This window comes from Chelonia mydas, chromosome 15 (genome assembly GCF_015237465.2).
Source record: "Chelonia mydas isolate rCheMyd1 chromosome 15, rCheMyd1.pri.v2, whole genome shotgun sequence".
In the NCBI taxonomy this organism is placed as follows: domain Eukaryota; kingdom Metazoa; phylum Chordata; order Testudines; family Cheloniidae; genus Chelonia; species Chelonia mydas.
In genome coordinates, this window is record NC_057856.1 from 10,527,140 (window position 1) to 10,781,894 (window position 254,755).

The window sequence follows — 254,755 nt, forward strand, 5'->3', positions numbered from 1 at the left end:
TAGGGTCGGCTGTGGAGCGATGGCGCCACCTGCTGGTTCGGATTTCAAAGCTTGGTAGAAAAATAAACAACTGCAAGGGCGGGGGAAGCAACTCTCTCACTGAGTGCCTGACAGGGGTAAATCGATCCCCGCAAAAAGAGAGTTGAATGGAAGAGTAACGAGGAGCACTTCACAGTGGGAAAGCCTGCCACAAGCACTAGATCATGTACGCTCATCACAGAGCTCCTGTGGATGAGCTTAATCTTCACGCTGCAGGCTCCCAGCCCCGTTAAGTGGCCTGTCCCAAGCCACAGCCTAAGAACGAGATGGTAAGTATCATGAGTTAGAATTTTTATAGTAGGTTTGAAAAAAAAAAAAAATCAGGACGGGGACCTCTGGGTGCAGCGGGACACCTAGTGCCTTCACGTGGTCTCACAAATCAAGATCCATGGAACATACGCTGGGTGGGGAGAAGAATACAACCAAGTCTAATTAATTCACACAGTTGTTTAATCCAGGTTCTAAAAAGTAAGTATCACTTCATCAGATGCATGGAGTGAAAAATACAGGAGGCAGCTATAAATATACAGCACATGAAAAGATGGGAGTTGCCTTATCATGGGTGGGTGGGCGGGGGAGGGGAGGGTAAGTGCTAAGGAGGCCAATTCAATCAGGGGTGGATGTGGCCCATTCCCAACAGTTGACAAGAGGGAGTGAGAGTATCAACAGAGGGAAAATTACATTTTGGAGTGAGCCAGCCACTCCCAGTCTTTATTCAGGCCTAATGTGAAGGTGTCAAGTTTGCAAATTAATTCCAGTTCTGCAGTTTCTCGTTGAAGTCTGTTTTGAAGTTTTTGTTTTTGAAGAATGGCCGCTTTTAAGTCTGTTTGTTGAGTGTCCAGGGAGATTGAAGTGCTCTCCTACTGGTTTATGAGTGTTACAATTCTTGATGTCTGATTTGTGTCCATTTATTATTTTGCGTAGAGACAGTCCGGTTTGGCCTATGTCCATGGGAGAGGGGCACTGAAATCAAGTTCACGCAAGTTAATAAGGAAGGTAGGATACATCTGGGGTCAGGCTTACGGCACGTATCGGTTACAAGGCTCACGAGATACATACATAGTATGTAACCAGCATAGACCCAGATAGGGGTGTGGGAGTTCTTAAAGCATCAGTGATATGCCACCCATAGAATATCATGAGAATCCAAGTCAGTATTGGGTGTACCAAATTCAACTAATTCTATTTTTTAACCACGATAGTCTCCCCAAGGGGAGGTGCACCGTTCCTGGAGGTACTGCAATACCAGGTCGATGCGTGGAGTGGATGGAGCAAGCTCCTATTCCATCTCCCTGTTCCAAAAATCCATTTAATATATAGTCCTCAGATAGAGGACGTATCAGATATTAAACTGATAAGAACAGATACTACACTTGATCTTAGCCAAAAGGCCGAGAAGCGATAACGATACGCTGAAAAACGAGGCAGCCCTACCTCCGCCACAGCTTTCTACGTCACCGCGAGGAGCTCCTGGACAGGGACCAAATGCCCTCAATGAGACTTTGACAACTAGGAAACTCTAAGTGACAATCGCTCCCCCTAAATGACTCCAATGTAATAATTCAAGCAAGAACTCAACACACAATTCTGCTCAAGGACCCAGAATTCTTTCAGTCTGGTTACTTGGGTTCATCTCGCTGCTTTCCCCGGCTGCTGCCGCATACTCCTAAATTGCATAAACCCACCCACTTCCTGTGACGTACTCAGTCACTGTTAACTCTTGCAGCAAAACAGATCAAAGAAAATGTGAGCAAGCGCTATCGGGCCGGGGTGGCCAAACCGCATGCGGCTCTTTTACAGTTACAGTGCGGATCCTGGAGCTCCACATTTCCCCCTGCCCGTTCTCCACCTACCACAGACTGGGGACGGGGAGCTCAGGGCTTCTGCCCTGCGGCAGAGTAGTGGGGCTAGGGGCTTCTGCTAGAGGAGACTGGTGCCTGCCCCTTTCGCTGCACAGAATGCTTAGGGCAGATTGCTTTTCTTGCAGCATTTTCTAGGCAGACTTCTCTCTTCGTGTTCACTTCGGTCTCCCCAAGGATCACTCATTTATCTTGAGAAAACACAGAGGACACACACAGTGACAACAAGCGAAAGAGAGAATGGTAATCTTTAGACAGGCATGGAGAGAGTGAGAAAATCTAGCCTATAGTCAAGCAAATTATAATAACTAGCCTATAAATCTTATATGCACCTAGTTTGAAATAACTTGCTCACCAAGTACTCAGGATATTTTGATATAGATAGATCTAGATCTTCCTTCGCTTCTCTCAAAACCCTCTATTTATCCTTTCGTCAGCACTCTGATATTTACTGTGAAGTTTCCCAAACTGATGGAGGGAAGCCAAAACAAACGTATCCTCCTCAAGATCCGCTCGACTCAAGTCCATAAGACGATCGCCTGCAAGCTCAGGCACGTGAAACGTGGATGGCTCAGGAAGCAGAAAGCGGCGTGCGCACTAAAATACACAATTGTACGGATCTATAGATCAGAAGAAAGAAAACACACACGAACGCTTAAGAAAACGAAGAAAAACAGGAACGAAGGCACTATACGACTCAACGTGCTGGACCGTAAACCAAAGACAGCGCCCTTCTGGGTATTACCGGCCAAGGGGGACGCTACACATGACCTCACTCCTAGGACGAGTCCCGTACGAGTATGAGCTTGGCAGGATTGCTTCCTGACACTGCCGTCTCTGACCTCACATTTCCCCCTGGTTTTTATTGGGGGGTGAGGTTATTTATTTAAATAAGCTCTGAAGGCACGGTCAGAATTTTACCAGTAGCAGCTGGCCGACAAAACGCTGCCTTAGGAGACTGACAGTAGACTTACTTGTAGAAATACTAATTTTACAAGTGCAATTCCCCCTCCCCCCCTTCCCTCAGCCCGGGCCTCGCACCTGTCAATAATGAACAATTAGTAAAGGGTAAGGGTTTTTGTCTAGCCAGATGTGTGTATTTGTCATATGTGAACGAAAATCTCCTCTTTTTTCCCATATCTCCTTTATTTATCAACCGATTTTGATAAAATTTGAAATGGAGTCAGTTTTTTGGCACGATTGCTTCATGACACTGCCGTCTCTGACCTCACATTTCCCCCTGAGGGGCAACTGTGTCCACATATCTATTCAGGAGACACCATCATAGGGCCTAATCACATCAGCCACAATATCAGAGGCTCGTTCACCTGCACATCTACCAATGTGATATATGCCATCATGATAGCTGCTTTCAACTACCTGAGAGGATGGTTCTAGACTATTCTCAGTGGTAGAAGAGGACACGACAAGGAGTAATGGTCTCAAGTTGCAGTGGGGGAGGTTTAGGTTGGATATTAGGAAAAACTTTTTCACCAGGAGGGTGGTGAAACACTGGAATGCGTTACCTAGGGAGGTGGTACAATCTCCTTCCTTAGAAGTTTTTAAGGTCAGGCTTGACAAAGCCCTGGCTGGGATGATTTACTTGGGGATTGGTCCTGCTTTGAGCAGGGGGTTGGACTAGATGACCTCCCGAGGTCCCTTCCAACCCTGATATTCTATGTGCCAGCAATGTCCCTCTGCCATGTACATTGGTCAAACTGGACAGTCTCTGCGTAAAAGAATAAATGGACACAAATCGGACGTCAAGAATTATAATATTCAAAAACCAGTTGGAGAACACTTCAATCTCTCTGGTCACTCGATTACAGACCTAAAAGTGGCAATACTGCAACCAAAAAAAACTTCAAAAACAGACCCCAACAAGAGACTGCTGAATTGGAATTAATTTGCAGGCTGGATACAATTAACTTAGGCTTGAATAGAGACTGGGAGTGGATGGGTCATTACACAAAGTAAAACTATTTCCCCATGTTTATTCCCCCCCACACACACACACACACTGTTCCTCAGACGTTCTTGTCAACTGCTGGAAATGGCCCACCGTGATTATCACTACAAAAGCTCCCCCACCCCCCGGTAATAGCTCACCTTAAGTGATTGCTCTGGTTACAGTGTGTATGGTAACACCCATTGTTTCATGTTCTCTATGTATATAAATCTCCCCACTGTATTTTCCACTGAATGCATCTGATGAAGTGAGCTGTAGCTCACGAAAGCTTATGCTCAAATAAATTTGTTAGTCTCTAAGGTGCCACAAGTACTCCTTTTCTTTTTGCGAATACAGACTAACACGGCTGCTACTCTGAAACCTAATTTTACAAGTGCAATTCCCCCTCCCCCCCTTCCCTCAGCCCTGGCCTCGCACCTGTCAATAATGAACAATTAGTAAAGGGTAAGGGTTTTTGTCTAGCCAGATGTGTGTATTTGTCATATTTGAACGAAAAGCTCCTCTTTTTCCCTTATCTCCTTTATTTATCAACCGATTTTGATAAAATTTGAAATGGAGTCAGTTTTTTCTTTTTTAGAGGCCTCTCATATTGCGAGGCCCTAAGCTGTTCCTTAGTTAGCTTATGCCTTAAACCGGCCCTGCCCCCTGTGCTCTACAGTAGCCCCAATGCTCTTTTCTGCTCTCACATAACTATGTCAAACAGACAATCAGGCTTGCCTAAGGTACTTACTTTCTTGCAGTACCAGTCCAGTTCCTTCCTGACTCTTGTCTAACCACTGCCCATACACCCTATCCTGAGCTGATTCCGTTCCCAACACTCCCGCTCAACTCAGGAAAACCAAGAATTAAGAGGTAAGCTGTGCAGGGAAATCCTTTTGAGGGTAGTTTCCTGGTGGTGGGGTGGGTGGCACTACTCATTCCAAAGCATGGAGTAATAGAGACAAATACCTAAATTAGATATAAAAATAGAGCTGGATAAATTTAAGAGTGGGATTGTATTATGTGAGAACAAGGCTTCAAAAAGCCAACTCTCAAGTGACCAGAGGAACTAGCGAACAGGAGCGGCTAACATGAGTTTTGCGAGGGAGTTCTCCAGGTGAAGGAGGAACAACAACATGACCCCTAGGGTGAGTTTGGTGTGTGTGTGTGTGGGGGGGGGGGGGAGTGGGTGCTTACTGAAGTATATAGTGCACATAGGCGGCAAGTTCTATGGGACCGTAGTGCCTGGGCACCAGGAATATTCCTGGCCAGGGGTGACAGTAACTCTGAAGACTTACCTGTATGGGGGCTGGGGCCAGTTCCGGCCCCCGGAAGGGGCGGGGCTGGGGGCTCAGCGTCCCCCAGCCAGCCCTTCCAGGCCACCTGAGCCACACCACCCGGGGCGCCAGTCGTGATTTAAAGGGCCTGGGGTTCCTGCCGCAGTAGCAGCAGCCCCAGGCCCTCTTAAATGGCCGGCCCTGGGACAGCTGCTCCCTTTGCCCCCTCCCACCCCCGTTGGCGGCTTGGCGCGGGGGGAGGGAAGGGGGAAGAAGGGTTCGTACCGGTAGGGGCGCCAACGGGGAAGGCGCAGGGACGTTAAAGCACTGTTGCGGCAGCGCTTTAAGGACCGTCCTTTGCCGTGGCAGCGCTTTAACGTCGCCGCCCCTTCTCTCTTCTCTTCCCCCCTCACCTGTCGGCGGCCCTGCCAGGGCTGACCCTACCAGCAGGGCCGTCGACGGGGGAGGCAAAAGCAGCAAGCAGCGCTTTAATGTGGGCTGCGTACGGGCTGGTACCGGCTGCTTACCGGTACCCCGTACTAGCCCGTACCGGCTCACTTTCACCCCCGCCCGGGGACCAACTCCAGCACTGTTTGAGGCTGGGTCTCTCCCTCGGCCCCGCCTTCCACCCCCGGGCACTCTTCGCCACCACCGGCAGCGGGGCGGCTTCCTGCCTGCCTGCTCGCTCCACATGGCTGCCAGCCCCGGTCTGTGGCCCCTGGGCGGAGTGAGCAGGGTCTGTCCACACACGCTCCTTCTGCCCCAAGCGCCCCTGTGGCCAATAGGAAGCTGCAAGGGCAGAGCCTGGAGGTAGCAGCGCGTGGAGGCCCCCCCAGCCCAGGAGCCCCAGGTAAGCACCACACACCCCCACCCTCTCCCTCTGCACCTCCTCCCATGTCCTGTGACGTACTCCGTGACCGTTAAGTCTGGCAGCAAAGAGATCAAAGATGATGTGTGCAAGCGCTATCTGGCGGGGGGGGCAAACCACACACGGCTCTTTTACAGTTACAGTGCGGATCCTGGAGCTCCTCATCCCCCCCGCCCGTTCTCCACCTACCAGACTGGGGGGAGTTCGGGGCGTCTGCCCTGCAGCAGGGTAGTGGGGCTAGGGACTTCTGCCGAAGGAGGCCGGCGCCTGCTGAGACTGTACGTGACTGTAACGTTGTTGCCCGTCCCTGTTGGCTACTGCGGCAGGAACCCCAGGCCCTTTAAATCGCCACCGGCGCCCCGGGTGGTGTGGCTCAGGGGGCCTGGAAGGGCTGGCTGGGGGATGCTGACCCCCCCAGCCCCGCCTCTTCCGGGGCCGGAACTGGCCCCAGCCCCCATACAGGTAAGTCTGCAGAGTTACTGTCACCCCTGGCCAGGAATATTCCTGGTGCCCAGGCACTACGGTCCCATAGAACTCCCCGCCTATGCGCACTATATACTTCAGTAAGCACCCCCCCCCCCCACCACACACACACACACACAATCCCCAAAACAATACCAAGGGACCTAGATGTAAATACGATTGCTGACCGTTTCATCCAGAAAGCGACAGTGATCCATAATGTCTTTAAACTGGGACGTAGGTGAAGACCACTTAAGTAATTGCAATGATTTTAATCTACTGTAATTCATAATAATGTAATTATGTAGTTCAAAACAATTTAATTCTTAAAATAGTAAAGATAACAATGAGAGACACGTTCAGTAACTAGAATAGGATAGACGTGTGCAGTATAAATGCTGACAATTGCTTCTCCCCAAAACTAGCAGAGTGCCCCCTTCACCCTCCCTCCCCAAGCACACACACACACACCCCTCTTCCAAAGCACCCACCAGTCAGTGCCTGTGCTACAGACAACAAACTCACCCCAAGGGTCACGTAGTCACTCCTCCTTCACCTGGAGAACTCCCTCTCCTGTTCCCTAGCTCCTCTGATCGCTTAGGAGCAGGCTTCTTAGAGACTCGTTCTCCACGATTAGCCCCAGCCCTGAATGAAAGGTTGGCAGGTCCTACAGGGATGGGGGGATGAAAGTCTCGAGAACATGCTCTCAGCCTTGCATTGCAGTCCGCTAGGCTCAGCGCAGGCTCCCTCAAACAAACCAAGCACACCACACACACACACACACACACACACACAGACCACAAACTCACCCCATGGGCTAAAAGTTTCCTGTTCCCAAGCGTCTCTCATCCCTTAGGAGCAGGCTTTTTAAAGACTCGTTCTCCCTGAGGAGCCCCAAACCCTGCTAAGGGTTGATGGATGCTCAAGGGCTTGGCCATCACAGCCTCCTTAAGAAGGTCTCAACTTTCCTAACAGGCCGCTAGGCTCAGCACAAGTTCCCTCAAACGAAGAGACCACACTATATCCTTCATTGAAGCAGCAACCACACTACACCACACACACACACACACACACACACACCACAGAGAAGAAACTCACCCCAAGGGTCATGGACCTGCTCCTCCTTCATCTGGTTACCTGCCTTGCAAAACTCACATTAGCTGCTCCTGTTCTCTAACTTCTCTCCTCCCTTAGGAGAGGGCTTTTTAAAGCCTTGTTCTCCCTGAATAGCGCCACCCCCTGGTAAGGGGTTGATGGGCGGTAGAGGGCTTAGGGATGAAAGCTTCCTTATGCAGCTCTCCACTTGCATAGCAGGCCCCATCCATGCCCTGACGAGGTGTGAACTGCCTCTCTGTTCTTGGAGAGCTTTTGCATGGGCTTGCTTTAAGCAAGGAGGATACATTTTCAGCCTCATAACTATATACATGAAATTATAACCATACTGTAACAATTACTATAATATCACTGGTTTCAGAGTAGCAGCCGTGTTAGTCTGTATTCGAAAAATTCCCACTGTGGGAAAGGGACTGAGAGGCTTTCCCCACTGGACCTTATGAACTGGAACCATAAACCCACTGAACGTTAAATCCCACCAAATGAGGGTAGACCCATCCCCACCATCGTATCCACTCACTATACTCTGCACCTGAACATAGCCGTTATGTGGATAACTTACCCCCATATCTCAATGTCTGTACTCTGACCGGTTAAACTTTTACCCCCAGTCGGTGAGATGGCAGATTATTATGTAATCCTTACTCCACCAGCTCCTAAATCGAATTTCGCACCCCTTGATAATCTGTACCTTATCCCCTGACAACCAGAAACTTCTATGCTTGAACTCTGTACCGTTTCTTATTTCAACTTTATCTTAATAAAATTATTAAATCTGTTCTTATCAGTTTAATATCTGATACGTCCTCTATCTGAGGACTATATATTAAATGGACTATATATTAAATTTTTGGAACAAGGAGATGGAATAGGAGCTTGCTCCATCCACTCCACGCATCGACCTGGTATTGCAGTACCTCCAGGAACGGTGCACCTCCCCTTGGGGAGACTATCGTGGTTAAAAAATAGAATTAGTTGAATTTGGTACACCCAATACTGACTTGGATTCTCATGATATTCTATGGGTGGCATATCACTGATGCTTTAAGAACTCCCACACCCCAATCTGGGTCTATGCTGGTTACATACTATGTATGTATCTCGTGAGCCTTGTAACCGATACGTGCCGTAAGCCTGACCCCAGATGTATCCTACCTTCCTTATTAACTTGCGTGAACTTGATTTCAGTGCCCCTCTCCCATGGACATAGGCCAAACCGGACTGTCTCTACGCAAAAGAATAAATGGACACAAATCGGACGTCAAGAATTGTAACACTCATAAACCAGTAGGAGAGCACTTCAATCTCCCTGGACACTCAACTAACAGACTTAAAAGCGGCCATTCTTCAAAAACAAAAACTTCAAAACAGACTTCAACGAGAAACTGCAGAACTGGAATTAATTTGCAAACTTGACACCTTCACATTAGGCCTGAATAAAGACTAGGAGTGGCTGGCTCACTCCAAAATGTAATTTTCCCTCTGTTGATACTCACTCCTTCTTGTCAACTGTTGGGAATGGGCCACATCCACCCCTGATTGAATTGGCCTCGTTAGCACTTACCCTCCCCTCCCCCGCCCGCCCACCCACACTTGATAAGGCAACTCCCATCTTTTCATGTGCTGTATATTTATACCTGCCTCCTGTATTTTTCACTCCATGCATCTGATGAAGTGATACTTACTTTTTAGAACCTGGATTAAACAACTGTGTGAATTAATTAGACTTGGTTGTATTCTTCTCCTCACCCAGCGTATGTTCCATGGATCTTGATTTGTGAGACCACGTGAAGGCACTGGGTGTCCTGCTGCACCCAGAGGTCCCCGTCCTGATTTTTTTTTTTTCCAAACCTACTATAAAAATTCTAACTCATGATACTTACCGTCTCGTTCTTAGGCTGTGGCTTGGGACAGGCCACTTAACGGGGCTGGGAGCCTGCAGCGTGAAGATTAAGCTCATCCACAGGAGCTCTGTGATGAGCGTACATGATCTAGTGCTTGTGGCAGGCTTTCCCACTGTGAAGTGCTCCTCGTTACTCTTCCATTCAACTCTCTTTTTGCGGGGATCGATTTACCCCTGTCAGGCACTCAGTGAGAGAGTTGCTTCCCCCGCCCTTGCAGTTGTTTATTTTTCTACCAAGCTTTGAAATCCGAACCAGCAGGTGGCGCCATCGCTCCACAGCCGACCCTAGAGAGGGGAAAGTGAAGTCTGCTCTGCAGGCTGAGCAGAGCCGGCTGTGGGGACCCACAGGGCGTGCAGTCGCCGGGCTCCTCTGACCGGCAGCGTAGCTATAAGCATAGTACCTGTTCCAGCACCATGCCCCCACGTAGACTATTCCAAATAAAATCAACTTGGTTCCCCCAAATTACGACTCTGCTTGGATGAAAAGCGTCTTCTTCCATCTCCGGTTTTCCATGTACTACCCATGGATGGCATCCTCCAGGGTCCTCTCCAGCATAGTTCTCGCTCTCGGAGCGATGATGGTGCGCTCGGTGTTCTTGACCCGTGGCAGCAGGACTCCCAGCTCCCGACGTTCCTCACACCACATCAAGTAGCTGCCGATACGCTTTTCCAGCTGTTGTGTTGCATTGCAGGCATGAGTCCAAAGTGGAGCAAAGACTCCACCGTCTCTTCCAAATACGGCTTCCAGGGCGACCTCTTGGCTGGAAGGGGCCACGGCGATTCGCTTCCCGATGATGTCACGCACAGCGCTCGCCACAAGGTTCCTCACCGTAGCATCCAGGCACATCGAAAGATGGAACGCGCAAGCGATCGCCGCAGCGTCAGACAGATCACCCCTTCGAGGGATGTTGGTGCCTCCCTACCTGTGCTCGTTACTAGCCCTCCAGGGGAGTTGCAGCCTCTTCTTCGCCAGCTGCCTTATGGAGCTGTTTGCCTTGTTGAGAGGTACCTTTGCCACAGCAGTTAGCACCAGGAAACCACGATCTGTATTTTTCAGGAGTTGTCGTACCAAATGCTCTCCTTTCCTGGGGCTCTACTGTGTGTCTTCATGCGTCTGTCACTATTTCCTGTGCTGTAAAGTCAACTTCTTCCAGCACCTCTTCATGGCTGAGCTGGGGCAGGGGCGAAAAGCATCTTGAACGCTGCGTATCATTCGGGACTACACGGTCAAACACAGCCATGGAGTATGAGAAGAGCCTCTCGGATGGGATGGCACAGTAGGATGAGGGCCCGTCCGAGGAGCTCCCTCATAGCCTTAGGACGGTTTGACCATTATTGCTTCTGAATCCTGGAATCTGCTGTCCGATCATAGCGGTGACTCAGGTGTTTCTTCTCCCGGCTTCCTGGTTGTAGTTCCATCTAGACGCAGGGGCTCTGTGAGAATTCGCTGTGTTTCCCTGATTTCCATTCTTTCCCGATGGAATTTCTGCAGACAGGTCTTTAGTGAGCCTGTCTACAAGGCGGTCAAAGTCATAGAATCCTTCAATCCCCCATCCCACTCAACTCCCTCAGAGCTACAGCCAGGAAGAGATGGTCCAACAACTTACTGCATGGTTTGCCATGTTGTAGCAGTCTGCCGCCAGCCTGTAGGCCAGGTAATCATACATCCTACGTTCAGTGCAATAAACTGGATAGCCCCCACTCTGTTGCTGGACTTCTGCCTGCATTCTCTTTTTACTCCTGCAGCTCTTTCCTTTCTTCTTGTTTTTGTTTTTATCAGGGGGGTTTTATTTACTTAAACTTCATTAACATTCTTTAAACTTATCTTCTCCTCTTCCCCCCCCCCCCCCCGCCCACTCCCCTCTAATCTCCCTCAAAACTTTCCTGTTCCCTAGTTCCCCGGTCCCTTAGGAGCAGGCTTTTAAAAACCTTGTTCTCCCTGAGGAGCCCCACACACCGATTAAGAGTTAGCACCCACCAAAGGGCTTGGCCATCAACGCCTCCTTAAGAAGCTCTCAACTTGCCTAGCAGGCCTCTAGGCTCAGCACAGGGTCCCTCAAAGCAACAGACCACACTATATACTTCCGTCAAGGAGCAAGCACACAACGGACAAGCTACGGACCATAGGTGCTGACTCTGCGGGTGCTCAGCACCCAGGAGCCAGAGCTTCAGTGTAGAATGTGATCAGTTCTGCGCTGCGAACAACTTCTGCCCTTTGGGCAGGGAGTTTGTTTGTAAACAGAGGCAGGGTGATTAATTACAAGCCTTTTGTAATCTTAAATTAAGTTAAGGATGGCTAGATCATGAAAGCATTCCCAGGCGCTCCAGTAAAAGATAGGAAACAAAGGGTAGGAATAAATAGTCCATTTTCAGTTACACAGGTCCTTCTCAAAACCTGGGTCACAGGCTGAGTGCCTGGGTGCAGGGATGCTGACCCAGCCATCCTCCTAGTGTCCTAAGCATCCTGCCCCAAGTGACTAGGGAGGAGACACTCCTGTACCCCCACTATTCCTTCCCCAGTTTCCTCCTCTGGGCCCCCTCCTTCAGCTGCAGAACTCTGCCAGCTAACAACTGGGACAGTTTCCTTAATGACCGAGGACACCTCTCCTGCCCCTGTGCCTGAGGGCATGTGGCCTTCTGCTGGAAAGGAGCTAGTCTCTGCGCCTCCCATACTCGGAAGCACCCTGCTTCCCTGTGTTACAGAAATCCTCACCCACCTCAGTGGTTTCTGAGATTCCCTGCTATTTCTCTGGGACACATCTCTCTGCTCCCTAGAGCCGGTTTCTCTCTGGTTCAGCTGCAACCTGGACAGTTGTCTCCCTGGCAGGCATTACACCCCCATCCCTTCCTGATGTGGTGTTGCCTCCAGTTGCAGTGTAGGAGTTGGTCACAACCACCCTCCCACCTGGAAGCATATGGCTTCCCCCAGCTGCAGAAGAAGCAAGGAGACGCTCTCCCATTCTCTCAGAAGTTCCTGAGACCTTCCCCTTCCCCTTGGGGGGGTCCCAGCATAAAATTCCCTCCTGCTGCAGGCAAACGCTTTAACCTGAAGTAGGCAGAAAAAATCATTATCCAGGAGCAGGCCGAATAGGAGGTGTTCCATTACCCGCCCAGTCAAAACACCTTCCAAACCACATGGAGTTTAGCTAGTGGTATGAGGAATCCGCTTTTGTGCACCCCCAGAATCTCTGCCATTTGGGCCAGGCAACATACTGGCCTTTGGGACCCCACACTGCTTAACCAGAGAGATCTGGGCCCCTGTATCCCTCTGCCCCAAGTATTACCTGCCATCAATTTGGACAGCCTTAACATGCTCCATATCTGGTTCTGCAGTGGCTCACAGAACCAATATGATCGGTTTCAATTGCTCGGGGGGGTCTCTGTGTTGAGGACAGCAGAACTAATGAACTGTTGTTTGCTTGCTTCCTCCTAGCACAGGGCATTTATTCCTCCAGCGATCAGTGGAATTACACTGATCAAACCTTCTGGGCTCTTCTGCTTTTACAGGAGATTTGGGATAGGAGTTACCAGTAGAGGAATGTTTTTAGGTCAGAGAATGTTTAGGCTCCCTTCTCTCTTCCCAGGGACAAAATGGGATCCTCCCCTCCCACCAGCTTTAAACCCCTCTTTTTCTGGCCTGCCTTCAATAAGCGCCTGATTCTGTTTGAAGGCATCCGCTAAAAAAAGCCATCTCAACCACAGACTTTACATCTTTGTCCCATAGACGCTGCTTCACATCAGCCTTAGGTATCCTTATATTGCACCACAAACACACACTACAGACAAACTCACCCCAGGGGTCATGTAGTTGTTCCTCCTTCACCTGGAGAACCCCCTCACAGAACTCAGGTTATGGCTCCAGTTCTCTAGCTCCTCTGGTTGCTTAGGAGCAGGCTTTTTAAAGCCCTGTTCTTCCTGAGGAGCCCCACCCCCTGGTTAGGGGTTGATTCATCCATGCCTCAGCACAAGGTCCCTCAAACGAACAGACCACCCTATATACTTCAATCAAGCAGCAAGCACACCACAAACACACCACAAACACACACCAGCCACAGACAACAAGCTCACCCCAGGCTCCTCCTCCATGTGGAGAACTCACTGGCAAAACTCACATTAGCTGTTCCTGTTCCCTAGCTCCTCTGGTCACTGAGGAGCGGGCTTTTTAAAGCCTTGTTCTCCCTGAGTAGCCCCACCCTCGGGTTGCCAACTTTCTACTTGCATAAAACCAAACAGCTAGATGGACCTTGGTCTGACCCAGTATGGCCATTCTTCTGGTCTTATGAAAAGTTATACTTGGAGTAGCTTGTGGAAAGTAAATGTAATAAGTGTAAATTGTCTCTTAGTAATCAAGAATTTAGTCCCTGAATAAATACAGTTCATTAAAGAAGTATTTTGGCTACTTACCTGTCTTGGCTTCTCACTGAAACTGTAGCTCATTTCTCCTGGTATTGCCAATGTCTGGTGATATGTTCTAAATAAATGTCCCTTGACCGCCTGATGAAATACCAGGAGAAATGAGCTACAGTGCCAATGAGACACAAAGAAGGGAAAGCAGCTGAAATTCTTCTCTAGTGGATCTTATTTACTCACAGACAACCTACTTTAAATTCCCAGTTACTGAGGGACACTGTATTTATTCTCTGCAAGTTGCCCCTAGTATAACTTCCTGTGAGTGATGTATCTGAATATTTGAATACTGATATTTAAATTGTACTGCTAAATGTATTAACCCCAATTTGGGATATTGGCATGATTGTTGAACTCTTGGTGAGTTTTGAGGTTGGCGAGACTGTAGGAACCATGACAACAGCTCTGTGACCTTTGAGGATCCTCTACTCAGTGAGTCTGCAAGGAACCAGATCCGGTCAAGGGGCCTAGCAATTTCCCTGGCACACACAATACTCACTTTCTCATGTGCACACAGTTTATTTTCCCAGCCACCATCACAGATAACTAAGCTGGAATAAGACGTTTCCCCCCTCACTCCCCAGAGTCTACACTAACAGCACCAAATGGCACTGTTTTCTGCTGATGTCACTGTGGCCTCAGTGTCTTTTACCAAGGGAGGCTTTATGATTCCACTTATAGCTCAAGGAGAAGCTACAGCTAGGGGAGGGAGCATTGCTTTTGTGGAGACAAATGGGTAATTTGTTACACAGGCAGGAAAGAAGCTGGTGAGAAACGAATGGGACATGGGTGGAAGGGTCCCTCCGAGTGGAAATTTGCTTTTCAAATAGTTGGTGCAGGTTTTTTTGTCTAGGAAAAACTATTTGCTGGCTCAGACTACTCTATCTAAGACCAGGGGGCTATTCTTCCAATAATAAGGCTCAGTACAACTGTAAATGCTTTAAATTTTCAAAGTGCCTTAGGTCCTAATTATCTCACACAACATGCCTGAAAGGTATTATCCCCATTTTATTACTAGTTGTATATTGTGCCGTCCTTGTATACAGTGTATTTTCTCTTTCTGAAGAGCTGGAGCCAGATTCTGATTTCTGTGACACCAGTGTAAATGAGGAGGGACTCCACTGACAACAATGGGGTTACACCGACATAAACCTTGTGAGAGCAGCATCAGAACCACAGCCCCTGCTCTGAGACGCTTTTGCTCTATAGTGGGAAACAGAGGCTCAGAGAGAGAACTGACTTGTTCAAGGCCAAACAGCTAGTCAGTGGCAGAGCCTGGAATAGAACTCACAAATCCATGGGTCTTAGCTCCATGGCAGGCTGGTAATTTTAGTCATTTCTGAGTCGCTGCAGTCCAGATTCCTACACTGAAACTCAGTGTTTAAAAAATGTCAGTGCAGTAGACTCCACCCACAGACAAAGGGTCTCCTGCTGCTACATACACATTGAGGCAAAGCAGACATTTATGATTTATAGGAAGTGGCTGGCGAGAGGCAGAATTTTTTTTTTTTTTTTTTTTTGCAAAGTGGGGAAGGGGGCAGTTGATCCTGGCTCAGCACTTAATTATAATTATTTCTATTAAAACCAGTGTCAGATGGATGCCAGTGCAATAGAGGAGCAGCTGCTCTCCGAACTCATATTGGTTTGTTGCATTCTGGCTCGTTAAGTGATTCAGCCAAGCAGAGAGCAGTTTAGGCAGGAGAGTAGAGGGTTTAGGGTGCTGTTTTCATTTAGCACATGCTTGGGGTCTAGTTATGCAGCTGGAAATTCTGGTCAGCCACCCCAACACCAGAGTGCTGGGCTAAGAGTCCATGAGGTGACAGGAGGACTGGTTTTGTGAGGAGCCCTTTATTAACACCATTGTATGTTTAAGGGCTCATCTACAACAGAAAAGTGACTCAATTTAAAGGTGTGATTTTCAAACCTGTGCAAAAGTGGGAGTGGCTGTTGCAGTTCAGTTTAAATTGATGAGAAAGAGGTTTAAGATCAACGGAAATAAAATGGTCTTAAATCCCAGCAAGTCTCCACACAGGGTGATTGTGGTTTAAAAAAAGAATTTTTAAGATAAAGTTGGTGCAACTTTCTCATGTAGACAAGGCCTAAAGCCCATTTCCGACCAAAGGGTTTCACTGTTTGCGACATGACACGTCTGTAACAGCCAGTGCCCTGCAGAAGGAAGAGACCCTTTTGCCCAAACAAACAGGGACAAGGTTCTAATCTTACAAAAAAAGCAAGGGGTCTTTCACAGCTGCACAGGGGATGTAGCATCTCCCTCCTTCATGGCGCACGCTAAAGACACATAGTGAAGTGCTTGGTATTCCACTCATCGTCCCTGCAGGATTTTTCAAGCCTGAAGCTCAGTCCAATAGATCAGCCCATCTGGGTTTAAAAATGTGTTTGGTCCCATTCATAGAAGGTTGGTTACAAAATGCTCATCCATGGCAAACACGAGCTTCTGGTGTGGCATCTGGGCTCAATCCAGGGAGATCACTAGGCACTTAAGACCCACCCGGGAGGGGGCTGGTGACTGCAAGGGAAAGAGAGGGAGAGAGGCCTTGCATAGCGTTCTCTGAGGCCTGTGCCCACCTCTGAAGTATTGTCAATGGGCCCTAGAGGGAGCCGTGAGTCTTCTCCGAAGCTGGAGTGTCAGCCAAACTCCTGCGGGGAAAGGCGAAAACAGGGAGGCTCTGGAAATTAAATACAAATGTGGCTGCCTCCACGATCAGGTTTTGTCTCCATGTAAATACCAAGCTGCCCCACGCAGGAGAGCGCAGGGGGACTGAAGAGTAAATTCTCACCAAGTCCAAGGTTATTTGGTTCTTGTAGATCCTCTACGTGTTTCTGCAAAATATTCAGAGGCTGGGGCCTGTTCTTAATCCTCAGCCTCAAGCTGATCTTGTATATGCTGCACCTGTGCGTGTTGTGTCTCTAAGTGCCTGGAGCCGGTTGTTACTGGGATTAGATGGGGGTGACAGAATGTTTGCCAGACGTCGCGTTAGAAATCTCAGTCAAGGCAGTGCTCAGTAGGGGCATTATTTATTGAACTCCATTTGTGTGTTTAGTGTGCAGTATGTAGAGAAAGTCACAACTCGGATTCCAGAAGAAACACCCCTGGACTTATCCTACAATACCTATTGTATTGGACATGCCTTGCAGCAGTTCAGATTCTTTATGTTGTGACGTTCCCCCCGGTGTTATCCGGATGGGTGATCTGCTAGGCCACTCTGGGAGCCAGCCTTACCCTGCTCTGCTGTGAGAACCCCCATTCGTGGGCTGTTCACGCACAGCCTCTGGCACGTAAGCTGCTCCCAGCTACTTGCAACCAAATGACACTAGCCAACATCTCCGGTCCCAGACACAACCCTAGGAACCTCCATCTTGCAGTGTCCAGTTATGCCCACTGGATGCTGCAAGCTTATCTAAGTTCATCAATTTAACAAAGAAATTGATACGTACCAGGCTTGTTATCCCAAGGGGAGCCTCTGATACACTTCAAACCAAACGCACTGCTTCAGATAGGATAAACAAACAGATTTATTAGTGATTATAAGTCAAAGCATAACAAGTCAGATTTGGTCAAATGAAATAAAAGCAAAATGCATTCTAAGCTGATCTTAACATTTTCCATGTCCTTACAAACTTAGATGCTTCTCACCACAGGCTGGTTGGTTGCCCTTCAGCCAGGCTCTCCCCTTTGATCAGCATTTCAGTCGCTTGGTGGTGTCTGTAGATGTAGGTGGAAGGGAGAGAGCATGGCAAAATGTCTCTCCCTTTTATCAAGTCCTTTCTTCCCTCTGGGCTTTGCCCCACCCCCCTTCAGAGTCAGGTGAGCATTACCTCATCGCAGTCCCAAACTGCCCAAAGGAAGGGGGTGACTCCCTCGAGGGCGTAACAGATTCTTTTGTTGCTGCCTAAGCCAGTGTCCATTGTTCCTGTGAGGCTGGGCTGGGTTTGTCCCATCCATGCCCTGACAAGGTGTGAACTGCCTCTCTGTTCTTGGAGAGTTTTTGCCTGGGCTTCCTTTAAGCCAGGAGGACACATTTTCAGCCTCAAACTATACACATGAAATTATAACCTGTAACCTTACTATAACATTACTGTAACAATTACTATCACATCACTATAACAACCATGCTCAGTGCATCATGAGCCTTCCGAAGACACCCAACATAAACTTTGCATTGGATACCACACGATCATTTTATAAAGATGAACATGGTGGGGGTGTAGGGTGTTCCCCCAAGGTACAGAGCGTCACATATGTAAACTAGCTCAAGGCAGATGGCCAGGTTCTGGCAGAACATGGAGGTCAGATCACTCCCAGCCCCATTAGCTAGTAGCCCCAGCCTTCAGCACAAATAGCAGGAGAGACAACTAGTAGCCTCTCTCCTCTCTGGAAGACCCACCTAACCTCAATGGCTGATGGATCCACGCCACTCAGCCAGCAGCAGAGAGGGAGGCACAAGTTCTGGTTCTCTAGCTTGGGGAATTCGGTAAATAGTCAGCATGGTAGTCAATGACACCACCACCACCTAGGCAGGGCGCTGCACTCCTTGGTCCTGTGTTAATGGGAAGGGAGAATTATGCTGGAAACTGGGGTGCAGCAAGTCAAGAAAGGAGAAAGCGTTAGCGAAAACTACTTAGAATGGTCATTAACCACTGAAAGTCTGCCATCTGCTTGTTGGCTTGGGGCCAGCGGAATGAGTTGGTAGGTCTGAATCAAGTTCCTAGTCCCCAGCTGTCAACATCACTGGTCACCATATTCCAGCTGGCATAATGGACTAGCCCAGCCTAAGCAGGGAGGCAGAGAACTAAATGGAATGTGGAGGCTGAACAATGCTCATGATTTCTGTCCAAAGAGGCTGTTGCTGAGACTCTTAGCATGAGGGAGTTTGCAACCATCGCTATGAAATAACCGTCAAATCCTCTCTCCAGCTCTCACCATCCCACTGCGTTATTGGGGGCAGGAGGAAACGGCAGGCGTGAAAGCAAGAACCGGGGAAGGTGACATTTTAGTCTTTTCCCCAAAGTAGATTTTTTTTTAAAAGGAACATATTTTGTTACTCCGAGCCAGGCAAAAAGGAACGAGGTGGGTGGTTTGTGGCCCTGTGTACGTGCTAAACCAAAACAGCAATTACAGTCAGCTACATGTTTAAGCAGGAAAAAAAAATCCGGAAAATATTTTGTGCTCATAACAGGACCCAGTTAATAGTGCTAGGAGAATCCTTAACTTCTTAAATTGTGAATTGAAGTTCTAAGTCGTGGGCCTTAACACTGCATTCCTGTCAACTTTTGGATTTCATACATACATGCGCACAGCACACAAGGGTTTAGGATTAACCAGCTTGAGAGAATTTTAATTAGAATTTCCTGCTGTTGTACTGCCGCCTGCCATCCAGACGCTGCTGGTATGCTGTGGTGCGGGATCTGGAGGCTTTTAATAAATCAGTTTAGGACTCAGATCTATAAAGGCCACTTCATTTTCTTCACATGCCCTCTGCTCAGAAATCGGAAATCAGACCAGTTCCTCCACATGCAAACTGGGAGTTAACTCCAGTCTTCATGAAGGGTACAGATTTTTTTCTTGATTAACAGCAGTTTTCTATTGACCTTTTACTGCATTATTGTACACAGGACCAGGTTCATGCCCAAAGCCTTGTTTTCATTTGCTTCTTGGTGATCATTCCTTGTGAAGATCAAAGTCCCAGAGCCAAACTCTATTGTCTTTTTCTTGTGCTAGTGGCATTGGCCTGTATAAGTCCCTTTAGACTGTGAGCTCTTTAGGGCAGGGATGACATTTTCTGTTCAGGCATGTGGGTTTTTTTTAATTGTTATTACTGCAAACAGCCTATACATCTGTAGTGTTAGGTGGAATAATCAGTGGCATGATTTCAAGTGCTTCGCACAGAGGTGCATCAGGAAGGTTACTATGCAGTCCAGGGGGGTTAAATGTAGGTTGTGATTTCCAACTGCTGTCACCATGCAAAGGTTGAGAACAACCTGAGGGTATTAGCACTCTTCATGACCCAGTGTCCGGGCAGTTATTGCATTGCACTAGGGTGTGGCAACACCAGCGTATTGTGCTGAGGCAGGGGGCTGAGAACGATGAAGTGAGTGTGTCAGGATTCACATCTGCTTATTGCACAAGTGACAGTTTCTGTTTTAGCACCTTCAGTTTTACATCTCTGCCCTGTCCATGCTAGATGTGCACTTTGGCCCTGTCCAGGCTAAGGCAGAAATCGTACTAATAAACGTCACCCTCCTCAGCTCTTGCCAGTGTGGCCTTTGGTTTCTCCATCATGGAAGGCAAGAGGAGCGATAGATGACAGATGCTTTGAACCATTTCCACAAGATTAGAAATGACTGGAACCAAGTCAAGTGAAAATAATGGTAAAATTTTATTAGCATAATCACAGGAATTTTAAATGGAAAAAGCAGAGTTAGAAGTTTACAAGGGAAAACAAATGAAATAACTGTCGACCCAGAGGGAAATCCCCCCAAGCTATTCGGGGCGTGATTTGATTGAGACCCACCTTGTCTGACAGCTCTTTGATTGCACTGCAAGAGTTCATCAGATTAGGAGATCATTGTAAACAGAGCACTAAGGCCTTGAAAGACAGCACTACAGTAACCCTAGCACAAAACCTGTCAAAGAAACAGGTGTATCTAGAGCTTAACTTGCCTCTGAACGGGCAGCTGCAAGGCCTCTGCATGCACAGTCCTTTAGCTCCTCAGAGGTTGTGTACTGTACACACCTGCCTCCTGTGTCCAGTTTAAGCCTGAATAACCCGTCTCAGCCTTCCAAAGGCACATTCTTGCCTAACCCCTCCTAAACCCTCTCCTAACCACTCCTTAGAACATGTCCTAGTACCTGCAACAGTGCTAGTACAACTTGCTGGTCTGCACTTTAGCACCATCAGTATCTGTGAAGTATGCTTGCAAATCACCCAGGGCAATCTTAACACATCCCTTTCCCCAGTTTGCTCTGTACAGCATCTCAAATGTTCAAGTCTAAACTGTACTTGAAATTAGGAAATGTGAAATGGGTATTTCTGGCCCTCCTACTGGCAGCAGCCATCTTGAGGGAAAGTAACATTTGGAGGCAACAATGAGCATAGGATCTATCCCCAAACCAGTTTAAATCCCAATTTATCAGGAAAGCTCTCAACATTTTGCTAAAGCAGTAATGGTCATGGAGACTATTAAACCATTATTAAAAGGGGATGAAACTGTTTTGCTCTGACAGTGGGATACTGTAACAAGATTTTCCCCTTCTACAGCACCTTCCCTCCAAGGATCTCAAAGCCCTTCAGAAATATCAGTGAATTAAGCCTCAACACCCCAGTGAGGTAGGTTAAGTATTATCCCCATTTTACAGGTAAGGAAACGGAGGCACAGGTTATAAACTCACTCAGTATCACACAGAAATGCAGTGGCAGAGCCACTCCCAGTCCTGTGCATTGGACACAGGACCGTTCTCCCAACCAGCGGAGTCAGAACAAGTGTCAGTTTCAGCAGGAAGCTCAGAAATCCCAATTTTAAATCAAACTAATTTCAAATCCAAAGTGACAGTTTAGACAGTTTCTTGCCTTGTGAACTTTCCAAAAGCTGTGCTCAGCCCAGCTAGAGTAGCTTTTTGTTTTACCACTTGTTCCACAAAACCCTGCTTTCACAACCACAGCCTGAGGCTCATTTGTATGGGAAACCAGTGAAAAACAGTTCCACTTATTCAAGTGGGGTATTAAAGCATCGAGACAAGGTTATTTAAAATAGTAAACTAGGATCCCTCTGTTAAAGTGAGGGTTTGTTTCTTACACAGTTAATCCCAGAACTCCCTATGCCTTTTCCATGTTGAACACTGTAACCACCCTAATGTTGCACGCCTTAATAATCAAAGGTCTATAATATTCTAGAGTCATATTTTAAAACCCTCTTCTCACTGCACCACTTTGGCCATTAGTGTAGAACACTGTAGGGTTGTTTCTAACACACAATCCTTTGCCCTTCTACAGCACCCTCCTTCTGAAGGCCTTTGACAAATATGAACCAAACCTCAAAATCCTACAAGGCGGGAATACTGCCCCATTTTGCAGATAGGGAAACTGAGGCACAGAGTGGTTAAGTGACTGGCCCAAGGTTACACAGCAAGTCTGTGGCAGAATCAGGAACAGATTCCAGGTCTCCTGACTCCCAGCCCTTTTCTTTAGCCCCAGGACCATCCTTCCCACCTACGGGGAGGACTCACCTTCCCGAGTTAACCCTCTGCTCTAATTTCTGATGGCTGAAGAGGAATAAAACTATGAGGGTGGACTTTGAGTTCTCCATCTTGCAGCACGTGGCACTGAATTAAGACTCACTTTATTACCCTGAAAGTCGGGCTTTGGGAGAAAGGCAGGTAAGTCAAATACAGCAGTTTACAGGTTACAAAATAAACTTCCCAGGTGATCTGTGAAAATTAAAAGAGCTATTCACAGCTCACCTGCTTGTGCTAGAAAAAAAATACAAGTCACATTCCCATCCCCTGCAAAACCCAGAGCCCTCCCAACCCCCAATAAAAAGAAAATACTTCATGTTAATAGTTGGTTAAACCCAAGCATTGAGGTTACAGATACAGTAACCAGCACAACTGGTACACTGCTTAGAACAGCACAGTTTGAGATATAAAAGTAGCTTTCTTAAAATCACGTCAAAACCAATTTCTGTATAAGAGGATTAAAAGAAAATTAGTTAGGAATTCAAACGTCAGTGTAGAAATCCACAGTTTTTATCAAAGCATACAGTATTCAGTTCGATAGCAAAACTCCAAGTGTCACACACACCAGATCTCAGGGACTTGTTAGACCAGTAACAGTCAATATAAAAGGTTATTGCTCGAGAGATTCTCCGTAGAACATGTTTATCAAGAGCAAGGAACAGGACAGTATCAAAGAGGAGGGACTGCAGGCCTGCTCAGCAAAGAGCACAGAGGAAGATGAACAAGGAATATGAAGTCTGTAGCTTTATTTTTTCCTTGCTTTTTAAAAAATCCTAGAGGGGCTTTTCAGGCCCTTTCCTTAGTAAAATGCAGGCCAGACACACAGCATAAGCTACATTCACTCAGAGGGGAGGGCTGGGCCCTCAAATTTCTCTGCATTTTCTTTTAAAATGAATTGGTGCCAGTCTCCTCCTCTCTCCCCGGAGCAGCAGAATTAGGAGCATTTGCCCTAACCACTCCTGGGGAGTTGGGGATGTCCTGCACAAAATGGGACACTCCATTCAAGTAGGGAGGGGGTTTTCTCCCCCCCGCCCCAGCGCGTTGAGGAGGGGGAGAGAATCACAAACTAGAAAAGCAGACTAACCCCCGACTCCCCCTTTCCAAAAAATAAGTGGCATCACTTCCCTGCAGTGTTACTGAACTGGAAAGACTCCACTGCAGGGTCTTTCCAGCTTCGGGGGCTGCTGCTGTAATCGTAGTAAATCCTGTGTGCCCCAGGACTCGACCATGCACAGCCCAGGCAATGCAGAGGTCACAGCATGGCCTTTGCTGTGCAGCAGCGGAGTTACTGCTTGGGTCACACAGCATTTCAATGCCCCAGCGAAGCCGAGGACACTTTTGTTTGGAAGTGTCACATGTTGGCTCAGGGAGAGCTGACTCAAGGCTGGCTTTATCCAGCCCTCTCCTTGAGAAAGGCGTCTCCTCGCTAGAGCCTCAGGCTCCTCTCGGCTGTCAACGATCATGCAACACTTTAATGATGGGGCTCAGCATCTCCCCACTGAAGCACAGCATGGGCATTTCCAGTTTAATGGTCCATCTGGTCTCCCTGGATCCACTGTCTCTCTGGAGCAGCAGTTAGCACCCCACACCCTTCCCCTTTTCCCTCCCCCCCCGGCCCTGGTAAGGTTTCTAAATCACAGTAATGCTCAGAGAGACTTGGCTGCCTAGTGAGTGGCAGAAAGATGCCCCGTTCCCAGCTAGGATGCGTCTAGCAGAAGAGTTTGAGGAAGCAGTTCTGACAGTAGGGCTTGTCATTCTGTTCCTTGAAGGTTCCTTTGTTGAGCTGCTTGAGGCAGAAGGCACAGACAAAGTGTTCTGGGTGAAATTTCTTGGCCATGGCAGTGATGCAGCGTCCCGTGATGGGCTTCTGGCAGCCGGAACACAGCGAGCCGCGGCGTTCGTGATAATGCACCTCACAGTAGGGCTGCCCATCATGCTCAAAGAAGCTGCCGTTGATGAACGGCGTGAAACATTCCTGCAGGAGGAGGAAGCAAAAGGGAACAGATTGATATGGCAAGCTGGGGATACAGGCAACTCCACAATCCATGCCTTCGCCTGCCATGCTTAGCTGCCTCCTGCAGGAAGTGGGCAGGGTGAATCATCTTCATCCAGCAGAAAGGGGAAGGGGGCTGCAGAAGTACTGCTGCAAAGACTGATCGGTGCCCGGCAGAGACAGGGTTACTGAGCGCAAGCAGGGCAGATACAGAAACTGGGAGGGAAAATAAAGCCCTCAACTATAGTTCATGTCCCTTTACTCCAGGCTGGCTTTATTAAACACAAAGAAAATCCAAACCCAAGAGCAAAACTACTGAGAACACTTGGAAAGCAACACCAGAGCCTCTCGGGAGAGAAGAGAACACCCCCATCCGCACAGACAGCTGCCACAACAGCAGCTTTTATCGCCCCACCCACCCCAGCTCACCCAGGTGATAGTCAGGGAACCCAGGCTCTCCTGGAATTCCTTATGCTCCAGGGCATCAGCATCAGGGGCACCTTTTACCTTGTCACGCTGGGCTGGTTTTAATTTCTTTAGCTGTATCTGCCCTGCTTACGCTCATATTAATGAAAAAGGTGACAGCCAGTTGTTTTTTTTAATTACCCATATAGAATGCCAGATATTATGCATATTCCCTGGGTACAGCATCCTCCTTCTTCATGCATCCCCAAACTATACACATACAAGAGTCACTTCACCACTGAAATACAGTGGCAGGAGGAGGGTGACAGCCACTGGAGAAATGTGGAGGGGGGAGAAATTTTGGCCAAGGACTCTAGGGACAAGTCCATATCCTTACAAAAGTGATACTGGGTCTTTAATGTCTTTGAAGAGAAGCTGTTAGAGACCAATTTTTTAATAGGCACTCATCTCTCCATAATGGTTATCATTGTCTAAGCCCCTCCCAGACATTAATGGATGTACCTTCACTACAGTCATGGGACTTTAGGAGGAATTCCCCCCATTTTACAGATGGGGAAACTGAGGTATACAGCCGTTAAGGGACTTGCCCAGGGTCACACAATGAGTCAGCAGCAAAGTCAAGAACAGAAGCCAGATGTCCTTAGTCCTAGTTTTGTACTTGAGCTTCATGACCATCCTTCTTCCCTAGGGGACATGCACACAACTGCATGTGCACTCATGGTTGGACATCTATTTAGTCACAGGCAAATGCAAACTGAGCCCTGCATGCAGGCATCCAGCAGAGTGCAGCCAGAGTAAGTGCATATCCATGCATGTTCACACAGTGAACTGCAAGGAACTCCATTTGCCTGCAGCATTGAAAGGCATCAGGTCCCTGGGAGCCTGATGCTGAGACTACTGACCCATCCACCTCCATTTGAAAACAAACACTAGAAATTGGCCTTACTTTAACAGAAAAAGACAGAATCCGCCCAAAAGTTGCGGGCCCCACGAACAGGGAGCAGCGTGAAGAATGCCAAGCAACATCTCCTGAGCAGAAGAAAAGCCTGAACCCAGGTCCAGGCAAGGGCGGAGCTGGTCCGCTGCCTACAAGAGGCTGCTAGAATTTCTATTCACAGGGGCCTTCGAGTGATGGAGAGTTTCAAACGGACAGCTTCAGCGAACTCCTTTCATGCTGGCTGCTCTGCAGCAGAGGAAAGCAGACTAGTGGTCTGAGCACAGGATTTGAAACAGGAACTCGTGTTCTGACCCTCATTCTGAACTCCGCCTTTCTGCCTCAGTCCTGGTAACACGTGGCTGATATTAATCTTTACACTGCTCGTGGGAGATGGGTAAATATTTGCAAGGCTCTTTGAAGACGTGCTAAGTATTTATTCTGCAGCATTACAGTTCACTATGCAACAGCATATTCAGTTTACAGCTATTTCATTCGTTTCCAAGTTGGTCCAAATAGGTCAGTCTCATTAAGTTTACATTTCCAGAGTGAGCACACGAGGAAGCTCCTCAAATCAGGGTGCTGAGGCAGAGTGCTTAGAAAGCTTAGCTCACTATTACTAAGACGCCACTGGAAACATTCTGTGCTTCTCAGTGAACTGCTGCAGAAACCCATAACTGTGGCTATGGGGGAGGGGGAGGGAATTAAGCTCCTAGAGAATTTAATGGAAACAGGCAGAGAAGCAAGAGGGTGCTTGGTGACTATCACACTATGTATTTTGTGGGGCTGGCTGTCCTGTGCTGGCACAGACCCCTTGTTCTGATCGAGGTAACCACCAGACACCCACCTACGGGAACTGGGAAAGGGGTCAGGTGACAGCGGGGCAGCACAGGCTCTCTTACCCGACAGACAAAGCACTCAGGGTGCCACAGGGTATTCAAGGCAGAGATGTAATTTTCCAGGATGGCCCGGGCGCAGCCCCCACACTTTGGAGCGAACATGTCGAAGTAATCCTTGCGGCAATAGGCTTTGCCATCCTTCTCATGAAATCCTGCCAAGGACACAAGGGAAAAACAGAGCCAGACAGCATCAGCCTGTGACCTTCATTTGTGGGAACACCTAGCCAGACTCGATGGGGTTAACAGGGTGGCTGGGATCCCCAGTCACAGATCAGTTATCCCCATCCACTAAGTAACACCACAGTCCCTCTCTACCCTCATACCCCCAGTTTTCTACATTGCTTGCTCTATGACAGTAGTCCCCACACTTTTCATGTCATGCCCCTTCTTATCCCTGTCCACGCCCCACTCCCCGGAGCTGCGGTTGGAAGCGGGGCCGCGACTCCTGGAGGGAGGCGTGGACAGGGTAAGATGGGCGAGGATGGGGCTGGAGCTCCGGCCGGGAGTGGAGTTGCAGCTGGGCCACAGTCGGGGGCCAAGGATAGGGCGGAGCCGGAGCTGAGCCCGGAGCACGGGCGGAGCCGAGCCAGGGCTGGGCCCAGAGCGCAGCCACAGCCGGGCCCGGAGCATAGTACGGGTGGCAGCCAGGGCTGCGGTCGGGTATGGAGCCACAGCCAGGCCAAGCGCCAGAGGACAGGGCCACAGCTGGGGGCAGAGCGGGTTTGGCGCTTCCTCCCCACCCTCTATGGGGGCTGGACGGGGCCCTGCCACTCCCCCCAAACCTGCCCCACAGTTTGGGGACCATTGCTCTATGAAAAGGACCCATCACAGCCCCTTACGTTGCCTCCATTCCCATCCCTTACTTGCTTCACCAGAGTGGCTTCTCTCTGCACAAACCAATAGTACCTTCAGGTCCAAAGAAAGCTCCACACTGCGCACAAAAGAAGTGTTCTGGGTGCCATGTCCTGTCCAGGGCTGTCACCACTTTCTGTTTGGGAGAAACCACAAACAGTGAGGACTCAAACGCCAGTGCTGAGTGCAGCAAAAATCAAATGTGCTTAAAGAGCTGAGCTAAGCCCCCTCCTTGGGGATTCAATCCCCCCCTTTACCCTAACAAGGTCAGACACACCACTCCTTTCCTCTGGCCCCCCACGGGGGGTCGGGGAAGGGGGCACAGTCCCCTGAGTACTCGAAACTCGGGAGGAATGCCTCTTACCATGGTATCCCATTGGGAAAAATCTGGAGCTCCTTACTGCAATGACAATAGATCGATCCTAACACTGAGTTCAGTAGAGTTGCAATAGAGGCAAATCTAGTTCAGTAGAACCTGCCCTCTCATTGCAGGACCTTACAGCAGATGGAGGGAGATAGCTGCACTGGGTCCAATTATTTCCCCTACAGCACTAGGGTGAAGGAAGAATAGGGGTCCCAAAACTACAAGAGAGGAGTTATCAGGGATAGATGGACGTGTGCTTTTCTACTTGACTGTACAGCACCAGACTCCACCGTGCACGGCCAAGAGAGAGACTCCTACTGACACGCGCTGGCTCAGGGACTCACATCGAGGATCGGCCCGTTGCAGTAGTAGCAGCGAGGGGAGAAGAGATTATGATAGTCCTTCTCACAGTAGGGCTGACCGTCGCGTTCAAAGAAGTTGCGTGACCCGATTTCCTCCTGGCAGTGGGTACAAACGAAGTGCTCCGGGTGCCAGGTTTTCCCCATGGCTGTGACGACCTGCAGGGAAGATGGAGCGGTTATGGGGGACAACCCTACTTCTTTGCTGTGGCAACTCACGTGACAACACACCAGGCAGAGTTTGGCACTAACTACACGTTCTACTACTCAAGTGAGCCCTGGACTGGGGTAGCATGAAAACTGAATTACCTATCATCTCAGGAGAGGGCAGTCCCTCAAGGGCAGGGTAGAGGTCACTGGAGGAGCTTACAGCGTACCTGGCCAGTGGATAAATAGAGTACTTCAGTTTCTTCAGCATCGCCAGTCCCTTCAGCCTCATGATACAGCCCTCCCAGTTACTCCTTGCTGTAGCCTAAGGCTTAGCAACAAGATGGTGCCTTAGACTTACCTGACCAGCAATTGGTTTCTTGCAGGCTCCACAAACACCTTTGGCAACAGTAGCTACTCCCAGTTTGTTCAGGTCAGACTGGAGGCTTCCCAACATACTGTCCAACTGGCTGCCAGGTTTTGGGGGTGCAGACGGAGGGGAGCTGCCCCCAGCTTTCCCCTGGGCCATGAACTGCAAAGAAAAAACCCAGAGACTGTAAGACAAGCACTGTACAGCTCCTCAGAGATTTCTGCAGTCTCTGAACATAAGAACGGCCATACTGAGTCAGACCAAAGGTCCATCTAGCCCAGTATCCTGTCTTCCGACAGTGGCCAATGCCAGGTGCCCCAGAGGGAATGAACAGAACAGGTAGTCATCAAATGATCCAACCTTCTGCCCACAGCTCTTCAGCTGTCCTGCATATGGACAGACCAGGACTTGCTCTGGAGAGGCTAGTGTGTGTACAGAAGGCAGTGAGAATCAGGACGAGGGGCAGAGATGCACCCTTGTTACAATGAGGTTGTGACAAAAGTGTGGCTTACCCAGAGACCCAGGAGCTAGAACATCAGAGTGTGGAGGGGTGGAGATTTGGCCTCCTTACCCTCCCAACAAAGCAGAGATTACTAGAAGGCCACAAGAATTTTTTCCAGTAGAGCCTCCACGGAGATCTTCCCTTTACCTCATAGGTTCCTGACTGGCTTACAAAGGCAGAGACGTGCTCTCTGAGTGGTTCCCAAACTGTCTCCCCTTCCCTGTCACACACAGTTGTTGCTGTCTCTCCAGTCTCTTCTCTCTTCTCCCAGTCCCCTTCTCACCCTCCCACACTTCTTGTCTGTTCTTTTCAGGGTATTTCCCCCCCTTTTCCTTTGGCATAGTTTTGCTCTCTCTTCTGTGCCCTTTTGGATAGCTCTGACCCCACTCCCCAGATTCACCAAAGGCTGCAATGGAAGAAGTGAGGGAAGGTGGGGAGCATTCAAGCAATCACCTGTTGCTTTACCTGCAGATGTGGCAGCACATCAGTAGTGCATGGGGAGGAGGTGGTAGGCCAGCAAACACTGCATGATCCACATGAGAGATTTACAGGGGGGAATGTGGAGAGGGGATAAGAAAGGTCTTTGGAAGCCCACTTTGGGAATCACCTCAATGAATACTTAACTTTGAACCCTGTTTTCCACTGGGGGTGGTTGGGGGGTGGGGGGGGAGAAAACAGATCTATTTTCTTTAGTATTCTAACCTCAAGAGGAAGTAGGGAAGAGGAGAGAGGAAGTGTGCAGGACTTTGCTCTTTATGTTTGGATACTCATCTCCATGTGACTCAGAGTTCACGTCCTGTCACACAGTAAAGCGTAGGTTATTTTACTTGACCCTGCAGCGCATTGGTGGTGGTTAGGTTTAGAGATCTCCACCGAGCCGTTTCCTGAAGGGACCTTTCGGGTGGATTTATTGTAGGACATTTTGTCATGTCTCTGTTAAAAGTGAAATGACACAGCCACAACGCTAACAATATTTGTGAAAAAGGCGCAGGGTGGAAGGACTGAAGCAACCTAACATCCCAGCACTTGTACTGTTAAGACTACCGTGGAGTGCCAAAGGGAACGGACACATGCTGAAGTGCCCTACAGCCCTGGTTTTACTGAAAGGGCCCCTTCCACTGCACACACAGGGAGCGTCACCCATCCTCCTGTAGCTACTGGCATTAGATACTGTCCATATAAGCTAGTCAAGTACTAACACTGGTTTCCATTTGTTCGTCAGAAGCCGCATACCACACGCATACTTTACCCCATCATGCCTAACCAGCAGGCTGGGACTCGAGATCAGCAGCACACAGCTCCTAATGGAACATAAACGCACCTCCTTCCTACTATCCCCCGACCCCTCTCCTCAGACAGCTGGTTCTAGCAGTCCAGCACCATGAAGCGCACACTGAACATAAAGGCCTCTCTCTAGTCCGTCCAACCCTCAAACTCCTATTCTATGCTGTGATGAACGAGGACATTTTTGTAATATTTCCATGATTCCTATGTGTGTCTCAGTTTCTCACCGGGCTTTGCATTGAGTGTAAAGGGAAGGGATGTGGTGTTGACTCAGCAGCCTTGCTGGAAACCAGAGCCAAAACAAGTTGAATGAAGTCTACACATGTGAGTGGAGGATCGGAAGAGACAATGGAACCTCCAATCCCTGGGACATTCACACCTAGCGACCAACAGCCAAGAGGATGGAGATTTCCCCACCACATCTCTACAGGGAAGCAAAGGCCCCGGGATTGTTAGGCAAGCACAGTACAGTCCTCAGGGAATTTCTGCAGTCTCTGCCCATAGCTCTTCAGCTGTCCTACGTGCAGACAGACAAAGAGGAAAGATATCAGGTGGCTGTTGTACGAGCTGTGCTCACAGAGAGACACAGCACACACACCGCACCTGAAACCAAAGACAACAGGATAGAGACAGAGCCAAAATGATTCTACAGCAGCTTGGCTGGCCACACTGAACTGTGTCTTAATCTTTGCTTCTCTGTGCTCACCCCTAACAACTTTCAGATTCTGTACCCCAGCTGACCAATACGCTGTTTTGAAAAGGCTCCCTACCATCACTAGTACTGGGAACACTGCACTCTGAAGGAGCGAAGGACACACCTCCCACAGGAGTCTGGCTCTGCCGGATTTGCTGCAGGGAGCCATGGAGGGAAAGAGGGATTGCTGGTGCCCAAAAGCCCAGTTTCAGAGTCTGTGGAGTCTTGCCCCTGTGGAACTGGGTGAGTCCTTGGGGCCCGGCACATGAAAGGGGTCAGCCCAAAAGGACTGGTTACAGGCTGAGACATAGACCAGACCCTGTGGATCTGACACACAGGCACACAAGCATTTGTCGTTTATACCTACAGTGCAAATTCCCCAAGGCAGTGTTATGGGGAGGGAACATCTTGCCAGACACAGAGTTTAGGATTCTCCCTCTCTAAACTGCAGGGCAGTCAGGGGCCTGATCCTGAGAGGTGCAGAGTACAGTGAATTGGAGACGTTCAGCACCTCTAAAAATTAGACCAGCGAATCTAGACTGATCATAACTCAAGTGTATAGAAAATGGGGGTGGACGGACATGTTTATGTATCTAGTAGCTCTTATCTCCTGCCCTTACACCCAGGTTTCTCTGAAGCTGGTTTTTCTCTAGCATCAGCACCTATCCTAGTCTCATCCCTGGAGCACTTCAGAGCCAACACACAAAAAAGGTAGCAATACAAATGTGTGGGTGCCCATATGATGCAACAGAGGGGCACATGGAACCACATGCTTCCTCATCCTGGCCAGGGGCCTGTGGCCATTGGACAGGGGGTGCCGAAACCGACAAGAAACAGACAAATGAGAAGAGAAGTGCCACTTGCAGAGAAGATGGCAATGAATGGAATTCATAGTGACACTTCCCTCCCTGCCCCAGGGACCAGCCAGCCTCAGCTAACTTCAGTGCAGCCACTGACATCTCAGGGCAGGACAACATGGACTTGACCTTTACTGGTGGTACAGGTACTGCATTCTTACCAGCCAAGGGATGCAGTTCCTTTTGGAAATATTACACACACCCAGGGGTGCACACCCAATGCCTGCACTTTGTAGCGAAACTCTCATGAGCACAGCCCCTTTAGGAACACTACGAATGCACACCACACTCGTGTGCTAGAAATGCTCATGCAAAGGCCTTCCAAATTCCTGCCCTAATTTAAAAAGTCTGCCACTGCTGTCAGGTTCAGCAACGCACCCGTAAACAGCAGACCATGCATAGAAAAAACAACAATCCAGCATTCATAGCAACAGGACCTCTAGGAACAGCTCAGAGGACTGTGCCAGAATCACATCTCTCTTGCCTTAACAGCACACCATGCTGAGAGGGGAAACAGAAAGGGTATCCTGCCTTCTCATGGGTGGGCGGCGTGAGGGGTGGCCGAGCAGCAAGTGGATTGGTGCGTCGGACCAGCAGCGGAGTAGGGATCACCTGCAAAGTATGACAACAATTCATGATGCAGAGGAGCTTCCTTGATGGACTGGTGCTTGTGGAGACTGAAGCTGTACTGCACTGGCTTGTGTGTATGAGGGTCACTACCTATAACGGATGGAATCAGGCCTGCTCAGGTACTGAGTCTTCCTACACTTTTCTAGCAGTATTCTCCCTAGGTTTAGGCAGCAGGACATCCAGAGCAACTATTTATTGCCTCTGCACTACACCCCAAACCCCACAGAATTGCAGCTAAGCAGTGTCCCCATGGATGGGGTTCAGGGGCATGTGGAATCACTGTTCAGCCTCTTCTGGTTCTCAGGCTTTTCCACATTTTTCTCCCCTCCCCTCAGTGCCACACTGTGGAGGGGAGTATTGGGCCCTAAACTAATGGACGTGATTCCTTCAGTTCAATGGAGAGAAACAAAGATCACGGTCCATTCCCAATGCCGCATGTATGTGGCCAGCAAACGGACGCAGGGTCTGTATCGTTCCATGCATGTGCACCTCACACAGCTATAAAGGGACACATCTGATAGAAAATCAGCCATTGGCAGCACTAAACTCATCTTCTGAGCCTAGTACCAGCCTTTACCCAGACATTCTACCTAAAGAGCCAACAGGCCAGAAGTGCTGGACTCAGACTTGTAATTGCTCTGTTAAAGGAAGAGCACGAGGAAAAGCATGCCTGCATCGGTGGGAAGAATGGATCTTCATCAGTCTGACAGCCAACAGAAGATAGTGTCTTGGCAGAAGAAGACGCTACCACTGGCTCAGTCAGCATGGCAGGAGGAATCTGGGCTTGGTGAGAATGGAGGAATCTATGATCTTCAGAGGGAGGAGTGCCCATCACAGAGAGTTCCTGGTAGTCATCAGAAGAAGTCTCCCACTGGAACAGAGGCTGGGGAGGCAAGCTGAAGTAGCAGGAGACTGGACTAGAAGCAGCAGCAGAGGGTACATAGGAAGGTTGTGGTGGGAATGGAGGAGGGGGTGGAGGGAGTGGAGAGGGAATAGGGTGAGAAGAGGAAGCAGCTTTGGCTGGGAAAATCTTGGCAGCTTCTTTGGGATGCTGGAGTGGGGGAGAAGCTGGCACAGAGACTGTTCTTCTCATGGGCAGGGGGGATTCTGGAGGAATTATAATCTAGAAAGAAAGGAGGGAGAAAGGTGAACAAATCTGGAGACGAACTGAGAAGCACTTTCTGCATCAGAAGGACAGGCAGCATGAAACAGACGGTAACACGGCACTCACTACCTAGCACTTCTCTACTTTCCTTTCAAAATAGTCTTCCTTTCACGTCAGAACACAGAGTGCAAGCAGGCCAACCTCACTGCTGTAGCCAAACAGAAACAGAGACCATGGTGCCATTTTCAACAGACCTTCTTTGAGGAAGTGCCAGATTCTCAAGGACAAGGCACCTAGTAACATCTGCCTAGCTATAAGCACTTCAGGGCAGGTTCCTTATCTTGCATCTAAAAACATCATACACCCCTATGTTGCCAAGTAAAAGAAAGAAATAAGGTCTGCTCATTGACTGAGCTCCCCACTGTGGAATGAAAATAAACCTCACTTCAATGCCTGACCTTAGACAGCGTTAGACTTCCCATCAGATAACACTGCTCTCCCAAGAGATTGCTTACTCCAATTCCTACATCGCTGGGATTTGGATTTCCTAGCTGATCTGAAAAGGGAACAGTGCTAGGACAGAGGAATCAGATTCCAAAGCTATCCCAGGACTCTCAAGAGACCTGTCACTCCCACCTCCTACTCTACATCTCCATTAGAGACCTTCTGAGTAGAGGGACACAGGGGAATACCCTAGTACAGAGTTTGCTCTCTACCTTCTGTACTTGCTGTCCACCATCCTGCTGCTTCCTCTGTGGCGTGGCGGTGACAATGACCCCCTCAGTCAGCCAGTCTTCCTGGCTTTTCCATTCCTCCTCCTCCTGTTTGCTGATGCCCAGTCTGTCTTGCAGCTCTTCAATCAAGCGATCCTGGGACACAGTCTTGTGAAATATGACTGGCCCTACCTTCCGCCTCGGTGAGCGCTCACGATACATTGGGTGCACATTTAAGGTCTCTTTTGTCCTCTCAATTACAGATTTTATCTGAATGACAAGGTGACAGTTTCAGCATGAAAAGAGCTATGCAACAGCAAGCCCCAAGATGCAGCAGCACAAACCCAAACTATTAGTGACAACTGTGAGCAGGAAGAGTGATGGTATTTACTGCACAGTGCCAAAGTTCCTCTTGGCAGAGCCCAGAGCAGTGACTCAGTGCAAGGAAAATCCCAGCCAGGCCAGTCATAGCAGCCAAAAAGAACTCCAGCAACAAAATGAAGAGAGATTAACCAGCACAAAGCCATGATTTGAGGTACAAGGTCACAGTTCAACAAGATCACCCCATTACGTGTTATGATTTCCCTAACACCACAGTGATCCATGTCAGCCTCTTTTTCACCCTTCCCCTGCGCAGTTCTGGGGTAAATAAAATTGCCCAGCACAGAGGATTCTGGGATGCAACAGCATTTCTAGTGCTGGAAGGACCCTAGGGGCTCCCATGTCAATACGTTAACAGGCTCAGATCTAAGCCAGCAGGGAAGAGGAGTTGCCATCCCAAGTCTGGGCAGTCATTAGCAAATCGCTCCATCACTGTGGAACAGCACTTTGCTCTTCAGAGACCTCTGTGGATCATGCACTTGCCCCATTCTAGCTACGAGACAGCCTGCAGATTATGGTTGCTATTCATGTTCTATGCTGCACAAGCAGCCAATCACTGATCCACATGCAAAAGGTACCACAAAACTGCTGCTAGAGTAGAGGGTCTCAGACCTGTGCGCCATGCAGCTGTCATTACAGTGACTCCAAGCACTCCAGAACAGCATGCCGTTAGTCTGGAGTAAGCTATCAGACTGCTCCGGAAGAGCCCAAATATGCACTCACACCATGCACAGGCGGCTAGCTAGGACCTGCCCACTCCTGCATTCACTCAATGCCTGCCTGGCCTGATGCAGAAATCCGCTCAATAGGTGGCTTGGAGACAGACAGCAGATCCAATTCATCTTTCCAAACATTTTCAGCTGTTTCTGGAGTGACTGTTGAGCTTCTGACTTGCTCTCTTTTCCGGTCTTCTCCTGGCTTGCTCTTAGCAGGGCCACCTTTCCTAGGAGTTCTCTCTCTGCTCTGCCTCTTTTTAGCCATATCAGGAGAGTCATCTGTCCCGCTTTCGTGCTCAATTTCAGCATCCTGCTTCTGTCCTTGTTCTGCTCCAAGACCTAACTGGCCTTTAGTGTCTGGGAAGACATCCCACCGGTCCACAGCCACAATATCAGGTTCACATGCTGACTGCAAGACATGGTCATTCTCAGAATATAGCTCTGGTATAAGTTCAGATAGCTCCAGAGCCCACAACTGATCTAGAGCTGCTTCCATTTTTCCATCCTTCTGGGAAGGAAAGGCTGAATTATCCCTGAAAATTGCCTGCTGTGCTGACTCCTTGGGTGTCTGCATCTTCACTTGGGTGGTTATGCTCGGGCTAGAAACAGGAACAGTTGTGAGCTTGGTCTCAGTTCTATGTGCCTTCTTTTCAGTGGCTTTTGCCTCATCAAGTCCCTGACTGTGGGCCTCTGCATTAGAAGGAACAGACAGAGATTCCATCTTGGAGGATATCATGCACTGGGACATCTCTCTAGGAGGATCTGACTTTTTGCTCAGCCTGACTGAGCTCAAAGAAAGCATATGATCCCCCAAAGGAGCAGAAATAGCAAAGTCCTCTGGAAGTGATTGACCCATCTGAGCCACAGAGGGGAGCTGCGGAGTGGTGGCAGAAAGTCCTGGAATAGCTGCAACTGCAGCGCTGCTGCCTTCTTCAATATGAAGGACTTCCAAGGTGGCAGGTGCCAGCAGGGCCGGTAGGTCCTTGCTGTGGCCTGTCCCATGGTGTTTTGACTGGGGCAGCAGAACTGTACCGGGAGGAGTGTCGATTGAGTCTGGATTTGTGGGGCTGGAAAGCAGCTCCAGGGAGGGTTCAGAAATCAGTGACATAGTGGAAATAGCCTGTAAAAACGAGACAGAAAAAAGAGGAACAGAGAGGGGGAAAAGATAGAGACAGAGGTGAGGAAAGGAAAAGAACAAGGCACAACATGGCAGAACAATCAAAACCTGCAAACCACTGAGCCCTCCTGACATAAAGCCATCAAGGTAGCCAGGATGGACAAGTGGGAAGTCAGAGTGTGCAATGTGAACACACAGTTGTGCCCCTTCTCAAAGGAGGGTGCTGGGAATGAGGAAAGATCATGCAGCCATTGAGTACTTTTTCTTAGGCTCTTCAAAGCTGCAGTAATTCTTTCTCCTGTAAATGGGGCTGGTGCATCTGTCCCCAGGGCCCAGCCCATTAGACCAGGAGTGCCTAGACCAAGACTGAGAGTCACATTAGCAATGTTCTCCAAGTCAGACACTCGCATTAATTTGCATAGAAATTTACATACTTTTTGAAGAAACAAACCATGAAGCATGTAAGCCATAATATTTGCCTCCCTGATACACTAGCCTCAGGGCATTCACAGCAAGAGGTGTACATGACTCAGGCTCTGGCCTGCTAAAATCACAAGGCTCTCCTCCGGATCCAATACATCATGAATCAGAGGGAAGCATTCTAGGACTTCACAGGCTGTCCTTCGGGAGCCCTGCATTAACTCTCTTCTTCCTGTAGGACTATAACATGGTTTAAAAGAGAACTGGATAAATTCATGGAGGTTAAGGCCATTAATGGCTATTAGCCAGGATGGGTAAGGAATGGTGTCCCTAGCCTCTGTTTGTCAGAGGGTGGAGATGGATGGCAGGAGAGAGATCACTTGATCATTACCTGTTAGGTTCACTCCCTCTGGGGCACCTGGCATTGCCCACTGTTGGTAGACAGGATACTGGGCTGGATGGACCTTTGGTCTGACCCAGTGTGGCCATTCTTATGTTCTTCCTCACCCATCCCACTTTTCTTGCCCCTTTCATATTTGGGCAAGAGAAGTATAAATTTTGTTCCAAAACATGCTCTGAAATGGTCAGTGGTAGGTACTCTGTTTTTAGTTCTCCACTGCTTATATTTTAAACCTGATAGATCATGGCTCTGATCCTGTCCACTATGTCAGCTCCTACGTGACAAACAGGAATTCTTTCCCATTTCCTTAATGGAGCAGAAATTAGCATGGCTTATTTTGTGCGCTCCCAAACCAGCCACTGTGGCCTACTAAGTCTGGCACTGCACCCAGTGACTCCCGATTTGGGGAATTTATCCATGAAAAAGGATCATTTATTTAAATGAAGTTTATAGCCCATTTCCTTACTGAGTTAGCCTATAGCCACTTTTTTGGGGAGGGTGAGGGGGAACAGTCACAGCTGAGATCACCTGGTCTGCCACAGATAATAAAAGGACTTTTCTCATTCTCCCTCTTACAGCTACATTTGGGCAGCCAGTGAGGCCTCTTACCACAAGAGGGACAGCTCAGTAGAGCATTTAGCATGGCAGTGGCAGCAAAGGAGTCTGTGTTCTAATCCTGGCTCCGATACCAACTCTCTCTGGGGTTTAAGATTAGGGATAATGGCTGGAATTTTCAAAGGTGCCTAAGGGAATTGGGTGTCTAACCACCATGGGCTCCTTTGAAAATCCCAGCCAACACAATTTACTTTAATCATGACAACACTCAATGAGGTAAGTGCTCGAATTCACTTGGATTCAGGCAAAACCCTCCAGCAGATGGAAGCCACATACCCTTCCAGAAAGTGTCTTAACATCCAGGTAGTTGAGGTGACTGGAGTGTCTATGCAATCACAGAACTTGTCTGAGATGTCAGACTGCCGAGCTAAGCAGGACTGGGCTTGGTAAGCATCTGAATGGGAGACCTCTCTAGGAAAACCCAAAGGGCAGCAGAAAGCGATGCTAGTGATTTATTACAGAGCACTCTTCCCTCTGAGCTATAGTTTGTAAGCACAGAGAGGCTCTGGCAGTAAAAGGTGCTATATTAAAGTGTATTTATTATTAGAAAACTCCCTGTGTGTTTACACTATTTGTTCTCCGTTACATACCAACTGCCCTCTGAAGCACAGATGTCATGGTTAAGGTGTTCCTATTTTTACCTGAGTTTGGGACAAAGTTTTCAAGCTTTCTAAAATCTAGTCATTTTCAATAAGGCAGCTTATTTTGCTCTAAAAATCATTTTTCCAACACGTTAAAAATATTAAAACAAAATGAGAGCAGCAGTGAACGTATAAAGAGCTGCACTACAGTGGGAGGCTGGGTAATGCAGACACCAAGTCACATAGCAAGGAGGAATCACATGTCACAAATATGCGAAAGGTGCAAAACTTGTGCATTCAGTAACCTCAGTGCCAGCTGACTGATAAGCGGAACAACACTATCAAGTGGATTCTGTAAGTGAACAAAATGAGCAACTCATTAAGGTTAATGCATCAGCCTGCAATAGCACCTTTTACTCTGTGGCTTGAGAAAAACTGAACTAAAAGCAAACAAAAAAGCCCACACCACCCACCCACATGCTGTAATTTCTGTCTGGACTTTGCCCTCCTGGCTTTAAATTAATCTTCTCTCTTAGCATGTTTGCCTTATTCCTCTCTGCCTCTCTCATACACGCATAGGACTGGAGCTCAGAAGTAAGGTCAGCCTTTCATCTCTAACAGTTACGAAGTACTCTGCAGAGCAGGGCATCAACAACATTTGACATGCAAAGACCTGCTGCTCCTTGCCTCTATTCATGGTACCAGCAAAGCGAACTAGGCCAGAGACATTGTCAACTCAACTGAGCTAGCACATGGAAGCAGAATTGAGGGGTGAAAATCAAAAAGGACTTAGAGGGAAGTGTGAAACAATTGGGAGGTGAGAGGAAAGGGAAAGTAACTGCTGGGAGCAGGTAGTGATGTCAACAGAGGAGGCTGACAAGAAATAGACAAGTTGCCAAGAGACGAGGTTTAGGAACAAACTGATAAATTAAACAATAAAGTCCCCAGGACCAGACAATATTCACCTGAAAGCTCTGAAGGAACTTCAATATGAAATGGCAGAACTACTAACTGTGGTATATAATCTACTGCTTAAATCAGCCTCTGTACCACATGACTGGTGGATAGCTAATGTGACAGCGATTTTTTTTTAAAAGGCTTTGGGGTGATTCTGCCCATTAACTGGCTGAGAAGCCTAACTTCAGTACCAGGCAAATTGGTTGAAACTACAGTAAAAAACAGAATCATCAGACACATAGATGAATACAATATGTAGGGGAAGAGTCAACACAGCTTTGGTAAAGGGAAATCATGCCTCACCAATCTATTAGAATTCTTTGAGGGGGTCAACAAACATGTGGAAAAGGGTGATCCAGTGGATACAGTGCACTTGGACTTCCAGAAAACCTTTGACAAGGTTCCTCAGCAACCTCTAAAGTAAAATAAGGAGTCATAGGATAAGAGGGAAGGTCCTCTCATGGATCAGTCACCGGTTAAAAGACAGAAAACAAAGGATAGGAATAAATGGTCAGTTTTCACATTGGAGAGAGGTAAACAGCAGGGTCTCCCAAGGATGTGTACTGGGACCAGTGCTGTTCAACATATTCATAAATGGATATGGAAAAAGGGATAAACAGTGAGGTGGCAAAGTTTGCAGATGATATAAAAATTACTCAAGGTAGTTAAGTCCAAAGCAGACTGCAGAGAGTTACAAAGGGATCTCACAAAACTGGGTGACTGGCCAACAAAATGGCAGATGAAATTCAGTGTTGATAAATGCAAAGTAATGCATACTGGAAAACATAATCCCAACTATACAGACAAAATGATGGGGTCTAAATTAGCTGTTACCACTCAAGAAAGAGATCCTGGAGTCATCATGGATAGTTCTCTGAAAACATCTGCTCAATATGCAACGAAAGTCAAAAAAGCGAACGGACTGTTAGGAACCATTAGGAAAGGGATAGATAATAAGACAGAAAATATCATAAAGCCATGGTACGCCCACACCTTGAATATTGCATGCAGTTCCAGTCACCTCATCTCAAAAAGAGAGATATTAGAATTGGAAAAAGTACAGAGTAGGGCCACAAAAATGACAAGGGGTATGGAACAGCTCCCATATAGGAGAGAGCCGTATGAGGAAAGATTAAAAAGACTGGGACTCGTCAGTTTGGAAAAGAAACAACCGAGGGATATTATAGAGGTCTATAAAATCATGAATGGTGTGGAAAAAGTGAATCAGGCAGTGTTCTTTACCCTGGTACATAACACACGAACCAAGTACCTCCCAATGAAATTAATAGTCAGCAGGTTTAACACACACATAAGGAAGTACTTCTTCACCCAACACACAGTCAACCTGTGGAACTTGTTGCCAGGGAATGTTGTGAAGGCCAAAAGCATAACTGGGTTCAAAACAGATAAGTTCATGGAGGATAGTTCCATCAATGGCTATTAGCCAAAATGGTCAAGGACGCAACCCCATGCTCTTGGTGTGTCTAAACTTCTGACTGCTAGGAGTTGGGACTGGATGACAGTGGATGGATCACTCAATAAATTGCCATGTTCTGTTCATTCCCTCTGAAGCATTTAGCACCAGCCACTGTAGGGAGACAGGATACTGGACTAGATGAACCATTGGTCAAGCCCAGTATGGCCATTCTCATAATGGAAGTTAAGTGAAATAGATATGGAGATGTTTATGCATTCTCGACACCACAGGACTAGCTGTAAGGTTCAGATACAGAGTTAGGCACGTCAGCATCTCACAGAAATGTAATTGCATACAGTAACTCCTCACTTAACGTTGTCCCGGTTAACGTTGTTTCATTGTTACATCACTGATCTATTAGGGAACATGCTCATTTAAAGTTGCGCAATGCTCCCTTATAACGTTGTTTGGCAGCTGCCTGCTTTGTCCACTGCTTGCAGGAAGAGCAGCCCGTTGGAGCGAGCTGGTGGGGGCTTGCAACCAAGGTGGGCTGGCAGCCCCCCTATCAGCTCCCGCCTCCCCTAAGTTCCCTGTGCGGCAGCCGCCCAGCAGGCTATCAATTGCCAGCAGTTCAGTTGTCCCTCCCCCCCCCTGCCATGTGCTGCTCCTGCCCTCTGCCTCGAAGCTGCTCCCTGGTGCCTCCTGCTTGCTGTGCAGGGGGGTGGGAAAGGTGGGTGCTGATGTCAGGGTGTCCCCCTCCCCCGCTCCTGTACCCCATCACCACAGAGCGCTGGGTGGGGGGGAGGGGGAAGGACAGGGGTCTGGATGGAGGGAGCTTGCTGGCAGCAGCTGCTGTCTCAACTCGCTGATCTACTTTAAAAAGGCAATATACTTAAGAGTGGGGTCAGCGTACTTAAAGGGGCAATACGTGTCTGTCTCTCACACACACATGAACTCACAGTGTGTGTCTGTGTCTCTCATACACATTCTCCCCCCCAGCACTTTGGAAAGTGGAGGGAGTAGTGTGCTCCAGCGGAATAGCATGGGTTCATCATCACATTCAGTTTCTGCAGGGAATGTTTGCAGCTACTACCATGCATCTATTGTGTCTCCTCCCTCCATTTGTGCTGCCTTGTAGAATGTAAGGCTACATTAACAACATGTTAACCCTTGATGGCTCAACCGAGTGCTAGTTCATCATTTAGCAGCAAGGCATTCCCTGGGAAATATCCCACCCTCTTATTCCATCACCTCAACCAAGCTTCACAGTCATCACTGCTGTGTACAATATTAAATTGTTTGTTTAAAACTTTGTGTGTGTATGTATTTCTATATTGTTTGGCGAAAAAAATTTCCCTGGAACCTAAACCCCATTTTCACTAATTCTTATGGGGAAATTGGATTCGCTTAACATCATTTCGCTTAAAGTAGCACTTTTCACGAACATAACTGCCATGTTAAGCGAGGAGTTACTGTATTTATTAAACAAAAATTATTTTTACAAATAAACAACCTGTCCCTAACCCTTGCTGTCAAGGGTAACTTCAGAAACCCAAATGCATGGGCCCAAATTTCCTGGTTTGCGCCCTGGGCTCAGCTATCAATACAGCTAGGAAACAAGCAAGGGCGACAAGAGTATTCTGAGACTCTAACGGCCCTGCCAAACACTACCCATCCTGCCAAGCAGCTTTTACTAGTGCTCTGATATTTAGTCTCACAGCCTTTCCAATGACTGTAAGACAGGCAAGCTTACAGACTCCCGACCCTAAGTGCCTCTTCTGTAGAAGAGAGACAAAAGGCTGGAAAGCTGAAGTCCTTAGGCTGCATGAGGACGTTTCTCAGTCATCAAGAGTTCACTTGTGTATACCTCTGCTTAGTGCCAGCAGCCACAATGAGATTTTGTTTGCTAAACATTGACAATGTCATGAACATATGGCTCCTGAATGTGTTATCCTGCAGCTTCTATATCACCTGTCTCCGGCTTGAATAATTTACTTGGGGCTATCAAAGAGGGAATTCTTTTCTACCCTAACTGCACAGTTGAATAAACTGTCAATTTTCAACATACAAAAGGTTAATAGTGCTCTGGACTAGGACTGTTATTGTTTAATATATTGTTGATGTGAGAACAAAAGGTGAACAGCCAGGTGACAAAATCTGCAGGTGATGCAAGATGAAGTTAGTCAAAACTCGAGAAGACTGTGAGGAACTTCATAAGATCCTAACAAAACTAGGTCACTGGGCCACACGATGGCAGATTTAATTCATTGCAACAAATGCAAAATAGCGTAGATTATTCCTTCCAAATTTAAAGTACTCACACCCATTTTTGATTTTGAAATTAACTGTAAACACTTAAGAGACACAGACAGCTCAATGAAAGCCTCTGCTCCATACACAGCAGCAGTCAAAAAAGAAAACAAGATGTTAGGGTGCACAAGGAATGAAAACACTGAAAATCTAATGTCATTATATAAATCCATGGTACCCTCTCCCCCATTCTGGAATATTTTGTCCAGCTCTGGTTGCTCATCTAAAAAAAAAAAATACAGTGGGAACAGAGGGCATTCAGGTGACAAAAATGGTCAAAGGCCTGGAGAAGCTTTCATATGAAGACAGACTGAAAAAAGACTGGGACTTTACTGGATTAGGGGAAAAAACTGAAGTGGGGATATGGTAGAAGTACACAAAATAATGAGTGTTATAAAGAAGGTAAGTCAAGCAGTCCTACTTTACCCTCACTCATAATCTAAGAGAGATTCAATTCAAGTAAAACTCAAAATATTAAAAATAATAACATGGAATCTTTTTGTAATCTTGCTAAGATTGTGGCATAAACAATATCATGTGGCAATGAGTTCCACAGGTTAGCCATGCATTGTAAGAAAAAGTATTATACGTCTGAATGGATGAGACCGTCCAATGTTTGTGTGTACGTGAGTGATATCTATATCTATCTATATAAAAATCTTATGTAAGGGATACAAACCCTCCCACTCCAGATCATAAGGTAACCACTAACTGAGGAAGGAACTTTCCTCATTGGCAGGTTATTCCATTATGGGCTTTTTTGCAACCTTCCTCTGAACCCACTGGTACTAGCCAGTGAAATACCTGGATCATTGGTCTGATCCAGTATGAAAATTCTAATGTTCCAGCAGATGTGTTGATGCAGCACTTCCCATCCTTCTGCCCCAAAAGGCTTAGACATCAACCCCATTTTTACCTGCATGGTAGGAGGTCCTTTAGAACCCAACCCTGGAATTTTCCTGCCCTTTGAGATGGAACCTCTACTGCCCAAATCATCTGCCTGGAAGTCTCAAAAATCATCTTCCATCTTCTTGATTGGGAAAAATCAAGGGCACCAAAGGAGATATCCTCCAGAGCAGCAGAGGCTGGTCTTTGCCAGTAAATAGATGGGAGATGGATTCCTCTTATTAAATTACAACCCACCAAAACAATGGGCGCTGCACTTAGAAGAACTCAGCTCCTACCTGTTGCCAACAAAGCATTTCACTTCACTGTGAATCACACACAGTCACACTCCTCCCCATCCCCCCCAAAAGATATCCCCATCCTACAAATTGGTGTTGCTGGGCAACATAGGTACAGTTAGTCATTATTTCAGTGAAGTGTTTTTCCTGAATCAGAACAAAAAAATGGGCACTACCCCAGCTGTGATTTCCCCTCATGATGTTGACAGAGATAGGCATTGCCTTGATCCAGTGTTTGGCATGGGGAGAAATACCACTGAATGCCAGCTAAGCACTTGGTACGACACACAGCAGCAGCAAATCCTCCCTGCTTCTAAGAGACTTCTGGACATTATGAGATCTGCACTTTGCACCAGCATATCCTGCCTATTGCTTACCACTTCAGAAGATTAGCCTACTCCCTTGAATGCTACTCTAGGGCAAACCCTGACAGATCTAAAGAGCAGTAAACTTAATTTACAAGTCTCTGCATTATCCACACCAGGTATAAGACTTCATCACACCAACCACACCTGCAGCAACACTTTGACAGCACTAATACACCACCGAGAATTGACTGGTACAAGGAGTAAAGGTTGGAGTGGGTGATCTGAGGAGAGGAGGTGGTCAGTAGAAAAGGATGACAGACAAGTGAGTGGAGAACACAAGCTCAGAAATTATTACGGTTGGGCACCTTGAAGTCAGAGAGAGATGCCATCAGCTCATCCAGTTCTCGTGTGGCTGAAGAAGCAGATATGCGAGTCTGCTGCTGGCTGGAGGTGACCCGCTGTGGGCTGCTCACCTCGCCCTGGTTCACAGTGATGGCAGGGCTAATAAAAAAAAAACAAAAACAAAACCACACACATTACATTTTAATGCAGTGGTGGTGGTGAAAAATCCCAGGCTGACAGCCTCAGCTCTTGGGATTCTGTTTATCCCCAAGACAGGTACAGCATGGAAAGCAGCACAGCCCGATTCCCCACACTTGGACCCCAAATACGCCTCAACATGCCTTCCAGGAGATCAGCTTTTGTGGCACTTCCAACCTTTTGCTCTCTCTATGAGACTGCCAAAGATGCCAATTAGTGCAGTTGTGGTAGTTTGTGATATGGGCAAGCATCCACTGGGAACTGGACTGAAACCCACCCAATTTATTTTGTCAGATGGTGACAATTTTCAGTCAGCATAACTGGGTTCAAAGCAGAGTTAGATAAGTTCATGGAGGATAGGGGTCCGTCTGGATTTGAACACGTACCCCCAAATGGCAAAATGACCCATTAAACAATTATTTGTTTTTCCAACATTAGCAGCTTCTGCCTCAATGGCAGTTGCAGTAAATCTGAGCCCCAAAAAGAAGCAGACATGGCCACAATCTTCAACTTCCTCCTTGACCTTCCCCAGTTTGGAGAGAGAACATCCCCTCATTACCAAGAAAACAGGAAGCCATCTGCCCAGCTAGTACTGCACTCTACTAGCTGCTGTCATTAAACTGTGTGGAGTCACTAACCCATCTCTTCCCCAATGCCCCCTGCTCCCAAGGGAACAGTAGCTGGGTCAGTACTCACACTGGACTTGGCACAGAGCTCTCCAATTCATCCAAAAGGCTCTCCACACTGGGACGCACATCCTCAATCCCACGCCCTCCGTTCCGCTTTGGCTTCTCTTTTGTAGGGGGTGCTGCCTTCACCCCCAAAGAGCTAGTGCTCTCTGGGACAACATAGAGAGGTCCAGTCCCGCCTGGCAGGGAGGGGCTCCTGCTGGCCTCATCTTACAGAAAAAGAAATAAAGAGTCAATAGACCCTTGCTCACAGTGGAAAGAGAGGAAGGTACAACATGGGGAGGGCAAAAAGGAGGATGAACCGGGCAGGGGAGAAAGTTACAGGGAGATTTATACATGGAGTGAGGTGAGAGATCCAGGCATCAACATACCTAGCACTGACACATGGGTCACCACTTCCTACCTGTTGGGAAGCCACTAGGGGGATTGTGCTGAACAGCGTTCAGTTCTAGGAGTAGTCGGTCCAGTTCTGACAGGTTGCTGCCCAATGAAGAGCTCATCATGGTGGGAGATGGTTCTGCAGACTTCTGCTTGTTGGGAAAACTGGGTTGAGAGGAAAAAGAAGAGTGTAAAAATGGAGAGTCACCCCCTTTTCGGGTGAAAGAAAGCAGGATGGGGTCTGGGGAAAGCTTTGTAACAAGAGCCCCACTGGCACCTTGTCAGGAACCCAAGACACATTTAATGTACACACTGAAAATAAAATGAATAAATGCACTCAGCATAGTATCAGCTGGTGCTCACTGTTGGAGCACACTAGCAACAAAGCAGCTGATCAGCTGTGTCCTCACTCTGCAATAGCAGCCATGAACAAAGTCTCCGATTTCCATGGCTGCATATAGCACAGGGTTAACAGACTGCAGATCAGGAATATGCAGAAGAGAAGCAGAACCATTAGCTAGCATAGAAGAAAGTCATTTGTTTCCACTGACATCACAAAAGCAAGAAAAATTCCCTCCTAGAGGAAAAGAGGTGAAGCAGGGCTGGTTTAGAGAAAGGGAAGGCAACTGAAGTAAATACCCCACCCAGTACTCTGGAATCTAGCCTCCCTAACTACTATGTGATAAAACAGCATACACCAGCAAGGCATGAGGTTTCTCTTTAAACCCCAATAAACTGCTAAACAGTCCTTTACCTTCTAGGGTGCTACTCCACTGAAACAATTTTTAATGATCATCATAACACCCCATTAAATATGTACGTTTAATGTTATTTTAATATATAACTGTGTGTGATGTTTTAGATACTACTTATCCCTTAGGGATATTCCCCACCCCCCATTTTCATACCCATGCTTAGCACTTGCTGTGCTTTGCATCTTCAGAGTGCTGTTGACATTAATCTTTGCAACCACTCTGGGAGGGAAATAAGTTTACCACAGTTTATCAGATAGGAAAAACTGAGCCACGGAGAGAAGTGATTTCTTTGGAAACTAACTTGTTTTGTGACATTAATCTGGATTAGAACTCAAGACTTCTTGGGTGCTGGTCCTGTGACTGACAATCACACCCACTATCTACCTCCCTGCCATACCAGAATTACAGGCTTTAGGACTCCACAAAGCCTACAGTACAAATGACAACCCTGGAGTTCCATAATAGGACCAGTGGATACCCCCATTTTGAATCTGAAGGTGAAGTCCACCAATGATGTAGCCCCAGTATGCAATGTGTCATCTTGATCCATGCAGCCAGGCTGCACCTCTTGCTGGGACCCGCCAGCCATGCCCCGAGATTAACAAACAAGGGAAGCTGCAAACTGCTCCATTTTGTGCCATTTGCATGCAGTCCTCATGCCCCTGGCAACTGCCATTACTGTCTGAGTTGGGAAAGGTCTGGGCATCCATGTTTGGGTAGGTCTACACTGCAACGCAGACCAGGATTAGTAGAACTCGGGTTAACAGATCCTGGGTTTGTTAACCGAGGGCTTCAGCATCTATAACCTCAGAATAGGAATTGTTGAACCTTGGGTGCCAAGCTGGGGCTCCAGCCTCTACACTGCATGACACAGGCCTGAGTCCAGCCAACCATATCCCAGACTTCCTCACGCCCTCCCAAAATATGGCCGCTCTCGCCCTTTGTTCATGATGCAGTGGGGGAAAACTTGACTATCCACCAAAAAAATCGGCCGTAGGAGCGTGGGATACTTTTGGCAGACTGCCAGAGCACAAGTCCAGTGGGGCTGCATCAACACTGCAAACCAACAGGGCTTGAACCCTGGGTCCCAGCTTGACTCAGGTTCGGACCTTTCAGCCCTGTAGGGCCCTGGGACCTTGGGTTAGTTCCATTTGTGTGTAGATGGAAGGGGATTAGAGCTGAGCCTGAGTTTGAACACTGGGTTCACATTGCTTACCCTTAGGGTATGTCTACACTGCAATAAAACACCCACGGCTGGCCCATGTCAGCAGACTTGGGCTTGCATGGCTATAAAACTGCAGTGCAGATGTTCAGGCTCAGGCTTCAGCCTGGGCTCTGGGACCCCGGGGTCCTGGCCCGAGCATCTACACTGCAATTTTTTTTATAACCCTGCAGCCCAAGGCCTACAAATCCCAGTCAGCTGACACGGGACAGCTGCAGGTGTTTTATTGCAGCGTAGATATACCTTTAATGGCTTTAACCAGAACGAGGACTGTCAGGCTGCTGCTGAACTAATTCAAGAACCAGCTTTCATTGTGATCAGCAGAAAGAATTGACGTGGTTAGAACTTGTCATGGATCAGGAAAAAGTCACAGCTGCAGCAACTTAAAAATACCAGACAGCAGGTGACAGGTTTCAGAGTAGCAGCCGTGTTAGTCTGTATTCGCAAAAAGAAAAGGAGAACTTGTGGCACCTTAGAGACTAACAAATTTATTTGAGCATAAGCTTTCGTGAGCTACAGCTCACTTCATCGGATGCATTCAGTGGAAAATACAGTGGGGAGATTTATATACACAGAGAACATGAAACAATGGGTGTTACCGTACACACTGTAAGGAGAGTGATCACTTAAGATGAGCTACTACCAGCAGGAGAGCGGGGGGCGGGGGAGGACACGACCTTTTGTAGTGATAATCAAGGTGGGCCATTGGCGGGGGGGGGAGGGGGAAATTCCCCCCCCACAGTTCCTTAGAAGTTCTTGTCAACTGCTGGAAATGGCCCACCTTGATTATCACTACAAAAGGTGTCTCCTCTCCCCCCCCCCCCCCCCCGCTGGTATTAGCTCATCTTAAGTGATCGCTCTCCTTACAGTGTGTATGGTAACACCCTTTGTTTCATGTTCTCTGTGTATATAAATCTCCCCACTGTATTTTCCACTGAATGCATCCGATGAAGTGAGCTGTAGCTCATGAAAGCTTATGCTCAACTAAATTTGTTAGTCTCTAAGGTGCCACAAGTACTCCTTTTCTTCAGATAGCAGGTGGACTGTCCAGTTTGGGGAGGCTGCTGGAAGCAGCTCTTGGGGTCCTAGAGCTGCAGGGGGAGTTATATTAACTTGAGAAAGAAAGTAACAGCAGCAGAAATTGGAACACTGAAAAAGCGGTCTCACTGTTCTTGCTACTTTTCCACAGTCTCCTAATATGAAAGAGGATGCGGTACTGGTGGCCGTAAAGATATATCTAAATAGTTCTGACCTCTCTGAGCACGGAGATTTATAAATTTGCCATGAGCAGTCAGATTGTTCCTTCATTCAAGGTCATTTTATAAGTCAAATCACTTCACATCCACCCAGTTCACAGGTAACTGAATCATATCTGTTGGTCATTCCCTGGACCCAGCTTCTGTCTCCCCTCTAACAAACTGCATCTGGGATGCTTAACATTGGACTGCAGGAGACTATCCTTTGCATTTTTATGGAGCTGTTCATCCATATTGCTCAGAGCAGGCTCAGGTTTACCGTACAGTAACTCCTCACTTAACGCTGTCCCAGTTAACGATGTTTCGTTGATACGTTGCTGATCTATTAGGGAACAGACTCGTTTAAAGTTGTGCAATGCTCCCTTATAGTCATTTGGCAGCAGCCTGCTTTGTCCACTGCTTGCAGAATTCCCTGGAAAAGCAGCCAGCCTTGTAGAGTGTGAGGCTACATTAACATCTGCGTATTAACCCCTGAGGGCTCAGCCGAGTGCTAGTTCATCATTTAGCAGCAAGGCATTCCTTGGGAAACATTCCACCCTCTTACTCCACCACCTCAGCCAAGCTTCACAATCATTCATTGCTGTGTACAATATTAAACTGTTTAAAACTTATACTGTATATGTATATAATGTCTTTTGTCTGGTGAAAAAAATTTCCCTGGAACCTAACCCCCCTGCCATTTACATTAATTCTTATGGGGAAATTGGATTTGCTTAACATCGTTTTGCATAAAGTCGCATTTTCCCGGAACATAACTACAACATTAAGTGAGGAGTTACTGTACAATTGGGAAAACAAACACACAAGGTTAAGTGACTTACCCAAGATCAGACAGCAAGTCACAGGCAGAGTGTGAAACAAAAGCCATTTTTTTCTGATTCCCTGGTGCCCTATTCACTAGATCATGTTGCCTCCTACCCTGCCTATGGAGGGATTAAATCAGTTTCCCATCTCAAAGTCATTTCCACAAGTTTTGACACCCTACTACACTTGAAACAAGGCTAAATTAACAATGACCTCCATGAAAAAGGAGAAGTTCTCAGAACTCTGGAGAGCCCCGAGCAGTAAAACCAAAATAGAATGGGTGGGGTCGGGATCTATCCCGCCTCCTATAACTGGAAGCAGAGTCACAGCGCTTACTTCCCCCAGCACCCCGACTATGACTCAGGCTTCTCATCTCCCTAGGAGGGGAAGGATACCTGTAGACGTGCTCCTCTTCACTGGCCCGTGAGGAAGGAGAGCAGACACTCTCTCGGGGAACGGAGGCACTGGAGCTGTACACAGGAGACTGGGACTGAGGCTGAGGAAAGGAGATTTGTATTGGAGACTGAGAACACTGAACAAATGCGTACACTTTAGTGAACTTAACAGGACAAAGCCTGACAACAAACAGCTACAGATCAGCCTCAACCCCTATTGCACAAGCTAGCCCAGCAACACATCTCATGCTCCCTCTAGCTCACCCACGAATTCTGCATCTGAGTTGGAAACCTCCCAGTCTGCTTTCCATAGGCTGCAAGGTGGATGATTAATACTAGTCTTTTGTACTGTGGTTTTCACTGGAACATTGATGATGGGTCTTCAGATGGTATTTTATTACTAAGCCAGACAAAAGTGGGTGCCTAGACTTCCCTTCCCCCAGTCACTCCATCTTGTTGGGAAACTTCCCCCATTTCCTCACCACATGCCAGCCTGCTGATTACCCAAACTCCTCCCTCCTCACCTCATCTCCTGCACCCTAGATACGCTCCACATCAGATCAGAAGACATGCACAGACCCCTTCGCTTCCCCCTAGCATCGCACACTTACTTGCTGGTGGATGTATCGGGAGACACTGGGTTGCCACTGGTCTAAAGGGTCAATCACAGTCCCATTCAGGGCTTCGCTGGAAGGAGGTGGCGGCACTGGTGGGGGCACTGGGATTTCCTGGTATGTATGGTTTCCAGTTGGATAGGAATAGGGTGTTTCCTCCGACAGGAACACTGGCCGTTTGGAGATGTGAGAGGTGGTAGACTCCAGGTCCGCTAGCAAAGCATCTGCAGAGAAACAACAAAAAAGGTCTTTTTGTCTTGGCTAGGCAGACCACCAGTTTATTCCTCTTCCCCTCATTCACGTGGTGTCACATTTACAGCCCCTATGGATGATGTACTGCCCGTCCTACAAAACACTACTGGACAGGGAAAGATTCCATTCTCTCCAGCACAGCACTGCAAGGGTCAGTAAAACCTCTGCTATAAAAAGGAAACTTCAAGAGGCACCAAAGTAGCCAGAAGAAACCCCAATCTGGGATTTTGTGCTAAACTGGGGAACAGCCCAGCAGCAAGGAGCTTTTCGTCTCATTGTGCTTTGCAGTAGAAGAACTCGGACGATCTACGTCACATATTGACACAGACTAATTACAAGCCCCATATCACTAAAACATGGCTGCGAGTGCCACTTTCTCCAGGAAACAAGCTCCCCGGAAGGGATTTTCTCTGGAGTCTCAGAAGCCTGAACCAGCACAAAAGAGACTTAAGTTTCAATCAGTCTATCAGTGCAGCAAGCAAGCATTTGCCTCCCAGAGGAACAAGATTCCTCCTTATCACACAGCAAACCACACAAATGGTTAACTGGATGGCGCCTGCCAGGTAAATGCAATTTCATCTCCTGGAAACTGTTCTTAACTTGCTGGGTGGAGACTGCTTACAAATTCCTGAAGGGAAGAAAAAATCTCCATAAAGCTAGAAACGTACACACTAGCATATCAGGCAGAGGAAAACACATAACGAGAGGGTAAGACACACTCTGGAATCAGAATAGTCACTTTAACCTCTAAGATGAAGCAAGAAAAAGGGTCCCCGCCATTCTGGCTTTCTTCCCACAAACTTTGCTCCTTGCCCAGTCCAAGCACAGCAAGCACCCTTTGCAGTGACTCACAAACAAATCCCAGCTTGCTGCGCCTGTGATCCCACCCCAAGGAGCCTCCTGCAACCCCCAATGGTGGAAACTCCAGTGAAGCATTGCAGGTCTGTACTGTACTTGCTTTCTAAAGAAAGCCTCACTGGCTGGGTGCCCAGCCTTCCAGAGGAGCAATAGACTCCAACGCACACCTACTTAAGACTAGTAGAGAAGAGAGGAGTTGGTCAACAAGGGACAGAGGCATTCTCCATTACCAAAGCATCAAGATGTACCAGGCAGGACAGTTCAGAGACATAGAATGCTGCCAGAGTACAGTGAAGTAAAGCAGCTTACATAGGACTAGGAGATGAGGCTGCCTCTCCAGAAGCCCCTTTAACTGCTCTGGATCTCTATCCCCTTCACCACAACCGCAGACCAACAGTCTTCAAGGGATCTCTCAGCCATTTTCCTCTCTGTGTGCAACAGCTAGCTTCAGTTCCTTCAGAACTCAGAGGGAAAATCTCTCTCATTGCTAGGCTTCACAGACACCTGGGCTTTCCAAAGCACAGCACAGCTCCCAAGCCCCAGCTGGCACCACACAGTCCTACTGGCTGTCTCCTCAAAACCCCTTCGTGAGCTGAGCAGCTCATACAAGCCCAACACATTCAATAGCCCAAACTGTATTCAAGGGTCAAATGGAGGACAGATGTTGTTACACTACACAAAGAAGGAAGGGGAGGCTTTCCTGTTCTCCCAAGGGCATCTTCCTCCATGGGCCAAGGTGTTACCATGGAGAAAGACCTCTTAAATCAGAGCCCCCCCATGGTAGGGCAGAATAGAGAGCCCCAGCAGAGGAAGTATGTTAAATTAATGCCATGACTTTAGTCTCATCAAAAGATACTCCAAGTCATTTAAACCACAGTCGCCATCTTATGGTGGCCAAAATATCCCAGGAACAGATTCCCCAAGGGCTTTTCACAGCCATGGAAAAGTCAATCCAACCTTTTTTAAGCAACAGAACAGAAGGTGGATTCCAGAGTTATACAGACACATACCTCAGAGGAGCCAAGGAAATACTGCCGCTGCTCTGACTGTGCAGGTCCAATGTCTGTGTGGTTTTGAGTACAGTTTCCTGCACAATCTCTATCAGGGAAGGTGTGGTTCTGGCCTTCTCAGGGCCAATGACTAAAGCAAATCAGACTCCACCAGGAAGCAAGAAAACCACGCAAACTCAAGCCTTCAGAGTCTCCACACCCACAGCACATAAAAGCACTGAGTCCTGTGCAAGGCATTCTGGACACACCTTCCTATCCCTCCCATTCTACTGCTCTTCTCCTCTAAGGGGCAGACGCAAGTAACTTTCAGCTCCTCACAAAAACCGCCTTCTCAGATCACTTGCCCCTCAAAGGAGAGGCTGAACAGAGGGTACTCCATTTCCTCTTGCTGCACAGCACAAAATTAAGCAAAACTAGCTACATGCACCTGCTTGGTCCTGTGTGTCTGGACATGTGACAGGGTGGACAAGGAGGGGAAGGGAGAGAGTGGAGAGCAAGCGCAGTTGATGTAAAGAAGAAACACAACCTTCCCGGCTGCCCACTGACAAAAGAGAGCCACAGTGCATGGAAAGGAAATATGGACACAACCACTCTACTCCCTGCTTGTGAACAGTTACGTGGCAGACAGTACAGTTTAATGATTAACTCCCCCCCACATCCTCCCCCCTTCCTGACTTGAGCAAACACTACAGAGCTGAGGAACAGGAAGCTGAAGGAGGAGGGGGATCACTCACAGTTACTCAGCCAGAGCTTCTGAGCCAGATGATGGGGGGGTGATTGGTGACGAACTGTGCTTCAGCTTTACAACTGCTTCCAGAGCAGTTCAGTTACATGCACCAGGGCAAGATCCACCATGGTCTGTGCACATTGGGTGGAGAGAGGAGGAGAGAGGCAGGAAGGGAAATAAGATAGAGATCTACCATCTGAAGAGCTGAGAAGCTCATTGTGAGGTCAACATAAGAGTAACGTTCAGTTCACTACACTAACCTTCACTCCCAAAAGGGACACTGGAGCCCAGGTGGTCAGAGCCTGCTGAATTGTACCAGTCCGTGGCACTTTTACCATGTGGAAAAGTGCCCCCTAAGGATTAGTCCGCCAAGGCCTTTATATACTAGCCCAGTGGTTTTCAAACAGTGGGTCATGACCCAGTACCGGGTCATGGAACGTAAGACACTGGGTTGCGGCAGCTCTGGTCAGCACCGCCGACCGGGCCATTAAAAGTCCTGCTGGTGATCCTGCCCAGCTAAGGCAGGCTAGTCCCTACCTGTTCCAACACCAGCCTGCACCCCAGAAGTGGCCAGCAGCCGGTTCAGCTCCTAGGTGGGGGAGGGGGGGCGGGGGCATGGGGCTCTACGCGCTGCCCCGAGCATCAGCCCCGCACTTCCATTGGCTGGGGCGGTACCTGCGGGAGAGAGCCGCGCACCTCCGCCTAGGAGCGGACCTGCTGCTGGCCACTTCCGGGATGCAGCACCGTCCGTGGTGCCAGGACAGGCAGGAAGCCTGTCTTAGCGCTGCCGCTGACCGGGAGCCGCCCGAGGTAAGCGCGCACCCCAACCTCGTGCCCCAGTCCTCTGCCCCAGCCCTGACCTCCTCCCGAACCCCAACCCTCTGCCCCAGCCCTGAGCCTCCCCCAAACCCGGAGCCCCCTCCTGCAGCCCAAACCCCTCAGCCCCAGCCCAGAGTCCTGACCCCCTTCTGCACCCCAACCCTCTGCCCCATCCCCAGCCCAGAGTCCTGACCCCCTTCTGCACCCCAACCCTCTGCCCCATCCCAAAGCCCCCTCCCACACCCCAAACCCCTCATCCCCAGCTCCGTTGGGTCATGGGCATCAACAATTTTCTTCAACTGCGTCGACAGAAAAAAAGTTTAAAAACCACTGTACTAGCCCACAGTGCAGGCTGCTCCCGATATACAAATGTTACAGGCTTGATTGATTTCTTGGATAAAGAAAAGTTCCTTCTTCAATATTCCTCTCCTCCTCCCCCCTCCAAGGCAGGCAGTGCTGTGTGATATTGGAGAAGCAAATAGAAAAGTTTCTCTTTTCCAACCAACATGAAACATGTTCACTGAATAATCTGAACTCACTGGGGACCCATAGGTTTTATACTGCTGCTGGCCAACAGAGGGCACCATGAAAGCTCTGCACACAGCTTGATGGAAACTTTCAGAGCAATTCGCTAACTTGGCAGCAACCCATCACTCTGCGTGTTCAGCTCCAAAGAGCTGCCCTTATTTTAGATTTGCACACCAACCTTCTGCCAATGCCACTTATACTGCAACTTCCCAGCCCCCAGAACACACTGCAGTATCTCTGGAACCACAACCTGACACCCCAGTAACAGCCACACACGCTGCAGTAACTACTGTTTTACTATTGCTCCTAACAGTCTCCAATTGAGACTTTCTACCTGCTAGAGCTTCTCTTGTAGTCTGGAAACTTCCAAGGTCTAAGAAAGGTCAGAGGCTTCATTCCAGGAAATGGATTTAGTCCTCTTGTAGCAATGAGACAGGTACAGCACAGTATGACAATAGAACTTCAGGTCCACTGTTTCTCCAAGGAGCAAACTTGCCAGGAATGAAGCAAAGGGACTGTATTTAACGTGTCTCAACCTGGACTCCCAAAGATTCACAGCACACAGACCTGGGGGCATAGCAGTGGAAAATATTCCACTTATTGTTTACTAAATAAGGCTCAGTCTTCCCTTGGTGACATGGAAACTGCATACAGGGCTATAGCTGCTAATCTCCAACACTGGGGCTCCCATTTTCAACTCTGTTACTGTCAGACCTTCTAGCATGGGCAGAATATTGCAGGATGGGAAGTTGGAGAAGGGGAGTCTCTACTACAGCAATATTACTCAGTGCCATTCCTACCCTCCGTTATCACTTCATTCCACTCACAGAGCTTGTAAAACGCTGAATCAATAATGCAGAGATGAGACACACAGCAGTCTCAATGCTTACATCATGAGATTCCTTAGCAAGCAATACCTGACTCTGCATGGCTGGTGCTCCAAATTCACCAGATTGCTCGGCCAACCGTACCTGCGGAAGGAGCTCATGAGACAAGGAGCAACAGGCTTTGCTATGGCAAGTCAGACTGTGGAGAGGAGAATCCTCTCTTGGTAAGACCAACTATTACACTCTAAAGTGGAATCTGACTTCAGCTCAGGGTGTAGCTCAAACTGTATCCTTCACAGACTGAGGACACTGTGTTTACATTCAAGCAGCTGGCTATTCTACACCAGCTTTCCTGCGTGATGGGGATTTTTAAAAAACTGAGGCATATAATACCTAGGTATTTCTAATGCACACAGTGACATCGGAACACCAGGTCCTTAGCTTGCACCTCCCCCAGGAAGCTTTGATAACGAAACATAATTATGAACTGCAATGTCCCTGCTATTCTGGTCTTTGAATCCCACAGCTCTGCCCACGCAATTTGATATGAACCAGTGGCAATTAATACTGACTATGATACCTCAAGGTAGTTCCCAGCAATTGCCAATGTTCTGTCAATGATTTAGACAGCTTGGGACAGTGGTTCTCAAACTGTGGTGCATGCAGCCCCACTTGATAGTCTGCAGAATCAGATATATAGCAGATCAAGCAGTGCAAGAAAGGGCAGTTGGGGTTGGGAAAGGAGTTGGGTCCATTAGAGGATCCTTTTTTATGAGAAGGTCCACAAAATGAAAACGCTGGAAAACTTCTTAGGATAAACTACTTTTACCAGTTCAAACAGCACTGAGAGAGTTAATCATCTCCATAAGTAAGGCTAAGCTGTACACTGTACATTCCTTCCCTATCTCTCCTGCACTAGACACCCATGCACAGCCCTATCGGACGGAGAATAGCTCATACATTCCAAGGACTCTGCTGCAGTTTCCCTTGCATGTCAGCACTTGCTGCTATCTGGAGAACACAGTATCCTCAGGCAGAAACACCTCTACAAGCAGCCACACAGGCAAATGCCAAGGCTTCCTACATCCCAGATTTGTCTAACAATCACAACACAGCACCAGGAAGGCGCACAGGAACAGTTATCACAGAGCCCCCTTTACACATTTACAGTACATGTCAGTCTCCTTTTCAATAAAACTAGCAGCGGCGCTTTGGCTCCTTCAGTAGACACTATTTAGCAAAGCCTTCCAAAAGAGGCGCAGATAACATTTTCACTGGCATTTTCCCTAGGACATCAAGGTTTCCTCTTTGTTTAGCCCCCTACTGAAAGCCTCCTATGCATCCTAGGAATGTCCCTTGAGGGAGGAGAGAACATGAAGCAGGAGACAGCAGTGAAAGAGTTACGGTAAAGCCCACAGCACAGCACACTGGCAAAGCTAGAGCAGGCAAAACTGCTGGCCTCCTATCCACCCTGGCTCCTTATAACATAGGTTGCCTTCCACTACTCATGTGCAATCCATGAGATTTCCACAAACCAATACACTCTATTCCTCCTGCCAACCCACCCTCATGCCCCACTGCAAGATATTCGCACAAAGAATTACCGGAGAAGATGTTTGCAATCCAATTTTAATGATGTCATGTCTAGCTCTCAGCAGAAAGGTACTTGCTAGCTACATTACAGAGGCTTCTCTGACTACCAGTTCATAAGATGGGAGACCACATCCCAAGGAGATAGTCAGAGGAAAGCACATACTCACTCTTCTACCCATAGTGATCCCTCCCTTGTTTCCAACAGCCTATTGCACTAACTGAAGTCTGTGAGTTAGTGGTACAGATACATTACATCATTAATCATACCAAGGATGACAGAGTTGGTGCCAGAGGTGAGAGGAATCCCTAGGATTTCCACAGGCAGCTCATCTTCCTTCACAGCTAAGGAGGGGTCATTATTAAGGTAAGTGGACAGAACACCAAAAAGGAGCGAGTTTGTAGCACAATCTCTGCCCTACACCCAGTCTATTGGTCAGAAAGGAATGGTAACATAATGAATACAAGATACCCCAAACACTTCATAACTAGCGGCCTTTAATTTTCCACAGCTAAAGGCCACTTCTGTGAATTCTGATCCATCAGGCTGTAACACTACTCCTTGTGGAACATCTGGACAGTGAGCAATAAGGATGGATCCAGGACTTTTCCACTAGCCACAGTGCATAGCTAATGCTGCCAATGTTCAGCCACAGAGCTGGTCTCCTAGCAGTGCCACAGGAGAGTCTCATCACCTCTACAGCTCCCTCATGTCCCAGAACCAAGGATGTGGTGGGCAGTACTGATGAAATATATTTGGTCATACATGCTACGCTATCCTCACTGCAGCCAGGTTTGTTAGAACTCACACCCATCTTCATATGTGAATGCACCACGACTCTCCTGAGCACCCAAAAATTGTTTGGAACTGTCGGATCTGGGCAGTGGACATCTCCAGGGGCCTGGTAACTGGGAGCAAAGAGCAGTAACTGCCAAGTCAAGTTTAATCAAAAAGGATACGATATTGTAGGAATGGTCACTCTATGCCGGGGTGGCCAAACAAACTGTTGCTCGCAAGCCGCATTACAGCTCTTTTACAGTTAAAGAGCAGCTCGTGGTGCTCCCCATGCCCTCCTCCCATTCTCCACCTCCCATAGTGGGGCGGGGGGGACGGGACAGAACAGGACCTCTGCCTTGCAACGGGGTGGTGGAATAGGGGCTTCTTCACAGCAGGGAGGGGAGTCTCGGGGCTTCAGCCCCGCAGGACGTACCACCAGGGCTCAGGGCTCCAGCAGGTGCCTCCCTGCTCTCAAACTTCTGAAGACTGTCCGGGCTCAGAGGGTCTGTAAGTTTGGCCACCCCTGCTCTATGCAAACCAAATCCAAGTTAGCTTTCAGCCCTCTAAGTGACATACCATTCTCCAGCCAGTTTACCCCAATACCTGAAAGACACGGCCTGGATTCAGATCCTTACACTTTCACTATCCTCCTGTGAGAGACAGTCCTGCTAACTCTCCAAAACCTAGGATTTCAGGCTTGAGAGAGACTCCTCTGGACAGACCTCCTCTCAGACAAAAGCCCAAGAGCCAAACTTTAAAACAGCAACCCTCCTTTCCCTCATTAGTTGCAAATGAATCTTGCCTCCCCCGAGCTCCACAAGTACATGACTTGCACTCTCATTTACAGGGAGACAGCTCAGGGCGGTAACACGATCCCATGCAGGACAGTTTTACATGGTGAGTAACTGCAGAGGAATGGGGAGCCTGGGTATATTTATCCCATTAAGCAGCCTTTCAGAAGGAGCACTTGCAGTCCACTAAAAGAGCTGATCCAACAAAGACATGCTGGAGCCTCTCTCCCCAAAACGCCTGTAGGGGACAGACCTGCCCACGCCCTGGCAGAATGAGGCACCCATGGAGAGGGAAGAGGCGGGGGCGCTCTTGAACTGGAACATCAACAAGGGCAGTCCCTTCAGAAGTGCAATTTTAGCCTAAAAAGGGAAAAGGGGAGAGAATAATCAGAAAGTGGAAAACAGGGGCAGGAAGGTGTGTAAGCTAGCTCCTGGTGTAAGGAAGCCTAGGCACAAAAGTCTAATAGATACATCTAATTACAAACTATAAAAGGGACTCTCTAAAAACAACTCACTCCAAGGACTACTACCAGAATAATAGCAAAGAAGCATAAACTAGAATATTATATTTATTTATGTGTATTACCATAGCACCCAGGAGCCCTAGTCACATACCATTTGTGCTAGGTGCAGTACAAACAAAGACCAAAAAGATGGTCCCTGCCCTAAGAGGCTTACAATGTAAGTATAAGACAAGAGACACCAGACAGGCAGGGGAGCAAAGAAGTAACTAAAAAGACAATACTGATCAGCATGATAGGCAGTGGTCTCTAAATACTAGCAGCCAAACGGCTAGCAAGATTTTTATAGGCATAAAAACTAACCCCCTAAAATAGCCCACCAATTCATGTATGGCAGAAAAGATGTAAATACAGTTTAGCTTACCTTCATTCTGGTAATATGTAAGACATTTTGAAAAGAGGCCATTTAAAATGTTTCCATAATTGAATGATACTTTGAGATCCTTACATAGAAGGCACTTGAAATCGAAAGTACTTCCCAGACATTAATGAATTAAGTCTCACAACCCTCTTATGGAGGTAGGAAATGATCACTATACCCATTTTTTCAGATAGGGAAAAACTAAAGACACAGGATACGTCTACATTGCAATTAGACAACCGCGACTGGCCCACGCCAGCTGACTCAGGCTAAGGGGCTCAGGCTCAGGGGCTGTTTAATTGCAATGCAGACATTTGGGCTCAGGATGGAGCCCAAGCAGGGCCGTCCTTACCCATATGCAAAGTACGCAGCTGCGTACGGCATCAGGAAATTTGGGGCACCATATTTCCTTGTGCCCTGCGCAGCTGTGTGCTGCTCCAGCCCCTGCTCCGCTTCTTCCCCAAGGCCTCCACCCCTGCTCCACCCCAGCCCAGCCTCTTCCTGCCCCTGCTCTGCCCCAGCCCCGTCCCCACTCCATCCTTTCCCCAAAGCCCCCACCCAGCCCAAGCCCCACTCCCCTGAGGGCTGCAGCAGGATCGGGCCGGCACTCGCTGGCAGCGGGAAGTGCAGCAGCCCGGCCCCAGCCACGCTGCTGGTGAGTGCTGGGGGGTGTTTCCCCTGTCCCCCTAGCCACCCCAGCCCCACGGTTGCCTGAGGCCAGCCACCCCCGCCCCCCCCACGAACACCTGAGGTCCCCCACTCCCACCCATGGGGGGGGGTGGGCTGTGTAGGGCCCCAGAATAGCTAGGGACAGCCCTGAGCCCAAGCTCTGGAACCCTCCCACCTTGCAGGTTACTAGAGCCTGGGCTCCAGCCAAAGCCCAAACGTCTACACCGCAGTTAAACAGACCCTTAGCTCGAGACTTGTGAGCCTGAGTCAGCTAGTATGTATGGGCCAGCCACGGGCTTTTAATTGCAGTGTAGACATACCCACAGAGAGAAGTGATTTGCCCAAGACCATACAAGTACTAGCAATGGTAATAAAGACCAGACACTGGTATTTTTCCCTGCTCTGCCCAGATCTTGGGCAAGTCAGGTTGGCTTGACCCGCTCTTATTAGGGTTAGATAACATGGGAAAAGACCTCAGCAACTGATTTGTAATAGTGCTCTAGCAAATGTTATTCCATTCAGGTTCTTATACTTTGCCCACCACAGTCATATCTGTGCAAGCTACGGAAACCGTGGCACAGACCCACTTCTTTCTGTCTGCTTGCCTTACAATGACCTAGCCTCCACTCTGATGGGAGATTAGGTGCACATTCACAGAGAAATCCTTGGGATCCCCTCTATCCTCTGGCATCACTGTTGGCCTTTTGGATGAAAAAATGAGGTAATGTGTCTACAGCACTAACCACTACAGCTGCATGGGTGCTACACTAAGGGGCGGAGATTTTCAGGAAACTGACAGTGTACGCAAGGCTTCAGACATCAATCACCATAGCAAAGCAACAGATAGAGATCTATGGGCAGCTACACCACACAGCAGACGGACGGACGGACTGACACGCTAACTTTTTACCAGAAGCATTGTACAATTGTTTTAACATGGTTCAGGCTAACTCAACAACTTTTGACCAGCCAGCATGAATGGAACCACACCAAGTCTAAACAGAGTTGTAAACACAATTACATTTGTATTGCCTTAGGTTCTGTCTCTTCTGAGGCTCCAAGATACATCTACGCTATGTGAGGAAACTACTGGAGACGCTATCATTATATGGAAAGAAGGATACTCACCTAGTTCCAGGACTTCTCTATTCTATTCAGGTTCTTGTGAAGTCCTCATTACTTTAGTACCCAAACACCTTCCAGTCATGTATTAAGTGATGTGCCTTACCTGTGTCACATATGGCTCGGTCTCTCCCTCCCTGTCCCCAGGAGGAAATGGTATGTTTTTTTAAAAACTTTATTACAACGTACACTGCGCTATGTATTTGTATTAGTAGAGGCAAGGTTGAAAAACTGTCCCTTGTGTTTGGAAGGAAAAGTGGTGAGATTTGTGGGGGACCTGTTTATTGCTTCTACAGATTCAAATAACTGGGACTGCAATTAGGGTTGCCAACTTTGTAATATTTAAAAACTGGACACTCCAGCAGGAGCGTCGGAAGTCCCATACCTCACATCCTCTTGGAAGGGGAATATGAACACTGCACAAGGATTGCACTAGCTTTTGACACAGACCTCTCATTGCCTCAATCTTCTGAATAGGAGCCAACTGTATGAGCTGGGGAAACCCTCGAAAATCCCAACAGGTGAGCTCAGACCACACACAGGAGCCTGGTGTTGCTGAGCTGATTTCTCTTAAGAGAAGGGTCAAGAGTACTGTTCATACAGCGTGCTGAGATATGAAGGACATTTCAAAAGCGTTCCTGGAACTGGCTCAGACCAACAAGCCCCATCACTTCCTTGCAAGTTTACACAAATAATTTGCTGAAACCCATGACTGCACAGGAGCTCAGCAATGGTACACTTGGCAGCATTAACATGCTGAAGGTGCTCCAGGCTGTCAGCACCTCCAGGCGTCAAACTTTTTGCGAGCAGCTTCCGACAGTGGGAAGCCTTCTACACACGGACTCTACAGGAGACCAGTTGGCCATACTGTGGCTGTGTTCCAGAAGTAAACCACAACCCCTTTCCTTGAGTCAGCTCCTCCGTTCCCCCTCCTCCTGCCAATGAGGCAACGGACTAGGTATTTTTGGAAACGTTGGTTCCATTCATATCAATACTTGGACAGGTAACTAAGCCCAATCTTAACCAGACCCACAAGGTATGATCGCACAGATTCACAAAGACACAGTGCATAGGCTGAGAGAAATTGCAACTACCTCAAAGATCAGCTGGTAGTTTCCTGAAAGATCAGCTCAAATCCACAGTACTTACTTAAAATCCAAACAGTACAAGGAAACCACAAAAGAAAAAAGAAAAGGGGGACTTGTGGCACCTTAGAGACTAACCAATTTATTTGAGCATAAGGTTTCGTGAGCTACAGCTCACTTCATCGGATACACAGCACATCAAAAATGTTCCACTTCATTCAAACCTCAGAAGCTAGACTGGATCTAAACTCAAACAAGCTGAGAGGTGTCAGCAAAAGGGTGTGTTAAAAAAGAATTAAAATCAGATTATGCATTTCCCTCCTGTATTCACAAAGACAGCCTGCGGCTCCCCTCCACTAAGTCTGCTCTCAGTCAGATCACGGCGGTGTTTCACAGTGCTGTGTAAGCATCCTTCTACTAAACAGACTAAACTGGACTAGTTGCCCTCCAGACTTCTGAAGCTCTTGAAAGTACAAAGCTGGCACTTAGAAGTGGCTGGATAGTACTTGTAGTTATAAATGCCAAGATAATGCTAATCAAATCTCTCAGGCGTTAGACGATTGCTTACAGGGGTCAGGAAGCAACATCCCCTAACCTCTGCTATATGCAGTGTTGCACAACTACCCAAGTGAATTGTCTGGGGTGGAGGTGTCACTTCTTCGGAAGCATTAGGTGCTGGCCACAGACAGAAACGGAATGCTAAACTTGAAGAAGCAATGGTCTGATCAGATACCACCACTCGTTTGTTCTTATATGCTATTGGGTTGGAAGGTTGTGCTCGGATTAGAAGGCTACAAAACCAGATGCAGCCACTCCAATGTCTTATGACTTAAGCTACATCCATGCTACCCACTCCATCACACTGCCTAGGATAATATACACCATGAAGTCAGCAAGTGGAACCCTGGGAGCAGTAATCCCCACTTTACTGGATGTGCACACCCTGATGAAAATCATTGGCCACTTTGCCCACTGTATTTTGTCCCTTTAAATCTCTATCAGCTTCAACTCGTTGTTGTGTACTTTATACTTTGCTTCCAGAATTGAGCATCTGAACTTAATTGGAATAGTGCAAGTTCTTCCCTGGGCTCAGGGACCATTTACTTCCCTTACTAAATATCCTGCTACTAACTTTTTTTTTTTTTTATTATTTTTTTAAAGAGGGTTTTAGATGGGGTAAGATCCAAGTTACCTGGGAAAGAATTTTCTGTAGTATCTGGCTGATGAATCTTGCCCATATGCTCAGGGTTTAGCTGATCGCCATATTTGGGGTCGGGAAGGAATTTTCCTCCAGGGCAGATTGGAAGAGGCCCTGGAGGTTTTTCGCCTTCCTCTGTAGCATGGGGCACGGGTCACTTGCTGGAGGATTCTCTGCTCCTTGAGGTCTTTAAACTACAATTTGAGGACTTCAATAGCACAGATATAGGTGTGAGGTTTTTTTTTTTGTAGGAGTGGTGGGTGAAATTCTGTGGCCTGCGTTGTGCAGGAGGTCAGACTAGATGATCATAATGGTCCCTTCTGACCTAAATATCTATGAATCTAGGTGGGGTTTTGTTTTTTTAAAGTCTGTACTTCTGCTCTTTAGCCAACAGCAACTTTCCCCATTTAAGAAATAGAAAAACACCTTAGATTTGTTTCCACTTGTTTTTAAGTTTAGTCCTCATCCTAGCAAACTCACCTCGGGTCAAAAAGGATTATCATATACTGGGTCCTATGGTTTCTATGCTTTGCTCCTTTGTATTAGGTAATGGCAATAAATACAATGTACTTCATTTTACAGCAGCTACATGTGGCCATCTGGCTCCTGGTAATACAAGACCCTCAGTTGGGCAGATTTTAGATGCCCCTGGGATAAAGGTTCACAGACATGAACCCCAGTTGTGTGAAGCTAGAATAAGAAAATATCCCATGCGGTAGATGTATTAGTTCTCCCCATTCATGTGGTACCTTTCCACCCAGACTCATTGCAGAGATCAAGGGCTCATGGACCTCTAGCCCAGGTCCTGAATGAAAGGATGCGATTGCCAAAGACGTGTAAACTGACGGAAACTCCGTTATCTGCAGCTTCACAAACAACCTCTAAAACAGAGTTAGGAAAGAGTTCAAAAAGTCACAGCACATGAGCAAACCAGCAGCCAGAGTTGCTCTCAGTTGCTAGAACACAGTAGGGATGCAAATACCGTTTAAAAAGTTAACCATTTGTGACGAAGCGGGACTGTTCTTAATGTTTCCCCTGAATAGTGTGGGGGTACCTCAGTTTCCCCTATGCAGTTCTTAAGTATCTAGGTGGTGGGATAAGGGTGTATGATCATTGCAGAGCCCTAGAGGGCAGGTGTGTGCAGGGGTCTGGACACAGAGAATGGCCGACACCCTGTTTCCTGTCAACTGATGGCCTGGGCCCTTCCCCCCTGCAAGGTGAGAGCTAAAGGGTTGGAGAACAAAGGAATCAGGTGACCTCCTGGCCTGGGAAAGGGACAAAGCCCAGAGGAGGAGGGGCTGGAGAGAGTTTCAGTTTGGGGCTGGCTGGGGACATGGAGTGAAGTGCAGATATGGTTGTCTGGCTCACTGCCCCCTTCCCCAAAATGGACCCAGCTGAGGGGTCCTGTTCTCTGCACCTACAAGCTCTGTTTTAGACCATGTTCCTGTCATCTAATAAACCTTCTGTTTTACTGGCTGGCTGAGAGTCACGTCTGACTGCGAAGTTGGGGTGAAGGACCCTCTGGCTTCCCCAGGACCCTGCCTGGGCAGACTGGCTGTGGGAAGTGCACGGAGGGGCAGAGGATGCTGAATGCTCCGAGGTCAGACCCAGGAAGGTGGAAGCTGTGTGAGCTTTTTGCCCTGCAGACAGTCTGCTCACAGAAAGGAGACTTCCCCAGAGTTCTGACTGGCTTGGTAGGGAGCAGATCGAGAGCATCGCCCGGGGACTCCGTGACACCATTTAAAAGAAATATTTTTAATCGGTTAACTGTTAAGCAGCTGGGCCCACTCCAGCCGGGCGCCACAGCTGGGTCCATTCCTGCCAGGTGGCGCTGCTCTGGCCAGCACAGGGCCATGGGGCCGCTGGGACCGGCTGGCCCCTGTCACAGGGCCCAGGGGTTAACAGTTAAGCCAGTTAACCGGTAAGACAATGCTTACTGGTTAACCGGTTAACATTTTTTACTTCCCTAGAACAGCCAGTTTCTAGCAGGCTGAAGAAGAAGATCCCAGATGGGAGTAGATTGGCCTCTCTGCTAGGACTGCCAATTGTGGAGGATAGGGACATATGGAACAAGTACAAACATTCACAGAGGATTAAACAGTACAAATTTGTCGTTATTGACCTGGGCTGGATTTGAGCCAGCATCCTTGGGACCATGACCAGTCCACTGAGCTATCCAGTCCTCCATTTATTCTATCACAGGCAAACCAGCACTGCGGGAATTTCAATCAGATGCAGGCTTACTCCCAGAAAGTTTCTAGACCTGGGATCAACACCCTAATTCAGAAATAAAAGATTTGCTCTACTCTGACAAAACACCGCCAGGAAAACCTTTATGAAACTCAAACAAGCAGCCACTGACTTGGCCCCTCCATAAACAACTTCCCAGGGCCAAGGTCCCTGATCAAAACACTGGTTCCCTCATATTCCTACAGGAAGAGGGGCTCAGCCAAGCCAGTTATCTGAGGAACCAGACCCTTCCTGCTACATCAGCATGCAGCTCTTCCACAAGAGCCAGGTCAAACACACAGAATATATTGCTATCCCTAGACTCTCATTGAAATACCTTCAGAATCCTGTACAAAGGATACATCACCATTCAAGCGCAGCTTCTCACAGGGAGCAATGAGCACCAGTCCAGCATCACACCCTCAAGGTGTAGGAGACTCCCAGGATTCCAAAGTGCCAGTTCTGGCAGCCAGAAATGCCCATTCCATGGCACACAAGACCAGGACATAAGCTGGAGCCTGTTCACAGCCACACATTAAGATTGTCCCAACAGAAATAGGCAGTTCTAAGCTGTTTCCAAAAATCAGAGAAGCATCTATTTACAGGATCATAAATATCACTGAAAGACCATTCCTGAGTGCAAGGATTCTAAGTGGAACTGAGGACACTTTCCAGCCAGAGGACTAGATACAAGGTAAATACAAAGTGGAAGGGGTGTTAGCAGCTACAGGAAAAGCCCTGCAATAGGAAATTTAGCATGTCAAAAACAGGGCTGCAAGATGCTTGAGATCTCAGCATGCTATCCCCATTCCAAGCTGTTCTCTCCACCCCAAATACTGGCATCAGCCTGAGCTAATTGGTGTCTGCCCTCATAGCTGCTGCAAGAGAAAAGGGATCCCACTATCCTGGCTACTAGGATGGGGAGCCAAGCTCTTTGGTTCCCTTACTCTCCTTTCCTAGCAGGCTTTATGCCTGGACCTCTGTTCTTTAGTGTGGGCAATTCCCTCCCACATCTGCCTGAAAAACATAGACAAGACATGCATCATGGAGAATGCTCTTGGGGCTGGAGCTCTACTCCCCACACTGCCGAAGACCAGAGAAAACTTGGAGAAGAGCTCCAACCTGCAAGATCCAGCTGTGGAGAAGCAGCATACAGCCACTGCTGGGCAGTGCTCCAATTGCCCACTCACCAGCACATCCTGCCGATGGATAGTGGGCGAGTACATTTTTTGAGCCCTGGGTGGACTCTATTTGGTTACAAAACCCAAGTAACAGAAATACTGACATAACAGTAGGAATATATTGACAGATTTCAGAGTAACAGCCGTGTTAGTCTGTAGTAGGAATATATTGCAGGCATCCATATCAGAACAATAATCTCTTAAAGCTACAACATCGACTGGTACAATAGTAACAGTGGATCAGTTCAACTACCCCAATATTAACTAGTTAATGGCACGTTTGGAACAGTTTGAAGAAGCAACTTGATGCCATACACAACTGCAGGTTACAGCAGTTTGAGCACCTTTATGGAAGGAAAGGATGCTAGATCTGAATTCCCTCATGAAGAAAGTGCAAGAGCTCTACTGGGCAGTCATCATGGCACAGCTAGGTTAGACTTCACAGCAGAGGAGAACCCCCTTAGGGATAACAATTATCAACTTTAAGGGTCTGACCAACCATGGTGCCAATCACCCTTAGATCCCATTGATGCCACTGCAGACAACAGTTGACTATCAATCTATGAACTGTAAGGTCTTCAAGGCTGGGACTGTTTTCATTCGGTGTTTATACAGCGCCCAGCACAATGGAGTCCCGGTTTATGACTAGGGCTCCTAGGTGCTATAGTAATACAATCAAATAAGAATGGCTGCAAGCACATCCAAAGAAAGATGTAAAAAACCTTACACCACACAGCCCCCAAGTGAATTATCTGCCTTCTTCAGAAGTCGGTCAGAGACAAGAATGCCTATAGGACTTTGAGCAAAAAAAAAAAAAAAAAGGAAAAAGGGAGAGTAAGTCGCAGGGCTGTGCAGAGAAGTTACATAAGGTTCAGGGAGGAAACAGAATGTTTAAACAGTTCAAGTACTGTCCAAACAACAAACAGATTTGACTATAAGCTGCCAAGCAGGATGGCAGTTGTAAATTTAAAAGATACACACAAAGACAATGATACGAAGGACAGAAATACTAAGATAAATCGTAAATCCATTCAATACATTAGAAGCACAAATGCTGCCATGAAGACTGGGGGGCCCTCCAGACCACCAAAGGGAGAGGAGCCAGCAACAGGATGAGGAAGCAGAAAAGAAATGAAATCAGTCTTTAGCACTGAAAACTACAGGAACATTCCGATTCTGAAGATTATTTTAAAACAGGAAAACAGAATGCAGGCTTGATACATTTTAGTCTTTATGGAAGATGTTATGGAGCAACCTGAGAAACTCAAGTGCAGTAAATCATTCACATGGGAAGGCATTTATCCCACGGCTCTAAAGTGAGTGAGTGTGAAGATACTGAGGACAGAAAAATATATCATTAGAAACACAACTGCACCTACAGATTAAAAAGCCAGTAGTGGTGGGGGCAAGGTAGATCTGGGGAATCACAGATGGATGAGCACCACCTCAAGAGGTTAGGCTATTAGAACATGAGTAAAGAGAACCTGATAGGTCAAACAAACAAGCCTCACAAACCTGATTGAGGGTTTTTTTAAAAAAAGATGTTCGTTCGCACATAGAATTTGCTTAAAGTGTTTTTCTCTCTAATTCTAGCTACCAATAAAGCACCTTCTAAATAGCATGGCTGGATTTTCTTTTAATTCTTTTTAAAAATATGTAAGGGTTTTTCTGCCTTCCCTGCTGATGTTTACAGAGTGTTTCCAGCAAAACAGTGTGAGATGACCTGAGAGCAACACCAAACAGTTTCCTTTAAGAGAGAAGAAAGGTGAACGATCACCAATATAACAGCAACACTGACCACACATTTAACCTACTTTTCAATGACATTTCTCTTAGAACATAAGAATGGCCCTACTTGGTCAGACCAAAGGTCCATCTAGCCCAGTATCCTGTCTTCTGACAGTGGCCAGTGCCAGGTGCCCCAGAGGGAATGAACAGAACAGGTAAACATCAAGTGATCCATCCCCCGTCACTCATTTCCAGCTTCTGGCAAACAGAGGCTAGGGACATCATTCTTATGTTCCATGGGAGGCACTGGGATCTCTTCCCCTTCCTGTTCCCACCCTGTCTATGGCCAGGAGAGCTGGGCCCCTGTGTACCCCTCTCATTGCACCCTTGACCCCCACCCCTAAAGAGGGAGAAGAGGATTGGTCCTAGGAAAGCTGCCCTCTGGTGCCACCTAGGGCCCATAATTACATTGGCCAGTCACAGGTCTGCACCTCCTTCCTGGAACGACCTTCCTTCTTTTCTCCCTCCTCTGTCACATTCCATCTCTCCTCCTCCACTGTCTCCTTCTGCCCCTCTGGCTTCTTCTCCCATGCAGAGTGCGCAGTGAGGGTCTGACAAAAGGCAAGCTGCACCGATTGTCAGCGGGGCTTGGATACTGCATTCACAAGCCACTGGCTCCATGTTGCACTCTAATTGCCCTGTCTGGACCCTGCTGGCACACTCTAGATACCTAAAGCACATTGACTTAGTCCAACAGGGTCCACAGGGCAGTGAGACTGCAACAAGCAGCTTGTTGCTTGAGCGGTGAATCCAGCAGTGCCCCAACCCATTCAAAATCACCACGGCTTGCCTCTTACCAGACCCTCACTGCACAGTCTGTGCATGTTCCACAGGGGCAGTGGAAATGAATGCCCTCATAGGTGCAATGCTATTTGCAGTGTTCATCAGACCCAAGTGATGGTGAGTGGTACACCTGTGTGTGCTTACAAAATTAGATTTTGAGAGAGAAATAGTAATTTTGTAATTACAAGTAAAATATCAGGAGGATTACTGAAAATGAGGGAGAGTTGTCATCTCTGCTACAGCAGGTAAAAATAGATTCAGACAAAAGTATATTTTTCAACCTTAACAGTGCATCCTTAATAAAAACAGAATAGTGACCTGGTGGCCATAATTTCCTTGGACTAGCAATGTTTTTGACACCGTCCCCCATAAAAGATTATGGAAAACAACAATGGGGTAGAAGACAAAGTCATTGCATGGATTAAAAATTAGTTAAGCGTTAAGGACCAATCTTAGTGATCAGCAGTTTCTCAGTATGATAACAGAGGGTGCCCCAAGGATTAATACAAGGAACATATTATTTATAATTTGGCACGAGAAGTGGACAGTGAACTGGTGAAGCCTGTGCATGGCACTAAGATTAGTCTACTCTGGAATCTTTTGTACCTTTTCCCAAGCAATGGTGTAACCACAGAGCTCAAGAGTTTCGCCAACGTGTCATGTAAACACAGTAGTCCACAGAAAAGCAGGATAAACAGTTGGAGGTTTGGGCAGGAGATGCAGAAGGTGAGAGCTAGCAAAATCTAGAGAAGTTTACCCTATAAAGGAGAAGTGTTAGAAGGCACCTGACTGAAATTCTCTTACCTTCTCCCACAGCATGAAAAGAAAGGGGGCATTTGTTCTAAATGCACTGCCTTTTATACCACAAGGGGTCATCAAGACAATTGCTGTGATCAAATAATTTTATGACCATGAACATATGTACCTATGCAAGGTAAGACAATGAGAGTTGTAATCAGATCACAGACATTAGGGTGCAACCTGATCATCTGCAAGAGTCGGGCAGGAGTATCCCCTACTCAGAGGGTGGAGATGGATGGCAGGAAAGAGATCACTTGATCATTACCTGTTAGGTTCACTCCCTCTGGGGCACCTGGCATTGGCCACTCTCAGCAGACAGGATACTGGGCTGGATGGACCTTTGGTCTGACCCAGTATGCCATTCTTATGAGAACACCATTGCACAAATGGTCAGACACATGATGGCTTTCAACCCTCCCACCTTTCGGTGAAGCATGCAGCATTGGCCAAAGACAGCATAGAGCGCTTCATGAACAAACTATCTGATGTGGCATTGCAACTCCTATGTGCCTAGCTAAAAATATTGCCATGCTGAGCAAGCATATGGAGACAGGTCTGCTACGTGGAGCCATGCTGCTGCTCCTCACATTGCACTTGTAGGTGGAAGCCAGAGCATGGCAAACGGGAAATGAAAGTCTCACCATGTAAAAAACCCAACAACCCTCAATCAATCCCTTAATTTTCAAATAAACTTTATTCTTTGTTCACTTTGTTTTCCGTCTACAGTTTACCATAGAATTAGATCAGCCTTCCTGCTCTTACCTTCATCCTCCTTTGCTGGGGTCTGTGCCCCACTTCTAGCTGAGAAATATCTCCTGCTTTTCACCCCACCCTGAAGGCTGCCACATTCACAGAATCACAACTCGGGCCGCAGTATAGTGGAGACCAGAAGATGAACCCCAAGAAGGAAATAGGTTTCATAAAGGTAAGAGTAAAGACCACTGAAAAAAACAACCTTTAAGTACCAGTCAAAATTGAGAGGTCTGTATTATTGAAATGGAAGCAGCACAAGAAATACAGCCCCTCCCGACCATACACACAGGATCCCTTTTTAAACCTAAAACCACATCCTAAGGAAAAAGGGTTTTCATCCTGAAAGAAATTAAAGTCCCCATTTAGCTTCAGCCTTGGTTGTCCCCCTCTGCTCCCTGGACACAGGATGACAACAATCCTAGATAATATGAAACAGAGTAATTTATATTAATGCACTGAAGTCAGGGAGCCCAGCCAGCAACAGTCAGTGCAGCACAAATCCAGAATGACTTCAGTGTCCCAGCTCAGACTCCCAATCTCCTGACCTAGGACCTGGGGAAAATCACATTCACACCTTTGCTATACCAATACCTAAAAAGCTACAGCCTGTAGGCTCACAAACACATTCATGTACACACAATACCTTAGCATTCCACTACTGTCCAAGACTCCAAAATTAACTTGGTATGATATCTGAATTCAAAGAGCCTACAGGGAAATGCACAGAGATGCTAAGTCTTGGGTCAGTGGTTCGGCCAACCTATGCAGATAGCCTCCTTCCCCACCAGCGCAGACTCCCCTCCTCTTCCAACTCTGACTGATCCAAGTTTCACTGCTCAGCGCAGCCGGAAACTAGACCGAATTCAACCTCCCAAAGCCAAAAAAAAAAAAGCTGTTTCTGCCAAGAGAGCACTGAATATGCTGCATTCCATTTCATTAAAACAATTACTAAAGAGCTAGCCAAGAATTACATAAAGCTTCCTCTCTGCACCACCCCGAGACCCTTCCCTCCATCCCCCCCACCCAATCTTGCACACCATGCAGCCTCCCAGCTCCGCACACAGCAAGTCCATTACACATCACACCACAGTGAGATCATGCTGGAGGAAGCAATGCAAAATACCTCAAGTGTCACTAGCTACTCCATCCCCCCATTCCAAAACATATGCAAGATGAAAAGAGACCAAACCTCCAGCACATCTGAATGCCCCAAATCCTCTCTGCCACCACCAAAATGGTGTACTAAGGTGGCGCATGCACCTAGTCTACACAGCCCTTTGCTTTTTGGCCAAGATAAAGCTTGGTGGCATTTACTAACTGATAGGCTCTCTATGGGGCAAGACTACAACTGGCCCTTGCAAGAGGATGAACTATGATCTAACCAGTCTTTTCTCTCTCTAACATCTCTGATCCATGCCTCTAAACAAGCTCAAGAAGCAGAGGGTCCTGGAGGTGCCAGATGAAAGCAATCCTTTCCTGAAGTATACTAGCAACATGCCAGATTGGCTATGCATAAGAGACACTGCCCACGGGAACTGCATGGGAGAGCCAAACAGCGAACCTCAGATTAAACTCCAACAAAATGGACTGAAAACTACAAGCTTGGGGCTATAGAATCTGTCTGATGATTCATTCCAAATGCTACAGCTCCCAGCTTGACTGACAAGTCAGAGCTCCTCATATTTCACAGCAGGAATAAAGGGCAGGCTTCTCCTGGGCCATGCCTCTCACCCACCTAGAGCAGTAAATTGGCCACTGATGAGAGATTTCGTGAAGTGAATGAAATGGCATTTCTCCCCCTCCCCCAGGACTCCAGCTCTCTGCAAGGATCCTATCTAACTGCTGAAGCTGCTCACAGCCAGTCAAAACAGCCCCAGCCCTGTATCACACTGTTATCAGACTTTGAGAGCCCAGGGAGAAGGAGGAGGGAAAGAAGGTTACCCAGCTCAGAACCACTATTTCCAAACAGGTTTATTCCATTGGCTACTCTTGGGTGCAAGGGACAACTTGCAGGGACAAAACAGAGTCACAGGTCACCTGCCAGCAGAGAGGATTGGGGAGGAAAAAACGTAACTTGCAATAAAGAGGGAGTGGAGAGAGAGAAGGCCACTAGATCCCACCCACCGCTCACAGCAGCTTTGGGCCCCACAAACCATAAGACTGACCCCAACTTATGCTCACTTATTCTCAGGCTCTTTTGCCTCTTTCTTCATATAGTTTTTGGGAATATACTTCCCTACCCCACAGGAGGCTTTATTAACGTGAATTAAGCAAGCCCAACTCAGTGTCACTAGTGGTAAAAGGAACCTACTTCACAGAGAAAAGCCTTTAGCTTTATTTATAATAATGAAAGAAGGATGGAGTCCTTAATCCACCACAACTCAGTTACAGTCCACCTATCCAAAAGCTCGTCTATTCTTGCCATTTTTACAGCGTGCTCATGAAAAGCACCATACCAATTTAGTCCATAGACAACCATAAACACCCCTGTCACAGCAAGGTCAAACCCTCTTCTTCCAGAGATGGAAGAAAAGTGAGATATTATCCAAGAGCTAGACAAGCAAAGGATTAAATCTGTCTACCAGCTCGATTCTGTAACACAACTATGGGGCTGGATTATTCCTGGAGATCGCATGCTGTTTGATTTACGAGTGAGCCACTTAAAGCCCTAGCTCCCCATATGAAGTGCCACTCTGTAAAGCCGATTCCCTGGTGTGGCATTAACTGTCTTGGATTTTCTTATTTCCAGGTCAGTTGTTTAGACTGCTATGCAGTTCACAAGGGCTACGGTCAGCGTAGGTCAAGAGATCAAGGTGGACTCCAACACACCATCAGCTAGACAAACTCACCAGCTTGCCTAGCAATGCACTTTACACCCAGGTTTCACATGACCTACAGGGATACGTACCATGAACTGTGGGAAAAGCAGCACAGCAAACTGGTTTGAAGTCCCCAAACTACCTTAAAAATGTTTAAATAACAATCTACGCCCATTCTGAACGTGGGGAAGGTCCAACACAGACAAGAAGCTGCCATATGAGATGAGCAAAATTAACAGTCTCCTTATGTAGCTGGTCATAGAATCTTTTCAGACCTTAAAGCTTGTCTTCCACAAACTACCTACTCTCGGGCAAGGAAGGGATACTTCCTGTACCAGACACGAATTACTCCTCATTAAAAGAGGAGAAACTCCATCCAGAGGGAGAATGTACCAGGCTCCTGATCAGAATGAACCTGGAATCCCTGGGGCTATTTTAGAGCCATCTACTGCAGCTGAAACATCAGAAATGTTTTTAGCCCCAAGTCACTGGCTCCGGTATGTCTTGACCAGGGATTCGACAGTGTTAGCAAAAGTGTTCTAAAACTCTAAAACACAGACAAGACAGCGGAGATTTGAACGTGCGCTATAGTAGTCAAGTTGAAGGTTGCCATTATTTAATGATGACCACACTACAACATTTTATTTTTAGAGCATCTTTAATGCAGAGCATCAGAAAATCATTCACAGACTCAGGCCACATCTACACTACCACTTATGTCGGCAAAACTTGTGTCACCCCGAGCGACATTAGTGGTAGTGTTCACAGTGCCAAGTCAGTGGCAAAGCTTCTCCCGCCGACATAGCTACCACCACCTGTTGAGGTGGTTTTATTATGTCGATGGGAGAGCTCTCTCCCATTAGCACAATGCAGTTATACAAGCAATCTTACAGTGGCGCAACTGCATCGGTACAGCTGTGCCGCAGTAAGCTCGGTAATGGACACAGCCTCAGTCATATGCTAGAGTAAAGAGAAAAATTAGAGAAAGAAACTTATGTGAGGACCTGGGAGGTGAAAAGCTCCAGAAAGATGGGACAGCAAGGCGGAAAACTTGGCAGGTAGGGAACTGTTATCCCTATTTTACAGACGGGGTAAAACTTGCTCAAGGTCTCATAGCAAGTCTACAGAAGAGGCAACAACAAAACCAAGGGTCTGCTGATTTCCTGTCCTGTGCTTTAATCACTAGGCCACACTAGCTTAGCTATGACAGTTTGTACCCCAATAATAAAAATGTTATTCAGGACAGGCTATGGTGAGCAGGGAGCAGATGACAGACCTGCTCATACATTAGAGGGGCTTCCCACAGTTGACATGCCACTTCCGAAGAGCTGCAGTGTAGAAGTGTGCAAACTCTCTAGCATCACAAGGGAGCAAACAAAAATAGACACAAAATCAACTTCAGAATACAAGGGAGGGCATGTGATCTAAGGCCTAGAACAGGGAACTGGGGACCTGATTCTCCTCTCATTCACATTGTTTTTATGCCAGTGTAACTTCATTGACTTCAACCGAGTTATTCCTGATTTTCATCAGTATTAGCGCAGGGGTTCTCAAACTTCATCAGACCGCAACCCCCTTCTGACAACAAAAATTACTACGACCCCAGGAAGGGGGGCCAAAGCCAAAACCCCACTGCCCTGGGCTGGGGGGGGAGGGAGGGAGTCAAAGCCAAAGCTCCAGGACTTCAGCCCCTGGTGGGGGGGGGGGGTGCAGTGCCTATTCCAATGCAAAACTCTAGTGAAAAACTACATTGATGTAATTACACTAATGCAAATTTCCTTATACAAGGAATGGGGATAATACTGACCTACCTCAAAGGGAGCGTGAGGCTTATTACATTACTCTTTGTGAAATGCCAAGATACCCAGACAAAGTATTAAACTAGAGTTCACGTTCTCCAGCAATAAAACAACCTTTTTCCTAGGAGTTGTATTTATTATAAATATAAAAGAGGGATGAGGAAAAGAGGGCCTAGAGAAGTGGAAAGTATTAGAATTCCCCAGGAAAAATGAAAAATAGGAACCAATAAGTAGGGAAGGAGAGAGAGAGAGATCCAGTGGATAATAAGGTGTAAAGGAGGTTACCCATTAGTTTCTCTAACAGTTGATGGAGACTAAGTTAGAGGATCCATTTCAGCCAGGAGGGCAGCTGGACATTTGGCTATGTTGACCTCTCCCAGTTGGAGACAAAGGGGCTAAAGACAGCACAGAGTCCAGACTTTCAATGGAAATATACCAGCAAGAAAATGAGCCTTTTTCTGCATTACACACTGCTTGAGGCAGAGGATTCCCTGTCTGAGTCCCCCAAGACAATAAAGCCCCTGTTTTACAAACAGGGTCAGTGCAGCTAAGAAGCTGAAACAAGTCAGATTCCTACTGTGATGGATACTAGGCTATGTCGACACTAGAGACCTCATAGCGGTACAGCTGTACCGATACAGCAGCACCTCTCGTATAGCCACTCTATGCTAACGGGCCGCATAATGGAACCGCCCCCAATAAGCAGCGGTAGCTATGTTGGCAGGAGAAGCTCTCCCATGACATAGAACTGTGCACAGTACCACTTATGCCAGCGAAACTTATGTCGCTCAGGGATGTGTTTTTTCACACCCCTGAGCAACGGAAGTTTTGCTGACATAAACGGTAGCATAGAGTTGGCCTCAGTCCTGTTTTGAGTCTTTTTGCCCAGCAGCAACGAGTCAGGGCTAGTCTACACTGGCAGCCCTTTAATGTGGCTTGTGTAGTTGAGGCAGAGCGCTGGGGGAGAGCTCTCCCAGAGCACTAAAAAAACCACCTCCACAAGGAGCGCAGCTCCCAGAGCTGGTGCACTGTCTACACCGGCGCTTTACAGCACTGAAACTTGCTGTGTTCGAGGGGGCGGGGTTTTCACAACCCTGAGTGAGAAAGTTGCAGCACTGTAAATTGCCAGTGTAGACAAGCCCTCAGAAACCTGACCCAGCTGAGAGCCAAGAGGCTGAATTTTTGCAGCAATGTTTCCCACCAAGACCATTTACTGAATGTAGGCCCAAATGAAGCACTTTCACACTAAACATTCCGTCAGAGCAGCCCAACCAGGTCAGCTCTACAAACTGCAAGGCATCTAACCTGAGGGAAGTGAGTCAGTCCGACAGACCCATCATCAACCAAGGGAGAGAAAGACAGACAGCATGTCACTGCAGAGCACAGCAATCTTCCCCATACCAGAAGAGACAACAAACAGATGTCAACATATGCACCCTGTTCCACACTTAGGACTAAACACTGCTTCCATGAAAATCAAAGGCAAAACTCCCTCTAACTTCAGTGGAGCAGGGACAAACCTTTAAAAAGAGGATGGGAGAGATGTGCCACCACAGAGAAAAACAAAGTTTAAAATAAAAACTTCTCATGTAGCTGAATCTTTTAATCTAGCACTTTACCTAAACCATCAGACAAAATAAGCAACCTGCCACCAGCAGTCAGCAAGTGTGTCTAAAATCAGAACACAACTGAACAGTCTAATGGTCTAATGTTTATGCACAGCCAGAATATTGCCATTAATACATTACTTATTAAACACCAAAAGCATAATCTGTATTTATGAAACCTCTTTTACGAACTTTGATGAACAGTTCCCAATCCTTTATAAAATGAAGGCACAATTGTTTTAGCTGGATTTTGCAATCAAAATGAAGCAGAACAGTATCATGAATTTTTAACACCTCAAAAGAGACGATTCTAAAAGCAGAACCATTTTTGTGTAAGTTACCAAGACTGTGCTTTTTTTAAACCAAGCTTAGCAGAGGTTTTGCAGAAGTGTTTCCATGCCTCTGTCATTTCAAAGAAAACAGCTGATGAAGATTTAAATATCCACCTCAGTGCTTGAAACTCAAACATTGCAATTTGTACTAGTCCATGAGGAAGACAGAGAAAGTGACTAAGGGCTCATCTACACTTACAATGCTGCAGCAGCACAGCTGCATCACTGTAAGGGTGGGCGTCTCCCGTCAGCATAGATACTCCATCTTGCGAGAAGCAGTAGCTAGTTGACAAGAGAAGCCCTCCACCAACATAGCGCTGTCTACACCAGGATTTAGTGCGTTGCACAGTTATGTGGATTTTCCACACTCCTGAGCGACGTAGTTATATCAACATAAGTTGCTAGTGTAGAACAAGCCTAAGAATTAACAGAAGTAAAACTGGACTTTTTTATTGTCCAAATTGAGTGAAATGCAAAATACACACCATAGCTAAAAGTCAATGAATTTAAAACAGTACCACACATAAGGGAATTTGTTTAATAAAGCATGATTTTTAACTTGACAGCAAATTTTATACTTTTAAAGAGGGAAAAACAATCACCACACAGATCACTTCCCTCAGGCCATAAGAAACAGAGAGGAAGCCACACAATCAAGCTGCATCTGAAGTCTACAAAACAAGCAGCAAATTTAAAGCTTCCCTCCTCAGGTGGCAGGCCTAACATGGTATCCAAAATAAAACAAGATAAGACAGATTCCATTCTTCCCCTCCCCTCATTGTGGGTCTGGTAGAGCCCAATGAGCAGACCTGAGGGATACCTGTTTGGACAGGGTAGGTTCTGCACTAGTATGGATGATTCAACATCCTCATTTGTCATCTAAAAGAGTCATAACCAAAACGCATGCCTTTGGCAGTTATCGTGCTGGGAATCCCCAAACCATCCCTTCCTGCCTTATATCACACTGCATTGTTCTTCTGGTATTCTATGGGCAACAGACCCAAAAATAATGCAGACATTTCCCTCTTTTTAAGAAAGTAATTTCATTTTCCACACTGGTTTATGACACTTCAGAAAGAGAAACCCAGTCACCAACCTTCCTAATCAACTTCCAAGAACCTGTCTATGATATGCACCGATCTCTTCGGAAGAGCAAGGGACACAGATCTAAATAGATCTCTCCCCTGCGCAAACTCCCCTTTTGTCCCCATATGCTGCTCTAGTGTATAACAGTGCTCACACAAAGAATGCACTGCACCACAGACTTCTCATTCACTGTGATGTACAAGTTTCATCTGTAGAATTTTTGAACAGTTTCTGGCATGGCCCGTGTGTTGGAAGACAAATTCCTTCAACACTGGAGAAAAAGCAATAGCAACCTTTACTTGCTGTAAACAAACCCCTAAAACAACAAAGATCCATTCACACAGACCTTTCATGATATCCTCCTTTCCTGATCTCTACTCACAAGAAGCATGAAAGTAGGATTCTTCTGGATCCTCTTCAATGCTTAAGTCTCTCCACACTATTTTTTCAATAGGTTCAAAAGTTTCAGCAATATAGTCAAATTCACCCATGATGTAACTTCACTTCAGTAGACTTACACCAAGCATTACTTTGTCCCACACCATCCGACACACTATCCTTTCTCCTCTCGGTTCCCAAAGACTAACACAATTATAAAGAGCAGGCAGCTTTCATGTTAACAATGATCTGCAACAGGAAAAGTAACTGGGCTTGCAGCAGGTTTGCTTCTTTATGGTGGATACTATAGATATGAAAAGCTGTTAAGAGGGAGAGAGGATTCTACTTTTTTAACTTTAGCTATTCAGACCTTGTCTATCCTGGAAGACTCTATGGACAAATGGAGAACTGTTACAATCATGACATGGCAGAAAAGCAAAACTTGAACTGCTGAGAGAGGAATGGATTTTTAATTCACTTTTTTTTTTAAAATCTGTTTTGTGTCTGCTCATGCCAGCATATTTAACTCCTAACATCCAGGGAGCACTTGAGAGGAAGGACATCTTCATTAAAGATCCAAACACTTGTATCAATTAAATCAAAGTATGAAAAAATTCCCAATGTACACCCAACACCTCCTACAAAACCAGAGAAGACTCGACTTGAAATTTCAGATATTTCTAACATAAAAAACAAAAGCAAAACAAAAAATTAGCTTTCAGGTCTTCTTTATACATTGTAAAGCACCACAAAAAGGGCACAAACCCAATTTTTCAGACTTCTGCAATTCACCTTTAATCTTCCCACTGTATGGAGATATTAGATGGAGGAAAAAAGCCATTATTGATGCAAGCAATAAGCTATCTGGCCAGATGGCACAGCACTTTGAATTTAAGGAATGTAACAGCTGTAGCTGGCACAGCTCAACTCCTATGGCTTTAGAAGCATGTAGGGAAGGCTCTAAGATGGTCCTAAAACATTATCTGTGTGCTCACCCATGAAGATACTCCTCAGCAAGCCAATAAGCCACCAGGGATACATTACTAGTAAGAACGCACTGAAAACCTGGCACTAAAAGCCAAACGCCACTTGGCCAAAACCATATCTCTGAAAGGTGCCTGAGCTGTGGGATATGAGGGAAAACCCCACAAAAAAAACAGGACTGCCTCCTGCTAAGATACAACTATCAGTTTGATGCTATTGGAGGTTCTTCTCCAACATCTAACTAGGCTGTTGACCACTTCCATCTGGGAGGGGGCTTGCTCACTAAGAAGGAAACTGTTGCTCCCCATGAATGTTAGAGCTGAAGCATGCCTCCCAAACACCAACTGACTGTTTCTCAACAGTTTTATCCCAAACCAGTTTAAGACTCTCTTTTCTGAAGGTGTTACTGCCGACTTGAAGCTAGCACTGTAATTCAAGCTTCTGGGTCCAGTAATAAAATTGTGATTTTCTTGGAGCAGATCTTAAGGGAATGTATGGTTTCTATTAAAGGTATGATGGAAGTAATGGATTGCAGCCCTACTCCAGTGCTTGATTTAATCAGTTTCATAAGCAGAACTTGGTCACCCTAACATCTCCCAGAACACTAGGGAATTTCTGGGGATCCATCTTCCTTCCCTGATAAGGTGTGGGAGGTAAACAGAGATTCTACAGATCTTTCGCATAAAGCCAGTTGTTTGACATACTCCTCTGCAGAGGAGTTGTGGATGGTTCATAAGGTTGCTCTGCACCTAAGGGAGCAGCAGAGAAAGGACATGATGACAGAATAAATTCTGAATATGATTGTATCATGGTTGCAATGTGATTGCAAAGTCTGCTGGTCAGTTTCATCTCAAAGGTTCCTAAGAGATCACTTTATACATGCAAGCCAGGCCTAAAAACAGAAGCCAGACACTATAGCAATGGCAGGGGGACGAAATGTGTGCGCACAAGCGTGGTCAAGGTGCAAACTGATTGAAAGAGAAGGTGCAATTTCCTAGTCAGAATACAAGCAGAGGAAAGGGTGAGCGGTCTAATATGTGCACAAGGGAAAGGTGGGGAGGCTATGGCAGATCAATTGGAAACAGGGTGCACGATAATGGAAGAGCACAAGCAGGGTACAGGCCAGTGTGAGGTAAAAGCTAGGAAAGAGTGGAGTGGGATACACACTGGGAGGGAGGGGAGGTGGAGGCGCAGGCAGGTTTACAAAACCAATTGGGGGTGTAGAAAAGTGGGAGATGGGGGTGCTGCAAGCTCAGGGAGGTGTGTTCAGGGGGGAGGGGCTGAGGGGGATGTAGGCAGAGGCTGGTGAGGGGTTGCAGGCTGGGGGAGATCTGGGGGCACAGGCTTAGGGATAAGTATGTGTAGAAGAGATGGAGGTGGTGCAGGTTGAGGGATGTGGGGGAGGGGGTGCAGGCTGAAGGGGGTCTTGGGGATGCAAGATCAGGGGGTGCGTAGGAGGGCAGACTTGAGGGTGCATGGGGGATGCAGGGAATATAGGCAGAGGTGGTGCAGGCTTGGGGTTGCAGGCTGAGGGATGGAGTGAGGGGGATGCAGGCTGAGGGGGGTACAAGCAGAGGCAGGTGACAGGGTAGGGTGTGGGCTGAAGGGATTGGGGGGTGCAGCCTGGAAAGGAAAGAGTGTGGGTTGACGGGGGCTTGTGGATTGGGGGCTGTGAAGGATGCAGGCAGAGGCAGGTGAGAGGTTAGGGGTGTGTACTGAAGGGACTTGGGGTGCAGGCTGGAGGGGAGGGGGCTCAGCGGTGTGTGGATGTGCAATGGGGGGGTATGCAATCTGAGGAAGAGGGGGTGGGGGTACAATCAGCGGGGTGAAGATTGGGGAGGGAGGGCTGAAGGCTGGGGGGGAGAGGCTGAAGGGAATGCAGGCAGAAGCCGGTGAGGGGTTAGGAGTGCGGGCTGGAGGAGAAGGGCTCAGAAGGATGCAGGCAGAGGCCAGGGAGAGGTTAGGGATACGGGCTGGGGGAAGAGGAGGTATGGGGACTGCAGGAAGAGACGAGTGAGGGCTGGAAGGAGTTGTGGGGGTGCAGATGGGGGGAGGAGCTGAGGGGGATGCAGGGAGAGGCTGGTGAGGGGTATGGGCTGGAAGGGGGAATGGGGTGGGGGGAGAGCCTGAAGAGAAGGCAGAGAGAGGCCAGTGAGGGGTTAGGAATACGGGCTGGGGGCAAAGGAGGTGCAGTGAGAGGCCGGTGAGGGGTGCGATCTGGAAGGGGTGCAGGCGGGGGGAGGAGCTGAGGGGGTGCACGCGGGGGAGAGGGGCTGAGGGGGTGCAGGCTGGAAGGAGTTGAGGGGGTGCAGGCGGGGGGAGGGGCTGAGGTGCTGCAGGTGGGGGAGAGGGGCTGAGGGGGTGCAAGCGGGGGAGAGGCCAGGGGAGGTGTGGGCTGGAAGGAGCTGTGGGGGTGCAGGCGGGGAGGAGAGGCTGAGGCAGGAGCTGGGGGTTGGGCTGGAAGGAGTTGTGGGGGTGCAGGCGGGGAGGAGAGACTGAGGCAGAAGCTGGGGGTTGGGGGGTGGGCTGGAAAGAGTTGTGGGGGTGCAAGCGGGGGGGAGAGGCTGAGGGGGTTCGGGCAAAGACCGGGGAGAGGGGGGTGGGGCTGAGGGGGTGCGGGCAGAGGCCGGGGAGAGGGGGGTGGGGCTGAGGGGGTGCGGGCAGAAGCCAGGGAGGGGCTGAGGGGGTTCGGGCAGAGACCGGGGAGAGGGGGGTGGGGCTGAGGGGGTGCGGGCAGAGGCCGGGGAGGGGAGGGGCTGAGGGGGTTCGGGCAGAGACCGGGGAGGGGCTGAGGGGGTTCGGGCAGAGACCGGGGAGGGGGGGCGCTGAGGGGGTGCAGGCAGAGGCCGGGGAGGGGCTGAGGGGGTGCGGGCAAAGACCGGGGAGAGGGGGGTGGGGCTGAGGGGGTGCGGGCAGAGGCCGGGGAGGGGAGGGGCTGAGGGGGTTCGGGCAGAGGCCGGGGAGGGGGGGGGGCTGAGGGGGTGCGGGCAGAGGCCGGGGAGGGGCTGAGGGGGTTCGGGCAGAGACCGGGGAGGGGGGGGGCTGAGGGGGTGCAGGCAGAAGCCGGGGAGGGGCTGAGGGGGTGCGGGCAGAGGCCGGGGAGGGGGGGGGCTGAGGGGGTGCGGGCAGAGGCCGGGGAAGGGCGGTGATCGCCCATGGGCCGTGCCCGGGTGTCGCACTCACCCAGGTCGTCCATGGTCCGGCCGGGCCCGCAGCCGCCGCGCTCCGCTCGCAGCAACTTTCTCGGCCAGCCGCGCGGGCGCGCTCCCGCACCGCCTGGACGGCGTGCGCGCTCCCCGAGCGGCCGGGCGCCGGGACGCTGCCCCCTCGTGGCGGCTCCGAGAACGTCAGCTGCCGTCCGGAGCCAGGGCCGGGCGCGGAGCCGCAGCCTGGTGCGGGCGGGCGGGCAGGCGGGTCAGGACTGAGGCAGCCTGGGGCGGTGCCACAGGATGCCGCGTGGTGCTTGGTGGCTGGATGCTCCGCCGCCTGCCGGGGTCTGTGCTGCGGCGTGGAGCACGGTGGACACGACGGCGGGGTGGCGCCAGGGGCGAGCTGCGTCCTGAGGTGGGTCCAGAGGTGCTGGACCCCAGGTGGAGCCATGAATTGCGCAGTGCCCCTCTGCGGCGCTGGGCGGCCCGTGGCTTCTTCGGGGCACCCGACGACGGGGGCGGCGGAGGCACTGCCACCTGGTGGCGAGCCTGGGAACTCCAGCTCTCAGCCTGGCGGGATGATCAAGAAAGTGGGTGAGAGCCCACGAAAGTTTTATGCCCGAATAGATTTGTTAGTCTCTAAGGTGCCACGAGGACTCCTGGTTGTTTTAACAATCTACATGTATGTCTGGTTTACCTAATGATGTACCATCCCCTTATGGTAGCCTGCCTAACTTCTTCAGACACCCTAGCAGGAAGCTGTGTCAGTCTGGTTTCCCCAAACAGCTCCCCAACTATTACCCTCTTGAGAGCGGGAGGGAGTCCCTGATGATCCAGCTAGAAGCTCCTTTGTTCTTGTCGGTTACCAGGCCTTAGCCTTGCTTGTCCAAACCAGTTCAGTAGCCTCAGCTGGAGATAGAGCCAGATGCCTCAGAACCAATGGCTCTGCCACTGTCCCATAAGGGCCGCCAAGTATTTACTGTGGGGTGGCTCACCCTCAGCCATTGTTTCCATCCTGACTGCTTTTCCTTACAACCGCCTATTAAATTAAGCTCGTATATCCATACAGTAAATGTCCAAACCATATCAACCATACAGTGTTCACAAATTATTACAAGGCAGCCCCACTTCTGTCACAGCTAGTATTTGTACCACTCTGTCCTCTTATCTTATTGTACTCCAGATGACAGGATGGTTAAAAACAGTCACTGGCACTGGTGAGCAATTTCCTGAAAATTGGCAGTGTAGAAAAGGCCAGAGTGATAGGGAACTCAGAGAACACCACTTGTGCACCACTTTTCCTAAAAATGAAACCTAATGAGTCAGGGTATGTTCTTAAAGCCTCATGGCATGTCCTGTAATGTAGCGTGCACACGCGAGATTGCACTTTTTTGTAAAGAAAACACAGAGACCTTGCAGTCAACTACTAACAATACCCTGTGCTTTATTTTTCACTCTCCAAACACAGGCACACCCAGTTTCCTGGCTAACACAGTCCAGTAGACATCATTATTTCCCCTACTAAGAAGTATTGTCATTAGGTCAAGGGATACTGCACTATCCTCTCCCTGTTCCTGGCTGACACTTTAGAATAATCAGCAGCCTCCAGAAATTCATCCCAGGTTTATGCTGCATCCCATATATGATGGGAAAGGACATAGAGAGCTTAGAGAGTACTGTATGGTTATCATTGTGATGCCAATATGATTAATATATAAAACTTATACGTGTGTGCTTTGCTATGAAGTCTCGTGGGCATGAGTTAAGAAACTCCCAGTAACCTGTGACAAAACAGACATTTAAAACACCATGTGCATGTAGTCTGGCCATGTTGCTATTACCTAAAGTCTGATGCCCTGGCTATTATTGTCTCTAGGTTGTTACTGTTGGTGTATTGCAGTGTTACATAGCGAGATGACTTGGGGATCTGTGGTTCTCAGGCATAGAGACACACAACCGTGGAGTGTTGCAGTTGTGGCTGGTAATTTGGAACTCCTAAATTCACAGGAATCCTGTCTTTCTTTCCCAGCACTGCCACCCAGCTTCCTTGGAATCTACATTTTGCTTCCCAGGAATGAGTGACAGGCATCTTTCTTGGTGTATGCTGTGTTCTGTATCTTAGTGTGAATACAAAATAAACTGCAGTGCATTTGTATTGATGCCTAGTCTACATTTTTTAATTTCTAAAGTCATCCAGGGATATAGAGTAGTCAAGCGATTAGTGAAAATAGCCATATATGGTAAAGGGAGCTGCATCTTTCCTGCATCATGCACATTAAGGTAGGCTAGGCTGCACTAACCAGTTAAATTCTTGGTTGGAAGTGATGAGCTTTGATTCCATGTACAAAACAATAGTACAACAGTAATTACTGCTGTTGGTAAAGATTATATCACTAACCACCTAATGGAGAATTAGGTTATGTGTGCTGGAAAGACTGCAGCATGGATTTAGAGATTCAGATAGGTTATAGGCAAGAAGAAGGCAACACCAGGGACTAGCTTTAAAGGCCAATTCTGTGCTGATTTACATCCAGTGCCATCCTATTAAAATCTCAGAGTGTAAATAAGCACAACATTAAACCAACAGTCCAGGGCCATTGTAGAAGAAGGACTCATTGCTTCTGAACAAGTATGTGTCAAGACATGAAAGGCAAATGCAGAATTGGCCGGATCCTGGATGTTATTGATTGCTTGCAACTGCCATTGAAATTAATGGGCCTCAATACCTCTCAGAATTGGGCCCTTAGGAAACAGACTTTGCTCTAGCTGCTGAATTGAGCTCTGTGTGAAATGCCTGGTGAAGTAGAACTGGCAAGGCCATCACCACTGGTGATATGATTTTCCAGTAAAACAGCTTTTAAATCAAACCTCTAAGGGACTTGTCTTCACGGCAAGTTAGCTCAAGTTATAGACTCAAGTGGTCCCCTTAATTCAAGTCCCACCCATACACAAAACTGCCTCACTTGAGTGCCTTGGTGCTTTTAACCTGAGTTAACTGGAAGAGGATAAAACTTGAGTGAGCACAAGATATCAGCTGCTAGCATGACCAATTGTTAGTGTAGGCCCACGTTAACTTAATATGGGTGCTATTAGTCCTCCAATGCCTTTCCACAATGCCTCCTCAGCTGAATATTCTTGTCATCTACTTCTTCTCTGCTTCAGGAACAGACATCACTTCACATGTGCCAGTTTGGCATTCAATCCCCACATTCATGTGTGGTATCTAGTGCTAACAAATGCAGTTCTCCAGCTCTGGTACCAAACTTTGTCTGACTAGAATGGCAAGCGAGAGAACACATTCCCAGTGTGTTGCTATCTGGCTCGAGGCAGACATGAAGGTTTTTGTAGCTCAAGAGGAGTAACTTGAGTTAACTATGTAGTGAAGCCATATCCTTAAAGAAAATGACTGCATTTCTGGTGAAAGATGCCAAATGGGCAACACTGGAAAATAAAGTCATTGTTTTTTTAATAGAGCAAGTACAGCACAGAGGTAGGCTTCCTTACCCCACCTTCGCCCTACTAACAGGGCAATTTATTAAGTGATCCATCCCCTGTCATTCAATCCCCATATCTGGCAGTCAGAGGCTCCAGGCTCCCCCTTCTCTACTCAAACCACTTAGACCATCCATCTGTTTCTCTCCAATGCTCTGGATCCCTAGCCATGCAAATAGGGAATACATTTGTTCAATGAGCTTTGAGATAGGCAATGAGTCAACAGCTCAAAAGCTGCACTAAATTTGCACAAAATGAAGGATTGCAGATGCCCTCTTCAATACAGGGATTCAACCCATGGCAACTAAGGCTGTGATGTGATGTAAGTACCTGATGGTCTATCATGATGTAAAAGGTGTGAGATGGGTACTGTCCACATAATATATCTATGCATTAAAGACAGTGGCAGCCACAAAACAGAATTTAGCCCATTAGGATGTTTCAGCTAACCACTAATCAGCAGGTGCTTTTTCCAAGATAAAAGGCTATGGTTTCTTCATGGTAAAAGTCTAAGATCACTTTTATAAGTGAGTAAATTCTAATGCATAAGCTCTAATTAATTACATTGCTTGACATCATGTGATGTAGTATGGGTATATTCAAAGCAGTCTCTAGAAGCTATTGAAATACCTCTGAACTCTCCAGAAGGGTCTTGTGTGTCACCCCCAATTCTTCATTCTCAGTCCTCTGTGGAAGGAAATCCCAGCCTTTTCCCTGCTGGCGGTATTAGCCTCTGACTGGTTTTATTTAATATATAGTATCAGAGGGGTCACCGTGTTAGTCTGTATCCACAAAAACAACGAGGAGGCCGGTGGCACCTTAAAAACAAACAGATTTATTTGGGTATAAGCTTTCATGGGTAAAAAACCCACTTCTTCAGATGCATGGAGTGAAAATTACAGATACAACCATAAATATATTTTGGCACATGAAGAGAAGGGAGTTACCTTACAAGTGGAGAACCAATGCTGAAGGCCAATTTAGTCAGGGTAGATGTAGTCCACTCCCAATAATTGATGAGGAGGTGTCAATACCAAGAGAGGGAAATCTGAAATGGTTGTGGGTAAGGACAAAGTCACAAAGCTCAGCCACCAGGTGTGCTGTGGCTACATCAGGGATACTGTTCTTGACAGCTTGTAGTCCATCCTCATGTGGAATATTGGTGTAAAGAGCTTCTACATCCATGGTGGCCAGGATGGTGTTTTCAGGAAGATTGCTAATGCATTGTAGTTTCCTCAGGAAGTCAGTGATGTCTCAAAGATAGCTAGGAGTGCTAGCAGCATAGAGTCTGAGGAGAGAGTCCAAATAGCCAGGTAATCCTGCTGTAGGAGTGCCAATGCCTGAGATGATGGGATGGATTTCCAGGATTATGGATCTTGGTTAGCAGATAGAATACCTCTGGTCCAGGCTCTAGGGGTGTGTCTGTGTAGGTTTGTTCCTGAGCTTTGTGACTTTGTCCTCACCCACAACCATTTCAGATTTGGGGACAACCTATACCTTCAAGTCAGCAGCACTGCAATGGGTACCCGCATGGCCCCACAGTATGCCAACATTTTTATGGCTGATTTAGAACAACGCTTCCTCAGCTCTTGTCCCCTAGCACCCCCCTAGGCTGGCTCACTGTAAAAGCAATGTTCCCTCTCTTGGTATTGACACCTCCTCATCAACTATTGGGAGTGGACTACATCCACCCTGACTAAATTGGCCTTCAACATATGTTAAAAGAAAAGGAGTACAGCTGTAGCTCAGGAAAGCTTATGCTCAAATAAATTGGTTAGTCTCTAAGGTGCCACAAGTACTCCTTTTCTGTTTGCGGATACAGACTAACAGGGCTGCTACTCTGAAACGAACGTATGTTAGTCTTCAAGGTGCAACTGGGCTCCTCCTTATTTCATATATAATGTCTTTACTTTGCTGAAGAGGTTTCTCTAGTATTTTTTTGCTTTCTCTCCTTTAATTTTCAGGACACATTCCCCTTTCAATAGCTGTGGAAATACAAAATGAGACTTATTTAAAATTGCATCCGATGAAGCGAGCTGTAGCTCACGAAAGCTCATGCTCAAATAAATTGGTTAGTCTCTAAGGTGCCACAAGTACTCCTTTTCTTTTTGTGAATACAGACTAACAGGGCTGTTACTCTGAAACTTAAAATTAATGTTACAGTTGCTCTCAGTTTATTAAAATATTTTATTAGCAGGAACAGACTGTGGCAAAAAACAAAGGGAATAAAAGCATACATCTCTATCACACATAGATGCAATAAACTTCTATGTACTTGATAAATTACAAAATTTTATACAAACAGAGGTGGCAGAAAAGACCGTAAAAATGATTTATGAAAGCTATTAAAAAAATAAACATAAAACTAGCACAAGCAGTAGAATAGACAAACAATTACATACTTGCCTCCCCCCCAGGATACAAAACAGACTAGCCTCTAACAAGCATAAAAACCACCACTAAACAAAAATTGTTTAAAAAAACATAAGTATTTTAAGCTCATTTGAATCTATTTTTAACCAACTGTATTCAGTCTCCGTAGAGACTGTCAAAAATTGCCAATGCCGACTATATTTCAAGTCGTCATGGCGGGGTATTGGGAAAAGTTTTCAATTAGCAATAATCGCGCCTCGGATTAACCTCATTGGCTACGATACTGCCACTGCGCAAAGCTAACGATAAGCTAGCCGGCGTCGCAGCCCCTCGACGGGCCATGGTCTCCTCGGTTAGGGAGAACGCTGGTATAACGGGGCGGCAAGTCGGGTACGAGCCGCCCTGAGGAACACCGCCTCTGACACCCAGGAGTGCCAGCCAAATCCAGCAGGGTTGAGGGGTTCAGCGCCTTCATGTCACTCAAAACCATCAGATCGCCGCAGAGATCTCTGGGAGTTGCTATGCAAATTAGATTTTGACGGCGCCAGGCCGGAGCCTGCCTGAGGCGGATTCAGCAGCTGAAGCAGCTTCAGAGGAGGGGGAAGGCGGGAAACGAGTGAGGGAGGCACCAGAGAATGGGGGTGGGGCGGAGAAAATGGCGGCGGCCGGGAACTGGGAGCAGCCGCTTCCTGGCTTGTCAGCCCGCGGGACAGCGGAGCTGGGGCAAGGGCGGCGCGCCTGTGCGAGTCTGAGGGAACGGCCTCTCTTCCGTCCGACTGGGAGACAAGCCGCTGAGGGGCGCCCCCCGTCCGCTCCCCGGGGCGCGGGACAAGCCGCTGAGGGGCGCCCCCCGTCCGCTCCCCGGGGCGCGGGACAAGCCGCTGAGGGGCGCCCCCCGATCCGCTCCCCGGGGCGCGGGACAAGCCGCTGAGGGGCGCCCCCCGATCCGTTACCCGGGGTCTCTCAACCCTTCTGCGCGGGGAGCGTCCCAAGTGGTAGCTCTGCTCCACTGCGGCGCGGCGGAAGACCCGAGGGCTCGGAGTCGTATCCCCCGCTCCGCGGCGAGTACCTCGGGGTGACGTTCACACCCGGAGCTCGCAGCCTCCGCCACAGTGCCCTGGGGGTCCTGCACTGAGAAACTGTCCCTTAACCCCACTCACGGCAGGGCTCCTTAGGAGCCCGGTGTACCTGCGAGAGGGGCCAAAAACTGAATTCTCAATTCCTGGTTGAACAAACAGCCCAGTCGCCTCTAAGGTGCCACAAGTTTTCCTTTTCTTTTTACGGCTCTTCAGCAGCCCGCCCCGGTAACCGGCAGTGCTTATATATAATAACCGGCTAATTATTACCAATTACAGAAAAAGACACTCCAAGCTTGTCAGTTAAAACAAGACGTCACTGACCACTAGCTGCATTCAAAACCTATTAATAAGGCCAACAATAAACAAAAACGAAGTCTGACTTTACAACCACAATATCAGTCTCACATGAGACTGTCAAAAATTGCCAATGCCGACTATATTTCAAGTCGTCATGGCGGGGTATTGGGAAAAGTTTTCAACTAGCAATAATCACGCCTCGGATTAACCTCATTGGCTATGATACTGCCACTGCGCAAAGCTAAAGAAAACTCCCCAGTCTTACAAACCACTAAAATCTGATCACTCTTCAGGTTAAAGGGAGTTTTCACGAGACCTCAAAATGCCCTGAAAACTTTCCTCCTTCAGGTCAATGTAAACCTACCTCTGTTATAATTGTACAATAAGATATTTACACAGACTTTGACTTTCCCTAATTTTATTGCCAATTTAAAGAGATACTGAAGCATTCTGGGATATTGTATGCTAATTAGCTAATTGTATTGATAAGTGCTAAGGCAAGGAAAAGAGTTTAGGACTATAATAAAAAAAAAAAGGACCCTAATGTAAATTATCAAATTAACGTCATACTGGATCATTTACAGTTTGATCTGTCTCATAGAACTTTCATTCTTTCCTCAGAAAAAGCACCAGAAAAGGAAAACAAGCTCCTCAGTAACAGGGACTAAACCAGTGGTTTTCAAACTTTTCTTCTGGGGACCCAGTTGGGTGTAGGAGGGGCTCAGAGCTGGGGCAGAGGTTTGGGTTGTGGGGGTGAGAACTGTAGGGTGGGGCCAGGAATGAGGGGTTCAGGGTGTGGGAGGGGGCTCTAGGCAGGGCCAGGAGTGTGGGAGGGGGTAGGGCTCTGGGCTGGCGGTGCTCTGGGGTGGGGCCGGGGATGAGGGTTTGGGGTGCAGAAAGGGGTTCCAGGTTTCAGGGGAGCTCAGGACTGGGAAAGGGGGTTGGGGGACAGGGTTGGGGTGCGGACTTACTTCTGGAGGCTCCCTTTTAGCAGCAAAGCCGGGGTGCAGAGTCAGGCTTCTCGCCTGTCCTGGCACCACAGACCATGCTGCACCTCGGAAGTATCCAGCAGCAGGTCCGGCTCCTAGGCGGAGGCGAGCAAGCCGCTCCACGCGGCTCTCGTATGCAGGCACTGCCCCTGCCTCCCAGCTCCCATTGTCCAATTCCCGGCTAGTGGGAGCGCGGAGCCGGTGCTCGGGGTGGGGGCAACCCCGGGGTCCCCCTGCCTAGAAGCCAGACCCACTGCTGGCTGCTTCTGAGGCACAGTACAGTGTTGAAACAGGTAGGCACAGAACCCTTGACAGCACCCACTGCTCTTCAACGCTGTCTAGGGAACCAGCGGACGCTGCTCAGAGGAACTCTGCCCGGATGCATGAAACAAGGGTGGAACAAAAATAATACCTGCAGTGGCAGATCACTCCCTTGTCCAGCATCCTCCTCCTGGCATTGTAAATGGCCACTTTGGCCAGTGCCAGGAGGAGGTTGACGAGGAGGTCTCGCGACTTTGTGGAGACACAGACAGAGTGCGCAAATACAAAAAGGTGTGGGGAAAAGTGCAGCTAGAACCTCAGCTGCAACCTGGCGCATTCTAGATAGGCGTGTGCCAGCTTCTCCGTCATGCCGCAAAAAGGGCAGGTGTTGGGGATAGGGGTGAATTGTGTCAGGTACAGGCCTGTGCTCACAGCTCCATGAAGGAGCCACCAACCAATATCCCTGGCGGGGCGTGGGACCAGGGTGAAATAGAGGCTGGCACACCGGGGTTCCTCACCGTCTCAAAGTGGTAGAAACTCTCACCCTTTGGTATTGGAGCAGGACACGAGGGTGAGGAAGTGAAACATGGAGCACAAGCATGTAAAGTTGTTCCCTTGGTGCGATTTGGAAGCAAACTGTCTGCAGGGCACAACGCTGGCTCGGATTATGGAGGGGCGGGAACAGGGGGGCTCACAGAACAGGGGCTAGATGAAAAGATCCGGAGTGTCTTCATCCATCAGGTCAATGTAAACTGACCTCTGTTATAATTAAACACAGACTTTGACTTTCCCTAATTTTATTACCAATTTAAAGACAAGAAGAGATACTGAAGCATTCTGGGATATTTTATGCTAATTAGCTAATTGTATTGACCCTATAAAATGCCGAGGCGAGAAAAAAAAGCTTTGGGTATGTCTACACTATGAAATTAGATTGATTTTAGAGAAGTTGAGTTTTAGAAATCCATTTTATAGTCGATTGTGTATGTCCCCACTAAGCGCATTAAGTCGCCAGAGTGCATCCTCAATACCATGGCTAGCATTGACTTACGGAGCAGTGCACTGTGGGTAGCTATCCCGCAGTCTCCGCTGCCCATTGGAATTCTGGGTTAAGCTCCCAATGCCTGATGGGGCAAAAACATTGTCGCGGGTGGTTTTGGGTACATGTCATCAGTCGCCCCTCCCTCCATAAAAGCAACGGCAGACAATCGTTTCGCACCTTTTTTCCTGGGTTACCCATGCAGATGCCATACCACAGCAAGCATGGAGCCCGCTCAGCTCACCGCTGCTGTTGTGAGCATTGTAAACACCTCGCACGTTATCCTGGAGTATGTGCAGAACCGGGCTAAGAGAAGCCAGCATGAGGACGATTGTGATGAGGACATGGACACAGATGTTCCTGAAAGCATGGGCTGTGGCAACTGGGACATCCTGGCGGCAATGGAGCTGGTTGATACAATGGAATGCTGATTCTGGGCCAGGCAAACAAGCACAGATTGGTGGGACCTCATAGTGTTGCAGATATGGGATGATTCACAATGGCTGCGAAACTTTCGCATGCATAAGGCCACTTTCCTTGAACTTTGTGAGTTGCTTTCCCTCGCCCTGAAGCACAGAAATACCAAGATGAGAGCTGCCCTGACAGTTGAGAAGGAGTGGTGATAGCCTTGTGGAAGCTTGCAACACCTGACTGCTACCGGTCAGTTGGGAATCAATTTGGAGTGGGCAAGTCTAGTGTGGGGACTGCTGTGATCCAAGTAGCCAATGCAATCACTGATGTTCTGTTATCAAGGGTAGTGACTCTGGGAAATGTGCAGGTTATACTGGATGGCTTTGCTGCAATGGGGTTCCCTAATTGTGTGGGATGATAGATGGAATGCATATCCCTATCTTGGCAGTGGACCACCTTGCCAACCAGTACATAAACCGCAAGGGGTACTTCTCAATGGTGCTGCAAGCACAGGTGGATCACAAGGGACATTTCACCTACATCAACATGGGATGGCCGGGAAAGGTGCATGACGCTTGCATCTTTAGGAACTCCGGGCTGTTGGAGCAGTTGCAAGAAGGGACTTACTTCTCAGACCAGAAAATTACCATTGGGGATGTTGAAATGCCAATAGTTATCCTTGGGGACCCAGCCTACCCCTTGCTCCCATGGCTCATGAAGCCGTACACAGGCAGCCTGGACAGTAGTAAGGAGCAGTTCAAGTACAGGCTGAGCAAGTGCAGAATGGTGGTAAAATGTGCCTTTGGATGTTTAAAAGCTTGCTGGCGCTGTTTGCTGACTAGGTTAGATCTCAGCACAACCAACATTCCCATTGTTATTGCTGCTTGCTGTGTGCTCCATAATATCTGTGAGAGTAAGAGGGAGACATTTATGATGGGCTGAGAGCTTGAGGCAAATTGCCTGGTGGCCAATTTTGAGCAGCGAGACACCAGGGCGATTAGAAGAGCACAGCTAGGCGTGCTACGCATCAGAGAGGCTTTGAAAACCAGTTTCATGACTGGCCAGGCTACTGTGTGACAGTTGTGTGTGTTTATCCTTGATGCAAACACCTCCAGGAGAACTTCATGGAGATGTCCCTGGAGGATTCCCACTCCATCCCCAGACACATTAACAGACTTTTCCAGTAGCTGCACTGGCCGCGAATGCATCCCAATTCTTCAGGGCAAATCAAACATTAAACACTATTGCTTTTAAACCCTGTACTGTAGTTACAAATGTGCAAATGAGCTGCCTTCTCCGGCTTCAGGGTCAGGCATCCTGCCTTGGGAGGGTATTGGCTCCAGGGTGATGAAAAGGTCCTGGCTGCCGGGGAGAACGGATTCACCGCTTGCCTGATGCGCATTCTCCTCCTCCTCCTCACCCTCACCCTCATCCTCATCCTCCTCCTCCCTGTTGCGTGAGACTCCCCCCTCGCAGGTATCCACGGACAGTGGTGGGGTAGTGGTAGGGTCCCCCCTTAGAATGCCATGCAGCTGATCATAGAAGTGGCATGTATGGGGCTCTGACCTGGAGCAACCGTTTGCCTCCTTTGTCTTTTGGTAAGCTTGCCTGAGCTCTATGCGGCACTGCTGTGTGTCCCTGTTGTAGCCTCTCTCCACCATGCCCTGTGCGATTTTGGCATATATATTAGCATTTCTTCTTTCTGATTGGAGTTCGGCCTGCACAGGTTCTTCTCCCGATACAGCAATCAGATCCAGGTTCTCCCTTTTGGTCCATGCTGGAGCTCGTTTGTGATTCTGGGGGGACTGCATGGTCACCTATGCTGCTGAGCTCACCACGCTGACCAAACAGGCTGAGGGTGCAGGCTCTGGGGCAGGGCCAGAGATGAGGGGTTTGGGTGCAGGAAGGTGTTCTGCGTTAGGGCTGGTCAGGGCTCAGGAAGAGGGATGGGGTGAGGGAGGGTGTCAGGGCTCTGGGCTGGGGGTGCAGGCTCTGGGGTGGGGCCGGGGATGAGGGGTTTGGTGTGCAGGTAGGGGTTCTAGGTTGGGGGTGGCTCAGGGCTGAGGCAGGAGATTGGGGCACAGGGTTGGGGCACAGACTGACCTCCGGTGACTCCCAGTCAGCAGCGCAGCTGGGGTGCAGAGGCAGGCTTCCCGCCTATCCTGGCACTGCAGACTGCGCTGGTCCCCGGAAGTAGCCAGCAGCAGGTCCAGTTCCTAGGCGGAGGCGCGCAAGCAGCTCAGTGTGACTCTCACGCGCAGGCACTGCCCCCCGCCCCAGCTCCTATTGGCCGGGAGTGCAGTGCCAGTAATCGGGGCAGGGGCAGCGCACGGAGCCCTGTGGCCCCCCTGCCTAGAAGCCGGACCCGCTGCCGGCTGCTTCCAGGGCACAGCACGGTGTTGAAACAGGTAGGCACTAGCCTGCCTTAGCTGGGCAGCACCAATGATGGGACTTTAATGTCTCAGTCGGCTGTGCTGACCAGAGTGACGCAGTGCCTAACATGCGACAACCCAGTACTGGGCTGTGACCCGAAGTTTGAAAACCATCGGATTAAACCACCACAGCTTTAAGACAAGACCAATGTTTATTCCTGCTCCCATATATCAAAAATACCTCAAAGAAGCCCAGAGAAACTGAAAAAATACAAAGAAAGAACCTAGCCTCCCAGAGTACCTTCTTCACCTAATCTAGTCTTCACTGAGACAAAAAATCAACATCCACAGAAACTACTAAAAATTGCCAACAACAGCTATATTTCAAGCTGTCAAGGCAGAACACTGATGAAAGTTTTCAATTAGCAATAATTATATCTCCATTGAACTTCACAGACTATGCTACCACTGCACAAAACTAAACAGAGAGGCCATGTGATCCTTGCTAACTCAACACCCACCTGTTTTACAGCATGGGGTGAACTAACTGCCTGCCTAGCTCACGCTGGATGAAGCTGCCAGCAGCTATTCCACCATGAGCCTCTCTTGCTGCAGGACCTAATCCTGCGGAAAAAAACCCCACAAGTCCGCCTCATGTCAGCCTTTCCCCCCAATCTGGTCGCAGGGCATCATGGGCCTGATTATGCTAATTAGCCAATCACCATCTTTGCACCCTCTTGTCCCCTTCCTGTCTCCCAAAAGTTCCACATATGTGGCAGCCTCTCCCAGGACTCAGGCATCCTCAGGAGGAGATCTTACCTATTTCTCCTCCCCTGCCCATATCATCAGCAACGCAGCAACTGTCCTGCTCTCTTACAGGACCAATGCCAAGAAACACCCCATTAGACTCTTCCAGACAGCTTGGAGAACAGGAACGCAGCCCAAAGCTCCTTGAGGCCTCAGTAAGGCCTGTGACCACTTGTGGAGAGGCTGAGAAGAGAGGCCATGGTACGCCAGAGGGGAGCAGAACTTCCATGCACCTCAGGCCTCCAGTCTTATGGGGGGAGGGGGAAGAACCACACGGCACTTTTGCTCAACCCTGGTTTGACACTCTATACCACAGGGGAGCACCCTGTGAACCCCATATTCATCATTAATATATAATTGTGGTATTTCATATAAAGCATGCCATATAAGGTATTGTGGGAAAGGCTATGATCTGCTGAAAGCCACTGTTCTATATAAATATATATATAATTAGTGCTGTCAGGGTTCCCCCGCCACACTCTGAACTCTGGGGTACAGATGTGGGGACTCGCATGAAAGACCCCCTAAGCTTATTTTCTACCAGCTTAGGTTAAAATTTTCCCAAGGCACAAATTCCTTTCCTTGTTCTTGGATGGTATTGCTGCCACCACCAAGTGATTTACACAAAAATTCAGGGAAGGGTCACTTGGAATCCCTATCCCCACAAAATATCCCCCCAAGCCCGTTCACCTCCTTTCCTGGGGAGGCTTGAGAATAATAATTGCCTTAGCAATGAGAGCACAGACCAGACCCTTTGTCTTCAGGACACTGTAATCAATCAGGTTCTTAAAAGAAGAACTTTATTATAAAGAAAAAATTAAAATAATCACATCTGCAAATCAGGATGGAAGGTAACTTTGCAGGGTAATAAAAATCAATAAAACACAGAGGATAAACAGGAATAAAAGTACCTCTGCAGCATAGAAAAATTCACAAGCTAAAACAAATGATAACCTAATGCATTTCCTTGCCCTACTTCCAATTTGTGGGGTTTTAGATGGAATCTAGGTATATTTTCAGGAGATGTTGTACCTGCTTGGCTTCTCCCTCTGTCCTGAGAGGGAACAACAAAAGAGAACAACAAACAAATCCTTCCCCCCAGATTTGAAAGTATCTTCTTTCCTCATTGGTTCTTCTGGTCAGGTGCCAACTAGGTTATTTGAACCGCTTAACCCTTTACAGGTAAGGCAATTCAGTACAGCTGCCAAGGAAGGATTTTATGCTACTGCATACATAAAGGTTGTTATTCTTCCCTCTATATTTATGACAAGTGCATATGAAGTTATGAGGTTGTGTTGTATGGTTGTCACTAAAATGTGTTGTGAGTTAGGGAATCGCTCAGATATTAGATCCCCAGAGACCAGGACAAAGGAGGTAACCAACGCCCGGGCCGGTGTCGAACAACCATCAACAGCCATTGTTCAGCAAGGGAGTTACAACGCAAGGGCTTACTTGCACAAGGCCAGCCCAGGGGAATTGTTCAACCTTGCCTGGTGACTCAGCAATGCCCACCAGATATGCCTGGACTTGTGTTCTCCAAGCACATGGACTGAGGATATAAAATAGGGGACATAAGCCACATGGGTTGTCCTGTCTCTTCTTCCACCTATGTTTAAGGCAACGAGAATGCTGGAGATGAGGAGACTGGTCCCCAGGGTAACAGGGAGATCCTGTGTATGAAAGACTATACCCAACCTGCAATATCCAGTGGGATGAGAAAAACTGCTTAGTCCAGATATTGCCTAGTCTAATAAGGTTGAGAATTTAGACTGTGTGCTTATCTTCACTCCCCCCGCCACAATGCACTAGGAAGCCATACCTTAAGCCCACTCAATACAGGGCTCTTTAGGAGCCCAGTGTACCTGCAAAAGGGGCCAAAAGCTGAATTATCAAGAGACATTTAGTGGTTAAACAAACAGACCATTCCCTACACCCAGCTATTCAGCAGCACTCACTAGTAACAGGTAATGATTTACCCCAATAGGAATAGTAGAAAAAAATAAGTGAAAAAAAAACAAACCTGTCAATTAAAACAATAAACAGTAGTATCACTCTGCAGCCAAGTCCACACATACTCTTTAAAACCTATTAGTATGCTAATCAATAATGAACAGCCACAATTAAAATCTGATTTTACAACAACCATATCAGTCTCACATGAGACTATCAAAAATTGCCAATGCCGACTATATTTCAAATCAACATGGCGGGATATTGGGAAAAGTTTTCAACTAGCTATAATCACACCTCAGATTATCCTCATTAGCAATGATACTGCCCCTGCACAAAGCTAAAGAAAACTCACCAATCTTACATGCCACTAAAATCTGATCACTCTTGAGGTTAAAGGGAGTTTTCATTAGACCTCAAAATGCCCTGAAAACTTTCCTCCTTCAGGTCAATGTAAACCTACCTCTGTTGTAATTAAGCAATAAGATATTTACACAGACTTTGACTTTCCCTAATTTTATTACCAATTTAAAGACAAGAAGAGATACTGAAGCATTCCGGGATATTGTATGCTAATTAGCTAATTGTATTGACCCTATAAAATGCCGAGGAAAAAAGCTTAGACTATTGTATTAGAAAAAGACCCCAATGTAAATTATCAAATTAATGGTATACTGGATGATTTACAGTTTGATCTATCTCATACAATTTTCACTCTTTCATTAGAAAATCTTTTCCGCATTCAGCTTACAGCCCATTTGTTATTGGGAGAAATGTTCATTTAGTCTCTAAGGAAGTCTTGAAGATACCACTCTTAAATGAAAAATGCCTTAAAGTTGCTTCATGAACTGCTTAAAACACATACATAGCTCGGTTCAGATTCTCAATCGATTAACAAAAAAAAAAAAAAGGACAATTTGCAAACTTTATTAGCAATAGCAAAACATCTGGCTCAACTGGACGTGATGATTTAGTCAATTTTCCCCATATTTACATTCTTGGTTACTTTTTCCACCTAGCAAACATCAATAACCAGCAAGGCTGCTGGAACAATTTTTATAGTAGGAGTGCTGAGAGACATTGAACAAAACTGTAAACCCTGTACATAATGTAAACCACCTCAAGCACTTCTATTTTCATCACTTTTGATAACCAGGGTTAAATTCTTCTTGCCAGGAAAAATTAAAATCATGGGAAGCCACGGCCTCCCTTTTAAAACAAAACTACAAATGATTTCCACTGCCTCTCTCAGAAAATATATCATTAACTCCCATCTCCTCCACTCCCACCTCTCAAACCAGGAAACTTAGGCCTGGTCTACACTATGGGGGGCAGGGCAAGCTAAGTCAGTCTAAGTTACGCAACTTCAGCTAATAAAATAGCGTAGCTGAAGTTGACGTACTTAGAGCTACTTACCGCAGTGCCTTCTCTGCGGTCGGTAGACTGCTGCCACTCCCCCGTCGACTCCACCTGTGCTTCTCGCTCCAGTGGAGTACCGGAGTCCATGGGAGAGCACTCGGCAGTTGATTTATCGCGTCTTCACTAGACACGATAAATCAACCCCCGCTGGCTTGGTCGCTCCAGAAGTAAGTGTAGACATGATCATAGAGTTAACTCCCACTCCCACCTGCATAGAAATAGTGAGATGAGAACAAGGAAAATTGCACTAAATATCTCCTCATTCCAACCCCCCATCGCAGCCTATTCACGGAAAGGAATATGATACCGAGGTACCAAATCTCTTTAAGAATGAAGAGTTGGGAAGACATTAACAGATATCTATTAGGGTATCATTAACCCAGGACTGACTCAGCTAGCAAACAACTTATTAAAACATCACTAGAGAAACTACAGGGTGAGTCATGTGAAGCCCTATTAAATACTTCCTACATTTAATAAACCACCAGTTAGAACAGAAACAAGCTTTGTTACCCAGACTAACACCTTCACATATTAATAAACATTCTAATGCAAATCTTCAGATACTTTCTTACAATTCAGTCTTCAGAGTCATTCACTTTAAAAGAAAATACGTTGCTTCAGTTCTAGAACTACCACGAAACTGCACCCACTCTCTAAAAAAGACCTTCCAAAATTACTAGTACAAACTATATTTCAAATCAACACAGAAAAAGTTTCCAAATAACAATAATCACACCTTCCCCTAACCTCTCAGGCTATAGCACCACTACACAAAAATAACCTTTTAAAGTCTTTCAACTTTACCACGCTCAGAAAGTGGACAGAGTGAGTTTCTAACATAGCCAGGGAAGGAAGGAAAAACTTGCTTATATTCAGGTAGAATGATGTACGGAAACCTTTATAGAGACTTTTCAATTTTCTAAACTTTATTACCTTTATAACAAAAGATCCTGGGATCTTATGCTAATTGGCTCAAGAAACTGCAAAAGGCAATAAGAAACCTCTGTTAGCAGTAACCAATTCTCTGTAAATGTGTAACATTTAATTTGCTACAATGCAGCTGCTCGATCTTTCTCATACACTTTATTTTTTCATTGTTAATCTTCTATTGGGGAATAGCCCCATTTAGATACAAACAATATGGTTTGCTATTGGACCAACTTCAACATTTAAATGTTGTGGAAGCAGAAGAAAACAGAAATTGCTGGCTACACATTTGTTTCATATGCACCATCTGCAACAACTATATTGCACAACACAGACATGTAACACAGTGAGAAGAGGCTGTATTTTGATATTAATAGTACTGTAATCAAAGCAACAATATTACTTATTACTATTATGTAACATATATATATATGGCCTTTAATATTTAAAGTTTAGTGACTACTGGGTCAAATTCTATTTTCAACCCCCTCTCCTTTCAAAAGATAAAATTTGAATAGAATTTGACTGATTAATTAATCTTGATAATGTTCATTGGAAACAAGAAATAATTTTATTTATTAGCTGAAACATTTATAACTCTTAATTTGGAAGTGATTTACAGGTTAATTTCCCAGGCATTAGACACAAATTTAATGCTCTGGATGAAAAATAGGGGATTGACATGGGAGCCTGATTATTAAAGGTATTTAGGTGCCTAAAGATACATTTAGGGCTAGATCCACAAAGGGACTTAGGCTTCTGACTTCTACTTTAAGCACCTAGGTAAAATATTTCGATCCTCTGCCCCCATGCTCAGCTGCTGCCAAATCCTATAAGCATTTAAATTCCCAAGGTACCTCAGTTTCCATTGATAAACCACCCTAAATTATCTACTAGTGTGTGTTCACAGAGCCACCTAAATCCAGACACCATGAGTAGCACCAAGCCTAAACCCCGCAGCATGGGGTGCATCCCTGACCATCTGAGCTAATAGCCATTGATGGACTTCTCCTCCAGGAACTTAGCTAATTCTTTTTTGAACTCAGTTAACTTTTCGTCTTCACAGCTACGGTTGCCGGGGCTTCTGCTTTAGCCATGTGGCCTGATTTACCTCCCATTCCTCTGTCTTGCTCTCACTGGAAAGAAGGGAAATTTTTTTTTATGAAGGTGATGTTTAAAAAAAAAAAAAAGTGAATGGTACAGAGTTTAAGTGTAGAAGTTTCCGGTTATCAGGGAATAACATACAGATTATCAAGGGATGCGAAGTTCAGTTTAAGATCGTATGGCGTAAGGAATACATAATCTGGCGGTAAAAGGTTGACAGGTCAAAGTACAGACATTGAGATATGAGGGTATGTTGTTCATATAATGGCTATGTTCAGGAGTGGAGTATAATGTGTGGTTACGATGATGAGGATGGATTGACCCTCATTTGGTGAGATTTAACATTCAATGAGTTTATGGTTCCAGTTCATATGGTCCAATGGACAAAGTCTCTCAGTTCCTTTCTTGTAGTCAATGCATGCTGTTGCTCTGGCTTACACCTCCTGGTACTGTCAGTGGCCAGTGATGTGTTCGGTGTAGATGTCCCTGGACCATCAGATGGTGTCTGAGACCATGAGGTGCCGCATGAGCCGTGCATAGCATCAACCGATCCCGCAGGTCCACAGCACACGCTCGTTGCAGGGATCTCAGGCGCCCAGGGCTCCGACGATCAGGGCGTCCACCTGCACCTCATAGCGCTTCGCTCTCAGGGTGTTGACCAGGGGAGCATACTTTTCCAGCTTACGAGCTCAGGCTTCGCAAAAGGCCGGGATCCTGCTCTCAAAGGAGACCGTGACATCGACGAGGATGATCTTTTTCTGGGCCTTGTCGGTGACGATGATGTCAGGTCACAGCTGGCTGTTGGTACCGGGGATGGTGCAGCTCATGGCGACCTCCCCCAGGCGCGGGGCGATGGCTTTCACTAGGCGGTTCTGGATGGCGTTGTGGCGCAGCTACCAGGCTCTGGAGTGGGGCCTGCAGCTGCACAGGATGTGGGGCAGGGTCTCGTTGGAGTAGCCGCACTTCCTGCAATGCTTGTCTCAGTTCCCATGGCGGATGGCTCCATTGAGCGGGACGCAGTTGAGCCGGGTGCGGTGGATGAACCGCCAGTCAGCAAAACGGGTGAAGTCACCCCCAGTGAGGAAGTGGTTGGTGGCGTCCCACTTGCTGGTCAACTCGAAGGCTTTACCCTGGTCTGTTTACACTTCAGGGTTTCCACGTACAGCAAGTGGACGGCGGCCTTCAGCGTCCTCTCCAGCATGCCCCTGGTGCTCGGGGCGACAATGGTGTTGTTGTCGGACCTGATCTGCAGCACCAGGACTCCCAGCTCCTGGTGCTCCTCACACCACACCCAGTGGCAGCCAATGTGCTTCCCCAGGTGACGCATTGCCTTGCGAGTGTGGGACCACAGTGAAGCGATGTCATGCCCGTCCGGTCCGAATTCGCCATCCAGGGAGCCGTTCAGGAAGGTGGTGATGTCTTGGTTGGAGGGGGCTCTGCCGATCCACTGCTTTATCACGTCACGCAGGGTGTTTGCTGTGATGGTCCTTACCATGGTGTCAGGACACATCAGCAGGCGGAAGGCATGGGTGATCCCCACAACATCGCACAGGTCGCCCATGCAGGGAACGTTGGCGCTGCCATGCCTGTGGATGATATAGACCAGCTCGTTGCTGGCTCTCTAGGGAAGGAACAGCCACTTCTTCACCAGTTGCTGGATGATCTTGTCTGCCTTGTGGAGGGGCAACTTATATGGCTGCCCTTTCACCTTCAGGGTCCAGTCATGCTTTTTAAAGCAAGCAAGAACAGGACTCACTTTAAGAATTCAGGGAGTCTGTGCTTCCCAGCTCTGGAGAACAAGCCCCCCACCCCAAACCCCCAGAAAAGGAAAATACCAGAGCTTCTCAGGAACACAGACTGAACCACCACAGCATGAAGACAAAATCAGTATGTATTACCACTCTAATATATCAGAAATACCCCTATAGAAACCTGGTGAAAAACTCAGGAACCCCAGAGAAAAAGAAAAGAGAAGAAAACTAAGAAAAAAACCTAGCCTCTCAGAGACACTTCTGCACCTTACCTATCTTTTACTCACATAAAAACTCAGCCCCTACAGAGACTGCCAAAAATTGCCAATAACAGCTATATTTCAAGCTATTAAGGTAGGGCATTAATAAAAGTTTTCAATTAGCAATAATCATGCCTCAGTTCAACCTCAGAGACTACAATACTGCACAAAACTAACCATAGAGACTAGGTGACCCTTGCCCACTCAATAGCCACCTGTTTTACAGCATGGGGTGAACTAACTGCCTGCCTAGCTCACGCTGGATGAAGCTGCCAGCAGCTACTCCACCATGAGCCTCTCTTGCCTAATCCTGCAGAAAAAAAACACAAGTCTGCCTCATGTCACCCTTTTTCCCCAGTCTGCTCGCAGGGCATCATGGGCCTGATTATGCTAATTAGCCAATCACCCTCTTTGCAGCCCTAGCCTCTTGTCCCCTTCCTGTCTCCCAAAAGTTCCACACCTGTGGCAGCCTCTCCCAGGACTCAGGCATCCTCAGGAGGAGATCTTACCTATTTCTCCTCCCCTGCCCATATCATCAGCACCACAGCAACTGTCCTGCTCTCTTACCAGACCAATGCCAAGAAACACCCCATTAGACTCTTCCAGATAGCTTGGAGAACAGGAACACAGCCCAAAGCTCCTTCCAGCCTCAGTAAGGCCAGTGACCACTTGTGGAGAGGCTGAGAAGAGAGGCCATGGTATGCCAGAGGGGAGCAGAACTTCCATGCACCTCAGGCCTCTGGGAGCAGCTTGCCTATCGTGGGGGGAGGGGGAAAAACCACATGGCACTTTTGCTCAACCCTGGCTTGAGGCTCTATTCCTCGGGGGAGCGCCCTGTAAACCCCATATTCATAATTTATATGTAATTGGTATTTCATATAAAGCATGCCACATAAGGTATTGTGTGAAAGGCTATGATCTGCTGAAAGCCATTGTTCTATCTAAATATATATATAATTAGTGCAGTGGTTCTCAAACTGTGGACTGGGACCCCAAAGTGGGTCGCAAACCTGTTTTAATGGGGTCACCAAGGTTGGTGTTAGATTTGCTGGGGCCAAAGCCACACCCTGAGCCCCCACTGCCTGGGGCTGAAGCCAAAGCCTAAGGGCTTCAGCCCTGGATGGCAGGATGCAGGTTACAGGCCCCCACTTGGGGCTGAAGCCCTTGCACTTCGTCTTTGCCCCCCTTCCCAGTGTAACGGGGCTCAGGCTTTGACTTTGGTTCTTCCCCCCTCCTGGGGTTGTGTAGTAATTTTTGTTGTCAGAAGGGGGTCATGGTGCAATGAAGGTTGAGAACCCCTGCATTAGTGCATATGAAATTATGAGGTTATGTTGTATGGTTGTTACTAAAATATGTTGTGAGTTGGGGAATTGCTCAGTTTTTAGATCCCCAAAGACTAGGACAAGGGAGGTAACTAACACCTGGGCAGGTGAAGAACAACCATCAACAGCCATTGTCCAGCAAGGAGTCACAATGCAAGGACTCACATGCAAAAGTCCACCCCAGGGGAATTGCTCAACCTTGCCTGGTGACTCAGCAATGCCCACCAGACATGCCTGGACTTGTGTTCTCCAAGCACATGGACTGAGGATATAAAATAGGGGACAGAGGCCACTTGGTTTGTCCTGTCTCTTCTCCCACCTACGCTGAAGGCAATGAGAATGCTGGAGCTGAGGAGAGTAGTCCCCAGGCTAACTAGGAGAGCCTGCATATGAAAGACTGTACCCAACCTGCAATATGCAGTGGGATGAGAAAAACTGCTTAGTCCAGATATTGCCTAGTCTAATAAGGTTGAGAATTTAGACTGTGTGCTTATCTTTTATTTTCCTTTGGTAACTACTCTGATTTTTGCCTATCACTTATAATCACTTAACATCTATCTTGTGTAATCAATAAACGTATTTTAATGTTTATCCTTACAGGTGAATTTGACTGAAGTGCTTGGTAAATCTGTCAGGTTACAAAGGCTAGTGTATATCTACTTTCCATTGACAAAGTGGAGAAGCAATTGATAAACTTGCATTGCTCAAGAAAGGGTCTTGAGCAGTGCAGGATGGTATATTCCTGGGATACAAGGCTGGGAGCTAGGGGGGATTTGGCTGGTGCCTTTCTCTGAGTACGTGCAGGGGGTGTGAAGGGTGGAGAGCCCCATGCACCAACCGAGCGCTCAGGGACATTACTATGGAGTTGTAGCTCTGCTCCATTGTTATGAAACACTAATCCCCACTGCACGGCAGTAGACCCAAATACTCAGAGTAATATCTGCTAATACTCAGGGTCACCCAGCCTGGAGACATTCATACCCAGAGTTCACTGCCCCTGCCACAATGCCCAGTGGGTAGTGCACTGGGAAGCTATCCCTTAGGCCCACTCATTAAAGGGCTCCTTTAAGCCCGGTGTACCTGTGAAAGGGGCCAAAAACTGAATTATCAAGAGACATTTATGGGTTAAATAAACAGAACATTCCATACATGCATATTCAGCAGCACTCACTACTAACAGGTAATATGAACAGTAGAAAAAAAACAAGAGAAAAAACACCTGACAGTCAAAACAATGAACAGTAGCATCACCCACAACTAGGTCCACTCAAAAATCACATGTACTCCAAAAACCTATTTATACGTTTATCAATAATGGACACTCACAATTAAAATCTGATTTTACAACAACCATAACAGTCTCACATGAGACTGCCAAAAATTACCAGTGTTAACTATATTTCAAATTAATATGGTGGGGTATTGGGAAAAGTTTTCAACTAGCAACAATCACACCTCAGATTATCCTCATTAGCTATGATACAACCACTGCACAAAGCTAAAGAAAGCTTGCCAATCTTACAAACCACTAAAATCTGATCACTCTTCAGGTTAAAGGGAGTTTTCACGAGAACTCAAAATGCCCTGAAATCTTTCCTCCATCAGATCAATGGGGGAGGTTTAGATTGGATATTAGGAAAAACTTTTTCACTAAGAGGGTGGTGAAACACTGGAATGCGTTACCTAGGGAGGTGGTAGAATCTCCTTCCTTAGAGGTTTTTAAGGTCAGGCTTGACAAAGCCCTGGCTGGGATGATTTAACTGGGAATTGGTCCTGCTTCGAGCAGGGGGTTGGACTAGATGACCTTCTGGGGTCCCTTCCAACCCTGATATTCTATGATTCTATGATCAATGTAAACCTACCTCTGTTATAATTAAGCAATAAGATATTTACACAGACTTTGACTTTCCCTAATTTTATTACCAATTTAAAGACAAGAAGAGATACTGAAGCATTCTGGGATATTGTATGCTAATTAGCTAATTGTATTGATAAGTGCCGAGGCAAGGAAAAGAGTTTAGGACTATAAAAAAAAAGACCCTAATGTAAATTATCAAATTAACATCATACTGGATCAGTTACAGTTTGATCTGTCTCAGACAACTTTCACTCTTTCATTAGAAAAAGCACCAGAAAAGGAAAACAAGCTCCTCGGTAACACAGACTAAACCACCACAGCTTTAAGACAAGACCAATGTTTATTCCTGCCCCAACAAACCAGAAACACCACATAGAACCCCAATAAGAAATTTAGAAAGCCCAGAGAAAAGAGGATAAAATAAAGAAGGAACCTCCCTCCCCTTCACCTCATCTGGTTTTTTACTCAGGCAAGAAGTCAGCTTTTACAATAACCACCAAAAATCACCCATGACAGCTGTAAATCAAGCTCTCAAGGTGGGATATTACAAAAAGGTTTCCATTAGCAATAACCATGCCTCAGCTGAACCTCAGAGACTACAATACTGCCACTATACAAACCTAAAACTGTAGACCATGTGACCCTTGCTCACTCGCCGGCCACCTGCTTTAGAGCATGGGGTGATCCGCTTGCTTAGCTCGCACTGGATGGCGCAGCTATGCCATTGGGAGCCTCTCTTGCTGCTGGACCTTACCCCCTGAAAACCCCCCCACAAGGCTGCCCCATGTCAGTCTTTTTCCCCAGTCTGGTCACAGGGCACCATGGGCCTGATTATACTAATTAGCCTGTCACCCTCTTGGCAACCCCAGCCTCCTGTCTCCTTCCTGTCTCCCAAAAATTCCACAGCAGCTTCTCCCAGAGCTCAGGCATCTTCAGGGGTAATCTCATACATTTCTCCTCCCCTGCCCATAGCATCAGCACCACAGCAACTGTCCTGCTCTCTTACAGGACCAATGCCAATAAACACCCCATTAGACTCTTCCAGACAGTTTGGAGGACAGGAAGGCAGCCCAAAGCTCCTTGCAGCTCCACTGGCTACCTGGGGAGAGACTGAGAGGAAGGGCACAGCAGGCCGGAGGGGAGCACAACTCCCTTGCAACTGAGGCATCCAGGAACAGTTTCCCTAAGCAGGGGTGAGGGGACAGAGAACCACACGGCACTTTGGCTCAAACCTGGCTACTCCTGGCTTGTCCCAGTGACTGCTACCACCATCTACTTGCTGTCAGCAAAAGGGAATAGCTCATAAGAATGGTCATACTGGGTCAGAAGAATGGTCCATCTTAACAGTGCTGGAACAATTTGTGTTGTGGGGGTGCTGAAAGCCATTGAACCAAACTGTAAACCCTGTATATGATGGGAACCACTTCAAGCCATGGGGCGCAGCAGCACCCATAGTTCCAGCACCTATGGTCCATCTAGCTCGGTATCCTGTCTTTCCACAGACACCAGTGCTGGATGCTTCAGAGGGAATGAACAGAACAGGACAATTTATTGAGTGATCCATCCCCTGTCATCCAGTCCCAGCTTCTGGCAGTCAGAGGGTTAGGGACACCTGCAGCATGGTAATAGCCATTGATGGACCTCTACTCCAGGAACTTAGCTAATGATTTTTTGAACCCAGTTTTACTTTTGGCTTTCACAGCTCAGGTAGCCAGGTGTGACGGGTTGGGTCACAGAGACCCCCTTGGGACTGCCACCTAATGTGCTGAGACTACCTCTGAGCCAGTTTTCCCTGCCAGCTTGGGACTTCAGTACTCTGTCTTCTTGAGCCAGACATGTTAGCCTGCTGCAAACACAGATCCAGGTCTGAACCATGTCCTGCAAAAGCTGCAGGCTTAACTGAAAACAGCTTAAGAAGTACTCCTGTCTCCAGCACCCAGATACTCAGTTCCCAATGGGATCCAAACCCCAAATAAATCCATTTTACTCTGTATAAAGTTTGTACAGGGTAAACTCATAAATTGTTTCCCCCAATAACACTGCCAGAGAGATGTGCACAGCTGTTTGCTCCCCCAGGTATTAATTACTTGGTCTGGGTTAATTAATAAGCAAAAAGTGATTTTATTAAATATAAAAAGTAGGATTTAAGTGGTTCCAAGTAATAACAGACAGAACAAAGCAAATTACCAAGCAAAATAAAACAAAAACACGCAAGTCTAAGACTAATACAGTAAGAAACAGATTACAGATGAAACCTAACCCTCAGAGATGTTCCAATAAGATGTTCTTTCACAGACTAGACTCCTTTCTAGTCTGGGCCCAATCCTTTCCCCTGGCACAGTCCTTGTTCCAGCTCAGGTGGTAGCTAAGGGATTTCTCATGACTGCATCCTCCTTTGTTCTGTTCCACCGCCTTATATATCTTTTGCACAAGGTGGGAATCCTTTGTCCCTCTCTGGGTTTCCACCCCTCTTTCTAAATGGAAAAGCACCAGGTTAAAGATGGATTCCAGTTCCGGTGACATGATCACCCACTTGCCAGCACGCAGGTATACAGGAGGACTTATAAGTAAACAGAGCCATTTACAACCAATTGTCCTGGTTAATGGGAGCCATCAAGATTCCAAGCCACGATTAATGGCCCACACTTTGCATAATTACAATAGGACCTCAGAGTTATATTTCATATTTCTAGTTTCAGATACAAGAATGATACATTTATACAAATTGGATGACCACACTCAGGAGATTATAAGCTTTGTAATGATACCTTACAAGAGACCTTTTGCATGAAGCATATTCCAGTTACATTATATTAGCACTCATTAGCATATTTTCATAAAATCATATAGAGTGCAACGTCACACTGGGGCCTCTGCTTTGGCCATGTTTGCTGATTCACCTCCCATTCCTCAGTCCCCCTCTTGTTAGAAAGAAGGGAATATTATATGGCTGCCCATACATCTTCAGGGGTCAGTCATGCTCTTTGAAGTGAGTGAGCACTGGATTCACTTTAGGAATTCATGAAATCTGCACTTCCTGGCTCTGGAGAATAATCACCCCCAGAGCACACAAAGCACCAGAAAAAGAAGGCAGCAGAGCTCCTCAGGAACACAGACTGAATCACTACAGCTTTGAGAGGAAGATCAGTGTTTATTCTAACCCCACTAAACCAAAAACATCACAGAGAACCCCAGTGAGAAATTCAGAAAGCCCAGAGAAAAGGAGACACAACTAAAAAGGAACCTACCTAAGAACCTTCACCTTATCTGTTTTTTCAGTCAGGCAAGAAGTCAGCCTCTAAAGAAGCTACTAAAAATTGCTAATGACAGCTGTATTTCAACCTCTCAAGGCAGGATATTTGGAAAAGTTTTCAATTAGTAATAATCATGCTTCAGTTGAACCTCAGAAGCTAGGAGATAATGTTTGTGCTTCGTGGCCCAAAAGACACAAACAAGGTTTTCATCTTGGGGCCAAAAGACCAAACACATCAAGACATTTGATCATAGCTTTTAATAGGCCAAAAGACTTTAAAAATTTATTACAATGATATTTTTTTTAAAAAAAGCAAACAGAATTTAAGCATAGAAGTTTCTGGTTACCAGGGAATAATGTACAGATTATAAAGAGGTGTAAAGTTTGGTTTAAAATCAGACAGCATAAGGAATACATAATTGCAATATTCCCATTTGGGGGTCAAAGGTTAACAGGTCAAAGTTACACATGATCTTAGCTCTGAGAAGGTAAGAAGTGAACCTGTGACCCTTGCTCACTTGCCGGCCACCTGCTTTCCAGCATGGGGTGAACCAGACTGGTTTCAGGGCATCATTAGGCTAATTAGTCCATCATCCAACTTGCAACACCAGCTTTCTGTCACCTTTCTGTCCCAGGAAAGTTTCACACATGCTGCAACTTTTCTCAAGTTATCTCTGCTGTTTATATTATAAGATGCCAAATTCGTGAATTAAAATATGCCAGTGTAGATCTGCTAAATTAACTGTAATACGCTAAGTATTGCTACACTCTGTCTCTAGTACTCATGTGACTTTCTCCCCCTAGACTTTCAGAAAAAGGATTGTATGATTGGTTTCCCTGGTGTTTTGAAATTTAACTCTTTTTTTTTTGCTCAGTTTTTCAACATATGTGTTCTTTGAATTGTGGGATTTGTAGTTTTCCTTTTAGTTTTGTTTTGTGAACTACATTTCCCAGAGTTCTCTGTTTCTGCAGCCTTTTGTCTTCTCTGAAGGTCAGGCACTGCCATAACATGAGAGGTGAACTTGCAAATGCTTATAGAATTTTTCTTTCTGGTTTAACAACAAGGGCTTTCTTTTTTCTGTTTTATTTTTCTCTTGTTAATATGCATGTTTTATAGAAATGGAGGTATGGCTAAGCTGGGTGCTGTGGAGATCTTTAGAGTCAGGGGTTATCTTCAGATGCTGCCCCTTTCCTGCTGTAATGCTGATCTGATCTGTCTCCGTAGTGGTTTTTAGACTGTGTGTGAAATGTTAGTATTTTTTGCAACTGTAACAGGGGAAGCAAAGAACTGTAGATGTGGGACTTGGCAGGAGAGTGAAATGGAAAATGATTTTTAATTATTTTGTGGACTAGAAAGCATTAAGGTTAAGAATCATATTTTAAACATAAAAAGTCCTGTTTTTCAAGTGTACTTCTTTTCTTCATTAAATATTTATTTCTTTACATTTAGCCTCCCCTCACCCCTCAGTAATGCTTGCCACAAAATCTTTCTCTTTCATCTTTCACCACATTTCTCCAATACATCCCTTCCTCTTGGTCTTTGCCCCTTACTGTCGCCTCCCACCTATATCACTGCAGACTCTGCCTCTCATCTTGCTCCCCTCCAGTCTGACCCAAATGCTGCTGCATAAACAAGTGTTCTCTCCCACTGCTCTCATCATGTCAGTCCCTTATCAAAGATCATGTCGCTGGCTTCTCTTCAGCTCTATCAATTTTAGGCACCTAAAGTCTTTGAGGATCTGGGCCTAAGTGACTTAGGTCAGGTCTTCACTACAGATCTATATTAGTATAACTACTTCACTCAGGAGTGTGAAAATCCACTTATACCAACCTAACCCCTAGTGTAGACAGTATTCTGTTGGCAGGAGACCGTCTACTGCTTCTAGGGGGAGGTGGATTAACTATGCTGAAGGAAGAGCTCTCTCCCATCAGTTTAGAGCGTCATCATTAAAGCAGCATTTTAAGTGTAGACAGGCCCTTAGATAGCTAAGTCCATTTTCAAAAGTGGCTTCTCTAGTTAGGACCAGATTTCTAAAGGGATGTTCGTATGGCTCAGCTGAGCAGACCAATGACTAACCCCCTAGGTGGCCCACTGTCTAGTGGAATCTTCAGCCCTGAGCTGGCAGCTTTATGCTGCCTACGCTCCCTAGACTAGAGCATGGAGATAGTTAAGCACCTACCAAAAGGATTTTCAGAAGCTGGCCAGGAAGTAAAATTTTCAGAACTGAGCAGGAATCACCTAAGCTATCCAGGAGTAAAATGCCAGGGGGAGGGGAGGGCAGAAGAGCAGGGCTTAAGCATCTAAGAGTATGACTCGGTCCAGTCGGCTGATGGGCCAGAGATAGGCGCTTCCGTCCACTTGGGATCCTCAGCCATGAACCTTCTCCTGGAGTTAGGCATGTAAACCAGGTCATTTGCTTAGGGAGCCTGTGCCCTAGCAACTAACCCCCTGCTTTCCACCCCCATTCATACTCCATCCCTCTCTTACCTCGCCTCACCCTACATTGCCCTGGGTCTCCTGCTCTCTTTTGTGCAGGTGCTGTACTGGCCACCCCTCCACTTAGTGGTGGCCACCATCCGGCCCGCCTGTTGCAGGGTCTGACAGGACTTAGGCATGCTCAGAGCACACCTACAGGATCAGGCCCTGTTGGCAAGATAGACATTCCTTCAATTAATTTAAAAATCCCAGTTCTGTGGCAGAGCCTCTGGGGCTTCAGCTTGTGCTAGGGCTCAGAGCAGCTCTTTAGCTGCAAAGCAGTAGCAGCCCTTAGGCTGCTTTGAAAATGTCAGCTGGTGGGAACTTATGCACCTAGATGGGTTAGGTGGCATCTGGGCTGAATCTTTGAAAATGTCCTCTGAAGTATTCAGGCATCTAACTCCCATTGAAATCCCTAAATACCTTTGGGGCTATGGGCCCATGTGCCTATCTGTTTGTTTAGCTGCCTAAGTCCCTTTAAAAATTTCAGCTGTCGGTCCCAGACTTGTAAACACATTTAAGGGAGGGATTTACAAGTCAGACTGAGGCCTGGTCTACACCTAAAACTTAGGCCGACCTAGCTGTGTTGCTCAAGGCTGTGAAAATCTTTGCGCCCTGAGCACTGTAGTTAGGTTGACCTAATACCCAGTGCGGACACGGCTAGGCAGACCGAGCTACTTCCTCTCAGAGAGATGGATTACCTACATCATCGGTAAAACCCCCGCCGTCAATGTAAGTCGTGGCTACGCTACATCGTCACAGCAGCAGGGCCACAGCTCTGCCACAGTAGTGGCTATAGCAGAGACAGTAGGTGCCTAATTGCCAGTTCAGGCATCCAATATGTAGGTGCCACGAGCACTCACAAAATCCCTGCTCAGCTGCTGCCTAAAAGCCGGTGGGTGCCTCATGGCTCTAGGTGCCTAAGTTTCTGCAGTTAAAGTGTCTGATGCACCTAAATTTTGGCGGCTGGGCCTGGGCTCAGCTGCCTCAGCCCTGACCCTGACCAGCCGCTTAGCACCTCATTCACACCTAGGCCCCTTCAGGGTTCACAAATGAGTTATTTCCTCACCTATCTCGCTTGCGGGGCCCAGTTGGGTAGATGTGAACTCAGTGGGCGTTAGGCGCTCAAAACCTTTGAGGGTCTGGGCCTTAGGCCTTGCAATGCTGAGCGGGGCAAGGCCTAATACCTTGAAAAATCCAGGCCAAACTCTTCAGATGTGGATGCCTAAAATTAGGTACCTAAATCCAGACTTAGGTACCTAAGGAAGTGGTCAAAGTTTTAGTGATGCTGGACAGCTGCAACATCCATTGACTGTACCTGGCACTCAGCACCTACCTTTGCAAATCAGGCTCTTCATTGTAGGCTCCCATGCTGGCCCAAACTGATATATTTGGTGTTTAGTGTGAATTACAAATTCTCTCCCTGTTTTCGCTCCTCTTGTCTCCAGAAATCTCCAGGCAGTTCATCCCCTCCATTGTTTTATTTTGTTTTTTTAAATGCTCTTTGTACACAGGGAAATTTTGTAAATGCTCTTTGTACACAGAGTGGACAAAAATCTCCTGAAAATAGGGTGGACAAATGTCTCTCCTTGTGCCTTTGCTCCTCTGCGCTCTTTGACTCTTTCCCAACCCTATTGCCAAAGCAATCAGTGCCTCTCCTGTCCCCAGATCAATTCCCCTCCCGCAGCCAATTTACATTGCTAGCTCTCCAAAATCCATTCTCCCCTCCCTCAGTCATTTCATGCTGTCCCCTACTGTTTGTGGGCCACTCTGCTGCCCCTTTGTTGGCCTCCATCTCCCAGCTGCTCCTCCTACACTGGGCCCCTCTGTTCCTAGCCCCCTCCAGACCCCTGTAAGGGAGCAGCAGCTCAGAGACACACCGAACCCAGGCCTTCCTGCTGCTAGAGAAGCAGCAGAGATAGGCCTCATTCTTGCCTCCCTCTCTTGCTCATACTGAGGGGGATGGTGCCCAACATGGCAACTGGCTTGGGAGGGAGCCTAGGTTGCAAACTCACCCACTAATTCAAGGCCTGTTTTGCCCAGGCTCTATAACAGCCAGAGGCTCTATACTCTCCTCTACCAACAGAGCCTCTATCCTGAAGAGGAGGGAGACAACAGGGCGAGTCATCTCTGCCTTCCCTCATCAGAGGCAGTGGTGAGGAGGGGCGTCATCTGTGGGGAGGGGTTCTGAAGATAGGGGTTGCTGCTGCGGTGAGGGCTTTGCTCCGTGTGATGCTGCTTCTGTGTGCGCTGCTCTCCACCCCGATTTGGAGACAACTCTGTGCCAAGAGCAGCAGAGCAAACGTCCCACCTGAGGAGAAGCTGGGCTCCCAAACCAGGCAAGGCCGGTGGAGATGAGCTTGGCATACTTGGGGTTCTCTTACCCTATCTCTCCACTGCCACTCTTGGTGCCCATCACATGTGCCTGAAAGGGATGCTGTCCACCTGCAACCCGATATAAAGCCATGTCTTAGGTAGATTCTGGCTTTCCCCTGCCTTGGTGTCCCTTTAAAAAAGTCATAAAATGGGAAGAACTGGCCCCATCTCTTCCAAGTTTGCCCACTTGCAGAGGGGAGCTGCCTGTCAACCAAGGAGGAAGGGTGAGACCTATGAGTAGGGCACAGGGCTGGGAGTCAGGAGTTCTGGTCTCGAGTGCCAGCTCTACCACTGACTCACTGCATGACCATGGAAAAGTTACTTCACCTCTCTATGCCTCAGTTTCTCTAGCTGGAAAAGGAGGCTAATAATGCCTTCCTCACAGGTGCTGTTTAATGAATTAACGTGTCCAAAGTGATTTGGGATTGTTGACTAGAAGGCAGAAGAGAAGAACAAAGTATCATTATCAGCATCATGAATTCCTCACAGTAGCCTAAGAAAAAATAACCTTGTCGTTAAGGAAGACCTCTGTGTTCCAAGGTTTAACTGCCATATATTCATCTTCTTGGGTCCTAGATGAGTATATACTGTGCTTTGAAGGTGCCGGAAGGTTGCAGAGCCCTCAGGCTCCACCATTACAGATCTTACTCCGGGGCCAAGGCCTCTCCAAACCTGGCTTTTGTGCCAGCCAGCCCTCCTCCAAATGCCCTGGAAGTGGAGGCACTGCAGCGCTTCTTTTCTCATTCCCAGAGGCTGTTGGTAATGACCGGCGCTGGAATCTCCACTGAATCAGGGATCCCTGACTACCGCTCAGAAGGGGTGGGGCTTTATGCCAGGACGGACAGGCGGCCCATCCAGCATACTGAGTTTGTTCGCAGTGCCAGTGCCCGCCAGAGGTACTGGGCAAGGAACTTCGTGGGCTGGCCCCAGTTCTCCTCTCACCAGCCTAACGCAGCGCACCTGGCCTTAAGAAACTGGGAGAAGCTAGGAAAGCTGCACTGGCTGGTGACCCAGAATGTGGATGCCCTGCATACCAAGGCCGGGAGTCAGCGGGTGATGGAATTGCATGGCTGCACACACAGGTACTCTACAGGGCTAGGGAAAAGATGGTTAATGCACAGGTACCATCTTATGGGTGGGAGGGTAGCTTACGAATGGGTGTGGTGTTATGGGGGGGCACAAGGAATTATGTAAGGATGTCATGTTACTACACAGGTGGGACACCATAAAGGTGCTGCTTGACTGCGGGAGAGGTGAGCACAGAATTGCTATGCTATGGCGGGAGGGTGGCTAATCCACAGATGCTGTTTAAGGGGCAGAACATCTTTTGCCCGGGTGCTGCCACGTTTCACACACCTTTTGTGCAGTACTGTTTGACTCGTTTCCCCTTTAATCTGTTATCATTAGGATCTTCTCCTTTTCTGTCATATCTAGAGTCCTCTCAGTGAGGGCAAGAAGGGGAACAGAGACCATGAGTGTGCAGGGAAAGGTAAATGGGGCTGAAATCAGTGTGTTGTGCTGGAAGCACAGAAGGTGGACCTGTTTGGAGACAAGAAGTGCAGCAAGGATAGTACATACCACAGACATTGCATACTATACGTAAATAGCACCACTGCAGTGCAGCCACTTCTTGGGAGGGAGAGCAGCACTCTGCACCACAGAAATGGAGGGGGAATTTTAGCCAAGGCCACTTACCAAAAGATCCCAAGGTACTTTAATGTCTACACAGCACAGATGGGACCACAATGTTTGAAGGCCCTGTGGGAAAGATCTGCACACACAGTAAACAGCCTGGCAGCTAGTTTATCTGCCTTGGAAGGATGCTGGGCTGAGTTGACGCTGTTGGAAGTTGAACCTGTGGTGATATTTCAGAGCAATGCTAAAACCATGAATCCCCCCCACCCCGCTGGTGAGGATGGAGGTGGGAAGTAGGTAGAGGACTTAGGCCTTGCCTACACTGCCACTTTACAGCACTGAAACTTTCTTGCTCAGGGGTGTGAAATCCCCACCGCCCGAGTGATGCAAGTTTCAGCGCTGTAAAGCACTAGTGTAGACAGTGCACCAGTGCTGGTAGCTACTCCCCTCGTGGGGGTGGTTTTTTTATAGCACTGGTGCCGCGACTACACAGCCACATTAACGTTGCTAGTGAAGACATACCCTTAGATCTCTTCTTGAGTAATTCTGACTTTCTAGAGCAGTGGTTTTCAACCTTTTTTCATTTGTGGACCCCTACAAATTTTGAATGGAGATGCAGACCCCTTTGCACTTCTTAGATATAGTGTGTGGACCCCAGGTGTCCACAGACCACAGGTTGAAAACCACTGATTTAGATCACATATTCTTTAGAACCCACCGGCTCCCATAGGGCAGTTTCCTTCAGGGGCATAGTTAAACACAGAGTTGTGAGGTCCATATTGGGCCTTCCAGACTTCACACAGGAATGATTGGTAACATTCTCTGGCCTGTACTATGCAGGGGGTCAGATTAGATTATCACAAATGGTCCCTCTGGCCTTAAAATCTTTGGATCAGTGAATTGCTGCAGCCCAGTGGAGATGGGGCCCTTTGAAAGACCATGAACTGTGTTTCAGGGTTCTCTGCCTCGGCTGTGGAGAGCAAACTCCCCGCTCTGAGCTTCAGAAGTGCTTTGAAGTGCTGAATCCCACCTGGACAGCTGAAGCACATGGCATGGCCCCAGATGGGGATGTCTTCCTCACAGAAGAGCAGGTGCATAACTTCCGCGTCCCGGCCTGCAGCAGATGTGGTGGGATCCTGAAGCCAGATGTGACGTTCTTTGGGGACACAGTTAGCCGGGAGAAAGTAGACTTTGTGCACAAGCGCCTGGCTGAATCAGATTCCATGTTGGTGGCAGGATCCTCTTTGCAGGTAACTGCTCATCTCGCCTGTCTGTATTCCTATTTTTCTGGGCTACTGTCTCTGCAGTGGTCCCGGATCCCATAATCTGGGACCACCATCCCTCTTATCTCAATCCAGCCTCCAGAATTTCCTAGTATTTTGTTCTACTGTCTTTATAATCTGGCTTCACAGCCATCCCTGTGAGGTACCTATAATGTGCTTTTTACTTCAGTGCCAGTCGGACTTAGCCATTTCCCAGATACTGCTCTGATCTGCCTATGCTATCCCAGATATACTTTCTTAATCTCCACGGTTGCCCAGGTAGCCCTGTTATCTACCTGACTTTAGATGCAGATTAGCCCTGCAAAGATCACGGTCCCACTTTTTCTTGCCCAATCCTTTTGTTTTTAGCACCCTATTAAGCCCTATGTGAAAGATCAGTGCTGCAAAATCCCTCTTCACCCCCACTTCAGGTTTTCCTTTGAATTTTCTAACATATTCCTCTCACGCCCTAGTGTTATGGGAATGGCAACCTGAAATAACTTTGTCTCTAGTGTGGGGAGGTTTATACATTATCCAGGCTGGAGACCTGCAGGAAGCAGACTGGCACAGAGCATTCTCTGCCTGGAGAGAACAGAGTTGCAAGTGAATTAATTCCTCATTAGACTGCTGAAAAAAGTTGAAGAAGATGAGGGAGCAGAGACCCTTCACCTGCATTCTGGAACAGCCCTGCTGGACAGCTTCCCTTCTTTGCTTTGCCATCCTTTTTTCTCCATGAGCTATTTCTTGCCTGTGTTGTTATTTATCCTGACTCTGAGCCCACCACTTAACCTGGGAAAGTGTCTGGGAGATAGTTTGCATGAAAGCTACTTTACAGAATAAAGCTGCACTGTAAAATGCTCACATACATCTCAAGGGCTGACGTGAGTGGGTAAGGCCAAGGCTGTTGAGTTCCAGTCCTCACCTCTTCAGGATATTTGGGGCCCAACTGTTGCTTGACCTTGAAGTGAAGTCATAATCCTGTCCCTGGAAGCGATCAAAGTCTCATGTTTATCCCCAAATGGGCAGAGGAGATAGGCCACAAAGGTGGAAGCATATAAGCAAGACTCTATGATAACTAGCTAGGGGTGGCAAGGAAAGTCACAAAAACCATTGAAGGGGGAATATTTTCCACAGTATTGAAAATCTTTCCTCTGTTAGGAGTTAAGTAGCAGCTGCTCCCATCCTGTGCAGATTTGAAGAAAGAATCTAGTACTTGAATGAAGAGTAGTTTATATAGCATTTTTCTGTGTAGTCTGTATCTGCAAATACACCAGAGGGAACAATCATGTCGCACCATTGGGCAATGGCCTACGTGGACTGGTTCTTTCTATAGCTCTTCCTTTGTCCAGGCTCCACATCACTTTGTTTCTTTGTGTCCCTGCAGGTGTACTCTGGTTACAGGTTTGCACTTGCTGCCCATGAGAAGAAGCTGCCAATTGTGATAATAAATATTGGACCCACAAGGTCAGATCACTTTGCATCCATGAAACTGAATTCCCGGTGTGGGGAGTTGCTGCCTTTGATTGTCCTGCGGTGACCCAGTTTCTAGTGTTAGGGTATGTCTACACTATGAAATTAGGTCAAATTTATAGAAGTCAGTTTTTTAGAAATCGTTTTTATATATTCGAGTGTGTGTGTCCCCACAGAAAATGCTCTAAGTGCATTAAATACATTAACTCGGCGGAGTGCTTCCACAGTACCGAGGCAAGCGTCGACTTCCAGAGCGTTGCACTGTGAGTGGCTATCCCACAGTTCCTGCAGTCTCCGCTGCCCATTGGAATTCTGGGTTGAGATCCCAATGCCTGATGGGGCTAAAACATTGTCGCGGGTGGTTCTGGGTACATATCGTCAGGCCCCCGTTCCCTCCCTCCCTCCATGAAAGCAGCAGCAGACAATCGTTTCGCGCCTTTTTTCTTGAGTTACCTGTGCAGACGCCATACCACAGCAAGCATGGAGCCCGCTCAGCTAACCGTCACCGTATGTCTCCTGGGTGCTGGCAGACGTGGTACTGCATTGCTACATAGCAGCATCAACCCATTGCCTTGTGGCAGCAGACGGTGCAGTATGACTGGTAGCCGTCATCGTCATGTCCGAGGTGCTCCTGGCCACGTCGGCCAGGAGCGCCTGGGCAGACACGGGCGCAGGGACTAAATTTGGAGTGACTTGACCAGGTCATTCTCTTTAGTCCTGCAGTCAGTCCTATTGAACCATCTTATGGTGAGCAGGCAGGCAATACAGATTGCTAGCAGTCCTATTGCATCATCTTCTGCCAGGCAGGCAAGAGATGAGGATGACTAGCAGTCCTACTGCACCATCTTCTGCCGAGCAGCCATGAGATGTGGATGGCTTGCAGTCCTTCTGCACTGTCTGCTGCCAGCCAAAGATGTAAAAGATAGATGGAGTGGATCAAAAGAAGAAATAGACCAGATTTGTTTTGTACTCATTTGCTTCCCCCTCTCCCCCGTCTAGGGGACTCATTCCTCTAGGTCACACTGCAGTCACTCACAGAGAAGGTGCAGCGAGGTAAATCTAGCCATGTATCAATCAGAGGCCAGACTAACCTCCTTGTTCCAATAAGAACAATAACTTAGGTGCACCATTTCTTATTGGAACCCTCCGTGAAGTCCTGCCTGAAATACTCCTTGATGTAAAGCCACCCCCTTTGTTGATTTTAATTCCCTGTAAGCCAACCCTGTAAGCCATGTCATCAGTAGCCCCTCCCTCTGTCAGAGCAACGGCAGACAATCGTTCCGCACCTTTTTTCTGTGCGGACGCCATACCAAGGCAATCATGGAGGCCGCTCAGCTCACTTTGGCAATTAGGAGCACATTAAACACCACACGCATTATCCAGCAGTATATGCAGCACCAGAACCAGGCAGAGCGATACCGGGTGAGGAGGCGATGTCAGCACGGTCACGTGAGTGATCAGGACATGGACACAGATTTCTCTGAAAGCATGGGCCCTGCCAATGCATGCATCATGGTGCTAATGGGGCATGTTCATCCTGTGGAACGCCGATTCTGGGCTCGGGAAACAAGCACAGACTGGTGGGACCGCATAGTGTTGCAGGTCTGGGACGATTCCCAGTGGCTGCGAAACTTTCGCATGCGTAAGGGCACTTTCATGGAACTTTGTGACTTGCTTTCCCCTGCCCTGAAGCGCATGAATACCAAGATGAGAGCAGCCGTCACAGTTGAGAAGCGAGTGGCAATAGCCCTGTGGAAGCTTGCAACGCCAGACAGCTACCGGTCAGTTGGGAATCAATTTGGAGTGGGCAAATCTACTGTGGGGGCTGCTGTGATGCAAGTAGCCCACGCAATCAAAGATCTGCTGATATCAAGGGTAGTGACCCTGGGAAATGTGCAGGTCATAGTGGATGGCTTTGCTGCAATGGGATTCCCTAACTGTGGTGGGGCCATAGATGGAACCCATATCCCTATCTTGGCACCGGAGCACCAAGCCGGCGAGTACATAAACCGCAAGGGGTACTTTTCAATAGTACTGCAAGCTCTGGTGGATCACAAGGGACATTTCACCAACATCTACGTGGGATGGCCCGGAAAGGTACATGACGCTCGCATCTTCAGGAACTCTGGTCTGTTTCAAAAGCTGCAGGAAGGGACTTTATTCCCAGACCAGAAAATAACTGTTGGGGATGTTGAAATGCCTATAGTTATTCTTGGGGACCCAGCCTACCCCTTAATGCCATGGCTCATGAAGCCATACACAGGCAGCCTGGACAGTAGTCAGGAGCTGTTCAACTACAGGCTGAGCAAGTGCAGAATGGTGGTAGAATGTGCATTTGGATGTTTAAAGGTGCGCTGGCGCAGTTTACTGACTCGCTTAGACCTCAGCGAAACCAATATTCCCACTGTTATTACTGCTTGCTGTGCGCTCCACAATATCTGTGAGAGTAAGGGGGAGACGTTTATGGGGGGGTGGGAGGTTGAGGCAAATCGCCTGGCTGCTGGTTACGCGCAGCCAGACACCAGGGTGGTTAGAAGAGCACAGGAGGGCGCGGTACGCATCAGAGAAGCTTTGAAAACCAGTTTCATGACTGGCCAGGCTACGGTGTGAAAGTTCTGTTTGTTTCTCCATGATGAAACCCCGCCCCTTGGTTCACTCTACTTCCCTGTAAGCTAACCACCCTCCCCTCCTCCCTTCGATCACCGCTTGCAGAGGCAATAAAGTCATTGTTGCTTCACATTCATGCATTCTTTATTCATTCATCACACAAATAGGGGGATGACTACCAAGGTAGCCCAGGACGGGTGGTGGAGGAGGGAAGGAAAATGCCACACAGCACTTTAAAAGTTTACAACTTTAAAATTTATTGAATGCCAGCCTTCTGTTTTTTGGGCAATGCTCTGTGGTGGAGTGGCTGGTTGGCCGGAGGCCCCCCCACCGCGTTCTTGGGCGTCTGGGTGTGGAGGCTATGGAACTTGGGGAGGAGGGCGGTTGGTTACACAGGGGCTGTAGTGACAGTCTGTGCTCCAGCTGCCTTTGCTGCAGCTCAACCATACACTGGAGCATACTGGTTTGATCCTCCTGCAGCCTCAGCATTGAATCCTGCCTCCTCTCATCACGCTGCTGCCACATTTGAGCTTCAGCCCTGTCTTCAGCCTGCCACTTACTCTCTTCAGCCCGCCACTTACTCTCTTCAGACCGCCACCTCACCTCCCGGTCATTTTGTGCTTTCCTGCACTCTGACATTATTTGCCTCCACGCATTCGTCTGTGCTCTGTCAGTGTGGGAGGACAGCATGAGCTCAAAGAACATTTCATCACGAGTGCGTTTTTTTTTCTTTCTAATCTTCACTAGCCTCTGGGAAGGAGAAGATCCTGTGATCATTGAAACACATGCAGCTGGTGGAGAAAAAAAAAGGGACAGCGGTATTTAAAAAGATACATTTTATAAAACAGTGGCTACACTCTTTCAGGGTAAACCTTGCTGTTAACATTACATACATAGCACATGTGCTTTCGTTACAAGGTCGCACTTTGCCTCCCCCCACCGCGTGGCTACCCCCTCAACCCTCCTCCCTCCCCGTGACTAACAGCGGGGAACATTTCTGTTCAGCCACAGGCAAACAGCCCAGCAGGAACGGGCACCTCTGACTGTCCCCTGAAGAAAAGCACCTTATTTCAACCAGGTGACCATGAATGATATCTCACTCTCCTGAGGATAACACAGAGAGATAAAGAACGGATGTTGTTTGAACGCCAGCAAACATAAACTGCAATGCTTTGTTGTACAATGATTCCCGAATACGTGTTACTGGCCTGGAGTGGTAAAGTGTCCTACCATGGAGGACGCAATAAGGCTGCCCTCCCCAGAAACCTTTTGCAAAGGCTTTGGGAGTACATCCAGGAGAGCCGCGAATGCCAGGGCAAATTAATCCTTTCACATGCTTGCTTTTACACCATGTATAGTATTTTAAAAGGTACACTCACCGGAGGTCCCTTCTCCGCCTGCCGGGTCCAGGAGGCAGCCTTGGGTGGGTTCAGGGGGTACTGGCTCCAGGTCCAGGGTGAGAAACAGTTCCTGGCTGTCAGGAAAAGCGGTTTCTCCGCTTGCTTGCTGTGAGCTATCTACAACCTCATCATCATCATCATCTTCTTCGTCCCCAAAACCTGCTTCCGTGTTGCCTCCATCTCCATTGAAGGAGTCAAACAACACGGCTGGGGTAGTGGTGGCTGAACCCCCTAAAATGGCATGCAGCTCATCATAGAAACGGCATGTTTGGGGCTCTGACCTGGAGCGGCCGTTTGCCTCTCTGGTTTTCTGGTAGGCTTGCCTCAGCTCCTTAAGTTTCACGCGGCACTGCTTCGGGTCCCTCTTGTGGCCTCTGTCCTTCATGCCCTGGGAGATTTTGACAAAGGTTTTGGCATTTCGAAAACTGGAACGGAGTTCTGATAGCATGGATTCCTCTCCCCATACAGCGATCAGATCCCGTACCTCCCATTCAGTCCATGCTGGAGCTCTTTTGAGATTCTGGGACTCCATCATGGTCACCTCTGCTGATGAGCTCTGCATGGTCACCTGCAGCTTGCCACGCTGGCCAAACAGGAAATGAAATTCAAAAGTTCGTGGTTCTTTTCCTGTCTACCTGGCCAGTGCATCTGAGTTGAGACTGCTGTCCAGAGTGGTCACAATGGAGCACTCTGGGATAGCTCCCGGACGCCAATACCGTCAAATTGTGTCAACAGTACCCCAAATTCGACCCGGCAAGGCCGATTTAAGTGCTAATCCACTTGTCAGGGGTGGAGTAAGGAAATCGATTTTAAGAGCCCTTTAAGTCGAAAAAAAGGGCTTCATCGTGTGGACAGGTGTAGGTTTACATCGATTTAACGCTGCTAAATTCGACCTAAAGTCCTAGTGTAGACCAGGGCTTAGTGAGTCAAGCACCTGCACCCACCCAAGGTAAGTACCCTGTTCATGGTGAGTAAACTCCCCAGCCTTACCTGTGACAAGCTGACGTGGGATTGTCAGTCACACCCACTGAGCAGCAGGAGGTCCTTGGACACCCATCAAATGCTGAGCACTTCTGGCAGGATAGGGACTAAGATCAGCCAAGCAAAAAAGCCATCCTAGTAACAGGTGCCAACACTTGATCATGTAGTTTCAGCTCTGACTGACACAGTCCTGATGGGGAAGGCTGACTGCCTACAAATTAATTAACTTAAATAAAGGTGCTGAGCACCCTTAATTCCCATTGACTTCTTTGGGTTTGAGAATGGCTCCCAGGATGCTAATCCTTCCAGAGAATGGGGTGAGAGGAATTTTCAGACTTGACTCGTCTCATCAGTTTTCTGGTTTCTTTGGGTTCCAATCAGATAGTTACTTTAACAAGGCAGTTAGCAGAGAGCCCCCAGGGAGTAGCTGCAGGGTCATAGAGTGGCTGATCAGCACATTGTTGAAACTTTGTGTCAGGACATTAAAAAAAAAGTGATTTACCAAGGCCCATTGTGCACTGTGATTTTTAGTGCAAAGTTTACAGGATGTGGTAATACAAAAACTCTGCCCCGTAGGATTGCGCACAGCTAATTGGGCACGGATTTTTAAAGTATCAAGTTCCATCTGGGTGCGATGGAAATATAAATAATAAGCAACATAAAGCAGTTTCTTTTCCTCATATTGTCAGGTGCTTATTGACCCATCATAATCTCTTAAGAGGAGCTATTTTAACCCAGCAGGCAAACAGAGGTGAGATCTAAAGATGCATCTTTTGATGAGACCAGCAGAGGACAGCAATCCATCATCCGTTCCAATCAGATCAGCTTCCTGCACTGAGCCATGGTCTCCATTTACCTGGAAGCAGGACGGGTGGAAAGCGTCTGGTATGAGATTCTCTCAGCCCTACCTGTCCCTAGAGTCTTCTCTGCGTCTGCTTTGCCTTCACTGCAAGGTGCTGGGACAGGGTGATCAGACTTTTGTATCTCCAAACCAAGACACTTTTCTTACAATTGGCACCAGGAGGAGAGTTGGGGAAGGGGAGCTTGGAGGAGGGATTAGACAAATTGGAATGGGGGGGGGAGCACGGAGCTGAAGAGGGTTTTAGCAGCTGGGGGATCTAATGTCAGAAGCAGGTGAGAGGGGATGGCATAAGACAGGCCCCGTGAAGCCGGAACTCTGCTCTCCCAGAGCTGGGAGGAACCTGTACTGGGAAAAAAGTTTTCAGCAGAGAAGTTGAACAAGGGCACCTGCTAAATGCAGCTGCTTTCCAGAGAGAGACTTCTTTGCAGGGTGGGTTATCAGCTGAACAAGTCCTCCTCTTCGAGCAGGGAGAAGGCTGAGCATTACGGGGCCAGAGGGAGGTGCTGTACAGTTTGGCAGCTACCCTTGGCTCCTATTTGAACCTTAAAAAAAAAAACAATGACTGGGATATTGCTGGAGTTTCACTGAGTCAGCCTGACCAGAGCTGCTCCTAACTAAGCTATGACCTTCTGTGGAATGCGCAGCTGGGAGTAGGGTTTTCCGTGTGTAATTAAATTTAAAAATTGCTTACAAGATTTATGGTGCCGCTTTGGAATTTTTTCCTCTCCTATGAATCAGTCAAGTTCATGCCTGGGTCAGATTCATTTTTCCATTTCAGAAATTCAAGCGGAAATTATTAGCACTAGATGAAGCAAAAGAGTAATATGATGATACCTGCACAAGAGACCACCCTGATGAGGGAACTGTCTGTCTCAACAGGCCACCCCAAAGTATCCCCATCCCTCATTTTGCCCCACCACTAAGAGAAAATCCACCTCTGTTAAGCTACCAATTTCTGTCGGTCCCTTAAGATGTATTTCGCTGTATACAGATTGAGAGGCAGAAGTGTGCGCTGGGCAAACATTGGGTCTTTGAGCTGACCTGCTTGCTATAAAGGGGTTTCAATGTTGTGGTGAGTTCTTAAGATTGCATTAGGATGCAGATTAAAATGCTCCAGTGCCATCTTCAAGGGCAGTTTCCTACAGTAACCATCCAAAGAGAATAATAATAAATGCACAGGGCCAGAACTGCTGTGGTCACTTGCTGAAAGGACACTGCCTCTCCAAGTAGCAAAATAGGGAGGGCTGCTTATGGGACACAGAGGTTTTCCCTGCAAATCCAGACCAGGACAGCAGTAACTAATAAGCTAGGGGAGACCCTGCTACACATGCCACCATCTGAAGTGAGGTAGCTTAATGTCCCCCTACCACAGACCACCAGCTCTACGTAAGCGGGGACACCTTTGCAGTGAATCATAGGTCTGTTTGCTGATGCTCACAAGTATCATGCCAGCTCTGGCCTATTAGAATTGCCCCACCTGCCAAAGCTTCCCAAGCAATCAATCAGCTATTCTCTTTGTACTATCATCAAGGCTCCTACACAGCGGAGTTCTCACCCACAGTCAAGGAGCTTGCATGGAACTTTTATTCACATAGCAATTTTCCATACAGGAAGAGACAATTATGCTCCCTTTGGAGAGGAACTGGGGCCAGGTTTCTCATTATCCATGTCATCTTCTGAGCCACCTTGAAACTTGGACAGCATGGGAGTGTCAAAAACAGAAGGTGTGGACTTCATGTCAGAAGGGCCTGCCTTTTGGGGAGAAGGCTTGGGACTGTTCCCAGGAGGCCTAGAACAAGAAAACATTTCCAGTGAGGATAGCCAGGGAGAAGTAATGTGATGGGTAGCTAACCTCTTTCACCTATCCCTACTTGTTCAGTACCAGCAGCTGAGCACCGGTGAAAGGAGTCACAGCTCCCCTCAGGCATTACTGATAAATTAGGCTAAGCCACATTCCTCTAATGGTTTACATGAGGTACATATAAATATATAGGAACAGCATGGTATGGAATGAATTCCCAGTGGTCAGAACCTACCTGCACAGTGTATGATGGTATACAAATGCATTACAGCCTCTTCACTACCACTACACTTCCTCTTCTCCCGCTCCCAACCAAGGATCTGATCATTGCAGAGTCAATCCTCAAAACTGCATTGCTTCATTTGTTAGCACTCTTATGCAATGGACTTTAACCTTTTCCTCCCTATGGAGGTTCTTGACCAGTATAAAGCTGAGATGATGGGATTCCTCCTTTCTGCTGAACCTGATCCAGCACTGCTGAAGAGGAAGCTTCGCCATCATTGACTTCAGTGAGAACAGGATCAGAGCCCTTCATGTGTAATCAAATTCCCCTTTCCTCCCCCCAAAAGGAGATCCCACAGTGAGCCAAAAGGCCCCTCCCCAAGGGCAATATTCTCATCCCTTTGTCGCATGAAGCAGCGCCTTCTGCCATTTCTTCAATGAGACTGTTTGTGCAGTACAGTTCTACTCAGAAAGAACAAGGAGATCAGAATCTGGCCCTGAGATAGTGGGTAACTAATGAGACCTACCTTGAGAAACCGGTGTACCTCAGCTTATTGATGTGGTTACCAGCCTGGAGCGAGGCATGAAAGCCACCAGGGTTCAGCACTATAGGATGCAGATCTATCATGCTGTTGGAAGACAAGGCATTCAGGAAGAGAGCTAACACTCACTGCAGCTAAACTGAGCAGTGCCCTGTTGTTCACCCTGGTTCTCTGGGGACAAGGGGAACCTGTGTGGGGAGATGTAGTAGTCCTATAGGAACAGACAAGAGGGAAGAGATCCCTGTGTCACACTGACCAGGCTGCAGGAGGAGCAGCATTACAGGGGCTGAAGGGCATCAAATGAGTTTTCAGCCCACACCCGACAAGTTCCTGCTTCCCTCCGACTCCATCACAGGTTCACTTTCCCCCTCACCCCATCACCTATAAGGAAGTGGGGACGTGCTTCCTCTCTTCCTTGCTTTCTCACCCTCTCCTAGCCAGTACTGACCCTCCCCAGTGCCTCAAACCTCTTTTGGTTCATTGTCGACACCCCAGCCCAGTGGTGCTTCAGGTCAGTGTTCGAAGCTGTTGCTCTGTCCATCTATTGGAAATAAAAGTACTCGTTAGACAACGGCACAAGCATTGTTTCTTCACAAGCAAGTTAGCTAACCCACCAATCAGTGCTCCTGCTGGGAAAGGCTAAAGCTGGGATGGAGATGCTGGGAGCCTCCACACAATGAGCATTCCTACCCCACTCTCTACAGGGCCTCTGCAGGGGAGGCTAGACTTGGAGTAGCTGTGAGCTCCCCCACAGCCAGTGCTCCTGCCCATTTCCTACAGAATCTCTGCTGGGAGAGCCTGGGGCTGGAGTAGCTACTGAGAGAGGGCTTCCTCCTATTGGGAAAGCCTTGCTTCCTGCTCCTCTAATAATGCCCACAGTCAGAGTTAACTCCACACTAGAGAGGGCTGCAGCCTGGGACAGGTGCCATGTGTACTGTGCTACACTGAGGGTAGCAGAGAGACCCCAGGCAGCCTGGAGGACTTGCATGGCTTGAGGATACGTCAGGACTGGGGTCTCTAGGAACATATTAGTGGAAGATCCAAATACAAACCTGTTTGCTCATCAGTTCGGGAAAAGGTCCAAAGACCCTGGGCATGGTGAACTTGGGAGGAGCGGTGGAGCCAGAAGTCCTGGCCCAGGAGGGACAGAATCCTCCCTCCAGAGCTTGCTTCTTCCCAGTCACTTGCCTCGGATATCGCACTTTCACAGCCTTTGCAGCTATGAGAAAAGAAAACAAAAGCACACCCCCAAAGCACTTCAAACCAGCAACTTTAAGGCCTTAGGGTGTGTTTCACTGCCCAGAGAGGCAGGCAGGGTGCAGTGCAGTTCTTCAGTTCTTATGATACCATGTATTTAAAAATCAAGCCCAGAGGGGAACTGAATGGCTCAGGGTTTGGTAATAGGCAACGGAGCCTAGATCAGCTGTCCTAATGCAGCTCAGGTCAGTTGTGACAGAAAGTTATCAGCCCTTGGTGGCTGCTTGTGGCCTACAGGAAATAAATGTGGAGGGGCTCAGTCAAGTTCCTAGGGGGTGAGTGTCCACATCAGCACAACTGGCCACCTGTTGGCCATCTCAGCAGAGAGGTCATGGAGACTGAACTCTCCCACCTTAGGCAGTTGTCCTTCCAGGCTGGAGAGGAGAAATGCTGGTGGACAGTGAATGTAGGGACAGAGGACTTTGCCCTCCAGCCTTGTCAATCTAGCACCTTTCACCAGTAATAAATTCAGAGAGGACATTTTCCTTAAAGCACCTGATTGCTCCCTGCTTAAGACACTCTCCTTCTGAGAGGGAGCAAAATCCTGGTGTGCTGAACATACCCAGTGAATGCCCATAGTTAAAACAGATTTGATTTGTTGGGTTTCAGTCTAATGCAGTGACATTCCTCTTAGTCATTAAAATCCAAAAGGGACCCATTGATCTTGTTTATCCACCCATCCTGCCTGCAGTTCAGCTGTGGCTGGGTCCTTTTTTTTTTTTTGGCAAAAATCCCAAACTCTGTGCATACACACACACACACGCACACATGCACCCATTTTCTGTAACCTATGTATCTTGAGTTTGTCTGAATATAGGAAATAATGACTGGTATAGAGAAGCATTGTTGTAGGTGTTGGTCCGAGGATATTAGAAGAAGAAGAGACCAGTGTAAACTCAAAAGTGTCTCTGTCTCACCAAGATAAGTTGATCCAATAAAAGATATTACCTCACACACCTTGCCTCTCCTGCGACCAACATGGCTACAACAACACATAAAAAAGTGACAGGTTTCAGAGTAGCAGCCGTGTTAGTCTGTATCCGCAAAAAGAGAAGGAGGACTTGTGGCACCTTAGAGACTAATCAATTTATTTGAGCGTAAGCTTTCATGAGCATCCGATGAAGTGAGCTGTAGCTCACGAAAGCTTATGCTCAAATAAATTTGTTAGTCTCTAAGGTGCCACAAGTCCTCCTTTTCTTTTTACATAAAAAAGTGAAACACAGCCACAATATATTAGTGCATCATTATAGCTTATTATAGTCTAGAGGGCACGATTTTCAAAAAGCTAGAGGCAAATATACATATTTACTATTTGTGCATGTGATGGCTAGTAAGACACATAGCTAGCTCTTGGCATGTGCAGATACCCAAAGTACAAGTGAAACCTATGCATTTTTGCTTATAGCTTTGAAAATTAGACCCAATGCATTTTAAAATAATGTCACACTTTATATGAGTAGGAATGGCATCTGCAGAGGCACCAGCTAGGGGAATATTTATAAGGGCCAACAGTTGTCATGCTTCAAGGCATTACCTGAATTCTCCCCTGCAATGGGTCAGTATCAGACGTTAGGTACATTATGACCAATAGGGTTTTACACCTCTTGTGGTTAGAGGCAGAATACCAGACTAGATGGGCTATTGGTCTGTTCATGTCTGCTGGCATTTATCCCACAAGCTTGAGCATCCCTCTGTGGTGGCAAGCACAGAGTGCTGTGTACAGGCTTCAGACTTGCTTCACTGCATCTCTCTCAAGCATAGCAATCCAAACAACTCAGCCAGCTTTCCCTGCTTACACAACTGAACCATCTCCCTGCGGTGGGTGCTTGAGCCAGTTTTATCTCAGGATGGACTAGACCATAATTCTTAATCTCTCCTTTACAGCAGACCCACAACAGAAAGGCTGCAGGCGGTTCTGATGTGCCCATCGCTTTAGCATTAAGGCTATGTTACATAACTAGCATTCACAGTGAATTCTGTCTGAACTTGGAGCCAAACTCTCCAGCCTCCCTTTCTTATAGCCAGTGATGACGGTCAAGCAGGAGAGCATTTCCGGACCTTTCTATCGCTCCATTATGGTGGGGAGCCAGTGAGAAAAATCCTTCAAAGTGCCATACACAAGGGAAGATTCAGACCCACCCTGGTCTCTAGGGTGACCAGATGTCCTGATTTTATAGGGACAGTCCTGATTTTTGGATCTTTTTCTTATATAGGCTCCTATTACCCCCCACCCCTGTCCTGATTTTTCACATTTGCTGTCTGGTCACCCTACTGGTCTCTGAGGGAGGCAATGGCTTTCCACTGATAATGTTCTCTATGTTCCTCTGGCTCAATGGCTCTCTCTGCCATAAGGGTAAAAGCTTGTCTGTGCAGGAGACAGTCTTGGACCAGCTCCTGAGAAAGTTCTCAGAGTAGCAGCTGTGTTAGTCTGTATCCTCAAAAAGAAAAGGAGTACTTGTGGCACCTTAGAGACTGGTGCCACAAGTACTCCTTTTCTTTTTGAGAAAGTTCTATGACATTAACTCCCTCAGGAACTAAGATCCATCACAAGTCACACCACCTTCCATTCCAACCACAAGGTGCAGTTCTTTCATCTGCCTTCTCTAACGAATGTATAGCAACATGTATAGTTATTAAAAAAAAACTGTCAGAACAAGACACCAATGCACACACTTCTCCCTGTGGAGAGAGGATGAGAGACCAAACAACATATGGCAGATGTTAATCATGTTGCTTAATGCACTATTGGAGGGCACTCAGATACTATGCTGATGAGCAAAGTACAAGAATGTATATAGTACAGTTTAGTGACCCTCCCCACCAGCCAGTCAGGATGGAGAAGCTGCCTCCAATGTTCTTTGGGTCTCCCCTAACCCCCCATCCCTCAAAATGCTCATATTGACAAGGGACAGTAAGAGGACATTCAAATGGCTGCTAATGGTCTGCAGCAGCTTTCAGAGTCTGCTCTCCCACAACAAAGGGGAGTAACTGTCTCCCTAAACAGGAGCCAATTAACATCTTCCATGTAGTTCAAGCCAGATCATTTGGATGCAGCTCAGAAGGGATGGCACCATATGTGGTGCACTGTGCAAAAGGGGATCTGGGTTAAACAGTAAATCGCTGCCCCAGTGCATACCTAGTCTAGTACAAACTGCTGACAGGAGGGAAGTGCTCCAATGTGAGGCTGGTGAGAGAAATCGGACAGTGACATATGCTGAAATCAAATTGTGACCCTCACTTGTTTATCACTTGGACATGAAAGAGCCTGCTGGGTTTAATGATTCACTCCAGTGTCTATGCACAGAGCTAATACAATGGCTGCAATCAGGCTTCTCCTCTCGCTCCTTGTTGGCCTATGTGCTTATTATTTCTACAGCCAGGAAACCCTATCTGCAGGTAAGCAAACCAGGACGGGACCCCAGGGAATTCACACCCCAGGCACAGAAGAGGGCTAGCGCTGACTCCCTGTTAGAGTCAGATCCTTCGCTGATTGCCAAAAACTGAGCTGAAATCAGGATGGAGGTTAGTCCCCTTTTGTGGCACTCTCACAGCTCAGTGTAAAGGGAAAAGATGACCCCCCATTTGGTGACTACTGTCAGCATTCAAAGCAATTGAAAATACTTTCTAAAACTAAGCTAGATCTATGACAATGATCTATTTAAGAGGTATACAGAAAGTTGGAGCTGAAAAACAAGAGGTGAACAGAGAGAAGGGCCAGTGTAAAAGGGGGTAATGAAGCAGGGAGCATGTGGCTCAGTCTCCACTGTAAGGGGAACCACTCCAATGAGTTTAGAAAATGCAAAATGGTGACAGGAAATGAGCCCCAATGATGCCCTAAGAGAAGCCAGATACTTTCCTACCGACATGGTATCACAATGGAAGCTTGTGGCTGCAGCAGATTTCCTCCAGGTGGTGACAAAGGAGGAATGCTGGTTCTGAGTAGCAAAGACAGACCAGGACTTGGGATAACCTTGTTTCAGAGGCTGGGGAACCCGAATATCAGGAAAGGGAGAAAATACCTCTTTCTAAAAGAAGCCACTTAGAGAACCAACTTTCTGGTGCTCGCCATGAGCTCCCTCTGGGGACTGGGAACTATCACAGGAGCCATGCGTTTGGGGAACATGCTTTCTGTAATAGCGGGCAAGGCCACATTTGCAGAGAGATGCATTAGCCTATGGAATAGTCTTCCAAGGGAAATGGTGGAAGCCCCATTGCTTGGGACATTTAAAGCAAGCCTGGACAAACTCTAGTAAATGTACCATATCCTGTAGTGGCAGGGAGAGGGATGGGGTGACCTAATAGGTCCTTTCCCTCCCTAACTTGTCCAATTACACATAAGCCCATATCACAAGTTGTCTCTGCTCCAACAGGTCAGGCTGATCAAAGGTGTAACGACTCCCCAGTTGTACAAACAATTTGGTGCCGGTACTCAGCACTTTACAAACGAATACTCTCAGTACTCCTGGAGTATCACTACCTCCATTTTACAGACGAAAAGATAGACCTTCTTCGATGGCACATATTGTTGGGATTTAGAGAATCAGTGTTTGAGTCCTGGGGCTCCCTGATGCCCAGGATCTTAGGGAAGCAGTTGGTCAAATTCCTGCTAACAGCCTTTTAAACCTCCAGAAATGGTGCGAGGGAAGCGTGTGCTGGTCACTGGTTCGAGCACTGGGATTGGGGAACAAATAGCCTATGAGTTTGCACGAATGGGAGCACACCTGCTCCTCACTGCCAGGAGGGAGAAGCAGCTCAAGGAGGTAAGACCCCCAACCCAAGGAGGGTGGAGAAATGGAACATTTGGGCTTCTATTATACCCCACTCTCCAATCCCACACAGCAGGGTGCAGAGGTAGCCAAACGCCAGGACACATTGGCCACCCACCCACATTACAACCCCCTTCTCTCAATAGAAATTGTATTCACACCCGAGGCCAGGATGTGACCTTGAGCACACTACTGCAAATCATCACTTCTTTGCTCCCCTGCCCAATGTGATTCTTCAGCTGCATTCAGTCCCTTCTATTTCATGCTAGATCGAGCTCCTGCCCCATCCATTAACCTGGGGCGAACTGAAGCAGGCGGCTGCACGCTCTACTCTGTGCTATGAAACAGCTGCCACGCGGAAGGCTGCACAGCCTGCTGCAGTGTCAGGTTCTTTGCTGATGGCTGCTCTTTTCTCTGCAGGTGGCACAGAAGTGTCTGGAACTGGGGGCGAGTTCTGCCAGGCATGTGGTGTCCGACATGAACAACTTGACTTCAGCCCAGAATGTCATTGAAGAAACCAGAAACACACTGGGTAAAACTTGCATCGCTTCCCTCCTTTTTCGTGTCCTGCTGGGACAGGAAAGGACACAGACCTCTCCTGGGTCACCTACTCCAATCACCCACGCTGCCTTTCCCTGAAACAGGATGCTCCATTTTTCTGCTACCCGGAAAAAGCCTAACCATCCTAGGGATTGGCCCAGCCACGCCGATTCCCAAACACTGATTCCCTGTAGGGTTAGTGCAGCTCTCTTTTGAATAACTAATTACTTCAACTGGCAGCAAAGATGCAGAGAATTCCAGAACGACCGGCTTAGGTGCGCTTCCAAACAACGGGGACTTCCCCAGGCCCCAGCTGGGAAATCCCTGCACTAAACCTCAGTGGTAACAGGGCAGCTTCACTGGGAAGTTGAACAGCCATTAGTATTATTCCATCACAGATGTTGGGGCCCTCCATGGAAAAGGGTCCTGGCTTTAATCAACAGTGACTGCTTCATCCCAAGCGGCCTGTGCGCGGTGTCAGATGGAACAAGCACCATTTCTCACAATGGAGCACTCGAGTGTGCACGGAGTAGCTGCAGACAAGTCAGACATTCAGTGGGTGCTAGGTCAGATTTATCAGGGAGGGGGGGAAGGCTGCAGTGAGAGTGGGGGAGGTCTCCAGGAGTCTGCACAGAGGAGAGAAAAGCAGAGCCTGAGATGGCTCCACTGGCGTATAAGCAGGATGGAGCTGTGAGTGGTTTCTCCGCTAGGGCCCTGACTCCAAAGCCATCAGCCGTCACGAGCATCAGCAGGAGGGTATATGGGAATAGTTGATGTGCATCCCAACTCTGGGGAACAAAGAGTGGGAATTAGCTTGGGATCAAGGCCGACAATACCAGAGTCCAGTAGTATTCCCTTTTAATCTGTGGGAGTTTAGATATTGACTTCAGTGGCTGTAAGTCTAGCTCCACCTAAGAAATATTTGGGTTGAAATGTGAGTGCATCCCACTGCAGATCCCCTGATTCTGGTAGACTCTGATTCAGAACGGCTGCTATCTTGGAGCGGGGAGGGCAGATAGTGTACCGCATCCATCCTGATCCAAGAACAGATGCACATACTTCATCTGAATCTGTGTTTCCCCTTCTCTTTTAGGGGGTCTCGACTACCTGGTTTTGAACCACGTTGGGGGAAGTGGCCGGTTTGGCCCATTCCAAGGAGACATGGCAGCAGTGACCAGCTCTATGACTGTCAATTTCTTGAGCTACGTCCAGCTGACAGTTTCTGCAATGACCATGCTGCAAGAGTCTCAGGGCAGCATCATTGTCATATCGTCCCTGAGTGGTAAGGAAGGCTGCTCCTTTCAGTTACCAGTGAACGCATCCAAAGTGCCCTACTCAGTCAAACCAATCTCACAGCTAACAATACTGGTGGAATCATTGTTTCATATCACCTCCTCCACAGGAAAAGCCATTAGTTACAACAACAGCCAATCTCTTCCTGCCTGTTACAAAGGCTTCTAGTTCCAGAGAAGTTTTGTTAACTCTTTGGTGGCAGAGGATGGGTAATTACAACTCTCCTCCAAATCTGTCTTTCAAAATGCTCTGTACAAACTGTTCACTGGGATCACTCACCCATCACTGAAATGCAGCTACACTGGGGATTTAGTCTGAGTAGGAACTCAAAGCAGAGTAAAGAGGGCCACCTACCAAACCATCTACAGGTGCGCCTGGAGGTCTCCTCCCAAGTACTGACATGCCCTGACACTGTTTAGCTTGTGAGATTCGATGGGATCCCAGCAAGAGCTGGTGGGGCTGCCCCATCTAACAGAAGACATGTCTGGTTTCTGAGGTTGGCAGTTATGCAACAGAAAAATGATCTGAACAGTATTTAGACTTGGATCTACATGAGACTCCAGTTTGTCCTCTGACAGCTCCACTTGCCTAAAACCTTTCCCCTCAGCGAATCGTTTCCTTGGGAGAACTTCTCAGCTATTCCTATTGCTTTGATTCTCTTCAGGTCGCATCGGAGCCCCATTCACCCTCTCGTACAATGCAGCCAAGTTTGCTCTGGAAGGATTCTACAGCTCGCTACGCAGGGAGCTGCACCTTCGGGAGATCAGTCTCTCAGTCACAGTTGCTGTGCTGGGATATATTGACACAGGTAAAACAAAAATGCTACTCTCTACTGGGCAGACCCAATCATTAGGCAGCAATACACAGTGCAGAAGGGGAAAAATATCATCCAGATGTTGAGAGATAATCTCAGGGGAATAAGGGGAGGTCAGGAGATTTATTACATGATGATGATCTTAAGAACTATAGAAAAGGTTTGGGTGTTGGCTCCTGTAGTTCAGAGAGTTTATGCTCCCCAATGCATCCAGATGCAGTCTGTTTAATCTGGAAGAAGAGAGGAAAGGAGATACCCTGTGTGATAATTGTTCTCTTCATCCCAGACAATGCTTTGAAAATCATCGGTGATAAAATCACCATGCAGGCAAGTCCCAAAGAAGAGTGTGCACGGGAAGTGGTGCGGGCTGGTGTGCTGCGACATCGAGAGGTCATATATCCTTACTGGAGCCTAAAGCCTCTGCTGCTGCTGAAGGAATGGATGCCAGGCCTGATGGAAAGGCTGCTGGACAAATTCCTCGTCCTGGAAAATATCCTTTAAGCCTCAGGGCAGTTCAATTTCACGTGGAAGCACAATAAAAGGAAAACCCTGCTCAAGCAGAGGGGGCAACTGAGATGCTGGACCCATGTTTGTGCTGGACATAATCTTTCCAAAGTGCATAGAGAAAGAGATAGGTTAAAAGATAGGAAACAAAGGGTAGGAATAAATGGTCAGTTTTCAGAATGGAGAGAGTAAATAGTGGTGTCCCACAGGGGTCTGTACTGGGCCCAGTCCTATTTAACATATTCATAAATGAGCTGGAAAAAAGGGTAAACAGTGAGGTAGCAACATTTGCAGATGATACAAAACTACTCAAGATAGTTAAGTCCCAGGCAGACTGCGAAGAGCTACAAAAGGATCTCTTAGAACTGGGTGACTGGACAACAAAATGGCAGATGAAATTCAATGTTGATAAATGCAAAGTAATGCACATTGGAAAACATAATCCCAACTATACATGTAAAATTATGGGGTCTAAATTAGCTGTTACCACTCAAGAAAGAGATCTTGGGGTCTTGTGGATAGTTCTCTGAAAACATCCACTCAATGTGCAGCGGCAGTCAAAAAAGCGAACAGAATGTTGGGAATCATTAAGGAAGGGATAGATAATAAGACAGAAAATATCATATTGCTTCTATATAAATTCATGGTACACCCACATCTTGAATACTGCGTGCAGATGTGGTTGCCCCATCTCAAAAAAGATATATTGGAATTGGAAAAGGTTCAGAAAAGGACAACAAAAATGATTATGGGTATGGAACGGCTGCTGTAAGAGAGAGATTTATAAGACTGGGACTTTTCAGCTTGAAAAAGAGACGACTAAGGGGAGATATGATAGAGGTCTATAAAATCATGACTGGTGTGGCGAAAGTAAATAAGGAAATGTTATTGACTCCTTCTCATAACACAAGAACTAGGGGCCACCAAATGAAATTAATAGGCAGCAAGTTAAAACAAACAAAAGGAAGCATTTCTTCACACAACGCACAGTCAACTTGTGGAACTCCTTGCCAGAGGTTGTTGTGACGGCCAAGACTATAACAGGTTTCAAAAAAGAACTAGATAAATTCTTGGAGGTTAGGTCCATCAATGGCTATTAAACAGGATGGGCAGGGATGGTGTCCCTAACCTCTGTTTGCCAGAAGCTGGGAATGGGTGACAGGAGATGGATCACTTGATGATTACCTGTTCTGTTCTTGCCCTCTGGTGCACCTGGCATTGGCCACTGTCGGAAAACAGAATACTGGGCTAGATGGACCTTTGGTCTGACCCAGAATGGCCGTTCTCATGTTGAGCAAAGATTTCCCCAATAAGCCCGAAAATATACACCTTAGATCTGGGCAGGGCCATGAGATGCAACTCCATCCTTCACTCATCTCTAGCATCTGGACACCTTGACACGTGTAGCTTACAGCCTCCTCTAGTTGGACTGTTACCCCCAGCCTGGCCTGAGGTGCATGTGCAGCTACCACAGACTACCTAATAATGCATGGAATTAGACCCTAGAGTGGGGATACAGAGAGAGCACTTCCCTGTCAAGGGCTGTCCTTTCCCTGCTCTTCTAAGTAGTTCAAAACTATACAGCTGTATAGGCTTCTGGGCAGACCTCAGAGCTGCTGTCCGCCAACTAGATCAGAATGATGAGGGACAGTCCCCAATCTCTCTGTTTCAAGCTGTAGGATGTCAATACACACTAGGGAACTTTTAATGTGCATCAGGAGGATCCACAGAGTTAGTGTGAGGCATGCTGAAGTGCTGTAGATTGATACACACATGCACACACACACGCACCCCCTGCACTCCCTCTCCCACTCTATACCAGCTGCTAATATAACTACCAGGCCGAGGATTGAGAAGGAAACATCAGAGCTATATCATAGACTGGGGTGAAAATGGCCATCAGAATCCAAACAGCTAATTAACAAACAATTACATCTAATATTTCTATAACACCTTTCATCCCAGACATCCCAAAGTGGTTCACAAACTTTTATACATAAACCACCACTAAAACATAGCTAACTCAGGGGTGGGAGAGTGGCACAGAACGGGTGCACAATGAAAGGGAAATTTTGGCACAGGACAATGAGGCAAACTGGGGAGGCTGTGTTGTCCAGGTACTAGACTTGGAGACAGAAGACCTCGGTACAATTCACAGCCATGCCACCAACTCACTGTGTGACCTTCACAAAGTCACTTCACCTCCCTGCGGCTATTTCTTCATAGGTAACAGAGATAATACTGCTTATCTCCCTTTGTAAAGCATTCAGATCTATGGATAAAAATCATTAGAGAGATGCTAGCTAAATGAAACTGCCTCAGAAGCATGAAGGGTGGATTTAAGCCTGCTGTTTCAGAGAGCTTAGCTATTTCAAGCTTGTGCTTAGACTCCTGAGTTATCCCTTCCCAATAGGGAAAGGCACTGTTATAACATCGCTGCATTTTCTCTTCTGCATCACAAGCCACAGGATGGAGAGAGGGGAGTCTGGGAGGAAGAGCCAAGAAGGGAAATTTCCAAGAGTTGTGCCACAGGTCTAAATGGAGACTGAAGCACAGGGATTACCCCGAGCATAGCTGTTCACTTTCTGCATGTCTCGTTTCAGCTGCACCACCTTCTCTTGCATCTCCGCAATCCCCACATAGTTACAGTAATTCATCTCTCCTTGAAGTGTCCAGAAAAACTTGGCCTAGAAAACAACATGGGGGGTGGGGGGAAATGGAGGGTAAGGCACTGCTATTCACCTCTGCAGTGGGTACAGCTGTCTAATAGCCAAGGTGGACTGCTGGTTCACAAGACTACCTCACCATCTCTCCAGTATCCCACATACCAGCTGTTATGGCTTTGGTGTTCTGTTTGTCTCTCTCACAGCTTCCATCCCTGCCCCAAGTACAGGAACAGAGTAACTGAAAACCAGGCTCTGTGTGCAATGGGAGCGTTAGTGATCTGAAATCACAAAGATAGCCTGAAGCTATCTTTTTACCCCCCCCATTCTGATGCTGAGTAGGGCTGTGCCTGCTTGCAGTGTAAGTTGCAGCAGCCTCTGGGCTGCTCTAACATTCTGCTTCCCATAGCTCCCTGTTAATCAGAGAACAGCTGTAGTGCTGTGAAATCTGGCCATCCCCTCAATGCTATGGACTAGGAGAAGGACTGGGGTAAAGCTTTTACACTGGTCAGGCAGCTCCCTGCACAAGGGGAAGTCTCAGGGGGATATTTACACTGACTTTAAGGCCCCTTTACACTGCCAGAGTGGCGACATACACAGAATGGTCAGGTGCCTTCAGGCTTCCATTAGATTCATGTGGGTTGGAATCAGGGGAAAGTTAATGTCACAGAGCAGATAGAGAGCTGGCGAGTGTATCCGAGTCAACCTAAGGAGCCCTTACTACGGGGAAAAGGAGGAAGTACAACAATAGCTTCAGTATCACTTCCTCTGTCGATTCCAGTCTCTATTCCCTGCACACTCCCCCAGCAAACAAACATAAAAAACTCCTAAAAAAGAGAGTAATTTTTCCATGGGGTGAGGGGAATTTGCTCCCATAATTCCCTTTAGTGGAAATTGCATGACGGGATTCATATTGACCAGGCTGAACATATATCACCATAACCTGTGATTTCAGTAACATTTAACTCCCCTTAAAGCTTGGACCACTTTGCAAATAGCGATCTGAGAATCAGAGTCAACACACAGGTGGAGACTAGAGTGGTGGTCTCAAGCTAGCACTTCATTCCCTAGTCCCAGAAGAGATTGATCCAGGTCATGTGATGAGGCTACATCTAGGCTTTTCCATGCTGGAGGCAAGGGGGAAACCTGAGAGGGATGCAGGTTTCAGGAAAGCTCATGCACAATTTGGAAAACAGACTTTTCCCTCCTCTTGTGGCACAGATACCAGCAGCCTAAACAGAAACAGGGAAAGAGTGGTGGTGCAAAACTACAAGGTGATTTGTCTCATTACTAGAGTGGTCAAGAGTTCCTGGCTCTGAGAGACACGCTCTCTCGCTGTTATTCCTGATAAAATCTCCCCCAATTATCTCAGATATTTGGTAAGGGGAGCTGTTAGTCAGGAAGGCACTGCAGCTACCTTTAAAAATGATGCCAGGCCAGATGCCTCTTTCTCCATCTGCTTCCGCTTTCGCATGACCCTCTCACAGATCCCTGGGCTCTGCTCCATGTTTGTATACAGTTCTTGCAGGCACTGCTCAGTGTAGGATAAAGACTGTACTTCAAAGTCCTCAGGGGAAATCAGCTTGCAGAATGACATACTGAGGGGGTATTCGTTGTCAAACTCATCCAAGGTCTCCATCCTACGCTTCGCTAGAGAAAGACAGGCAGTAAAGCTATCCTGAATGGGAAAGCGAGCCAGCAGAGTTACTTCCGACTGAAAAGTAGAGGCCACCCTCCTTTCCCATCCTGAGGCCCTGACACTGACACACAAGAGGGTAGATTGCTGGTGTAGTAGGAGCTCATAGCTATCCTAGTGCCAACCTCTCCTGGCGAGGGTCTGTGTAGGGAATAAGAGTTGCTGAAATTGCTGGAAGCTTGAGGACAGAACATCCTCCCACAGGAAAATAAGGAGATAAGTGATCCTCTTGGGCAGGGCATCTCTTAGGCTCCTCTGCACACAAGCATTTTCCCCCAAGGGCAGCTGGGACCATGACCTGCATCCTGTTTGAGGGAAATGACTTCCAGCTGGGGAGAGGAGCTGGCTCAATGCCGCTGAGGAGCCAAATCCCCTCTCCTAAGAGAGGCGGCGGCAGAGCAGGCCCCCTCCGACTCTCCTGCCCAGAGTGTGACCACAGTACCACAACCTCCACTTCTGTCCCCACCTCCCTGTGCAGCCAGTGCCCCCGTGGGACATGGGGGTGTCACAGAGTGACAGGCCATGTGCAACAGGACCATGACCCACAAGCACTGGTGGGGCTGGCCTGGACCATGATGACCCCCACTCACTCCCCCCTATTCCCTGACAGGTAAGGAGGAGCCATCCAGCAACTTGGAAAATATGGAGGGAAACAGCCAGGCCCCATTACACCTCAAGCAAAGACCTGGCCCCACCAGTCTACTTAACACTGGGGAAGGCGTAGCAGGTGAAACTGCCCGCCCCTTATACCGTTGAAGGGAAGAAGCAATGGATCAGTTTCTGCAGCCCCAAACCCCCTATGGGGGTGGGGGGCGGGAGAGGGAATAGCAGTGGGCGTGGCTCAGTCTTCGATGGAGTCAGTGGGCGGGGCTCCCTGTCCCCTGTGGGGGCGGACAGTGAGAGAACGGTCTAGGTCTCCTATGGGGGCGGGGAAGTGGGCGTGGCTCCTTGTCCCCTACCCCGGGAGTGGGCGGGGCTCACGAACTCCCTGTCTCCTGTGTAGCGGCTGTTATTGCAGGGACGGCGGCTCCCGGAACACGTGTCCCTAGCGGCCCAATCGGGGAGGTGGGCGCGTGGGCCGCACACGTGACAAAGCGCTGGTGTGACAGTTGGGGGGGCGGGGTTATACGTCACTCCGGGGAAGCCGGCGTGCGTCGCCTCGCCCTCTGCCCCGAACCGGCTGGTAGGTGGGGCCAGCGGGCGGGTCCCATCCCCCCGCCCACCCTGGCGCGCTGCCGTGAGCGGGCCCGCGGGGCGGTTGGTGGCGGTTGCCGGGCGCAGGAAGGAAGAGGCGGGAGGCGCGGCGCGGTGCCAGGCTTTATTGCGCGGAGTCGGGGTCGGGGTCGGGGTCGTGGCCGGGGCCGGGGCCGGGCGGGCGGTCAGCCGCACAGGGCGGAGTCCAGGTTCTTGTACTCCGGGTTGTAGGGCGCCTGCGAGAAGCAGATGGCCGCCTTGCGGTCGCACTCGCAGATGAACATCTCGCACTCGTCGTTCTTGGCTGCGGGGGGAAAGGAGGCGGCGTCAGCGAGGGCAAAGCGGCCAGCGAGCGTCCGGCCACGGGCCTGGCCCGCCCCAGGGGCCGCTCACTAGGCCGGCTCCTTCCCCGTGCGGGGAGCCCAGCGCGGGGCGGCCCGCGCGGGCCTTGGAGCCGGGGGGGGAACGACACCAGGGCACGTCTGGCACCCCCGGGCTGTGGGGGCAGAGCCTCTGTGGGCCGCTCGGAGCGCTCCGGCCGGGCCGTAGACGTTGGGCACGTTACCTGTGAGGGCGAGGACGGAGCGCCCCCGGAAGAAGAGCCTTGGACCGCCCCAAAACTTGGCTCTTACCCTAGCACAAGCTGGGCCAGTAAAAGCTGTGGCCTCACCCCCCTGAGGTCTACAGGCCTGGCTGGGACCGGCCCTGCACAGGCCACCAGACCCCTCCCAGCCACCCACACCAAGCCAACAGCCAGCATTAGGTCAACACCGTGCAGCCCTTGAAGACTACATGGTGATGTGCCCCAGGCAGAGAACAGGAGGGACCGGCTGCACCAAGGGCCTTGCAATGGCAGGGAAAGGATTTAGTAAGATGGTCCTAGCAAGTGCATGGCCCATGCTGTGGAGGAAGGTGAAAACTCAGAAGGTCTCTGGTAACGGGACAGCTTTTCTTATTCCAAGCAATGGCAGCACTTTGGGGAGGCCAAAACCTCTGCTGTTTTGAATCAGATATTTTATTCTTTTTACCCACTGCTCTAGTCCTGACCCTGTGAGGTGTCAATTGTGCCTATCCCCTTTTAGGTGTCACCAGCCTCAGAGGGTATCCCTATGGTTATCATGGAAATGTTACATATTTTCAGTTTTCAAATGTTTAAGCAATAGCTGTATTAAGAGAGGCAGTTTCAGACTACTTTAAATCTTCCTAGGTGGCAGGGAGGAAAGGCAGCCAAGGTGATTCTCTCTGCTGGCTAATGAAATTGATAAACTTAAATAGTTACACTCCTTCCCTTCACTCTCATACCTGCTCCTTTTAATTTGAAATGCTCTCAAGGTGCTTTCCAGAATACTTCAAACACACCACTATTGAAATGCAGCCACCCCCGGGATAAAGAGCTACAGTCAAATAGCCCTCAACAGTGGGAGGAGAGGAAACTATGGGCAAGATTCTTGGGCAAACCCCCTCTCATAAGAGTTGACATGAAACTTAATAGCTAGCAAGAAGAGATGGGAGCTCTGTGCACCAGACACTGTGTGGAACTAAGTTTAGCAGGACAAAAGGCTTTGTCCTTTGATGTGTGTCCTGGATATGAACCTGTGATCCCAAGGAGTTAAGGCCTTTCAAACCAGAGCTATGGGCTATGCTGTGAAGAATGTGATTGCTACAGAGTCTCTATGGGGAGATATACCCACTCCTGGCAAACACCATCTCTGCTGAAGTGGGTAATGGTATGGAGGGGAGCTTGCTTAGGAAGCACCTTCCTGCTGAAGGAGATGCAGCTTAGATCAAACCCCCATAAGAAAGAAACCAATGGCTAAAGTGAAATAAGAGAAGGCAGACATACTACTACAGGTAATGGTGGTGCCTGAGCAGCTGTAGGTATATATCTCTGTGTAAGGGTTGTCCAGAAGTCCTTTACACGCTGAAAGCTTCTTGGCCATAGAATAGCAGTTATCATGCACCTGACAGCACCTGTGAAACAATGGGGAATACATTCAGAACCATGTACTCAGGCTTGAGCTCAGCTGGCTTGTTTTAAGTTATCTAACTAGGGTGGATTGTCTAGACCAGTGTTTCCCAAACTTGGGATGCCACTTGTTCAGGGAAAGCCCCTGGCGGGCCGGGCTGGTTTGTTTAGGCCGGTGCCGCTTCCCGCAGCCCCCATTGGCCTGCAGCAGTGAACCGCAGCCAGTGGGAGCCGCGATCGGCCGAACCTGCGGACGCGGCAGGTAAACAAACCGGCCTGGCCCACCAGGGGCTTTCCGTGAACAAGCAGTGTCACAAGTTTGGGAAACACTGGTCTAGACAATACTCTGAACAAAAGGGCACAATGATCAGACAGCAAATGTAGGGCATCTCTGAAGGGAAAGTAATCTGCCAGATAAGGGGCCAAATTCTCAGTCTTATTGTTGCACATGCACTTACATCAGTAGCATTGCAGTGGCATCACTTGGGTACAAAGCCCTATGATGTATGCTTAAATCTGGTCACCCTGATTTGTTTCTCTCTTGGCTGCTACGTAGCACCACTACAAGAGTTGCTACTACACATTCACTTCAGCTCTTCAGTATAGCAACCACCAGCAGAAGAGTGAAACAAGGGGAGCTGCTTGGATGATGCGTAACCCCTGAGAATGGACACAGTGAAATACAATACAACCCCATTTCTTGGCACAGGATGTCATATTAGCCAGGAATGTTCTCCAAACACCTACAGGCAGGGGCACCTGGGAAAGGGCTGACAGCAAGAACTGCAGATACAGCTGCAAGGAGAGGGAAGGGTTTTGAGAAGGCAAAGTCTCACCAACCTGTCAAGAGTGTCCACTGGTGTTCCACTGCCTCCGAGGCCACAGTAGCAGCCATAGTTATTGTAATCGTGTAGTGGGTTGCTGTTCGGGATGGCACATTTGATTAGTGCACGGAACTGCCACAGAGCCCGGGAGATGGTAGCGGCATTGGCCGCACCCACTGAGAAGAAACACAAACACTCAGGTGGGAGTTATACCTGACAATACATATTCATGTCTCAGACGTGCCCAATCTGGTTCCCTTGTAGCTACAACCAAACTGATGTTAATCAGATCCGAAAGACTGGGATATGGGGGAGGGTGGGAAAATAGCTTTCTTCTTTGGGTTTTTGAACTTAAAGCGCTAATGCTCCTGCCTATCAAAAATGGGGTGTCACAGAGGCAGCTTCTGAAAGTGGATGAGCTCATTGTCAAACTGTCACTTTCCATAAATTACCTGTGTCTGCTGCCATATGTGTGGCAAGTTGAGTTCGTACCCACCAAGACCTCCAGTCCGTGACACATGTGCAAGACAGACAGACTTGGGGCGTGAGAGTGAGTAAATGATGTAGTCATACCTGAAAACAGCAGAATGAGCAGGATGAATTTCATTCCTTCAGCAGGGTATGAAAAATATAGTCTTTGTGGTCTGCATCAGTCTCTTTATATTACAGCCTTACCTTGACACAAGTATGATAACAGGGCAGTGTTTACATTGTCGAATGCAGACTTCTGTCAGGGGATGTGGGATCACAGAGTATAGCAAAGTTGGCTGAAGGTCAGCAGTTACCCTTCCAGGAGCCAACAGGCCAGCTGCATACTTTAGGTTTTTTTTTTTTTAATTTAAAATTAAGATAATGCTTGTGTAACAAGCTAAGTGCAAAGTCCTGGAAATAAATTCTTGACATCCATAAAACAGATACAGTATAACATGGGCAAGCTCCCCAACTACAAAGTTTGAAGAACTGTTTCCAAGCCCAGACAGTGTGGCCTCTGGTGAGACTAGCACCAATGGTAGCAGTTGTGCTGATGACTCCTCTGACACAAATACCTATCCCCCTAGGAACTAGCCTGACATTTTCATGGCACCCTATTTTATCTCCAGTCCAGAAGGTGCACCTGTGTTCTCCTGGCCTAGTCCAGATAATAGGTGAAAGCAGTTCACCCCATTCTGAATGGACTTCTGTCATGAGGTGTGTGGCCAGGTGGAGGCACTGTGTGATGCTAAGGGATAAGCAGGCTGTTATTTTGAAAACATGAAGGAGGGAGAGGTTGGAGATCTTCAGTGATCTAAAAATCAAAAAAAATTCCTACAAAAAGTGGAAACTAGGTCAAATTACAAAGGATGAATATAAACAACACAAATACATATGGACAAAACTAGAAAGGCAAAGGCACAAAACGAGATCAAACTAGCTAGAGACATAAAGGGTAACAAGAAAACAAATACATTAGAAGCAAGAGGAAGACCAAGGCCGTTACTCAATGGGGCGTGGGGGAGAGAAATAACAGGAAAATGTGGAAATGGCAGAGGTGCTTAATGACTTCTTTGTTTCAGTTTTCACCAAGAAGGTTGGTGGTGATTGGACGTCTAACATAGTGAACGCCAGTGACAATGAGGTAAGATCAGTAGAGGCTAAAATAGGGAAAGAATAAGTTAAAAATTGGACAAATTAGATGTCTTTAAGCACTAGGGCCTGATGAAATGCATCCTAGAATACTAAGGAGCTGACTGAGGAGACATCTGAGCCATTAGTTATTATTTTTTAAAAGACATGAGAGACGGGAGAGATTCCAGAAGACTGGAAAAGGGCAAATATAGTGCCAATCTATAAAAAGGGAAATAAGGACAACAGAGGGAGTTACAGACCAGTCAGCTTAACTTCTATACCCGGAAAGATAATGGAGCAAATAATTAAGCAATCAGTTTGCAAACATCTAGAAGATAAGTAACAGTCAGCATGGATGTGTCAAAGCAACCTGCTAGCTTTCTTTGACAGGGTAACAAGCCTTGTGGATGGGGGGAAGCAGTAGATGTGATATATCTTGACTTTAGTAAAGCTTTTGATATTGTCTTGCGTGACCTTTTCATAAAAAATGTAGGGAAATGCAACCTAGATGGAGCTACTATAAGGTGGGTGCAAAACTGGCTGGAAAATCATTCCCAGAGAGTAAAAAGAAAAGGAGTACTTGTGGCACCTTAGAGACTAACCAGTTTATTTGAGCATAAGCTTTCGTGAGCTACAGCTCACTTCATCGGACGCATACTGTGGAAAATACAGAAGATATTTTTATACACACAGACCATGAAAAAATGGTTCTCTCCCCCCACCCCACTCTCCTGCTGGTAATAGCTTATCTAAAGTGATCACTCTCCTTACAATGTATATGATAATCAAGGTGGGCCATTTCCAGTACAAATCCAGGGTTTAACAAGAACGTCTGAGGAACAGTTGGGGCGGGGGGGGGGGAGAATAAGCAAGGGGAAATAGGTTACTTTTTATAATGAATCAACCATTCCCAGTCTCTATTCAAGCCTAAGTTAATTGTATCTAATTTGCAAATTAATTCCAAGACCTCCCTACCAACACTACAAAAAGAAGGATTCTAGGTGGACTCCTCCTGAAGGTCGAGACAGCAGACTGGACTTCTACATAGAGTGCTTCCGCCGACGTGCACGGGCTGAAATTGTGGAAAAGCAGCATCACTTGCCCCACAACCTCAGCCGTGCAGAACACAATGCCATCCACAGCCTCAGAAACAACTCTGACATCATAATCAAAAAGGTTGACAAAGGAGGTGCTGTTGTCATCATGAATAGGTCGGAATATGAACAAGAGGCTGCTCGGCAGCTCTCCAACACCACTTTCTACAAGCCATTACCCTCTGATCCCACTGAGAGTTACCAAAAGAAACTACAGCATTTACTCAAGAAACTCCCTGAAAAAGCACAAGATCAAATCCGCATAGACACACCTCTGGAACCCCGACCTGGGATATTCTATCTACCACCCAAGATCCATAAACCTGGAGATCCTGGGTGCCCCATCATCTCAGGCATTGGCACCCTGACAGCAGGATTGTCTGGCTATGTAGACTCCCTCCTCAGGCCCTACGCTACCAGCACTCCCAGCTACCTTCAAGACACCACTGACTTCCTGAGGAAACTACAATCCATCGGTGATCTTCCTGATAACACCATCCTGGCCACTATGGATGTAGAAGCCCTCTGCACCAACATTCCACACAAAGATGGACTACAAGCCGTCAAGAACACTATCCCCGATAATGTCACGGCTAACCTGGTGGCTGAACTTTGTCCTTACCCATAACTATTTTACATTTGGGGACAATGTATACCTTCAAATCAGCGGCACTGCTATGGGTACCTGCATGGCCCCACAGTATGCCAACATTTTTATGGCTGACTTAGAACAACGCTTCCTCAGCTCTCGTCCCCTAACGCCCCTACTCTACTTGCGCTATATTGATGACATCTTCATCATCTGGACCCATGGAAAAGAAGCCCTTGAGGAATTCCACCATGATTTCAACAATTTCCATCCCACCATCAACCTCAGCCTGGTCCAGTCCACACAAGAGATCCACTTCCTGGACACTACAGTGCTAATAAACGATGGTCACATAAACACCACCCTATACCGGAAACCTACTGACCGCTATTCTTACCTACATGCCTCCAGCTTTCACCCTGACCACACCACACGATCCATTGTCTACAGCCAAGCTCTGCAATACAGCCGCATTTGCTCCAACCCCTCAGACAGAGACAAACACCTACAAGATCTCTATCAAGCATTCTTACAACTACAATACCCACCTGCGGAAGTGAAGAAACAGATTGATAGAGCCAGAAGAGTTCCCAGAAGTCACCTACTACAGGACAGGCCTAACAAAGAAAATAACAGAACGCCACTAGCCATCACCTTCAGCCCCCAACTAAAACCCCTCCAACGCATTATCAAGGATCTGCAACCTATCCTGAAGGACGACCCAACACTTTCACAAATCTTGGGAGACAGGCCAGTCCTTGCCTACAGACAGCCCCCCAACCTGAAGCGAATACTCACCAGCAACCACATACCACACAACAGAACCACTAACCCAGGAACCTATCCTTGCAACAAAGCCCGTTGCCAACTGTGCCCACATATCTATTCAGGGGACACCATCACAGGGCCTAATAACATCAGCCACACTATCAGAGGCTTGTTCACCTGCACATCTACCAATGTGATATATGCCATCATGTGCCAGCAATGCCCCTCTGCCATGTACATTGGGCAAACTGGACAGTCTGTATGTAAAAGAATAAATGGACACAAATCAGATGTCAAGAATTATAACATTCATAAACCAGTCAGAGAACACTTCAATCTCTCTGGTCACTCGATTTCTGATCTCAAAGTGACTATCCTTCAACAAAAAAACTTCGAAAACAGACTCCAACGAGAGACTGCTGAATTGGAATTAATTTGCAAAACTGGATACAATTAACTTAGGCTTGAATAGAGACTGGGAATGGTTGATTCATTATAAAAAGTAACCTATTTCCCCTTGCTTATTCCTTCCCCACCCCACTGTTCCTCAGACGTTCTTGTTAAACCCTGGATTTGTGCTGGAAATGGCCCACCTTGATTATCATACACATTGTAAGGAGAGTGATCACTTTAGATAAGCTATAACCAGCAGGAGAGTGGGGTGGGGGAAGAGAACCATTTTTTCATGGTCTGTGTGTATAAAAACATCTTCTGTATTTTCCACAGTATGCATCCGATGAAGTGAGCTGTAGCTCACGAAAGCTTATGCTCAAATAAATTGGTTAGTCTCTAAGGTGCCACAAGTACTCCTTTTCTTTTTGCGAATACAGACTAACACGGCTGTTACTCTGAAACCTCCCAGAGAGTAGTTATCAGTGGATCCGAATCATGCTGGAAGGGCATAACGAGTGGAGTCCCACAGGGATCAGTTCTGGGTCAGGTTCTGTTCAATATCTTTATCAATGATTTAGATAATGGTACACAGAGTACATTTATAAAGTTTGCAGACAATACTAAGCTGGGAGGGGTTGCAAGTGCTTTGGAGGATAGGATTAAAATTCAAAATGATGTGGACAAACTGGAGAAATGGTCTGAAGTAAATAGGATGCAGTTCAATAAGGACAAATGCAAAGTACTCCACTTAGGAAGGAACAATCAGTTGCACACATACAAAATGGGAAATGACTGCCTAGGAAGGAATACTGTGGAAAGGGATCTGGGGGTCATAGTGGATCACAAGCTAAATATGAGTCAACAGTGTAACACTTGCAAAAAAACCAAACATTGTTCTGGGGTGTATTAGCAGGAGTGTTGTAAGCAAGACATGAGAAGTAATTCTTCTGCTCTACTCCACACTGATTAGACTCAACGGGAGTATTGTGTCCAGTTCTGGGTGCCACATTTCAGGAAGGATGTGGACAAATAGGAGAGAGTCCAGAGAAGAGTAACAAAAATGATTAAAGGTCTAGAAAACATGACCTATGAGGGAAGATTGAAAAAATGGGGTTTGTTTAGACTGGAAAAGAGAAGACAGAGGGAACATAACAGTTTTCAAGTATGTAAAAGGTTGTTACAAGGAGGAGGAAGAACAATGTTTATCAACCTCTGAGGATAGGACAAGAAGCAATGGTCTTAAATTGCAGTGAGGGAGGGTTAGGTTGGACATTAGGAAAAACTTCCTAACTGTCAGGATGGTTAAGCACTGGAATAAATTGCCTAGGGAGATTGTGGAGTCTCCATCATTGAAGATTTTTAAAAGCAGGTTAGACAAACACCTGTCAGAGATGGTTTAGGTAATACTTAGTCCTGCCACTAGTGCAGGGGACTGGACTAGATCAGTGGCTCTCAAAGCTGGTCTGCCACTTGTTCAGGGTAAGCCCCCTGGCGGGCCAGGCTGGTTTGTTTACCTGCCGCGTCCGCAGGTTTGGCTGATCTCGGCTCCCACTGTCTGCGGTTCACCGTTCCAGGCCAATGGGGGCTGCGGGAAGGGTGTCCAGCATGTCCCTCGGCCCGTGCTGCTTTCTGCAGCCCCCACTGGCCTGGAACAGCAAACCACAGCCAGTGGGAGCTGCGATCGGCTGAACCTGTGGACGCGGCAGGTAAACAAACCAACCTGGCTGCCAAGGGCTTTCACTGAACAAGTGGCGGACCAGCTTTGAGAACCACTGGACTAGATAACCTCTCAAGATCCCTTCCAGTTCTGTGATCACTGAATGTTTGGCAAGTGGTAGGAACCATGGGAGTTGGAATGTTTCTCAGCTTCTTAGGGTGCAGAAGCAGGGAACAGCCATAACATGAAAGATATTGGTGGTAGGATGTAAACAAAGGAGAGGAGAAATGTAGAAAGGAATGGTCTGAAGAATTATCAGTTACTAAGCCTGCAGTTCCATATCAGAATTCAGAAAAGATCCAGCAGGGCTTTCACTGAGATGCAAATTGGGAGGGGGCACCAACAGAAAATCGAGCTCATTCTTGTGCAGGGGTAGCCCTTGCCTTGACAGAATTGTGGCTACATTAGCATCTTGCCAAAAGAAATGCACTAGCCACAATTAGTTTGTATGAAATGGAGAAGATTTCAGCCAACCTAATTTTTAATGGCATGCTGTGCTTCCCAGGCTGCTGGGATCAAGATGGCACTTTGCATCTTGGGACCTGCCATCTCCACAGGCAGCATTAGAACTAAAGATGCACAGGGCAGTGTTGTAGATATACCTGGCCTGTATTTGGCCAATGGAACCGACTTTGCAAACCCCTTTCCAGAGGGCATTGGAGAATTACCAGCACCTTAAAATTTCCCTTCTCCCATGCATCAAAACCATCCTGAAAACACAAATGTTTCGTTCTCTCGAATACACTGTGTATAACAGGAATGATGAATATAGTGCCCCACATTAAGAGCAATTCTAGCATGACAGACTTAACTAAGTGCACCTCTAATTAGCACTGCACCGCCAGATCTTTCTCTGGCTATGATCCTGCTGACCCATGACCGCTCTGGGAACACCTGCATCCACTTCTCTCCAGTCAGGTGTCATCAGATTGATGACAGAGTTGCTAATGGAAAGAATTGTTGATGAATTGATTCCAGGAATAAGCAGGTGGCATGGTACTCACACTCCTGGAAAGACAAACCATCTAACTTAGAGAGAGAGCCAAATTTATCTCTAATGTAACTCCAACTTCAGCAAAATTATTCCAGGGGTGAATTGGGTCCACTATTTTTAACTCACCCACCTGGTTATCATTTATCTCAGAGATACTGATTTTCCAGTGCTGGCTTGTGATGGGAGCACCCAGTCACGTCTCTCATGGAGTTTTGACTACTTTCCAGATCATAAATGATATTAAATAAAAGTGGGTTTAAACACAAGCAGCTCCCCACTAGCCAGCTCCCTACAACCCACCCAATACTTTATGTTATCATCATTCCCCTTAATCTGTGGTCCATCTGACACTTTTCAATGTCTCAATTTTTATGGACAAGTTTCATTCACATGCTTTACTAATATCCAGATATTCCAGGTACTGTGTTTCCTGTGGCTCCTCATTTTGTGCTTTGTGTGATCAAGTGTCTCCAGAACTATTTTTATAAATAAAAACTTGCCATATTTATTACTTATGGTTCCATTATCCTCTAGGGATGCAACTACACTGAGACTTTTAGCCAGTTCTCCCACTATGTCTAGTACCTGTACCACCACACCAAAACTAGCAAAAGTGGGAGACTGACCACTTCCATTCTTACCAGCCTGTCTTCTAAGCCTGCTCAGAGTAGGTCTAGTTAACATGGTGTCAAAACCACTGGGTGACCAGTCTACACTAGTACTCCTACTTTTTCAAACACTGGTGGAACTGCTCAAAGGCTAGAGAAAGGGTTGGAGAACTGCCTTAAATTCTAGGCCTCTTCTCAGATTCTCACTATAATTGTATTAAGGGACTGTAGCTAGTTTTACTGGTTGCAACTACCAGGATTACTTTTTTCCTCGTTTTGTGTCCCCCCATGTGCTGTTTGTTGTTTTTTAAACTCTTGGTTTCCTCCCCAGTTCTCTAAGACTCCCACTCATTGATTCAGAAAGTTAATTAACTAGTTCCCTTTACACCCTGAGATACAGATTATTCAGAGCATTTGCTTAAGTATGTGTTCATTTTCGAAGTACTCTTCCCTGCTTTTTATCAAGTCATAGTTCAAGATTCTCATGACTAAATTGTCCAAACCTCTTCTTTATTAAAGCCAGATTTAAAACAATTCAGTATCTCAGTTGCTTTAGAATCACCATTAATTTCACCTTTTCCCCGTTGTCTTTCCTGCTACTATTTTCACTTTTCATATACTTGTAAGCCTTCTTGTTCTCCACTACTCTAGCTAGCTTATTGTATTCCTTTTATTGCCCTTTCCTTTTGCCTGTAAGCCTTAACATTCTAGAGTTTCTTTCCTCTCCAGTTTTAGCGTGTGCTCCCAAAGAACAACTTGATGGTTGTGTGTGTTGTATTTTTGTGTGTCCCATTTGCACAAGGCCCACGTGTGGCAGGTACAATTCAAGTCTCTGAGCAATTGCGTCTGGTGATTTCCAGACAACCAATCCTGAAGTGTGGGAAAGCGAGTTAGTGAGCACCACCCAGACACCAAACAAGGAGAAACAGGATACATTTCATTCTATCACTGAAGGATACTAGATGAAAACTCTGGTCTTCAGGGATCAGTCTATCCCAAAGCCTCCCACCTTGACAGCTGTGACAACACAGTAGAATTTCCATTAAATGCAGACTCCATCAGGACTCTTGGGGTTACTTTCACCAGCAGATCTTTGAACAGTGTTTCATGAAACTATACTAGCTGCTGCTTGTTATTTGCATTCTTCTCTCAGCAGCATTGTTGTGTATTAATTAGAGTGCTTTTTAGGATTCCCCAACTTTCTTGTACACTAGCAGATTTTAATATTTCCTCCCAGTGCTCTTTATTCACTAGATTTCTTCAGTCTCCACAATTTGCTTTCTTGCAATCTAACTCCTGTGTTCTGCTGTGTTCAGCAAATCCAAAGAATACTTCCAGGCTTTCTGATTTCCTGGTGTGTTTCTCCCTTTCTGGAATCCACAGACATCCATGCATGACCCCTGTGAGGTGGAGAAAAATTATCATCTCTGTCTTACAGATGGGAAACAGATGCTCAGAAGAGAGTTAAGGGATGTACCAGAGCTGGGAGTTGAATGCCACGACTGTGGATCCCAGGCTTGTGTGCCAACCACAGGGCAAGATTCCCAGCATCCCCAAACCTGGGTGAAGCCTTCCCCAATTCAGAGCCACTCATACATATAACACAACTGTGAAGGACCATTTTCAAATAATTTATTAGGAATTTAAAACTGAAATCTGGAAAAAGGGTTACAGGTGTGGAGAGAACAAACATTGGAGTGTAATAACTTACTGGCTTCAAAACATAGCTTTATTTCGTTTTAAAAAATGCCCGCCCTCAAACTGGAGCCCCAGCCTCTGGGCAGCAGCAGCACTGGCTGGAGAGCGAATCACAGCCCAGTGGCAATACAGTGGGGCTGGGAGGTACATGGAAGGGGGCACAGAAGCAGCTCAGCGCATGTACCAAGAGGGAAGAAAGCGCTGTCTGCAGACCCAAATTTGAAGTATACAGAATAAAAATAAACCCCATACAATGCAGCTCTTCTTTAATTAGGAAATATTAAAAAAACCCAGACATAGACTCTTGTCTCAGTAACAAAAATTATTGCTTTGTGTTTTCAGTACTAACCCATTAAGTACCTCTTACTAAACAGAACTCTCCAGATGTATTGCTTGGTCAGGCACGGCCCATGCCGCTGGGTCTCAAGACTCAGCAAGGGAAGCGGGAAGTGGAAGGGAAGAAGGGGTCCATTTGGGCCCTGTGGCCTCCCTCCAATCCTCTCACTTACTGGGGCTCATTTTGGGAGAAGAGCGGGAATGATTTTTAAAACTTAAGATGAAGCTGCATTATTTCCCTGGGGAAAGCACTGGGCTGCATCTTAATAAAAGGCTTAATCACCCCCCCCGCCCCCCCAACAAGGTCTTTGGTTCACTTAAATCCAGACCCAAACCTGCCCCTTAAATCCCTGCTTGAGGCAACCTCACAGCAGAGGCCACTTGTTAAGAAGGGCTTGGGCAGCCTCAGGAGAAGGGACCATATAATCAAATTACAGGACAGAGGATGAACTCCCACAGATTTCAGGACACAGAGGAAAGCAAATGGGAAGCTGTGATTCTAGAATTCATATGATCCCTGAGAAGCCCTTTACTCACCCTTCCCCCATACATTACCACCCCCAGTTAATGACTTCCCCCACCCAATGCCCTGCCCTTCAGAGAATGACCACCCCCACATCCCACCCCTGACAATGAGCCCTTCCCAATACCCTGCCCCCTAAAGGATGATGCCCTTCCCCAGACCATCTTGACACAAGTGATACTATTTGGAGAGTCAATTCCTTTCAAAATAACAAAGTCAAGCAGAGACAGTAAAGCCCTTTGCCTAGCCAAACCAGATGCTGGCACTTAGGGAGCCCGTACATCAAGCGACTGGAAGCCGCTTTAACCCGCTCAGCAAAATAGCCGATAGCTGGTAAGTTTCATTCCCCTCTCTCCCCCCTTCATCTCAGAGGTCTTAAAATCTTACAGTAAAAGGTGTACAAAAAAGAAAGGAGTCCTGTCAGGATTCTGCTGGAGAATATTGCTCACACTGAGGTGCCAGGTTCAGGAACCTTGAGTCAGGCTGCAGCCAGGTTCACCTCGCGATATTTACATATTATACACTAGGAAAAAGCAAACCCCACGTAAAACTAAATCTAGGAAAACAAAAATACTTTCAGCTGTAAGGGTAGTGTTTTTACTTAGCAAAATATACATTTTGTTTTGTTCCGTAGCGATGTCCCACCGTTTCAGATCCTTGGAGCTTCACACATTTCAAAACCTCACATTTACAAAACAGAAACAATTAAAAACAGTTTCTTTAAAAAAAAAAAAGAAGAAGAAATGCATCAGTTCTGCTCAGCCTTCTCTCTCTCTGCATCTCTCTTCCCTTCAGAACTGCGTTCACATCACAGACTGTCCTTTAAAAATGTTGACAACAACAGAGTTGAAAAAATTCAAAACAATTTCAAAGCCAAATAAAAATACTCCTCATTAAAAACTACCTAACACGATCACAAAGCCAATTCATAAAATATGTCTACTAGCTCAGGAAAGAGCAAACAATGAAAAAGAGGGTCACCCCCCAAAAAATAAAGATAAAAAAATAAAATAAAAAATAAAACTACCAGCTAATAAAATAAATAAAGAAGAATCGGGGGGTTGGGGGAGGGAGAAGCGTAAACCATCGGTGGTTAGTAAGAAAGCGAGATGATCTCCTTGCGTTCAGTCCAGTGTGGTCTGTTCAATGGGAGAGATCAGGGCAGGTCAGCAGGAGCCTGGCAGCCAGCCGGCAGTGTGCAGTTTTATTCAATAAAAAGGAAACCTTGGCTCATCCCCCAAGGCTCACCAGATCCTCCAGCCCGCTGTCCTTGGTTTGGTCACTGGGGAATCTGCAGGAGACCAGCAGAGGTGGGGGGTACGGGGGGTAGAGGAGACAGAAACAAACAAAAGAAAAACTAACAACCTTTCAGTTTTTTGTCTTGTCTGGCACAGGAACAGGGGGTGTCCAAATTACCCACAATGCAGGATTGTGCTGGCACCTTGGTAGTGGCATGAAGATTGCACCTGATTGGCAAAGAAGTGGGGCAGAATGCAACTGCCCCTATCTTTAACATGAAGGTGTGGGCCAAAGAGACAAGCCCCAGCATGCAGTGCAGCCTGACTTCTTGGATCAAGGAGTACTGCATGCTAAGATCTGCGGGCTCCCTGGGTCAAACTTCTTTAGTAAAGACGAGGCTAGTTATACGCTGCAAACTGCACTCAAGTTATCCCTGGTTGAAGAGAAGCAGCCCAGTCACACCCTTTCCCTGGAAACATCTGCCCTACTCATTTCAGTCACATTTCTCTTTTTAAACTACCAAACTTCTGCCACTTTTGAGGTGTGCACCAAGACCCTCCAACAGCTCCCCCTCACCCCGTTCTCAGGGACACAGCTGGAGCTGCGTGTAGGATTTTCCCCACTCCCATCTGGATGTGGAAGCCTCTTTTCTCCCACAGACCACCTCCATGGAGGGGAAACAGCACTCCAGAGATGCAGTGCTCTCAGCAGCAGTGAGATTTGCTGAGTTAGCTGCACTCAGGGTACTGCAAAGTAAAGGGTGGGAGGGGCTTGTCTTTCCAGAATGCCAGTGCGAGAGCTCACATTGCCTTAGGATTTTGGCCAACTGTGCCTGTCTATTTTCTGTCTCCGTCAACTCCCCTATTTCTACCAGGTCTCCATACTATCCTCTCCATTTCCCTCATTCCACACCCTTCCAACTGTGGGCTTCCCCTTCTCCCTGCTACCACTGGGGCACAGCCACTTATTCTTCTGGCCTCAGAGACCTGGATGAGCTTCCCTTTAGAGCCCAACAGTGACACTCTAACTGGCTAAAGAGGTTACTCAAGCAAAACACCATTTCCTGTCCCTTCCTGCCCACACTCAATGGAATGCCTCTGCAGCACTTCAAGCTTGGGGAGCAGAAGTCTGGGACAAGGAATTAGAACCTGGGTCACTGGGTGGACAGGACAGAATGCAGCCCCTCGCCTGGCCTCCTTGCTCTCATCTTCAGATGAAGCCCCTGAACGTTGGCCCAACCAATAGGAAACTCTCAGTATAATTTAATAATAAAATCCCCTCCTGAGCCTAGCTTCACTCCTCTCACACCTTCCCAACCTCTCCTGTGCAAACATCTTACCTCCTGCCTCCTTGGTCGCTAGCTTCAATGGTACCCATTGGTAAAAGCCGTTGCAATCAAGGGACCCTACAGAGGAAGAATTCAAATCCCCCGATTAGACAAACCAAAGGAAAGAGGTTGAGTCCATGAGTGTGATTTGTCCATCCGTCCCTTCCCTTGTAGGAATTTATTGGGATGTCAGTGACACAGCTCCCTAAAAGTACTATTCCTAAGGACAGCCCTACCCCCTTTAGAGATCTGACTGGAATCATTTAGCCCCCAATGCACTATGAGGAGGCCTCTCAGCACCCTGAGATTTACATGGAGTGATACAACCCTCATACTATCTCCCACTCAGGAAACACGCCATCACTAGTCCGTCTCTTCCGAGCCACCTAATATCCCGCAGCAGAGTCCTATGGAATCCCCAGTCCTTTCCCAGCTGTAGCCCCACATTCCATAGGGAAACATGCAGCTAGCAGATATTTGCTCTGCACTCTCCCCGTCCCGCCTTGTGTTATTCCTGGGGACCCACGTACGTTCCACCTTTGGAAGGGAGTTCTGTGTTTCATTCTGACAGTGAGAATAGTTGTGGTCTTTCTGAACACTTACAGTGGTGAGCTCAGTCATGGCCAGCTGCTGAGAAAGATGTTTCCACTGCTCACGAGTCTCACCGTTGAGGTGCTAGTTCCATCAGCCCAGAGGAAGGTAGCTGTCATGGCAGGCTATGTGGCAGAGTGAGGTAATAGGCCCTTGGGTAGCTTGGGCCAGTTCTGCGGAGGGCTTTGAAGAATGGGACCAAGCCCTAGCACTTAACTTGGTATTCAATGGGGACCAGTGTAGAGAGCAGAGTTCTGAGGTGACATGCACTCTGCAGCCTGTTCTGTAAGCTAAGTAGGCTGCTGCATTAGGAACCAATTGGGGCCTTAAGCTCTGTGTTTTTATGCCTAGGAACTGTATATTGCAGTAACCAAGCCTCGAGGTTGCCTGCAGCGGTTGTCATTTGGGTATTCATAGTTGTAGAAATCACCATCCCAAAAGGTTTAATGATTTATACACACCCCACCTCCTTCTACCCCCCAACCTCAACAGCTGGGTGTGAAACACTCACCCCTAGGCTGTGACCAAAGCCAGTACTTGGAGCTGGACTCGCAGCACTGATGTAACTGCTGACCCCTGAATCCTGATTGGCTGCTCCGTAAAGCTCTGCCATTGGCCCAGGACTGGTAGTGCCCAGAAACCCACCAGTGCGGCTCGGAGTAGAACCTAAGGGAGGAAGCAAAACTACATGGTGAAGATCCCAAAATGCAACCCCGTCCCACCCCCCTCTCATGGCCCAGTGCAAACCTCAGCCAGGTTGCTTCCCCGGGTAGGAAAGTGGCAGTTACCTGTCCCTCTCACTACAGCTGCCGCCGCCGCCGCCGCCGCCATTGGCCCGTATGCAGTAAGGGGAATTGCTGGAAGAGAAGGAACAGGCCTTTCATAGCGGCACCAAGGGACGCTCCTGATCAGGCACCTTCCCTTCCCTCCAGGGAACAGCTGCCAAAAAGGTGCATGAGCTTGGCACGTTACCTGCTACACTCAGGATGGATATGCAGGAGGAACACACAGCCCTGCATTTACAGGACAGCTTTCATTTAGAAAAGCCCTCAAGCAACTGAACTGACCAATTCCGGCATAGGAAACTTTTCCTTCAGGACTGAAACACAGCGACATCTGGGGTGACGCTGCCAAACCGCAACGCCACATGCCAACTCAGGACAGGAAGTGACTGAGAATCCCATAGCCAGGTGAACCGGCATGGGGAATTTAGGATGGCTATTGGCATTTGGCTCCAACCCTAAAGGCTAACACCCCAACTCTGGGGATTTTTGGTGGGCACAGAGGGTCAGTAGCTTGGTTTGACATCTCATCCAGAAGACAACTCCAATGCTCAGCACCCTTCTCTAGCACCTTCCAACAGCAATGGTTCAATACTCACGCAACCTCCTCCACCCCAGATCTCACACAGCTGCAGACATGCAATCCTCCCTACTTTTCCAGCTCTCCTGCCAACTGCAACCCCCTGGCTGTCCACTCTAGAAAAGCGTGGAGCATGCGCCTGGCAGTGCAGAAGCCGGAAAAGGCACAATTAACACTGGAAGCCTTAACTTATATGTAGCAAATGTCGTCCATATTTCTACTGCCATGGGTGCCCAGCCCTGAGGCCACAAGGCACCTACGCAGTACTGTTCTCATTTCCCCTAACATGACTGGGTCAGCATTTCATGCTCTACTGCGAAATCCACTGTGATTCTGTTTAGAGCAATGTAAAGAGGTCAGAACAAATCGATTGAGTTAAAGGGCTGAAATCCAGACTAGCTCGGGAGGGAATGTTTAGTTGTAGGCTTTGTCTGGTTTCAGGCGTACATCACACTGGGGGCTTAGATTTGGGTTAGTGGCTTATCATAGGTCTTCAGCAAACATAAGCACAGAGCGGACAGTATTTTTCTCCCAAAGATGCTGTTGTGGTGAGTAAAGGGCCGGTTTTGCTGAGAAAGAATCCAATTTCCTCTGTAGGAAAAATATTTTTGCCTTGTAGTTTATCTAGTTAGAAACCAGACTTCTGCCTTGCCCAGGAAGCTCCCCTCTCATTAGCTCTTTCACACAGGAGCAGCACCCGAGACTTTCAGAGAACCACCCTTCTTGTTTCAATTGTACTCAATACAGCCCCGGCTGATGGTTTACATTTATAGAGCCACGTTCAGCCAGAAGGTTCCTGAAGCACTTCACAACCCACTGGCCTGGTCTTGCAAGATGCTGAATGTCCTCCATTCCCCCGGACGTCTCAGCAGGAGCTGCGGGAGCATGTACCTCATGGGAGCAAGCCCAAGGCATGCACATGAATCAGAGCACCCACCACAACAAGCTGCCTGGTGACTGTTTAACAGCCCACAGCAGCGAAGTGAGGAATACCCCCGTCTCCAGCTGAAATTCTGGAGGGAATCTAGGGACAGAGGTTGTAATTACCTAACATGGCAGCTAACCAGGACACCAGCATTAATAGTTCACTGCTGGCAAAAGTACCGGTCTCTCTCTAATGAGCTTCAGTGAGCAGGACTTCTGTTTTATGCTCCTCCAGCAGCAAGGTGCCTCTTCACACCCTGCAGGGGCACTAGTCCCACGTGGACTTAGAGGGAAGAGCACCTTTTACTGAGTTATCAACACTACTCTTGCAACACCCATTTTTTCCCCTATTCAAATACAGACGCAGTCCAACCCTACTCTGTTTGGGAACCGTCAGAATCACAGCCACAGGTGGAATTTCAGAGGCTTATTCAACTATATATGTGGCTCCAGGAGATGGCTTTATTAACTTAATACACCCCACTTCCCTCTGAGTAATTTGTTTTACCAACCTCAGCGTTCTTTGACGTGCACACTCTAGGAGGATCAGCACTATTCTGAGCCATTGGAAAACTCCCCTTCCAATCCTCCCCAAACCCACTGCAGCTAGCAAAGCTTCCAAAGAATAAGCTCCCTGCAGAAGTCTGTATCCTCACTGCAGGAAAATCCAGTCCTTGAAAAAACAGATGGCGTCAAGGAAGTGTCAGAGTGAAAGGATGTTATGGAAGATGGGATGGTGTATAGGGAGGAGGAGGCCAGCCCACTGCTAGACATAGCTGCTTTTCTAAGACAAATACCATGCATGCTACAGAGCTTGGGAAAACGTGGCCATGGAACAAAGATCCTATGGAAAGAGCAGCACCAAGAATACATGCTACACAAACTCAGAGGTCTGAGGAGCTGGGGGAAGAAGCAGGTGTTTATGCTTTGCGGAAATACTCAAGACTCCTGACTAGTCTTTGCAAAACTTCATCATCCCCCCTTCTATTACACCATGCTCAACCACCACTACTGATGAGTACAGCTGGGAGCTCCACCACACTCAATGTTCCTCTACCATTCTCTGCCTAGCGAGCCTGGGGCTTAGGTAGCGGTGAGCTTCACCATACTCAGTGCTGAAATATCATTCCCTACACTAAGTCCCAGGCGGGATCAAAGTAGCTGCAAGCTCCCCCAGGTCCAGTGCCCTGCACTACAGCAGCTCAGGCTGGGACTGGAGTAGTGGATTTCTTAGAATTCACATTACTAGCAACAAGGTTTTCATAAATGATTCAGAGGCTAACGGCTGGATAAGAAGCGAAAACAGGGCAGGGAACAGCAGCAGTTCAGAAGCTAGAGAATCTGGGGATTCAAGCCTACTTGCCCTCATCACGTAAGACCTGCATCTCTCATCTCCTCCAATGTGATATGCATGGTTCAGTTCCCCTCTCCACCCCTCGCCCCCAGCCCCTGTTCTTGATGTAGCTAGTGCAGATGGAAGAGGAAATGAGGAACGTTTCCAGTCTCACTGCGCCAAGCTATGGGGCAGCGACATCACTGGAATAACCCAAAGCCCCTTCTCCCCTTCCAGCTTGTGAGTTTTAGGAAATCAGCGGGACTGACCTGTGAGCTCAGGGAGGACGGGGGCACTCGGGAGAGGGGTCCGCTCTACACGGAATTCTAAAAACGAAATGTAAGACAACTTAGGAACTTGTAAAACGCCCCCGAGGGGGATCTGGCAGAGAGACAGCAGCATTGGGCCTTTCTGGATAGAACACAAGGCCAGACAGAGAGGGATGAAGTCTCTGCAGCACCCGGCCTTTGACTCTTTATTTTAAATGAATTTTGAGCTGGACTGACAGCACGCGAGACTGAAAGCCTCTGCTTACCCCCAGAACAGGTACAGCCCAGGCAAGGGCAGTGGAAGCCGCCCAGACTGTGCGCCTCAGGGTTGAAAGGGGAGTTCAGTCTCTTTGGCCCAGCCAATCCTTGGCCTCGCAGCTAGGACTGCCAACAAGTGCCAGTTGAGCTGGAGGTGGCTTTGTGATATGAACACCTGGTTCGCTAGGACTGAGACCCAGCAACTGGATTCGCACAGACTACCAGACAGCAACTTTCAGTCGCCGCCGACGCAGGCGGGGTTCCGACTAGCAGCTTAGAGGTGAAAGCTGCCAGAGCCCGTTGCCAATCGCCTAATGTCAGGCCTTCTACACAGTCCATTGGGGATGGGGGGCAGAGGAGGGCAGGGGACACTCAGAGTTGCCACTTGTCCCGAGAACAGCAGGGCAGTCTTTTATAGGGTGGCCTTGCATCCCACTCTTTGCTTGTGCAGGCAGGGGAGGGAGAGGAGGCCAGCAGAAAGCTCAGAGCAGCTACAGTGCATTCATCAGGGATCAGGCAGTGATGGTCACATCTGGGCTTCAAGACAAGGAATGGGACAGCTTGGGGAATTTACAAATATGCAGTGTTGTGAAGAGGGGTTTGCTAGGCCTCTAAGAGATCCAGGATACAGCTCACTGCAACTTAGACTCTCACATTTAGGAGGCCTAGGGAACTTCAGGCCCATTTAAAGCTAGCAGGGGTCAAGTCCTGCACTCTGTTTTCAGAAAGGTGGCGACTCTGGCGGAGAGACAGACAGAGACACACACACACACACACAGAGGCAGCAAGACCAGCAGAGCTGCAAGGGCCCTTCTGTGTAATAGCAGCCCCCACAGAGGAACGTAGCCGAGAGGGGGGCGCATGAACCTAGGACTTTTCCTGTCACTGGAGTGAGAGGATAACAACAGCAGACGCTCACATGGCTACAGCCTCCTTCCTAACTAGCCAGTAGGCAGTTCCCACCTATTCCAGGCCTCCGTCCCCTCCCACCTTCACAGTTTTAAAGAAAGCCCAAACTAGGGCAAGGGTAAAACAGGCAGAGATTCGGTCACATGCCACGGGCTTCCCTTAGTGTGAGGACAAACTGGATGACTGGGCAGGAAGAGGCACTTACCAGGAAACTGATAAGTGTAGCCAGGCGCAAGGCCCGTGTAACTCCGACTGGCATAAGTGGCAGCTTGGAAACCTGGATAACCTGCCAGCAGAGAAGAGGGGATTGTTACACGAACGCACACAATGCCACTTTCCAGTCCCAGCTCTGCCTGCCTCCCCATAGCCTGAACAATGAACACACACTATGAAAGGACCAAGTAACATAGCAGTTGAACAACACACGCGTGCGCACACAGTGCATACCGTGCAGGAATTTGGGGAAGAATTTTAATGGAATTTTAATACATTGCCCCTTCGTGGTTCCAGACATTGTTACCCTGCAAAGACATGTAGATTTCCTGGTCAGAAAGCTCAAGGTCCCACAAACTAAAGCACTAGCTGGTTTTGTGAAAAGGGGATCTAAGAGACAGTGGGAGCATATGGATGACTGACTGGTACTAAATCACCCATCATCTACTTTCTGTTAGCTGCTGGCTAACATTCTGAAGTAGATACAAAAAGAACAGGTGGCTGAAAACATGCAGGCAGATAGCCTGTTCCTGGCACAGATCACTATTACAAGTCTTCCCATTTCCTGAGAAGCTGTCATAGCTAATCACCTACTTTAAACAGTCCCATGAGAAAACCAGCAGCTGACTAAGAACTGAATGTTTGATTTGAGTTCTCCCATGACAAGTGTACATGGATTTCCCACTGACTCATTTGAGTCTGCTGGTTTAAAATTACAGTTCTACTCAAAAAACAGAAAAACTAAAATCTGAAGTGGCTTTGTGGGGTTCCAGATCTATTTTATCTCAGCAACTCCAGTGAGAATGTGATGAGTGCAAATGCAAAAAAGAGGCTTTTTCCTCTGCCTGCCAGCCCAGCCAACCCAAGCTGGGATCCAAGTGCCAGGTTGAATGTTCCTCCTCCAGCACCACCCCCAGGGGCCCTGACCCAAAGGACACATGTGTTTGTTCACCTTAACCACACCTACAGGTTGGATGGGCTCGGGTTGCTGGTGATGATCAAGCAAGAAAGAACCAAGTTTGACTCTCAGACCCTAAAAGGAGCTAATTGGGCTGGAAGTCGGAGGGGACGACTCACACCTTTTCCTTTGTAACCTGAACACATTTGCTCTGAAGTCACAGAGAAAAGGTACCCACAATGCCACACATAGACACTCCTTTGTCAGAATGGCCCGTTTGATTTCCCTAAAGGAGGGAAGTCAGTGGTATACAGGCTCCACTGGATTCTCAAGGACATTTTTATCCCCCTTGAAAACAAGGAGACTGTTTATTAGGATGCTACAAAGAGAACATGCTCTGCCTGTGTATCTGAAGTGATACTCTCCCCTTCGCCCAACAGAAGAAGGGTGACTAATACTATTGGGAGCTCCTGAAGCAAACATTCATTGTAAAGTCTTGCCTAGCATGGCAGGAATATACCTGGACGTGGAAAACTCTGCTTTTGGCCCAGTTGTGTTGCCAGGGCATATACAGCCCTTTATTTGTGCCGAAGCATAGTGTATATCCTGTTCTATAGGTATTATATTGGACAGGAATTCCAATTACGCCTTAAAAGTCCTCCCAACACAACTGCATTCCTGTTTTTTGTGTGACCCCACCTCTAGAACTGTGCATACGAGGTACATCTACAGTTCTTCCATGCTGCCACCAGAGGGCGATTTGTGATCATACATTGATCTCAGCCCTCCTCCTCCTAGCTTCAGTGTTGCTTTTCAAAATGGGGTCTGATGTCATAGATCCAATTTCTTCTTGAACAGCCTGAGCCACCTCCCCCTTGTCTTATACCTAGAAACGCAGTCCCAGAATAAAGCCTTCTGCCCCGAGCAGAGCCCCCTGCTGCTGCTGCTGCCAATTATGATGTGGGGGCTAGAGAGAAGGGTTCTCTTTTGCAGCGCTTACCCAGCATGCCAATCCCAAGCATGAAGGCATCCATCCCATAAGGCATCACTCGGGACCGCCCTCTCGCAGAGCCAGTGGGGGACATCACTTCCTTTGGCTGAGCTTTTTTACATTCCACCTGCCACAAGAAAAAAAAAAAAGTGTCAGACCTCGGCCTTGACTTGCACTGCACATTTGCTCGGAGCACATACCGTACTGCGGGCCATGGGCCAGAAGGGCTGCCTTATTACATTGGAACCACTGCGCCTGCTCTGTCCCACGCACCACTCCCCAACCCTGCCTCCCATCCTGCAGCCACTAACACTGCCTGCAGCCTCCTCCGCCCTGTTACTCTGCTAGAGAAGCAGCATTATTGAGTAGTTAAAACAGGTGACTAAAATTCTACCCATGGTTCTGTCCTTGACTTTCTCTGTGACTTTCAGCAAGACAACCTTGGAGCCTCAGTATCCTCATTTGTTAAAGGAAGATACCTGCCTCGCAGGGCTGGGGAGAAGTTTAGCTAACGCTTGTACAGCACTCGGGGTCGCAAAGTTACAATTCCAAGTTATGGTTAGACTGCATTGTCTTTTGGGCTCCAAATACCAGCAGTGGTTCCCCTTGTTGAGTATCTCCTCCCTAGATCTGGGGCAGTGATTTCAGGGGTCCCGTCTGCTTCCTACCTGCAGTCCCAGAGCCCTAGTGCTTTGCCCCATCCTTCCACTGCCGGCTTTGCAGTTCACACTCACCATTTTGTTATTGATCTCATGGAAGTGGATCTCACACACCTTCTCCACAATATCTTCACTCTCAAATGTGACGAATCCAAACCCTGAAGAAAGGGCAACACTTCCTGGTCAGGGCAGAACGCTGTGTGATCAGTATCTGCCAGTCCCACATGCCCAGGAGAGAAGGCAACCCAGAGGTTCCTGGGGTGGACCAGTTGGGTCATGGCAATACTTCCACTCCCCTCTGGTCTCCAGTAAGTCCTGCATGCATGCAGCACTCATATGAGGAGCAGGGAAATCACTGTCCTCTCCCAGATTTCCCTCTCTCCTCTCAGCTCCATTTCTGCACTTCCCCGCTTCATTAAAGCCCATGGCACTTAGATGGCTTAATGACAGATATCACAATAGAGGGTTCCAATCCAGCAGAGGTCCATATGAACAAAACTGTTTCCTGCCAATGCCGTTCAGAATGTGAAATGAGTTTGGTGGGTCCCAGTCCAGTCCCCAACAGACAGGCGCCCACATCACAAATATCACCATCCCAAATAGTGATACTCAGCACATTTCATCTTCAAAGCCCTACCTGTACATAAATTAGTCCTTACAGCCCTGTGTGTGACAGGAGAGTATCAGCATCACTATTTCTGGAGCAAAACCAAGGCATGGAAAGGTTAAGTGATTTGCTCAAGTTCACACCATCTATCAGTATCTGAGGTGGGAACATAACTTGGAAGTTCTTGCCTCCCAGCCCTATGCTCAGAGCACATCTCTAACGGACCCCTTTGCTGCCAGTCTTGGCAAAGGACTGACTGGGCTCTTGGAGTCCAAACTTCCTTTTCACAGCTAGGGGTGGCCCTTTCGGGGAAGAGCTGAGGCATGGCAGTGAGGGACTTTGAGTGAACTTGCATTGCAGCTGCGGCTAAGTGGAGATTTCAGCCTCCAGGGCTGCTGAGTCAACTTCACCAGTGCTAAAAATCACTTACACACACACACACACACACAAACTTTTCCATTTTTCAGTATTTTCCAAGCTGGACTGGACTCTTTCTATGAGCTTCTCCTTTCTCTCCAGGTAGGCATTTATTTTGCCCCTATCATGATCTGATATCTGGGTGCCTTGGGAACTCTAGATAAGTACCCTACACTGAAGCCAAGTTGCCGCCAATACCAGACCAGATGACTGGTCCATCTGATCTAGTATCCTGCCTCAGGCAGGGGCCAATACCTGATGGCTCAGAGGAAGGCAGTCCTCCCTACCCCTTCTGTAATGCTCTGCATAAGAATGGCCATACTAGGTCAGACCAGTGGCAGATGCTTCATAGGGAATGAACAGCACAGGGCAATTGCTGAGTGATCTGTCCCCAGTCCTTAAATCCCAGCTTCTGGCAGTTGGAGGTTTAGGGACATGTGGAAAATGGGGTTGCATCCCTAACCATCTTGGCTAATAGCCATTGATGGACCTATTCTTTATGAACATACCTAATTCTTTTTTGAACCCCATTATGTTTTTGGCTTTCACAACTTCCCCTGGCAATGAGTTCCACAGGTTGACTGTGCATTGTGTGAATTATTTCTTTATGTTTATTTTAAACCTCCTGCCTATTAATTTCAGTGGGTGACCCCTGCTTCTTGCATTATGTGAAGGGGTAAATAACACTTCCTTATTCACTTTCTCCACGCCAGTCATGATTGTATAGACCTTGATCATGTCCCCCATTAGTCGTCTCTTCTCTAGTCTGAACAGACCCTGTCTTTTTAATCTCTCCTAGTCTGTTTTTGTTGCCCTTCACTCTATCTTTTCCAATTCTAACACATCTTTTTAAGATGGGGCATGCAGTACTCCAGGTGTGAGCATACCATGGATTTATATAGTGGCATGACTATATTTTTTGTCTTATTATTTATCCCTTTCCTAATCGTTCCTAACATTTGGTTAGCTTTTTTGACTGCCACTGCACACTGAGATGTTTTAACTAACCACAATGACTCCATGATCTCTTTCTTGCGGAGTAATAACTAATATAGAGCCCATCATTTTGTATATATAGTTGGGATTATGCTTCCCATTGTGCATTACTTTGCATTTGTCGACACTGAATTTCATCGGCCATTTTGTTACCTAATCACCCAGTTTTGTGAGAACCCTTTGTAACTCTTTGCATCCAGTTTGGGAGGTCACTATTAGTTAGTCTCTAAGGTGCCACAAGTACTCCTTTTCTTTTTGCGAATACAGACTAACACGGCTGCTATTCTGAAAACTATAGGGAGTAATTCTGTATCATCTGCAAATGTTGGCACTTCACTGTTTACCTCTTTTCTAGATCATTTGTGAATATGTTGAACAGCATTGGGCCCAGCACAGAGCCTTGGGAGACCCTGCTGTTTACCTCTTTTCTAGATCATTTGTGAATATGTTGAACAGCATTGGGCCCAGCACAGAGCCTTGGGAGACCCTGCTATTTACCTCTTTTCTAGATCATTTGTGAATATGCTGAACAGCATTGGGCTCAGCACAGAGCCTTGGGAGACCCTGCTGTTTACCTCTCTCCATTGTGAAAACTGACCATCTATTACCTTTTGTTTTTTGTTTCCTATCTTTTAATCAGTTACTGGTCCATGTGAGGACCCTCCCTCTTTTCTCATGACTGCTTACTTTGCTCTAGCCAATTCCTGTAGAGGGCAGAGGTGCCGGATCTGATGATTTATTATGGGCTAGCCATTTTCCCCCCCATCAGGCTAGCTGGAATGGTACGTGTATAAAATCAGGCAACCAGAATCACCTAAACAGTAACAAAATGGGATGCACTGAAGGGCACCCTGGGCAGCAAGAGTGAATACGCAAGGATAGCTGGGAGAGAGCCACAAGCAGAAAGTGCCTCCTGTGAGTCTGACGCAGACAGACACACCATGTAAGCGCTTAGTGCTGCATGTGAACATGGCCGTGGCCCAGGAAAGGGCTGCCACCATCACAGCGTAGCTGTGTCCTCAGTATGGGGCACACCATTGTGGTGTCCTCCTAAGAGTCGTAGCCAGTTAGAGGGCACATGTACAAGAGAATCAGGCACCTCCAAAACTAAGGCTCAAACTCAATGCTCTCCTGCCTGATCCGAAGAGCCTGAATACCAAAGCCAGGCTCCCACTCTGTAACCAGATTCCACAAATGGGATTTGATGAAAAGGTGACTTGGGAGCCCTGGGCTGAGGAAGGGGTCAGAGGCAGGCACTCTTCTGGGTCTTGCGTCAGCTTCCCCAGGGTTCGGATTGCTCAGGACAAGGTAAGACACACACAGACAACTGGAGCCACGTAGGTAGCTGGGGAGGGGAGGAGGCTGCCTCCTCTCACATATCAGCCACTCGGCAAGTTTACGGCACAGGAAACGGTCTGGACAAAAGCTCTCTGTGCTGCGAGGGACTCTGTTAAAGGATGTGGATGCGAAGGGATGGGGTGATGGAAGGTGAGATAAAGAGCAGCTGTGACCTGCATGCCCTGCTGCTGGCCATGGGATACTACCTCCGCCCCATCACCACAAACATACATACTGCTCCTGTCATTACGCAATCCCCTGCCAACTCCACACACATACACACACACACAGCGCCAGGGTGCTGCCCTCACCTCGGTGTCGATTGGTTGTCTTGTCAAACATCAGCATAGCATCATCCACCTGCAAGGAGCACAAAGGAGGAAAGGGCTCAGATCAGGTTATTACTGAGAAAGAGCTCTGCCGGCCCCATGCCAGAGAGAAACGAGACACCCACCTGCCCCCAAAGCAGAACATGACACAAAAAATCAACCATTCACTTACCCTTGGGAGGCCCCAAGTCCCAGGGCCCTGACCCAACAAGGGAACAGGATTTTCCCCCACAATAAAGCTTCCCCACTATACTGCGGGCAGGGGCTCCCAGCATGAACCAAACGGGTCCATCTTCATCCAAAACTTAGGGTGCTGGAACAGATTCCCACCTAGCCATGCTGCTGGGGAAGGCAGGCGCTTTCCTTCCCACTGAGCCAGGAAGCAGCCCTGGACAATTTGCCTACAGCTCCACAGACGGGGGGTGGGGAGAGAGAGAAAGAGAGAAACTGACTGTCTGTCTCGGTGTCCGTGTGCACACACCAAAGCCTGAGGAGGGGAGAAGGAATAAGGGGCCTCCCAGAGATGGAAAATGGAGGCCTCAGACAACAGAGACTCTGCCTGGGGACTCTGGGAAGCCACCCCCACCCCAGAGGAGCTTTCATTTAAGAGAGGTTTCCTACTGCTGGAGGGTGTAATTAGAGCAAATTTACTACAAGGACTGAACTAGTGCTGCCTACTGAATGGGGGGAGTGGAGGCGGACACCAACCATCCCCCTCCCCCAACCCTGGGGCCACTCTCCCCCTTCACCCCCTGCCCCCACTAGTGCCTGGTGCAACTTTCCTTCCCCTGCCTGTGCTCTGCTGGGTAGTTCCTTGTAGAGAAGCAAATCTGTGCAGCTCCAAGTCAGGCCAAGCAGAGTTAAAAATGCACTCCAATCCCCTCTGCGTAAACCACCATGTAAACCTGTCCCACTGACCCATGCTCCTCGCTAATACCACTGCCTTAATCTGATTATGAAACTGGATGTGCAAGTGCTCAAGGGAGGGGCAACAGTATCTATCCAGCAGCTAGCCAGGGCCTTCCTCCGCCTCAGTCAACGACAGCCGGGAGGGACCAACGCAGCCTATGTTGCTTGGGATAAGCTATTTCTCCCTCCCCCACTTACAATTCCCTGTTTTCCTCCTTCCCAGCCTTGCTCAGTGAAGGAGTCTGAGATGCTGCCTTCCGAGAAAGGACTCGGGGCGGAGCCCATCTCTACCAACCAGCACTGTCAGATGGCCAAGCCCCAGGCTTCCTTCAAAAGAGAGCTTGCAGCTGGAATGAGATGGGAGAGGGGGTTTACCAACATCCCCCTGACAAGGGGGCTCCATCCACCTCAGCTGCCAGTGAGATAAACGGGCACCTTTCTCCCACAGGTGAGATCAGAGGATGGACGGAGGCCATTACTAAATACCCTCCACAATGTCACATGGAAAAGGGTCGTGTGGTCACTTGGGTACCCCGAAGAACAGGGGTCACCACCCACATCTGCCAGCTCCAAAGAGCAGAATGACATACAGAGGACTCAGCTACCATCCCACGCCACACTACAGCCAGGGAACTGGGACTTGAACTTTCCCATCTAGGCCCAAGATCCATCAGGTTAGTGAGGCCAAGACCTGAGAAACTCACTAGTGATCCAAGCTGAGCGGAAGGAGTCCTAACAGTTTAGATGGAAGATAGGACAACCAGCGCTTTGTCTGACACTCTGTGCTACCTGCTTCTCTCCGCTGAGGCAGGTGGGAGGGGGAATTGCCCAATGGGTGGAAATATGCTCCAGCTGCTCGCTTACACTATCTTGTCAGCCATACCCACTTTTTACAATGGTCTTTATTACTTCAGAGCTTGGAAAGCGAGGGAGCTTTCACGACTGGTGGATCCCATGGGTTAATTAAGGTTATGTGGGCCTGAGTGGGATGGAGCAGAATACCATGCCCCTCTCAGCAATACCCTAAAGTCAGCAGCTGCCCCTTTGCAGTGCTTGAACCCCAATCACAGCAGTTACCATCCCAAACTAAGCCTCATGTCCTGATGGAGTTAGCAGTAGTCCCCTAAAAATCAGCCAATCCCCTCCTTTGAAATCTAGTCCTCCAAAGTCAGATTGCCCACTCTGTACTCTAAAATAAGCCCCACCGGACTAGTAAATGTAAAGACATTTACAGTCTCAAAACAACTGTCCCCTACATGAACGCTATAGCAGTGCCCCAAAACTCAGCCAACTCCTGCACCCTCTCAATATCTTGAGCCTCCCATCCAGGAACTCTAGGATCAAACAAAATCCCGTTAGGGCCTGGACCATTTTATATACCAGCACAAATGCACTTTTAGAGTATCAATAGAAGTGTACACAGATAAATAATGGTTCAAAACACAGCAAAATGGATTCCTCAGACTTTCACCTCTCGAGACCCTGAGTCACATCTTTCCAACATAATAGGCTAAATAAGTTTGGTGAGCTCAGACTAGTTTGGAAATTGACTCACAGTTCAGGACAGCTGGTGAATTTCTTTTAGGAGAGGCCCAAACTAGAACACGAGTGGGTTAGAATTAAGGTGCATCAGCAGCCTGAGAGGCTCAGGTCTGGCTCAGCCAGGGTTACAAATCGTCAGGATTGAGGTGCATTGTCAGAGCAGCGTGAGTGGTCCAGGACTGTCCCAGCATGGGGTGGCCACTTGCAATTCCCCATCCCACTGGTCAAACTCCCTTGTAATCGCCCTGCTGTGTCACACAACAGTATCACGAGGAGTTATCAGGCTAGCATTGCCACAGTAACTCCCAGGACACTTCAATAAGCTGAGCTGGCCCTGGTTCATCTTAAGAGCCTCATGCTGTCCTGGGGACAAAGTACACTAAAACACTCCAGAACCCACACAACAAAACACAAGTGGAGCTCATTGCAGGATACCCTTCGCTCCAGTAGCTCAGAGCGGACACAGTGCAAGGAGGCACTTTGCATCTCAAACACCACCCTGACAGGGTTTCTCAAACTAGACAACACAGGACTCAAACAGCGCCACCCTGTGGAGAGCAAGGTAGATGATGGAAGATAAACAAGAACAAAGAAACTTCCAGCTGAAGAGCAGAAAGAGCAAGAATTCAACCACAGAGCAAAAAACTAAGCAATCCAAACAATACGGCAGAACTGCAGGGAAACCTGGGAAGTGCCTAACTGTGAGCTCAGCTGCCGCTGCCTTCTGTCACTAGGCAAGGCCAGGGGGTTCAGACAGGGGGCTCACTCTGCCAGGGAGACACACCTAGGAATGCCAAGCATGGGTACTTTACAGACATGAACCAATAAAACCCACAGCCTCCCTGTGAGGTGGGTCACGGTTATTTGTCCCATTTGACAGATGGTGAAACTGAGGCACAGAGCAGCAAAGTGACTTGTCCAAGATCAGTGGCAGGAACGGAAGCCAGGGGGTGCGGAGCTTGCAGCTCCTGGAGAGCAGAAGGCCAGGCTCCCCTTCAGCCCTCAGCACATTCCCAGCGGCTCAGCCTTTTCTGAGCACCGCACCGGGCGCACATTCAACTCGCAAACTGCTAATGTGTGTCCTCAACAGGCTTGTGTGTCCATGGAAACCCAGGGCAGGGGAGGCGGGATTAGTGGGGCCGGCTGGCCCCAGCAGCCAAGTTCATGTGGCCAAGCACTAAGTGTGAGTGGCAGCCCTTGGCGGGCGGCTATTGTTGTGGCTGGCTGTTGGGTGCCTCTCTGGGCAGAGCCCCCGCTGGGATCCCTGCCACTCCCTGGCCCATTCTCCTGAGCCTTTCTTCTCCGGGCCGCGCTAGCTTTGCCAACGCCGAGTTAGGCCTGAACAAAAGAGGCTGCTGGGGACAGCTTCTCTTGGGGCCTGATTACCATGGTAACCCTGGCCCCTCCAATCCCAGCTGCTGGATCAGATTAGTGCGAGCTCTAATGCTCTTCGGCAAAGCGCTCAGCACAGACACAAAGACACCCTGCTGCGGCGAGTCTCACCAGGAGCCGGCCTCGCAGGCCTGTGTGAGAGAGGGCCGCCCGCACCCCCCCCGCCCCGGACACACACACAAAACGGCCTTTCAGTGCCACCTCGCTCCCCCTGCGGTGCCACCTGGGCGCACAGTGCTGGTGCAACGCTACACCTCATACCACGCCATACCCAGCACAGCAGCCCCGATCTATGACCATACCCCATGACCGGCCTCCAAACGCCCCATCCCCCGAGATGGGGGGCTGCCCAACACCCCCACCCACCCATATTCCAACATAAGCTTGCCCAAAGAGGGAAGGAGCAATGAGCCACCCCCTTCTCTTCTCATCAAAGGGGAGGGATGCACAAATCTCCCCCAATCTCACAAAAATAAGAGGAGGAGGAGGAGGAAGGGGAGCACACAACCTCCCCTGAGCTCCCCCCCCCCAAACGGGGTCATCTAGAGGACAGAGCCACCCCGATTTCTGCCAATTTCAGAGAGAGAGCGTTGGGCTGAACAGGAGCGGAGTTACCCCAGATTTCCCTCGCTCATGCACACAACCAGCAAAACTAAAACGAACAAGCACAGCCCAGAGAGGGCTTTGCTGCCTTATTCTCTGTAAAACAAAATCCTGTTGAAATTCAAACCCCCTCCGCCCCAACAAAAGGCACTGCAGTGCACAAATGAGGCTGCGAATGTATTCTACTCCCTTCACAAAAACTACCCATTATAAAAATATTATAGTTAAGAATTTCAAGTCTGGCAGCAAATTCTCAGTTAAGGCTCCAACACCAACTTGAATCCTGTCCCTGCCCCCACTCCATACATAGGCCAGAAACCACACCCCCACCACCCTATTGCCATATCAACTCTGCCCGCCCTCTTGTGCATATGCATTAGGATAAATTATTTCATTCTGTAATCCTGCCCATGGAGCACATGGCTGGGCGGGACCCATCTTGGGCGGGGGTCTCAACTCCCTATTGAGGAGATGTGAGAAAGGGTTGGAGAGGGGGGTGTTTCAGTGTACGCATGGGGGAGAGAAAGGATCTCCACTCTGTATGCTGAGGATAGGTAGGGATGTGAAGAGGGGACTGGGGACAGGGTGGTGTGGGGGATGGCACAGAATACGTTGGCCACGAAGAAAGGGACAGAGTTAAAAGTGGTTTGCAATGGGTATGTGGGGATTCTTTGGTCTGTGTGCCGAGAGGTGTGAAGACAGAGAAATATTTTGAGCTTGTACTGAGAAAGGGAGAGGTTGCCCAGTGGAAACAGGAATGCAGGGTGTGATCTCCACCCCACGTCAGGAAGGTGGGCAGGGATACTGGAACATGATGAAAATTTACTTCAGAATTTTCTGATTTTTTAAAATAGCATTTACAGTTCCAACAATACAGTTGCAATGCACTTGTAATGGGGAGTGGACAGAACATATAATGGTAACTGGGCATTAACAAAAGTTTTGCTGGGTGAATTGTCTTGTTTCTCCCTCTTACATAAATAGTTGTTTTAATTGTTGAAACACAGCAGATGAGTGTTTAGCTTAGTGGTCAAGGCTGTTGTTGTCCAACATCTGAGGTTAGAAGTTCAAGGTTTATGTTTCTTCTATAGCTATGAGAGAATGTCTTCCTCCTTGTTCAACCACTAGGCTCAGCCATGTCGGGGGAAGGAAAAGGTTAACTTATCAACTCCAAATGGATTGCCTCCACAGAGCTCAGCCACAGGAATCACATGGCAATAGGACTTTTTGAGCACTACTTGGTAGTTAGGGGGCGTACGCATGTTCCCCGAGTGCCACATTCTATAGACAGAGGGTATAATGATCCCCCCTCATTAGCAGCCCCCCAGCTCCTTCAGAAACCTTATCTGGAGTTGAGCACCAAATCGATGGGGAGGAGGGAGGAACAATGTGGCTCTGTGGAGGAAATACATTCAGGGACAGGGGCGTCATTAGGCATATGTGGCATACGCGGCTGCATAGGGCACCCAAAAAATCTGGGGCCACAGGTACTGACTTCTCATCTTGCTGGGGGGGTGCTTAGTCCTTCATGGCATTGCTACTGCTGAGCCCTACTTTAGGCAGTTTTACTAGCAGTGTCCTCCCTGAGGAAACAGGCTAAGGAGCTCTGTTAGCTGACCAGGAATCGAAGCTCTTCCCTCCCAAAGTCGGCCTTTGATCTTGCTGCAGTACTGAGAGCAACCTACAGATTTCACAGATGGGCAAGTGGCACTGAAGCTGCCCTCTGCCAGTGGCAAGTGGCATTGAAGCTGCCCTCAGTAGGCCCTGAGATGTTTAGGCAGAGGGATGTTAACCAGTTCACTAGACTGAATGTACAGTATTATCCATGTAGATAGCCTTTGAGCAGATAGGCCTTGGCCTCCAGGTTTTCCCTCAAAAGGCCACAAACAGTCTAACCTTTTCAATTACTTAGGAAACTGAGTTTAAAAAAGAGCTGATGGGACTAATACAGTCCTGGGGCTTTGGGGAGGGATGGGCAGACTGATTCAGAGGAAAATCCAGTAAAGTTTTGGAGTGAGCTTCTGCAGGTGGACATCTTGGTGAAAGTTGCAAATATTCAAATAAGAACTTTGAAGGCAGAAGTGGAGAAGGCTTCCCCATGAACAGCAGATCAGCTGACCCGTGTTCATTTGAAGAGATACTACCGTATCTTTTTAGAAAATAGTAAAAGGAGTGATGGCTGCTAAGAATGAGACCTTCAGGAAGAGACGGAACAGGAAGTAGTAAATCATGATGAACTGGAAACCTAACAGCCATGCTATCAGGCGAAATGACATGAGGTCCTGGTGTCCTAACCAACCAAAGTGCTGGGACAACACAGCTTGATTTAGGGGAGGAGAAAATGGTTGCTTGATCCATGCACAGGGACAGAAACTCCTAAAAGTAGATGTGTTGTGCCCATGCCAGTGCTAAGACCACCACCCTGGCTCGGTCCTGCTGAAACTTTCTCACTGCTCTGGGGATGACAAAAGTGAGAACAGGAGCCCCTTTCCCCCAGTGTAAATGAAAGGGGTCTGATAGACATGCCTGTGCCTGCCTGCTCTTGAGCAGATCCTTGGACACCTGGCAAATATCAGATGAACCACCAAGAGTCTGAATGACCATTCATACTGATCTGCGCTTTTCTGACTCAGGTCATTGGCTGTAGCATCTTTGGTGCCATGCCTGCCAGATGCAGAGTAAAGGGAATCCCTTTGTTCCAGATGTAGCATTGCCACAAGACAAGTTGCCTGCTGACACAATGGAGGTGATCAAATTCCCCCCATCTGTTCAGGATGTAAATTGCGACCATGTTGTGAATAAAACTTTGCATCAGTTGCCCTTTGATCTGTGGAAGAAAGGATTTGAAAGCAAGTCTGACGAGCCTCTGCTGTAGTAAGTTTATGTAGAGCTTTGATCCCTGAAGTGGACTGTGGACAATTAGGGATCCTAATTGTGCTCTCCCAACCTAGGGCAAAGGAAATCATGCCTATCATGAGCAGCGGAGAAGGACATTATTTTTAAGACATTCTCCAGCAGTGTCCACAAGAGTTTTTGATTAGGGGAGTGGGGAACACTCATTTCCCAGCTGTGAACTACTAGTTTGTACAGGATTCAACTACCCTTGCAAGGGTCACTTCCCTGGCCTTCTAATGGATGTGCATGTGCGTGTAACACAAAGGTGCAGGCAGTTATCTGGCCCAACACCTAAAGATAAAATCTCACAGGGCCTTCTAACCTGGACCTGGCTAGGTTCACTGCCTGGATGAGATCTCAAAACCTGCCCTGTGATGGACAAGCTAGAACCCTTGTAGAATTTAAGGTGGCCACTGTGAAGGTGAAAACCCAGGCTGGACCAAGGTAGATTTTTCCTTGTTTACCCTCAGACTGGGAGATATATAGAGGGAGCACAAGATATGGGCCACCTCACTGAAAGACCGAGCTCTCATAAGCAAGTCATCTAGCTATGGGTACCCCTGCAGGCGTAGGCAACATAGACAAGTCACAACCACCTCCATGGATCTGGTGAACACTCTGGGGGCTATAACCAGCCTGAAGGGTTGACTACCTTGTACTAATTGGTAATTGTCTACCACAAACCTCTGAGGTACTTCCTGTGCTTTTTCCTTACCAAAATGTGAAAGTAATCATTGTGAAGGTCAAGGGCCTCAAACCAGCCTGGAGGGTTAGGAGTCAGGATTAATCTCTCAGGAGAAAACCTTGCAGAATTGGATTTTCCGTATGTAATTGCTCAGTCATTCCAATTTCTAGAATTGGGTGCAGACCACCATTCCTTCTTGAGAAAAGGAAACAACACTTCTGTGGTTCTAGTTTAACAGGGCCAAGAGCTCATCCTCATCAGAAGGCTCCCTGAAAAAGGAAGGGGGCTTGAGCTTTCTCATTGTCATGAATGGGAAGAAGTACCCCCATACAGTGAGCTTTAGGACTCAGCAATCCAAACAAATTACTCATATGCCTTTAAAAATAAAAAAGGGAGTTGTTCCCAAGGGATGAGGTAAAAGGGGAAGAAGTTGAGGATCTGGGTCCTCCAAAATTGCTCTGGGGTCCTCTGGGGCATACTCACACTTGCTGAACTAGATGCAGCACCAACTCCAGCTGAGGTGGAAGATATTTTCCTCCTCTAATGGTTTCTTTTTTTAAATTTCACTTTAAAAAAGACTGTCTAGCCCTATTGCTGGTAGTCTGATTCCAGGAAGGACTGTTGAAATTGTCCCTTGTGAAATCTAAACTATTTCCTGCAAATAAAAGCTGACTCAAGCCCAGAGACATCTCCATGGACTTTGTGACCTTAATCCTTTCCAGAACCTCTGTCCCAGAGCGGAAAGATTGGTTCCTTTAAAAGGCAGGTCCATGACCTTGACTTGCATCTTGGTGGAGAGGAGAGTTTTGGAGCCAAGAGCGTTTCTTAAGGGACCCAAGCATGTTCAAAGTCCTAGTATAGTGCTGTCTGAGACATCAACGGACGCTTTGGGAGTATGCTTAGACACCTGGCCTTCCTTAAACAATACCACACATCCCTGTATCTTCTCATAAAGAGAGGTGGTCAACATTTTTCATTCACAGCATTTTAAAAATAAACAAAAATGGCCTCTCTTTGAAAGGAAAAGCTTTTTTAATATTGATTTTTAATCTTCCAGTTTTTTTGTAAAAAACCCCCAAACATTTGACGTTTCAGGGGGTTGTTTTTACCCTCTCCCTCCATTTTCCCCTTAATTCTTGAGCAATGGCTAGTATTTTCCCTACGTGCACTTTTTCATTTTTTCTTTTCCAAAGGTCAGAGAAGTTTACAAAAAAAAAAAACAAAAACAAAAACAAAACATTCATATACTTGATCTCCGTGGCAACAATTTTTTTTTCAAAGATTTGAAATTAAAAAAAAAAATTGTGATCAAAATGGAAAGTGGTTCCATTTCAAACCCAGCAACACAAATTTCAAATTTGCTCATTAAATTGTTTTTCCATTTTTCTGCTCATGAATGTGCTGAGCTCAAGATCCTGCCTTTGATTAGGCAGGAAACTTATATCTGGCAATAGCTACCTTGGCAGCTGGCAGTTCATAGATTTTAAGACCAGGGAAACCACTGTGATAATCTAGCCTGACTTCCTGCATAACACAGGCCATAGGATTTCACCTAGTAATTCCTGCATCATGCCCATGTCTTCTGGCTGAGTTAGAGCACATCTTTTAGACAGACACTCCATCTTGATTTGAAGATTTAAAGTGACAGAGAATCTACCACATTCCTAGGCTTGTTGTGTCAGGCTTGCCTAGCAGTTAACCTTCCACCTTAACACATTCAGTTGTTTGAGCCTCTGGTCCCCAGAAGTAGATGACAACTTCCCAGCTTTAAATATTTCACTTGCAGCTGAAATCACAATTGAGCTTGGGGTAGGATTCTGGAAAAACAATCCAAATCTTTCCCTGGGAACTGGTAGAAGGATCTAGGAGTCTGACAAATCAAGGCGCAGAGCCCAGATGGTGCCTGCCAAATCCTGGGAGGCTCTGGGGTCACACAGAAGAGGGAAAGGAGTAGTCATGGCAGTCTCATCAGTTGCTAAGGTACCACGGGCACCTTAGAGGATAGTCCTCACCAGTTCCTGCCTCTCAGAGTACCAATGTCCTGTGGATCAGCGGTGCTACTGGATGTGGAGTCAGAGAGAGGTCAGTTAGTCCCTAAGGAGACTGCCTTCTTTGGAGGAGACTTCCTGGCAGAGGAGGAGACCTAGGTCTCCTCAATTCCTTACACTAAAGAAATCACAGATGCGGGAGGACCACAGGGCCAGACACAAGGGGTAGATACCCCTAAGGAGGAGATCCTGGGTAACTCTTTAATGGGGCTCTCCAAGGTGACAAGGTTCCAAAGATGTCGCTGTATTAAAATGAGGCTCCCCATGAGGAGGAACCATAGCTGACTGGTACAGAACAGTCTTTTCATAGACCTGGATATCATACCATGCTGAACTCAGATCTCATGGGAGCAGAGAGCCCCCCAGACAGGAGGGTGGCACAGACTTGCCTCAGAACCACAACACCAAGGAGTCATCCACACATGGCTGGAGGAAGACCATTTTGGAGAGAGCCTCTCTGGAAATGATCCCACTGGGGAGAAGCAGCTGGGGCTTGGCACGGAGAATGGGGACATCCCTCGCACCGGAGCTCTGAGGGTGTGTATTTCTGTTGGAGTGGCCAGGTGAATCAAAATGATGCTCTGAAGCAGAGGATCATTCCAATCAACCCAGATCTAAGAGGCCCTTCCTTCTGGGAAACTCCTACGATCCGAGCAGGCAAATTACATCAGAGTTAACCTAGATCTAACTGCAGGATGCTTTCTGGAGCACTCCTCCTTTTTGCCACGAGGCTTACTGAACTCTCCTTCCAGGCCTGTCCAAGGAACCTGGAGCCTTAGCTGGGGGAACCAATCTGAGCAGTTCCTTGTGGGGCACCTTTTAATTTTGGACATTCTCTTTCTGCCTGTGTTCTCTCTCTTGGCTTCCACTCTAAGGGAGGTTTCAAAGACACATTACACAGCCCTAGACACTCCTCCACAGAAGGTCTCCTAGAATACTGCACCTCCAAAGCCTATGGGAGCAAAAAGTTCTGCTGTTTTCTTTTTGGGCCCTTTTAGAAGGGCCCCTTACAAGCCACCACAGCATTTCCCCCAGGCATGAAAGGCACTTTTCGTGCTTTTATGGAGTAGGAAACATAGGACAAGAGGAGCATTATTTAAAGCCAGTCTTTTTGGTAGCGTTCTCTCTCTTGGGCAAACCCTGACAAAACAGTCAAGAAATCAGAAAGGAGAAGTGTGCATTCCTAAAACTAATTATAAAAGTACAAATGCTGTGTGTCTTACATGACTGAAGGGAGATGTTGGTTCTGTGACACTGTTTGGAAGGCAGAGGGACGGTTACTAGATGCAGGGTATTTGTGCTCTATGGAACTTAAGGCTAAGAGAGGAGCGTGCCCCTGACTTTCAACTACTGATCAAAACAGTTCTGTGGCCATTGAGCAGACTCATGACTCCTGCAATGGCGCTCTGGAGACATTACCACGGAACAGAACATATGGATACAGCACATTTACTTTCCGTGGTAGAATACAGAAAAAATGTAAAGAAGTGACTAACGTGTATATTGATTCCCAGAGCACTGAACACTTCCCCTTTCTCCCAAGACTGATTGGAAACATTAAGCAGCTGCAAGTTACTGTGATGTATATTTTGTTCATCCCAGGATGCACGTATCAATCATTCTACAAGACAAAACACAGATACCAGACAACACCACTCCAAGTAGAACCACCTAACTTTATAGGCGATAAAGAATTCCTGAAAGCTACATTGATATGACACAGCCAATTGGTGAGGATACTCTTTTCCAACCCATTTTCTTCTCTCCAAACGTTAAGGCATTCACACACCATAAAACCATCTTATGCCCTCCTCTGGGCTGCTGCTGGTGCCCTCTTTCAGAAGAGACACAGATACTGAAGTCCTCATCTGTCATGGTCAGCATTTCATGGCACTTTCTGCAAAAGTTAGGGTGCTAATCCCTGTGTCCTAGCAAGATTCCAACATAGATAATTACATTCTACCTCCCTAAAATCCCCAAGAAGTTCTAATTGGCTATGGTGTCCTTCAAGTCCTGTCCTAAACAACTGTGCAATGGTTTTGTGCACTGATAATTAAACAGTTACTGTGCTCCACCCCAGAAGCGGTGGCATATCAGCAGTAGACCAAAGCAATCCCTATCTGTAATAACTTGCATTATTTCTTAAGTGCTTAAAGTGCTTTAAGGATCCATTAAGGTGAAAGTGGTAACGTTATACAGCACCTATTACACCACAAAATGCTCACCCTTCCCAGTGCATAACAGGCTAAGACGGAAGATCTTTATCACTTCAAATTCTACCCCACTTGTTTTCCAGCATGTGACAGGCACATGTGCTCATTGAGGACTGACTGAATTCGAGTTAGAGAAACCCATCTGGTTTTGAATGATCAGCTGACATAAAACAGCTATCATAAAATGCAGAACCACCTGGAGCTTTGGGCAGCTTGCTTGCCAGATTTTCTTCCAGCTTCCTAAAAATGTCACTTCTGGCCCAACACTCAGCAAGAGAAGTTTCAGCCCAAAAGATTTCTTTTTAACCAAAAGTTATAAAGGGGTCAGCCATGAGGCTGAGAATCAGAAACGAGCCACAGCTACACAGTTTGGTTCTTGATCAGAACATCTCCTTAGTTCAGGTGTGTTCAGATCTAGGGTTTGAATGGCTTTCAAACACCTTAACCATGAGTCTGTGGGACTCCAAAGCCTCAGAGGCATCTCCAGAGAGATTCAGGGGAGGGGGGCAGAGCACGCAGTCTCCCCCCTCTCAGGTTCCATCTTCTCCATGAGCAAGCAAGGGGCTTCTGTTCAAAATCATTACAGGGCAGGCACATCTGGCCACAACCCCCTGCATGAAACTTCCAGCCACCCAAACCTTCTGCTGACCTGTGGTTTACCTGATCACCAGGAAGCACCCCTTCCTGCCCAGCAGAGAGACAACCTGATCCATCTTCACCCATCAGACTTACCTTCCCAAACTGCTCAAAATACTGTTTCACATCCTCCACGGTAGTGTTCACAGAGAGACCCCCCACAAATATCTTCTTCGTCCGCGTTACCATCTGGGAAAGGGGAGGACAGGGATTCACAGGAGAAACAGAGTTAGCAGAGAACAAGATCTGTCTCCAAAACCTCCTCTTCTGTGAGCTGAAGAGCATGCAGTGCACTGTATTCCACTGGGAGACTGCCCGCAGCAGTGAAACAGAGTCCCCTAACGAAACACTGTATCTACTGAAGGACACGTTTCAGGCCCCAGAAATTTCATACTGTGAAACTCCATCACTCAAGTGCAATCTCAGGCTCACCCAAGCATGCGCCATATTGCTGTCTCCTACCCCTTCCCTCCCTAACCCCCAGCATGCACAAGCTCACTAACTGCCCGTGGGACTTGCCAGGGCACTGCCACTCATCTCCCATCTAACCCCCTGGGGACGGGTACAGCATATTAAAGTCTTTCCCCCACTAATCGTTCAGCCACCCACTTTCACAAACCTCCTCGCAAACACACAGAGTGCTGCCATCGCCTTCCCTACCCTCCCGTCACTCACATGGGGCACTGCTGTCACCCTGCCAATCCCCAGCTCACCCTCCCACCCTGCAGTTTCCCTGAAATGGGAAAGCAGAGCATGGCCGTGATGCGAGATGGAGATCTCCATGGCCCACGGGTCTGCAAATTGTGCAGTGTGCAGTCCTACAGGGAACAAGCTCCGCTCCACTCCCATTCCCAAGCCATCAGGTTTAAGGAGCCAGAGGAAACGCCCAGTTAAGCTTTCTTGTGCATTTGGGAGGAGGCAAAGGAAGAAACCCTCCCCTTTCTCTCCCCCCAGCCACAGGAGGCTGAGGAGGAATAACTGAGGGGGGCGATGGCTGCTAGGATGAAGCTCACTGGTGTCCTTTGAACTGATGCTCCAACTGCATCCTCCCCTCAGCCCCTCGGCCCCTTGGCCGGCAGGAACACATGGTCCTAATAACCCCAAGGAGCACGGGGCTAATCCGCAGCAATTCCAGGCTTGGAGAGCAGCCTGTTCTAACACTAAAGCACCTTCTGTCACCAAACTGCTTAATGGAATTAACCCAATTCCTACCATGTGCTTCCTGGCTCGTTACTCAGGATACCTGTTCACTAATTGTTCTCTGCTCCTGATCCCTTGTGCTTTCCTCCCCACATCATTCTCTTCTTCCACTCTGCAATTCTCTCCCTCATCAGCCCGTTCTCCCCCTGCAGTACTTGGGGTGAGATTATAGGCTCTCGTCCTCCAGCCCAGTTAAGTGAGACCACCCCCCCAAATCTGCATTCTACTTTGAAGGCAAATTGCCAATTTGCTCTTCACTCTGCAGTTAAAAGTTTCTCATTGAGCATCTAGTAGAACCTCCACAGCTGCTGGCTCCCATCGAGCACCCACCTTCCTGGTGCAGGTCAAGCCCAATGTCCTTCTCTCTCTGGCCTTTCTAGTGCTGGTGTGCACCTTGACATTCCACAAAATGAAGTTCTTTCTCCCACACCTCTCCCCAGTCCATCCTACATGTCTCCTGCCACAGATTGGAACTACTTCATGTTTCTTGCAGGCCCTCAGGTTCCAGATACAGGCTACCAAAGAGCAGAAGGTGCTATGTTCTTGAGCAGACTTCTGCATTTCATCAGCTCCACTCATGAAGCACACTCCAACCATAGTGGAGTGGAGCTTGGGCTATTCCAACCCCACACTGACAATCACAAGAGCATCCCAAAGCTCCCTAGCGAGCTAGACCATGCACAACAGAATGCAAGTCTGGAGGTGGAGCACCAAAGGTCATCATTAAGGTAGGAACTAAGCCTGAGTATCAATCATCAAAGCCTTAAGGACCAGTGCTGGCAGGTGCACCAAGATGTCCTTCCAGCATCCTCTGGACAAAGGCACAAAGAGGATTTAAGTTCCTTGAGTTGCACCTTTTCAATTTGTAAAGGCTGCACATGCTACCTACCTTGGGCTGTGCTCGGCGGGGGAATGCTACTTTTGGGTCGATCTGAAAGAGACATGGGAGAGAGAGAGCAGGTGAACATATAATACATGAAATGTAGGCAATTAAAGTAGGCTCTCCACAAACTTTGCCCAAGTGATAGTTTGCCAGACCCAAGGAAGACACCTAATGAGCATAAAGTAGACTGCAGACAACTTTATCTTCTAATAGAGGTGTGATCCCTGGAGACTACAGTTCCCAGCATGCAATGTTCCATCTGAATGTGAGCAGCAGCCGTTCAGCACAAGATGGAACACCACAGGCTGGGATTAGCAGTCTCTGTTAGCCGGTCCTCTGTGTTCAGACTCCACCTTGGCCACCCTGTACCAGCAATGTCATATTAAAGTACTTTATTCTCCCCTTCACTCTGGCTAAGTGTACAGAGCTCACCTGGTTAATAGTGAAGCAGGAAATGGTCTGCACATAAAAAGCTAAGAACTTCAGCCCCAAAAGCATGGATTCACATGAGAAGGGAAGATGTGAACTAAACTGAAGAGTCCCAAGGACAGAAAGTTGCAATACAGACTCCTGTCATCAAATCACACAGTATACTGCTGCCCCTTCTGCAGGTTATATGCTGCACAATAAAAACAATCAGTTCCAATCATCCTACTGTGCTAGATACGCCTATCTGTTTGGTGTATTACTAAACCTGCTGTCCACTAGAGTGCCTTTATCTCAGCACCAATATCCAGATGGTGCACATTCTGCTGGGGTCAGCAATGGATGAACGCATGGCTGCACTATTCTTACCACCACCACAACTTAAACTAGGAAAATACTACTGCACTGAAAACGAAACACCCACTATAATGCACACACAGCAACTCTTGTGATGTCACCTTTACATTAGAAATGATCCAAATCTACAAATGAGCTTAGAGAGCCCTGTGCTAAAGGAAGGTCTGTTCAGCCCACAGCTGGAAAGGCTGTAGCTGGGAGAGGAGCTGAGAAGTTTGTCCCATTCGCCCAGCAGCTCAAACAGCCCGCAAGGAAACTGCACCTCTCCAGCTCCTCTCACTGCTATTGTTCTACTTTCCAGCCTGGCTTTTCTCCCTTCGTTCATCTTTTCATTTGTCAGACAGAACCCAAAGCTCAGTACCTCTTCAGATCACTCCCCTCTGCCTTCCCACCTCCATCCTGATTCACAACCTAGAACATAAATAAACTCAGCGTATAAGTAAACAGAGGCAAAAGTGAAGAACATAAATAAAACTCCCCTTATGACCGCCAAACACAGCAACATACCCTCTTGGTGCCTCATAGGGACATCTGAGCACCTTTCCTTCTCCTCCCCCTTCCTCCCAATCCAATCCTCTGGCTTCCTGGCTAGTGCAGAAATCCTCAGTGAATTCTGAGGACAGAGGACGGCAGGAGACCAAGAGGCCGATGGCAGATAATAAGCAAAAACAATAATCTACTGTCTTTTAGTTCTCAGCCAGTGTCATTCAGCTCCTGCCAAGAAGATGCTTTCATACACAGCAAAGTTAAGCCCAGGACTCATTTTTTCATTACCCTGAGTGTGATAAACTGGGTAGAGATAACGTATCCACCTGGCTAGAGGGGGCAGGCAGTAATTTCACAAATTCTTCTGCACAACTATCTACTGTTGCTGGTAAACCGAGGCCTAACTAACCAACTGCAGACACGTAACTGAAGGTGCACAGAGGAGAGAGCGTTCAATACAAGACTCAAGGTACTAAAAGGGGGCTATTCCTCAAGTACAGGAATTTTCATAATTAAAGGAGAAGTGGTGGTAATCACTTTCTGTATCCCTGGTATTAAAGCCAATAATCTGGTTGAGTTTTACTTCACTGTCAGTTATGGATGTGATAAAGATTTGTACACGAGGAATTCAGAGTTCCTCAGATAATGTCCTAAAAAACGTAACCAGTATCTGATAGTGGTTAGGGGTGTTATTTAAATACTTGTCACTTTCATTTCAAGTTACTAACCTTTAGGGACAAATTGTGCCCATGGTTATATCCATGGAATCCCACCGACCTCACAAGTGTAAACAAGGGCACAACTGGGCCCTTCATTACCACTTTTCAGGCCACGTAACACTGTTTAATTCCCATGTAAGCTCATATAACTACATTTAACTTGCTGACATCATTATCTGTGTTATCTATATCCATTAGCTGGGATCTGAAGCGATTCAAAAAAGCACAATTGTCATATCTCTAGTGCCAGCTTTGTTACATTTGTTAATAGTGAATCTGAAAATGCCTACAGTACCCCTTTCACACACACACAAATAAAAACAGCAAAAGCAAAAAAAACCCAAGCAAGAAAACCTCTAACACATCACTGTTTCTAGGGCACATAGAGAAACTGAAGGCAGCAGCCGTCTGCAGCTTTACAAAGGCACGCAAATCTTTTACCTTGAGACGGCAAAGCCAACTCTCATATCAAGCATTTCCATAAATAACCCCTGTAGGCTGCTATCTAGCTTACAAACAAAGAGAAGTCTGAAAGGCACAAGGTTTCCTCCAGAGAATCAGGCCAACAACATTAATTACAATAGAAAGAATCAGAAAACAATGAAGCAACAAGTTGGGCAGACATTATCTACCAAGTGCTGTTTACCAGGAGACACCAAGCACAGAGAATGGGGTGTAGTTTCAGGACACTGGGCCTTTTCCCACAAAGTTTTATAAAAGCCTAAGTTAGGATTCAGATGAGTTGGTGACATTTAGTCCATGACTAACAGCAGAGACTTTCAACTAAAGAGGGGGAAAAAACAAAACAAAAAACCCCCACACACATCTAAGGCTCCAAACAGGACTACAAAATCAGCATGTTTTAGGGGAATTGAGAGCCACTGAACTCACATATAGATCAGTCTTAGATCCTAATCCAGCAATTACCAGGCAACATACCCCAAAACATTCAGACCAGATTTAAACTTTAAAAAAAGAGAGAGAAAAAAAGAAAAAAAATCCAAGTTCCTGACAAAGAAAGGACTTTAGAGAAACTGCCACCATTCTTCCTGCTTCCTCAGCATACAATCAGCAAGCCAGATGCATCAGAGAATTTCAATGGCTGGCCAGCCCCACATGTTCTTTACACCACAAGTCCCTTCTCTTTTCCTTCAGCACACTTACCCATTCCACATCCCCTCCCTTTCCTGGGCCCACCCAGTGGATTGCAGAATTGCTTTAAGACCAGAAGCAGCATTGGTTTAGACAGGTAAGAATGGAGACCATAGATTGCATCTCACTTCTGTCCCAGAAATGCTCTTGGGATTGCTGCTACCATCAACATCCATCATTCACCTTTTCAAGAGTGAGCTAGGCCAGTCCCACAGATTCACCATCAGACCCCAGGTTTATACAGACTATAAAATAAAACAAGCCTGCCCCCACCCCAAAACATTTAATCAGAATCCTCCCCCAAAGCAAAACTAACTTTACACCACTCTCACAAGAGGACAAGGTTTTTAAGACTCCTGGCAATCTGCACACTGCAGAGGCGGCTGGAATAGGTTTAACCAGGAGCTCCCATGGGGAGGAAGGTCCTGTATACATCAAAGGGAACAATCCATGCAGTTAAACAGGAACAGACATAAATCTTACCGCAGCTCATGCTGTAAGCCTCAAGAAAGGGTCTCTCTCTCTCCCGCTCTCTCTATTCAACTCAGATAAAGAATTTGATGCCTGAACTGCCTCACTAGACTTCAAGTTACACATGTGGACTTTTCATTAGTTCATGGCTGGAACTGGAACTTATTTTTTTCCCCATGTGCCCCCACCACTTGTATCCCCACCCCTGGGTCAATATTAAGAAAAAGAGGAATTTGACAGCACAAAAGTCACTAAAACTACTCAGACAAAAGATCTCTAACACCCACTCCCCAAACACAGATCCTACATATCTCCCTGATGCCAAGGGCTTGCAGTGCAGGAACTGACAGTCTATGTTGAGAGACCCAATGACTCTTTAAAAAACTATCTACAAGTTCACAAAGTGGCTAGAACAGCTTGTAATTGCAAGAACTGATGTACCACCCTGGGGGATGGAGGCACCACTGATATCTCAAAGAGCAGAAGATGGCCCTCAGAGGCACCTTCTGAGCACACTAGGAGACAATAAACTTCAGGAATTCATGGCCATTGCAAACTCGTATCCTGGGGAAGCCATAAGAGAGCATGAGGCAACAACTCCTCAACACAAAGGGATATGGGTCTATAACAAGGGTTCTCAAACTGGGGGTCATGACCCATCAGGGAGTTGCAAGGTTATTACGTGGGGGGTTGCAAGCTGTCAGCCTCCACCCCAAAACCCTGCTTCACCTCCAGCATTTATAATAGTATTAAATATTTTAAAAAATGCATTTTTGATTTATAAAGGGGGTCGCACTCAGAGGCTTGCTGTGTGAAGGGGGTCACCAATACAAAAGTTTGAGAACCACTGGTCTATAGCATCACCAGAGAGAACAGGCCTAGCTCTTTGTAAGGGTCAAGCGCCCATCATGGAGGGAAGGAGTACTTGTGGCACCTTAGAGACTAACCAGTTTATTTGAGCATAAGCTTTCGTGAGCTACAGCTGAAAGCTTATGCTCAAATAAATTGGTTAGTCTCTAAGGTGCCACAAGTACTCCTTTTCTTTTTGCGAATACAGACTAACACGGCTGTTACTCTGAAACCCATCATGAAGGGGTTACACCTATGGCAAAACAGAAGGTGATTGGTGCACACAAGAGACAATAAAAGCCTATCAAAGGCTGTGGGGTGCTGTATTTCCATAAGGGACTAAGAGAGGGCATCACAAGAGAGTGTTTCAGAGTAGCAGCCGTGTTAGTCTGTATTCACACAAAGAAAAGGAGGACTTGTGGCACCTTAGAGACTAACCAATTTATTTGAGCATAAGCTTTCGTGAGCTACAGCTCACTTCATCGGATGCATCCGATGAAGTGAGCTGTAGCTCACAAAAGCTTATGCTCAAATAAATTGGTTAGTCTCTAAGGTGCCACAAGTCCTCCTTTTCTTTTTACATGAGAGTGTGAGGCTCTGCATGTCCTCTCCACTTACGGGGCAGCTGCTCCCACAGACACTGTTAGTTTCACATGGACACACTTTTTCTTGTGCAGTCCTGAATGTATTCAGTCTTTTCAACTCACAAAGTGCCACCAGCAGTTTCTCGAAAGGGATTCTTGCAATCAGTAGGCAGAATGGAAAATCATAACCTGGGATTCATAATCAATACTCAGACATTCACAAACCAATCCATACTTGGTCATCCACAGCTCAGAAGAGCAGCCAGTTAGCAAACCATCACCAGGATGCAGAAGGGCAGGATAATTCTTTATCAATAATCAACAGTTTATAACCCCTCATTGGGAATCAAACACCACAATCAATCAGTGCTCTAAGCACTGAGGCTCAGTTGACAAATGAACCCCCTTACTTGGGAGAAGAAACCTCACCGTCTTGGAGTCCAGTTCATGTCTGGATTGGGCCAGAACCTTGTCCACACCGGCCTGGTCCATGAACGTGACGAACCCGAACCCCCTGCACCCCGAATCCCAGGCAGGAGATGGGGGGGAGGAGGAAAGAAGAGAGAAAGTTGGTTAAAGTCGGGCCCGGCTCTGGCGAGGAGCAAAGGAGGAGCAGGGGCTGGTCTTCTCACCTGGATCTCTTTGTCAGCGGGTCCCGCATCACCAGACACTCCTTCACCTCCCCGAACTGGCTGAAGTATTCCCGCAAGCCCTCTGCAACCAAAACACAAGGCCATGGGCCCCTGCCTAGCGCCGGCCCCTCGGGGCTCCCTCCCCACCGCGCCGCCCCGCCCGGCCCACGGAGAAAGCGCCCCAGGCCCGGAGCCGACCCCTGGTGGCGAAGAGCGACGCGCCCCCCCACACACGCGCGTCCGGGGGCGGCCGCGGCTTCCCCCCCCCCCTTCCCCGGGAAGAGGCATCGAGGGAGCCCTACAGAGCGGATTCCCCCCCCCCGGAATAACAGCCCGGGCCGGGCGGAGCAGATCCCCGACCCCGCTCCGCCCGGGGAGTTGGGAAAGTTTGGGTGGCAGGTGCCCGGTCCGGAGCTCGGCCGGGGCCCGCGGGGGAGTGGGAGCGCCGCGGGGAGCGGCCCCTGCCCGGCGGGCCTCACCTTGCGTGGTTTGCCAGCTCAGTCCCCCGATGAACATTTTGCTGCGGGAGACACAAAAAGAGCCGTGAATGGAGCGCGGCGCGCCGGGGGGCGGCCGGGGGGCCGGGTCGGGCCGCCCGGCGGCGGGAGCGGAGCAGCGCGGGGGCAGCAGGCGGGGCGGGCTGCCCGGCTCCAGCGGGGGACCGGACCCGGCGCGCCGCGGATGCGGGACGAGCTGCCCAGGCTGGGGGGGGGGGACCCTGCGCGGCCCCCGGGGGGGCGGGGCGGGCTGCCCGGTGCCGGGGTCAGCGCGTGGCCTTATGCCCGGCTCGGGGAGGGGGGGCTCGGGTCCGGACTCCGGCGGCGGCCGGCGGCGGCGGCGGCAGGGCGAGCTCGCAGGGATCGGCCATGTTGGCAGCGGCCGCCGCCACCGCCGAGCCTGTCCGGGCCACGAGCTCGCGGGGAGCTGGCTGGAGCCGGCGGGAGAGGCGCGCTGCCGGCCCCGGCTCCCGCCCCCCGCCGCGCCGGGCGGAGCGGTACCAGGGATCGTGCGGGGAGTCCGGGGAGGCGAGGCCGGGCTGGCTGGCTTCTGTCTCCATTCGGACCTCTTCTCCCTGCGAGGCGCAGAGCCGCACTCCCGGGGCAGATGAGCGCTGGAAAAGGGGCCGGACGGACAGGCCATGCTGCCCCCTCCCCCGACCCCTCTCAGCCAGGCGGGGAGGGAGGGAGGAGGGCCCGGCGGGGACAACCTGCCCGGCTCCTCCCACCCCCGGCGGGCGGGCAGCCGGCGTGCGCATAAAACCCGGCCGGCTGCTGCCTGCCTGGCCGCCTGCACCGGGGGGACGGCAGCGAGCGGGGCTCGGGCAGAGCCGCGCCCAGGCCAGGCAAGTACAGCGGAGTCGACCCGTCCGCGGCTGGTACCGCCCGGGAGAAGAGCAGGGACGGGAGCCGCGGTTTGTGCGCGCCCCACCTGGCCCCCGTCTCCAGCCCAGGGGGAGGGAGCCTGGAGCCGGCGCCCGGAGGATTCTCACCTGGCTCGCCATGGAGGGGCTGCTGGGGCTCACGCAGCGTGGTGCGCGCAGCTAGAAACAAAGGGGGCCTGGAGCTGGCCCCGGGAAGCTTGTGCTGAGTCGCGTCTGGCTTTGGCGTGCTACCGTGTGGGTCTCCGCTGCTCTGGGGGACCGGGCAGCGCGCCCTAGAGCGGGGGAGCGGAGCTATTTCTGCCAAGAAAGCCGCGTAACAAGCTCCGAAGTGCTGGCTGCAGTTGGGGCTGTTCAAACGTGCGGGCTTAAAACGGGGCTGGAGCGGCCTAACTTTAGGCACTCACGTTTGAAAACATGGCACCGTGCGGCACAAAAGGAAAGCGCGCTGTGAAAGCCCCCGAGAGGCTTCTGTGGAGAGCCCTGCCGCCGGAGCCTGGCTGGCTCAGATGCGTGTCCGGGTTTAGCTTTGTTAGTCTGCCTAAAACTTGGCTTTGCGCTTCTTTCACTTACCCTGAATGGAGGCCAAATGCCCCCGTGAGCTTGAGTGTGGCAGGAATGTGAGCCATACTCCTCTCCAGGGCTGCCTTGCGCACCTGGGACATCCCCTCCAGCCTGATCCACCAGGGCACAGAGGAGAAGTTTGGTCTGAGAGGGTTAAATCAATTTGACAACAATAACAGGTATCCCAGACCTGAAGAAAAGCCCCCTGTAAGCTCAAAAGCTGGTTTCTTGCACCCACAGAAGTTGATCCAATAAAAGATATTTCTTCAACTACCTTGTCTCTTTAATATCATGGGACCAACACTGCATACAGTCACATGTGACACAAACATAGCCTGAAGCAGGATCTGCGTGTTGTGGCATGTACCATATTTAAACAAGACTGCTTCTCTTCCCCCCCCCCCCCCCCCCGCCCCCACCGTGGTACTCTTGCATAGCCCCAGTATCACACAAGCGTTGGCTAAACCAGGGGTTCTCGACATTTTTCTTACCCCTCCTTCACCTCCCAACAAGCAATTTAAAACTCCACAGCCCATCTCTGCCACAACAACTGTTTTTCTGCATATAAAAGCTAGGAGGGAGCAAGCAGGGCAGTTGCCCAGGGCCCCACACCACAGGGGGCCTGCAAAGCTAACTTGTTTAGGCTTCAGTCTCAGGTGGCCAGGCTCAGGGCCCTGGGCTTCAGTGCCGTGTGGTGCGGGTTTGGCTTTGGCTTTCTACCCTGGGCCTCAGCAAGTGTAATGCTGGCTCAGCTTGGCAGACCCTCTGAAACCTGCTCGTGGCCCCCAGGGGGCCCTAGACCCCTGGTTAAGAACCTCTGCACTAAATGATACCTTATACTGACTCCTCACAATCCATGGGTAGCATTATCCCCATTTTACAGATAAGGGAATGAGGCACAGATGTGAAGTGACTACCGAGGCCATAGTCAGTCTCAGGCAGAGCTGGCGCATGAACCCAGGAATTCCTCACAGAGGCCTTTGCACAGTCCCTTGACCACACAGTCTCCTTAGTACATGCTTAGTAAGATTGATTAGAGATCTAACCCCCTTTCAATCACCAGAATGGAGACAGACTAGTGTAACTTTTTCCCCCTCAACATATTTTCTCTGTCTAGATTCATGTACTTGTGCCCATCACTGTAGTACTTGTATCCTGGTACTTTACTCAACTGTTATCACTATCAAACCAGATTCTGAGTGATCACCTCCCTTCAAAAGAGAGAGAGCACCTTCACCAGCTCCTATCATTACCAAGGGACTGTGATTACAGTAGAATCGTTTTTTTAATTAGGTACCGTGGGCCAAGACTACAACAGCAGGGCTACGTACTACAATGGATCATCAGCTCAGCTCCCATTGATGACAGTGAGTGTTGTATAAAAACTGAGGGTAAAATACAACCATAGTTTCCTTTTGCAGCTGCCTTTCTCAGAGGCACTGGAGCCTTGTTTCAGCTGCTGTGATAGTAGCCCAAATCACAGTGCAATTTTACATGGATTAAATTGGCATTTCTATCCATGTAAAACTGATCGGCCCATAGGACACCAGCCTGACACTTATGCCATGTTCCAAATCTTCCTTACTACCAAACTAGTCTGTCCTGCATGTGTCCATGTACAGATACTTTGGGAAGCCAAGGGAGTGCACCCTCTAGTTCAACCCCAAACCGTACCAATGAAGTGCTAGGGTCAAAATTTAGCTGGGAGTAGCTGAACTGCTAGATTATCCACCATGGACCTACAGTCAAAGAACACTTCTTACCTCTTCACAACTACAGCTCTGTGCATGTCACTTGGAAATGGAACATTCGCTCAGATTACATAACGGACATTCGGCCAAAATGCCCAATATATCTGCTATGTCATGCAATATGCAAGTTAAACATTTATTATACTCATTCCTCACTCCAGTTTATCCAGAATGGGCTTCCCTTTTATTTTCTGATTCCCCATCGTGCCACGCTGCCTGGTTAGGAATGGTAAGATAGATATCAAGAAACTCCCATTCATCCTTGACCTTTTATCAGTTTTATTTCCCAGTCTCCCATCCCCTGCAGTAATCTCAATACTGTACCTCAGCTGCAACCAGGAGAATAGACAAGCACTTTTTTCCCCACACACTAAGATTGCTGGGGCAGGCACTATTTCTTACTGCATGTTTGTACAGCACCTAGCACAATATGGCTCAGATCCTGAGTGGGGCCTGTGGGTACAACCACAATACAAATACAAAAGTGTAATTGCTAATATTGCTGCTAGGCCTGGTACAGGTTGCTGCAGTGACCAGGCCTATCCATTACCCTTGGATATTTTTCAATGCCCATCCTCTTAAATCTGGTGACATGTCCGCAAAATCTGCAGAACTGGGGCAAAAATCTCAGCAGAAGTTGCCAGCAGTTTATTTGGCTATACATTGGCCCTAATCATTATGTACAGTAATGTTAAAAAGCAAAGACTTTGTAACCATTTCTTGGGAAATCAGTTACCTAGTATGAGCTCAAGCTGCTAAGTATCCTAAACTCCCATGGGTGTCAATGGGAGGTGAATGTGCACACTACCTCACAGGATGAGCTGCTTCTATACAACAACACAACAATTCCAAACTGTGTTCCACACACAAATAGCAAAATCCTCTGGTTTGTCATCAATGTATATCTGCAATTTACCATTCTTTCCATCCACTATAATATCTTTTTATTTAAGAGATGGCTAGATAAAGGATGCCACACTGGAAGACCCAGACAGCATTAAATATTACATTGTGTTATTGTTGTGTTACTCATGTTTTACTCCCTCTTCCCCATCAAGATAATGTGGGAGAAGGGAAAGAGGGTATTTGACTAATGTGGGTTAATGTCTGTGGGCCTCAGAGAAGGAGTGAGTGTTTAGGAGAACATAATGGCCATAATGGGTTTGACCAATGGTCCATCTAGCCCAGTATCCTGTCTTCTGACAGTGGCCAATGCCAGGTGCTTCAGAGGAAATTACCAGAACAGGCAATCATCAAGTGATCCACTCCCAACTTCTGGCAAGGGCTAGGGACACCCAGAGTATAGGGTTGCATTCCTACCTATCTTGGCTAATAGCCATTTATGGACCTTTCCTCTATGAACTCTGAAGCAGAGGCAGATAGATATTTGAGTTATTCACAAAGGGATGCAGGACCCAAACATTGAAGGATAAGGGAGGAATAGAGTAGCAGAGACTTTTTTCCTCCTCCATCATTGCAGGAGGCTGAGAGAGACAGCGTTTTGGAGATCCATCTCTTCACAGGAGGTGGGAGGCTCCAGCAGAGGGGTAAAGGCAAGAGCCCTTGCTTTAAATTTCATTTGGCCAGTTAATAAAAAAGCTTGAATGAGAATCCAAATAATTTTTGTAATATTTGTTTTAAGATAGTGAACATGTAAACCTGGAAAATATTAACTGCGGCTTTTTAGCCAGCCTGGGGGCAATACCAGTCTGCTGACAGTGGCTTCCAGTTATGCTCACGCCTGCTTTGGAAATGATGCTTGCTCTCTGGAGAGAATGATGGTAGACACTCCCTGCTGGCCAGTATATGAGGCATACAACTGGTGTCTGCCTCAAAGGAAACTGCCTGGCCATTCTCCTACATGGTGGAAACTGACTTGATCCAAGTGGTTTAGGTATGTAAAGGCAAAATTAATTAACTAGAATGAAGGGCTGAAAAGGAGCCCTAGGCTCTCAAACACTACAGTTATGGGGCCCTATAAGCACCTAGATAAATAGAATTTGGACCTGATTCATGTTTGGGCATCAACAACAGTAAAACAGAACAGCTGAAAAAGCAAAAAACTTTCCTCTGTTGCAACACAACCCATTAAATAGGGTTAGATTATTATAAAATAGGTTATATGCTGCAGAGCATTTGAAAAAAGAGGAAGAGAATGCACAAAAGGAATAGGGATTTGGATGCAAGACTGAAAGAGTGGGAGAGGAGAAATTCAATGATGAATAAGAAAGAATGGGACAAAGAAGGAATATGAAAGCTTAAAGGGGCCATGACTAGTAAGTAAAGTGTGGATGAAAGAATCATGGCAACAGGAAAAGGGGGAGAATATATCAAATGATGCAAGAAAGCAAGAGTGGACAGGACTGGGGCCCTGGCACCACAAGGGAAAGAAGGTCTGATGTGGGAGGGAAAGCAAGAGCTTTATGATTTCGGTACCAAAAAAGGGGAGTTTGTACTGAGCAGACTAGTAGAGAGTAGGTAATTGAACTCACAACCCTGGGTTTAACAGGCCAATGCTCAAACCACTGAGCTATCCCTCCCCCTACATGATGTAAATGGAGGAAACTGTAAATATAAAGCCTAGGCTAACTGATTTGTTTCACACATCTGAGTATTTACGGGTCTGAAGGATGGGCAGTTGCTACCAAGTTGTTATTGTACTTTAACATCTGCCATAGACCCATACTGGCTTTGTTCTTCTCCCTTTTCCAAAATGCAGTGGGCATAGGATTCTCTTTTCTATAGGTAAGAATAGAGGTACTTATCTTTGAGCTGAGAACATTTTTCTGCACTGACTCCATATTCTCCACTTTCCATTACATCAGATTTTTAGTAAAACAAGACAAACACTAACATGTTTACAGTAAGAGCAAATTAAAACAATTAAAATAGGTCTCGGCTCCTCCTCTCAAAAAGCTACCTGAACTCATCCTCACTGTCCATACCCTATCCTCTCTAAGTACCATTGGCACAGATCTTTATCATAGTTGATGGTTCTTGTACTACCTTTATTCCTAGCTCGTTATCCCCAGTAACTTTCACCCAGTCCCTCAGCCCAGCACCCAGTATATAGGGGGAACATCTTCCAGTCCTTCTCCCCTGTCACCAGACTGCTCAGTGCCCTCTGGTAGGGGCACTGCTTCCAATCTCTCTCCCCTCGCCTTCACTAGGCAGATCAGAGCTGGGGTTGGGGGGTGAAATCAAACCTATTTTCCCCCATTACAGGCCTCCCCTCCTCTATGTTGAAGCCTGATTAGCTGAATTTGGCAGTCAGTGAAAGGTTGCCGCTAATAAGCAGACCCCAGTTCCAGGATCAGCTTCAGAGTTCTAAAAAGTGACAATTGGAATACTACTTGTTACATCAGAGACCGAGAGTTTCATTGCCCATTCCCTATGCTGGAGAGTATCTCTCTCTCAGCCTCTGTTACCTTCAGCTCATGCTACTTTGTAGATCTTCTGCAATAGCCTGAGGGGCTTTTTAAAGCTGATGCCACCCTATCTCTCTACTGTTGCCTGCATCCTGTGGATAATGCCCTAGCCAGGCATTACAGAATGGATAGTACAGGTGCCACAATGGGGGCGAGGGAACATCATTCTCATGTTCCTTGCTGATGCCCCTGCCTTCACCACTCAAAGCAGTTGCACAGCTCACATTTTCACTCTCCACGGTTTTCTGTACCTACAGGCCTACACCTTTTTAGGAGCACAAGTGTGAATAAGTATTTGGAGTAAGGATTTGAGTAAGACAGAAGGGGATTTGGGAGGAGTAGAGGAGTCAAAGTGAGGGCTTGGCTGGGGAAAAAGGGAGTTTGGGGTGTGTAACAGAGATGGGAAGGCTAGAGAGAAGGACAGAAAGAAAAGGGGAAGAGAAATGCATCAGGGCAGGGAATAGTGAGAGGCTGTAGTTTGGGTCTGAGATACAAGAAGAACCTGTAGAAGTGGAGATAGGAATAGAGAAGGCGTGTGTGGGAAATGGTAGAAAGAGAAGGCATGTGGCGAGGTGAGTAAACAGAGAGATTTGGAGACAGAAGGGGGATTCATAACGTGCAATCAGACAGGAAGTTGGTTGCAGTTTGGGACATAGCTCTTATTCCTAACTAGAAGACTATACAATATGGGCTTGATTCTCTATTGTCCTGCGCCTTGCCCACCACATTAGAATGGCAGTGTTTTACACTCACTTTGCACTGATGTACATGAGTACACCAAGTGAAGGGCAATGGAGAATTGGGCCCAAAGAGCTATCCTGTACTTTGGATAGTCTCTGCTTAGTGCTCAGCAGAAGCATACGCTCACAGGAACTGGGTCCCATTACAATGCTTGGGAAGAGCATGAATATATGCCTCGCAGAGCAGTTCAGCGGGATCAGATTCATATGAGCTGTTCCCGACCCTCTCCCCCACAGCACTGAGTGATCACGCACAGGGACAGACAAAACAAGAACAGTCATAATCCACTGTATAAATCCATGGTACACCCACACCTTGAATACTGCATGCAGTTCTGGTCACCTCATCTCAAAAACGATATATTAGAATTGGAAAAGGTGCAGAGAAGGGCAATGAAAATGATGAGGGATATAGAACAGCTTCCATATGAAGAGAGATTAAAAAGACTGGAACTGTTCTGCTTAGAAAAAAGATGATTAAGAGGATACATAATAGAGGCCTATAAAACCATGAACAAAAGTACTTCTTCAAACAATGCACAGTCAACCTGTGGAATTCATTGCTATGGGATGCTATGATGGCCAAAAGTACAATTAGAGAAATTAATGGAGGATAGGTCTATTAATGGCTATTAGCCAAGATGGTCAGGGATGCAACCCCATGCTCCAGGTGTCCCTAAATCTCCGACTGCCAAAAAGATGGGACTGTACAACAGGGGATGGACCACTCAATCATTGCCCTGTTCTGTTCATTCCCTCTGAAGCATCTGGCACCAAGCACTGCTGGAAGACAGGATTCTAGCTTAGATGGACCATTGGTCTGACCCAGCATGGCCATTCTTATGTTCTTACTTGCAGGACTAGAGTACATCTGGCGCAGTGCTCAAACATACTCTGAGTGAGCGGAAGCTGTTTTTCTGTCCCTCTCAAAAGCATTCACTCTTGCTCATGATCTAGTCAATGCCCCACCTGTGTTATAACACAATCTATGATTTAGAACTTCCACTCACTTTCTAATCTTCAATAAATGGACGTTTGCTCCACAAATCCCACCCTAGCCACCTTTATAGCATTCCCATGCTGAGGATGGTGTTTAAGCAACCTGGTTTACACTGAGATTTTAAGTAATAAGATTTTGGAAAATCTGTTGGCCATTTGAGGAAAGGGTGAATAGAAAGGGAGCATCTTCTTGTACGCTGAAACTCCTGTAACAGGGCCGGTTAAAACCAAATCCAGTGCCCAGGACATAAATACATCTCACAAATCTTCTTAAGCAGCTCAGACTGTCCTGGTTCCTCAGGGCTTTGCCAAGGTATTTTGTTTGTATCTGTTACATGACTTATATCAGGTATCGTATCCTAATCAAGACAGACACCAGTGTCTTCCCAGGCAAAATGCCATCTTCAGACTGTAGGAACAGCTTTGTAGGCTGTGCAATCACTCACTGTCTGAGCTTCCTTCCTTTTGTAGGGGGAAGGGAGAGAGAAGTTCCATGAGAATATACGGAGTGCAAAGACCCAGGTGATTTTTGGGTTCAGATGGCCTTGATTTAGGTTTCTATAGCTGCAAGTCTGAAAGCCCTGGAGATAGACATATAGTACCTGTACTGTATTCTCCACTCTGCATGGGGGCAACAGTATAATTTTCCTTACCCCCATGTCTGCCACACCACTTATTGTAATTCTTTTGTCAGAAGTTGAAGAATATTTTCCTAATCATTTTGTTAAGCAAGTCACAGTGACCAAGTTCATCTAATGGACATTGTACTGAAAAAAACTGCCATCCTTCTCTAGCTATGCAACTGGAGCAGGTGTCTATGACCAGGAATATCATCTCTTAAAGAAGAACCTTTTCCAGGGATCCAACACACTATACACATCATTCACTCATACTTTTTGTGGATCCCTTTCAGGCTAGGGAATGTGAAATAGGCAGGTTGTTGCTGTGCCTTTAAATGCTTCACACAGCTTGGACAACCTTAGAATATAAGAACTGCCATACTGGGGTCAAACCAATGGTCCATCTAGCCCAATATTCTGTCTTCTGACAGTGGCCATTGCCAGGTGCTTCACAGGGATAAACAGAAAAGTGATTTATCCCTTGTCATCCAGTCCCAGCTTCTGACAATCTGTGGCTAAGGACACCCAGAGCATGGAGTTGCATCCATGACCATTTTGGCTAATAGCCATTGATGTACCTATCCTCCATGAACTGATTTAATTCTTTTCTGAACCTCGTTATAGTTTTGGCCTTCACAACATCCCCTGGCAATGAGTTCCACAGGCTGACTGTGCATTTTGTGAAGAAGTACTTCCTTGTGTTTGACTTAAACCTGTTGCCTATTAATTTCATTTGGTGACTCCCCAGTTCTTGTGTTATGCAGAGTAAATAACACTTCCTTATTTACTTTCTCCACACCAGTCATGATTTTATAGATCTCGATCATATCCCAACTCAGTCATCTCTTTTCCAAGCTGAAAAGACCCAGTCTTTTTAATTTCTCCTCATATGGGAGCTTTTCCAGACCCTTAATCATTTTTGTTGTCCTTTTCTGCACCTTTTTCAATTCTAATATATCCTTTTTGAGATGAGGTGACCAGAACTCATGCAGTATTCAAGGTGTGGGCATACTATGGATTTATATAGTGGCATTGTGATATTTTCTGTTTTATTATCTATCCTTTTCCTAATAGGAAAATCTTGATTTAAAAAATAATAGTATTTTGGGTTTGGAACTAACATGGGATCAATAAATCATCTTGACCTTGAGCCATGTTGGCTCACCTATGACCCAAGGCCAAACGATCTGATCTCTCACTGAAGAAGAGGTCTGATTCTGCACTGCTTATGATCCAGTTTGGAATATTTTTCTTCTCCTCCTATTTGTCCATTCTTGCCCTTGTAGCCCTTGCTCACTCTTCCCAACCCTTTTATATTTATCTCTCTGCTCTCTTGCTTGCTAGGGACTTTCCTCTAGGCTGGTTTTGCTACATTTGGGTCCTTATTCCATTTTTTCCAGGATACGGCCTTCCCACCTACGACATGCCCACTCAATCCTTTCCATCGCTGCTGAAGTGGACTAGCAGATTCACTGCTTCTTTTCTTAACAGGTATAAAAGAGAATTCCCTTGTGGCACAAAGTATTTCCCAAAGCCACTAGCTATCTGGCAGTCACAGCACTATCAAGGCCAACCATCACCATCTTCCAAGTTAGCTGTCCAAAGCCATTTCCCACAGGGAAAATCTGTTATGAAAATAAGTAGGAATATGGGGACATGCTCCCTCAAAACCCCAGGAATGCAGGAGAGCCAAGGGAGATATTCTTAGAATGAAGGGGCACTGTAAAATACCCTAATGATCTACTTCTCTCTTTAAAATATGAAAAAGAAAAAAAATCAATATAAAATCCACAATTAAAAGTTTTTCAGACAGATGTAGTAAGAGACAGGGAATGATTGTGGTAAATCCCTCAGTTTTTTGGGAAAAATAAAGTCCCAAAGGTGTCACACACATCTGTCATCTAATATATTAAACAATGAAGGGCCTGATTCTGATCTCCCACTAGTTCAACACTGGAGCCACTCCACTGACTTCAGAGGAGTAGCTCCTGAATTAGACTGATGTTAGTGGAGTCATGCTCGGGCTTGAAACATTTTGTCTCATTTGACTTGTAATCTGACTACATAGTTGTAATGCCCTAGTTTAGGATGGTTTTTTTTTTTTCTACATGTTATTTAATGTTTTAGCCCTTTCTTTAGCACCTTCCATCTGAGGATCACAAAGTGCTTTCCAAATATGAGTCAAGCCTTAAAAACACCCTCTGAGTTTTTATCATTATTCACTTTTAAGAGATGGGGAACCTGAAGCAGTAAAGGCCCATTTTTCAAAAGTTGCTACTGATTTGGGAGCCCCAAACTGAGATACCGTAGGCCTGATTTTCAGATGCACCGAACATCCACAGCTTCACATGAAGCCAATGGGAGCTCCAGGTGCTCACCATCTCTGAAAGTCAGGCCTAAGGTGTCTTACATTGGGCATGGAAAACCAGTGGTTACTTTTTAAAATTTTGGCTTAAGTGACTTGCCCATGGTCACACAGCAAGTCTGAAGTGAAGACAGAAATAGAGCCCAGCTAATCTGTCTCCCACCTTGTGCTTTAGCTGCAAAAGCATCCCTCTTCATCCCTACTCAGTTTCCCTCCCCAAAAAGTCAATAGCAATATTTTTACAACACAGATATTCACCACAATGTCCATGTTTTTGTTTCGAATCCAAGAAAACCCCTCTGGTCCCTGAAACAAGCTGAGAGGGGGGTGAGGGGAGAAGAGAGTTGTTAATGGGGAAAGGAGCTTTTAAGTCAGGAGAATTCTTGAAATGGGAGATCACCCTTACACACTCCAATTACACACCCTTACACACTCTGCAAACTGCATTCAGGATGGTTGATCATTATGGAGTCCTGAAAGCTATGCAGTCTGCCCGGCAAATCCATTCCTGGATGCTGGGGATAGCAAAGGGCTGTGGCAGTGGATTTAGGAGTGCAGAAGTAGTTTGCTGCGGAACAGAGGGAAATCAGTAAGTTTGTTCAGTCTTTTGGACAGTGTTATTTTTTGTGCTCATGTCACTTTAAGGACAGGAATGCTGGAAACAGAGGTATTTGATATCTTTGCTGGCTAATTACAGTGCAAGATCCCAATGTCCTGACAATGCCCTTGTCCCTGACCTGGAGGGGCCTCCCTGTCTCAGGGTCAGATGTAATTTAGTCTTAGGTCAGACTTGAGACTCTCCTTCCAGACTGACTGCACTTTGTTTTGAAGTGGAAACCGTTTTCCGGTTTGAAATGGATTGAGACCATCAAACTCATTTTACTGATGAGAAACAGGACACAAATGCAGAGAACCAGAGGTGAAGGTCAGTGTGTTCATCAGAGTGAAGAGTATTCAGCTGTGTCACCCAAGAGGTGATTGTTCTGCTCATCAGGCTATATGAGCTCAGAGTTAGCATTTCCTGTTTCCATCAGTTATTATGCATGTTTACTACAGTAGTTTCTAGGGACCAACCAAGAAAGGGGCCCCATTGTGGTAGGCATTCTACAAATAGAGTGGTAGTCAGTCCCTGCTCTGAAGAGCTTTCAATCTAGTAACTAGACAGTGGGAAGCTTAAAAAGGAGGGATGGTCATGTGGTAAAGCACAAGGCAGGGGGTCCTTAGATCTGAGTGCTATTCTTAGCCCTGCCACTGAATTGCTGACTTTGGGTAAGCTATTTCACCTCTCTGAGGCACAGTTACTCCATCTGTAAAACAGGGATAAATTCTTCCCCAACCTCACAGCAAGATTGTGCATAAAGTGCTTTGAGATCCTCAGTCAGTAAGTGCTATAGAAGAGTAACACAATTATGAAAGAAAAGTGCTTTCTGCAACTGTCTCTGAACCACCAGCATTAACTACCTCCCAGCAAAGGAAAGATTTTTTTTAATCCAATCAGTCCAGTTCCCATCCTCCTGCAGGTTTCTGTCCATATCAGTTGGCAGAATATGCTCTGGCTACAGCTGAGCTTGTTTGGTGTCCTCTGGCCAGAATTTGGGGGGCACGGGTATCAAAACTCAACCTAATTCATGCTGTTTGCATCATCATGTTCTGTTGGTATTGGAGAGATTATGACATTGCGACAGAAATGTTCAGTGTCACAATGTTGCCCAGAATTAACCTAGCACTTAAAAAAATCATCCTGTACATCAAATATGTTAGTTCCTGAAAATCAGGTATGTTATGCACATTTCTATTGTCCCCTCTTTTCCATTTGCATGCCAACATGGGATTGAATTTGCCTATGAAACACATATATCCATACATGAGGGAGTTATGTGTTTTGGGGTACGTAAATCATTGTATGGAAAGGTGTGCAAAGCTATGCTTATCCAAACAGAGGTCAGGATGCAGAAGTATTTTGATAGCGAGAGTAACGGGTACCCAACTCCATTTAAGTCGAGGGAAAGAAACACAGGCACAGAACCAAACATAAAATTTGGTGATGTCTCTACCAGCAAAAACATCTTCATCTCCAAGTGGGTAGCAGCTGGGCTTAGCATTGCCATATACCATGCCATGGTTATATATATATGAATAAAGGGATGATTACAGTTTACCTCTTGCTTCAGAAGAAGGTGAGCTCTTCACCCTACTCTTCCATGGGTAGGAGGAGAGAATTTGCTAGTCCCTGCAGGTCGCCATTGTTGCAGGAATGTTATGAGGATTGACACATTTCTGTCGCAATGTCATAATCTCTCCAATATCAATAGAACGTGATGATGCAAACAGCATGAATTTATAGCATGAGGATTATCTGTTGTGATACATTTGTGACCAAAATAGAGAGTCTCCTTTCAAATGGGAGGGATCAGATACAGGGCTCATCAGCTCACCTAAGCACACATAGGACCTACCAGTCTTAATAACTAATAACACTCTCTTGTTCTCTAGGTGTTCTCTCATCACATTCTCCAAGTTCAAATTCTTACATTCCTCTGTCTCTGCCTTCTTCCTCAAAGACATTTTTTAAGTTTACGGAAGGGGTAATCAGCAGTAATGGTATCTCACAGACAGTTGGCGGAGTGCTGCCAGAGGCTGGAGGAGATGTCACAGAGAAGCAGGAGGAAGCCAGGATTGTCAGAGGTTTGCTGAGGTGGAAGTTGCTCTGGTCAAAGGTAGACAGGGAACTAGCTGGTATTACACATAAGAACATAAACATAAGAATGGCCACACTGGGTCAGACCAAAGGTCCATCCAGCCCAGTATCCTGTCTATCAACAGGGGCCAATGCTAGGTGCCCCAGAGGGAGTGAACCTAACAGGTAATGATCAAGTGATCTCTCTCCTGCCATCCATTTCCACCCACTGACAAACAGGCTAGGGACACCATTCCTTACCCATCCTGGCTAATAGCCATTAATGGCCTTAACCTCCATTAATTTATCCAGTTCTCTTTTAAACCCTGTTATAGTCCTAGCCTTCACAACCTCCTTAGGCAAGGAGTTTTACATATCCTATGCTGCATAGAAACCCACAAAATCTGGGGTCAGCTGGTTCATCTCGTGTCCCTTATAAATATAGGGGCCTTGTAGCGGGAAACCAAAGCTGTCTGCTCAAGGTCTTGGGTTATCTGCTTCCAGAGACACCACACCTAATGGGTGTCATGACATTGAAGATCCTTTTAGAAAGGGCTTTACATCAAGATCTTTTTCTCTTACAAGATGCTAAACGGCCTGATAAGTTTTGATGGCAATGTATTTGCTGGCCCCACGCTGGAGAGCTTAACAGACGCTGCCTGAGTCTTCAATAATTCTTAATGATCTCCCACAAAGCCAACATTGGTCTTTACTTAGGCAAACTGGATTGTAGTTCCCAGAAATAGAGGGCCAGATTCTGTAATCCTTTATACCACTTTTGCCCTAGAGTAATTCCATTAACTTCAGAGTTAGTCCTGATTTACACTATAGAGTAAATAAAGAATCAGGCCCAGAGAACTTCTAGATACCAAGGTGAAATTTTTGGGACACACAGTGGCCAGTCTCCATTGAAGCTATTGAATGCACCATTGTGCGCATTCCATCACTGCAAGTTCTGATAGATGGTGCTTATAATTGCTTCTATAATACTCTCAGGAAGACTGCAATAAAAATCAGTTCCACAGCTGCAGATAAATGTATAGCTCGTGTCGATTGGCACGGCACTAGAGTACCTGAACAATATAAAGAGACAGGAAATTCCCAAGTACTCAATAACCTGACCACGTCAAGCACAAAACAGGGATTCTGTCTTCCTCTGTGTTTGGAAAGTAGCTAATACATTTGGAGAGTTTCCAGAACCTAATATCTAACAATCATTAGTATTTTGGTTACTAGTCCACCATTAACCTTCTGTGGGTCTCCTTCCAAGTTCATCCCCATGAATAAAATCACCAGTCAGTTTCATAGAATGGTAGGTCATAACTCCATCTAAATGTATACCACCGGATCTGAAACAGCAGAAGTTGTGTGAAGGCAAGGGCCAAAGAGCAGGTTTGACCATAGTCAGTGACTTGGCCCTTTTTGCCATACAAAGTACTAAAATGCCAGGAACAGATCACGTTCGTGCTGAAATTGACAAGTGTAGGACCTCATGAGTAGGATGTGGTGAGTAAGCTTTTCGGTCATGAAATATCAACTCCAAAGCCATGCCACACTGGGAGTGTAACTGCCCTGCCCAATCAGGGGAAGGATGTCAATCTACAGTACATCCCAGTTATTAAACTATATATCACTTAAGTCCCCAGTTAGACTTTCTGGATGAGTAATTCTGCCTTCTTACCTAAGGGCTTATCTACACAAGGGTATTCAGAAAAGTATATCCAAATTAACTGAAGGTGTAAATTGAAAGTGGATTATTTAAGCCCCATGAAACCCGTGGATATTCAGAATTAAAGTGGGCTTAAATCAGTTTATCTTATTCATAATTAACTTATTCTAGAGCCAGTTGGCTTCTGGCCATGATCTAGCCCTACCAAATAAATTCTCACATCCAGAGTGACTGACAAGTGAAATGCAAATCTGCTGTGGTTTTTACTGATGTAACAAAGCTGATTTATATTGCTACCTTTCACCTATGCTTCACTGATATGTCCAGTAGTTAGTACACTGGGACACAACTTAAAACACACACTGATTTGCTTAGCATCTACCTAAATGGTAACCCAACTATACGTGGACACAGACTGCATTTGTCTGGTAGCACAGTCTGCATCTTTGCACACCCTGAGCTCATCCCCACCTTTTTTTTTTTTTAACCCTGATCGATTTCTCTCGAAATGGAGACTCAAAACTCACCTAATGAAGTTCATTAGCAGCTGCTTTCATCCCATACTGAAGTACAATGAAAATTTGACTTCAGAACGAAGGTATCCCTGGCATGCAATACATCTGGGAGTCCTTCTGGATGCTTCACTGTTAGTGGACACTCAAATAGTGATATTTGTTAAAACACATTCTTCTGTGAAAGGTTAGCTAGGAAACTGCACCCCATCCTGTCGGACTCAGATTTGGTCACAGGGATATTAGCCATTGTTCACCTCCACACTTGATAACTGCAATGCATTGCACCTAGGGATGGAAATGCCAACCCTGAAAAAGCTCTAATTGGTTTAGGGTAAAGCAGCCCAGCTACCATACAACCCAGGTCCCTAACAGCACATCACCCCAGTGCTCTGCTCAGAACACTGGCTCCCCAATTAATCTCAAGACAGCTTCAAAGTTTGGACCCTAATCTTCAAAGCTCTTCATGGGAATGGCTCAAGCCACCCAAGAGACCGCTCAGTCATTTTGCCTGATGAGAGGTACATCCTTCAGATACTATAGATGTGTCAACTACAAGGATGAGACTCATGAGCATTGGAAATAGGGCTTTCTTGGCTGCTGGCCCCAGCACTGGAACTCACTCCCATAAGCAATAAGAATGCGCGTGTGCTTTGACACCTTAATAATTAAATGTACAACTCACTTCAACTTAGCTTTCCCACAATAGCGAAAAAAATAGGGAAACCCTCCTCCACGACAACTGGGAGGTGGAAGGTGGGGGACAGAGATCCTTGTTACCTTAACTCGTAGAACTTTGTAAGGTGCTTAGATAACAGTAGTCAGTAAGGGACAGATGGAGACATTCAATAGATAATGCTTCACATGAGGGAGAATAGCCTGATTACCAACTCTGATTGGGGCATTATGTTCTTACAGAAGATGGGCCAAAGATAGATCTGTGGTTGCAAAATTTTGTGGTGACATTTTAAAATCTGTGACATAAGATAAATTAAATATAACATGAAAAATACTTCATGTCACAGACAAATCACCTCATTAGAGCCTCTGTTATTATTTTCCAGGGGAGGCACTAGAAAGGAGTTATCCTCTGCTTCCCTGATAATGTAATTTATATGCTGGGTGGACCAGAATAAAATTTAAACGCCCTTATACCTTGTCTTCATTGAGAATTCTCCCTGACTCCAGCCGTTGGTGTATTTACACTGACACTGCTGCACCACTGCAACCCCCAGTGTAGGCAAGGAAAACCAATTTACACTGGTAGAACTTATCCTGGTGGGCTACATAAGGGATTTTGCACGGATGTAACTGCAGTTGGTTGAAATCTGGGCTAATTCTTATGGTAGACACGGTCTTAGTCTCCCCACTGCCTATGGGAGTTGAAGCTGGGTCTCCTGAATGGCAGTGTGTAGCAGTAGGTCACCACCCCACCCAGGAGAACTTTTTTTTTTGCCTGCAGGTATCAGTTACCACGGCCCCTGGGGCTTACAAACATGGAGTTGTCTTCCTGTCCTCTGCTCCTCAGATTGTTGCCACAGGACCAAGTTTGCACAGTGAAAGGGGGAGAGTAAAGCTCAGGGCTGGGCTACATTCAGGCAGGCAGTCTTGGCCTGGGAACCCAGTGAGGAACAAGGAAGGAGGGGATGCTGGAGTGGAAGTGATTTGAATTAGAACAAACTGGCTGCTGAATAGAAGCTTTTATTCCAGCCTGGAGAAGGCTTTGTTAGTCAAGCACATGTGATGCACAAAAGCCTCTCCTTGAATTCATTGAGTTTTAATTGGTTCTCAGGTGGGGGAGGAGATGGGTGTTAGGAATTAGGGATTCCTTAAAGAGACAATATCATTAAAACTTCACCCCTAAGATTTAGGAGTCTGGACCAATTCATTATTTTATTTTATGTTAAGTGAGAGGATCAGAAAAATTGAGAATGAGGAGTGGAGGAGGATCAGTAATGGAGACAGATCAGAGTGTTAGGAGGGTGAGGGGCAGAAGAAAGATTAAAAAGAGAGAGAGAGAGAGGGGGGGGGGGGAGAGGAAGGGAGAGATCCAGGAGAATGAAGGGAGGTCACACAGAGGGAACACAGAAGAATGTGAAAGGGATTGGGGGAAAGGGAGAATGATGCTGTTTGGGGCAGTGCTTCCCTTCCTTGCCACTGTGACACAGAAGGATCCTGTTGGTCACATTTCCTCCTTTACTGAATGCTTTAAGATAGGGGTGGGCAAACTTTTTGGCCTGAGAGCCACATCTGGGTATAAAAATTGCATGGCGGCCCATGAATGCTCACGAAATTGGGGGTTGGGAGAGGGCGAGGGCTCCAGCTGGGGGTAGGGGCTCTGGGTTGGGGCAGAAATGAGGAGTTCACGGTGTGGGAGGAGGCTGCAGGCCGGGGCTGAGGGCTTTGGGGTGGGGCTAGGGATGAGGGGCTTGGGATGCAGGAGGGTGCTCCAGGCTGGGACCCAGGGGTTCGGAGGGCAGGAGGGGGATCAGGGCTGGGGCAGGGGCATGTGAGGGCTCCGGCTGGGAGTGCAGGCTCTGGGGTGGGGTTGGGGATGAGGGGTTTGGGGTGCAGGAGGGTGCTCCGGGCTGGGATCGAGGGATTTGGAGGGCAGGAGGAGGCTCAGGGCTGGGGCAGGGGCGTGGGGCTCAGGGGTGCAGGCTCCAGACAGCGTTTACCTCAAGTAGTTCCCGGAAGCAACCAACTGTCCCTCCTCCGGCTCCTACATGGAGGCACAGGCAGGCAGCTCTGCACGCTGCTCCGTCCACAGGTGCTGCCCGTGTGGCTCCCGTTGGCCGTGATTCATGGCCAGTGGGAGCTGCGTGGGCAGCGCTTGGGGCGGGGGCAGCGTGCAGAGAGCCCCCTGGCTGCCCCTACACATAGGAGCTGGAGGGGGGACATGCCGCTGCTTCCGGGAGCCGCGCAGCAAGCCCTCGACCCCACTCCCCCTCTGGAGCACCAGAGCGGGGCAAGCCCCCAACCCCACTTCCCAGCGGAAGCTTGAGGGCTGGATTAAAAGGCCTGAAAGGCATGATGCGACCCGCAGCCTGTAGTTTGCCCACCCCTGCTTTAAATCATCCTTACTTCTAGATCCTCTTCCTCACAATCTATGATTCTGTGCTCCAAAGCAAAATAATGAATCACTGCAGCAGTGTGAGGAAGAAATTGCTGGGACAAGGATGGAAGGTGGATAATGCCAGAGAGGTGATAGGAAGAGGAGAACAGAATGTAATCCAGAATTCCTGTTCTGAATAACCTAGTAAGAGCTGAATCCAGGTTTGGCCAGGCCCTGTATAAAACACATGGGTTTTTCAGGAAGATTTCAGTAGTGGTATAGCACATTTTCAATGGAAAAGTTCTACCATCAGGGAAGGTGATTGGGTACTTGTCAGTGGAAGAGGAAAGGTTAGATCAAAGTGCTTGCCTGTGGAGGCAAGGGGGAAACAGGGTGGCCAGCAAAGGCTGGGCTCCAAGTTTAAGTTCAACATGTAATATGGAGGTGCAGAACATGGACTAGCAAATCGGGGAGACTGTAGGTGTATGGGGTTGTTGATAGAGTCAAAAGCATTGGGCCCTGAGCAGCCACACACCCGGTACATGCAAAAGGACAGCCTTGATCCTTATAAATGATTACCATTATTTCAACACATTTTGAAGGAATGAGTGAGGGATATTAGATACTGACATAGGAATCCTAGGTGGTGTAAAGCTTGAGCGGCCAAGGTTAGACAGGGGAAAGGATTTCTCACAATGTCATCTTTCGTGCTATTCAGTTCCCCCTTTAAGACAGGAGTTTGTATTTGCCACACTGTAGAAAAATCTCATTCACCTTTTGTCATGTGAGTTTCAGGCTAATTCAGCTGGGTCTTTTCAAACCAAACTGGTTCATCAGGAATGGACAGACACATTCACCATGAACAGGGCAACCTAGGAGCTTGTCCCTGAAGTCTGTCCTGCTTGTCCATAGTCCTTGTTGTGGTCACTGGTTTCCCTGTGAATATCCACAGCAACTTTGGTAGACAGCAGGGAAAAATCAGACTGTTTGTTACAATACACTGCATCTGAGACAAGAGATGCTGCAGCTTCTGCAGCTCCCATCCTAAAATGATTATCTTTCCAAAAACAAACTCCTCAGAGGCCACGAAGAGGCTCTAACACAGTGAGGATAAGTAGTTGATTTTCCTGCCAAGTTATTCTCTATCATTTCCCTAGTCCTGTTTCAGGGAGTGCAAGCCCTTTTTCTTGCTACCTCTACCCTACACCCCTCATTTACCAGTATTAGTCTTTCCTGCAGTCATTTTTTTCTCTTTCGGGCATGTTCAATCTGTCCTTTTTTATTACCACAATGCTGGAATATCAACCTTTACCCCCACACACTGCTTATGAATAACCTCCCTGCCGCATCAGGTAAAATCCAGTGGGAGATGGGCACCTAGCTGCCACTTGTACCTCTGAAAATCTTCCTCTTATGCTTGAAAATGTTGCTGTTATCTTATGGCCTTTGTAGAGGCACTCAGCACATGGGATCCTCTTACAGCAGTTTCCATAGAAAGCACCATTTCCACAGCCTTTTGGTATGCGAGATCAGGCTCCAACCACAGGCACCTCTGAACTGCCTGGCTACATAGACCACAGACCTGCCAGTCACAAAGAATATAGTTTATCACAGCATCAGATTCACAGTGTTCAAAAGGCCTCTTCAGAGCTGCCATGAATTGGGAAACTGATTCTCCTTTTTCATGGTGTCTTAGAGAACACGAATGATCATTAATGGCTTTGGAGCGAAGTGTGACTGATGCATCTGCACAATCTATGCATTTAGTTTTGTTCCTGGTCTGCCTGGTTGCACCAGAGTATATAATAGGCAGAAGTTTTACCTGCCATTACCCCTTGGAGAGAGGGTACAAACTAGTATTAGATAGGGCAATTTTGGCTACTAAATATTCCCCATGTTCAGGATAAGAAACAGTGCCTCAATATAACCAAAATGGCCGAAGTGACCGTTCGTAGCTCTAATTATGGTAATTAAAAAAAATACGAAGAAACATCTTCAGCGGTGCCCCAGCAACACTTACCCACTGTCAGCAATCCCTTTTCACTCTGGCTCTGTTCAGCTGCACCCAGTCAGGGTTTCCTCCCTGATGGCTACTGACAGTTTTCCCTTTTTCTTTCAGTAGGTATCTTTCCCCTGCACACACACAAGCCTCTTTTTAAATTACAGCTCATAATGGCCACACTTCTTTCCCATCTACATGGAGAGCTTTTCCCTCCAGGGAGCTATTTTCTCTCAATCCAGGATCTAGGAAATTTGGAGAGCATACACAATCCAACAAATTCAACTGGTTTCACCTACCAGATCCTCCCAAACCTACAAAGTGCATCTTCCTTGCCACTAGTAACGAATAGGTGCTTACATAAAGAAAAGCTGCCTCAGGTCAAATTCATCCTTAATAATATAACTCTGCTGAATTCATTGATTACACACCAGGGATGACCTTGGCCAAACTGCTGGTCAGCAACAAAATATTATATTCTGTTTTCTTCTATGGAAAAAAAGATGTATGATGGCTCCTGCCATAGTTCTAACAACTCAAAGTATTGTGTAGTTCTTTGCAAAGTCACTCAGAACACCAATGTGTACAGCAGAACCTCAGAGTAACAAACCACCCGAGTTATGAACTGACTGGTCAACCACACACCTCATTTGGAACCAGAAGTTAGCAATCAGGCAGCAGAGACACAAAATAAAAATTAAAAAAGCAAATACAGTACAGTACCTAAATGTAAACTACCTAAAAAATAAAGGAAAAAATAAAAAAACATTTGACAAGGTAAGGAAACTGTTGCTTGTTTCGTTTAAATTAAGATGGTTAAAAGCAGCATTTTTCTTCTGCACAGTAAAGTTTCAAAGGCAATGTTTAGTTGTAAACTTTTGGAAGAACCACCATACCGTTTTGTTCAGAGTTAGGAACATTTCAGAGTTACGAACAATCTCCATTCCCGAGGTGTTCATAACTCTGAGATTCTACTGTAATACAATCAAACCAACCTTCCTGGAAATAATTTTATTTGTGCTAGAGTGAATAAAGGCCCTGCAAGATCTTCAGGAGCAATCATACTTGTTCTTAGGACCACAATAGCAACTTACGTGGAGCCCTTGGGCTACGGGCAATTAGCAGAAAATTAAACTGTTTACAGATTCCTGCATCTTTTAACACAAAAATGGCAGGTTCCAGCATATCATGTTCTGCATGTCAAAATCCATGCAGTTACTTGTCTCTTAAAACTATGACACCAGGGAACTCTAAGAGTTGCATTTTGGTCCGCTCCTGAGCTACAGTGCCCCATCAGGATGAGGACAGACTTAGCAGTACTGGAAGAGGGAGGGGGCTTCATCCTACATAGACAGAATGAGGCTAGGATGACTAATGACAGAAACCAATGCTGCAGAAGCTTTCCAGCCCAGTGCTCTCAGTTATGGGTGTCTACGTGAGACAGGTTTCAGAGTAGCAGCCGTGTTAGTCTGTATTCGCAAAAAGAAAAGGAGGACTAGTGGCACCTTAGAGACTAGGTACCACTAGTACTCCTTTTCTTTATGTGAGACAGTTTATGTGAGATCTGTTGGTGTATTTCTTCCCTGAACTTGGTCTGATGCAGGGCCCCCAATTACTCGTCACTGGACTTTGCCTTGGAAGATCTTTATAAATGAATTTCATTGTTGACCAACAGTACACAAATTACCACTGTGAACTTCAGAAAAGTGCTTTGCCATTGGTTTTGCTCTATCATTTTGTCTAGGTGCATGTTATGATTTGTTTGAATGATGTCACTCCGTTTTTGGGGTACCCTTTCTTCCCACGTGTTTTGATTGGTAAGTAGGAACGGAGCAGTGTCTCTTTAAGAAGGTCATTTTCACTGTCCTGGTGGTATAATTAGCCTGCTAAAGAAAGAGCAGAGACTGGAAATTGGATTGAACAAGCCAGGCTTTAGCCCCAGGATGAAGCCGGATCTACAAGGATTGTTATGCTAATCATCTGAGATCAGCAGTTCCAGTGTCCTTCAAACTCCCAGGTAGTTACAGGCGGAGGATACCATATTGATCCAAAGCAAAATGTAACTTTTCTGCACTTCTATAGCACCTTTCTCATGAAAATATCAAAGTATTTGACAAACATTTAGCTTCTCATTACTTATGGAAGATGAGTATGTCCCATTCTACAGATGGGGAAACTGAAAGCACTCAGAAGTTGCCCAAGGTCAAACAGAAACAGAACTCAGGAAATCTCAATTTCAGCCTCCTGCTCTAACCCCTTAGGCCACACATTAAATTTATTTATACAGTTCCTTTGATCCAAGGTACTGGGAAACAGTTAACAGAAGGGAAAAAACAACAGAAGGTTATATAATGACACTATAGCCAATGGATCTATGCCAATTTACACGAGGTGGGGATCTTGCCCGTACAGATGACACACGGTGAGTCAGTACGCATTTTGCAAAGAATTGCTTGTTAACTGCTATTTTGTTTACATGAAACATTGTTAAGAGCAATAGGCTAGATTCATCTGTGGATTAACTCTATTGAATCAATAGTCAGTGGAGTTATACCAGGGAGGAATTTGGCTCAATGTAGTAGCCAGCTCAGACCCAATTTGTACCTATTCGGCACCAATCCACATTGGGGGTGGTGAGGAGTTTCACTGCCCTGCAGTGGGACACACTGGGACACACAATGTGCCCCCTGGAACTCCCCAGAAGAGGCATACATTGTGCTCCACAATTAGCCAGCTCTGCTAGCTGGTTCAGAGAAGGGCATGGACCCACCTCATACCTGCCCCTTTTGGGTTTCTAACACCTCGTGGGAAGTAGCAAATCTCTGCACTCAAGTCAAGAGAGTAGACGGCTACAATTTTGCCTTGCCCCTGCACAAGGGGTCCAAGGTGGGGGAAAGGAAGGCTGGGAAAGGTGGGAGAGGGCTATCCGCATCCTCTCACCTTTATGCATCTGTGCAAAAGTCAGACAAAGGCTGGCTCTCAGTATGAGCATCACTTGTTACTTGACGGCTGGTGGTAACTACTGCTGCCCTCACCGTTTCCAGGACGTTTGCTTTGATAGGCATTCCATATGCTCAGAGTGTGTGTGCGTGAACGAACTCTTACTGTAGTAGTTACTAGTCCTGCTGCTGTTCCCATTGTCAGATGCAGCCCACAAAAGTGTTTGGAGAGGCCCCTATGACACAGGGCCAAATTTGTCACTATCCTAAGCTGGTGCAACTCTATTGAAGAGGATGGAGTTGTATCAGCTAACCCTGGTGAATTTGGCAGGGGTGGCTGTTAGTTTGCTGAAGTGGTATGTTTATGGCATTAGTGAGAAAGGGCTGCCTATAAATTGCTCCCAGCCACAAACTGGCTGTTTACTCTTTCCTGTTTTGTTCACTGTCTCCTCATTCCACAGAGGAGCAAGGCTAGTTCACCTCACCACTTTATTGGTTTCTCGCAAGCATGCCAGCCTGGAAATGTGCTGCCTCTCTCCCTTCTAACCACTGGAAATTTAGGCTAGGAGTCCATCCCTCCATCCTTTACTATCCACTCCTTTTAACACAGAGAATCAGAAATTGCTACTTTTCTTCCTCTGTTGCCTCTTCCTAAGGGATAAATTGCTTCTTTCCCTCATTCCTCCAGCTGGATCTCTGCATTACCTCCCTTGTTCTTTCACACATTTTTTCACAGTGCCCCTCCATTGCCTGAAAGTGGGGGGATGGGTGGGAGGGCACTGTCTGGCTCTGTATCCAGAGCACCGGATGGCATGGTTTTGGAGAGGCCTGGCTTAGTGAAGTTATTCAAGCCAACCGCAGCCTGGCAACCAGGCGGTGACAATGGGAGTGCAGGAGGCGGAATGTTTCCACATGCCTGATCAATGGGAGCGAGTGAGACAGCAGAGCAAACAGAAGCTGGGAAAGAGACACAAAGAGAAAGCAGCCTTTTCTCTGCTCAGTTCCTTTCATTTATCACAGCTCTTTGTGAAGCTGATAACAGCGGAGGCCCTTGGGAGGCTAGTTTTAGGGAGTTTGGTTTTTCTAATTAAATAAAATGCTGTATCCTTTTTCTTCACTTGTCACCTTCCAGCTCACCAGAAATGTAAAAGCCCCATCTGTGCTAAAGCCTCTAACTTAGTGTGCTCCTGTGAGCCCCAAAGTGTTCTGCCTTCCTGGAAAGGCAGCTTTTCCTTCAGCGCAATTCCCTTCACAAACAAAGCAAGGGTATGGTGAGGCAACTTCTAAACTAAACATGGTAATCATTCTCAACAGCAACTCCCTCCTCTAACATGGCTACGACCCAGGGGCAGGTAGTGTCTAACAAGCAAATACAAACCATGACATTCCAGGCCACTTGCTTTCAAGAATAAGAAACTCACAGTAGAGGGCGCAAAAAAAAAGAAAAAAAAAAAGAAAAAAGAAAAAGTGGCAACAACAGCCGTTAGAAACATGCTTTTAACAGCCTTCAGAGGGCAACTCCCTATGGGAAATTGGCAGCCTTCAGCAGAGAATTACAAGGTAGTTGTTACCTAAAGAGACTGGACAGTTTCTCATGGGTATAATGTTCCATTACTCATCCCAGTCAGGACTTAACCTAGGACAGGCTGCAGCATATGGGACAGCAACTCTTGTGTGCTGCCCCCTGCAGCCTCTGGAAGCTTCTCCCAAGGAGAGGTTTCTCTCTGGAGGAATGCAAGAGCTACGTTTGTTAGGTTGCACAGTAATAACTAGTAGCTGGTTCCAGCAGTTTTTTTTAACCAGTGGTGGGAGTTTGATGTTTTTCTTCTCACTGCAAGAGCTGCAAGAGCAACAGGCTACATCTACACAAGAAATTTACTAAAAGTTTCTTCCAGGTTGTAAATCAGCTTCAGCCGAATGACCCAGGATTTTAGGGGGGGAATTTCCCTGGTGTAGATGTGGTCATAGAAAGAGGGACCAAAAGAGTGGGTGTTTTGAATTAAATCTCTCAAAAGGAAAGAACGAACTGTTGATTTCTATAGCACTTGGATGTACAAAGTACTTCTGGCTGCTGGGGATCAGGAAGCAGAAACTCCTCAGCTTTTTCAGTCTGCTGGACAACATGCAGGCATCCATCCCAGCAGCAGCTTCCTCTCCAGATGGCCATTGCTGCAACAACCCAGACGCCAGCATCTTGACATCATGCATCCAGGAAGAGGATTAGTAACCTTACCTGCACCTTCAGTAAGGAGGCGACACTTAATTGTAAACAGCAAAAGATCTGGAGACTCAATAGCCCCTTTGAGTCACAATTAGACTCAAGACTGTGACCTATATACTGGGAAAGGGAAGACCTGGCAACAAGTGACAGAGTAAGACCCCAGTGAAAGACTGAAACTTGATTCTAATCATTGCTGTAAGAGTGTTTTAACAATGAGAAGGAAAATTTCTGGTCAAGATTTTAAAAAACAGGTGCCTAAAGTTTAGGCTTCTATATCCACATTTAGGCACCTAAACATGTGGCCTTACTTTCAAAAAAGTGCAGGTTTCCCCAACTCCCACACAAAATAAAATAATTAACAGGAGGCAGGAAGATCTATGGCTTAAGTCACAGTAGTGAGTCTCAGCAGGCCTTGTTTCTACTCCCAGCTCTGGCACTGAATCATGGTGTGACCTGGGACAGTTCACCCTCTCTGTACTTTTCTTTTCCAGTCTGTAAAATGGGGATAATATTTACCCCCACTTTAAGATCTTTGCATGAGAAAAGTTATGGAAGTGCCAAGTATTAGTCATTATTTCACTGGAAAACTTGGTATTTCTGTAGTACTTTTCCTCCACAGATCTCAGAGTGGTTCACAATGTTAAGCCTCACCCCTCAGAGATAAAAGCTACCTATCACCATTTTACAGATTGGAAAACTGAAGCACCAAACAGCTCTGTGACTTATTGCCACCTGGGACATTTAAAACCAGACTAAAAAACCACCAGGAAATATACTGGAGAGAGCAATCCTATAGCTATAGGGACATGGACTGGGTATTGTAACAGAGATAATCTAAGAGGATCTTAGAGCTTCAAACAAAGATTCAGGGACACTCCAGGCACTTCTTTGAAGTTCCATTCCCAAGACAAATCGAAGTGTGGTTCTGAGAGATCTTCCATTCCCTCTAAGTCCAGCCCGCTCCTTCGAAATTTCAGGCACCTACTCCTTGGCCTACTTCATAATCAAAGAGAATCCCTTTTTCCACTGCCACCTAGCCTTTCTGAATAGGACAGTCATGGGGTCAGCAGCCTACAAAATCACAATGGAACTGGATCATTTCCCCAATCCATAAAATAGGGATAATAATGGTTCCCAGCCTCACAGCAGTGTTGTAAGGTTATATGAATTAATGTTGTGAGATGCTCATTTTCTATGGTGATGGGCATCATAGAAAGCCTATAATAAAATAAATGAATAAGAACTGGGGAAGGGGTTAATATTGCTGCCCATCACCTAGTATCTGACTATCTTCCAAGTAAAATTAATAGCAATAGTGAAGTCCTCAGTAGACTTCAAGGAGTCCCTGGTGCTTCTCTTCCTTTTTGAAGTAAAAATCTCTGTTTAGGGTAGGATTGTTTGGTTTTGAGTTTTGATTTCCTTTTATTTTAAATTTTGGTTTATTTGTTTCGAGGTTTTGTTGTTCTGGGGGGAGAGTAGTTGGTTGCGGTTTTTTGAGTAGAAGGTGTGTCAGTGTTACGTTACTCTTATGGTGAAAAGGCCTTTTCAAAGAGCATTTTGTAAAGGGGGTCAGACTCTGGATTCACCTAATTTCCTCTGGAAGTTTGTTCCATATCTAGATCCCCTCAATCAAGAATACTTTGTCTCCAGCTTTCACATACTTCATCCTGGTTTGTGTGATCTCTGTATGTATTTTCTCCAGTACCAACAATCCCCAGGATGATCAGAAAAATCAGTTGAGATCGAGCACAAATACTACTGCTGGGTCCAAATTTGACTAGACAGTTTTGGAACTTGGAGTTCCTAGACCTGGCAGCAGAACTGCAAGTGCTTCTTTCTTTTCCAGACTTTCGATAGCAAGATCAAATCCTTCATCCAGATCCAAAGCCTCTACAGCTAACAGCATGGATCATACAGCTAAAAGGGTCTTGGGAGATAAAATCTTTTCACAGGAAGTCCAAGAGATACTTTTTGAGTCAAGGCCTTTGACTAAAAAGTCCTATGCAGCAAAATGGGAGATTTTTTTTGTCCTAACAGCACAGAGAAACACACTGCCCATGTCAGCATATGCCTTAGACATTCGGCACAACTTTGTTACTCAAGAAATCGGGACATCCTTTACACTCCCATAACAGTTCTTCTGCCTGCCACAGCTCAGTATCTCGTTCTAGCACAAGTAGCCTCTGTATTTGTACATTCTACAGTCAAGAGGTTTTTAAAGGGACTGTCTAATGTTTTTCCACCTGTACGTGAGGCAGTGCCTTTGTGGGATCTCAGTTTAGTATTAACCAAATAGATGGATTCTCTCTTTGGGCCCATAGGAGACTGTTCCCTTTGTTATCAATTCTTGAAGCCTGCTTTCTAGTAGCAATAAGTCTTCAGCTAGAAGAGTCAGGGAATTCCAGGATGTTGTTTTTGTCCTCTTCCTGAAGCATAAGGTAGTGTACTACATCCTCTTGCCAGTTCACCCTACAGTGGTCACTGATTTCCACTGGAGTCAGTTTGCATCTCTTTTCAGCAAACCACGTTGACAACCAGGGAAGGTCAAGTTACATACTTTAGGGATCCAGAAGACTGTTAGTTATTGCATTAACAGGACAAACCTGATGACTATTTGTGGCTTATAATGACAAGGTCAGAGGAAAGGCTGTTTCCGCTCAACAACTGTCAAAGCGGATTAAAACCTGCATTCAAACTTGCTTTGAACTAGCAGGTACTCCGTTCTCTGATGGTATCAGAACACATTCAACTAAGTCTCAGGCAGCCTCTAGGGCATGTCTCCATAATGCTTCTATTGTGGAAATAAGTCCATATCTTTATGAAGCATCACTCTGTTGATTTGACCTCAAGGTCTCATGGTCAGTTCAGGAGAGCAGTCCTGCAATTACCGTTTAATTAGTCTTTCTCAAACGCAACTCTGTTGAGAGTTGTTACTGTTTGTCAACCTCTCAAGGGTTTGGGGGTTTTGTTTTTCTGGGGGGAGGGAACTTTATCATCAGTATTTGAAGGAGAAAGAAAAGTTACTTAACATGTAACTGGAGTTCTAGGAATTGTACCAATTACTTGCCTCCTTTTGTTGTTGTTTCACGAAGGAGATCCAGTAACTCTTCTCCACTAAGTTTCACAATATTCTCTTAGCCCAGCAAGACTGATAAACCATTTCTAAAGGAGAGTAGTAGCACAAACATACAAATAATATTCATGAAGTCCATGCAATACAAGTCTAAATACTCTACATGTGTTTGCAAGATCTGACACAGTCTAAGAAGAGACCACCTGGAACACTAAATCCAATTCTCTGCTGTCACAGATTACTACATCACATCATCCCCTCCATAAATTTACCAAGCTCCATATTAAAACTAGTTAAGTTTCCTGCCTCTGTTTGGGAAATTGCTCCAGAACCACACTCTTCTAATGGTTGGAAGCCTTCTCATTTCCAGCTTAAGTTTACTCATGGCCAGTTTGTAGCCATTTATTCTTGTGCCAGCATTATCCTCTGACTTCAATTGCTCTTCTCCCTTTCTGGTGTTTGCCCCTTCAGATGTATTTACAGGGAGCAAACCCCGCTCCACAGCCTTCTGAATGCAAGTGTAAATAAGCCAAGCTCTGTTAGTCTCCTCTTAGAGAATAGGCTAGCATTCCCCAGTGATCCTAGTAGCCCTTCTCTGCATCTGTTCCAGCATGAATTCATCTCACTTGAACTTGGTTGACAGGAATTGTACACAATATTCCATATGAGGTCTTACCAGTGCCTTCTACAATGGCATTTTCCCATGATTCTTCACACATATGAACATTAAAATAAAAACTTCTGAGATGATCAAGGCCATGGATTCCAGTTTGAATACTATTTCTCCTCCCCAATGCATCTTTCCCTTTCTTTGGGCGTACAAAAAAGGAATGGTGCAACATAAGCAAGTGTGTTAAATATTTTCCACACAAGTCAGGGCCCTGGTGACTGCTAATGTTTGGGGCTCAATGCATAGTTACACTAGGTGGCTGAACTGTAAAATGTGATCTTCACCATGGCTGCAACCATCCTCTGCTTGCTAAGCAAGTTCTGACATGATAGCATTTGGACTTCACTGTCCCAATCATGAAAGAGGTTCTAACCAGTACAGGGCAGAGGGAAGAAACCAGAAGACCATGAACGTGAACTTTAATATCTTAATAGACGTAGCTATAATGTATTGATTTTAGTAAGGCTTTTGACACAGTCCCACGTGACACACTCATAAGACATTAGAGAAATGTGGTCTCGATTAAATTCTTATAAGGTGGGTGCACAACTAGTTTAAAAACCATACTCAAAAAGCAGTTATCAGTGCTTCACTGTCAAAATGGGAGGACGTATTTAGTGCAGTCCTACAGGACTCAATCCTGGGTCTGGTACTATTCAATATTTTCATTAATGACTAGGATAATGGAGTAGAGAGTATGTTTACAAAATCTGCAGATGACACAAAGCTAGGAGGGGTTGCAAGCACTTTGGAGGACAGGATTAAAATTCAAAACAACCTTGACAAATTAGAGAATTGATCTGAGTTCAACAAGATGAAATTCAATAAAGATAAGTGCAAAGTATTTCACTTCAGAAGGAAAAAAAATCAAACACACAACTACAAAATGGGGAATAACGGAAGAGGTGGTAATACTGCTAAAGAGGATCTGGGAGATAGTGGCTCATAAGTTGAATGAGTCAGCACTGATGCAACTGTGAAAAAGGCTAATATTCTAGGATGCTTTAATAGGAGTGTCATATGTAAGATATGGGAGGTAACTGTCCCACTGTACTTTGCACTGGTGAGGCCTCAGATGGAACAACACATTCTGGGCAACACATTTTAGGAAAGATGTGGACAAACTGGAGCGAGTCCAGAGGATAACCTGACCTATGAGGAAAGGCTAAAAAAACTGGTCATGTTTAGTCGTGAGAAAAGAAGACTGAGGTGGGACCCGATAAGTCTTCAAATATATTAAGGGCTGTTATAAAGGACGGTGATGAATTGTTCCCCATGTCTACTGAAAGTAGGACAAGAAGTAATGGGCTTAATCTGCAGCAAGGGAGATTTAGGATAAATATTAGGAAAAACATTAACTACAAGGGTAGTTTAGCTCTGGAATTAAGCTTCCAAGGAAGGTTGTGGAATCTCCATCATTCGAGATTTTTAAAAATAGGTTAGACAAACACTTGTCAGGAATGGTCTAGTTTATTTGGTCCTGCCACAGCACAAGGCTAGGATGACCAGGTGTCTGGTTTTCGATTGGTGTTGGATCCTGGCGGTTCCAGTCAGCACCACTGACCGGGCCGTTGACTGTCCGGTTGGCAGTGCCGCACAGCGGGCCTGGCAGGCTCCCTGCTAGCCTCTATGCCGTGCAGCTCCCAGGAAGCAGCCAACATGTCCCCCCTCAGACTCCTACACGTAGGGGCAGCTAGGGGACTCCACACGCTGCCCCCGCAGCTCCCACTGGCTGGGAATCGTGGCCAATGGGAGCTGCGGGGGTGGTACCTGCGGACAGGGCAGCGCGCAGAGCCACCTGGCTGCGGCTCCACGTAGGAGCCAGAGAGGGGACATGCTGTTGCTTCCAGGAGCTACTTGAGGTAAGCACCGTCTGGAGCCTGCACCCCTGCCCCAGCCCTGATCCCCCTCACGCCCTCTGAACCCCTCGATCCCAGCCCGGAGCACCCTCCTGCACCCCAAATCCCTCATCCCCAGAGCCCACACCCCCAGCTGCAACCCTCACCGCACCTTGCCAGTATAGACAAGCCCTGAAGGTTTTGATCCAAGGGACCTTTTAGTAACCTCAGGACAAAGTTTTCCAGATTTATTCACTGGGAGAAATACTTCTTTCCTTTCAAACCTTATCAGAGAAGTATTGAGCTGAAGACAATGAGTTCAGCTTTCCTTTGATTAATTATTAGAAAGTGGCTTTGATGAGAATTTGTTTGTGATGGCAGGTAGAGGATCCTGCTTTTGTTAAGGTGTGTGCACAGCAGAAAAGCTTTAAAAATTGAAGACAGCCATGAGAAAGCTGGAGGAATGAAGCAAGAGTCCAGAGCAACCAGCATCTTTGAGGGGAACAAACTAAAGTGTGTGGAGCTGAATTGCCAGGAAAAAACACCCCCCCAGCCCAAATAGGACAGTTGAGACTATGACATGAAGAAGTCCCATTCTCCTCCTGAAGCTAGTGTCTCAGGACTCTACTGTCCTGGGTCAAACCCTGCTTTCTAACTTTTCCTCTTTCACTCAGAAGCGTCTCCCCACTCCAGGCTATCCTGGCCCAGAAAGCAGGTAGAATCCACAAGGTGCTTAGTCCCACTTCCCCTCTCCTACTTGCTCCTGGGATGCTCTTTGTGCTGCGTATCCTTAGTGCAGAACCTAGTCCTTAGTCCTTGTATCCTGAGTTCTCTACTGAATCCCTCCATGAAGCAGAAGTAGTCTCTGCAGCTCTTATGTGTCATGCGCTTTCCTTGTGAATGCCAAAATGCACAAAAACCCACAACTGAGGACAAGGCACAAAACAGAATCATACATGAGAGATGGAAACCTTTGTTAGGTCATCTTGTCCATCCCCTAACCTGAGGAAACAAAAGCTCAGCATCCAAAATTATCACAGCACCAGTAGTGTTAAATAAATCACTCAGTCAAAAAATAGTTTGTTCTAGGTCCACAATAGACCACAGCCAAAGCAGAAGAGTAAAACTGTGTTGAGCTGGGATGCCAAGGGAAGTCACAACTGGGTTCCATCTACTGGGGAATTACTCTTACAATCAATTCAGCAATTTATGGGTGAGATATTTCATATGCAATACTGGCTTGATTAAACAGAGCCATAATGAGACGGGATGTAGGGGAAGCATCCAGCCAAGTATGCAAACTAGCCTTCTCAGCCTAGAATAAAAGCTTCCTAACCAATAATTTCATGCTTTTATCTGTAAGATCATTAATACAGATACCAAACAATGCCAGCTCAATGTGGTGTCAAAGGCTCTGACAGCCTCTAATTGATAATAAATAATTCAATTTCTACCCCAATCCAAAACAGCTGAATCTTGGGACATGATCCAAATAAATGATTAAAAAGAACTTTGAATGTAATTATATTTAAACACAATTGGGGATATTGCCCAGATGAAATTTACATCATCTATTCAGAGATACACAATCTTAATGTAGCAAATCACACTGGCAAGTCTTTATGCCTACTAGAAAATGAAATGTTCTTTACTCTAGCAATGGCATAGACTCAGTTGTTATCTGACAGCTGTATGTCAGCATCTCACCCAAGCCAGTTGTGCTTCCTAAAGTGGTACTCTTTCCCAGAAGCACCCTAGAGAACCTGGGCACACATTTAACCAGTGTAGCATCACACTTAAACTAGATTTTTAGCATACTGTAGAGGCAGAACTCAGTCTTCCTTCTGGTATGATTGATACCCCACCAAAATTGCCTACATTACAAATAAAGAAGGAATTAATATCCGCAGTTCCTGGAGTTAAGAAGCTAAGACAAAGCATGTACAGCAAGAAAAATTACTATCAGCAGAATCCTAAAAATCAAGAATACGGCATTCCAGAGAAATCACAACAGCAGCAGCTTTTCTTAAAGTTGACATGTTTTGGCAATTTTTTTTGCACACAGATACAGATCAAACCACGGCTGAGATCATCGCACCAAGGTCTCAACTGTTACTCCAACAGAATGCATGCCACTCACTAGCCCTTTGGAGGAAATCAGATTACGTTATTAGCCAAAGAGATTGGTTCTCCAGTTAGAAGTTCTAGAACTGCTTGCAGCATGCCTAAGGCTCATGTTCCAAATTACACTGTGCATATGTCAAGAGAGGCCATGAAAGCCAGCAATGAGTCTCAGGACCTAAATAGCTCAAGGGGGACTGTTCTGGCCATTGAACCTGTGTTCTACCCAGGCACTGTGAGTTTAAGTCAACGGCTATGCAGAAATCTGAAAAGGGGGGAGGGGATATCAGGCTACAATCTGCCTCTGTCAGAGGGTTGTGGGGTGTGGTTGTTTTTTTTTTTTTATTTTGAGGAAATTTAATCTGAGTGCAGCACAATATTCAGTAGACACAAACTATTTTTTAAAAGAAAATAAATTACACATGCAAATACTTGCTGGAGGGGAGGGGGATAAATGGGGATGGGTGCGCTGGAAAGGAGTTGGGGTTAGGTGATGGTGAGGGGATGGGGCAGGACACTGGGGTGAGTGACAGAGGGACGGGGGCAGAGTAGGGGCAGAAGCACCTGTCAGGTTCATGTTCCCCTCCAGACTGTGCCCCATGATCTTGGGGGGTGGATGTCTGAACCTCTCCCCCCACCTTTGTGTGTGTGCCAGGATCTGGGGACTCCCCAATCCCTGTAGGGTGCTCTGACCCCTGCCCCATCCATGGCCCCCTCATATGAACTGGGGGTTCTTGTCCTTTTCCTTCAAGGAGGGGGTGTCTGAGCCTCTCTCTCTACGCACTTCCCACATGTGCCAGGCACATCCTGCCCCTCTGGGTGTGAAGCTGAGAATTGGCATACCAGGAGCATGCACCAAGAAAACACTGCTCATGCTGGGATGAGGACTCGAGAATGGTCACCCTTGGTGCATATCACAGGCTCTCCAGCAGTGGAGATGGCAACATCCAGTGCCATGAATGGAGCAGTTGACGCATCTCAGAGCTATTGTTTCAGGCTATAGCCATCTCCATGGAGTGTTCTCATTCACAGAGACCATCAGATTGAGATGAATGGGACACGTCACATCTCTGAGTCTCCTATGCTTTCAGGATTATCCTGTGCTGGGACCTGCATTAGCAAAGAAGTGGATGCTGATTAATGTAATAAATATTATGGCAGAGCGCCAGCTCTGCTGCGGTTAAAGTTGAGAAGATTTTTCTGTGTAAAAGGATTATTCTTCTAAGAGCTAGTTTACACTAGGAAATTAGGTCAGTCTAACTATGTTGCTCAGGGGTCTGAACAATACAACAGTTTAACCAACCTAATGCCCAGCATAGACAGCACTAGGACAATGAGAGAATTCTCCTGTCAATCTAGCTACCGACTCTTGCAGAGGTGGAGTACCTACACTGACCTTCACTGCAGCACTAAATGTAGACAAGCCCTAAGTGTTCTAAAATCCTCATGTGTATCCAGATTGTCTTTAAATTTGCTATGTCTTGGGTGTTGGGTAGGGTTAATTATCCGAATTTGGGGTAACTGACCAGGAAGTTTATGAGAGAGCTCCCTTGGGGGTGGGGAGGGTGGGGGGGAACAAGGTTGTCTTAAATTTCAGTATACCAATTCTTGTGTGCACACTTGGCTTCTAACACACTAATGGCTTAATGGGACAGCAAAAGGAGGATACACTGTAAATGATGGGGAGGGAGGGAGGGATACATGCTATCGAAGAAAGGATCAGGAAAGAGACTAGTCATCTTGCACATGCTTAAAATTATTGTAACCACCATGTAATAAAACGGTCAGTTCTTGGGACATAGATCACTGAAATTTCTCTCACCAGCTCTGTTAGGAACTACACATATTCAAACACGACCATTATCACCAGTCCATTGTAACAAAGCGTACAGAGGGCAAGGGGGCATTTAGGAATTACATAGGAATGATGTGGCCTAGAGGAAAGAACAGCAGACTGGAATTCAGAAAACCTGGGTTGTATTCCAACTCTGCCACTAGCCTGCTGGATGACTTTGGCCAAGTCACTTTGCTTCAGTTTTCCCCATCTGTACAAAAGAAATAATGATGTGTCTCTTCTTGAGATCTACTGATGAAAAGCATTATGTAAGAGCTAGGTATTATTTATTATTATTATTACCTGCCCACAAGAACATCTGAACTTTACAGCTACACTATAATTAGACCTCCTAATAATATCTCTTTCTGTTAAAAAACAAAAACTAGGAAGTGAAATGGCAAAAAAAATCACTAACTCAGAACTAATGTTACCTCATGATAACTCATGCCCTCCTAGAACGTCAAGTTCAGCAAGTCGGGTCAGTTACAGATGACAGCACTGTGGACCCAAAAATGGCATTGGAAGCAGAGTCCCTAGTGATCGCATAGTGTTCTGCGAAAGTGTGGACCGAAGCCCATGTCACCACACTACAGATCTGAGATAGGGATCCTCTTGAAGAAGGTGACGGATGAGGAGATAGACTTTGTGGAGTCTGGAGGGGTCATGATGCAAACTTCATAACACTGTCTGATGCAATTTGAGACCCACTTGGAAAGCCTTTGGGCCGATATTGATGAGCCCTTGGATCTTTCCCCAGTGGAGAGGAAAAGCCTAGGGGACTTCCTGAAGGCCTCTGTCCTGTCCAGGTAGAAGGCCAGGGTTCTCCTGACATCTAGGGTATATGATGTAAGCAGAGTCAGGATGAGCTCTACCCTGTCATCTGGTGCCGAGTCATGGTGGGTTGTGGAAAAGAACTTCAGGGACTGATCTCATTTGCATAGGGACACCCACCCCACCTAGATGGTCATTTTGTCTGCTGTAGGAGCCCTTGTCCCAGGGGAGAAGGAGAGCATTGCCCAGGAAGTGTTGTCCTATCTCAAGCCGGAAAATATGAAGTCACATCAAAAGTCACACAAGGAGTGAGTGGAAGAGCTAGATAACAGCTAGTCCAATGTTCCAATCACCATACAACGTTCTCACCACAAACTCAAAACCATCATGCATTTGTTCACATAATGTTACAGAGACCATTAGTGCCTTGTGACACTGAAGCAATAGGTCAAACTTGAATTCTTATTGTAAATCTATAGAAATTGACCTTCCCAATGACTTGTGATACAAGCAAACTACAAATAATCCCAGGGGAGTTCATACTGGAGGAGTCCCTCAAAATCTCCAGAGGACATGATTGTGCTTTAAACTGCAGAAATTGCAGGCTGTATTATCTGGACATGTACTGTAACTCACAATACAGGTATTCTAATAAGTCAGTTCTAAGGAGCACCCTGCTGGCAGCAAAATGGGGTTTTCCATCAGTGGGAGCCAAGCTCGTATCCTGAGCTCAGGTTTCACACTCCCAGGCTGGCAGGGGCTGGTCGTGCTGCAGAAGCTATATGCTTGGCTCCTGGGAAAAGAGAATGCCTCACGTCACCCCCTTTTCTGATGGACACTGAGAGCAGCACCGAAAGGCTTATTCAAGCCTCCTGTGTCCGAGAGAAGCTCACCACTATACAGAATCACTGTGGCGTGTAGAAAAGGGATGAAATAGAGGAGTGGGGAAGGCCATCTCAAGGCTCTAAAAGGGGCTGGAAGTGCCTCCCCATGGGAAAAACATAGTTATAAAATTGATTATACAACAAGATGGCACCATCTGGAAGAACAATGTCCCTGTCTTTTCTTTCTTTCCCATTAGCAGCAGCAGCAACTCCTCTAGATGTGTGGTTGGCTTCATTCCCTAGAAGTTGTAGCACACAACAGTCAGGATCTCATGGTGGTCATTCTGGTTAGCATATGATGAGAAAGTGAAGAGTCTGCAGTCCAGTCTGACTCAGAGAGGGATGAGTAGATTATTCTGGCCGTGCTGAATGGAGACTCAAGATCTGTACTGCTAGGGTGAACTCAGTTTAGTAGGTTGCTACTTACAGGATTAGACTGATTTACAGGTGTTTGCCTTGAAATATGACCATCCCGTGTCATCACCACTAATCTTTTCTCTAACGAATCACCTCCCCCTCTGAAATCCTCCCACTCTGACAGGTTCCTATTTTTGGAGCAGAAAACCTCCCACACATACTGTACAGCAACAGCACCCCCTAAATCTCTCCACCTCCCTATTTACACAAATAATGTGTAACATGGCTATTGAACACATTGTGCTACTCAGCTATTAAACAACAACACTACAGCAAATCTGCGGCTGCCTAACAGCGATAGAACTCGGATCCTTCTGATCTAAAACAATGTGAGCTAAAGGAGAAACTCTGTTAGCACTTTAAGGCCTATAACACAGACATTCAGTCAAGGGAAGTGACACACATACAAGGCAGGTCATTAAAACCACTATGCACTTATTTACTGTTTGCATTGCTCTGACAGTGTGCAAGGCACTTTACAGACACATATGAAGACAAGGTCTCCAGCCTACATAACCTAGATATAATTGTATAGCATTTTTCATCCAAGGAGCCAAAAAAAAATCACTTTACAAAGGTGGATAAGGATTATTTTTAATAGAATGCAACACAGCTGCTAATTGCAACACCCTTGCCAGTCCTTTAGCTTGCATTAGATCCAGTGGAAAAGACAAGTGTTAGATATATACCACAGTTGCCAACTTTCACGTGGTAAATAAGCACTCCGACTTTCACAATAAGCTAAGAATCAAGCTATTCCCATTTCAAAACAAGGCCAAAACAAGCCAATCCCTAAGAACCCCAACACACTATGTGCCCCCCTGGCATGCAGTCTGGGACTGTGGTGGGCCCGCTGTGCGCCCCTGACTCTCTCCCCCCATTGCCTCTGCTTGCTCCCCCTTCCCAGGAGTCGATCAAAACAAAGAAACAACAAGCTACAAGTGAAAACAAGCAACAAGCTACAAGCCAAAAACTAGTGAACAAGCAACTCACAGCCAAAAACAAGTCCAATTTCTGCAGGTTTTTTGCGGGTTTGGCATGTCTGATATATACTAGTAAGGCACAGCTTTCAGGAGCTACTGAGGGTCTTGAATACCAAAACCTACTAATTCAGACACATGAGCCTGGATCACCCATTTCTTATCCAGAGTGTCCAGGGGACTCCTTGAAAGTGTCATTATTTCCCAAGCAGCCAAAACACACACACACACACGGGCAAAGAAGTCTACAGGGCGTGAGAGGAGTTCAGTACCCAGAAGAAATGAGAAAATTAATCCCTGTGCCACTGTAAATAAGCAGTCCTGGAGTTCATGACACTACAAGAAAGATCCAAGCCAGAAATCAGCTGTTTCCAGCGCTGCAACCCAAACACTTCCAGCAAGTGCTAACAGTGACTCTACTGATGGGACATGGATTCCATTTACTGTAGCACAGAGGAACACTGAACTATATGCCACAGCCTCAGATTTTACCGCTGGCTATCCTATTCTTAGCCTTGTTAACAATTATTTTGCTGTGTGTGCGCACAGACCAACACAGCAGACTTTCCAGGTATTTCTGTAGACCCTACTGCTCTACTCAACCCTGCCCCACTGTGTAGGGAGCAGCATATTTTTCTTTTCACCTCGTCTAGTTTCCCCAGTGTCTCCCTGTTTCTACCCTCTCCTGTTTTTCTGTAGCACCATGTTTCTCTCTGCCCCCTTTCTCTGTTGTTCCTGCTTTCCTCACCTCCCTCCTCCCTCTTACTCATGCTTCTCTTTTCACCCTGTCCCTGTAGCAGTTGCTTGTTATTTGTTACTCAAAATCCCGAGTAATTTAGGTCACAAGCCTGGTGAATCTAATGTGGTTTATTTCGCATGAAAAAAAAAGTGAGAAATTGAAAACCACCTTATTCTTCTCAAGTGAAATGCTGCATCCTATTAATTCAGGTGTATAAATAACAATCTCGAGTGCAGCATCAAGAGCTCTGCTGTGTGATTAAACCTGCCTCCCTGACCTGTAATTAGAAACTTTACCCCTGAAAGGCAGTCTGCAGAGAGAAAAGAAGAAGAGAGGGAACCAGCTCTCAGACCAACAATTTTGTTCTTAATCAGTCATTCAGAGTTTTTGAAAGTTGAGATGGATTTCCATCTGCTAGCGTTAAACACCAAAAAGGAAGCTGAATCTGTGTTCTCGCTGCAGAATACAACAGAACAGAACTCAGGGACTGGAACAGGGTAAAGAAGCCTCTGTTTTAAAAGAATCAAGAATCCAGCTTAGCGTTTCTCTTTGTCCTCCACCTGTCCCTTTACAGCTGGAACCCAAAATCTACCACTTCTTCTGCATGCATAGACATCTGCTAGGTTTTGGAGTGCTGCAGAGGATAACCCTGCACCAGTTCCCATGAATTAAGAGGTCACGTATTTGAACTGTACAGTCAGAAGAAAAACGCAAACCTTTGCAGCATCCTATACTAATGTCAACAGGAACAGACCCTGAACCCTTAGAAAGGGCTGCTTTTCATGACTAAAGTAATCCTATGAGGATCAGGTTGCCTCAGGCCATGCAAGTAATAAGAATAACCCTTTCCAAAGATGTCTTATTTCAAGATTTCATATTTTTAGCAAGATTTTGTGACCCAGCAGGAGATGAGGTTGTGGGAAGTATTAAAGAGGAGACAACAGTTACTGTTTGAGACACCCAGAAGAATTATTGGCCCCTGATGGGGAGGTTTCCAGTCTTAGGTACTAAAGATTGAGGTTCCTTAGTTCTGGGAGATTTCAAGTCTGAGGCTATGTCGACACTACCAGTTATGTAGGCATAGCTTATGTCACTCAGGGGTGCAAATAAGTCATCCCCCTGAATAAAAGTTACACTGACCTAGGCGCTGGTGTGGACAGAGAGAGAGTGTCTTCCACCAACACAGCTACTGCTGCTCATTGAGGGTGGATTCATTAAATTGGCAGGAGACCTCTCTCCCGCCAGCTTAGAGCAGCTATACTAGAGCTATGCCACCGTATGCTCTCTAGTGTAGCCATAGCCTGAGAAATGTTGGGATAATCCTTCTTTTGGTTACACCTGTACAACAACAAAATCACTGGCTTTGATGGGTGAGAGTGAGGACATAGTTTGGACCACTTGTGTCTTGAGGCCTCAGCTCCACACGTTTATGTTCTCCACTGCCTTGCACAGGAGTAAAAGACTGCACACGGTGCAAATTCAGCCAGTGTAAAGATGATGTGAAATTCTACTGAAACAGAACCCTTGCCTAATCCTGGTGGAAGGGTTTTACCCCCACCAGGCTCTATGTCTGCGTGCCTTGGGGTTCAAGGAACTAACAGAGACTTCAAATCACAAGAATCCTTAAAAAATCTGCCCTGTTAAAAATGTTAAAGTAATCTTTTGTGTTTGTTATGTGGTAAAGCCCAGGTTTATCGTACAGCTGCCAGAACATAAATCTGAGCTAAACTACTTTGGATTAGATAGTGCAGCAGAAAGAACTTTATGGAAGCACTGTTAAAAGTTTTAAGAACTTCTTAAAGAAACTGTGCTTGGAGATTATTTTAAATCATGAGTAGTATATATTACCACTGGGAAAAGAAAAGTTTACTTTCATCACACTAAACTTGATTTGGAGGAATGAGATAACCAGCCTTGGTGTGAAATTATTCCTTTAAATATTAACTGAAGGTTAGAACCTACTTCTGTGGTCTTGTGATGAAGGTAGTTTGAGTTTTTTCTGATTAAATCCCATGAAACTTGCAAGCCACATTGCTTAGAACAAGAGGAAAGATGGCATGCTGGGACTTGTAGTTTCCACTAGCTGCACCTCCAAATTAAAATGTAGTACTACACTGAAAAGTGACTAAAAAAAACCTGAGCAATGTGGAGTTCCACATTTGTGTCTCAATGACTGTAGCGACAAGGCATTCAGTTTGTAAGCACAAATACTCCCCCACCCATAACCACCAACTTGCAAACACACCCTCAGATCTGAAAGTCACAAGCTGGGTTCTTTCCTGCTTGTGCATCACCAACCGTAATAAAGACATGGAAGGCCAGTTTCTCCCCTTGATTTTACAGTAATACTTGAGAGAAGAATTTGACTCTGCATTTGGAATCCAGCTCACTGTGTCATAGCTACGTTTGTCGCATATCTATCCCTGTGTCAACAGGAATAAAGTAGCAGTAAAATATGTTTATTTTTGTCCCGAAAGTCAGCAGATTTGATTCAGAATGCACATAGGGAACTGATCTATCGAATTAGACTGGTTTTTTGTTGTTTTTTTTAAATACAGAGTCACTGTTCACACTTCAAAGATAAGGGCAGCCAGGGGGCACATTTTAGAGCTCTATGGGGCACATTTGACCTGCAGGTTACACTTTTGGTTCCCCTGCATTCAAGTCCGAGGCTCAGACCTACATCTCTAGGGTCACACATTATAAGGGGCTAGGCAGAAAGGAGACAGACATTAACATAAGAGGTTATTCCAAGGTCAGTCTTTTTTAAGCCCTGAACACTCAGTAAGCTGCAAATTCGGTTTAGCTGAAGCTGATATATTGGAACTTGGGCTAAATATTCTCAGTGACACCAGTGTAATTCTGGAGTATTACTACTGACTTCATTTATGCTGGTGTAAGAGCAGAATCTAGCCCATTCTATTTAATCAATGTTTAAAATAATTGCTGCAATTTTCCAAAGAGTTCATCTCCCATTTAAACACCTAAATAACGGCCAGATTTACAAAGATGCTCAGCACCCAATATACACCCAAAGTCCTGAGCTCTGACTCTAAACTATCACCCATTTTAACTGTAGTGTCTTCAGTAGAGTTACCCCTGATTTATACTGGTGAGGGATCAGAATCAGGCCCTCAGAGTCTAAATTACGCCCATGAAAGCCATAAAATTCACACTCAGTGTTACTTCCTTCCTTTCCCCCTGCTGTGGCACAGCAAGGAAGGAGTGCAGGAGAATGAGAGTAGCGTATGCTGATATGTCTTTAGGGCCATATCCTGCTCCCACTGATCCGGACTGGGCACTCTCCATGCTGTACGACCATGTGAGCTAAGAACAAAATAAAAGCCTTCATTCTGTAGTAATAAAAACATGACCAAATACAAGGATACTAAACTACTGAAGGGTTGGTGGGGAGAAAGGAGGACCAGCGGTACACTCCAGTTGTTCTAAAGTCCTGGGCAGGAACACTGAGGGAACCTTTGCAAGACATTTTATCTACTTCTCAGTTTCCGCAACAGTCTGCAAAACACTTGCAAAATACCAACAGGAAATTTACTCTGATTTTAAAATTGTATCTTTATAACTCAAAACAGACAAATGAATCTAAACCAAATTCAGTCTTACATAAAAAAAAATAAAAAAAAAACTGGAAATTTCTCCAGATCGGTGCATTGGCCAACCCACAGCCCAATGAAGAGGACTGGTAACAGACACACTAACATATCCTTAACCATGGCTGCACTGGGGAGATTCATTATAATGCAGTAGTATTGGCTTGATCTCGCCTTCCTTGCTTTCAGTCATGCAGATCAGTCCAAGCCCCAACTCCTGGGGTAGGGAACATCCTGAGGCTACATGGCTCAGGTAGCAGGTGTGAATCATCCTTCAAAAAAAGGAACTTGTCAAATCAGCAGGGGAAAGATTAACCCTTTGGGAGAGGGCGAGAGTGATTATCTTACTGAGTTACAACAGGAAAAGTCAAAGAGAGACAGAGGGGAAGGGAAATGACCTGAGGTGAGTATCCTAAGAGATGCTCCCAGCTGTGTTGACATGGATATGCTTCTCTGACAGCACAAGACGATTTTTCTGTCCCATGGAAGAGAACACACACAGGGGTACTGGGCAGTGCAAAAGCAACTCCCAGTGATCAGGATGATGTCACATTTCCCAAAGGAGAGTGGGTGGAGCAGTCGCCAGGACAATTAATGCTGACATGGAAACCAGACCGGGAGAAAACAAGAAGAAGGTCAGAGACAACTGCAGGAAAACTGCTTTAGTTTTAACTTTGGCTCTATTAGGTTCTCATGGTAGAAATGTAAAGTACAGATATGGAACTATTCAGCATAGGAAGGACATACAGTAACAGTACTCTATCTTTCAGCAGATGATCACAAAGCCCCTTTAAAATAGGGCAGACAGAGGCTAAAGGGGTATTTTCTTGAGACTAAATGACTTCTGAGCACAAGTCTCATCGAGGCACTTTTGAAAATCCCATACTAAGTTACTTGCCCAAAATCACACAGAAGGAGATTTTCAAAGGCACAAGTGGCAGCTGGATGCAGTGGAAGTCAGTGGGACTTGACTTTAAAGTCAATGGGAGTTAGGTGCCCTACTGCCATTTGTGTGCCTTTGAATAAGCTGGATATGACTCCCAGGCCACCACCACCTGACATTCAGCAAACGCTTAAAACCTGACCAGGTTATGATTCAAACCAAACTAGCAACATCAAGGTTTAAACACAATTCTAGCACAAAAAGAAAAGGAGTACTTGTGGCACCTTAGAGACTAACAAATTTATTTGATCATAAGCTTTCGTGAGCATCCGATGAAGTGAGCTGTAGCTCATGAGCTTATGCTCAAATAAATTTGTTAGTCTCTAAGGTGCCACAAGTACTCCTTTTCTTTTTGCGGATACAGACTAACACGGCTGCTACTCTGAAACAATTCTAGCACAGTTTCCCTGACCAATGTGTTTAGCACAGTGGTTTTCAGCCTGTGGTTTGTGGACACCTTGGGGTATGCAAACTATGTCTAAAATTTCCAAAAGGGTCCATATCGCCATTCAAAAATTTTTAGGGGTCCACAGATGAAAAAGAGGTTGAAAACCACTAGTTTAGCGTATAGCACAACTTGGGCAGGACTACCCTCTGCCCCAGAAACAACAGCATAGTTTTATAACAGTTTTAATGTGGTTCTCAAATAAAAAGAATCCCTGTCCTTAAATTTTGAAGTTATTAGTCAAAACTTTCATTGAGGGCAACTGAAGTTTTGTCTGAGCAAGGATGAAGAAAACATTGAGTAAGGACATCAGAATTTTGCCCTCTTATTGCTAGAACTGTTTCCCCATGTGGAGTCAGGGTCTCATTTAGATGTATATCATTTTCTTGGGTTTTGAGCACTCACTACTAAAATGGGAGTGCCATATACGGAGAATGGGATAACATGATTTTGGCAATTAATTCATCTTTAACTATTCATGGTAAATAGGCCCAATGGTCTGTGATGGGATGTTAGATGGGCTGGGATCTGAGTTACTACAGAGAATTCTTTCCTGGGTATCTGGCTGGTGAATCTTGCCCACATGCTCAGGGTTCAGCTGATCGCCATATTTGGGGTCGGGAAGGAATTTTCCTCCAGGGCAGATTGGAAGAGGCCAGGGGGGTTTTTCGCCTTCCTCTGTAGCATGGGGCACGGGTCACTTGCTGGAGGATTCTCTGCACCTTGAAGTCTTTAAACTATGATTTGAGGACTTCAATAGCTCAGACATAGGTGAGAGGTTTATTGCAGGAATGGGTGGGTGAGATTCTGTGGCCTGCATTGTGCAGGAGGTCAGACTAGATGATCATAATGGTCCCTTCTGACCTTAGTATCTCTGAGGACACACAAGCCCTTGAAGGTTCTTTTGTCCAAACCCCATTATGGTGTGAAAAGGAGCTGAGGGTAGAGAAGAAAAAAAAGCTCCCTACCAGAAAGAGGATCAATTCGAGACGGGATTTAAACTCGAGACAAACAAGACGTGAAGCATCATTTCTGAAGAGGCACATCTCCAAAATGCAGAGGAAGAGGGTTCTCAGTCTTATCATTTTTCTTCCCCTGCTGAGATTCATTAGCTGTCTCTCTTCAGCCTTGGTGCGTCTAAAAAAAAAAAAAAAAAGTCAGAATTATCCTAAACTATTTCCCACAGCTTCATTATGAAAAGCACCAAAGTAGATGGTCAGAGAAAGCTGGAGTCACTCCCCAGCTCAGCCACAAACTTCTGGGTAAGTCATTAAATTTATCCTGTATCTCAGTTCCCCCAATCTGTAAAATGGGGAAAATATTCCTCCCAACCCCAAAGAATGTTGTGAGGATACAATCCATTGATGATTGTGAGGTGCTGAGACATTGTAATGATGAGGCCATGTAGCTAGATACACTGTCATTAATACAAGCACTGAGGTCGTTTCTTTGACCATTTATATCTCTTGTAAGACTTTATAAGGAAGCCATTTTCTTCAAAAAGAACTTCATTCTAAGTGGAGGTTTCACTGAGCTCTCATTTAACGCCCCATCTACACTAAGAAGTTGACTTGTTGCTGAAACCCCTTGTCATCAGTGGTTCAGATTCCTAACGTACAGAGGGTCTGAATGTTTTGGCTCATCTTATGGATTTAGACATAGCAACTCAAGGTTCCAATGAGCTCCTCACCTCCCCCATAATACTCCACCTGCCCTGAATCTTCATATTCTGGGTACAGCTAGGACTCTCAGTTATCTTTTGCTCACATACACATATGGTATCCAGAGGGACAACATGAACTGAGCAAATTTCTTGGGATTAAATGTAAATCTCCTCTTTGCCCAAACTCTCCTTTACACAAAATTCTAGATTACTTATTTTCACCACAAAGGTGTATTTTATTTGTTTCCGGTAGTTCCTGTAATGGGGTTCACTCACCACTGTGGCCCCCTTCTGTCTACATCTGGGGATTAGCTCTCGCCTAGTCAGGTACTACCCCCTGCCTCTGGTTGCTCACCCATAGCCTCTCTCTCTGGACTCAGGATGCTCCCTCTTCATGACTCAATCCTCCAGCCAGGGCACTACAGTTCTCCCCTTCTAGAGTATCACAGGATCACTGGACAGACTACATCTACAGTCTCAGGCAGTCTTCTGATCTACTACCAAGTTTGTGCCACTTTCCCAGTCGTGGATAAGGAAACCCACTACTCTGGTTTCCAGTCCAGGGACCTCACACCCAACAACCACAGTCTACTCTAACTCCAACCCTGTTGCTGTTTCCCTGGGCTCTTTCCTTTCTTCCCTATTTTCTGGTCCACTTCTGGGTTACCACTGGCGCTTCCTCCCCTCCCTGCTTCTTGCCAGAGTCTACAGTCCAAGGCAGGATCCCAGGACTTACTTTCCACTTAGACCTTGACTTCTCTACAGAGAGACTACAGCACTCCTCCCTATAGCCCTCTTCCTACCACCAGCTTCCTCTGTTTATAGGGTTAGCTCAGCTTCCCCACAAATCTGGGCTCCATTACCCATTAGGCCTCATCAGGCCCTGGCTCCCTTCCAGGTGCAGCCTATAAGACTAACTGGCCTATTTTACCTGTGTAAGCCTAGTGTGCATTAGATACCCCATCACAGAGCCCACAGTGGGGTTCGCACTTTCCAATTATAAAAGACACCAACCTGTTTCAGATAATTTACAGTCCAGAAGCTGATCAAGTCAAGTGTCTATCAGAGTTGTATTATACCAGGATCCTTGGAATCTAGCTCACAGGAAGCCTGGATCTCACAGTGAATCAGAAAAACAGGAGGCAGACTGTTGCTGGTGCGGGACTTAGAAAGAAGACACACATTTTAGTTCAATCCTAGCCTATGCAGGGAATTTAACCAGAATAGCATCTGTGCTTTAAATTCGCACCCTATCATAATCCAAAATCACTTTCAAATGAAGACAAGCCCTCATCAGAGTAGAGAAGGTAAAGATGGGACCCACCCTCCCTGACCCCTGAGAATAAGGTACTAGGTGCCAATCAGGCTTTCTGGGATCAGCTAGGTGGCTTCATTTGGGAGGAACTGCCAGGTTTCAGGGACAAAGAAACACTCCATCTTGGACGGGAAGGTAAATAGAGTATTTTATGAGAGAGGCTGGGGGAAAAAGAACAGTACAACTAGTTGGGAGAGATCTGAAAAAGTCGATCAGGGCTGGGGGCTAGTCTGGGGAGGGGAAGCTAAAAGACGTTCCCACCCTTCACATAAAACCCTTCTATGTCCTGTGTCAGAGACCTAGCACATAAGAAACCCCAAATGTTTTGATTCACAGTTATCTCCGCAGGGGAGAAAGCAGACTTGCTCATTTTCAGTAACAGCAAAAACAAACCTAAATGAAAGAGAGCTAAAGGGCGATCTCCAAGGCAGCAGCTGCTCTGTCCTGTCCATTTTCAGTCTCTACCTAAGCGGCAAAGAGTCCTGTGGCACCTTATAGACTAACAGACATATTGGAGCATAAGCTTTCACGGGTGAATACCCACTTCTTCAGATGCATGCCCAGACATCCTTGTTCAACTATGTTAATTTAGCCACAACAAATTTTCCATTGTATAACTATTAACAAATACTTCCCTGATTTAGGCCTGATCCTATTCACAGTAAAGTCAATAGCAAAATGCTCATCAACTCAACTGGTAACAGGATTTGGCCCTTAATTATTATTTCTAGAAGACTGAAAAGGTATTTTTCCTTCTGAATGTTAGCAAGCCACATGGAACACAAACACAAGCAATCACCTCCTAGACCAACCCAGGCTACTCTAAATCTCCTTGATCTCCTATGTTTGAAATTACATAGGTAAAAGACATCCTGTGTGTTTCAGAGGTGAGTTTGTGGATCGTGTATGTTAGGGAAGTTCTTTCCTGCCTATTTCAGAGACAATATGACCCTTGGAGACTTGCATCTCCAGGAGTGATCTTATCTCTTTTAGATGATGTTTAATCTCTTGTCTATGTCAGATGAGAACCTATCCTCCTGTTTCAGCATTTTGGTGCCATAGGAGCTTTAGAGGCAATACTGTCTCCTGCATGTTTCACTAAAGATCTCATCTCCTTCATATGTCTCCTGGCTGGTCTGGATCCCACATTCTGTCTATTCTATAATCAGACCTCCTCCCAGTGCTGTATGATCCATGAGCCTTTCAATACAATCAGTCACAATCTAAGGGACCATTATATTTCCCTAATATCAACTATGTCTCACACACCCTTCCATGATATAATCCATACTACCTTCCCAAATGATCCAGAGCCTCCGTTTTCTTGCATTATGGTATATGTACACATATACATCTTGGCTCTAAGTAAGTGTGCTTTCCCTATTAACAGTTCCTGTTAGCCACGTTCCAAATAGGATTGAATTCTATGTTTTGCAAGAGATTTTTACCTGTCTTCAGGGTTAAACCCATACACCACATTCCACATGTTGTCACTTTACTGTGCCATTATATGCTAGAATCAACAGCTAAGTCTGAACCTTTTGTCTTTATAGTAAAAAGCTACTAAAAACTGCTACATGTCTTTTCTTTCTCTCTCCCCTTGCCCCGCATGTTCCAGTGTTCTATGATTTGCCAGCCTCCTTTATGTCTTAACAATGCCAGGCAAGGCAGTTTCATGTGCACACAGATGAACTAGCTCCTCAAACTCACAGTAACTCAGCATGCTTCTGTGATTCCCAGAGACTGCATTCTTCTGTGCCCATGTCGGACGTCAAACTAGTGCCCTGGACTCACATCCCCACCGCCAAACCAGTCTTAACCTAACTCGCAGCTCTCCACAGGTCTTCAGAATGATCCCACCATCAGGTTTCTTCTCTTTAGGCTCATGTTACACATACTAAGGGAAACCTGGGTGGTGTTTCTAGGAAAGAAAGAACAGGCTTTCCCCTGAAGTAGTAGTGTGATTATGTGTCTTTTTTTTCCTGCAACTTACTGATTGTGGCTCTGCTCCATCTCACACAGTTCAAGTATCTCGTAACAGATTCGAAGTGTGGACAGTCCTCCTGAGGTATTTAAAAGAAAATGGAGACAGAAGCCACTGAAAACAATCTTTCACATATGGTGAAGATTGAAAAATAAAACCTAAACTTAAGCCCATTTGCCTTTCCACTTGTTTTCTAATTTCCTTCCTAAAACTGCTATATGATTTCTCTGAGCACGTGTCTGTCGCTCTCACTCTCCCTGGACCCAAGTCTCCAGTGCCTTGCACCCCTATACTCATTGGCACCGTTGCAAAGGCAGTGTAAAATGCTACTCTTCTGATCATGTATCACTTTATATCCACTTTGCAGAAGTGTAAATGATGACACAAGGCATCACATTGTGGAGAATCAGTTTCTTTGTCTTTGTTGCCCCCATTCTGAGCTGAATTCAGCAAAGATCAGGATGTGATGGCCAAAGTGGCTTTATGCCACCTTTGCAGACCCCTGGATTATGAAGGCAGCTGGGGACCATTCCAATCCTTGGTGTGTAAATAAGGCTATGTCTACACTGGCAATTGAACAACAAAACTTTTGCCTTTCAGAGGTGTTAAAAAAACCAAAAACCACACCTCCTGAAAGACAAGTTTTGCCGTGACAAGCACCAGTGTTAACAGCGCGTTGTTGGCAGGAGTGCTCTCCTGCTGACAACGCTAACACCACTCATTGAGTGTGGAAGCTGTTTGTCGCTAAAAGCTGTGTAGTATAGACATAGCCTTAGAGTTGCCCATGGAATTCTCTAACTTTTGGTTGCCTAACATGGCTCTATATAGGCCATTACAGCAGCCAGGAATAGCCAGAGCATAGTTCACTCTGACCTTGGCCTCCCTCCCCTGACACATCCCTCCCTTCCCTGATACACTCCCTGACCATAGCTTTGGCAAGTCAGGAGCTGCAAGGGGAAAGGAGCAGTGCAGAGCTGTTTCCACAGTTGTACTCCAAGAGGGAAGCTCCATCATACCAGGGGATTCCTCAGTAGCTATTTCCATCCCCCACCAAGAGAGATGGCATACAGATCACACAGAAGCTAGAACTGGGGCCTGTGTCACTTTTTAAAGTAAATTCTCCGGTTTGAAATCATTGTTGCCAAACTTTTTTGTGCCATCATAACCTGCCTGTATAACATCACATATCAAAAATGGTTCCACTGTGATCTATAAGAGAAACTGAAGGTGCAAGTAGTGGGAGATGAAAGTGAAAGTGCCTGTTTGAAACAACCTTGTCCTAAACAAGCAATTTGTGGGAGAGGAGAAAAAAATAACTGGCCGCAAACAGACACGTCTATCCTACTTAAATGTTTAACTAATAAAAATACTCTGCTTTTACACAGCACAGTTCATGCAAGAATCTTAAAGGACTTTAGAAAAAGTGTGTCAAATATTATTATCCCCATTTTATTGATGAGGAAATGGAACCACAGAGGTTCCTGACTTGCCCCAGCAAATTACTGATGGAGTCAAAATAAGTTAGGTGTCTTGATCCCAATTCCCTTGATTATGTACATTATTTTACATCTAGCCCTTCAATTTACTCACACTAGAATGCAGGTTACAGGAAAGGCAGTTCTGAAACAGAGTCAGATATGTTTCAGAGTAGCAGCCGTGTTAGTCTGTATCCGCAAAAAGAAAAGAAGTACTTGTGGCACCTTAGAGACTAACAAATTTATTTGAGCATAAGCTTCCAATGAAGTGAGCTGTAGCTCACGAAAGCTTATGCTCAAATAAATTTGTTAAGAGTCAGATATGTGTGTTCTACAACATAAAGACAAGATGCTCCTTGTGGAATTCTAATGAAGAATGCCATGAAGCCAGATGTTTTCCATGTAGTTCTAAACCACCCATTTCCCTGGCTCTGCTCAGCTAGGGAGGATAACTCTCATTGCATAGGTTTCAGAGTAACAGCCGTGTTAGTCTGTATTCGCAAAAAGAAAAGGAGTACTTGCATATACATTCACAGTGCATGGAGTGGATGGATATGACAACAAAAGCTGTGAAAGAACTCCATCAGGAAAGTCCTTTCAGTCCCCATTTCCATCAGCTCATAAAAGGAACTGCCAGTGCCCACATGCTGGTCTCTGCTAAGGCTGCTCCAGCTCTTCATTTGCAAGAGAAATGATCCATTCATTTCCCTCTGACCTCTTCAAATGCTTCAGACTGCTGACCTCATCTGGGATGGCTCCCACGACTACTACTTGCTGGGACTGCTTCCTCAAACAGGTGCTCCCAGACAAAACAGCCCAACCCTTCCTATACACCTTAGTTCCTGCAATTTCAAATCCAGTGTACTTGGGAGTCGGGCTTCCCTGGGGCCATTCCATAAATATTCTGAGTGGGGCTGATTTTCAGCCCCTGAACTGTTTAATTTCTAATCTAGAAAGGTAGAGGCAACCTGAACAGGGGCGGCGGCGGGTGGGTGGGGGGAATGAGAGGAGGCAATTTGACTCTCTGGCAGATGAAGGAAAAGATATGTTTTCGGGGGGGGGGGGGTGTTGTGCTGGACAACACATCTAATCTCTGATGCAAATGCTGTTTGCAGTTGCCTCCCAAATCTGGGCGTGGTTGAAGAAGAAAGTCTTGTGGTTCAGGGATAGGACTGGGGGGCAGGAGATCTGGGTTTTATTCTTGGCTCCGCCACAGGTTCTCTGCCTCACTTCCCTGTCTGTGAAAAGGAGAGGAGTGTTATGAGCCTTAGTTCGTTAATGCCGGTCACAAACTGTGAGAGGCTCTGAGGGAAGGTATTGCACGAAGGCAAAGTGTTACTACTGAGGGGCTCTGTCTTTATGGAGACACCAGCAAAGGGGATGTACAAGGTTTTGTTCTGTGACCTGATTTGCTCTGTTACCTTGAGATAGTCATGTAGCCTCTCAGTGCCTCAGTTCTAAATCTGCAAAATGGAGAGGTGGTAGCAAAGTACCTCCACTGCATTCTGAGAATTACATTTAAGCCCACACCTCCTCTTTACCAGCATCTCCATCCAGGTACTTACAGTGGCCTATCACCACAGGACCTAGAAATCTCACAGTGCTCAGTTGATTTTTAGCCTCACAATACCTTTGTCAGGTAGGAAGTATTATCCCCATTTTACAGATGGGGAACTGAGGCACTGGGTCATTTAATTTACTGACCTAAGGTCTGTTGCTGAGCTAGGACTTTAACCCATGCCTCCTGAGGTCAAATCCGATGCTCTGTCTACTGGCCCCCTGTCTATGTGTACAATAACACTCCTCTGCCTCACAGGGGAACCTGGCAGCTTCATATAAGTGAAGTGCTTTGGGCCCTCAAATGGAAGGCTGTAGATGTGCACAGTAAATCCAGCAGGTATAAGTGAATGAGTTAAACTGACTTAAAACAAAACTAGTATTAAACAAACACATAAAACTAACTCAGCTGGCTTATCCTGTGGTCCCCGGGGAGCACCTGCTCTGTTTGTGAGAACGAGTATAACCTTTCCCCATGGGAAGAAACCCGGTGTGGAAGCTGATCTTGTTTGCTCCCAGTTGGCAGTGTCATATATGCAGCATCTCAGCTGGAGGAGGAAGAAGGGGCCTCTGCAGAAACACTCTCCCAAGGTTCTGATACAAGAGAAGCTTGGGTGTCTCAAACTCCTTTCCCTAGTAGAGAACAACACTCTTAGCTTGAGAAAGCCTCCTGTCTGCTTTCTCTCAGAGTAATTAAGAGTGAAATCCTCCTCTCGATGACCCCAGTGCTCCCAGCCTGGACTGATTTACACATGAAAGGAGCCCTCTGAGGGGCTTTCTCCCTTTCACATTCACAAAGAGGCAGGGCCTATAAATAAAACCTTTCTGAAAACAAGAGCTTTTTAAAATGTCTGTGTGTGTGGGAAAGAGAATGGATGTGTGTGTGACAGAGAGAGAATGTGTGTGCACGCATGAGAATGTATGTGAAAAAGAGTGAGAGCTTGTGTGAGGGGAGTGTATTCTTGGGTGTGCAGTGAGAGTGTACGTGAGTGTGTGTGCAGGTGTGAAAGTATGGGAATGTGTGTGTGTGTGTGTGTGTGTGTGAGAAAATGTAAAGGGGCTACATTCTGATCTTAGTTACACCAGTGTAAATCCAGAGTAAGTTCACTGAAGTCAGTGGAGTCACTCTGGAGTTACACAGGTGTAACTGAGATCAGAATCTGGCCCCACGTGTATTTCTGAGCATGTGAGAGACAGACAGAGGACCTGAATCACTCACTTGCAATGTAGTCATTTACACCAGCGCAAAGTAGTTGAAATGGCAACATTTTACACTTGCATCAGACAGGCTTAAATAGCTACATAAAGTGCAAGGCCGTGGAGAATCAGACCCAGTGGTTTGTCTATGAGTGTGAGTGTACATGTGTGAGAGTGGCAGTGAATATGTGTGTGGTTTCAAAAAAGCACAATCTCCTCCTGAGATCCAGGAGTGAGCAAATGGTGCTGGGCATTACTGATTTGTCCTCATTCGAAGGCCATTTTTACAGTTTGTTGATAAAAAAAAAAGTTCACAAAACAAACAGTGCAGCTGTTGCCACTTCTAGAAGGGAAAATGAGCATCAGAAAATCAGGCAGAAAAGAGTGCCCATGGATGTCTTGGTGTGGACCTCTTCATGTGAAAATGCACAATTTGAATCTCCACTCTCCATCCCCGATACCCCCACTCACCGATGTGTCTCCATGTCTTGGATATTTTCCTTCACATGAAGCCTGAGAAGGACCCAACACAGTTTCCAGGAAACTGGCAGCTACTGTGACCCTGTCTTAATACAAAACAGGTGACACAGAGCCCTGAGCCAAGCCAGGGCAGAGCAGACTGTAGGATTTCCTAAAGCAGGTACTGGACTCTGCCATTATCCCTGATAAGGGAGGGCTTTTAAGAGCTGGCTTCAGTGTGATAGTTTAAGAAGTATAGAACTGTTTTACCCCATTGCTCCTGATCAGCTTAACCATTTGCTTACCGAGACTGTCTATGCAGTGGTCTATAAATGCCAGCAGCCGTCTACACTAGCACTCCCACAGCTGCTAACGTGATAGGAGTTGCACCACTGTTAACGAATGGTGGGAGATTTTCAGGTAAAGTTCAGTATAGATAGGGTGAGAGAAGGGAGACTGGGGAGGGGACACTGAAGTGTACAGATTTAACAACTTTTACATATGCCTCTTAGACTCCCCCAGATTCTCATGCAAGAAAGACAGGCAGCAAGCAGAGAAACACACAGGGCAGTTACACGTGGGAATGAGAACATACCCTCCCATGCATGCACAATGCATGAAATCTTTCTTCAGCCTGTGAAAAACAACAGCCCTCTTCTTAGCTACTGGCACTGGGCAGGAGTGTGTGTTGTGTGACCAGAGATGCACAGCTCCCCCTCCTCCAGAGTTTGCAGCTAAACTCCTCCCCCAGTTCCCAGGGTCTTCAAATGAAAATTTGCATAGTACTTCCAGATCATTCCTGAGAGAAGGGACAATGGCTTTCTGCTCTCCCCATTTCCCCCTCCTGCCTTAACATACAAAGCTGACAGTGCTCTGGTAATGAGACAGACAAAGAATTTGGGGATGACTGAATATTTATTTCTGATCAGTCATTTTTCTGAGCTGTAGGGAGATGAAGTGCTCCCTGAAACTCTGTGCCTAAACGTCAAACTTCATTGTAGTATGGTCTCTGCACTGGTCATGTCAGTACCCCTTACCATAGCTGACTTTGGACATGTTGCTTTTCTGGAGGTCTGGTAATTTCCCTCCAAACTTGAAAATGCACAAAACTGAGATTGTCCCTTGGAAAATCCCACAGTGCCATTTGTGTGTGGCCTTGGAGTTCCAAAATCCCCACTGAATGCATAGCTTGCCACCATGTGGAACACAGACGTACTACACCCCGATACTACTATTTGTACTTGTATAGTGCCTTCCATCTGAGGATTTTCAGTGTTTTTGGAACCTTAATTTATTCTCACATTACACCAGTGAAATATGGACGCATCATTATCTTCACTTACAGGTAGGGAAAATAAGACACAGAAAGATCAAAGCCAACATTGTCAAAGGTGATCTTTGATTCGGAGTTACTCAATGTTTGGATGACAAATTAAGGACACTTGAAACCAGATTAGAGAAAGAGCTCATGGGCATATTTTCCAGTACTCAGTATTCACAACTGGGACTAAATTTTTAAGCATGCTCAGCACCCAGAACCTCCCATGGTGATACTTATGGTCAGATTTTTAAGAGCTCAGCACCCAACATGCAACTGAATTGTTGGGCTTTTTTGAAACACTAGCCCAATTTATGAGTAACGAGCCTTAAGGATGGACTTTATGAGTAAAAGGTTGGCCTTAAGGATGGACTTCCAGAGGTGATGAGAAGCTCCAAGTAGCTTCCAAATCAGACCCAAGATTTTATTTTGGATGCCCAAAAATGGAAGCACCCAAAAGCAGGCCACTTTTGAGAATACTTGTCTTTTGCAAGGTCATGCAGCATGCTAGGGAATCCAAATGGCAGTTCACATGCCACATTTCTCTAAGATAGAAGAGCCTAGTGAGTCAGTGGCAGAACTGGCCCCTTGTCCATTGATTCTCTGCCCTGTCCTTTGAGGAAGTCATGCAATATGAGGCACAGTCATGATGATGCTAATAATAATACCTTACACAGCTATAGCACCGTTTATCCAACCATAATGCTCAAAATGTTTTTCCAAATTCAGAAATTTAGGTCCAGATATGCTACATAACAGAAGAATGGCCAGCCAGCATCAGACCAATGGTCCATCTAGCCCAGCATCCTGTCTTCCAACAGTGGCCAGCGCCAAATGCTTCAGAGAGAATTAACAGAACAAGGCAATTACGGAGCGATCCAGCCCCTGCCATTCAGCGGTTTAGGGACACTCAGAGCATGGGGTTGTGTCCCTGGCCATCTTGGCTAATGGCCATTGATAGACCTATCTTCCATGAACTTATCTAGTTGTTTTTTAAATCCAATTATAGTTTTGACCTTCACAATATCCGCTGGCAACAAGTTCCACAGATTGACTGTGTGTTGTGTGAAGAAGTACTTCCTTATGTTAGTTTTAAACCTGCTGCCTACTAATTTCATTGAATGACTCCTGGTTCTTTTGTTATGTGAAGGGATAAATCATGCTTCCTTATTCACTTTTTCCACAGCATTCATGATTTTATAGACTCACTTAGTTGTCTCTCTTTCCTAAGCTTTCACTTACAAGGGGTTTTACATTGATAGGTTTCAGTGACTTCAGAGAAGAGCCACAAGAATGATTAAAGAATCAGAGACCATTCCTTATTGTGATAGCCTTAAGAATTCAATTTAGCTTAACAAGGAGAAGGTTACCTGGGAATACTCACCATCAGTGCCGCCTAGTGGTCAGTCAGGGGTATGGCAAGTTGTCTTCCAGCCATTCCGCTTTCTCACTGAATGCATCCGATGAAGTGAGCTATAGCTCACAAAAGCTTATGCTCAAATAAATTTGTTAGTCTCTAAGGTGCCACAAGTACTCCTTTTCTTTTTGCGAATACAGACTAACACGGCTGCTACTCTGAAACCTTTCTCACTGTAACTCTACTCTGTGGTAGGTTGTCATTTTAGTGACTCCATCCTCTGGCCAGGTCACACATTCAAGTCCACCCTTCAGGATACACATAAAGAGTTCAATAATGTGGAACTTCTCGGAAGTCAGCAAGGGATTCAGGGCTTTCCCCTTTATTCGGGATCTTGGGGCCTGGACCCTTGCACCTTCAGGGTATTCCCCAACTTGGTTCCCTGTCAAGGTATAGACTTCTGTCATTGTCCCCTCTTTAGAGGTTGATAGGGGAGTCTAGGTCCACCCTCTCCACAAGGCTCTGATCCAGGGCCCAATGATAGGCAGCTAAGCCCTGCACTTTAGGGTGCTATGCAGCTGCCTCCCAGGAGCACGTCCTATCAGTGCCCCTCTTCCCAATGGGTAAAATAAAGAACTGAACACAAAAATAATGTTTCTGACCTTCAAAAGTCACTAGTTCCTCCTTTGCAGCCGCAGGTTTGTTTAAGTCAGCACTACCAGACCTCAAACAACAAGAGCTCCTATGGTGGTCCTTCCCAGGAGTACAGGTCATCTCACCTCCCCTCTCTGCCTTCCGGCAAGCTACTCTGCTTCCCTTTTTAAGCTCTTCCCCTACCTTGCGCAGACTTTACAGGTATTGTGGGGAGGGGCTGCCTGGGCCCAGAGCAGGTCCATAACCCTCCTTCTACAGTGTGGGATTTGTATACCCCACCACATTTGATCACAGTCTGTAAATACCTACATGGGGAACAAATATTTGATCATGGACTCTTCAGTCTAGTAGACAAAGCTATACCAAGATTCAAGGGCTGGAAGTTGAAATTAGACAAATTCAGACTAGCAATAAGGTGTACATTCTTAACAGTGAGTGCTATTATCCACTGGAACAATGTACCAGGAGTCATGGTGGATTCTCCATTCCTGGCAATTTTTAAATCAAGATTGGATTTTCTTTAAAGATACACTCTAGTTCAAAAGGAATTATTTTGGGGAAGTTTTATGCAGGAGATCAGACTAGATGATCACACTGGTCTTTTCTGGCCTTGGAATCTATGAATCAGTGAAGTCTCTCCTGATTTACCGCACTGACTGTAAGTGAAAAGGGAATCAGACCTTTAAGTCTCCCAACATCCCTAACAAATATGGATAAGAACTATCATCTTCATTTATACAGACGGGGTGCTGATTCACCTCTACAGTACTTCAATTTTAAATCAATGTAATACACAGATTTCAATGGAGTCAAACCAGCACAATGCGGAGGAACATATGGGTAGTGAATCAGATTCAGGATACCTAAGCCACAGAAGGCCAGATTCATATTTGCTATCCGAGGGCTATACTAGCCTAGGATATCAGAGATGACAATCCCAAATAGCAAAGGGAGCTGATAGCAACCTGGCCCAGAATGACCTGCCCAAGATTACACAGAGTCAGTGGTAGAGGCAGGAATAGAACCGCAAACTCTTACGTCTGTTCTCTAACCACTAGATGAAGCACACATCTATTCTTCCATTTTATGTTTATTCTGGACGGGATAGTTTACTTCCAGCATTAGGGAGATGAGTTTCCTTGTCCGTTGAGACTCTTAATCTGCTAGATTAATAAAGGTGCCAAGTACTATCAGTGCCAAGAGCAGGTTAGTTTTTGTGTACTCTCGTTACAGTGTGTATGGTAACACCCATTATTTCATGTTCTCTATGTATATAAATCTCCCCACTGTATTTTCCACTGAATGCATCCGATGAAGTGAGCTGTAGCTCACGAAAGCTTATGCTCAAATAAATTTGTTAGTCTCTAAGGTGCCACAAGTACTCCTTTTCTTTTAACAATTTGTGGTCATTACAAATGTGGGCCAGGTATGAACCACTGATATGGAAGTGAAAGAGTTCTTATTCCATGAGCAATTATTTGAGTTATTCAACCGAGATAATGCCAAGTGATTGAAACTGCCACCTAAAGAAAATGTGAACCCCAAAGTCTAGTAAAAAATTGTGACTAATGGCGGAAGATATTAATAATAATGAACAATGACTAACTGCATTCTATCAACAAAGTGCCACTCTCCCCTTGCCAAGGATTGCTGTACATCAATAAAGAAATTAGAAAACATAATTACATTTAAAAAACTCTCTAAACTAAAACCCCAGAAACCAAACATTGGGAGTGGTATGAGAGGGAAGGAAAAAGGAAGGTTCTACCCCTAAGGCCAAAAGTGCCCATGATACATAAAAAACCCATCTTTGAAACAGAAAAGCATTCAAGTGTTTCTTAAAAGTGGGGAGGTATGATATCCACTCTAGATGTCAGTCTAATCAGGATTCAGCATACATTACTGAAACCTGAGCACATTTAAGTCCTTGAATTTGTGATGAAATTGCCTAGGACTCTACCCAGAGCACTAAGATCTTCAAACTTTTGCTCATACAGCTACTTTGAATATTCCCATTTTATGCTTCTCCTCTGATAATGGTGGAGCAACTTGCTGTTGGTTTAGCTAATTCACCTTTTCTGGTTTCTCTCCTTTTTCTTTGCTCGACTGGTTCCATTTGTATGGCGAGCACTGATGTTAGCCGGGGTATGGCTTGAAAGTGTAGATGTCTGTTACTTCTTTACATTTGTCTTCTCTGGCTGTAAATATAGGAGTGTACTGTCTATATGGAACTTGCTACACATATGGTATTTTGTTTTATAACTATAATAAAGCACTTAAATCTTGATCTAGTCATTTAAACAACACTATAAAATATGTGCCTTCTGTTCATAAAAATATTAATTTCAAAACCTCTTCTTAGAGCCTGATCCTGCAAGCCTGTCACATGCTGAACTCCAAATGAAATCAAATGGGAGCTCTGTATTTGGAGGAGCTGCAATATCCAGGCCCCAAATCCAGAAAGAGTTTAAGTATGTAATAATCCCATCCTGATTCAGCAAAGACTTAAGCATGTGCATAAATGCTTTGCTGAATCAGGGCCCAAGTCCTTGGTGTATTGATGTGTATTAATCAGGGGCATGCAACGTACTTTGAAGCATAATGGTCAGGGTCTTACAACACAGCTAGTGAACTACTGTGTAATAAAATAATCTTGACAAAATTTGCCTGTGTATTTGGGTCCTCACTGTTCTTTCTTTCTGTGCCTCATCATTTCTCACTGACTTTTTTCAGCAGACACCAGCACCTCTTTTTCTCTTAGGAAGTTCCTTCTCTATCATTCACACACAGATCAAACCTTGCTGTTGTCCTTAGTTTGAACTCCACAGTCTCTTTACTTTCCCTGTTCTCTGTTGCTACCTGTACTACCAAGAACAGGAATCCTCTCAGTTTACTGCAGAGTTGATGAGTCTTTGAAACTGTACCCGCTCCATTTACATAGCTTCTCCCTGAGGTCTCATGGGCATCAGTCAAACGCCAATAAAATGGTGCTACTAGAAGAGAACTCAGAAACTGTGCTGCTTAAGCACACAAAATTGCGTTGGGGCCAAATTCAGACATTGGGAAGCAGGCACAACATCCTTTGACTTCAATGGAAGCTGAATTCACCTTACAGCAGGGCTAAATTTGACCCTTGAAATTTAGTACAAAGGACTAGTGATTCATTCAAGGGTGGACAGAGAAGAATGGGTTTTCTCTTTTAAATTTAGTTCTAAAAGAGCAGCCAGCAAGAGAGAAGGCAGTGTTTGTGACTTTTTTATCTTGTGATCGTCTATCCCAAACTCTTTTGTGCTTTCAGTCAATAAACCAACAAACCCCAAATGCAATACTTAAAAAAAGAAAAGTGCCATATAGGGCCTGTAATAGGGTGACTTGACATATGGTCTGGAGAGCCTGGGGCTAAGTAAACCCTTATTACAGGATAAGTCCACCTGACCATCCGGTGATTCCAGTATACAAGGAACATGATGTTTCAGTTGAAAGAGGAGAGGAGGAGGCGCTCAGGAAGCTGTGGTAGAAACTACAGAGTGAAGAAAGCTCTCCAGGCAGGATGGACTGGGAGAAAATCTGACCATGTAGGAAAGTGATTGCAAAGGTCCCAGACAGGAAAGCCTGGGAGGAGGAAGAAAAACTTTGGGTTGTGTGGACTTGGACTTTGTTCAAGCGGTTTATTTACAGTTTGTTTGATATTAATAAACCCAATCCCCAAGGAGGGGTATTCTGACCAAGAAAAAGCATCAAGTGAAGTTTATTTGAATAGTCCAAGAGGAGAAACTGAGTTGGACTGCCATGATCCTAGACCACGAGGGGGCACATGGGAGACAGCTGGACAGATTACAAAGCCTACGCAGACATTTACATTCCATGGTTCAAATTATATTCTTGTTTACATCAGTGTAAACCCGAAGTAACTGCACTGACTTCAATGAAGTTCCTTAGGATTTACCTCCATCTCGCAGAATGTAGCATTTAGGCCAATACATATACAGCTGATGATTTAATACTGTACAGATAGTATCAGAATGTATAATTTATATATTTTTAGGAAAATGTCATAAAATACAGAGGTCCCAGTCCTATATATTTATTAGACTCAAGTTCTGCAGCTATTTGCATTCAGTATGTTTTCTTTGCAACCACAGGGTCTAGAATTTTTTTTAAAATGAAAACACAGTATGTAGAAAATAAATTAAAAAAAAAAACAAAACAGAAAAGTTTCATGATCCATGTCCACTCCAAAGATGAGAACCACTCCTTTACTTCTGTCTAGTTGTAAAAGGGGCAAAAGACTGTATACTTCTTTTAGACTGTACATTTATTCTATTTGTGTAATCAAATAAACATTAGAATCAGAATATGAACCAATTTTTTAGAAATGAATCAGTGGGGATGGTAAGAGTATGTTTCATTAAGAAAATGTACTTTTACTGACATGGTCAGCAGTCTTCACATCCCAAAGTGATAAATTAAGGCCTAGCAGAGTAGTGGCTACAGAGGGCAAATGCAGCAGCCATTCTGCACTCAGAAGTGGCTCACACAGAGCTGTGGGCATTGTGATCTCTTTTACTGGGCTAGAACCAGGGCACCAGGATTTTCTCCTAC

General features: G+C 46.9%; 6 protein-coding genes, 2 long non-coding RNA genes and 9 other non-coding genes across 37 annotated transcripts; 4 read left to right on the forward strand and 13 right to left on the reverse strand.

Moving 5' to 3' along the window:
• Nucleotides 1–1,251: 1,251 nt before the first annotated feature.
• On the reverse strand, nt 1,252–1,442 carry LOC119563824. The gene has a single exon (XR_005222436.1). It is a non-coding gene; the product is annotated as a U2 spliceosomal RNA (small nuclear RNA).
• A 6,876-nt stretch (nt 1,443–8,318) lies between these two features.
• On the forward strand, nt 8,319–8,505 carry LOC119563825. Its single transcript, XR_005222437.1, has one exon. It is a non-coding gene; the product is annotated as a U2 spliceosomal RNA (small nuclear RNA).
• An 11,750-nt stretch (nt 8,506–20,255) lies between these two features.
• On the reverse strand, nt 20,256–84,655 carry PXN (paxillin). Of its 4 annotated transcripts, none has more exons than XM_037878658.2 (11): nt 84,178–84,655; nt 51,316–51,542; nt 50,705–50,805; nt 46,298–46,437; nt 45,902–46,103; nt 45,031–45,166; nt 28,466–28,636; nt 27,943–28,116; nt 27,289–27,370; nt 26,386–26,534; nt 20,256–24,105 (listed from the first exon to the last, which is right to left on the reverse strand). In XM_037878658.2, the coding sequence occupies exons 1-11, from the start codon at nt 84,188–84,190 to the stop codon at nt 23,839–23,841; spliced, it is 1,662 nt and encodes a 553-aa protein (XP_037734586.1). In that variant the 5' UTR covers nt 84,191–84,655; the 3' UTR covers nt 20,256–23,838. The 4 variants fall into 4 exon arrangements, with proteins under 4 accessions (XP_037734586.1, XP_043385316.1, XP_043385317.1 ...); XM_043529381.1 differs by lacking the exon at nt 84,178–84,655 and adding an exon at nt 59,752–59,844; XM_043529382.1 differs by lacking the exon at nt 84,178–84,655 and adding an exon at nt 54,173–54,192.
• A 5,513-nt stretch (nt 84,656–90,168) lies between these two features.
• On the reverse strand, nt 90,169–90,309 carry LOC114019895. Its single transcript, XR_003564860.1, has one exon. It is a non-coding gene; the product is annotated as a U4 spliceosomal RNA (small nuclear RNA).
• Nucleotides 90,297–99,712, forward strand: LOC122463078. The gene is made up of 2 exons (XR_006286060.1): nt 90,297–91,677; nt 99,606–99,712. It is a non-coding gene; the product is annotated as an uncharacterized LOC122463078 (long non-coding RNA).
• LOC114019898 lies at nt 91,487–91,627 on the reverse strand. The gene has a single exon (XR_003564864.1). It is a non-coding gene; the product is annotated as a U4 spliceosomal RNA (small nuclear RNA).
• Nucleotides 96,799–96,936, reverse strand: LOC114019896. Its single transcript, XR_003564862.2, has one exon. It is a non-coding gene; the product is annotated as a U4 spliceosomal RNA (small nuclear RNA).
• On the reverse strand, nt 99,415–99,555 carry LOC114019899. Its single transcript, XR_003564865.1, has one exon. It is a non-coding gene; the product is annotated as a U4 spliceosomal RNA (small nuclear RNA).
• Nucleotides 99,713–104,716: 5,004 nt separating the features above from the next.
• Nucleotides 104,717–104,851, reverse strand: LOC114019901. The gene has a single exon (XR_003564867.2). It is a non-coding gene; the product is annotated as a U4 spliceosomal RNA (small nuclear RNA).
• Nucleotides 104,852–107,358: 2,507 nt separating this feature from the next.
• Nucleotides 107,359–107,499, reverse strand: LOC114019900. The gene has a single exon (XR_003564866.1). It is a non-coding gene; the product is annotated as a U4 spliceosomal RNA (small nuclear RNA).
• Nucleotides 107,500–108,338: 839 nt separating this feature from the next.
• On the reverse strand, nt 108,339–108,479 carry LOC114019897. The gene has a single exon (XR_003564863.1). It is a non-coding gene; the product is annotated as a U4 spliceosomal RNA (small nuclear RNA).
• Nucleotides 108,480–111,949: 3,470 nt separating this feature from the next.
• Nucleotides 111,950–127,805, forward strand: SIRT4 (sirtuin 4). Of its 8 annotated transcripts, none has more exons than XM_043529576.1 (6): nt 111,951–112,126; nt 116,539–117,044; nt 118,553–118,847; nt 120,244–120,414; nt 125,259–125,285; nt 126,056–127,805. In XM_043529576.1, exons 2-4 carry the CDS (start codon nt 116,539–116,541, stop codon nt 120,394–120,396), a joined length of 954 nt encoding a protein of 317 aa, XP_043385511.1. In that variant the 5' UTR covers nt 111,951–112,126; the 3' UTR covers nt 120,397–120,414; nt 125,259–125,285; nt 126,056–127,805. The 8 variants fall into 8 exon arrangements, with proteins under 8 accessions (XP_027679808.1, XP_007061638.1, XP_043385511.1 ...); XM_043529579.1 differs by having other exon boundaries at nt 126,059–127,805; XM_043529581.1 differs by having other exon boundaries at nt 111,953–112,126; nt 116,715–117,044.
• On the reverse strand, nt 127,731–143,334 carry LOC122463052. The gene is made up of 7 exons (XM_043529582.1): nt 143,237–143,334; nt 141,999–142,231; nt 140,482–140,605; nt 129,797–129,963; nt 129,212–129,285; nt 128,730–128,831; nt 127,731–127,968 (listed from the first exon to the last, which is right to left on the reverse strand). Exons 2-7 carry the CDS (start codon nt 142,218–142,220, stop codon nt 127,800–127,802), a joined length of 858 nt encoding a protein of 285 aa, XP_043385517.1. The 5' UTR covers nt 142,221–142,231; nt 143,237–143,334; the 3' UTR covers nt 127,731–127,799.
• LOC102943559 (hydroxysteroid 11-beta-dehydrogenase 1-like protein B) lies at nt 132,507–137,990 on the forward strand. The gene is made up of 6 exons (XM_007061542.3): nt 132,507–133,397; nt 134,631–134,761; nt 135,188–135,299; nt 136,401–136,589; nt 137,265–137,408; nt 137,701–137,990. The coding sequence occupies exons 1-6, from the start codon at nt 133,298–133,300 to the stop codon at nt 137,913–137,915; spliced, it is 891 nt and encodes a 296-aa protein (XP_007061604.2). The 5' UTR covers nt 132,507–133,297; the 3' UTR covers nt 137,916–137,990.
• A 260-nt stretch (nt 143,335–143,594) lies between the features above and the next one.
• PLA2G1B (phospholipase A2 group IB) lies at nt 143,595–147,075 on the reverse strand. Its single transcript, XM_043529775.1, has 6 exons — nt 147,047–147,075; nt 146,835–146,905; nt 146,278–146,437; nt 145,315–145,442; nt 144,774–144,776; nt 143,595–143,775 (listed from the first exon to the last, which is right to left on the reverse strand). Exons 1-6 carry the CDS (start codon nt 147,073–147,075, stop codon nt 143,657–143,659), a joined length of 510 nt encoding a protein of 169 aa, XP_043385710.1. The 3' UTR covers nt 143,595–143,656.
• An 8,569-nt stretch (nt 147,076–155,644) lies between these two features.
• MSI1 (musashi RNA binding protein 1) lies at nt 155,645–239,653 on the reverse strand. Of its 11 annotated transcripts, none has more exons than XM_037878775.2 (15): nt 193,418–193,823; nt 192,408–192,448; nt 191,929–192,010; nt 191,726–191,810; nt 186,259–186,300; nt 184,266–184,358; nt 171,229–171,277; nt 167,635–167,717; nt 166,910–167,027; nt 165,004–165,084; nt 163,632–163,688; nt 160,532–160,600; nt 160,255–160,427; nt 159,165–159,230; nt 155,645–157,877 (listed from the first exon to the last, which is right to left on the reverse strand). In XM_037878775.2, the coding sequence occupies exons 2-14, from the start codon at nt 192,442–192,444 to the stop codon at nt 159,189–159,191; spliced, it is 1,011 nt and encodes a 336-aa protein (XP_037734703.1). In that variant the 5' UTR covers nt 192,445–192,448; nt 193,418–193,823; the 3' UTR covers nt 155,645–157,877; nt 159,165–159,188. The 11 variants fall into 11 exon arrangements, with proteins under 11 accessions (XP_037734703.1, XP_043385931.1, XP_037734699.2 ...); XM_043529996.1 differs by having other exon boundaries at nt 160,255–160,409; nt 193,418–193,813; XM_037878771.2 differs by lacking the exon at nt 193,418–193,823 and adding an exon at nt 192,927–193,135 and having other exon boundaries at nt 160,255–160,409.
• On the reverse strand, nt 169,205–171,209 carry LOC122463095. Its single transcript, XR_006286089.1, has 2 exons — nt 170,155–171,209; nt 169,205–170,000 (listed from the first exon to the last, which is right to left on the reverse strand). It is a non-coding gene; the product is annotated as an uncharacterized LOC122463095 (long non-coding RNA).
• Nucleotides 239,654–254,755: the final 15,102 nt, after the last annotated feature.

What these genes read in the sequence shown, in the direction of transcription:
- PXN (XM_037878658.2), bottom strand. An exon ending in GAAGAGGAGCACGTCTACAG is followed by an intron (nt 46,438 to 50,704) that starts GTATCCTTCCCC and finishes CTCTCAACCCAG; the next exon opens with TTTTCCCAACAAGCAGAAGT. An exon ending in CATCTCTCTCTGACTTCAAG is followed by an intron (nt 28,637 to 45,030) that starts GTGCCCAACCGT and finishes TTTTCTTTGCAG; the next exon opens with TTCATGGCCCAGGGGAAAGC.
- SIRT4 (XM_027824007.3), top strand. Translation starts at nt 116,539, where the DNA reads ATGAGTATATACTGTGCTTTGAAGGTGCCGGAAGGTTGCAGAGCCCTC. An exon ending in TTGCATGGCTGCACACACAG is followed by an intron (nt 117,045 to 118,552) that starts GTACTCTACAGG and finishes ACTGTGTTTCAG; the next exon opens with GGTTCTCTGCCTCGGCTGTG. An exon ending in TGGCAGGATCCTCTTTGCAG is followed by an intron (nt 118,848 to 120,243) that starts GTAACTGCTCAT and finishes GTGTCCCTGCAG; the next exon opens with GTGTACTCTGGTTACAGGTT.
- LOC102943559 (XM_007061542.3), top strand. Translation starts at nt 133,298, where the DNA reads ATGCACAGAGCTAATACAATGGCTGCAATCAGGCTTCTCCTCTCGCTC. An exon ending in CCAGGAAACCCTATCTGCAG is followed by an intron (nt 133,398 to 134,630) that starts GTAAGCAAACCA and finishes TTAAACCTCCAG; the next exon opens with AAATGGTGCGAGGGAAGCGT. An exon ending in GGGAGAAGCAGCTCAAGGAG is followed by an intron (nt 134,762 to 135,187) that starts GTAAGACCCCCA and finishes TTTTCTCTGCAG; the next exon opens with GTGGCACAGAAGTGTCTGGA.
- LOC122463052 (XM_043529582.1), bottom strand. Translation starts at nt 142,220, where the DNA reads ATGGAGACCTTGGATGAGTTTGACAACGAATACCCCCTCAGTATGTCA. An exon ending in CCGAACTGATGAGCAAACAG is followed by an intron (nt 129,286 to 129,796) that starts GTTTGTATTTGG and finishes TATTTCCAATAG; the next exon opens with ATGGACAGAGCAACAGCTTC. An exon ending in AGGTACACCGGTTTCTCAAG is followed by an intron (nt 127,969 to 128,729) that starts GTAGGTCTCATT and finishes TTCTTGTTCTAG; the next exon opens with GCCTCCTGGGAACAGTCCCA.
- PLA2G1B (XM_043529775.1), bottom strand. Translation starts at nt 147,075, where the DNA reads ATGCAGCTGGCCTGTTGGCTCCTGGAAGG. An exon ending in GCCTGTTGGCTCCTGGAAGG is followed by an intron (nt 146,906 to 147,046) that starts GTAACTGCTGAC and finishes AGACTGATGCAG; the next exon opens with ACCACAAAGACTATATTTTT. An exon ending in GCTCATTCTGCTGTTTTCAG is followed by an intron (nt 146,438 to 146,834) that starts GTATGACTACAT and finishes GTTTCTTCTCAG; the next exon opens with TGGGTGCGGCCAATGCCGCT.
- MSI1 (XM_037878774.2), bottom strand. Translation starts at nt 193,068, where the DNA reads ATGGCCTGTCCGTCCGGCCCCTTTTCCAGCGCTCATCTGCCCCGGGAG. An exon ending in GCTTGGGATTGGCATGCTGG is followed by an intron (nt 165,085 to 166,909) that starts GTAAGCGCTGCA and finishes CTCTGCTGGCAG; the next exon opens with GTTATCCAGGTTTCCAAGCT. An exon ending in CGTCCTCCCTGAGCTCACAG is followed by an intron (nt 160,601 to 163,631) that starts GTCAGTCCCGCT and finishes CTTCTCTTCCAG; the next exon opens with CAATTCCCCTTACTGCATAC.